Source organism: Bos indicus, chromosome 6 (genome assembly GCF_029378745.1).
Source record: "Bos indicus isolate NIAB-ARS_2022 breed Sahiwal x Tharparkar chromosome 6, NIAB-ARS_B.indTharparkar_mat_pri_1.0, whole genome shotgun sequence".
Lineage (NCBI taxonomy): Eukaryota > Metazoa > Chordata > Mammalia > Artiodactyla > Bovidae > Bos > Bos indicus.
The window spans coordinates 16,459,039-16,747,396 of NC_091765.1; the positions used below are offsets into that span (position 1 = coordinate 16,459,039).

Consider the following 288,358-nt stretch of genomic DNA (forward strand, 5'->3'; position numbering starts at 1 on the left):
TGAATGTCCATTTCTACATTTATTCCAAAATCAGTTATTGCCCAGATTTTTTTTCCTTTTAAAACTTTTAGTAAAATAAAGTTTTTTGTTTGTTTGTTTTTACCATTTTAACCATTTTGAACTGTGCAGTTCAGTGGCATTAAGCATATTCACATTTTTTATGCAGCCATCTCCAGAAATCTTTTGCCTTCCCAAACTGAAACTGCCCCATGAAGCAGTAATTCCTCCTTCCCTCCCATGCTGCTCATTTTTAATTCCTTTTGTCATTGAATGCAAGAGAGCATCTGGTTACTTACAGCTGTGAAAGAAAGGCCCCCAAAGCAGTGATTACCTAACAATTGTTTATGATTTTGCTCCTGCATCCTGGGGTTGACCGGACTGGCTAGGAAGCTCCTCCATCCTCTCATACAGCTGCCATCACACGGGGCTGGGACAAGGATAATCTCGAAGCCTTCTTCACTCATGGCTGGTGTTGGGTGGCTGGGCTGGGAGACTCAGCAGCTGGGGTTCTCAGGCATCTCTCTCTATGTGGTCTTTCCATATGAGCTCTCAACCAGGTGACTTGGGGTCACCAGACTTCTTACATAGCAGTTGACAAGTGTCTCAAGAGAACCTGCAGAACCTGCACTGGCTTTCTAAACCTAGCCTAGAAAGCTTAGCTTAGATTAGCTTCCATCACAAAGACCGGACCAGGTCAAGGTGAAGAAACATAACCCATCTCTTGACAGGAGGGGTGTCAAAGAATTTGTGGCGTGTTTTAAAACCACCATTTTGTGGATCAGAAGGTGAAGCCCTCACGCACATACCATTCCATATATCAATCAATAGTACAGATCCCAACAGGAAGAGGGTACTTTGCATTTCCAGCAGGAAGTGACACCAGTACTTTACTACCACCAGCAGAGGGAAGAAAGATTTTCTCCCTTCCTGACAACAGCTCAGCCAACTTGGAGCACATACCCCTTTAGCAGGTATCTGTTTATGAGCAAAAAGAGAAGAGTACTAAGGGCTACAAGCTGGGAAACTCCACATACGGGCACCCTCAGCTGACCCAGGAAGGAGCAGCACCGTGGCAACTCGATGGACCAGTCCTCACAGTGACCGGAGACCGCACACAAGAGTGGACCAGAGTGGGGCAAGGAGAGGAGCCCCCTTCTCCATAGTGACCCCATGTGGTAGAGACTGGGAACAGCAGTAGTGGGATAACCTGATTTGACGGCTCTCCCAGTTTGAAGGTTCTTGCCTGGAGAATCCCGGAACGGGGAAGCCTGGTGGGCTGCCGTCTATGGGGTCGCACAGAGTCGGACATGACTGAAGCGACTTAGCAGCGGCAGCAGCCAGTTTGGAGGTTTGTGTGAGGGCTCCTGGTTGCACACCACAGAAGCCAATCAGTTCAGTTCAGTTAAGTCGCTCAGTCGTGTCCAACTCTTCGCTACCCCATGAATTGCAGCACGCCAGGCCTCTCTGTCCATCACCAACTCCCGGAGTTCACTCAGACTCACATCCATCGAGTCAGTGATGCCATCCAGCCATCTCATCCTCCGTCATTCCCTGCTCCTCCTGCCCCCAATCCCTCCCAGCATCAGAGTCTTTTCCAATGAGTCAACTCTTCGCATGAGGTGGCCAAAGTATTGCAGTCTCAGCTTTAGCATCATTCCTTCCAAAGAAATCCTAGGGCTGATCTCCTTCAGAATGGACTGGTTGGATCTCCTTGCAGTCCAAAGGACTCTCAAGAATCTTCTACAACACCACAGTTCAAAGGCATCAATTCTTTGGCGCTCAGCCTTCTTCACAGTCCAACTCTCACATCCATACATGACCACAGGAAAAACCATAGCCTTGACTAGACGGACCTTTGTTGGCAAAGTAATGTCTCTGCTTTTGAATATGCTATCTAGGTTGGTCATAACTTTCCTTCCAAGGAGTAAGCGTCTTTTAATTTCATGGCTGCAGTCACCATCTGCAGTGATTTTGGAGCCCAGAAAAATAAAGTCTGACACTGTTTCCACTGTTTCCCCATCTATTTCCCATGAAGTGATGGGACCGGATGCCATGATCTTCGTTTTCTGAATGTTGAGCTTTAAGCCAACTTTTTCACTCTCCTCTTTCACTTACATCAAGAGGCTTTTTGGTTCCTCTTCACTTTCTGCCATAAGGGTGGTGTCATCTGCATATCTGAGGTTATTGATATTTCTCCCGGCAATCTCGATTCCAGCTTGTGCTTCTTCTAGTCCAGTGTTTCTCATGATGTACTCTGCATATAAGTTAAATAAGCAGGGTGACAATATACAGCCTTGACATACTCCTTTTCCTATTTGGAACCAGTCTGTTGTTCCATGTCCAGTTCTAACTGTTGCTTCCTGACCTGCATACAGATTTCTCAAGAGGCAGGTCAGGTGGTCTGGTATTCCCATCTCTTTCAGAATTTTCCACAGTTTATTGTGATCCACACAGTCAAAGACTTTGGCATTGTCAATAAAGCAAAAATAGATGTTTTTCTGGAACTCTCTTGCTTTTTCCATGATCCAGCGGATGTTGGCAATTTGATCTCTGGTTCCTCTGCCTTTTCTAAAACCAGCCTGAACATCAGGAAGTTCACGGTTCGTGTATTGCTGAAGCCTGGCTTGGAGAATTTTGAGCATTACTTTACTAGCATGTGAGATGAGTGCAATTGTGCGGTAGTTTGAACACTCTTTGGCATTGCCTTTCTTTGGGATTGGAATGAAAACTGACCTTTTCCAGTCCGTGGCCACTGCTGAGTTTTCCAAATTTGCTGGCATATCGAGTGCAGCACTTTCACAGCATCATCTTTCAGGATTTGGAATAGCTCAACTGGAATTCCATCACCTCCACTAGCTTTGTTCGTAGTGATGCTTTCTAAGGCCCACTTGACTTCACATTCCAGGATGTCTGGCTCTAGGTCAATGATCACACCATAGTGATTATCTGGGTCGTGAAGATCTCTTTTGTACAGTTCTTCTGTGTATTCTTGCTACCTCTTCTTAATATCTTCTGCTTCTGTTAGGTCCATACCATTTCTGTCCTTTATCGAGCCCTTCTTTGCATGAAATGTTCCCTTGGTATCTCTAATTTTCTTGAAGAGATCTCTAGTCTTTCTCATTCTGTTCTTTTCCTCTATTTCTTTGCATTGATCGCTGAAGAAGGCTTTCTTATCTCTTCTTGCTATTCTTTGGAACTCTGCATTCAGATGCTTATATCTTTCCTTTTCTCCTTTGCTTTTCGCTTCTCTTCTTTTCACAGCTATTTGTAAGGCCTCCCCAGACAGCCATTTTGCTTTTTTCCATTTCTTTTCCATGGGGATGGTCTTGATCCCTGTCTCCTGTTCAATGTCACGAACCTCATTCCATAGTTCATCAGGCACTCTATCTATCAGATCTAGGCCCTTAAATCTGTTTCTCACTTCCACTGTATAAAGGGATTTGATTTAGGTCATACCTGAATGGTCTAGTGGTTTTCCCTACTTTCTTCAATTTAAGTCTGAGTTTGGTAATAAGGAGTTCATGATCTGAGCCACAGTCAGCTCCTGGTCTTGTTTTTGTTGACTGTATAGAGCTTCTCCATCTTTGGCTGCAAAGAACATAATCAATTGCTTAAATTAAAAAAAAAAAAAAAAAGATTTATTCAAATATATTGTGCAGTTCACAGAATCTCCAAAAAAGCCAGAAAGTTGGAGGCAACAAAGACCATTGTAGGACTGCTCATCAGAGATTCCCACTGCCGCTAGCATGAGTCCCAGGCTCTACGCCTAGCTCCTACTGCAGAGGCTGGGCATTGGACGCTACTGATTGACCCTTTGCCATCACTGCTTCTGGGAGTTAGCATGATCTTCCCTGAAGGTGGTCAACAAACAGAGGTCACTAGATGTGGAACTCTGCTGTCACCACGTTTAACCCTGAGGAGCCTGGTGGGCTGCCGTCTATGGGGTCGCACAGAGTCGGACACGACTTAGCAGCAGCAGAACTCACCAGCTTATAACGCAGATGGGAAAATAAATTACAAAGCTGCACTTGACTGGTACAATGGTAAGAAACCTCATCGGAGAATCATAAATCAGCTTTAAGAGTCCAAGAAGACTTCCCCAGAGATGAGTTTAATCTGAATTATGGAAAAACTTTCCAGGCAGATATGAACACAAAAGCCCTGTGACTTGAGGAACCAAACTCAACACCAAAGGGATGGAGAGCAGTTCAGCATGACTGGAGCCCAGGGTGCAGCTGAGGAGCTGGAGACAAAGAAAAGGTCACGTCAGGGAGGGCCTGTGTCAAAGAGTTGGCACCAATGAAAGACTTTGGAAAGTTCATGCTGGAGGCATTGCGGAAGATATATTGGAGGGAGTGAGATGAGATAGGGAAGAGAGTTAAGAGATCATTGGAATAATCCAAATGAAAAATGATGAATGGAGAAACCAAAGCAGGGCCCCTATAAAGAGAATGGAACTAATTCTAGATATGTTAAGGAGCAAAACAGATGATATATGGGGACAGAAGACATATGGCACTAGGGAGAGGGATAGGAGTCTAGGGTAATTCCCAGGTTTTCTCTTGGATAATGAGGTGATTGGTGTTGACAATGATTGCAGAAATAAAGGGAAGAGAGGAATAGAAGTAGGTTTAGTCAGGAATATCTGGAAGCTGTGCTGTCTATGGGAGTCTGGCAAAGATAAATAGTAGGAAAATATAAAGTAGGAAATAAAAAATTCAAAATCAATCAGAGGTTTGAAAGTAGTCAGAAACCCTACTGAGAGAAATCACACACCTGAATTTATCCTGATGGTCTAAAACCTGCAATTTCACTTAAGTGGATTTCTTTCCATCTTCTCCAGTGCTTCCTCTTTGTGTGCCAAGTAATCTTACATTCTAGCCACAAAGGTCACTTGAAAATCTCTCTCCCTGATTACAATGGTCTGAAAATTTGTGCTCCACTGTGAAAATTAATAAAGGGAAACCTCACTAAAATGCAGTTGGGTGATCAGAAAGGGAAGCTCTCATGCATATGCCCTCTATATATCAATCAGTGGTACAGATCCCAACAGGAAGAAACTACTTTGCATTTTCAGGAGGAAGTGACACTACTTTACTACCACCAGCAAAAGGAAAAAAGATTTTCTTCTTGTCTGGTAACAGCTCAGCCAATGAGAGAGTGTCACAAATTGGCCAGTGAAAAGCCAGTGTACATCAAGCTCAGAGTTTTCTCCAATGGCCTTTTCATTTATAACAGGCCCCTCCCAACTTCCCGATATCCTCTATAAAAGACTTTCCTTTCCTTTGTTTGCAATGTGGACTTGGATGTGGTTCAGGACAATGGCATGTCTTGAATTGTAATTCTTTGCTGCTCCAGAATAAACCTGTTTTATTGGGAAAATAACTGGCTGTTTTATTGTTTTACATTGACCCTCCATACTTATATGTTGAAATTCTAATACCCAGTGTGATGGTATCAGTTCAGTACAGTCACTCAGTGCTTTCTGACTCTTTGCGACTGCATGAACCACAGCACACCAGGCTTCCCTGTCCATCACCAACTGCCAGAGTCTACCCAAATTCATGTCCATTGAGTCCATTGGATGGTGGTGATGCCATCCAACCATCTCATCCTCTGTTGTCCCCTTCTCCTGCCCTCAATTTTTCCCAGCATCAGGGTCTTTTCAAATGAGTCAGTTCCTCACATCAGGTGGCCAAAGTATTGGAGTTTCAGCCTCAGCATCAGTCCTTCCAATGAACACTCAGGACTGATCTCCTTTAGGATGGACTGGTTGGATCTCCTTGCAATCCAAGGGACTCTCACGAGTCTTCTCCAACACTACAGTTCAAAAGCATCAATTCTTTGGTGCTCAGCTTTCTTTTTAGTTCAACTCTCACATCCATACATGACCACTGGAAAAACCATAGCCTTGACTAGATGAACCTTTGTTGGCAAAGTAATGTCTCTTCTTTTGAATATGCTATCTAGGTTGATCATAACTTTCCTTCCAAGGAGTAAGCATCTTTTAATTTCATGGCTGCAATCACCATCTGCAGTGATTTTGGAGCTCAGAAAAATAAAGTCAGCCACTGTTTCTACTGTTTGCCCATCTATTTTCCATGAAGTGATGGGACCAGATGCCATGATCTTCGTTTTCTGAATGTTGAGCTTTAAGCCAACTTTTTCACTCTCTTCTTTCACTTTTATCAAGAGGCTCTTCAGTTCTTCTTCACTTTCTGCCATAAGGGTGGTGTCATCTGCATATCTGAGGTTATTGATATTTCTCCCGGCAATCTTGATTCTAGCTTGTGCTTCTTCCAGCCCAGCGTTTCTCATGATGTACTCTGCATATAAGTTAAATAATGGTATCAGGAAGTGGGATCTTTCAGAGGTGTCTAGGTCATAAGGTTGGAACCCTCTCGAATGAGATTAGTATCCTTATAAAAGAGACCCCAGAGGTCCCACACCTCTTCCACCATGTGAGGACACGGTGGAAAGCCAGCAGTCCACAACCCTGAAAAGGGCTTTCTCCAGAACCCCACCATTCTGGCACCCTGATCTTGAACTTCCAGCCTCCACAACTATGAGAAATAAACTTTTGTTGTTTGTAAGTCACCTAGTCTATGGTATTTTGGTACAGAAGCCCAAAGGTCTGATGGTAGACCTTCCCAAGCAAAGAGTCATTACCTTCAACATATTAAGATTATGGAAGCAGACCTTGTTCACAGATCTGATGCAGCCATTTCTTGTCCTTCACTTCATTTCCAGCTTGAAAGCTATCAAACCATTAATTTTTTTTAAGGCAGAGGCTAGAACCTAGCACTTGAAAGAGAAAGTGTTAGTCGCTCTGCTGCTGCTGCTAAGTCACTTCAGTCGCGTCCAACTCTGTGTGACCCCATAAATGGCAGCGCACCAGGCTCCCCCGTCCCTGGGATTCTCCAGGCAAGAACAACGGGAGTGGGTTGCCATTTCCTTCTCCAATGCATGAAAGTGAAAAGTGAAAGTGAAGTCCCTCAGTCATGTCCGACTCTTAGCGACCCCATGGACTGCAGCCCACCAGGCTGCTCCGTCCATGGGATTTTCCAGGCGAGAGTCCTGGAGTGGGGTGCCATTGCCTAGTCGCTCAGTCGTGTCTAATTCTTTGCAACCCCATTAACTGTAGCCCTCCAGGTTCCTCTGTCCATGGGATTCTCCAGGCAAGAGTACTGAAGTGGGTTGCCATTCTCTTCTCAAGGGGATCTTACTGACCCAGGGATCAAACCCAGGTCTTTTGCATTGCGGGCAGATTCTTTACCATCAAGCCATCAGGGAACCCCACCTAGCACTTATTCCCCCTTAATTTGAGCCTCTTTTAGAAACTAACCTTCCAGCCTTTGCATTGGGTCAAAATTGATCATTATGGCTGGAATTGTTTCACTACATGGCATTTATCTTTATCATGATAACACTGCTGAAGCTATTTAATGAGACACTGGGAAAGACTAAAAACAGAAACTTCCCATGATTATTAGCATTTCATTCATTTTTTTTTAATTTCACACAAGTCAAAGGATTGCATAATATTCTAGTTTCCAAGCATTCTGAGTTAATATGTTACATTAAACCCAATACATTTTGCATTCTTACTTCATTAATACCATCATGTACCATGATGTCCATGTCCAGTGAAGAGACCATAAGGGGTTTTTAGAAGGGTATCTGACTGATCTTACTTATAACTGTACTGGGAAGTTCTCTCTAAAAAATGACGTAGTTGCAGCTGCCCAGAAGTTCCCATTCCAAGGCATTTAATCATTCAGACAAGAATCAGCACAAAAATAGAATATTCTATATTTTCAGAATTAGCTTTGATAGTTTTCACCATAATTGGTTTCCCTAGTCCCTCTTCCTATCTTTTCTTCCTTGGACTACAACTGTATTTTGACCCTAGTACCCTACAGAGGTGCTCATAAAATTCACCAATAACTTTCATGTTATTAAATCCCATGATCAGTATTCTGTCTTCATCTTCCTCCACACCAGTTGAACCGATGCTTCTGTCTTTTTTAGATACACTGGAATGTAGCACTCTCCTGCTGCATTTGGCTGTTTCTTCCTGGTCTCTTCTACCAATTCTTAGTTACTTGATCTCCAACATCTTAGACCCTGTTCTGCTTCTCTTTATGCATTCACTTTTTAGAGGATCTCATCTAGTTCCATGGATTTAAAAGCTATTTCTATGCTGACATTTTCCAAATTTAGTTCCAGCCCTTACTCCATTCTGAACTGTGAATTCAGAATACTCTTCTCAAACATGGTATGTCTGAAAATAATTTTCTAATTTTTCCCTGAAATCTTTTACTTCTGGGATCCTCTCCATTTTAGTTAGTAAGAACTCTCTATCCTTCCAATTGTTTAAGTCAAAACTTTATTGTCATCCTTGAGTTTTCTCTTTCCCTTTTTACTATAGTCAATCCATCAATAAATCCTGTTGGCTCTACCATCAAGTTATATCTAGAATGTGACCACTTTTCATACTTCCACTTCTTCTCCCTTGGGCCAAGCCATAATAATATCTTACCTAGTTTACTATGTCTTAACTGGCTTCCTGGCTTCAGCTCCTGCCCAATCCACAGGCAAAGTGTATATAGATAAAACTAGCCATTTGCTAGCAGGAAAGATCTGGAAGCCATGGGCTTCCAACCAATAGTATCTGTCACAATAAATACAGGCTTTCCTGATTAGATGAAAGTGTCCTGTAAAGGACGCTCTTTTTAAACATTCTAAGCTGACTATGGGGTCGCAAAGAGTCAGACACGATTGAGCGACTGAACTGAAGCTAACTAGTTAGAAGAAAAGATGGAAGTGGGTCATCTAAGAGTTATATGATATTATCAATCAGGCCTGGCTTCATGAGCAAGCATCCTGTGCATTTGCACAAGGCCCTGGACTCAGAAGGGTTCCAGACTATATCTCCCATTAACACCCTGAAATTCTTAATAATTTTTGAACAAGGAGACCTGGATTTTTATATTGTGCTAAGCCCTGCATGATCAGCCCTGATTATGTAGCTGATCAGGTGATCAATGCCATACCGTCGTATATGACAGCAGGAATTGAGAGGAAAAAGTAAATCTTGGAATCACTACAGCAGAACAAGTATCTAATGATTGACTATGAAGACAAGGTGAAAATAAAACTTAAAATCTTATTTTCTGGGAAGATAGCAGTGATTTCCATGAAGAACATAGTAGAAAAGAAGATTTGTTTGAGGAAAAAAGAGATCTCTATCAGCCAGAGGAAATGGAGTTTGAGGATTTAACCCCTAAGGAAAGCTGAGACAAAGAGGACAAAATCTGAATTTGCAGAGCTGGGGCTGTATTTGTTATGGTTTAGTTGCCAAGTCGTGTCTTTTGCAATCTCATGGACTATAGCCCACCAGGTTTCTCCGTCCACGGGATTTCCCAGGCAAGAATACCTTGCCATTTCCTTCTCCAAGGGATCGTCCTAACTCAGGGACTGAACCCATGTCTCCTGCGTTGGTAGGTGAATTTTTTACCACTGAGCCCCCTGGGAAACCTGAGGCTGCATTTAGAGTATAAGAAATTAGGTGAGATTACCAGGAATACATATACAGAAAAGGTATAAGGAGAAACTTGGGGCATCTATAACAGGGCTGGAACCAGGTAACATTGCTATATTTTGTCTTTTCTTTAAAAGACTTATTCCCATACCACCGAGTTTCTCTGAAAGAACCAAGCCTGGTCAAGGGAGCTAGGTGGGACCTCAGAGGTATTGTAGGACAACATCCACTTTAGAGATGAGAAACCCAAAGCTCCAGAAAGCAGACCAAAAAAAGAAGAACTCTGCGTTTCCTTTTCCCAGCTGTTGAAATGTGCTGTCCAAAAATTAAGAAAAAAAAAAAATCTTTGGCATCTTGTGATGGCAGAAAGAGGTCTTGGGAATTTGCTGGAGGTCCAGTGGTTAGGACTGTTTGCTCTCATTCCGCAACTGGTGAGAAAGATGCCTTGATTTGACTGGATCCTATCACACGACTTCTCTGTAGGCACTTCAACTCCCCTAATGTACAAAGGTTAATACCCCTCGAGCACGTTTCTCCTCTTCCTCCACTGTGGTTCGAGTTGATGACAGCCCTGAGGCTCCTAGCTGAACATCTGAAGGCAGACTTAAGCCTGGCTGCTCCCCAGTAACCTAGCCTGGGGGTAGGCTCATAGGTCAGCCGGGGAGGGACGCTCTTTTCTGGTTCTAATTTGTCCAAAGGCTGTATTCCTGAAAAGCGTTGAGTGTAAGAGAGCAAGTCTGTGAAATGCCTGGCACAGAGTAAGCTCTAAATAAAGACACAAAATTCTTATGAGCTCTGCATTGCACATTTATTATAAACTCACGAAGCTTAACAAACACAAAACGCCAAACTAGAATTATTGGTGTAATTCTTATAGAAAGGTCACATCCATTTTCAACACTTGCAGTATTACCCTGGATCTTATTGTAAAATTCTTGGAAACTGCCAGGATACTAAAATAACTAGGTATTTATAGCTCTGGTAAAAACTACTGCAATTGTTATTTCAGGATTCTGCACTGCGCTGGGATTAAAAATACAGGGAAACGTCACTGGAGCCATGAAGCTACAACATATCATCTTCAGTAGGAAAATTGTGTGTGTGCGTGTGTTTTTAAAGCTTTGAAGTTTATAGTATAGGCTTCTTCTATAGTAATAGGCTTCTTCCCTATTACAGAAGAAAACTCATGGTTTTTATTATCAAACCATTTTCTTCTAAAATTTCTCAACCAGCATCTACATTTGTCAGCCAGGCACCACAGGGCCTGGGTTAACATGTTCCAGTCCCCATCCGCCAACCGCGGCCACCGCAGTCCAAGAAGACCGGTGAGGACCCAAGACCTGGAGTTGCGAATCTGAACTCTCATCCCATGAATCACGCAGAATCACGGTTTCAAACCCCAGATTCAGCTGGTTCCCTCCCAACGCTCTCTGCAAGGGACCACGGGGGGCTTGTTTCTCCGACGTTTTCTACACGTTGAATAGCTTGTCTCTCGGTTCGCGATAGCTGGGCCGCACGCCCCCAAGTCAGAGGAGGTCACGGGGGTTCACCACCTCGCTAACACCCTTCAATTTGAAGAGCTTTCAAAATATAACAATGCCCACTGACGCCGGGATGAACTTAATCAGCCTGTCTGGGATATAGGGCCCGGCACGGTATTTAGTTAGTACAACCAACCCCTAAGGTAGTACTAACGAGCACCAGGTGGTACTGCCTCCCCGGCCAATCGGGAGCACCACACAGGCGAGCGGGCAGGGACCCTGGGCCACTCTGCGTTCCCACCTGCCCCGTGCCTCTGACGCACTACGCTCCGCGCAGGCGCACAGCGCAGCGGCCGGCCCGGGTCCGCGCGTGCGCATCGCCCGCGTTTCTGCCGCGGCAAGGTCTCCCGGCGGGAGGGCTCATTGCGCGCGGCGAGCTCCGCCTTCCAGCCGGGCGGGGGGCGTGGGCATGGAGCCGGCCGCCGTTGCCTAGCCCCGGACCCGCGCCGCTGCCTGGGGCGCCCCGAGGTCTCCGTCGGGTGGACCGGGCGCGGCCTGGCGCTGCGCGGATGGCCCTGCTCGCAGTTCTCCTGGTCCTCTTCCTGACCGCCGGTGGGAGGTGCCAGGAGCAAGCCCAGACCACCGACTGGAGGGCCACCCTGAAGACCATCCGGAACGGCGTTCACAAGATTGACATGTATCTGAACGCCGCCTTGGACCTCCTGGGAGGCGAGGACGGGCTCTGCCAGTATAAGTGCAGTGACGGTGAGGGGGACTCCAGGCCCTGCGGGGCCCATGCTTTCGGGGCTGTTGGGGGGACTGGGGTCGTGGAGGTGTGAGATGCCCGGCGAATCTTGTCGATGTCTTTCTGGCCCTGGTTTGGAAAAACGTAAGCACCGCTAGGATCTTGCCGTTCTTGTGATTGAGCAACCTGCTGATAAGTTCACACCATTGCTTTTAGAATGTGAGAGGTCTCCTGAGAGTACTCTCCATTCTGTTTCATTGCATCTGAAATATATATATATATATATTTTTTGCAATTGCATGATGACGATTGCCTAAGAACTTAATGACATACGCTTCATGGGGATGGAGTGAAACAGACTGATTTTAGAGCCTTTAAATTAGCTGACTATGCAAAACATACGGAGAATTTTCAAGTCATGCTGTTTTATGATAACTTTTTCAAGAATTGGTTTAAGTTTTAAAGCTACAGAAAATAAATTGCGACCTTTGTACAGACTTTGGTGTACTTTATTATTGAGAAAGAGTTCCGATTGACTCTTCTAGAACGATTCTATCAATACTTGACGGGAATTTTCTTTCCTTAGATGTCAGTGACCTGCCTTCTCATTGTTGGTTGCTGTTAATATTATTCTTTTGATTTACTTTTTCATATTTTTAAGCTTGAATTCTGTTTGAATCTGAGGACTTGTTTGGTGTCATTGTTGGTGATACCTTGGTATTTCAGGCAGAGATCTTTCTTTTGAAGCCCTTGACTTTTTTGAATGCCTAAATGCTATAATAGTTCAGATGAGGTACTTGGGCTTCTTTTTTGAAATTCAGAATGCTAACAGTAATTGGGAGACCATGTTTCCCATATATGTGGACAAGTGTGGGGCCTAGTTAATATCATGTTTGGCAGCTCAAAGTAAAAGGCAACTCGGTGACTTTAGTGGTAAAACTGAACATAGGTGAATTTAAAGGGACTGTCATGTGAAAGCATGATGTAACATGCAGTCATAATTTCTGCTTTTCTGTTAATGCAGGTAAAGAATGAATTATGTGTTGTAAGCTATGAACTGCTAAATATTCCTTCTTAAATGGATGCCTGAATGCTACTACCAGTATTCTATCAGGAAAGGTGTTTTTGTCCTTTTAGAGCTTGTTAGGAGGAATGAGAGAGTAGCTTGAAGATCAAATGGTTGCTTTTCTGGAGACAGACGTCACCATTTTACTTAGTCATCCCCATTCATTAAACAAATATTTGAGTGCCTGGTTTATGGCAGGTGTTCCACCAACTGGAGATTTGGCAGTGAACAAAACCGACAGAAAAATGGGAAAATGGGAAATAAAACCTACAGAATCCGTGTCCATGGCGCTTACATTCTGGTTCGGAGAGACAGTAAACTGAAGACTAAGTAAAATCAGCCAGGTCTGCAGTGTGTGGAGGTCTGAAGTGTGCCAGCACTTCCAGAATAGTGCAGCAAGGAGCCAACGGTGGTGGTGCTGGGAGGCGGTTAGTTTACTCTTTTAAACGGGTTCATGGAAGGCCTCACTAATGAGATACTACTTTAGAAGAAGTCTGAAATGGTGAAGGTGACACCGTGATGAGCTAGGGAAAGGACAATCCAGGCAGAGGCAACAACCAGCATAAAGCACCAGAATTGAAGGGCCAGGCAAGGATGACTCTGTAGGTTTTGGCCTGAGCCAAAGGAAGGATGTAGCTGCCATTTACTGAGAGAGGAAAAGTTGGAAGGATCAGTCTTCATAAACTGATTATGAGTAAGGGTTCTAGAGTTTATTTTTTTACATTTAAAATGTCTCTGAAGTTAAACGGATACTATTCTTTTTCTTTTAACTTGTTGTGTATTGGAGTATAGCTGATTAACAATGTTGCCATAGATTGAGGTGGACAGTAAAGGGACTCAGCCATACATGTACATGTATCCATTCTCCCCCAAACTCCCCTCCCATCCTGGCTGCCACATAACACTGAGCAGAGTTCCCTAGGCTGTATAGCAGGACCTTGTTGGTTAGACATTTTAAACATAGCGATGTGTATATGACCATCCCAAACTCCCTAACTATTCCTTCACCCTGCCCTTTCCCTCAGCAACCATATATTGTTCTCTAAGTCTATGAATCCATTTCTGTTTTGTAAATAAGTTCATTTGTATAATTTCTTTTTAGATTTCACGTATAAGGGGTGTCTGATTCTCCTTATCTGTCTGACTTCACTCAGTGTGACAATCTCTAGGATCCATGGATACTATTCTTATTAAAAATATTGTTTTAATCTTCCCTTTTACTTACACCTCTTCCACAGCCTCACTAAATTTACCCTTTAGAGCAAAGTTTCCAGCATAAAAAACACAAATGAACTTGAGAATTTAGGAAATGGTATGTTTCAGTGAAAATCTTTTTGTGTCTTAGTAAGTACTGTCTGCTCATATAGGACTCATAGGTTCCAAATCACCAAATTAATAATTTTGACATAATGAAAATTGTTCTTTAATTGCTGTTACTTGAGAAGTCTCCCTGGAACAGTGTTTCAACCTTTCCTATATTTTGAAGTGTTGAGTGACCTTATCAGAACCAAATAGAAACAGACAAATCTCAAAACTGGAGGAGCATGGTAATTAAGGGATGTAGCAATAAAGGACATGGCAGCCCACTGCAGCATTCTTGCCTGGAGAATCCCGTGGACAGAGGAGCCTGGTGGGCTGCTGTCCATGGGGTCGCACAGAGTCGGACTGAAGCGATTTAGCAGCAGCAGCAGCAATAAAGAAGTCAAGGGAGCCTTTAAAAAAAAACAAAAAAACTTAATGACAGAAGAGGTGTTGAATTAAAGGGCACAGATTTGTTGCATTCATCTATCTTTGCTCTGTGGAAGGAGAAGCTGTATGAAGACTTTCTCCCCCTGGCCATCCTCCCTGGGGTGGGAACAAGGCTTTATTGAGAGTGAAATAAAGTAACTTAGGGGAGAAAACTTAATGGCCACTATTTTTTTTTAACTTTTTTCTCCTTGACAGCAGAGAGGATTGAGGGGAAAAAAAATTTCCAATTTCCTTTGAAATATAGAAAATAAAAATTGGCTTGTAAAGTGTTTTTAATTATGAGTAAGCCATTAATTCATTCAGTGATTGATGTCTTAACAGGATCCCTTTGGCTGTTGTACTGAGAATAAAAAGAATCAAGGGAAATGGAGGGCAGGGAGCAAGAATGGAGGTAGAGTGGCAAGTGCAGGAATTCAGACCAAAAATGGTGGTCCTTTTGTTCCGGTTGGTAGGAATAAAAGTGGTGAGAAGTGGTTGGATTTTGGATATATTTTGAAGGAAGAGCTTAAAAGGTTTACTAATAGCTTAGAAGGAGGGTGTGAGTAGAGTAAAAAAGGATTCCAGAGTTGTTAGTCTTGAGTAATTGTGAGGATGGAGTTGATGTTAACTGAAAGGGGGGATATCATGGAAAAGATAGTTTTGTGATTCATTAGGAAAATAATAGCATATTTGTATGCTTTTGAGAATGACTAGTAGAGAGTAAAAACACTAATGAGGAAAAGAGAAAAGAGAATTACTGGAGTTACAGCCTTTGGTAAATGAGAGGAGTGAGTTCTAGTACATAAATTGATTGGCCAGGAGCAGTGATGGCGTTTCTCTGTTAATTGCAGCAAAGGTGTAGGATGCATGCGCACATGCCGGTTGGGGTAATGTGCACGTTCTCTTCTCATTCCTTGGTTTTCTCAGTGAAGTAGGAATAGAGGTGATGTGCTGAGTGAGAAGGTGGGAATGAAAATGTTGGTTGTTGTTGTTTAGTCGGTCAGTGATGTCCGATTTCTTTTTCAACCCCGTGGACTGTAGGCCACCAGGCTCCTCTGTCCATAGGGGTTTCCTAGGAAGAATACTGCAGTGGGTTGCCATTTCCCCAGGAAGTATTGGAGATTGAGGAAAATAGGAGAGTGAGTATACTAGGGGGAAAAAGTGGCATTAGGGCTTTTTGGAGATTAATAATCAGAAATTTAAATTCTTAAGTGTTTGAGAAAACAGGTTGGAGTTCTGTACTGTGCTTCCTGCAAAATGCAGTAGTAAGAGCTTTCTGAGACCCAGTAGCCTTCCCCTTATGCCTCTCATCTGCTTCAGTGTCTTTCAGGTGAAAGACATTGGTCTGTTGAAAATATTTAAACCAAATTAAGAAACATATGTAGAAAAGAACTACCTTTGTCTTAGTCCAGGTGGATCTTTAGATTTCAACTGCCCATGCAGATGATAAAATGGAAAGCATCAAGATAAGAGCAGTTGTTGAGTTAAAAAATGAGGTCAGTGAATAGTATTTGCGTGTAGTTGTGCGAAGTGGGTTTGGTTTGTTTTTAAAACTCTTATTCATAGCCCATTTTCCCTTTAGCTTTCTGTACACAAATGCTGAGAAATTATACTTTGTAATTTCTGCTTATGTATTTTAGGAGACAGTGACCACAACACACTATGGATTTTTGGTTTGACTCATGTTGTTTCTTCTGCTGTTGAGTTTTTACTTGCGCTGTGTATTAGTCTACTCAAGTTGATGTAATGAAATACCACAGACTGGGTGATGTAAACCACAGGAGATTATTTCTTACAGTTCTGAAGGCTAAAAAGTCCGAGATCAAGGTTGAGCCAACCCTTCTCTATGGTGAGGGCCCTCTTCCTGGCTTGCAGACCTCGGCCTTCATGCATGGTGGGGGCGGGGAGTGCAGGAAAGTAAGTTCTCTGGGCCTCTTCTTAAAAGGGTACCAATCCCGTCAGGAGGCCCCTACCCTTGTGACCTCATCTAAACATAATTACCTCCCAAAGAACCTATCACCAAATGCATTGATAGGGCTGCAGCATATAAATTTGGGTGTGGGGAAACACAGTTTAATTCCTAGCACTTAGTAAAAACTGGCACCCAGTAGAAGTGCTAAGTACTTTTAATGTTCAGCAGCTTCTAATACCATTTATAACAACATTTAAAATAGTATTAATACAGTTGTAATCTTGGTATCCATATCGAATTAACCTTTTTTTCTTTTTCTTAAACTCTTCTCTATTTATTTAAAATTTTTAAAATTTTATATTTGCGTATAGTTGCTTTACAGTGTTGTGTTAGTTTCAGGTATATAGCAGAGCTATTTAGTTATTGTTGTTCAGTTGCTAAGTCGTGTCTGGCTCTTTGCCACCGCATGAACTGCAGTCTGCAGGCTTCTCTGTCCATCACTGTCTCCCTGAGATTCCCCGAACTCATGTGCATTGAGTCAGTCAGGGTCTTTTCCAGTGAGTCAGCTCTTTGCATCAGGTGACCAAAGTATTGGAGCTTCAGCTTCAGCACCAGTCCTTCCAATGAATATTCAGGGTTGATTTCCTTTAGAACTGACTGGATCTCCTTGCAGTCCAAGGGACTCTCAAGTCTTCTCTAGCACCACAGTTTGAAAGTGTCAGTTCTTCGGTGCTCAGCCTTCTTTATGGTCCAACTCTCACATCCATGTTTAGTTATACAGGTACATATATCTATTCTTTTTCAGATTCTTTTCTCATATAGATTATTACACAGTATTGAGTGGAGTTCCCTGTGTTGTACCATAGGTGTGGGTTGATTATTTTATATAGTAGTATGTATATGTAAATCCCAACCACCTAGTGTATCCCTCCCCCTACACCTTTTCCATTTGGTAACCATAAGTGTGTTTTCTAAGTCTGTAAGTATTTCTGTTTTGGAATAGATTGATTTGTACCATTCTTTTAGATTTCAGATATAAGTGATATCGGAGAAGACAATGGCACCCCACTCCAGTACTCTTGCCTGGAAAACCCCATGGATGGAGGAGCCTGGAAGGCTGCAGTCCATGGGGTCGCTGAGGGTCAGATACAACTGAGCGACTTCACTTTCACTTTTCACTTTCATGCATTGGAGAAGGAAATGGCAACCCACTCCAGTGTTCTTGCCTGGAGAATCCCAGGGACGGGGGAGCCTGGTGGGCTGCCGTCTATGGGGTCGTATAGAGTCGGACACGACTGAAGCGACTTAGCAGCAGCAGCAGCAGCAGCAGAAGTGATATGTCTTTCTCTGTCTTACTTCACTTAGTATGATAGTCTCTAGGGCCATCCATGTTGCTGCAAATGGCATTATTTCATCCTTTTTTATGGCCGTGGAAAATGCCATTGTATTTACGTACCACATCTTTATCCATTCATCTGTTGATAGACATTCAGGTTGTTTCTCAATGGTAAAGAATAGGCCTGCAATTCAGGAGATGCCAGTTCTGTCCCTGGGTTGGGAAGATCCCCTGGAGGAGGAAATGGCAACCCACTCCAGTATTCTTGCCTGGGAAATCCCATGGACAGAGGAGCCTGACAGACTACAGTCTCTGGGGTCTCAAAGAATCCCAGACGACTGAGCGACTAATACACACACAGTAGTTATGGAGGTTTGTGTGCAATGGAGCAGTGACTGAGGTTCGTAAGATACAGTTCTTGCCCTGTAGATTTTAACCTAAAAATATAAGCATTAGAACGTGCAGGAAAATAGGTTGGATTTATGTTTCATACATATGGACCCAGTCTGGCCTGTAAGCTCTGGAATAGAAGTCCAGAATAAGGATTTATATGTGTGTATGGTGTAGAATTACAAATAAACTGTCAGAACACTTTATGAACTGCCATCTATGTGTACATCTATACATTTGTACAATTTTGCTTGAGAAGTAAAAATAATTTGGTAGACAAATCAGCATTTTTAAGGCTCATCCAATTTAACACATATTCACTTATGTCAGCATCAAACAGTAAATATTTCCAAGGCTAGTCCAGCATATTGTAAACTGTGTATTTTCTAACATATTTGAGAATTAATTTTTATAACATTTGTATTTTATAGGATCTAAGCCTTTCCCACGTTATGGATATAAACCCTCCCCACCGAATGGATGTGGCTCCCCACTGTTTGGTGTTCATGTAAATATTATTCTTTATTTGTAAGTTTTTATGATTGGTAGTCTTTGTAACACTTGATAAACCATCAGTGTGTTCTCAGGTTCAGAAATAATTTTCTTTGTTATAATAGTGATCTTCTATAGCTAAAACACAATAAGTTCTAATGGAACTAAATAATGTAAAAGTCATGTTTTGTTTTTTCTAATCCTGTAGATGTTAATACCATTTAAATGATATTTCCTTTATGTCACAAATATGATTGAAAAGTTTGGAGTATAGAAGTAACACTACTTAGGATGAAAAAGTATAGGAAAGCATAGGATTGTCTGGGTTGAAACCAGACTGAGTGGGATAGCTGTGTGTTTGTTATAAGGGAGGCTGAATCTGAGCCAATGTTATGGGAAGAAAATGTTTTGTGAAAGTGATTCCTGGACACAAAGGTTTTGCATATAAAATTACTTTAAATAAAAGGAATAATAATATCTTTAGGGAATTGGCGAACACTTAAAGATTAAACATAAAAACCAAAAAAAAAAATTCAGTTGTAGGAGCTTAGACGTTATCAGTGACATTTCGTAAAAAGGACATTGTATTGAGAATCTGCCTGCAAGGCAGGAGACCCAGGTTCAATCTCTGGGTCAGAAGATCCCCTGGAGGAGGGCATGGCTATCCACTCTAGTATTCTTGCCTGGAGAACCTCATGGACAGTGGAGCCTGACGGGCTACAGTCCATGGGGTCACAAAGAGTAGGATACGACTGAGTAACACTAACACTGTATTAAGGGAGGAGGTACAAACTACTTTGGAATGGCCAAAAGTCATACTTGTGTAGCCCCTGAAAAAAATCTTCTAAAGTTCCTATCTTTATCTTTTTGTTTTTAAAATTATGTTTTATGTCTTGGAAATTGTTTGCTATCAGCAGATGACTGCAGATACTCTAAGATGGCAAAATAGGGAGCTTTGGGGCACGGTTTCGAGGGAGAGGATGCAGTAACCTGGGGGGTGCAAGTGAGAGTAATGGAGAGAGATTTAACCTGAAGAACATTTGGAGGCAGAAACAAATTTTGAAAATTATCTATACAACAGTATTGTCTTTGATTTCTAAGTCTCTTTGAATGTACTACTTCAGAGAAAGGTTGAATTTCATCAACAATAATCCATCCAAATATCGCTTTCAGCTTAACATCGGCATCCCTTCCCTGACAAAGTGCTGCAACCAACATGACCGGTGCTATGAGACCTGCGGCAAAAGCAAAAACGACTGTGATGAGGCGTTTCAGTCTTGCCTGTCCAAGATTTGCAGAGATGTGCAGAAAACACTGGGGCTGGCTCAGCACGTGCAGGGTAAGGCTGATTTCATGCCATGGGGGTGAGCATGTGTTAGTATCAGATTCGGAGAAGGCAGTAGCACCCCACTCCAGTACTCTTGCCTGGAAAACCCCATGGACGGAGGAGCCTGGTGGGCTGCAGTCCATGGGGTCACGAAGAGTCGGACATGACTGAGCGACTTCCCTTTCACTTTTCACTTTCATGCATTGGAGAAGAAAATGGCAACCCACTCCAGTGTTCTTTCCTGGAGAATCCCAGGGACAGGGGAGCCTGGTGGGCTGCCGTCTATGGGGTCGCACAGAGTCGGACACGACTGAAGCGACTTAGCGGCAGCAGCAGTATCAGATTTACTGACAGAAATCTCTCACTCTGTATTACCTTATCTGTTGTGACACAGTCCTGTCAATTTCCCGAGTTGATTTTGTCATCTAAAATGATTTACAGTCACGAAGCAAAAAGTGGTAGGGAACCTTGGGAGCAGGGTGTGTGAGGCGGTGAAGAATTCATCCAAGATCTTGTGCCCTGTAGTACAGTCCTAATTATCCAGAGCCTGAAGTTCGAAACTCTGGATCCAGTGAAGTTCCCAGTATAGCACAGTGGATTTGGAGTAGGAAGTTCCAAAGATTTGCATCTTAACTCTGTCTCTGTGTTGGGAAGGTTCTCAAAACCCACCCCCAGGCTCAGTGATTTGCTAAGTGGACTCATGGGGCTCAGCATGGAGTCCTATTCATGGTGATGGTTATTGCAGAGTCAGCAAAGATGACTGGGTGTTTCAGTATCCTCATTTATAGAATGAGAATGATAATACCCATCTTGTAGAGTTGTCATAAGGGTAAAATGAGCTATTTGTAGAAATACACATTGCTGTACAAATACCAGTAGTTAACAAGATTTTTTTTTCCCCTACTGACAAGCCAAAGAAAATACCATACACTGAAATAACAAGAGGAAGGGCAATAAGAGGCAGGAAAGGAAATTGCCATTTTTAAGCACTTTCCATAAGATACTGTGCTAGATACTTGAGACATGTTTTCATTGATGTTCACAGAAACCCAAAGTACTAGTTGGCATTATGCCCCTTTCTAAAGGAAGGAAACTGAGGTTCAGAAAGAAGTAACTTGTCCCAAGTTACATACATCTGTCTACTCCAGTATTCCCCAAGTCTCACAGGTGTCTTGGATTTTGAAATCCTATTATTAGTAATAACTTGAAAGTAATAAGGAGGAAATCTCTGTTCCAAGTGAAGCTTGAATTCACTCTCTCTGGATCCCTTTAAATGCTTTTGGCTAAGGTAAACTAGTTGTCCAGCTGAAGCACAGATACATGTCATTTCTGCTTTCTGACCAAAGGATATACTAATGTTAAATGATGAAACCGATTTCCTTGTAATTTCCTATTTAATAATCATAACCTTTACACTTCTGCAGTTAGTTGTATTCCTTAATGGCGCAGTCTTTTGGAAACTTTGAAAATGCCAAGAATTTGTAATGAAAAGTTTCTTTCTTAACCTGAATGTTGGAAACTAGAAGTATTTGAATAACTAAAAATCACTCTGTGCCACGTCTCTGTAAGTATATTAAGATAATCTTGGACTTCCCTGGTGGTGCAGTGGATAAGAATCCGCCTGCCAATCCAGGAGACACAGGTTCGGTCCCTGGTCTGGGAAGATCCCACATGCCATGGAGCAATGAAGCCCACGTGCCACAGCTAGAGCCTGTGTTCTAGAGCCCGTGAGCCACAACTGCTGAAACCTGTTTGCCCTAGAGCCCATTCTGGGCTACAAGAGAAGTCACTGCAGTGAGCAAAGGCCATGCACCACCACAAAGCGTAGCCCCCACTCCCTGAGACTCGAGAAAGCCGGTGAACAAAAATGAAGACTCAGTGCAGCCAAGAAAATTTTTTTTAAAATGTTAAAAAATAGATCATCTTACCTGGGTGTTCTAGGTTTCTTAGAATAAGAAAAGTTAAATCTATTGTCTTTTCTTACAGTCTTTCAAAAAATTAAGAATTCCCACCAGAGGAAAAACACCTTCGATTCCTGTGTCTCCCCTCCCTAGCCACATTTGGATATTGGTCAAAGAGAGAGACTGAGGTCCATTTACTTTAAGCCTCTTAAATGTGTGACCATTAAAAGCTATTGGCTTATAATTAAATGTTTTGAGGTTTCTCCATTTTTAACCTTCACTTTTTTCTGCACCTATAAGTCACTCCTTAAAGAGCAAACTGAAGAGTGTCATCAGGCTTCTCTGTTAATGGTATTTTTCAGATACCAGGGAAACTAACAGAGATGAGCTTATCAGTGCTACTGAGAGAGACTCATTATCTGGTACAAAAAGTTGGGTTGAATAGTTGCATGCAAAGAAAACATACAGGTGAAGAGGCTGAAATGAAAAGTCTTTGTATGTACGTTTATGTGACTAGTTTGCGAGCGCTTGGGAAGATGTTCACCTAAAATGGATTTAAGCGCCCACCAAGGCCGTGCCTGACACTGGGCTGAAACGTGTAATATATGTGACGAGTGAGTGATGCTTTGCAGTTGCCCAGCAGTGATGGCACTTTCTTACTTTGCAGCCTGTGAAACCACCGTGGAGCTCTTGTTTGACAGCGTCATACACTTAGGCTGTAAGCCGTACTTGGACAGCCAACGAGCCGCATGTAGGTGTCGCTACGAAGAAAAAACCGATCTTTGAAGAAGATGCTGACAAGTGGTGACAGCACATGAGGACAGAAGAACATAACCCTTGACAAAGAGCTAATGTCTTTACAGCCTGAAGTTGCCTTATTTTTGTGACAGGATTATTTTAAGACCTTACTCTGACATTAAAGCTTCAAGCTACAGAGACAAATGCAGGTTATCTTCCCAGACATTGCTGCCTTAGTGTGCCGCATTGCCGTGACCGGTCACAGAACGCGGCGCGTGGTAAGGGGGGCATTTTTTAAAGAAAGAGTATGACTCAGTTTTCACAACTGTATTTACCAAAAAATAAGGTCAAACGTGAAATTCATGATAAGGTATGTTCAACATCATCTTATTTGGCAATAGGTGAAGTCTTCACTTAGAAGTATGTTTGTTTTCTGTAAAATTTAAAATATACATATATGCCCAGAAGGATCTGACTTTTATTTTTGCTCTTTTAATTAACACATACTATACAGTTTTTCCATAGCCCACTGAAACATAATGAATAAGCCACATTTCCATGAATGATGGGACTAGTCACAAGCACAAGGGCATGTCTGTTTCTCTTGTAAAATTGGAACCATCTGCTGGGACCTCTTAGGAAGCAAAACTAGTATATCTAGGTATTAATATAATGTGCCTACAAGATGACATGAACAAAATTCAGAAGCGTAGCCATTCCCATTTTATGAACCACTCATGACAAATGCCGTATTTTGCTATAATTTGCCTATTGGAGAAAAGATGGATTCAGTAAGACAAAATGACGAGTTGTTTAATACACATCAGAGCAATATAATCTATTATGCTTTGGTATTTACTCCTTAGTACTTGCTTTTCATAATAGATTTGGGGATATTTTTTAAAATACTGTAAACCTTTTACTAATACTGGCCTTAACAAAATTGTTCTTGATATTGTTGGGTTTTTTTTTTTAAGTCTTTAACTTTGGAATCAAAAGAGATGGAAAACAAGATACAAAAAACTGTCTTTTATAGAGCTCAATTTGTGCTGAAAATTATTAATGCATATTTAAGAGCAAATCCCAGAACTTTAGCTGCCTCTGAAAATCTCTTCAGCCCCTTGGGAACTTCAGCTGTGTCTCTCTACCATTCTTTGCTTACCACTGGCTGTTGACTTTCCCTAGCGCAAGCTGTGTATGTCTTCTGGGTAACCTATGGCCAAAGTTATTAAGATAAACCGCTTGGAAAGTCAGAGAAAGACAATACCAGGGGAAATGGTTCTTTTTAAATCACTAAATCTTTTTAAATCATTGAGAAGAACTAAAATATGTTTTGGAAAAAGACCACATTTCCTAACTTGGAATATATGTCATTGCTAAGAACTTGATACTCCCCCAACTGAGATGATGGCGCTCTTCTGCTAACAGATGTCCTCTGTTAAACAAAGCAAGTGTGTGCCTCAGGGCTAAGTAAGCAAACTAGACTCCAGTCAGCAATATTTGACCGGGTAGCTTTAAACTTAAAATAGATCCATGGATTTTCTTGGCAACCTTGGCTTTCTCAAGAGGACAAAGTCAGAATGTCTTTGTAAAATATTTAATTCATTATCATAAATGTACAGATATCAGTAGAAGCAGCTTTTATGTTCAGATTTTTAAAAACTTGTCTAGGAATAATTTTAGGTTTACCAAAAAGTTGCAAAGATAGTATAGAGGCTTCTCATATATACTTTATCCCTGATGTTAACTAAGGCGCCAACATTGGTTGGTTCTATTAATGCAACTCTAGACTTTATTTGAAGAAGGCAATGGCATCCCACTCCAGTACTCTTGCCTGGAAAATCCCATGGATGGAGGAGCCTGGAAGGCTGCAGTCCATGAGGTCGCTGAGGGTTGGACACGACTGAGTGACTTCACTTTCACTTTTCACTTTTCTGCATTGGAGACGGAAATGGCAACCCACTCCAGTGTTCTTGCCTGGAGAATCCCAGGGACAGGGAGCCCGATGGGCTGCCGTCTATGGGGTCGCGCAGAGTCGGACACGACTGAAGTGACGTAGCAGCAGCAGACTTTATTTGACTTGCACTAGTTTTTCCACTAATGGCATTTTTCTTTTCCAGGATCCACTCTAGGATACCACACTGCGGTTAGTCATCATGTCTAATTAGCCTCTAGTCTGTGATGGTTCCTCTGTCTTTCCTTGTTTTCCTTGACAGTTTTGAGAAGTACCAGTCGGGTGTCCTGTAGAATGTCCCTCAATTTGGGTTAGTCTTTCCTTGTGTTTGGACTAGGGTTATAGATTTTTAGGAAGAAAACCAAGAGTTGACCAGTTCTTCTCATCAAATCATACTGGTAGTTGATTGTTACCAGCTCGTTAGGTTAACTCTAGACATTTGGTTAAGGTAGTAGTTGTTAGTTTTCTCCACTCTGAAGTTACTATTTTTCCCTTCCTATGCTTCTGTTCTTTGGAAACCAGTCACCAAGTCCTGGCTGTGGTAGGTGGGGGATGGGCAAGATTACATTCCACATTTTGATAGGGGATTATATCTAGATATACTACTTGAAATTCTTGTTAATCTCCCCCTCACCCACTTATTATTCAATTATTTGTATTAGTATGGATTCATGCTTATTTCTTTTGTATTCTGGGTAATAGATACAAATCCTTTCAGCTTGGCTGTTGGGAATTAGGTCAGGTTGACTCTGTATGTGTTTGACCTGCACCCTCCTTTTAACTTTTGAGCATCTCCATACTTTCTAGCCAGAAAGTAGGAAAGTTGCTTCAGGCTCATCTTCTATATTCCCCGCCCCAGCCCTAGAATCAGCATCTTTTCAAAGGTTACTTTGAAGAATGGTTTCCAGTGGCATGTAGAAACCAAGATCTGGACAGTGGATAGCTTGTTTCTACTGGGGTGTCACTGCTTCGAGACCCTCCCACCAAACAGAGCTAGGAAATATATGTATACTAACCAATGTACATATCTGTAATTACTTATGTGTATATATATTAAGCTGTCTTCACTTGAATTCTGTACAACAGGGCATATATTTAAGTTTTAAGGATGGTATTTTCCTTATCTACAGAACACATTAATGAAAAAACAAAATCACATGCCAAAAACCTAGCTTTTAGCAGGTCTTTGCATGACATATATTGATATTTTAAAATAATAAAACTATATTGCCTTCAAACAATGCCTGTCTTTTTAAAGTCTTTTGACTCACCTCTTCCAGGGACAGATATGGCTGTACTCATTTCATAGTTGGAGAAACCGAGGTACAAAGAAGTTGCAATGAAGACAATTAAAAGACGAGGGCAAAAGCAAATTAAACCCATCTTCTTGAGCAGGCTTTCTTCAGTGACCCCCCAGAATAGTCTAGACTAGTAGGACTAATTAAAAGGTGGTTTTGTTAGCTTATAACTACTTCTCCCTAAAGTAAAAATGTGCTATTTCTGTCAGTATGGATAGAAGCACAAGATTGTCAGGTCAAAATGATCATTATTTTATGTACAAAACAGGAATAACATCTACCAAAGTGAAGATAATGGAGTCTTTCTGTAAAAACAACTCTCTTTTGTAGACTGGCTTTATTAACTTTAGGGAGTAGAATGAGACCGATTAGGTAAGGACCCTTCCACACAGATAACGTTGCATTGGCCACAGTTCACAGACACTACCTGCAGTGCATCCAAGCCTTGCAGAACACCTGGCTCTGATGCTTGAAACAGCCCCCTCAGTTTGCTGTTTTTCCTCAGAGTGTTGGTTCAACCAGTATATGAAACAGAACTAAATGAAGAGTTACCAATCAAAATACCTGAAACTAGACCAACAGTGTCATCTTTGCATTCAGGCTGCAGTGATGTTATGCTTGGTTTGGTCTCAGGCTTAATTTGGTTTCCGAAACACCCTTCAGTCTCCTTGCTGACTGCTTAACAAATGCTTGTCTTTGTTGGCTCTCAAATGTTGGAATCAGAATTATAAAAATTCGGTATAGGAAAAAACAAGGTTTAGTGGGGATAAACACTGAAAAAAGAAAGCCCACGTTTTAAGTTTTAGAATTCTCTCTGAATTTAACTTTAGCCCATATATTTCATTCCTTGGATAGGTAACAGTTGACTAAGAGCTTCAGTTTCAGTAAATTCCATAAAAGTGACTATTATAATGGCAAGAATCAAGCCATCCTGTCAGGTAACTTTTGGTCTTTAGTATATCTTAATTATTTTAATAATATGGATATGCTATGAGTTCTTTTTTTTCATTCTTTGAGAAGGACCAGATTGCTCGGTAGAATTCTAATCCGTCTGTGTCTCAAATGAGAGCATGCTGCAGAGTCACTGGAGGGCTTGTTAAAATAAACTCCTGGACCCCACCTGCAGTTTCTCATCCATAATGTCTACACAGGTCCCAAGAGTTTGCATTTCTAGTATGTTCCCAGATGATGTGGACACTGCTGGTTCGGAGGCCATAGTTTGAGAACTGTCTAGATAATCTTCAGCAGCTAAAAATAACACCGACCAAAAGCTTATTGTGGGCTGGGTACTATTCTAGGAGTTTGGCAGTTTCTGTCTTAACTATTGAATTAATTTGGTCCCCATTTTAAAGAGAAGAATGTGAAGCTGCGAGTGGTTAAACTGCCTTAATTGTCCAAAGCCTCACAGACAATAAACTGATGGAGCAAGGATTAGAACCTTGGCAGCCTATTTCCCAATCACAGACACCCTTTTTCATGGGGTTAGGGTGAGGGGATAGCTATTGCTTTAAAAGGCTAAAATTTAGCACTTACAATTTTGAAATGGCTATCCTAATACTTTATACTTACATTTCCTAAGGTAAATAAATCTTTAAAATATATCACCCCATATGCTCTAAAGGCAATACAGTATTCTGAGATAACAAACATCTGGGGGGAAAATTTAATTGCTTTCATCTGTTCCTTTCAGGTAAATGGAAGGTTAGCCAATTGGAGTTCCACTTCTATATAAGGAGTATTTTTAGGGCTCAAGTAGAGGAGACCATGAAAAGTAGGCTGAAGAACAGGAAGCTCTGGTGGTCAGATAACTCATTCAAATTGGGTAAAGTCCAGAGTACAAATGCTGAAATTATGAATCTCATTCAATGGGTAAATATTTATTGAGTACCTTCTACATCCTAAGCAACTTCCTGGTAATAGTCAAACCAAAAGAAGGCCAAGTCTACTTTCAATATGCTTAAGATGGTGGCAATAAAAATTTACTGAGCTTTTCACAAGCCAGGCACTGTTCTAAATACAGTAATTTAACTCAATTGTCTCAACCAGCTTATGAGGGACATACTGATACTCCATGTCTTCACTGCACTAGGAACAAAGTGATTTCAGAAATATTTTATACCTACAATAAAACGAACAGTAAATGGCATGGAAGGAAAGTTATGACCAACCTAGACAGCATATTAAAAAGCAGAGACATTACTTTGCCAACAAAGGTCCACCTAGTCAAGGCTATGGTTTTTCCAGTGGTCATGTATGGATGTGAGAGTTGGACTGTGAAGAAAGCTGAGTGCTGAAGAATTGATGCTTTTGAACTGTGGTGTTAGAGAAGACTCTTGAGAATCCCTTGGACTGCAAGGAGATCCAACCAGTCCATCATAAAGGAGATCAGTCCTGAGTGTTCATTGGAAGGACTGATGTTGAAGCTGAAACTCCCAATACTTTGGCCACGTGATGCGAAGAGCTGATTCATTGGGAAAGACCCTGATGCTGGGAAAGATTGAGGGCAGGAGGAGAAGGGGACCACAGAGCATGAGATGGTTGAATGGCATCACCGACTCTATGGACATGGGTTTGGGTGGACTCTGGGAGTTGGTGATGGACAGGGAGGCAAGGCGTGCTGCGGTTCATGGGGTCGCAAAGAGTCAGACACGACTGAGCGACTGAACTGAACTGAAATGGAAGGGGTCAGTAAAATCCTTTGATTTCATATTCTGTGTGCTTTTTTGAACCACAGCACATGTAGGAAGTTAGATTTTGGTTTTCTCTCATATAAAAGGGTGATATTTATAGAAGGGTGAATGCTAAGTTGCTTCAGTCATGTCTGACTTTTTGCGACCCTATGGACCATAGCCTGCCAGGCTCCTCTGGCCATGGGATTCTCCAGGCAGGAATACTGGAGTGAGTTACCATGAGCTCCTCCAGGGGATCTTCCTGACCCAGGAATTGAACCTTGTCTCTGGCATCCAGCACTGGCAGGCCAGTTCTTTACCACTAGCGCCTCCTATGGTGATGGTTTAGTCACTAAGTCGTGTCGGAGTCTTGAGAGCCCATGGACTGTAGCCTGCCAAGCTCCTCTGTCCATGGGATTTTCCAGGCAAGAATACTAAAGTGGGTTGCCATTTCTTTCTCCAGGGGTTCTTCCCCATCCAGGGATCGAACCCAGGTTTCCTGCATTGCAGGCAGATTCTTTACCGACTGAGCGCCACCTGGGAAATCCCATTTCTAGAAATCGGATCTCAGGCTAATATTGGAAGTTGTGTCTTACACATTTCCCTCCGTCTGCCACTGGTTACTTTTTAAATGACGAGACCATGAGAAGTTGGAAAAGATAAGGCCACGTTTTCTTCAGTCTCAGGAGTTACTCGTTGAAGCAAATTTACAGAATAACCAGCCACTCGAAGAGGAGCTCAATTAAATGCAGCAAACATGCTCTAGCTCAGTAAAAGTCATAATCTACAGAGCCCAAAGTCGGGTCTCCGAATTTCTGCATGATTCCTTGCCATAATTAACACTACATATGAAAGTCAGACTTGAAAATTCTGGAGTTGCCTCTAGTTTACTTTGTCCCGAATCCGCTATACAAACAAAGAGCGTTTTAAAATCCTCCTAACAAGTCACCGGCACTGGGAAAACGACTACTAGGGAAAAGGAAAACACTGCAGCGCACACCTTTAAGACGCTGGGGTAGCAGAGACGGGGGGCGGAGCTCGAGCGACACGGGGCTCGCCGCAGGTGATCTGTAATTGCCTGCAGCTTCCCACCCCAGTACCGCGGGTTGTCTTCGGAATCGTTGCTGACATCTCCCGGGGGCCGGCTTCGGCTCCCCAGGCGCCAGGCGGGCGAGACCGCATCCTCTGCCTTGCCCGGGCGCTCCGGCCCCGGCGATCTCGGAGCGAAGGAAAGGGCACCAGCGGACCCCCCCAAACCCCGCCTCCACCGCTGGAAGGCAGGGAGCCGGGGCGGCGGGGGCGGAGGAAGGGGCGGGGGCAGCGGCCAGGCTTCAGGAAGCGGAGGCCGCCCGGGCGTCGGCGCTAAGCTCTCCGCTACGATGAGCTCGGAGCCTCCGCCTCGCCGGGCTCGCGGTCCAGGTAGGTGGCGGGTGCTGAGAGGGGCGCGCGGGCGCGAGTGGGGACGCGGATTCCCCCCGCTTTGCTCGGTGGCCGGGAGAAGTTGAGGGTCTTGGAGGGAAGCGCTCGGGTCGGGTGGGCGCAGCTAGGCTTCTTGGCTCAGGAAAAACAACTCCGGGACCTAGCCGCCGCCTCCTTGCGGTCCCTGGTGGCGGCGCCCGGCGCTGGGGAGTTCCCCGGCCGCTTTTGTCCTCCGGGCGCTGATCTCTGTCTAGCTGTCGTGGTTATTTGAACTTTAACTGCGCCTGGTCATAAGAAAAGTTAACTTTTGGGTCTTGTTGGGCCTTATTTTTTTCACTTCTACTTAAAAATAAGTGGTTGGCTATAGTAACAGTGGAGCGTGAGCAGCCCGCGGGGGCGCCGGGACAGAGAGAAGCCCCGGGCTTGCCCGCACGGAAACTGGAGTTGAAAGTCAGGCCTTGGGAGCTGCACAGCCCCCATGGTTCTCCTGCATCCGGGAAACCTGCAGTTATTTGTGAGCTTAACTTAAAGCCACGGTAACTTTTCTCGGGGGGTTTCCCTGATGGCTCAGATGGTAAAGAATCCGCCTGCTAAAGCAGGAGACTTGAGTCGGATCCCTGGATCGGGCAGATCCCCTGGAGGGGGGCACAGCCACCCACCCCAGTATTCTTGCCTGGAGAATCCCACGGACAGAGGAGCCTGGCAGGCTGAGGTCCATGGGGGTCTCAAAGAGTCGGACACAGCGACTAAAACAGCAAACAACTTTTCTCTACAAAATAATCAGCTTCTAAACACATGCTTTAGGACGTTCTTCCCTGTCACTTATATTACTGATAAGGTTTAGAAACTCTGAGCCTGGCCATAGTTTTTAAAAAGGGCGGGGCGGGGTCGGGGGAGGAAGGTGGAGAGTGATTTGACTCGCCGGCGGTCAATCCACATAGAGTGCCTTCATTTCAGAGCTTTCTGTTCTTTGCTACATCCCCCACCATTCTTGTAATGGTTTCCTTCCTTTTCCTACTTGCTCCCCTTTCTTTGTCCACATTACTCTTTTTCCTGTGTATTCCAGGCCTGACACGAGTCACTGAAGGTAGGATTATTAAACCAGTCTTTGGCTTCCCTGGTGGCTCAGAGATTAAAGCTTCTGCCTGCAATGTGGGAGACCTGGGTTCGATCCCTGGTCGGGAAGATCCCCTGGAGAAGGAAATGGCACCCCACTCCAGTATTCTTGCCTGGAGAATCCCATGGGCAGAGGAGCCTGGTAGGCTATAGTCCACGGGGTCGCAAAGTGTCAGACACGACTGAGTGACAACTAACTTTGATAAGGAATATGGGTAGATTGTCACAGATACTGCAGTGAATGAAGATGACAACAGTAGATACTGAAGAAGTTTGGAGAAGTGAGCACTTGGTTTAGAAAGGTTTCTGGTCTCTCCCTGGTGGGAGTGGTTTTACCATGTTAACAGCTAGCGTATGGACTTTGGAATCTGCAGGCAGAACCGGGCCTTTCAGTACCAATTCCAAGGCACCAACCTTAGATAAGCCCCTTGCACTTTCTCTGTCTCAAAGGGCCTATGGAGCAGAGTGAGATAAAGTTATCTCATGTGCCAAGCCATCAACAAATGGTAGCTGGAGGCATTCTCAGGTTAAGGTGTGGAGGAAAAAGAATGATTGATTGGCTTTGTAAAAAGCGAGTTTGGGCAAAGAGACGGTTACATTATGATGGAGAGGAAAATTGCATAAATTAGAGACAAGGAGAAGGGAGGAGAGGTGAAGAGTCTGGTTGACCCATTTCTGAGAATAATTGCAGATGAAAAGGAATTTATAAATCTTATACAGAGTATCTCCCTCACTAAGATTTATTTTCTCCATGTCAACAAAACCAGTTTATTTGTATTCATGCAGTATGTCATTCAGTCGCTAAGTTGTGTCTGACTCTTTGCAACCCCATGGACTGCAGCATGCCAGGCTTCCCTGTCCTTCACCATCCCTGGAGCTTGCTCAAACTCATGTCCATTGAGTCAGTGATGCCATGCAACCATCTCATCCTCTGTCTTCTCCTTCTCCTGCGCTCAGTCTTTCCCAGCATCAGGGTCTTTTCCAGTGAGTCGGCTCTTCGCATTATGCAGTATAGTGATACAGTGCACCCTTCTTGAAAGTTGGCCTGTTGGGCACATACAGTTTAAAATGACTGTGACAGAATCATAATGATCTCGCAGTGGCAGCAGTGAGCTTTGGCATGAAGCGAGATTGTAATTCCCTGCCCAGGAGTTGAATCTGGGTAGCCTCGATAAAAACCAGGAATCCCAGCTTCCAGACCAGTAAGGGCTAGAGGCTAGAACCTGTTTTCCCCTGTCTCTTGCCCCCAGTGAAAAATGCATTTTTTACAGAGGCAAAAACTGTAAATGCAGGTACAAAGTTTATGATTAGAGACATAGCACAATGACAAATGGGAGCAAACCCAGAGAGACTAAAGCCAGAGACGCACACCTGCAGAGAAAGGGTGCGGGTGTGTCCTCTGTAATGAGGAACACAGGAAAAAGAAGTTTCAGTTCAGTCTCTCAGTTGTGGCTGACTCTTCGCGAGATGGTTAAGTCATTTATATAGGACAGTGCTGGTGGCTAAGACGGTAAAGAAGCTACCTGCAATGAGGGTTTGATCCCTGGGTTGGGAAGATCCCCTGGACAAGGGCATGGTAACCCGCTCCAGTATTGTTGCCTGGAGACTCCCATGGACAGAGGAGCCTGGTGGGCTACAGCCCATGGGGTTGCAAAGAGTCGGACACGACTGAGCGACTCCTGGCCTTTGTTTACCTTTGGCCAGTTGTCTTGTTTTGACACCTCTGTATCTCCTACTCTCCACCCCGCAGTCAGTTTGTCTCAGGACCCTCCCCTGGGTGTGCATGCACCCCTCAGTCAAGATGGATTTCATTGCAGAGGCATATGGTGGGGGGAATAGCAAGACTTACCATGCTCTGACATTGCCTGCCTCTTTTGGCCCCTTGAAGCCTTTTGGACATGTGTAGTGTCTCCTTTGCCCTAAGAATGGGAAATGTATGACCTCTTGATCTTCTAACAGAGTTTAGCCCCTCTTTGTTCCTGCCAGAAGGTACCCAGTGGATAACCCATAAGGTCTGGTTATCCACTGTATTCCTGTTTTTTTATATCTAAGAGCAGATCTTGAAATGTAGACCGCAGTCTGGTCATAAATACAAAGCCCAAAGCCCTCAGGAAATGTCAGCAGAGGACTGGTAGTGTCTGGCCTGGAGCCTATCTTTTCTGCCCCCAGGAACTGTGATCAAAGGTCTGTAAATGTCTGTTGTAAATGTCTGTTCTAGAGCCCAACTGTCTCCTGCCTCAATAATGTCTGTTCTCTGAAGCTGGGTAAAATTGATCAGCTCCGAGGAAGTTTCGGAACTTCTGTTCTAATGTCTGTCTCCATAGCTTTCTATTCCGATTCAGCAAACTGCTAGAACAGACTGGCAGCTGGACCAGGTCAGTGTTGATATTGTAGGTTATAGCAGAGTGAAGGTTAGAGCCTGTGAGGTTCAGAATTAAGTTTTCAGAGCCCAGTTTCTTTCTACGTCTATTGTGTTAACAGGGACAAGAACAAAAAAAAACTTTAAAAAAAATACCTCAGTGAGACTGTCCTGTTAACTTTGAAACTGAATGTCATTTTAAACAAATTAATCTTGAACTACTTAATACTAGCTGTCTTCCCTAAATCTGTCAGCTGACGGCAATATTTGAGATGACTCAAACGCACAGCTTAAATTACATCAGCCCAGGAGAACTGTGATGCTCCTTCCTGAGACTATGAAAAAGAAGCCTTAGAGACCCAAAAGCGTGTACATCTCCAGTGCTTTCACTCTCAAGGACTGGAGTTAGTTTGGTGACCAGCCACTTGGCATAACCTCTGCTGGGGACACTTCAGGCTGCCTTAGGCTCACTACCAACAAGGTGCAGAAGCCGGGGGAGGGGAGCTGCTGGGTCTGCCGCTCCTCTGGGATTCTCAGAAGAGACTCTGTGCTTTGCAACCCATGCAGATTCTTGGAGGGGGAAGGAAGTGATTGGCTTTCAGATACAGATTTTTTTTTTAATTGGAGTGTAATTCCTTTACAATGTGTGTTAGTTTCTGCTGTTCAAAGATGTGAATCAGCTACATGTATACATATAGACCCTCCCTCACGGGCCTCCTTCCCACCGCCCACTGCTCTGTGCCATCTATCTGGGTCATTACAAAGCCCTGAGCTGGTTCTCCGTGCTGTTATGGCAGGTTCCCACTACGCTATCGTTTCACATGTGGTAGTGTATATATGTCAATCATGATTTTCCAGTTCATCCTACCCTCGCCTTCTCCCTCTGTGTCCAGATGTCCATTCTCTACAGCTGCCTCTCTTTCCTCTCCTGGAACTAGGTTCATTTACCATTTTTCTAGATTTCCACATACATCCAGTAATATACGATATTTGTTTTTCTCTTTCTGACTTACTTGACTGTAGGAAAGACTATGGGTCCATCCAAATCTCTACAGATGACCTCATTTCATTCCTCCTTATGTCTGAGTAATATGCCATCATTGTATGTTTGTGCCACATCATCTTTGTCCACTCATCTGTCAGTGGACACTTAGGCTGTTTGCATGTCCTGTCTTTTGTAAATAGCCCTGCAGTGAACATTGGGGCACATGTGTCTTTTTCAATTCTGGTTTCCTCAGGGGATATGCCCAGTAGTGGGAGTTGCTGGATCATGTGGTAGTTTTATTCCTACCTTTTTAAAGGAATCTCCATACCATTCTCCATAATAGCTGTAGCAATTTACATTCCCAACCGTGCAAGTGGGTTCCCTTTTCTCCACATCCTCTCCAGCATTTATTGTTTGTAGATTTTTTGATGATGTCCATTCTGACTGGCGGAGAAGGCAATGGCACCCCACTCCAGTACTCTTGCCTGGAAAATCCATGGACAGAGGAGCCTGATAGGCTGCAGTCCATGGGGTCGCTAAGAGTCGGACACGACTGAGCGACTTCACTTTCACTTTTCTCTTTCATGCATTGGAGAAGGAAACAGCAACCCACTCCAGTGTTCTTGCCTGGAGAATCCCAGGGACGGGGGAGCCTGGTGGGCTGCCGTCTATGGGGTCGCACGGAGTCGGACACGACTGAAGTGACTTAGCATTAGCATTAGCATTCTGACTGGTGTGCAGTGATACCTCATAGTTTTAATTTGCTTTTCTATAATAATTAGCAATGTCGAGTATCTTTTCATAGGTTTGTTGGCCATCTGTATGTCTTCTTTGGAGCAATGTCTATTTAGGTCTTCCTCCCATTTTTTGATAGGGTTATTTGTATTTTTTAACATTTATTTATTTGTTTGGCTGGGCTGGGTCTTGGTTGCAGCACAGGGGATCTTCGATCTGTGTTGCAGCATGTAGGATATTTAGTTGTGCCCTTGAATTCTTAGTTGTGGCTTGTGGGATCTAGTTCCCTAACCAGGGATTGTACCCTGGCCTCCTGCATTGGGAGCTTGGAGTCTTAGCCCCTGGACCACCAGCAAAGTCCCTGTTTTTTATTTTTTATATTGAGCTGCATGAGCTGTTTGTATATTTTGGAGATGAAGCCTTTATCCGTTGCTTCCTTTGCAGTCATGGTCTCCCATTCTGAGAGTTGTCTCTTCATCTTGTTTATGGTTTCCTTTGCTGTGCAAAAGCTTTTGAGTTTAATTAGGCCCCATTTGTTTATTTTTGGTTTTCATTACTCTTAAGAAGTGGGTCAAAAGATCTTGCTGTGTTTTATGTCAGTGAATGTTTTTCTTATGTTTTCCTCTAGGAGTTTTATAGTGCCCTGTCTTAAATTAGGTCTTTGATCCATTTTTAGTTTATTTTTTTGTACGGTGTTAAGTACTGTTCTAATTTCATTCTTTTCCGTGTAGCTGTCCAGTTTTCCCAGCACCACTTCTTGAAGAGACTTTTTCTCCATTGTATATTCTAGCTTCCTTTGTCATAGATTAGGTGACCATAGGTGAGTGGATATATCTCTGGGCTTTCTGTCCTGTACCACTGATCCATATTTCTGTTTTTATGTCAATACCATACTGTTTTGATTACTGCAGCTTTGTAGTAAGTCTGAAGTTGAGGCGCCTGATTCCTCCAGCTTCATTTTTCCTGTTCACAATTGCTTTGACTATTTGCTTTCAGCAATTTGACAGTTGCTTTCAGGATCTTTTGTATTTCCATACAAATTGTAAAATTTTTTGTTTTAATTCTGTGAAAAATGTCACTGATAATTTGATAGAGATTGCATTGCATCTGTAGATTGCTTTGGGTAATAAAGTCATATTGACCCATCCAAGAATATGGTGTATTTCTCCACCTGTTTGTGTCATCTTTATGTCTTTGATTAGTGTTTTATAGTTTTCTGAGTACAGGTCTTTTGCCTCTTTGGGTAGGTTTATTCCTAGGTGTTTTATTAGTTTGGTTATGGTGGTAAATGGGATTGTTTCCTTGATTTCTCTTTCTGATCTTTCATTGTCAGTGTATAGAAAGGCAGTAGACTTCTGTGCATTAATTTTGTGTCGTGCAACTTTATCAAATTCATTGATGAGCTCCAGTAGTTTTCTGGTAGCATCTTTAGGATTTTCTATGCATAGTATCATGTCATCTGCAAACAGGGACAGTTTTACTTCTGCTTTTACAATTGTATTCCTTTTATTTCTTTTTCTTCTCTGATTGCCATGGCTAGGGCTTCCAAGTGAAAGTGTTAATCACTTAGTCATGTCCAACTCTTTGCAGCCCTGTGGATTGTATAATTCTCCACGGAATTTTCCAGGCAAGAATACTGGAGTGGGTAGCCATTCCCTTCTCCAGGAGAATCTTCCCAACCCAGGGATTGAATTCAGGTCTCCTGAATTGCAGGCAGATTCTTTACTGTCTGAGCCACCAACTTCCAAAGCCATGCTGAATAATAATAGTGAGAGTGAACATCTTTGTCTCATTCCTGATCTTAGAGGAAATGCTTTCAGTTTTTCACCATTAAGAATGATGTTTGCTCTGGGCCTATTGTATATGGCTATTATTATATTGAGGTAGATCCCTTCTATGCCCACTTTCTGAAGAGTTTTTATCATACATGGGTGTTAAATTTTGTCAAAAAAGTTTTCTGCATCTATTGAGATGATAATATGGTTTTTATTTAATATGGTGTATCATATTTATTTGAATATATTGAAGAATCCTTACACCCCTGGGATAAATCCCACTTTATCACGGTGTATGGGCCTTTTAATGTGTTGCTGGACTCTTTTTGCTAGTATTTTGTTGAGGATTTTGTGTCTTTGTTCATCAGTGGTATTGATCTTTAATTTTTTTTTTTTGGTAATTTACTTGTCTGATTTTGGTATCAGGGTGACAGTGGCCTTGTAGAATGAGTTTGGGAATGTTCCTTCCTCTGCAATTTTTGGGAAGAGTTTAAGAAAGATAGGTGTTATCTCTTCTCTAAATGTGTGACAGAATTTGCCTGTGAAGCCGTCTGGTCCTGGCCTTTTGTTTGTTGAAAGATTTTTCATTATAATTTCAATTTCCTTACTTGTGATTGGTCTGTTTATATTTTCTAATTCTTCTTGGTCCAGTCTTGAAAAGTTGTACCTTTCCAAGAATTTGTCCATTTCTTCCAGGTTGTCTATTTTATTATCATATAGTTGCTTATAATAGTCTCTTATGATGCTTTGTATTTCTGCATTATTAGTTGTTAATTTCTCCTTTTTTATTTCTAAATTTGTTGATTTGAATCCTCTCCTTTTTTCCTTAATGATTCTGGCTAAAGGCCTATCAATTTTGTTTATCTTCTTAAAGAACCAACTTTTAGTTTTATTGATTTTTGCTATTGTTTTCTTCATTTCTATTTCATTTATTTCTGCTATCATTCATTCCTTCTACTAAACTTTGGTGGTGGTGGTGGTGTTATTGATGTTCTTTCTCTAGTTGCTTTAGGTGTAAGGTCAGATGGAGATTTTTCTTGTTTCTTGAGATGAGATTGAATTTTAGATATAGATTTAATGTGTTTAGTTTGAGTGATTCTATTTCTTTCTTATGTGATTGTTTTAATGATAAGGAGGTAAGGCAATGCCAAAGAATGCTCAAACTACCGCACAATTGCACTCATCTCACATGCTAGTCAAGTAATGCTCAAAATTCTCCAAGCCAGGCTTCAGCAATACGTGAACCGTGAACTTCCTGATGTTCAAGCTGGTTTTAGAAAAAGCAGAGGAACCAGAGATCAAATTGCCAATATCCGCTGGATCATGGAAAAAGCGAGAGAGTTCCAGAAAAACATCTATTTCTGCTTTATGGACTATGCCAAAGCCTTTGACTGTGTGGATCATAATAAACTGTGGAAAATTCTGAAAGAGATGGGAATACCAGACCACCTGACCTGCCTCTTGAGAAATCTGTATGCAGGTCAGGAAGCAACAGTTAGAACTGGACATGGAACAACAGACTGGTTCCAAATAGGAAAAGGAGTACGTCAAGGTTGTATATTGTCACAGGCTTATTTAACTTATATGCAGAGTACATCATGAGAAACGCTGGACTAGAAGAAACACAAGCTGGAATCAAGATTGCCGGGAGAAATATCAATAACCTCAGATATGCAGATGACACCACCCTTATGGCAGAAAGTGAAGAGGAACTCAAAAGCCTCTTGATGAAAGTGAAAGTGGAGAGTGAAAAAGTTGGCTTAAAGCTCAACATTCAGAAAACGAAGATCATGGCATCCGGTCCCATCACTTCATGGGAAATAGATGGGGAAACAGTGGAAACAGTGTCAGACTTTATTTTTCTGGGCTCCAAAATCACTGCAGATGGTGACTGCAGCCATGAAATTAAAAGACGCTTACTCCTTGGAAGGAAAGTTATGACCAACCTAGATAGCATATTCAAAAGTAGAGACGTTACTTTGCCAACAAAGGTCTGCCTAGTCAAGGCTATGGTTTTTCCTGTGGTCATGTATGGATGTGAGAGTTGGACTGTGAAGAAGGCTGAGCGCTGAGGAATTGATGCTTTTGAACTGTGGTGTTGGAGAAGACTCTTGAGAGTCCCTTGGACTGCAAGGAGATCCAACCAGTCCATTCTGAAGGAGATCAGCCCTGGGATTTCTTTGGAAGGAATGATGCTAAAGCTGAAGTCCAGTACTTTGGCCACCTCATGCGGAGAGTTGACTCATTGGAAAAGACTCTGATGCTGGGAGGGATTGGGGGCAAGAGGAGAAGGGGATGACAGAGGATGAGATGGCTGGATGGCATCACTGACTCGATGGACGTGAGTCTGAGTGAACTCCGGGAGTTGGTGATGGACAGGGAGGCCTGGCATGCTGCGATTCATGGGGTCGCAAAGAGTCGGACATGACTGAGAGACTGAACTGAACTGAACTGAAGGGTATTAAAAGGAGGTAGGGAAAAAAAAGTAGATCATGGAATGCTTTTGAAAATGGAAGGAGAGGAAACCCTGCATATTGCTTAGTAGAGCGGTGTGGGGAGCAGGAAGGAACCCCAGTAGACAGTGTGTAGAATAAGAGGTCTTCTGGGAGGGCAATCTGTGGGGTAGAAGGAATCCCAGTTAGAACAGTGTGTGACTAGGAAGTAGCCCCAGTAGAGCACTGTGTGGAGTGGAAAGTGTCCCCGAGAGCAGTGTGTGGACGAGAAAGTATCCTCTTGTATCATTGTGTTGTAGGGACTATTCTGGGTGGAGGAGTTTACGGGCTCGGAGGGATGTTGGGTAGCTTGGTATGTAGAGTGGGAAGTCAGCCTAGAAGAGTTGTGTGTGCAGAAGGGCAGCATCCCTGAGCAGAGGGGAGTCTTGTTAGGAAATGCAGCCCGTGGAGCAGTGTGGAGCAGGAAGTTCTCCCTGGCACAGCAGCGTGTGCAGCAGGATGTATTCTGGATGTGGCGGTGTGTGGCGTGGGAAGAGCAGGACGTACATTCAGTGGGGCAGTGTCTGGGGTAGGGAGTATCCGCGCTGAGCGCAGCAGGGAAGGGTGCCCTGTATAGCGCTGTTGAGGAGGAGATCTCTAGGTAAAGAGGCCTAAGGAACAGTGAAGGAACTACCCTTGGTGGAGCACTGCGGTAGTAGAGGGCATATGTCACATAGAGCTGTGTGTGGAGTAGGTAACCACGGAGAACACGGTGGAGTAGGGAGATCCCAGGTGTAGAGCAGAGCGTGGAGTCGGAGACATCTCTTGTGGAGTGTGTGTGGAGTCGGACATCTCTGGCAGCTTGTGGCATAAGAAGGGAGGATGTCTCCTCGGGTGAGCGCTGAGTGGAGTAGGAAGTCACTGGTGCAAAGTGTGCAGAGAAGGAAATAACCGTCCACAGAGCAGTGTGTGGAGCAGAGAGGATTCTGGGCAAAGTATTTGTAGAGGAAGGAGAGGTTGTATCCAGAGTACAGCAGTGTGATGGGTCGTACCCTGGCAAAGCAGTGTGTGGAGTAGGGTGTGTCCCGGATACAGCAGGGTATATATAGGTGGTACCTTGGTAGGTCAGTGTGTGGAGGACGAAGTCCCCAGGCTAGACCGCGTGTGGATTCACAGTTCCTGTTGTAGAGCAGGGTGTGGCGCTGGCTGCGTTCCCTTCAGCAGTGTGTGAGCTGCGAAGTATGCCAGCACATCATCGTGTGGACTAGGAAGTATTCCGGGTACAGCAGATTGTAAGTGTCCCGGGGAGAACAGCGTGTGGTGTCGGAAGTAATCCTGGTAGGAGGAGGTGTGCTGCGCCCAGCCGAGGGTGGAACCGGAAGTGCCCCCTCGAGCTGTGTGTTCACTGGGTCAGCACCCCGAGTGCAGTGCATCTGATTAGGAAGCATCGGCTGTTCTGCAGTGTGTGGAGTAGGGAGCGTCATGGCAGGAGCGCAGTGTGTGACGGAGGGAGTATTCTGGATAGAGGAGTTTGGGAGGAGGACGTGTCCCCAGTATCCAGTGCACAGGGCAGGAAGAGTTCTAGTAGAAGTGTGTGGAATGTCTCTGGTGGGACAGTGTCCAGCAGGAAGTATTAATAATCCCCAGGGTCAGTGTGTGGAGAAGTCTCCTGGTGGGACAGGGTACGAGGTACCACGTGACCGTAGTAGAGCAGTGTGTGGAGTGGTTGGGACCCCTTTTAGAACATTGTGTGGGGGTAGGGCGTGTCTTCAGTAGAGCATTGTGTGAAATAGGAGATCCCCCAGTAAGCAGCTGCATGGTAGGGAGGTCCCCTGATAGAGGAGAGCTTGGTAGGAAGTGTCCGCCGTACAGCAGGATGAGGGTAGCACGGAAGCCTCGGGAGAGTGGCGAGGATGCATTAGAGAGGCTGCTTCTGACTCCTAATCTTCGGTGCGAGTGAAAATCACCTTGGCACATCTCCCAGGATTCTGATTCTGTAAATCTGGGTTAGGGACCAGGAATCTGCGTTTTATCACCCAGGCCAGGGATTGATGCGGAAGGTTAAGGAAAACTGATTGGGGCCTATTGGACAGGGGAAGGGTGATGCCTCTCTGGGGTCTTGGCTGGTTTGAATGCTGGATGCAGTCCAGGAGGAGCAGGCTGAGAGTGACTGGTAAAGGGCCCTGGAGTTGAATTCTCCCTCTCCTCATCCTCTCTGCCTAGGTGGATTTTTGTCAGTGAGGAGACATGAGGTTAGAACCATCAGATGTTGGGGGGGGGGGGGGCGGGGGGAGACTCCAAGGAGTGAGGGGAACACTACCCTTTTGGTGGGGAGATGATGGGTAGGAGTTTAGCCTTAGGGTCCGTCCACCTTCTTTCAGAGACCTCAACTGAAAGGGGCATCTTGCTACATTATTAGTATTTGTGTAGTCGTCACCTTCTGTCCCCTCTCAAGCTGTTTATCAGGTAAAAGCAGATTCATGAACATATGGACTCTTCTGATAGAAGATGGTAGACTCACTATTGCTGTCCAGTAGAGAAGCCACTGGCCACATGTTATATAAATTTAAATTAGTTGAAGTTAATTAAAAATTGAGTTCCTCAGTTGCACTAGGCAAAGTTCAAGGGCTCAAAAGCACATGTGGTCATTGGCTGCCCCCAGAGACAGCTCAGGTATAGGGCATTCTGTCACTGCAGAAGGCTCTGTTGCACAGCACTGTTCCTGGGAGGAGAGGGATTCAATGAGAGGTTGTCTTGTGGGTGGGAAAGTCTGATTTGGGGTTAGGAGAAGAGGGTCCCCATTATAGGATCATAACAAGCGCATGTGTCGTGCAGGAGATCAGAATCTGAGTCTTTGCCCTTTCCTTCCTCCACCAAAACATCTGCCGCTTCCAGGCAGTAGGGTAATCCAGTGTCAACCACACTGTGTTCAGTTCTCTTGCTTGACTTCACTCCTCCTCTGTTTGAGAGAATATTTGCAAAAAACATTTGCTGCAAAATAAATGAATTTCATATTTCATTTGAGCTTCATAATCACAGAGCTACATTTGTTACTTTTGGCATAGTGTGCAGCAAATGAATGTGAGTAGTATTTTTCCATTTCTGTTTATGATCTTTTTTTATTTTGCATGTAAGAGTTGGAGGTGAGAAAGAACTGAGCCATGCATTTACGGTTCGTTTATTTATTTTGGCTGCGCTGGGTATTCCTTGAAGTGCGTGGGCTTTCTGTAGTTGTGGTGTGCAGGCTTCTCTAGTTGTGGCACGTACAGTTCATTTATTATTAACAGCACTTTCCCTTCCTTCTCCCTTACCCCCTTCTCACATCCTTTGACTTTTAAACCAACCAAGACAGAAGGAGCTTAGCCGATAGGTATCAAGGTAGCTGGGAGTTCCTAATGTGTTTTATGACCATAAATCAAAAAGTATATTAACAAAACCCTACTTTCTTTTAATAGGTGAAGAACAAAACATGACCGAAATAGATGCCTTCCCTAGGAGGTAATAATGTTCTGTTTACTCACTAAGGTCTTTTCCTTTAGTGGCCATCATTGGCCTACAGAAATCAAAGTAAGAAAGGGACATGGGCGCTGAAAAGCAGAGAATGTCAGGTTTAGCATCTGGAGGGCTGGCTTGTAGGTGTGCGGGTTGGTTGCTGCCCCTGGTTCTGAAGGGACCTAGACTGAGGCTCAAGATGTTGAACAACTGGGATGGCCTGGGCCTGGGCCAGACCATTGTCTTTAGTCCCTGGTCTCTGGAGCCCTGGGGGAAAGACACCCAAGCAGAGGAATTGGGGGCGTGGGAGGGGTTTGCTCAGGATGGCTGCCGTTTGCCAGTCGGTACAGAGATGTTTCAGGACTTCCCTGACCAGTGCGGCTGGGAGGCCTGCCCCAGGCACAGCAGTGGCCTGTCAGCCTGGTGGAGGAGGACGCAGCAGGCCTCTGTCTGTTCTGTGTGTTGACCTCGGGCTTGGAGGAGCTTATTATTTAATATGACCTAGAGTGATTGTTTTTTAAACTTTTCCTAAACAGAGAAATATTTGATCCAACTGAAAAGTACAAAATGGACCACAAGAGGAGAGGAATTGCATTAATCTTCAATCATGAGAGGTTCTTCTGGCACTTAACCCTGCCGAACAGGCCTGGCACCAGTGCTGACAGAGACAATCTGAGGCGCAGGTGGTACTCTTTTATTTAACACCCAGGTGGTCAGATATTTAAGCGATAACTACTTGTCCGCACTGTAGAAATAACAGAGCCAAGAGTATTTGAGGATGAACCTCACTTGGGCTCAGCCTCCCCTAAGAACTTGCCTGAATTTTCCCCCTAATCCTGTTCTATTAAATGTTAACAGTCTTTGCATTCTTATAAATATATCTGCATAGTAGATGGCAGTATTCTAACTTAAATCAGTTACCATGAATAAATCCCTTTCTGCCATGGGTAATCGAGGAAAACCATCACTGTCATATTTGATTTTTCTTTCTCCCTAAAGAAAAGTCAATTTATGTCATAAAAATGTGTATAAATTCCTCAAATAATCAGGAGTATATGACAGTTTTGAATAGCTCATAAGCTAGTATCCAATTTAATCTCCAGGTTTTCAGATCTAGGATTTGAAGTAAAATGTTTTGATGATCTTAGAGCAGAAGAACTATTGCTCAAAATTCATGAGGGTAAGTAGTTTTCCTATTCATCTTCCTTTGATGCAACTGAGTAGTTTTTAATTATCCTTGTATGGAGACAGGTCCAAATAATTAACTGTTGTGAAAAAGTCTTGTCAATTAATTTAGCATGGGTTACAGGTTTTGGTTGTGCCTCTCTGATTATACATTACTCAGCAGATTTAGAGACCTTTGCAAAGTCTCTAAATGCCTACCAAGTTATAGACCACTCTGGAAATGAATGTAATGATCTTTTCATTTGGCAATTAAAAGCCTAAGATGCACATACTACAGATGCTGGGCAGTCATTTTTTAACTGACTCCTTCCATACCCGTTTTTTACTGACTTCAAAATACTGCTGATTTACATACATTATCTCATAATTTCTACATCACTATGCAGTAGGTTAGAGAAGGAAATGGCAACCCACTCCAGTACTCTTGCCTAGAGAATCCGACAGAGGAGCCGGGAGGGCTGCTGTCCATAGGGTCGCAGAGTCGGACATGGCTGAAGCGACTTAACATGCATGTGTGCACTGGAGAAGGAAATGGCAATCCACTCCAGTGTTCTTGCCTGGAGAATCCCAGGGATGGAGGAGCCTGGTGGGCTGCCATCTATGGGGTCGCACAGAGTCGGACGTGACTTAGCAGCAGCAGCATGCAGTAGGTAAATTAACAACTTAATGTGTATAATAATCACCACATGCCATAGGTTTTTAAGTAATTTGTCAATGGACTATTAGAACAATTGCATCATTAAACTTTCTTCAGAACTTTTTTTTTAAATTGAGGTATAATTGACATACAGAGAAGCCTGGTGTGCTGCAGGCCATGGGGCCGCATTTGTGTACATTGGGGAATGATTGCCATCATAAGTCTAGTTACCGTCTGTCACCATTCATAGTTACAAACTCTTTTCTCGTGACTTTTAAGATTTATTCTCTTAGCAGCTTTCAAATATGCAGTACAGTACTGCTAACTGTAGTCACCATGCTGTATATTAACATCCCCAGGACTTACGTATTTTGTAACTGCAAGTTGATACCTTTTGACCCCTTCACCATTTTGCCTCACACGTCTCCTTTCCCCTGCCCCAGCTGCCACCAGTCTGCTCCCTGCAACTTTGAACTTGGTTTTGCTTGCTGGCTTGCTGGGTTTTTAGTTCCCACATATAGTGACGTGATCACGTCCTTCTCTGACTTGGGTCACTTAGCATAATGCCCTCAGGGTTCATCCGTGTTGTTGCAAATTGCACATTTTCCTTTTCTTAATGACTGAATGCTCATCCACTGTATATGCACAGACCACACTTTGTCCATTCATCCGTTAGTGGACATGTAGGTTGTTTCTGTATCTTGGCTGTTGCAATAATGCTGCAGAGAATACAAGGGCTCGTATATCTTTACAAGTTAGCGTTTTCGCTGTCTTTGGATATATACCCAGAAGTGGAAATGTAGGATATGGTAGCTCTGTTTTTAATTTTTTGAGGACCCTCATACCAGGGTTCTTCTGTAAATAATTTCACCGGGCTGCTCACCAGCTTTCCTACTTTGCTCGCTCCTCATGTTGGAGGGCATCCGCCTCGTGCCTTCACTCTTGGGGAGGCCCCAGCACTGTAGACAGAGCAGTGGCGGCGCTGCCTCGCTCCGAGGTGCAGCGACACGGAGGGCAGTGTTACGGGGGAGTTCCTGTGCCTTTCCAGTCTGCCCTAAGAAGGTCGCTGCTGATTCAGAGAAACTTCTTAGGGGTTCCCCATAATAATCCCTTTAGGTTTTCCATGTCATTATTGTTTTAAAAAAGCTAACAAAAACCTGTTCAAACTCTTATTTCTTTGAACTGTAATAATTTGGATGTTTAAAAGTCAGATACTGTACTGTATAAAGCGTTGCTTAATTAAATAAGTTGTTTCATTAGACATAGTAAAATTTTCCCTCAATTATCTGAAACTTTATTCTAATATTAGTAAATTAAAATTTTATATGTAGATAATAAGTACCTTATTTTCATTTCTAAATAACTTTTGGGGTCCTTTTTAGCATCAACTGCTAGCCACGTAGATGCAGATTGCTTTTTGTGTGTTTTCCTGAGTCACGGTGAAGGCAACCACATCTATGCATATGATGCCAAAATTGAAATTCAGACGTTAACAGGCTTGTTCAAAGGAGACAAGTGTCAGAGCCTGGTTGGAAAACCCAAGATATTTATCATTCAGGTAAGACTGATTATGTTATAATCTTAATTATAAAGGCCATGGTTCTGTACATGTGATTAGAAAGAACTAAAGCTGATTTTGGAAGTTAACTTTCTCCAGTAATCAGAAAAGGCCCTTTTTGAATCCTAGCCAATCAGAGTTGCAGCTTCAGCTTTAGTGGTAGTTCTTTAACATAAAGATGCTCAGAATCTTTATTACTTAGAAATGACTCAAAATAACAAATATTACTTGGAAATGACTCCCTGGCCCAGCCCGGTGTCAAGGTAGGGCCTCTGGAGAAGGTGTCTGCTGATGGACCAGTGCAGTGGGGCACCGCCTGTTCAGACCAGGTGTAGTCTGGGGGCTAGAGAACGTGCCAGCCAGTGAGGAGAAGGAGGGCATGAAGACTTCTAGTTCCAGCTAGACTTCTAGTCCTTTCACATTTTCCCGTAAGCCAAGATGTGGCTAGCCGCTGCCCAACTTGTAGTAAGAATAAAAATATTTGTGGAGGGGGGGGGGGGCCTGAATAACATCCCCTTTGTTACCCCAGTAAGGATTTCTGGGGAAAAATGAGAATTCTTGATGTTGCCAGGCTTCATGAAGGACACGGCCACCTTTCACACCCCACCATTCTTTGAGAGAGGGAGTAGGGGGCTACTTAAAAAAAAGAAGTCAAGGATACTCCCTGGTTTCTCGTTTGGACTGCAGCACTGGGGCATCTGTGAGACGTGTTGGAAATGCAGGTCGAAACTTGAGACAGGCGGCCCGGGTTAGAGAAGTACATTGGGGCAGTAATGAGCAGATAGATGGCTCTGGGAGGCATGGAGTAGATGAGCTTCTGCGTGTCAAGGATCCCCTGAAGAAGGCATGTAGAGAGGGATTCCTGTGTGGCCCATTGACAGCACTCAGTGCTATCACTGCCAGGGCCCCGGCTTCAGTCCCTGTTGGAAAACTAAGACCCCACGAGCTGCGTGGTGCTACCAAAAGCAAGTGGAGAACAGAACTGAGGGATACTGATGAGGAATGGGCAGAGAGAAGACAACGAGGAGGATGACTCAGAAGAATAGGAGAAAAATCACAAGAATGATAGGTGATTGTTCATGAAAAAGAGGGTAGCCAGCACTGTCAAGGCACTAAATCAAGGAAAGTGTTTTGCCAAGTTATTTTATTTCTCTATGCCTCAGATTCTTCATTACAGGCGCACTGCCTCATAGGGTGATTGAGAGGATAAGATGATGTGGCTAAGATGAAAAACGCTTTGAACAGTGCCTAGGAAGTGGCACACCCCAGCCAGTAAAGGCCGGCTCTTACGCTTACTGCAGTTGATTTGACAAGTGATGGCACCGAGTTCCACATGTTCTACATTCCATTTAGGAAGACAGTAGAAAATGTCTGAAAATAAGCCTGATAATACAAAATAAGATTAAAATCTTCCTGTAAAAATAGGGTATTAGGAATCTTCTGTTTATCTTGTAACTCTGAAATCCATCAGAATGTTTCTTTTAAAGCTTATAATTCTTCAGCCATTTCAGAATTGATGGACGCATTTATAATACTACAGCAGACTCTTGTTAGAGCACTGTGCTGAGTTTATGAGGGCTGCCAGAACAGCACACAGGCATACCTCGCTTTTTTAAAACAAACTGAAGGTCTGTGGCAACCCTGTGTTGATGCCATTGTTCCAACAGCATTTGCTCCCTTTGTGTCTTTGTGTCCCATTTGGGTAACTTATATTTCACACTTTTTAAATTGTCATGATTTGTGATTTTGACATTACTATTGTAAAAAGATTATGGCTAGCTGAAGATTCAGGTGATAGCATTTTTTTAGCAATAGAGTATTTAATTAAGGTCTGTACTTTTTTTTAGAATTAATGCTACTGCACACTTTAATAGGCTACAGTATAGTATAAACATAACTTTTATATGCACTAGGAAACAAAAAAATTCATGTGACTCACTCTGTAGCAACATTCGCGATGTTGTAGCAGTGGTCTGGCACTGAAGCTGCAGTATCTCCGAGGTCTGCCTGTACAAAGACTGGGTGGCTTAGACAACAGACGTTTATTTTCTTGCAGTTAGAAGCCTGAGATCAAGGTGTCAGCAGGGCTGATTGCCTCTGAGGCCTCTCTCCTTGGATGGGAGGTTGATTCTTGTCTCTCTTGTCTTCACATGGGCTTTTCTGTGTGCTGTCTGTGCCCTGGCCTCTTTTTATAAGGACACCAGTCATAGGGGGTTAGGGCCCACCAATAGTCCTCATTTTACTTTAATTACCTCTTTAAAGACCATATCACCATATACAGTTACATTTGAAATACTGGAGGTTATATGTTTTATATTGAAGCCTTCAGTATATAAATGGGGGTGGGACCTACTGACTGAAAGAAGACCAAACTCCCAGGGAGAAGGACCCCACCAAAAAATAAATAAATAAACGGAGTGGGGACAAAAAGCCCAGAATAGTCATTTAATGTTAGCCTTTGTATGAGTCAGAATTAGTAAGAATTTGAGCCCTCACTTTAAAGTAGGAGCAGAAGGCAGGAGGCACATTGATAAAGACTCTCAGGTCAGGTGGTATCATTTTGACCCTTAAAAGCAGCTTGGCAAGGAAAACCCAAGCTGGGAATATATTACCTGATCACACAGAAACACTTAGGGACGAACTGTAATTTTCTAAAAGAAGGGGTGGCTCTTGGTGCTGTGGTGTGCGTAATGCGTAAGAAACTTTAAAACCACAGATGCTTTCCCCACTACAGTATACCTTTCAATCAACGTAATTTGGTGTCTAGTTGAGGATGCCAGTTTTTTAAATCATCAACTATGAGAAAACTTAAGTAGGAAAAAAAGAACTGTCAGCTTTGGCCTGCTCTAAACCTGAATGCACTGTTTGTGAAATGCCTGTGAAGTGGATTCTGTTGATGTGGCTGTAAAGGCGTACTGAACGACGCATTGACTGTGAGCGTGAAGCACGGGTGAGAACCGGTAACTGAGGAGGGGATTTTCCTCCGTGTCCCGCAGGCGTGTCGGGGCAGCCAGCATGACGTGCCGGTCATCCCTCTGGATGTAGTCGATCACAGGACAGACACGCCAGATGTCAACCTAACCCAGGTGGACGCGGCCTCGGTTTATACACTTCCTGCTGGAGCCGACTTCCTCATGTGCTACTCTGTGGCAGAAGGTATGTGGGTGTTTAATACAAATGTATAATTGGCTTTCTTGGCTAAGTTTCTGTACGTTTCATCTCAGCTTGATTTAGGTGAGGTCTTTCTAATGGGACATGAGATCTGGTCGTGAAGCTCACAAGCTTAATGGACATCTTGGGCCATGTGATCAGAGTGACATTTAAAACTATAAAGTATCTTATAGAAAAATCCTTCCTGAAAACTACTGTATGTTAAATACAGCTCTAAGGCTTAATTATATTGAATATCTTAGCAGCAGAATGTGTCAGTGATGGTGATACCATTTTTATGGTTAACACTTGTGGAAAACATTGTTGAAAAAAATTTTTTTAAGTGTGGCATCTAAACCACTGGACCACCAGGGAAGTCCCTGAAAAATATTTTGATGACAGTTCTCTATTGTAGTAATTTTATGTTTTTCTTTTTTCTCATCACTGGTCTCAAAAATCATTGCCTAGTTTACTGCTAGCTTGGGAATTTTTAGGAAGTGGAGAAAATTACATAGCATCAACACCATTTTTATAGAACTGTGTGGAATTAATCTTTTTTTTCCACATGAGAAGAGTCAGCAGAGAAAACATTTTAAACTATATCATGGACACATGTTAGTCTCGCCCAATGATTTTTGAGAACTCGGACTTGAAAAGTGATTTTCTGTCACAGTAGGTAACAAGGAAACTTCAGTGGCTTCTCTTGTCTTTTTCAGGTTATTATTCTCATCGGGAAACTGTGAATGGTTCATGGTATATTCAAGATTTGTGTGAGATGCTGGGGAAATTCGGCTCCTCTTTGGAGTTCACAGAGCTCCTCACCCTGGTGAACAGGAAGGTTTCTCAGCGCCGAGTTGACTTCTGCAGAGACCCAAATGCGATTGGAAAGAAGCAGGTTCCCTGCTTTGCCTCAATGCTAACTAAAAAGCTGCACTTCTCTCCAAAATCTAAATGATAGGTGCTATTTTGTTTTATGTATTCAAAATAGATTCTCTCTTTTCATATAAAGGAGTATCACTTGGTTGAAGCAATTTAAATGGTGTAGCAATTTTAAATGTTTTAAGCTGTAATAACTTAAAATAGTTCATATTGGACATGGTGAAGGGGTTTTGATATATGGAGAAATGAAATCCTCAGGGAATTCCTATAGAGAAAAATCCACAAGCATTTGTAATACTAGACTTTTGTAGTAAATTGCAAGTTTACTCAATCTCTGGCTGATTTAACTTGTATTTTGCGACTTTTTTATAAAACTTCATAATGTTTTTAAGGGCTTTTGAAATCTAAGAACTTGTTTTCCTTTAATATTTGAAATTTTTTAATTAAAATTTTCTAATTTCCATTCTTACTTGAATAATTTATAGATGGCTTGTTTTACTTGGTCATAAAAATTAATCTACATATGAATTACCACTTTTTTGTATAAGACTGTTTTAAAAAAAAGCCTTCAAGAACTATTATATGGCATTTTGAAGAAGAAATAGAAAGCAGTTAATTCCTAGTCAGTAGAGGCCACAGACTTGTAAAGTGTGATTCTGTCAGTGTCTTGCATGGTGAGTTCCTATGCCCTGTCTGGTAGTCCCATTCACAGACCGTCATCGTATTTATGGAATAACAGATGTGGCTTTTTTTTTTTTTTTTGGCAGTGCTGTGCGGGATCTTAGTTCCCAGATGAGGGACTGAACCCATGCCCCCTGCATGGAAGTGCAGAGTCTTAACAACTGGACTGCCTGGGGAGTCCCAGATGTTATTTTTAAGATTCAGCTCTTACTAACATGATATGTAAAATTTGAGTAATATGCTTTGTTAATCATCTGCCAGAGGCTGAAGATGGTTAACAGTCTGGGTTTTGATAACAAACTTGGGACCTGCTGGTTCAGCAGTAGTTTGTGCTGTTTCAGGTATAGTTCAAAACATGTGCCAACTACATGCCAAGGTCAGTGGGGCATTTATCCCCTTTCCTGTGGTCATGGCAGGGCTTTCACTGTCAGTTGAACAGTTTAACTTCTGACCTGCAGGTGCTGCTGTCTCCATGGCTCTCCTTGCAAGGGTGAATGACTACAGAAACTCTCCTCAGCTCATCCAGTGAGCACAGGCCAGCCCTCTAGGCAAAGATTATATAGCTCTGGTTACCTAAGAGAAGTTAGCTGATGTTATTGAAAAGCTCAACCGCTGCCACCCACCACATGCATACACACACTTTTTTTTTTCCTTCAGTGATCAGTCAGAGGGTTTATTTGAATAAAATCCTCTTGTTCAGATGCAGTGGCACGGGTACCAATGTATCTGGGCACCAAAATGCCATCAAATCTGAGCTGTGGAAACAATAAGGACACAGCTGAATTTTGTTTATAACAGTTGTCTCAGGATAAGACAACCCTTTCGTAATAAAATTAACATGCAATTTCTTTGGAATCCTTTAGTTTTGGTTTCAGTCTGTTTAACTTGGAACTTGAGTAGAAAGATCATACTCTGTGTGTGTTAATAAATGATCTCTCATCAAGAACGTTTTAACATACATGACATCTCCCATTTGAGAAACTACAGTTTAAGGACCAAAAAAGGGCAGAACGTCCTGCCTCTGATCACTGAGCTGTCATCCCCGGTGCTCAGATATCAGTTTCACCTATCAGAAAAAAGTACAGTGTGACCTATGTGCAGCTCCTTCTTTGAAGAATTAAACTCTATTTTAAAAGTAAAGACTATTTTACTTTGTAAAGTGGAATGACACTAATCAAAGGGAGCTAGCTTTACTAAGAATTCATTCATTTTTCACATGACAAATTTTCTGAAGCTCTAAAGACACAGACGTATTCTTTGATAATTGTTTTTCACATCCTTTTTCAGAGGTCAGTAAAATTTTTCTGTACAGAGCCAGAGATGAACTGTGTTTGGCTTTGCAGGCCACACTGTCTGCTGCAATCAAACCTTGATGCCATATTGTGAGAATAGCCATAGACGGTGCATCAGCGTTCATACTTGTGTTCCAATAAAATTTTGTTTACAAAAACAAGTAAAGGTATTAGTTTGCCAACCCCTGCTCTAGTCTACACCTCTTCCCAGGTTTTCCTTTAGACTGTTTGAGAATTCAGAAGCCATCCTTTCTCTTTCCTGGTCCCAGCTTTCTCCTAGCTCTAAACCTGAAAATGCCAGACACCTGTCTCTCTCGGGTATGTCACAGGGGCCAGGCATTCTTCTTGATGCTGGGGATGGAAGCATCAGTGAATTCAGTACAGCAAACGGCACTCCCAAGAGGTAAGGCCCACCTTGCCCAACTGATTTCTCTTAACTTTCATTGTATTGATGGTCTTGGCCCTTCCTGGGAACAGGGTTCCTCAAAGGCAGAACATGTCCTAAGTGCTTGTCATAAGTGCATATTCTTAGCTTGTTAATAAAACACTTAACATACTGCTAATCCAGACTCTGCGGGTTTCAGAGATACTGATACAGACTAGCACCCTGATCACTGGGTGTTGCTCTAATTAAGGTGTTTGAAGTTTGAATCTGATTTGACTGAAAGGTATACCCTTAAAACAGTGTTCTTTTTCTTAAAGCAAATCTCAGTATCAGGGTGTCATCATTACCCTTTCTGTCCCGTAGTCAATCACTGAAAAGGTGACATCCTAGGTAATGGACTGAACACCATGAGTTGTACATTTATACAGATTTATCATCTACTCTGAGTAGGTGCTTAAATCTTTTCTGGCTATGTACACCTGGGCAAATTAACCATGCTAAAGCTTAGTTTCCTTATTGGGATTAAAAACAGCAACCTCATAGGATTATAGGATTACAAATAATTATATGTAAAGTGTCTAGAACAATACTTGACAACAAATGATAAAGAGTAACTTGAGTAAATATTAAGATGAAACATTTCAAATGATATTTTATAATTTAACTATCAAATGATAAAAATTTTCCAACTACTGTGAATTAAAAAGAAATTAATGACCAGATGATTTTAAATGAAGCCTAAGAAAGGGAACCCAGGCACACTGACCGTTTCACGTCCGCACAGGAAGGAACACGGGACAGGCTGACAGAGCTGCTTAAATGATGACCTGTAACAGCAGCAGCGTTGATTTTGATGGGTGCAGCCCAGATCCTTCCAGCAGTAAACCTCAACAAGCCGTGAAAATCCACAAACCGAAAATCTCAAATGAGAGCATCATAGAATACCTGTGTTTTGCAAGCATTTTTTTTTATTTAACAAGAGATTGAAACAGTCAAATGCAAATGAACTGTGGGATTCAAAAAGTTCCAGTTGCAAAATAAACACATCATGGAAAAATTCACTGACATTAAAAATGTAAGATTAATAAAAATGTAAGATTACTTCCTTTCATCGAGTTCCTCTACTTGCATCCGCAAATAGAGAGAGCGGCGCACATGTCTCAGGGCTTCAGTGGCCTGTCCAAGGGAAGAGGAGGGGCACTGATCAGAGAGAACCACTGCTGCAAGGAAGCTCATAACTCTAACATCTCCTGAGGCCAACACACAGACCGAAACGACAAGTGGCAACTGCCCACGATAGTTCAATTTATGTGGATGCTTTTGTAGAAGAGTTTTATAGTATGAGTTTATAGTATATGCTTTATATACTATATGTATATACACTATACTATATTATATATAGTAAATAAACTGTGAGTTTATAGTACTTCCTTATAGTTATTATGTTCATTTTCCCCTCTATAGTGGTTTTTCTAGCTCATGAAAAACAATAGCAGCAACAAAACAACAACAACAAAAACTCCATTAATCTGACCTATTAGCTTCCCCTTTTTCTCAACTTTATTACCTTAAAGATCTAAATCTTCAATGCCCAGTGCTGGAAACTAGTTAGGAGAACATTCTTCAGCCTTCTTGGATTGGATCATTTAAATGTAAGTATCCCAAAAAGCATCATTACATTTTTCCTAAGGAATGATTATATGGAATGTAAATGTATTTTTAAAGCCTCTTTATCTCCAATTTTTGGACTATAAATTCCTGTTATATCTTTCCTTTTTTAAAAATTTGAGGGATGGGTAGTTTAGAAGATACAGGTAACAAAAGATATGATTGATCACTGGCTATTAAATGATTATGTATTGAACAGTAGAAGACATTTTTTTCTAAAACTTTGTTATAAAATTGCTAAGAAAAATTAAAAAACTAATGGGTCTGCTGAGAGGCCAGAGATAACAGCTGCCTAGGAATCAGATTATATGGAAGTGCTCCAGAGTACCGCTCCAGAGCCAAACTTTTGGCTTCATACCCTGGTTTCCCCACTTTGCAACAGGGTATACACCTCTGTTTTCTCATCTGAAAGAAGGAAAAGATGAAAGGAGGAATGCCATATGGCTTCTGTTTTTAAGAAGAAGAAACCTGGAAAGTATTTAGAGTTCAAAATTGTCTTAACAGAGTGCTCACCTTCCTAAAAGTCTTATGTTCTTAATGGGTTCAAAATTTGCAATTGAGCTTGATATTGGACTTCTTTCTTTAAAAACACATCTTCACTTAGAAATAGATTTCTATTGAAAACTATTATTATCTCAGAGTCATTTAAGACTTTTCCTATTTACATTTAAAGCTATCCCCATGTAGAATACAGATGACCAAAAAACTGTAGGAAATTAGTATCAGGACATGTCAGCTGTTTCACTGAACAAACCAAAATACAGAGAAGCCTATGTAGGACCAAGATTTAACCTGTGTGAGTGAGCCACTGAGGATGCTTCCCTGACCCTAAATTCTGGCTCCCAAATAAGACTGGCTGTAAGATGTCATATTTGCAATGAGGTACCTTAGCAAGGTCATCTTTTAGCTTGTTGTACTGTTCCACATCAAAATGCTGTTGCTTTGATCTCTTATGGAAGAAGTGAAGAAACTGCCTACTCTTTACAGCTGAGTAAGTATAATCCTAAAAAAAAGCAAAGCAAAACAGAACATGCTTTAAATGAACATAATACCTCAGCAAGAAAGACACTTGTCTTAGCAACAATAAAGCAGAGGAAGGCACATCAGTACAATATTTGCCATCATATTTGTAGCCATCAGAGCCAGCATAAGGCAACGCAAGTGAAACATTTAGTCTCACTCGAGATCAACTGTTCCTTTCAAAAGCAAGCAAGCAGAGAAGAGAAATCACACATGCAGGGATAGAAGAGAGGAAATGGAAAATGGATACTTTTGGCAAAACAATCACAAGACAAAGCTAAAGTTTCTGGGTGGTTTGAAATAGAAATTCATTTATAAACAGGACGCAGAGTACACAAATTTGATGTGTGTATCTCAAAGGAGGGGTTTAAGTTGCACTATATTTTCAGAGTACACAAATTTGATGTGTGTATCTCAAAGGAGGGGTTTAAGTTGCACTATATTTTCACTATAGAGGTTATACACACTTTCTCTATGCTAATATAAATCTCCATCTGGAAAAACAACAAAATTTAACAGCTGAAAAGAACCCAGGTAGCAGTAATTCAATAAGTAAGAAGGATTTTTTTGTTCATTACTTGAGTGAGGAATTATTTACAAAAGACGTTATAACTTAACCATTTTCTAAACACTCTACTTACCTGTCGAGTGACTATAAAGTACGCAAAAAAGACCATGGAATTTGCAAATGTGATGAAGTATGTAACTGGTTCCATGATATCCCAGGAGTACACCCACCAGGTGAGCCAGGCCATTGCTCCGCCCTGAACAGACAGCATCGCTAATCCAGCCCACAGGAGTCCACTGATTTTGGCTTCTGAGCGAGCTTCGATTCTAGCTTTCATCTGAGGGAAAAACAAATGACTGTTAGTTGTTTCAGTTCAGTTCAGTTGCTCAGTCGTGTCCGACTCTTTGTGGCCCCAAGAATCGCAGCACGCCAGGCCTCCCTGTCCATCACCAACTCCCGGAGTTCACTGAGACTCACGTCCATTGAGTCAGTGATGCCATCCAGCCATCTCATCCTCTGTCGTCCCCTTCTCCTCGGGCCCCCAATCCCTCCCAGCATCAGAGTCTTTTCCAATGAGTCAACTCTTCGCATGAGGTGGCCAAAGTACTGGAGTTTCAGCTTTAGAATCATTCCTTCCAAAGAAATCCCAGGGCTGATCTCCTTCAGAATGGACTGGTTGGATCTCCTTGCAGTCCAAGGGACTCTCAAGAGTCTTCTCCATCACCACAGTTCAAAAGCATCAATTCTTCAGCGCTCAGCCTTCTTCACAGTCCACATCCATACATGACCACTGGAAAAACCATAGCCTTGACTAGACGGACCTTTGTTGGCAAAGTAATGTCTCTGCTTTTGAATAGGCTATCTAGGTTGGTCATAACTTTCCTTCCAAGGAGTAAGCATCTTTTAATTTCATGGCTGCAGTCACCATCCGCAGTGATTTTGGAGCCCCAAAAAATAAAGTCTGACACTGTTTCCACTGTTTCTCCATCTATTTCCCACGAAGTGATGGGACCGAATGCCATGATCTTCGTTTTCTGAATGTTGAGCTTTAAGCCAACTTTTTCACTCTCCACTTTCACTTTCATCAAGAGGCTTTTGAGTTCCTCTTCACTTTCTGCCATAAGGGTGGTGTCATCTGCATATCTGAGGTTATTGATATTTCTCCCAGCAATCTCGATTCCAGCTTGTGTTTCTTCCAGTCCAGCGTTTCTCATGATGTACTCTGCACATAAGTTAAATAAGCAGGGTGACAAGATACAGCCTTGATGTACTCCTTTTCCTATTTGGAACCAGTCTGTTGTTCCATGTCCAGTTCGAACTGTTGCTTCCTGACCAGCATACAAATTTCTCAAGAGGCAGGTCAGGTGGTCTGGTATTCCCATCTCTTTCAGAATTGTCCACAGTTTATTGTGATCCACACAGTCAAAGGCTTTGGCATGGTCAATAAAGCAGAAATAGATGTTTTTCTGGAACTCTCTTGCTTTTTCCATGATCCAGTGGATGTTGGCAATTTGATCTCTGGTTCCTCTGCCTTCTCTAAAACCAGCTTGAACATCAGGAAGTTCACGGTTCACACATTGCTGAAGCCTGGCTTGGAGAATTTTGAGCATTACTTTACTAGCATATGAGATGAGTGCAATTGTGCGGTAGTTTGAACACTCTTTGGCATTGCCTTTCTTTGGAATTGGAATGAAAACTGACCTTTTCCAGTCCTGTGGCCACTGCTGAGTTTTCTAAATTTGCTGGCATATTGAGTGCAGCACTTTCACAGCATCATCTTTCAGGATTTGAAATAGCTCAACTGGAATTCCATCACCTCCACTAGCTTTTTTCATAGTGATGCTTCCTAAGGCCCACTTGACTTCACATTCCAGGATGTCTGGCTCTAGGTGAGTGATCACACCATCATGATTATCTGGGTCATGAAGATCTTTTTTGTACAGTTCTTCTGTGTATTATTGCCACCTCTTCTTAATATCTTCTGCTTCTGTTAGGTCCATACCATTTCTGTCCTTTATCGAGTGTATCTCTAATTTTCTTGAAGAGATCGCTAGTCTTTCCCATTCTGTTTTTTTCCTCTATTTCTTTGCATTGATCGCTGAGGAAGGCTTTCTTCTCTATTCTTGCTATTCTTTGGAACTCTGCATTCAGATGCTTATATCTTTCCTTTGCTCCTTTGCTTTTCGCTTCTCTTCTTTTCACAGCTATTTGTAAGGCCTCCCCAGACAGCCATTTTGCTTTTTTCCATTTCTTTTCCATGGGATGGTCTTGATCCCTGTCTCCTGTTCAATGTCACGAACCTCATTCCATAGTTCATCAGGCACTCTATCTATCAGATCTAGGCCCTTAAATCTGTTTCCCACTTCCACTGTATAATCATAAGGGATTTGATTTAGGTCATACCTGAATGGTCTAGTGGTTTTCCCTACTTTCTTCAATTTAAGTCTGAATTTGGCAATAAGGAGTTCATGATCTGAGCCACAGTCAGGTCCTGGTCTCGTTTTTGTTGACTGTATAGAGCTTCTCCATCTTTGGCTGCAAAGAATATAATCAATCTGATTTCGGTGTTGACCATCTGGTGATGTCGAAGTGTAGAGTCTTCTCTTGTGTTGTTGGAAGAGGGTGTTTGTTATGACCAGTGCATTTTCTTGGCAAAACCCTATTAGTCTTTGCCCTGCTTCATTCCGTATTCCAAGGCCAAACTTGCCTGTTACTCCAGGTGTTTCTTGACTTCCTACTTTTGCATTCCAGTCCCCTATAGTGAAAAGGAGATCTTTTTTGGGTGTTAGTTCTAAAAGGTCTTGTAGGTCTTCATAGAACCGTTCAACTTCAGCTTCTTCAGCGTTACTGGTTGGGGCATAGACTTGGATTACTGTGATACTGAATGGTTTGCCTGGGAAACGAACACAGATCATTCTGTCGTTTTTGAGATTGCATCCAAGTAGTGCATTTCGGACTCTCTTGTTGACCATGATGGCTACTCCATTTCTTCTGAGGGATTCTTGCCCACAGTAGTAGATATAATGGTCATCTGAGTTAAATTCACCCATTCCAGTCCATTTCAGTTCGCTGATTCGTAGAATATTGACAATCACTCTTGACATCTCTTGTTTGACCACTTCCAATTTGCCTTGATTCATGGACCTGACATTCCAGGTTCCTATGCAATATTGCTCTTTATAGCATCGGACCTTGCTTCTATCACCAGTCACATCCACAGCTGGGTATTCTTTTTGCTTTGGCTCCATCCCTTCATTCTTTCTGGAGTTATTTCTCCACTGATCTCCAGTAGCATACTGGGCACCTACTGACCTGGGGAGTTTCTCTTTCAGTATCCTATCATTTTGCCTTTTCATACCGTTCATGGGGTTCTCAAGGCAAGAATACTGAAGTGCTTTGCCATTCCCCTCTCCAGTGGACCACATTCTGTCAGACCTCTCCACCATGACCCGCCCACTTGGGTTGCCCCACGGGCATGGCTTAGTCTCATTGAGTTAGACAAGGCTGTGGTCCTAGTGTGATTAGACTGACGAGTTTTCTGTGAGTATGGTTTCAGTGTTAGTTGTTTACAGTGCACCAATTAAAAAAAAAAAAAAGCAAAGGAATGAAAGTAATACACATCTGCATTAAAGAGGTAAGATTTGTGAAAAACCAGAATTTATAAAACATGTACGTTCATGAGTGATCACTTATTTCCAAATCAATTCATTAGTCAACCATTTTTTAAATTATAATGGTAATACCTGGTCATGGAAAAAATAAACAGAAGGGTATACAATGAAAAGCCCAGAAGTCACCTTCTAAACCTAGCTAAAATTATGTCTACTTTCTTTGACCCAGCAATTTCACTTCTGTGTATCCTACAGGTAATACTTGCACACACATGATTCGTTATAGGTTCATTCTTAAGCGTAAAATAACAAAAACTATCTAGGTACAATGTGGAGATCTTTCCTGGATATACCGTCAGTGAAAAAAGGTGAGACTAGTGTACAACAGCATATACTCTTTACTGGAAAAGGGAACAAAATCATATATTTGTATTTGTACACAGATAAAGTCTGAAATGATTCACAGTTCAGGGATATGGTGCTGAGAGGACAGTAGAAGGAAAACTTTCTATTAGCCATTTTTTTAGATTTTTTAATCTTAACACAAGTGCAATGTATTATCAACTTTAAGTAAAGATAAAATGAAAATGTGGGTGTGCTTAGCTGCTCAGTCGTGTCCGACTCTGTGACCCCATGGACTGTGGCCTGCCAGGCTCCTCTGTCCATGGGGATTCTCCAGGCAAGAATACTGGAGTAGGTTGCCGTACCCTACCCTCCAGGGGATCTTCCCAACCCAGGGACTGAACCCAGGTCTCCTGCATTGCAGGTGGATTCTTTACCAGCTGAGCCACAAGGAAAGCCCAAGAATACTGGAGTGGGTAGCCTGTCCCTTCATAGCTCTATATCCTATGACAAATTATAATAGAAAAGAATGTAAAAAAGAATGTGTGAATCACTTTGCTGTACAAGAGACTATAATACTGTAAATCACCTATACTTCAATAAAACAATATTTTTTCTATCTCTAGAAACTCTTTATTCATACACAAAGATACACATATACCTACCCATTTTTAAAAATCACAAATAGGAACACGAGGTTTAAAAAAATGCATTTTTCCCTTAAAACAGACTCCTGCCCCTCCTCCCTAGAAAAGTTTGTGGTTTTGTTTTCCTTCCACCACTGATTAACTTCAGATGTTAGGAAGCCACTGCTAACTTTCCAATTGCAATTCAGTTGAGCAGAGTGGGAGTGGAGGGCCCATTGTCTTAAAAAAAAAAATGGTAGTGCTCCAGCTAGTGTATCGCAGTTGATCTTATACACACTCACTGAGACACTGGCCCATCCACAGACAGAACGCACAGCAGAGAGTCTAAGATGGCAGCAGAGTCAGACTGCCAGAGCTAAGTTCTCTTCCACATAGTAGCTATGTACCTTTGCTGTCTGAGTTTCCTCATGCAAAGAATGAGGCTGATAATACCGAATTCACAGGTTCACTGCGAGGATTAAAGGAGAAAATAAACCTATGTGAAGCATTCAGAAAAACGCTCAGATGGAGCAGTTATACCAATACTGAGTATTAAAATCTCATGGGCAGAGGTGCCTGGCGGCCTATAGTCTATTGGGTCGCTGAAGAGTCAGACACGACTTTGTGACCAAACGATGATTATTTACAAACAGACTCAACTGAGATGCTTCCAAACCTGTTCGAGGGGCTGCAGCTGTCCCTTCAGGTGGTCGATTTTCTCCAGCAGATGGTGCTCTCTCTTCTTCTGAAACTCTTCTAAATGCAAGGCGGTGAACAGTCTGTAGACCAAAGATTTCATGTTTTCCATCTCAGTAGCCTGCTCGCTGCTCAGGTTTTCTGAGAAAAGAAGACACAGAGGAAACGTGAGGCAGCCACCACATCTTTTCCTCAGGGAACAAAATCTGCGCCCCCATGGCTGCCTGTCTGGGTGCTCCCCACTCCCTGAGGGGCATTTGATATCGGCCTTTATTTCTGTCTCAGGTGAGGACATTCATCTCTTTCTGGAATAATAATAACCAGACAGTAGGTTTAAAATACATTATGTTTTTGTCTTTTTTTCTTTTGTAATATGACCAGCACTGTTTCTTTCTTTTAAAAAAAAAAAAAAAGGAAGAGTAATACAGGAAAAAGGAGTATCCATGTACCAGAACCCATGTAAATACCTCACCTGAGTTTGTCACACATCAGTTTACAGGTTCACTTTTATACCTGAGTTAACCTAAGATCCTTCTTAACCCTCAGCTCTCTATCCAAAATCATTTTAGGGTCCACTGGGGAGGGAAGCTGGTGTACAAACATGTAAACAACAGTACAGTATACATTTGAAAAGCAATTCAAGTGTAAGTTATTTTCAATAAGATATAGATCTCAGGGGAACCGCAGTTTCTGATTTTTTTAATTATTTAAATTTTTTCTTTTTTACATTTTTAGAAATATTTTTCTTGGAGGTATCTTCAGCGAAAAGGCTGGTATCAGTGCTGGAGTACAAGATCAGCCTGAATCATCTAGTTACATGAGAAAGAAAGAAAATGTTTAAAATAAAAAGGGGCAGGCAAGTCACAAGCATGGGAGCCAAGGATGTTCAAATTGTACCAGATATGGTTAGTGGGAGACCCTCCAGCTGGCTCCTGTGTCCTTATGACTTACTCCCATTTTTGTCAGCATTTCCTCTTTTTTTTTTTACCGCCATATATATATAGTTGACATAATATTATATTAGTTTCAGGTATACAGCATAGTGATTCTGTATTTTTACATATTACACTCCATTAAGTTATTAGAAAATAATGGCTGTAATTTTCTGTGCTGTATTCTTGCTTATTTTATACATAGTAGTATGTATTTCTTAATCCCCTACCCCTGTCTTGCCTCCCCGCCCCTTATTTCTCCCCACTGGTTCCCACTAGTTTGTTTTCTATATCTGTGCGTCGGCTTCTGTTTTGCTATATAATTTGCTTTGTTTTTTAGATTTCACATATAAATGATATCATATAGTACGTGTCTTTGTCGGACTAAGCATAATACTCTCTAGGTCCATTCATGGTGCAGCAGATGGCAGAATTTCATTCTTTTTTTTTTTTATGGCTGAGCAATATTCATTCATTTTTATGGCTGAGCAGACATTCCAAAATGTCTACTGAGGTCTGAGTATATACAGCAGTATTCCAATACACACACACACATCTGTTGATAGACACTTGGGCTGCTTCCATATCTTGGCTACTGTAACCAGCCCTGCTATGAACACTGGGGCGCATGTATCTTCTCCAGTTCACGCTTTCATTTTTTCCATATACATACCTGGCGTGGAATCGCTGGGGCACATGCTAGTGCTAGTCCTATTTTTAGCTTTTTGAGGGACCTCCACAGTTTCCCAAATGCCTGCACTGATTTACATTCCTACCTACAGTGCAGAAGGGTTCCCTTTTCTCTGCGTCCTGGCCAGCATTTGTTATTTGTAGACTTGTTGATGACAGTCACTCTTAGCAGGTGTGAAGCGATACTGCATTGTCTGGATCTGCATTTCTCTGATAACTAGTGATGCTGAGCATCTGTTCATGTGCCTGCTGCCACCTGTATGTCTTCTTTGGAGAAATGGCTACTGAGGTCTTTCACTCGTTTTCCATTTGCATGAAACACCTTTTCCATCCCTTACTTTCAGTCTCTATGTGTCTTTAGCTCTCAAGTGAGTCTCTTGTTGGCCACATACAAAAAGTTCTTGTCTTTTTTAATCCAAACAGCTGCCCTATGTCTTTCGATTGGCGTAGTCAGTCCATTGACATTTAAAGTAATTATTGATAAGTATGTACTTATCGCCATTTTATTACTTGTTTTTCAATTGTTTTTGTAGTTCTTCACTGTTCTTTATTTTATCTAAATCACCTCCTCCCACTCCTCTCAATCCCCTTGGTATCTGTTGATGATTCTTGCCTGAATTTGGCTGCAATATAATGGTTTTTCAACTACAGCAGCCCTCCCATATTTACCAGTCAGAACCTGGCATTCTAATTATAAACATGGGCCCTCCCTTACATGTTGATTTACTTGTCTCATCATCTGTTTATTAAGGCACAGACTCACTATACACCCTACCCTCAGCAGTCCACAATCACAGTTAACTAAGCAGAATCCTCTGGAGCCAATACAGGTAGGAACACTAAACTACAACTGTTGAAATGCTGGAGGCTCAGTGCTGACTAGTTTGAGAAATAAACACACTCACATTGATGAGTTTTATCTCCAGCAGTCCCATCAGCTTCTCACAGTGAAGGTCAGAGATCTGCTTCCAGCAGAGACAGTAGAAAATTAACCATTCTGAAATAGACCTGAGCATTACTTTCTCTATACCTAGGAAATAACCAGTTGACCCTCAAATAACGTTGGGGTTAGGAGCACCGACTCCCCACGTAGTCAAAAATCCACATGTAACTTCATAGCTGGCCCTCTGTGTCCATGATTCTATGGACTCAATCAACTGTGGACCACGTGGTACTGCAGTGCTCACTCAAACAGACCTGCATGTCAGTGGACCCACACAGTTCTAACCTGTGCTGTTCAAGGATGCACTGTGCTATGCTGCTGCTAAGTCGCTTCAGTCGTGTCCGACTCTGTGCGAGCCCATAGACAGAAGCCCACCAGGCTCCCCCGTCCCTGGGATTCTCCAGGCAAGAACACTGGAGTGGGTTGCCATTGCCTTCTCCAATGCATGAAAGTGAAAAGTGAAAGTGAAGTCGCTCAGTCGTGTCCGACTCTTAGCAACCCCATTGACTGCAACCTACCAGGCTCCTCCGTCCATGGGATTTTCCAGGCAAGAGTACTGGAGTGGGGTGCCATTGCCTTCTCCATCACTGTGCTCTACCAGAGCCTAATTTGGCCTGGAGGAAGGGCAATTAGCCAACTCCAGGCCCCTCTAACCTTCCTGTCTCATATTGGAAAGAGAAAAAAAAAAGATAAACTCTTCTGAAGGTCACAGCACAGTAATCCTGGCCCAGTAAAAACCCTGAGACTTAATCATAAGATTATACACTGCTTCTCCTCCCCAATACCTTAACATTACATCAATAGGGCTCCAGTTCTGTGCAAGACACAGACTCTATTCAAGTAAGAATTTCTGGAGAAACTTGAACATAACAGGGGAGAGAAAACAGGGTCACTAGAAGAAACTGAAGCCTCTGATACCTACAGCTATAGCAAACAGCTGAACTCCTGGTCAGACTCACGTAGTACCTCACAATAGAGACCTACTTGCTTCAGCTTCTATTTTCAATAGTATCATGTCCAGCTTTCACCAAAAAATTACAAAGCAGGTAAAAGGCAAAAAAAAAACCATCTAAAGAAACAAGGCAGTGGAGAAGGCAATGGCACCCCACTCCAGTACTCTTGCCTGGAAAATCCCATGGGCGGAGGAGCCTGGTGGGCCGCAGTCCATGGTGTCACTAAGAGTCGGACACGACTGAGCGACCTGACTTTCACTTTTCACTTTCATGCATTGGAGAAGGAAATGGCAACCCACTCCAGTGTTCTCGCCTGGAGAATCCCAGGGACGGCGGAGCCTGGTGGGCTGCCGTCTATGGGGTCACACAGAGTCGGGCATGACTGAAGCGACTTAGCAGCAGCAGCAGCAGCAATGACCCAGTGGCTCAGAGAGTAAAGAATCAGCCTGCAATGTAGGAGACCTGGGTTTGATCCCTGGATTGGAAAGATCCCCTGGAGAATGGAAGAGCTGGTGGCTCAATGGTAAAGAATCTGCCTACAGTGCAGGAGACATAAGACACGTGGGTTTGATCCCTGGGTCAGGAAGATCTTCTGGAGGAGAGTATGACAACCCATTCCAATATTCTTGGGCTTCCCTTGTGGCTCAGCTGGTAAAGAATCCTCCTGCAATGAGAGAGACGTGGGTTCGATCCCTGGATGGGAAAGATCCCCTGGAGAAGGGAATGGCTACCCACTCCAGTATTCTGGCCTGGAGAATCCCTTGGACTGTATAGTCCATGGGGTCACAAAGAGCCGGACATGACTGAGAACTTTCACTTCACTTCACCCACTCCAATATTCTTGCCTGGAGAATTCCATGGATAGAGGAACCTGACAGGCTATAGTCCATGGGGTCACAAAGAGTCGGACACAGCTGAGCGACTTTTACACACAGTGAATATAAAATACACTTTTCAAAAAGTCAAAACCAATTGAGTATTAAAACAGGAACAATTCACTGTAAGGGAATCAAGGACGCAGAGCTTTACTCTGCAAGTGGGTGCTCAGATAATTGGTAAAATAAATGTAAAGTTGACAACAAGAGACTGGTAATAAATAATTTCAATATATATTTTAAGAACTTTAATGAGAGCTCAAAGCTCCTTTCAACTTTCTGCTTGTGTGATATTTTAAATTTCCTGTGTACATCTTGTTAATATCATAACTCAGTCCATTTAATTATGAACTTTAAAGTCTTTAGAAACTACTATTTCTGAAGAATTTTATTTTTCTCAAACTCCCACTAAGCTATTTACTTTCAATTTGTGAGTGATAAATTGGAAATTTTGTCTGAACTGTTAAACTGATGCATGAGCAATTAAATGAAAATAAGAAGCTTTAAATTTAATACTTAGAAAAATGTAATAGATCACTGAATAGATATCACTGTACTCATTTATCCAACTGCAACTGTGACACTTTATGAAGTCCCCCCAAAAGCTATTGAGAGTAATATTGAATAGATGAATCTGTAATTATCTCAAGTAAACATTCATATTAAAAAAAAAAACTTTTTTGTTTAATAATGAAGGTTAATTTTCATTAAAATTTAAGGATATAGAAGAACATTTTATAATTCTAAAGCAATTGTTCACTGTAATTGATTGGATTATTATATTCCTTAGATTTTAGATGGTTTAAGAATAAATTTGATGTTTTTCCTTCTGGCTTACTTCACTCTGTATAATAGGCTCCAGTTTCATCCACCTCATTAGAACTGATTCAAATGCATTCTTTTTAATGGCTTTTTAAACACCAATACAGTATACTAACGCATATATATGGAATTTAGAAAGATGGTAACGATAACCCTGTATACGAGACAGCAAAAGAGACACTGATGTATAGAACAGTCTTATGGACTCTGTGGGAGAGGGAGAGGGTGGGAAGATTTGGGGAAAAAAAAAAAATTATTATGTCATACAGATTTTTCTTAAAAGTACTTTACCTGACTGAGGAAATTCCCTTCTATTGTTAGTTTCCTGAGAGTTTTTGTCATGAATTGGTATTACATTTTGTCTAAACCACTTTTTGAATCTCTTGTGATGATCATGTTTTTCCCCCTTTGTTTTGTTAATGTGGAGAATTACATTGCCGGATTTCAAATATTAAATTAATATTACATTAAAAAATATAAAAAAAAATAAAAAATAAAAATAACCTATTGGCAAAGGTGAAAAAAAAAAAAAAAAAAGAATTCTTGAACATGTGGACATTTGAATCTCTAGAGATTTTTGTCCTGCTCCAGACCCGTCAGCCTAACTGATGACAAAGAAGTATTTCTCAACCTGAGAAAATCCTAGAGCTGGATGGAAAATGACCAAGTACTAAGGGTGAGCAACCTGACAGCCCAACATGCAAATTGTTGAAAAACTTTTGTGATTTGTAATCCTTAAGTTTGGCTTTCGTTTGGGGAAGAACTGCTGCCAATAAAATTACACTGACTAAAAAAGAAAAAAAAAAAAAAAGAATAAATTTGATTTTTAAGAAAAAAAAAAAAAAGAAACAAGGCAAACATCAGAATCTGATATGGTAGGGATTTTGGAATTATCAGACCAGGAAATCAAGACAGATGTGATTAATATGGTAAGGCCCATGATGGGAAAAGTAGGCAACATGCAAGAACAGGTTTGGCCATGACTTTTTAGATACAACAGCCAGAGCACAGTCCACAAAAGAGATAACTGATAAACTCAGATTCATTAAAACAAAACCCCTTCTCTGCAAAAGACCGTGACAACCAAATGAAAAACAGTGGGAGAAATACCTGCACAATAGAGATCTGATAATGAATTGTTACCCAAAATATACAAAGAAACCTTAAAAATTAACAACATGCTTAAAAAGCCGGTCAAAGGCTTGAAGAGACACCACACGAAACAAGATATATAGATAGTAAGTAAACATGTGAAATAGTTACCAGGCAAGTGCAGACTGAAACAAGGAAATGCTGCTACTTCACACCTTAAGAAAGGCCAAAATCCAAGACACTGGCAACACTAAATGCTGGCAAAGATGTAGAGCAACAGTAACTCTCATTCACTGCTGATGGGAATACAAAATGGTGCAGCTTGTTTGGAAGAGTTTCTTACACAACGAAATATATGCATTATACGGGCAATCATGCCCCTTGGCATTTACCCAAAAAAACTGAAAAATTATGTCCACATAAAAACCTGCATACACATTTGTAGCCATTTTATTTGTAATGGTCAAGACTTGGAAACCTCCAAGATGTCCCTCAGTAGGTGGACAGATATATAACCTATGATACATCCAGACAATGGAATAATAGCGCTCACAAGAAATGAACTGTAAAGCCATGAAAAGACGAGAAAACGTAAATGCATACTACTCAGTGAAAGAAGCCAGTCTGAAAAAAAGCTACATATTGTACCATTTCAACTATACAACATTCTGGAAAGGCAAAACTATGGAGACCGGAAAAAGATTAGCGGCTGCCAGAAGTTAGGGGTTAGGTAGAGATGAAGGAGGAGCACAGAGGATTTTGGGGGCAGTGGAACTATTCTGTGTGAAATGACAATGGAATGGTGAATCCATGTCATTATACATTTATCAAAACCCATAAAACAAGCCAGAGATAAATTGGAAATCTGGAATTGACATATACATACTACTACATACAAAATAAACACTATCTGCCAGGATTTGCTCAAACGTGTGTCCACTGAGTGAGTGATGCCATCCAGCCATCTCATCCTATCTGTGAGATAGTGGCGGTCAGGGAAGCCTGGCATGCTGCAGTTCATGGGGTCTCAAAGAGATGGACACAACTTAGGGACTGGAAAACAACAATAAAGCAACAGGGAACTACATTCAGTATCTTGTAATAATCTATAACGGACAAGAATCTCAGTCATATACACACACACACACACACACACACACAACTGAATCACTGTGTGGAACTCTGAAACACTGTAAAGCAACTACAGTTCAGTAATAAAATATAGCCTTAAAACCCCATAAAACATACAACACCAAGAGCAAACCATAATGTAAAGTATGGACTTGGACTGATAACGATGTTTCGATGTAGGTTCATGACAAAAAGAAATGTTCCATTCTGGTGTTTACAGTAGGGGAGTCTGCGGGGAATGGGTACATTAGTATACAGGACCTCTGTACTATCTGCTCAATCTTGCTATGAACTCGAAACTGCCCTTTAAAAAATAAAGCCTACTTAAAAAAAAAAAGAGCTAAAAACTGTACAACAGTATACACTTGAGTTCCTGATTTTCAGGTCCACTTCTTCTTAACCCAATAATGTCAGATTAAGCATTCAAGATCCTAGAACAAAGTCTTAAAAGTCTAAAAAGAGTATGTGAGACTACATTAAGCCCTGACACCCAACTTCTACCGATCACTTCTACCCTGCTAGAAAAGCTTAAATACTGGTTCTCCAAAGCCTTCTTGGTCATTCGGTTAATTAAAAAGATTCTCAGGATAAGCCTGCTCCCTGAAAAAAGGCCCACAGCAACAGGGAAATGTGAAGATAGTTCACAGCTGTGCTTCTTACCTTTCATAGGGCACTGTACATCATATGTTATTTTATCAATAACAAGTTTAAAATCATTCTTTAGCAAAATTTCCATCAAGGTTGAAGCTGCAATTTCAGTGCCATCTGAAAATGCAAAAATATGTCCTTGTTTTAGAATAATAAGAACCATTTTTCAACAGGTCTTTATAATACAGCAGTGGACATTTGCCTTTTTGGGTGGGCAGAAGCTCCCCAATACCCAATACTGTTCCCACTGGGAGTAATGCTCCCAATACTGCCCGTTACCCTGGACCAAGACGAACAAGCAGACCTCCCATCACCCCCTCTCTGTCAGCAGGGCTGGGGTCCAGACTGACGCTCCTGGTGAGACTGGACAGTTCCTACAGACAGTCATGCACAGATTCCGGGGAGGGAGGCAGGGACTCATCGCAGCAAGGCCAGCGGAGGCAGAGGTGGAGGCTGGGGGACGGGGTGCCAGCAGCAAAGCCCGCCAACCATTCCCAGGCTAACTTCTTCACCCACGGCCTTCTGTGGCTCCTGCCGTCTTCTGAGCCTGGTTTTCTGCCAGTTCCAATTAGAAAGCCTGCTGACACTCTCCTCAGCTCAGCCAGTGTCCATCTCTGTGGCTTATGGCCAAGCCCCTGACTTCGTGGTGGAGGAACACAGGTAGTTAACATTTTAAAAAAGCCCACCTTTCTTTTATTTTTTTCGAACTTCCTTTGTGGCTCAACTGGTAAAGAATCCACCTGCAATGTGGAAGACCTGGGTTCGATCCCTGGGTTGGGAAGACCCCTGGGAGAAGGGAAACGCTACCCACTCCAGTATTCTGGCCTGGAGAATTCCACGGACTATACAGGCCATGGAGTCACAAGAGTCAGAAACAACTGAGTAACTTTTGCTTTCCCTGGTGGCTTAGACAGTAAAGAATCTGCCTGCAGTGAGGGAGACACAGGTTCAATTCCTGGGTCGGGAAGATCCCCTGGAGAAGGAAACACAACACATTCCAGTATTCTTGCCTGGAGAATGCCACGGACGGAGAAGCCTGGTGGGCTACAGTCCACGGGGTCGCAAAGAGTCAGATGCGACTGAGTGACTAACACTTTTATTTTTAATTACTAAAGATGAGTGAGTTGTATTGTTTAAACCACCTCAAACCACGACCACACAGGGCTGCCTCCCTTTCTAGCTTAGGAAAGATGAAAAGAGGCAAAACTGTGGCAGGAGCAAGCATGCACCTGTGTGGCATGTTTAAAGGCTGGAGAGAGGCAGGAGAGATTCTAACAGTGATTTCAAATATCCTAGGAACATTTCAGAAAAAAAAATCTCTAGGAAAATTTCAACGTCAGTGTGCTTTGCACAGCTTCCTATCTAGCCTAGCTGTTCTTATATTTTTGAAGTTTAATGTAACCCAGGGGTTAAGATTCAAACTCATTGAATAATAAGCAAAAAAAAGTGCTGGGAGGGGTTTCCTCTATCATTATTCTTTCAGAATAGTCTATACATGATTACCTGATATAAAGTCCAAGACATATATTCTCGCCTGGCCTGGTATCTGCTTGGCTGCATTCAACCAGAGAGGTTTCAGCTACACTAATACGCATGGTAAGAGTAACACTGCTAGTAAAATCAGGAAGAACCCGGATGCCTGCCTCCTGTCTGGTTCTCAGCAGTTCTTTTGTTCCAGAAGGCAGCAAGTCAAGTCTGCACCTGGGTCTGTTCCTAGAATATGGCTGTTTGGGTTCCTGTTCATCAGCTGGGGTGAGATCATCTTCCCAGGAATTGCCAAATAACTCCACCCACGTTATGGGCAAAACTGTGACAAGCTTAGAACACTCTTTTCAAGCCCAAATTAAATGCCGGCAAATTCCACCCACAGAGCCTCTTAAAAAAAAAAAAAAAAGATCAGCAACACACCAAATCCATTTTATCTGATTTGCAAGTGTCATTTAAAAATTTACATTTAAATGACTTCAAAACTGCTCCTTAAAATAGTATAATAAAAAGAAATCAGCCGAGTATGATTTCTCAGTTGAAGTACTACATTCTCCTTTATACTAATACAGGATCAGCTAGAGACGGATATGAAACACTTTTAAGGAGCTCATGATACAGTGATGAATTTTTCACCTATTCTTGGGCAAGTACTGACATGAACCCCAAGAAAGTGTTTTCACTCAGTCCAAAGAGCACCTGTACTCTAAGAATGCTGGTGCTTTTCTGGCGCACACTCCATGTGAGCACTGTGTTTGGTGCCCTTCTGAATTCTGCCTCTTCTGAGGAAGGCAGGCCTTGCCCCGTAGGGAAGGCCCCGGGGATTCGGTGTTCCTGCGACTGGCAGGAATACGTCCAGTCAAGGATGAAGTATTAGGCCATTGTGGCCACAGGGCTAAATCCTCATTTCTCTGACCTTGGTTTTACCAGGAAGAAACTCCCCTTCCAGTTGAATCCAAAGTCCTTCCAACAACCTACAATGGAGGCTTTCCCTAGTCTGCCCTACCCCTCCTACCTGTATCCAGCTCCCTCCCTTTACGGCTGAGGGTGGAGTTAGCTCCCACCTGAGGGTCTCTGTCTGGAAAGCTCTTCTCCCATCCCTGTCATATCTCTTACAGGTCTTCACTCAAATGTGACCTTAGTGAGTACCTCCCCCAAACGCACACACTCCCACCTCCCCATGACTCTGCCTTTTCACTGGAACACTTATTATCTAATATACAAATTTAAAGTTTATATAATTTATAAATTATTTATTTTGTTTCTTTCTCCTTGTAAAATGTTAGTTCCATAAGAACAGGAGTTTAATCTCTATTGTTCTTTGCTGTCTCTAGCATCTAGAACAAGGCCTGGCATATAGGATTAATACACAGGAACTTCAATTAAATAGAGTCTGGAGACCAGAAGGGGGAGCTCTCACACCCTGTGGGCACTGCCCAGCAGGAAGAGGGCGCCTCCTCTTTACCAAGGACCCAGCCAGTGAAAAGCCAGGGACCCTCTGTTTGCTGCTGTCCTCCCCGCTTCCTTTCCTTCTTCAGAAGCGTCCTCCTTCCCTCGTCTTGCAAATCCTCACACGTGACTCGTGTGAGTGGCTGCAGACACTGAACTGCAGTTCTCCACTCTCTGCAATAAAGCCATCTTTGCTGGAGAAATATCTGGCAGTCTATTTGTTTCAGGTCACATCTGTTAGCTGCTCAATGCTTGTTAAGTAAATTAGTTGTTAATCTCTACTCTTCCAACTTTTATATCTATCCCTTAATTGGTTCTGAACTTGGACAGAACCAAGTTAATTTCCTTTCCAAAACTGTCATAGTAATCATTAACTTTTAAATAAGCTTATTCTAAGAATGTAAATACTACAATAAAATAACAGTGCAAATTTATTCATTTGTTTATATTTATAGTAGCCTGGTATATCGGGCTGGGGTAAGAATTCTTTATTCTCTTTTAGGGGCCGTAGGGCCTGCTTTTATGTCCTTAGATCATACAAATATAAAAGCTATATGCTACATTTATTTAAAAGTCTATCTGATTAACTACCTCTGCTGGTATCATACTAGTTTCCTGAGAATTAATTCTGCCTATTAATTCTGTCAAAAAACACTCTAAAACTGCTTTATAACAAAGATCAATGAACTCTTTGTGTATTATTCACTGTCTATTTCAATCATGGAGCCTGCATTTCATTTTCTAATTATTCACATTTCTTACAGAAAACTAGATGATAATTACTATGTCATTAAAATTTTCTCAGAGAAAAATCTGGGGGCTAAGTTTATGAAATAAATAACCAAAACATGAATTAAACTTCCATTTCTTTTTTATCCATTAGAGTTCATTTTTTTTACATCACTCATGTTCAAAAATGAAGGACTCAGTAAAGACCAACCATTTATTATATAATAATTTTGTAGAAAGTAAAGAAACAAAACAAAGGTTCAAAAGAAGAAAAAAAGACAAAGCTGGAAAAATATATATATATACCTGCTGTGAAGATGGCAGCTGTTCTGATACCTTTGTCTTCATTTTGTAGGTCCTGAAGGAATGAACCCACGGTTGATAACATTGGCTTGACTACAAATTGACAGCGCTCTTTTCTGGATGGCAGAGTAAGTGTTATCAAGGGAAGGCCATGTTTATAACTAACTGTGATTTCTGTTAGGAAAAAAAAAGTTGATAATAGAGGATGGATAAAATGTACTTTTTAAAATAACTTTAAAATTATTACTAACCATTATGAACAAAAACTCTAGAAGGTATACCTAAATATGGAATTCATAACCCTCTGAATTCCTGTAATAATTTGTATCACTCTTATAGTGCTTTCATTATACTAGTTAACATATTCCCCCCACCATTCTATTAACATTTTATTAAGTGTGTACCACACTTTGTTATAATTATCTGCTTAGAGTCTTGCCAGGTAAAAATGTACTGAGGGCAGAAACTACTTCCAAGTCATCTCTAACTCCTTTGATTACTGGGATGGGAGTTTGCCAAAAGACATCAGATCTTATGGGAGCAGAGAAGGCAGAAACTGAACTCTGATGGGGAAGAGTGGAAGGGGTAACACAAGAAAAGTCTGTTTTGCTCAAAACTCACATTTCTCACTTAATTTAGAAAGATGAAAAATTAGCCTGGGGAAATCACAGAAGTGATAAGAAAGCTTACCATCAGATGGCACCAGTGTACTATAAAGATTTGATTGATAGAATTTCAGGTTTCCACACAGTTTCACACACAAAACCTGTAATGATATAAATGATTATCCATGTATAAGAGTATAATATAAAAGGTAGGGGAAGATAGCAACTACCCTCCTATAAAATGTTTTTTAAATGTAGGTGGTAAAAGTTAAAGCCCCTCCCTTTACTTCTCCACAGTCCCCCAACTTTCCCCAAAGATAATCACAGTAGAGATGACGAAGACTCGCTCCTGGACAAACTTGAGTTGGGATCCTCTGAGCCTGACTAAATCCCAACCTGCGCATGTCCTCTGGGAGTTAAGCAAGAATATTGTCAAGTTAGCTTAGCCACCCCCTTCCCCCCCAACACAGCCCTCAGTATCTGATCAAATTCCTCGTCCTCCACCGTTCCCCAGGTATTATCTGATCACCCCAGTCTGTCTTCAACAAGAATCCTGCCAGGTCAAGTTAGCAAAAAATTACCCTATCCTCTTAGTAATTTCCCATCTACCACCTCCCCGCAACGTGTGCCCAACTTTGCTCCTTGGACACAAATCCCCACTTTTCCCATGGCAGTCCCCCTGAATAAAGTCTACCCCACATTCCTTAACAAGTGTCATGAATAACTTCCTCTTTCACAGTTTTGGTGTATAGCCTCCCAAATGTTTTTCCATATGCTGCCACCTTCACGTGCAAGTTAAATTTTATGCTAGAGTTAAACTTAATGCTAAAGACAGTTTATAAGTCAGCTTCCTAGATGCCAATGATGATACATTGCTCATAAAGTACTTATTGTTTAATGTGCTGATGAAGTTTCTGTACTACTATTGAAGAAATCATTTTAGAGGCAGTCATTAGACAACCAGGAAATGCTGAAAGCAGGTAAAGTGCCCAGGGGAAAATATCAAAGCTTTCTCAAGCTTCTGCATACCTAATAATCATGTGGGCACCATAATATTGTCCATTGCTAAATAAACAGGGCTTGTTAAAAGCACAGCTTCCTGGACTCCACTCCCAGAGATTTTTGATCTAGTTAAGTCTGAGGTAGGGGTATGAGATTTTGCATTTTTTTAATATAAATTTATTTAAATGGAGACTAATTACTTTACAATATTGCATTGGTTTTGCCATACATTGAAATGAATCCACCATGGGTGTACATGTGTTCCCCATCCTGAACCCCCCTCCCACTTCCCTCCCCATCCCATCCCTCTGGGTCATCCCAGTGCACCAGCCCTGAGCACCCTGTCTCATGCATTGAACCTGAACCGTTTCACATATGATAATACACATGTTTCAATGCCATTCTCCCAAATCATCCCACCCTCACCCTCTCCCACAGAGTCCAAAAGACTGTTCTATACATCTGTGTCTCTTTTGCTGTCTCGCATACAGGGTTATCATTACCATCTTTCTAGATTCCATATATATGTGTTAGTATACTGTATTGGTGTTTTTCTTTCTGGCTTACTTCACTCTGTACAATAGGCTCCAGTCTCATTCACCTCATTAGAACTGATTCAAATGTATTCTTTTTAATGGCTGAGTAATATTCCACTGTGTATATGTACCAAAGCTTTCTTATCCATTTGTCTGCTGATAGACATTGAGGTTGCTTCCATGTCCTGGCTATTATAAACAGTGCTGCGATGAACACTGGGGTACACGTGTCTCTTTCATTTCTGGTTTCCTTGGTGTGTATGCCCAGCAGTGGGATTGCTGGGTCATAGGCAGTTCTATTTCCAGCTTTTTAAGGAATCTCCACGCTGTTCTCCATAGTGGCTGTACTAGTTTGCATTCCCACCAACAGTGTAAGAGGGTTCCCTTTTCTCCACACCCTCTCCAGCACTGACTGACTGTAGACTTTTGGATCGCAGCCATTCCGACCAGAGTGAGATGGTACCTCATTGTGCTTTTGATCTGCATTTCTCTGATAATGAGTGATGTTGAGAATCTTTTCATGTGTTTGTCAGCCATCCGTATGTCTTCTTTGGAGAAATGTCTATTTAGTTCTTTGGCCCATTTTTTGATTGGGTCATTTATTTTTCTGGAATTCAGCTGTAGGAGTTGCTTGTATATTTTTGAGATTAGTTGTTTGTCAGTTGCTTCATTTGCTATTATTTTCTCCCATTCTGAAGGCTGTCTTTTCACCTTGCTTTTAGTTTCCTTTGTTGTGCAAAAGCTTTTAAGTTTAATTAGGTCCCATTTGTTTATTTTTGCTTTTATTTCCAATATTCTTGGAGGTGGGTCATAGTGGATCCTGCTGTGATTTATGTTGGAGAGTGTTTTGCCTATGTTCTCCTCTAGGAGTTTTATAGTTTCTGGTCTTACGTTTAGATCTTTAATCCACCTTGAGTTTATTTTTGTGTATGGTGTTAGAAAGTGTTCTAGTTTCATTCTTTTACAAGTGGTTGACCAGTTTTCCCAGCACCACTTGTTAAAGAGATTGTCTTTTCTCCATCGTATATCTTGCCTCCTTTGTCAAAGATAAGGTGTCCATAGGTGTGTGGATGAGAAATTGCATTTTTAATAAGCCCAGGATTATACTCAAGTTATAGGCGCGAAGACCAGACTTCAGAGTAGCTGGGTTCTAGAAGACCCTCTGTGGCTTTCAGGTCACTACTTCTAAATTTCAGCATAGAATCATTTTGAAATCCCAATTTTAGTGCTGGACAAGGGCTACTGCCTTCAAATGATATTCAGTATCAGGTCAAAAGAAGACTCAGGCTTCTCTTTCATCACATCTTTTTCCTAAATACAATCCTAACCACTTCACTTAAAACCCTGAAGACTTCAATAGCTTATATAAAGTACTGATAGAAAGCACAGTGACCCCATAGTTGAAAAGACTGGTATTCTCTGATGGCAGGAGATTACAGATAAGTCATAGGACTGTGCTTTTGTTCTCTGAAGCCTTAGGTGGGGATACCCATATCTTGTGGGTCTTGTGGAGTCAATATAAAGATTAAACAACACAAAGTATCGAGCAAGGGTCAGTACAGTCTGTGAGCCTCACCTGAGCAGTACAGGCCCCCTCCCCTCTACAGCTCCATCGCTTATTATTCTCTTTCAGCAGGAACTTGGGCCCCAGCCAGATAAGCTGTGTGCCACTGACATATTGAAATGCCTTCTTTATTCCCTTCTGCCTAACAGACCCTGTCTTTCCCTCCATGCCCAGCTCTAAGTCCTTCTGCAGGGTCATGATGGTTGAGTGTGATGGCTTTGCCATCAGAACCAAGTTGGAATCCCAGCTTCAAGATACACTAACTGCCATGATCTCTGACATGCAGAGGAAGTTTCAGGAAGAAATGGGTTGTGAGAGAAAGAAAAGGGTAAGTTTGCTAGTAGAAAAAAAGAAGAGAAAAAGAGCCAGGGCTTTAGTAAGAAAAGGAAAACAGCACTAACATGAGAAAGATCTGTTTGAGTTTCAAAGTAAAAGGGAGGCAGGTGTTAGTGGAAAGGAAATGTATTATGATCACATGTTGGGCCAATTAACAAGATCAGATTGCTTTGAGAGTTTTAACATATTTTAGATTATGTATCTTTATTATTAAGTAAAACAAGATGTACTTCCCACTCAAGACAGTATAAATACTTAAGCAACACCTCTGCTCCATGTTCAAAAAGAATACACATTCCCCTTGTAGCAACACCAAGAGCAAAACAATGTGATAAGCAAGACTCAAGCAAGTAGGGAGTCCACTAAGGTTCTCTATTCATAGGAAAAGGGTTTCAATGGAAAATGATGCACTGTTTATACCACACTTTCCTTGGGGAAGGGAGTATTAATGATTTTAGTTTCTTTTTTCAATCAATATATTTTTATTGAAGTGCAGTTGATTTACAATGTGTTAATTTCTCTTGTACAGCAAAGTGATTCAGTTATATATATATGTACATAAGATATATATTATATATTCTTTATCATACTTTTTTCCATTGTGGTTTATCACAGGATATTGAATATTGTTCTCCATGCTATCCAGTAGGACCTTGTTTATCCATCCTGTATATAAAAGCTTACATCTGCTAACCCCAGCCCCCAACTCCATTCCCCCCACCCCTCTCCCCCCGACTGGCAACCACCGGTCTGTCCTCTATGTCTGTGAGTCTGTTTCATGGGCTAAGTTGCTTCAGTCATGTATGACTCTTTGGGACCCTACAGACTATAGCCTGCCAGGCTCCTCTGCCCATAGGATCTTCCAGGCAAGAATACTGAAGTGGGTTGCTGTTTCCTCCTCCAGGGGGTCTTCCTGACCCAGGGATTGAACCCACATCTCTTACATCTCCTGCAATTAGCAGGCGGGTTCTTTACCACTAGCGCGACCTGGGGACTTTGTTTTGTAGATGGGTTCATTGTGTCATATTTTAGATCCCGCATATGATATCATATGGTATTTGTCTTTCTCCTTCTGGCTTGCTTATGCTTAGTATGGTAACCTCTAGTTGCAGCCATGCTGCTGCAAATGGCATTATTTTGTTCCTTTTGTGGCTGAGAATTTTCCAGTATATATTTGTGCCACGTCTTCTTTATCCATTCATCGATTGATGGGCATCTAGGTCGTTTCTGCGTCTTCGCTGTTGTGAATACTGCTGCTGTGGACACAGGGTGCATGTACCATTTTGAACTATAGTTTTGTCTGGATATATTCCCAGAAGTGGGAATGCTGGCTCATATGGTAATTCTATTTTTAGTCTTCTGAGGAACCTCCATACCGTTCTCCATAGTGGATGCACCAACTTACATTCCCACCAACACTGTAGGAGTGACTTTTCTACATCCTCTCCAGCATTTACTGTTTGCAGCTTTTTTGATGATGGCCATTCTGACTAGTAATGGGTGGTATCTCATTGTAGTTTTGATTTGCATTTCTCTAATAATTGGCAATGTTGAGCACTTTTCATGTGCCTCTTGGCCATCTGTATGTCTTCTCTGGAATGGCTGAGTAGTGCTCCATTGCATATATGTACCACATCTTTATCCATTTGTCTTTCAGTGGACACTTAGGTTGTTTGGTTGTTTCCATGCCTTGGCTATTGTGAAGAATGTACGGCCCGCTTTTTCAAGTTATCACATTCCAACCCTGTCTGCTGGTTTGAAGCCATTTTGGAACTATTTGTAAACTGTAGGTAATTGGTAGGTATACAAATTTTGTCCAATCTGGTAGTAATCTATGAGTTCCCCACCCCAACCCAAACACCAGTTTTATCTCTACCTGCAGTTCACCTTAACATTCTTTCCTCCATATAAATTTGTGATGGTTTGACTTTTCCTTTTAACTGGATAAAACATGTGCCTGGTTCCTTCATATCATAAGAGTAGAATAAATTTTTTAATGCATATTCATTCTTATAACTGTATGAGAGTCATATTTTTATCTTTTCCCCAAAATTGTGTTTTAATAGTCCAGAATAGGAGTAACTGAGAACTTGACTCTTTGGGGGTAGGAAAGACTAAAGTAGCCCATGACAAGATTGAGTCAAGATTCCCAGTGATCTGATGACCTAATCTGTGATACATCCAATATCACTGTAACCTGGTCAGGGACCTTTAGGTGGCAATTTAAGAACCATTTCTGAGCTCTGGCTACAAAAGCCTAGTTGGAGGGAATATAAAATTACTAGTCAGAAAGGGGTGAGGTCAGAATGAAAAATAAACTTCTACTTAGAGTCTGTAACCCAGAATTTTACTATATGAGAAATTAAATGCTAAGAAGGAACCAAGTTTACTAAGAAGATTAATTCCATTTAGAGAAAGTAAAGAGAGTCATCCAAAACTGACTTTAACACAAATCATAGAGTCTTCAAAGAGGTAAACAGGAGAATTAGCTTCCAGAAAACTAATAAGAAATTATGATATTAAACTTGTAGAAATAAAACAAATATTAGTAAGTTGGATCATCTAAGATTTCTAGAAATGGAAAAAAATCTATATACATGTAAAAAACCCAGTTTAATGAACTAGATAAATTCTAGACTAGATAAAGTCAACAGAAAAGAGAATTAGTGAATTAGACAATAATTCACCCAGGTACAAAACAGAACGATATAGAAACTTTACAACTTTAAAAAGCAATCAATCTCATACATTGAACGTAAAATGGTACAGTTCAATTCAGTTGCTCAGTCGTGTCCAGCTCTTTGAGACCCTATGGACTGTACCACACCAGGCTTCCCTATCCATCACCAACTCCTGGAGTTTACTAAAACTCATGTCCATTGAGTCGGTGATGCCATCCAACCATCTCATCCTCTGTCATCCCCTTCAGTACAACCATTCTGGAAAACTTTCAGCAGTTTCATATAAGATTAAACACACACTTCCATGTGACCCAGGCATTCCCACTCCTCCCAGTTTACCCAAGAGAAATGAAAACATATGTTCACACAACTGCACAAATGCTTTTTCCTCCCTCTAGAGTTGAATACTCCCTGGTTCACTAGTGTATTCCCAGCACCTGTACAGTACCTGACACAGTATAGGGACTCAATAAATACATGATAAATGGATGTATACAGATTCTCATGGTGCTAAGGGAAAATAACGATCAACCTAAAACATTATATTTAGGAACGCTACTTAAGGTTGAAGGAAGTGAAGAGATTTTCAGATGTACAGAGATGTACATAGTCTCTTTCCCACACATCTTTGCTAAAGAACTTCCTAGAAAGAAGGGAACTTAAACCCAGGCAGGAGAATACAGTTATGGGCTGAAACGTGTCCTCCCTTCCCCACCAAACTCATATGTTGACGTCTTAACCCCCAGGACCTCAGAGTATGACTGTATTTGAAAGAGATAATTAAGTTAAAATGAGGTCATGAGTGTGGACCCTGATCCAGCATCACTGGTGTCTTTACAAGGAGAGCTCTGGACACAGACACGCACATGCAGAGGAAGACCCTATGGGGACACGAACAGAAGGTGGCTGTTTGCAAGCCAAGGAGAAAAGCCTCAGAAGAAACCAACCCTGCAGACACTTTTACCCTGGAATCCTGGCTTTCAGAATCGTGAGAAAATGAATCTGTTGTTTAAAATCTGAGGAACTCTGTTATGGAAGCCCTAAGAAACTAATACAGAACCAAAGCTGTAAAAAACGTTAATAAACAAACTACTTACGGTAAGAAATTTTAAACCATTTTTTTTGTGTGTTAAAATGAGTGGAAAGCTAAACAAGATGTGGCATGCTATCTTTTGTGGATTCTTACAACAGGTAAAGATCCTCATCACATCAGAAGAAGGGCAAAAATAGTGAGAAATCAAGACTTTGTTAGGAAACTTATAACTGAGTATGTTAAACACTTAAAGGAAACCATTCATACACAATCTGTAGTTTCTACAGTGGTAGAAAAGGAAAAAATAACAAACTTTCTCAAGAAAAGCAGAAGAAAGAAGCAAAAAGCCCTACAGAAACCAGAAAATTAAAAAAAAAAAAAAGATGAAAAGAAATATAATAAAAATCACTGTGGAAACTTGGAAATAGAGAAAATGAGCACCCACAATCCCACCACCCCTAGCCTATGCCAGCCTTTCCAGAGATATATATCTTCATATAATCATAGAGCTGATCAATAGTGTTTTATAAGTATTTTCTTCATTAAATACTTTTCATAAACAAAATAAATAGCTCCATAACCACATATCCTATAGGTATAGTAGAATTTACTGTTTACCTATTGTTGGACATTTTATACATTTCTACAAATTTTTTTCCATGTCAGAGAGTATAATGCATGCTCATTTTAGAAAATCTATAAATCACAGACTCTCAAAAAGAAGAAAATAAAAGTCACCAATAAGGTCATTATCTAGAGTCTCACTTCTCCGGTGGCACTAGTGATAAAGAACCTGCTTGCCAATGCCGGAAATATAAGAGACGTAGGTTTGATCCCTGAGTCAGGAAGATCCCCTGGAGGAGGAAATGGCAACCCACTCCAGTATTCTTGCCTGGAGAATCCCATGGACAGAGGAGCCTGGTGGGCTACAGTCCATAGGGTCACAAAGAGTCAGACACGACTGAAGCAACTTAGCATGCACACACCACAGTTATATACCTTCTAGTTTATTTTCTAAGTATACTGTTTGTTCTCACCATTACAACTAAACTGATTCAAAACATCTTTGCATGTAAATCTTTGTTAGGATTTTTTCCTTTAGGGTAGACAGCAGAATGACTGAATCATAAAGTAGTAATAGTTTTAGGATCCTGATATCATATTATCAAACTTTGGGAGTAATATTTTATTTTTTTCATGTTGTTTTACTCAGTGTAACCATGAAATAATTAATCTGAATCCAAACAAGCAAACTTGCATAAAGTTCAGAATCAAACAATAACAGACCCAGTTGGGCATCCCTGGAAGGAGAAGTTTCCCTCTGGAGGTGCATCCCCAGACAGGCTCACCAGACATATTCACCAAGACAGCCCACGGGTTCCACAAGCTCAGCAGCTCCTCAACTGAGCTCTCTCTCCTTCCTCCATGGACCCAGTTTTCTCCTTGATGGACTCACCACTAATTACCAGTCATTAGAACTAGAGGCCTGAGTGTTACTCAAACAGCTGATATTCCATAAAGTCAGCTGGTAGACCAGCAGCTCCGCTTCTTCGTGGCGCCCCCGCTCCACCCTCCCCTCCCCCCTCCACCGCCCCAGTTCAGATCCTCACTGTCTCCCCAGGTCACCGTGATGGCTTCCTAACCAGTCTCTCCCACCAATCCATTCCAGGTGAAGATCGCTACTTTTCTAAAATTACATAAAGTCAAACTCGCTCAAGATTTAAAAACCTCTGTTTGTTCTCTGCTGCAAAGGGAAACCATTCCAAAGTACACTTTCCATGAGCTGATTCTCATCAGCTTCTCCCACCTCCCCTTACCAACACCAGCTCTGCCCATCCCAACCCTCTACTTCAGACATGCCGAGGGTGTTTCTCAAGTAAGGAACGCTGTTCATACTTCCTGGTCTGCGCACTCATTCCCCTCCTGCCTAGGAAGCCCTGCCTGGTGTACCCGCCTTGCACGTCAGCTCTCATGTTCCCTCTATAAAGCCTACAGAACTTCATCTGAGCCCCCCACTGCACCCGTCCCTCCTACTGAAGTCAGGGGATCACCCCTTACAAAGGCCAGTCCCTCCTCAGATACTCTTCATCTTACACATCGCAAAGCTTTAACCCCCCCTTAATCACTGCCTCTCACACTCACTCCTTCCTCCCTAGCCCCTGGCCGCCAAAGATCCTTTTACTGTCTCCATAGTTTTGCCTTTTTCAGAATGTCATGTAGTTGGAATTATATAGTATGTAGCCTTTTCAGATTGGCTTCTTTCACTTAGTAATACGCACTTAAGATGGTTCAATGTCCTTTCATAGCTTGATAGCTCATTTCTTCGTTCTTTTAAATTTTTATTGAAATATGTTTCGCACATAACATTCTGTAAATTTAAGGTGTTTAGATGTTGATTTGATGCATTTATATATTGTAATATAACTGCCACTGTCATGACAGTTGGCAGCGCTATCATATCTCATAATTATTTCTTTTTTGTGGTAGGACTAACTAAGATCTAGTTTCTTATAATCATGGAACTTGCTAACACAATATTACTGTCTGTATTGCTCATTTCTTTTTAGTGCTTTAATATTGCTTTGTCTGGATGTATCACAGTTTATTGATTAACTTAGTTGAATGCTTCAAGTTTTGGCAATTAAGAATAAGGCTGCTATAAACATCCATGTGCAGGTTACTTCTCAGATTTTAATTATCAGAGTATTGGAACACAAGGAGATTAAGTAATCTGTCTGAAGTCACACAGCTAATGAGTGAGCACAGAAAAGCTATCAGGAGCCCCCCACCCCCACCCCGCCCTCCTTTTTAAATTGCTTCACTGCACTGTCATCCTGTGGGAAAAGGGATCCTGGCTCAGGTTATCACCTGCTGTGCCCACATCTGTGCGGAGCAGTGGGTTCTGTCTTCAGATGAAGACTAAAGAAGGGGGTCCTGGGAGGACAGAAACAACAGTTAATGCCGGCTCCACACTATTGAAACCCTTGTACAGAAGGCTCCCAGGTGTAAGTGAACTGAACCAGAGGAATAAAATATTTGCTACTTCTATTACAAACCTTAATTGCATTCACACAATAATGTTGAAACCAATTTATTACTTGTAATTTATTTTTCCACCAATATAGTCTAATGTTTCGATATGTTTTGCAACAGACTAGAGTGGGACAAGCAAATTAGTCTAGTATTTCTTCTCTCTCTGTTGTAATCCTTTAGAATTTTGCTCTCAAAAGCCATTTCCTTGTTAAAGGAAGAAAGAAGGAAAGAAGGAGAGAAAGGAAGGAAAGGAGGAGAGGAAGGAAAGGAGAAGAAGGGAAGCAGGGAGAGAGGAAGAAACACACATAAAGACACACACAAAAATACAATTTCAGGGGTCCTGCTGAGGTCAGTCCAGGGAACAAAGGATGACTGGCTTAAACGCCAAGTGTTTACACGGATGTAAACGGGCCTGGCTGAGACTCTACAGTCAATAGGTGAAAGTTATTATTGGTTACGAATAAAGTACTGTATGCATTATGCCTGTATCTTTTCTGTTTCAATCTTGCTATGTATTAACTACGCTTCTTAGTCTGCCCAGATCAAAAAGAAAAATTTATTTTAACAGTGATTATTCATGTAGCATGTGAAAGAGACTGGAACATTAATTAAGATGAATGCCTAGTGTGTGCAACAAAATGCAATTTTTGTTGGGCAGATTTAAAATATAAATCTAGAGACAAGTCAGAAGAGTTCATCAAAAGAAAGTTGCTATACAGCAGTTTGATTTTTGCTTTTGTCCAGGGAAGCAAAAAAGAAATCATGAAAGCCTGGAACTCAGTGTGAGGTTCTGCAGAAAATCATGATGCACCACAGGTAGAAAACTAACGAACCCAAGGATGAGCTTCAAAGCAAAACAGTTATATAACCGCGGAGCTCATCTGCTTGCTTCACACATTCCACAAAACTGCACCGTAGGTGGTACGTAAAATATGGTTTAAAATTATTGAGTTCCATTCTTTCCGATGCTTGTCTTTTACCCATTTCCTTGTTCAACATTTCTTCTGCATCCTTATTCCTTTCATGTTAAATTTTGCTCACTAGAGCTTTGGTCAGTGCTTTCACTGAGAGCCTATGTAGAGTAGTAAACCCTTCGTCTATGTTATAAATTCAACTTCTGTCATTCTCCTGTTGAATTTAATCTGTTTATATTTGTTGCTGTATCAGGTAAATTTGGATATCTGTCATCTTATTTTGTGCTTTCTGCTTACAGTGATTGTCTTTTGCTTCCTTCTTTTTTATCTTCTAATAATCTGTTCCTTTAGACTCCGTTATCTTTCTCTGTTGGTTTGCAGTATTCGGGTTTTTTTTCTCTGTGTCCTTTTAGTGTTTGTCCTTTACAATCTCAGATATGCTTACTTGGCTTAGAGTGTAAATTTCTCTATCCTATGGCTGAACAACAGGATCTTAGTACCAATCACAATTAAGAACAAATTATTTTGACCTTATTTTTTAGAACCCTCCCCCAAATAGACCTGGGTTCAGTCCCTGGGCTGGGAAGATCCCCTGGAAAAGGGAAAGGCTACCCATCCAGTATTCTGGCCTCAAGAACTCATGGACTGTATAGTCCATGGGGTCACAAAGAGTCGGACACAACTCTCTTTCACTGACTAAACGGCGTCTGACGTTGTTTTACACAGTAGCTGTTTCTTGGAGTCACCTGTAAGTTATCCAACTATTTTGCTCTCCATTTCTTCTTACATCCTGTTCACTTATGTGTTCAATTTCATGCTTCCTGAGAACTTTCAATAAGAATCTTTTAATCTCTCAAACTTAATGCTGTTGAAAAGTATAGTTTACTGGATATAAAATTCCAGATGGTTACTTCCTCTCAGAACTTTGAAGCTATTCCTTTGCCTTCTGACCTCTATAAACACATCTTCTATAAATTTAAGATTTTCTGAAAGATTTTCTTTCATCTTTCTGCTTCTGGGATTCCACAGTTTCCCCGAAGTGTGTCAGACAGAGGTCTAATTTCATTTTTATGCTTGGGACTCATTTAAAGATTATTTCTGAGAAGGGTTCTCATGGGGAGAGGAGGGGCCTGAGGTGAGGTTGGGAGTCTGAATCCAAGTGTGGCTGGAGGGCATGCACACAGAGGGGCAGCTGGCATGGGGGTATGGGAGCATAAGCATGGTGAGGAGGGTATCCACACGGTGAAAAGGGGGTTAGTGTGGAGTAGCAGAGCCTGAATGGGGTGAAGAGGGCATCTGCATGGGAAGAAGGCTCAGAAAAAGATGCTGGAGCCCATCGGGTGAGGAAGGCATCCATGCAAGGAAAGGCTGTCACATACCAGAAAACTGACCAAATGAGGAAATATATTAGTATCAAGAATAACGGAAGTCAGATTTATTCTGTCAAAGAAGGGAGCTACACCATGGAAAGGGAGAAAACTGGAATAAACCCTATAGTACTGGAATGAATTTGGAAGTACTGGTATGAATTCATGGTTTTTAACACCTAAAAATATAAATAAAACCAACAAAATACATATAAAACTTCAAAAAAGACTGAATGTGTATGTATATATAAATGTAAAAGATTTAAGTTTTATATATTCTTCTATAAATAAAAATATATACAATATTTTTTGAAAGGGACAGTACCACTCTCAATAATGAAAACATGCCATCAAGATCGTGGCTTTTAAATACCATTCTTATCCAAAAGGAACCAGAGCTCCTTGGAGAAATGGCTAATTCCAGGGCTGGGGCATGAAAAGGACAAGATGAGCTTGGAAAGCAAGGAAATGCTCAATGAATGATGGGCGACATATTAAAAGGATGCATCAGTTCAGTTCAGTTCAGTCGCTCAGTTGTGTCCGACTCTTTGCGACCCCATGAACCACAGCACGCCAGGCCTCCCTGTCCATCACCAATTCCCAGAGTTCACTCAGACTCACGTCCATCAAGTCAGTGATGCCATCCAGCCATCTCATCCTCTGTCGTCCCCTTCTCCTCCTGCCCCCAATCCCTCCCAGCATCACGTATGAGGTGGCCAAAGTACTGGAGTTTCAGCTTTAGCATCATTCCTTCCAAAGAACACCTAGGACTAATCTCCTTTAGAATGGACTGGTTGGATCTCCTTGCAGAACAAGGGACTCTCAGGAGTCTTCTCCAACACCACAGTTCAAAAGCATCAATTCTTTGGTGCTTAGCTTTCTTCACAGTACAACTCTCGCATCCACACATGACCACTGGGAAAACCATAGCCTTGACTAGATGGACCTCTGTTGGCAAAGTAATGTCCTTGCTTTTGAATATGCTATCTAGGTTGGTCATAACTTTTCTTCCAAGGAGTAAGCATCTTTTAATTTCATGGCTGCAGTCACCATCTGCAGTGATTTTGGAGCCCCCAAAAATAAAGACTGACACTGTTTCCACTGTTTCCCCATCTATTTCCCATGAAGTGATGGGACCGGATGCCATGATCTTCGTTTTCTGAATGTTAAGCTTTAAGCCAACTTTTCCACTCTCCTCTTTCACTCTCATCAAGAGGCTTTTTAGTTCCTCTTCACTTTCTGCCATAAGGGTGGTGTCATCTGCATATCTGAGGTTATTGAAATTTCTCCCGGCAATCTTGATTCCAGCTTGTGCTTCTTCTAGTCCAGCGTTTCTCATGATGTACTGTGCATAGAAGTTAAATAAGCAGGGTGACAATATACAGCCTTGACGTACTCCTTTTCCTATTTGGAACCAGTCTGTTGTTCCATGTCCAGTTCTAACTGTTGCTTCCTGACCTGCATATAGGTTTCTCAAGAGGCAGGTCAGGTGGTTGGTATTCCCATCTCTTTCAGAATTTTCCACAGTTTATTCTGATGCACACAGTCAAAGGCTTTAGCATAGTCAATAAAGCAGAAATAGATGTTTTTCTGGAACTCTCTTGCTTTTTCCATGATCCAGCAGATGTTGGCAATTTGATCTCTGGTTCCTCTGCCTTTTCGAAAACCAGCTTGAACATCTGGAAGTTCACGGTTCATGTATTGCTGAAGCCTGGCTTGGAGAATTTTGAGCATTACTTTACTAGCGTGTGAGATAAGTTCAATTGTGCGGTAGTTTGAGCATTCTTTGGCATTGCCTTTCTTTGGGATTGGAATGAAAACTGACCTTTTCCAGTCCTGTGGCCACTGCTGAGTTTTCCAAATTTGCTGGCATATTGAGTGCAGCACTTTCACAGCATCATCTTTTAGGATTTGAAATTTAGCTCAACTGGAATTCCATCACCTCCACTAGCTTTGTTCGTAGTGATGCTTTCTAAGGCCCACTTGACTTCACATTCCAGGATGTCTGGCTCTAGGTGAGTGATCACACCATCGTGATTATCTTGGTTGTGAAGATCTTTTTTGTACAGTTCTTCTGTGTATTCTTGCCATCTTTTCTTGATATCTTCTGCTTCTGTTAGGTCCATACCATTTCTGTCCTTTATCGAGCCCATCTTTGCATGAAATGTTCCCTTGGTATCTCTTATTTTCTGGAAGAGATCTCTAGTCTTTCCCATTCTGTTGTTTTCCTCTATTTCTTTGCATTGATCACTGAGGAAGGCTTTCTTATCTCTTCTTGCTATTCTTTGGACTCTGCATTCAGATGCTTATATCTTTCCTTTTCTCCTTTGCTTTTCACCTCTCTTCTTTTCACGGCTATGTGTAAGGCCTCCCCAGATAGCCATTTTGCTTTTTTGCATTTCTTTTCCATGGGGATGGTCTTGATCCCTGTCTCCTGTACAATGTCACGAACCTCAGTCCATAGTTCATCAGACACTCTATCAGATCTAGGCCCTTAAATCTATTTCTCAGTTCCACTGTATAATCATAAGGGATTTGATTTAGGTGATACCTGAATGGTCTAGTGGTTTTCCCTACTTTCTTTGCATCAGTCAGCTTAAAAGGAGTCTCAGTGATCAAATCTGGAATGATCTGGGCATTAAATGATTGCAAAAGATTATAATCCATTGAATAGGAAACTATGAGCCCACTCTGATATACTGAAGTAAACAAATGATAAAGAACAAGATATTTACATAGTTTTAATATGCCTCCAAACAAAGGCATTAATACCAAAGGGAAAATAGTGACTGCAAAAAAGAGAAGTCTGACCTCAATTAAGCGATCAAAATGCACATTATCAGTCACAGGGCAAACTGATGTCATGCAGTGAGAGAGAACACATGTAATACTTCTGTGATATTCCTGACAAAGCTGTATAATCTGAGTCAAACCAGACGGAAACAACAGACATGCCCAAAGAGAGACACTCTACAGAACAACTGTAATCTTCAGAAGGGTCAAAACCATCACGAGTCAAGGGAAAAAATGTGATACTGTTTCATACTGGAGATAACTAAACTCAACTGTGATTCTGAACTTTTCACAACAGAAAACATTACTGGGAAAACTGGCAAAATTTGCATGGGGTTTAAGAATTAGACAGTGCTTTTGACTATGGGGTTGCACAGAGTCGGACACGACTGAAGCGACTTAGCAGCAGCAAGGTTAATTTTGTGATTTTGATGGTCATTTATCGTTAAGTTGGAGAATGTTCTTGAGTTTGAGAGGAAATGGCATTATGTCAACAACTTATTCTCAATTAGTTCAGATACAAAGTGTTTGTACAACTTTTCTACAGTTGGCGATTGTTTCAAAGTAAAACAATGCTAAGAGTAATAGGCTTAGTGAAACACCAAGATTGCCAGTTATGTAGAGAAGTGACCTATTAACAAGAAGTCAAACATTAAAAAAAACTTTTTTGCACATCACTGGGAAACTATGGTTACTTAAAGAATTAAAAAATTTTTAATTACAAAATTTTTTAAAAAAGCACAAAAACTCGTACTCTTTACAAGTTCTTACTTAGGAACTCAAACACTACCATTATTCTTCTGACATATGTTAGTAAAGCTTAAAAGAGAAACTATCGTATTTATCGTATGACAACCGTTTCTTAGCAGGATATTATTTAAGATCATTCTGAAAATCTTACACAAGCCCACCACACACGCAGAGTTTAATTATTTGAAGATTGATTAACACAAAATCAGCTGCTTCTTTCAATTTACATCCCATCTATGACCCATCTTGAGGAGTCTGTCAGTTACTAACCAGTCAGGGCCTCACGTTTCCAGGACAGCATCAGCTATTTGTAAAATAAACTGACCTATACAGTCAAATTTGAATACTATTGCTTTTCTTGAATGTTAACAAACGGCCAAGTATTTTCAGTATTAAAGTCTAGTAGAGTGTGTATATCACAATAACTCCACTACATGGCATTTCACTAAAAGTAAGTCAGAGAGTGTGACTGAAGGAAAAAAAATTAAGTTTTAAAAAAATTCACTGTTTTCATCCCTTTAAAGTAGCAGTAGCAGTTTTTTGTGCTCCAACCTTATATTCTAAATATATTAAGAAAATGACAAGTATCAAGAAAGTAGAAAATACGGCCTAAAAAGAAGTCTAGCTCATTTGCAAAGGAAACAACTTTTCCACGTGAGGTGAAGAAGAGATACTGGTGTATAATGGTCAGTAGCAGGAACTAGCCTGGTTTGTATAACGAATATAAATCAGAGAGCAGCAGTTTATTCAAATTTCTGAGCTGAAAGGCGACAGTGATACACTGAAAAAATAAAATCTGAGTACTTCCAAATAGAAGCCGTTTTAGGAGGACTTTAATTACGCCGCTACAAAAGCACTCCATGCGACACTAGTCTCAGCAGCAGGCTTTCAGCATCAGTGTGGTCCTACCTCTGCCCTTCCCACAGCCACACGTGTAAACTCCATTATTACTGCTTCTTTCAGGGACTGCGTGAGTGTATCCCACAGATATCATTAGATCGTGTAATTTACTGTAAAAAGATTTAAGACAGAAGCTGGATAAGAAAAAGCAACAGACTTGGTTCCTAACATTTGGCTGTTCAAAACTATCAAGTGGTGAGTTCTTACCACCTTTACAAGATATTCAAAATAACATGGCCAAAAAACAACTCCAAAAATGCAGTCATAATATTTTACCAAGTCAATGTAATTATTATGTAATTTTCCCAAACTAAAGATATTTCTTTAGATACTGTTTGGTCTGGTCTAGTATGTCTTATACATATATGTATATATTTATGTATATTTATATGTATTTATTGGAGAAGGAAATGGCAACCCACTCCAGTGTTCTTGCCTGGAGAATCCCAGGGATGGGGCAGCCTGGTTGGCTGCCGTCTATGGGGTCGCACAGAGTCGGACACGACTGAAGTGACTTAGCAGCAGCAGCAGCACCAGGGTGTTGATAATATTGTTTATTTATCTGGGTTTTAATAACATAGGTATGTCCACTCTGAAAATGCATTAAACTTAGGCACAGGGCATTTTCTATATGCATGTTATTCTCCAAGATTATCAGCTAAATCTGAACTAGACTCTCAAAATGACATTTGTAATTTCTTACAATAATAGATTTAATACAGGGATAATGAGAGAGAGTATAACAGAGAGAACAAATAAAGTATAATAGAGCCCAGACAAATCATTTAGGAAGAAAAAATTTCTATGGGAGGTGCCTTTCAGATAAGAACATTTACCAATTGTTTGCTCCTTATCTAAGCTAATTATTATCCAGAATTATCTCAAAGGAAGAGAATCAAGATATGAAAGGCCTGACCAGATGGAGCTAATCAAGTTGTCTTCCTGGCTTTGATGCCTGGATGTCTGGGATGATAGAAGGCTGAGGGCCCCCGGGGGTAGGTTGGCAACTCCACTCAAGTTCTGCAAACTAACACACAAAACGCTTTCAATCTATCCCACTGCAGGCATACTTAGAGGTTTTTTTTTTTTTAATTTCTCGTAAAATATCATGTTCTATTTTAATAAAAGCAAAACAAAAGACATCAGCTTAAAACCAGGATGCCTTAAACTTTAAAAGGCATGTCTTCGCGTCTGTCATTTATAATGTTATGAATCTGTAATTATATATCTCATTTTGGATTCCTTCCTAAAACACAATGGATATATTTCTATCTTCTGTCCGCCTCTTAAAGCTCGATACTTTCTAACCTCACATCCTACTGCCTCCATCACAGTCTCACAGTCATCAGTTTGTAGTCTCAGCCTCAGGGCTTGACATTCACTTGGCCACCACACCCTGACACCTATCAAGATGGTGCTGAAACAGAAACTGGCAATGACAGAAGACTCAAAGGGAATAAAAAATAAAAACCAACTAAAAATACTATCACCACGCAGTTAAGTCACCCCTGGAAATAACTATATGGCAGAACAAATCTAATGGCAAGATGCTCTTTTAGGTCTACTGGCATCCAGCAATTTATTTTAGGAAAGAAAGAAAACTCAAAGGAAACTGACCCAAAGGTCAAATTAAATATAGCTCAGTTCAGTTCAGTCGCTCAGTCGTGTCCGACTCTTTGTGACCCCATGGACCACAGCACGCCAGGCCTCCCTGTCTATCACCAACTCCCGGAGTTCACCCAAACTCATCTCCATTGGGTCAGTGTGATGCCAACCATATCATCCTCTGTCGTTCCCTTCTCCTCCTGCCTTCAGTCTTTCTCAGCATCAGGGATTTCCAAATGAGTCAGTTCTTCGCATCAGGTGGCCAAATTATTAGAGTTTCAGCTTCAACATCACTCCTTCCAGTGAACACCCAGGACTGATCTCCTTTAGGATGGACTGGTTGGATCTCCTTGCAGTCCAAGGGACTCTCAAGAGTCTTCTCCAACATCACAGTTCAAAAGCATCAATTCTTCGGTGCTCAGCTTTCTTCACCATCCAACTCTCACATCCATACATAACTACTGGAAACGTGACTAGATGGACCTTTGTTGGCAAAGTAATGTCTCTGCTTTTTAATATCCTGTCTAGGTTGGTCATAACTTTTTTTCCAAGGAGTAAGCATCTTAATTTCATGGCTGCAGTCACCATCTGCAGTGATTTTGGAGCCCAAAATAATAAAGACAGCCACTGTTTCCCCATCTATTTGCCATGAAGTGATGGGACCAGATGCCATGATCTTAGTTTTCTGAATGTTGAGCGTTAAGCCAACTTTTTCACTCTCCTCTTTCACTTTCATCAACAGGCTCTTTAGTTTTTCTTCACTTTCTGCCATGAGGGTGGTGTCATCTGCATATCTCAGGTTATTGATATTTCTCCCGGCAATCTTGATTCCAGCTTGTGCTTCATCCAGCCCAGCGTTTCTCATGATGTACTCTGCATAGAAGTTAAATAAGCAGGGTGACAATGTACAGCCCTGACGTACTCCTTTTCTTATTTGGAACCAGTCTGTTGTTCCATGTCCAGTTCGAACTGTTGCTTCCTGACCTGCATACAATTTCTCAGGAGGCAGGTAAGATGCTCTGATATTCCCATCTTTTTCAGAATTTTCCACAGTTTATTGTGATCCACACAGTCAAAGGCTTTGGCATAGTCAATAAAGCAGAAATAGATGTTTTTCTGGAACTCTCTTGCTTTTTCCATGATCCAGCAGATGTTAGCAATTTGATATCTGGTTCCTCTGCCTTTTCAAAAACCAGCTTGAACATCTGGAAGTTCACGGTTCATGTATTGCTGAAGCCTGGCTTGGAGAATTTTGAGCATTACTTTACTAGCATGTGAGATGAGTGTAATTGTGCGGTAGATTGGGCATTCTTTGACATTGCCTTTCTTTGGGATTGGAATGAAAACTGACCTTTTCCAGTCCTGTGGCCACTGCTGAGTTTTCCAAATTTGCTGGCATATTGAGTGCAGCACTTTCACAGCATCATCTTTTAGGATTTAAAATAGCTCAACTGGAATTCCATCACCTCACTGGAGAAAGGAATGGCAAACCACTTCAGTCTTCTTGCCTTGAGAACCCAATGAACAGTATGAAAAGGCAAAAAGATAGGACACTGAAAGATGAACTCCCCAGGTCGGTAGGTGCCCATTATGCTACTGGAGATCAGTGAAGAAATAACTCCAGAAAGAATGAAGAGATGGAGCCAAAGCAAAAACAACACCCAGTTGTGGATGTGACTGGTGATGGAAGAAAGGTCTGATGCTGTAAAGAGCAATAGTGCATAGGAACCTGGAATGTTAGGTCCACGAATCAAGAAAAATAGGAAGTAGTCAAATAGGACATCAACATTTTAGGAATCAGCAAACTGAAATGGACTGGAATGGGTGAATTTAACTCAGATGGCCATTATATCTACGACAGTGGGCAAGAATTCTTTAGAAGAAATAGAGTAGTCATCATAGTCAACAAGAGAGTCTGAAACACAGTACTTGGGTGCAATCCTAAATACAACAGAATGATCTCTGTTCATTTCAAAGGCAAACCTTCAATATCACAGTAATTCAAGTCTATGCCCAGACCTGTAATGCTGAAGAAGCTGAAGTTGAATGGTTCTATGAAGACCTACAAGACCTTTTAGAATTAACACCCAAAAAAGATCCTTTTCATTATAGGGGACTAGAATACAAAAGTAGGAAGTCAAGAAACACCTGGAGTAACAGGCAAATTTGGCCTTGGAGTACAGAATGAAGCAGGGAAAAGGCTAATAGAGTTTTACCAAGAGAATGCACTGGTCACAGCAAACACCCTCTTCCAACAATACAAGAGAAGACTCTACACATGGACATCATCAGATGGCCAACACCAAAATATTGATTATATCCTTTGCAGCCAAAGATGGAGAAGCTCTATACAGTCAGCAAAAACAAGACCAGGAGCTGATGGTGGCTCAGATCATGAACTCCTTGTTGCCAAATTCAGACTTAAATTGAAGAAAGTAGGGAAAACCATTTAGGTATGATCTAAATCAAATCCCTTATGATTATACAGTGGAAGTAACAAATAGATTTAAGGAACTAGATCTGATAGACAGAGTGCTTGATGAACGATAGATGGAGGTTTGTGGCACTGTACTGGAGGCAGGGAGCAAGACCATCCCCAAGAAAAAGAAATGCAAAAAAGCAAAATGGCTGTCTGCAGAGGCCTTACAATTACGTGTAAAAAGAAGAGAAGCGAAAAGCAAAGGAGAAAAGGAAAGATATCCATTTGAATGCAGAGTTTCAAAGAATAGCAAGGAGAGATAAGAAAGCCTTCCTTAGTGATCAGTGCAAAGAAATAGAGGAAAACAACAGAATGGGAAAGACTAGAGATCTCTTCAAGAAAATTAGAGATACCAAGGGAACATTTCATGCCAAGATGGGCTCGATAAAGGACAGAAATGGTATGGACCTAACAGAAGCATAAGATATTAAGAGGAGGTGGCAAGAATACACAGAAGAACTGCACAAAAAAGATCTTCAGGACACAGATAATCATGATGGTGTGATCACTCACCTAGAGCCAGACGTCCTGGAATGTGAAGTCAAGTGGGCCTTAGGAAGCGTCACTACGAACAAAGCTAGTGGAGGTGATAGAATTCCAGTTGAGCTCTTTCAAATTAAATATAGAAAAGATGCTTATTTTTAAGGGGATTCAGTGAAACCATTATATGTAAACCAACAGACAATTAGCCCAACACATAAAGACAGAATGTATATGAGTCTAGGACCACAGTAGGGACTGAACACTTCACCCTCAAGCAAGCAGCCCTCTGGCTGTGAAGACAACCGAACCTTGGGAAAAAAAGCAGGTAATTGGTTGTTAAGGGGCATGGGGCAGATTACTAGTGCAAGACAGGCAGACGTGTAAAGAAGAAAGGCTCAGGGGAAAGTACTTAGTGGAGGGTCAGCAGAGCCAAGAGATGAGAAGCAGGCACTCGCACAGTGAGGAATGGAGAGCAGAGAACTAGTGGGTTTGATGCCAGAAAAGATGAAATAAAGTGTTTAATACATAGACTCCAGTTTAGTGTTGCTCTAGGATAGGTCAAAACAGCATCATTTTTAACAACAGCAAGTTGTTATTTCAGTATAATAGTAAAAGCTCGTTAGACTTCTATTTGTTGAATTTTGAATTTCCCAAGAGGCAGTTAGAGTTTATGTACATACAATATAAGGTTAAAAGACTTGTAAAGGAAAGAATGGAAAATAAAAAGAATTCTCTCAGAAATTAATGTATCAAGGAGACAGAGCATGGTGAAACAGGAAATTCATGTAGAGGCGTCAGCTCGCTAGGGCTTATTTCCTGTTGGTTCTCTCACTGACTCACTCTACCTATGTTCCCTTGGGCAAATCCCACACCTTCTTCCAGGACCTGTTCAAGGGTATAATTAATAAGTAGACAAGTCATTTCAAATATTTCTTTTTAATTGTGAAACCCTTATACATCCAAATCCATTCCTACACAGGAGGAATGTATAAAATAGACACATGAGGAAGGAAGCCCACAGCCCAGGGACTGGACCACCCTGGAACTCTCCTGTAGGAGACAGCACTTTTACTGTGCTTAATTCCATCTAAATTAAGTATTTTAGAAGCTGCTGTTTATATGTAATTGTGTGTTAATTATACATTATTTCATCAATTGAATTTCTAGATAAAGAGCTGGGTTTGCAAGACTGTCTTCTTGTCAACACTTAGTAACCATCACTGAGTACACTTAAAAACAATTACACGTAGAGAGTTCCCTGGCTATCCAGTGGTTAGGACTCCGCACTTCCACTGGCAGGGAACTGGCATCAGGTTGGCTCATCAGTTACCAGGGAAACCAGCAGTGGGGCGTCTACCACCCCTTTGATAAGACGGGTCGCTCGGTGGGGCCTGCGGCAAGTATGTAAGAAGGCCAGTCGTGCAAGCAGGGTGTAGGTGAGGCAGGCAGTGGTGGGGCTTGAGATGCACAGAGAGCAAGAGGACAGCTCGCTGAGTGCCACGATCATACAGCTCGCAGCGTCTCTCTAGTCCCTCTGCCGACAACGCACCAGCTGGCAAGAGGGCAAGGTTTACAGGTCCAATCCCAAGATCACACAGCAAAGAAGTGGAGGCTGGAAGTGGGTGGATAATAAACTATTAACTGCTACCAAGTGTCAGCAGCTTCTCAAATGGCTCAGTGGTGAAGAACCTGCCTGCCAACGCAGGAGACACAGGAGGTGTAGGTTCCATCCCTGGCTCAGGAAGATCCCCTGGAGGAGGAAATGGTAACCCCCTCCAGTATTCTTGCCTGGAGAATCCAATGGACAGAGGAGCCTGGTGGGCTACAGACCACAGGGTCACAGAGACTGAGCATGCACGCACCACTGCCATCGTACTTTCTCTTTTTTCTCATCCACTTTGCCCCACCCCCTTTTTTAAAGGAAAAGCATAAGCATATGTTGTGAGATTCAATATTTACCACTATAGTTAGTAAACAAGCCAAAGGCTCTCAAATTCATTCTATTTGAAACTTATTTTCAGAGTTAGAAAGACTTCAAGTGAATTGAAGGAGTACCGCATTCCCTCTCTAGCTATCCAGTGTTGGGAGAGCGGGGAGAGGAAGTGTGATAGCTGAAAAACAAATTCCTAAGTCCTAAAGCAAAAGAGACGGAGTAATCCTCATAAATCAGAAATATGCTCTTTATCATCAGAAAGTCGCAGGTCAACCGTCTGTGTATGGTGTGGTGGTAAATGCTACACTAAACAGAATGACAGAGGCTGGATGCGGACTCAGTTGTTTCCTGAGCAGAAATTATTTATTGCTTGCTTCCTCTGAAAGAATTTCCTGTATGGCAAAATACGCTAGCTTGGTCACACCTGCGATGCCACCGACCTCACCCAGAGATTGAATATTTAGGCAGAGAAGATGAAGGGAGAGAGCAAACTACTGCATAAAGAATTAAAAGGAATTCTAAATGCTCCAAAATCTGTGAAATGAAGAAGCTCAGGAACCATACAAATAACAAGTTAGCTCATATAACAGAAGAGTCCAAGGAAGGCAGTTCATATAATTCACAGGGAAAAGAGGACAACTTGTGTAGCTAAAAATAACCCTTCAGAAGAAAACCTTTAAAGGGTTCTTTTTTAATCTGATAAAAGAAAAAAGAAAGAAAAAAAAAAAAAGCCATGTTTCTCAGAGGTTAAAAGCATCTATCTGCCTGCAATGCGGGAGACCCTGGTTCGATCCCTGGGTCGGGAAGAACCCCTGGAGAAGGAAATGGCAACCCAGTCCAGTATTCTTGCCTGGAGAACCCCATGGAGGAAGGAGCCTGGTAGGCTACAGTCCATGGGGTCGCAAAGAGTCAGACACGACTGAGCTACTTCACTTTCCCAAATCAAATTTCGAGTAAACCATCCAGCCTGGACAAATACTCTAGATTCAGGTCTTAAAAGTTCTCAAGAGGATGGACTAGATTTTAATTGAGGGAGATTAAGAAGGAAATTAGATCTAGGTTTCTCTGAGACCCTAACCAACCAGGACCCACGAAGAACTCTTCTCCAGTGACAAATCCCAAATTGCTGCTCCAAGGCTTCACACTTTGTGGCCCACAGTTCCCTAGCCCTAAGTGCCCTCCCCTCCTTGACTCCATCCTTAAAATTCTAGCCATGAAGCCAAACAAGGGTGTAAAGATAGGAGCAGGGCTGTTTGAATTCGACTCCTGGTCCTGTCCACAGGACCCAAGCTCAGGGTCTTAACCTTCTAGTCCTCATCGTCTCCCTCAAGAAAACCCCAATTTAGGAGAAGGGGATAAATGATTCTCTCTCCCACATCAGCCCCTGCTGACTCTTCCCATCTCAATAAATCTACTACCATCCACTCAGCTATTCAAAATTAAAGAAGTTGTCTTCACTGCCCTTTCTTTTCATACATACAATCCCTCAGCAAGTGCTATCTGCTCTAGTTCCAAAACAAACCCCAAAATTGATCGAATTCTTCCCTTTTTCCACTGTTGTCAACATTTTCCAAGCCACCAGCACATCTCTATGGCTACTCCTGCCCTCTTCAATCTGTTATCTATACAAGAGCCAAAATGATCTTCTAAAAGTATAAATTAAATCTTGTCACATCCTTGCTAAGAGCTCAGTAGACCACCCATTGCACTTAGAATAAAATCTGACGTCTTCCCATGCCTGGCCTCTGTCTCCCTTTCTGACTTCTCTTTGCTCTAGGCTCTCTAGGCATACAGGCTTCCTCCTGAAATTCATCCATTTCGTTCTTGCCCCGGGACTTTGCACACACTACTTCCTCTGCCTGGAACAGCCCTCCATCTAGTCTGTGCATCGCTGACATGCGTCATTCAGCTCTCACTCAAACGCTGCCTCCTCAAGTGGACTTCCCATCATGCTGTTCAAGGCTATTCCTTGCGCAGGACTCCTTGTCTCTCATCTTTCCTTGTTTTAATTCCTTCCCAGTTCTTCTCTTGACCTGCAATTAAATCAGTTAGGGATTCACTTTTCACTGGCCTATCCCCACTAAAAGTTCAAGAGAACAGGGACCTTGACTCTTGTGTTCTCTTGTCAAGGAGTCATATTTTGGGGTCATGCGTCCCGAACCTCATCAAAAGCTATTCACTTCCTAAATTACTTAATGGATTCCATTTGAAGAGGCAAAACCTGAGCCCTTTGATTCTCCTAAATCATGCAGCACATCAACTTATACTCAAATAATTACTGAGATTAATTTAATTCTTCCTCAATACCTATAGATGTTTTTGGTTACACTAAATATTTCAATAAAAAATTAAACTTCTGTTGTTATTTCTTCCAAAATGCTTCCAGATACCTGCCAGTAAACATAGGTCATCTTCCAATGGTCACAGAAAACTGGAAGGATTAAGATCTACTTGGGGATAAAACTAGTATCTTTTGAGGAAATTTTTTGAGGGTTCAGGGTGGGGAGCACGTGTATACCTGAAATTAAAAAAAAAAAAATTAAAAAAAAAATTAATAATTTTGTAGCTCAAAAATAAATAAATAAATAAATACATACATATACTTTACATAGAAGAAAAAAAAAAAAAAAGAAATTTCAAAAGCCTAATTCTCCAAGCCAGGCTTCAGCAATACATGAACTGTGAATGCCCAGATGTTCAAGCTGGTTTTCGAAAAGGCAGAGGAACCAGAGATCAAATTGCCAACATCTGCTGGATCATCAAAAAAGCAACAGAGTTCCAGAAAAACATCTATTTCTGCTTTATTGACTATGCCAAAGCTTTTGACTGTGTGGATCACAATAAACTGTGGAAAATTCTGAAAGAGATGGGAATACCAACCACCTGACCTGCCTCTTGAGAAACCTATATGCAGGTCAGGAAGCAACAGTTAGAACTGGACATGGAACAACAGACTGGTTCCAAATAGGAAAAGGAGTACATCAAGGCTGTATATTGTCATCCTGCTTATTTAACTTCTGTGCAGAGTACATCATGAGAAACACTGGGCTGGAAGAAGCACAAGCTAGAATCAAGATTGCCGGGAGAAATATCAATAACCTCAGATATGCAGAAGACACCACCCTTATGGCAGAAAGTTAAGACGAACTAAAAAGCCTGTTGATGAAAGTGAAAGAGGAGAGTGAAAAAGTTGGCTTAACGTTCAACATTCAGAAAACTAAGATCATGGCATCTGGTCCCATCACTTCATGGAAAATAGATGAGGAAACAGTGGAAACAGTGTCAGACTTTGTTTTTTTGGGCTCCAAAATCACTGTAGATAGTGACTGCAGCCATGAAATTAAAAGATGCTTACTCCTTGGAAGAAAAGTTATGACCAACCTAGATAGCACATTCAAAAGCAGAGACATTACTTTGCCAACAAAGGTCCATCTAGTCAAGGCTATGATTTTTCCAGTGGTCATGTATGGATGTGAGAGTTGGACTGTGAAGAAAGCTGAGCGCTGAAGAATTGATGCTTTTGAACTGTGGTGTTGGAGAAGACTCTTGAGAGTCCCTTGGACTGCAAGGAGACCCAACCAGTCCATTCTAAAGGAGATCAGTCCTAGGTCTTCTTTGGAAGGACTGATGCTGAAGCTGAAACTCCAAAACTTTGGCCACCTCATGTGAAGAGCTGACTCATTGCAAAAGACTCTGATGCTGGGAGGGATGGGGGGCAGGAGGAGAAGGGGACGACAGGATGAGATGGCTGGATGGCATCACCAACTCTATGGACATGAGTCTGAGTGAACTCCAGGAGTTGGTGATGGACAGGGAGGCCTGACATGATGCAATTCATGGGGCCACAAAGAGTTGGACACAACTGAGCAACTGAACTGAACTGAACTTTAGAAACAATGATAATAATGGTCAGAAGAATTGAAAGCTGTGGTGCATCTTGAGCTATGTTAATTTTATTAGAAATTAAACAACAACAACAAAAACTGATATCCCTAGCAAAAGTGTATAATGGAATCATTTATCCATTACTCTAACATGTAATACTAGTGTTGTTTTTTACATATTAATCCCCACGATTCTTCCTTTTCTCATCTCTATGCTTCAGTGTTTAACAAATATCCACAACTTGTTGTGTGATGGTTGAAAAAACGAGCCTGTTTTAATCATAATATAATAAAACACAGCAAATATACCTCAACTTATTCAGTTCAGTCCTGCAAGTATGACTGCTATCCAGGCATCCTCAAAATAGAATTCTTCTTAGAAACACAAATAATTAACAGTGAATTCCTAACATTTCTGCCAGCTCCCATTTAACTTCATCTTAAAACCTAGCTGTAACTTCCAAAAGCTGTAGAAAACAGCATCCACCCTTTTAGAATTTCAGCTGTTTCTTTGAAACCCAAACCTGAGCCTACAAAATGAAAACAAATTAGGCAAAGCACTCAAACACTACCTTGAAAGCATAATGAAGTCCAAATAGCTGAACTGGTAACTATGCACTTGATTGGTAAGTAACATACGTCACTTATAGATTATAGTCATGATTTCTTAAAGAAAATATAAGATATTAAGATCAAAGTTTGTACAAGTTTAAAAAAGGTGAGCATTTAATAATAATAGGTAGATGTGCTGCTGATGCTGCTAAGTCGCTTCAGTCGTGTCCAACTCTGTGCGACCACATAGACAGCAGCCCACCAGGCTCTTCTGTCCCTGGGATTCTCCAGTCAAAAATACTGGAGTGGGTTGCCATTTCCTTTTCCAATGCATGCATGCATGCTAAGTCGCTGCAGTTGTGTCCGACTCTGTGCGACCCTATGGACAGCAGCCCACCAGGCTCCTCCGTCCAAGGATTCTCTAGGCAAGAATACTGGAGTGGGTTGCCATTTCCTTCTCCAAACAGGCAGGTATAGTATAAGCATTTTCCCAGAGAAATTCAGCATCTGCTATACCTTCCTATTTCAAAAGTCTCTCATTTCTGTCCCACATATCTTTATCCCAAACTATTTGAACATTTTCATATATGGAGGAAATATTGGATTTCTGAAATGGATTGAAATGAGTAACAGCTAGAGCACCAATCCTGACTGTGGGACAAAATGAATGACTTTGACAAGCACCTAACCACTTGGGGCCACAATTTATTCATCTGAAAAAGATGGGATGGGACAAGATGATTTCTATATTACCATCATCTTTGACATTCTGTCCTTGTGAAAATCACAAATAATTACAACAATTAATACTACAAATAAATTCAGAAAACACGAATGTCAATAAATAAAACCATCATTTCCTAAGAAAAGAGATGCAGTGTTTTCACAAGGAAACTGAAACTGCCGGATGGTAGGGGGAAGTGAAGAACAGATTATATTGGGTGCCTACTGGTGATCAAATTTCAAAGTTACTCTGATTATGTCTCTGAAGTAAACTGCAAAACAGTCAGACTGCCGGTAAGCGTATGTCTTAGGCTGCTGCTAAGTTGCTTCAGTCATGTCTGATTCTGTGCGACCCCATGGACTGCAGCCCACCAGGCTCCTCCGTCCATGGGATCTGCCAGGCAAGAGTACTGGAGTGGGGTGCCATTGCCTTCTCCGATGTCTTAGGAGAAATAAATCCTTCGTCATTTGTTAAATCAGGCACAGGGACTGGCTCAGGGTAAGTACACACAGAAGTTTGTTAAATGAATAAATGAGTAGACAAATACGTACACAGTTTGGCTTCTTACCTCAAGAGCTTACATTTTACAAATTAAAATGGAAAAAATTCAAAAATACTTCAAATGTTACATAGAGGAGACACAGTTAGGCAGCTGTCCTGTCTAGAGTGATTCCCAGTGGCCAGACTCTCTCTGGCTTTCTTGGCTGAGCAGGGCTGTAAGACCTGAGTCGGGCCTCCACCTTCTCCTGGGAATGTGAAAATCTGAACAGGCAGGAAGTGACAGAGGTGGCTGAAACATCTCATGGGGGAGCCCTGGAGAGACAGATGACTCCCTGCTGCAAAGTTCAAGGACTTGCTCTGGTTCCCCTCCCTCCAGAAGACAGGTATCTATCCAGCTATTCCTTCCAGAAGCTACTAAAATGTTCTTTCAATAGATTTCTTCATTTAAGAAAGAGTTGGATTCTGTTTTTTCCACCAAGATTAATCATGATTAATACAGGAAAGGTATCAGTTCAGTTCAGTCGCTCAGTTGTGTCCAACTCCTTGCGACCCCATGAATCACAGCACGCCAGGCCTCCCTGTCCATCACCAACTCCCGGAGTTCACTCAGACTCATGTCCATTGAGTCGGTGATGCCATCCAGCCATGTCATCCTCTGTCGCCCCCTTCTCCTCCTGCCCCCAATTCCTCCCAGCGTCAGGGTCTTTTCCAATGAGTCAACTCTTCGCATGAGGTGGCCAAAGTTTTTGAGTTTCAGCTTTAGCATCAGTCCTTCCAAAGAACACCCAGGACTTATCTCCTTTAGAATGGACTGGTTGATCTCCTTGCAGTCCAAGTATGAACAATACAAATATGCTGTACTGCTCTAACATTACTGTTGAGAAAGGAGCTACCATGTGCTGAAAATCTATATATTAATAGCAGCACTTGTCTATGTAAGCATGATTCAGTATTCAACTAAATCTCATAAGGTAGGTGTTCTTCCTGCTTCCCTAATAGGACTCCAAGGATTAAGTAGCTTGCAGGGCCCAAGTCATAAGGTCCAAGTTCATTCACATGCAGGCTCGTCTGACTTCAAGGTCACCAGCCCAAAGTGTCTTTAATATTATTACTTTCAAAACTTGCTGGATTTAAAAGGAAATCTGAGTATTCAGAATTATAATTATTCATGTGGCAACTGATATGATATCACTTATGTACTAGAGCCATGATTCTGAATATTAAATTTTTGAATGTTAACTAAATCTCTTCTTTAAAAAGCCTGTGTACTCTTCTTCAACACAGCTTCTTTTTAAAAGGATAAGAAAACTGTGATAAAAATTTTTGCTTGTAAATTTTCTCTGCTAGAAAAATCTTAAATTTTTATATATTTCCTGTAAGAAATTTCTAGAAGACATTTGGGATAGGGGAGAATTGTAGAATTAGTGAAGTAGGAAGGATCCAGTGCTAAGAGTAATCAGGGCTGATGAAGCAGTATTGGCAGAGTCTCAGACATCTATCTATACTACATTTGGGGTGCTACCTCAGAAGGTAGGACACAGGCTAACATGAACCCTAATCTAGGACACGCATTTGTAATTGAAATGACAACAGAAGAGAAAAAGACTGAATCCCTTCTGAGCTGTAACACTGAGGACCAATGCATTCTGAAAAGACCACAAAGGAAATGACTAGGCCAGATAATCTACGTGAAGCTATTTCTGACTACTCCCACTGGAAAAACTGTATTCTATTCAGAACGACGAGGTGCTTTTATCCTGCATCCTCCTTCCCCTTCATCCCAAACCATTTAATGAGTGATTATATTTGCTATATAAGGTTTACCAGACCCTGGAAATACACTGGTAAGCAAAATATAATCCCTATACTGTGAGACAGATGAGTAAATTAACAGTTGTAATGCTGCGTGATAAAGTCTGATAGGTCAGAGTGCTCTGAGTTCATCCACAGAGACACATACGTGGCAAAATCTTCAAGTAATTAGAGCATGCTTTAATAAAATGAAATAATTGGTGTTTTAAATGCCTCAGATGGTCCTCACTCTTAAATCATACTGACATTTCTGTTAAAAATAAAACAGCCCTGAAGTCACACAATTACTTTCTAGAATCCTAAAGTTCCTTTAAGATCTTTCCTAGTAGGTTTTAACTTTTTTAGTTTCCATCCATTGAAATATTTTGCCAATAAATAACTTCATTATTTTACACATTTCATCTCAAGTTTCAAAAACACTAGCTTTTATATTCCTTATCCCACCTTAAAATAAACAAACATTTATTATTATTTGTTGCCACTGGGTGTGGGAAGGAAGAGGGAACATGGAGAATGATTTTTTAAGTTGTTTACAATAAGCACATATTCCTTTTGTAATTCAGAAACATATACGTCTATTAATAGTGCCACAAAATCCACACACTATGTTCATATTTTCTATGGATCAACTACAGAGATGCAAGTACACCAGAATCATTTCACTGTGATTTAATTATTGTTGGGTAATAATTCTGGTGGTGATATTGTAATTTTGTGACTTGGCATTAAGCAGAAACAAGCACAAAATGATCCTGCTCCATTTTATGTACTCTGTCCCTTATTTTATTAGAGTATTTTCTATAAACTCTTGATGGATAAAATTTGCTTCATTTCTTCTGTGTGCAGCTACCATAGAATACTGTGTTCCTTTCTCTCAGGGTATTATAATTCAATACTCAGAATAACATACTCTGTCTTCTAAGCATTTCACAGTGTTAAGAAAGCCTTCATTTCATCTCTGGTGCAACATTTCTGCAGGGCATGTTAGAAATAACTGGAGTAATCACTAACTTCTCTCAAACATGTAGGATAAAGATGATGCAGTATACAATCTCTTTGTACCACCCAGACTCCTAGCCTTTGATTGTATAATTCAGAATCAACACTCTTTCTAGTCTCAATCTTTCCTCTTCAACACATTCTTTCTTTCCAACCAATCCAGTCTATTAATAGTTATGGAAAATCAAAGAAAAAATTCAACCAAACTGGTGAGGTTTACTCTTTCAGCTAGAAGATGTCAACACTGTGGCTTCTTAGGCAAGTTATCTAGTCCCTCTTAGCCTCAGTCTCACCACCTGTAAGTGGGGATCAAGTTGCCTCTTTACCACCTGGAGGTGCTTAAAAGCACAGAGGAAGAGGGTCTGTGAATTCATCAAGCATCATAAATACATGTTATTAATATAATTGATGGTGTGATCACTCACACTAGAGCCAGACACCTGGAATGTGAAGTCAAGTGGGCCTTAGGAAGCATCACTATGAACAAAGCTAGTGGAGGTGATGGAATTCCAGTTGAGCTATTTCAAATCCGAAAAGATAATGCTGTGAAAGTGCTGCACTCAATATGCCAGCAAATTTGGAAAACTCAGCAGTGGCCACAGGATTGGAAAAGGGCAGTTTTCATTCCAATTCCAAAGAAAGGCAATGCCAAAGAAATGTTCAAACTATCACACAATTGCACTCATCTCACACGCTAGCAAAGTAATGCTCAAAATTCTCCAAGCGAGGCTCCAACAGTACGTGAACTGAGAACTTCCAGATATTCAAGCTGGATTTAGAAAAGGCAGAGGAATCAGAGATCAAATTGCCAACATCCACTGGATCATGGAAAAAGCAAGAGAGTTCCAGAAAAACATCTACTTCTGCTTTACTGACTACGCCAAAATGTTTGACTGCAGAAAATTCTTAAAGAGATGGGAATATCAGACCACCTTACCTGCCTCCTGAGAAATCTGTATGCAGGTCAAGAAGCAATAGTTAGAACCAGACATGGGACAACAAACTGGTTCCAAATTGGGGAAGCAGTATGCCAAGGTTGTATATTGTCATTCTGCTTATTTAACATATGTGCAGAGTACATCATGTGAAATGTTGGGCTGGATGAAGCACAAGCTGGAATCAAGATTGCTGGGAGAACTATCAATAACCTCAGATACGCAGATGACACCACCCTTATGGCAGAAAGTGAAGAACTAAACAGCCTCTTGATGAAAGTGAAAGAGGACAGTGAAAAAGCTGGCTTAAAACTTAACATTCAAAAAATGAAGATCACAGCATCTGATCCCATCACTTCATAGCAAATAGATGGGGAAACAATGGACAGTGACAGACTTTATTTTCTTGGGCTCCAAAATCACTGCAGATGGTGACTGCAACCATGACATTAAAAGACACTTGCTCCTTGAAAGAAAAGTTATGACTAACCTAGACAGCATATTAAAAAGCAGAGACATTACCTTGCTGACAAAGGTCCATCTATGGTTTTTCCAATAGTCATGTATGGATGTGAGAGTTGGACTATATAAAGAGCTGAGCACCGAAGAATTGATGCTTTTGAACTGTGGTGTTGGAGAAGACTCTTGAGAGTCCCTTGGACTGCAAGGAGATCCAACCAGTCCATTGTGAAGGAAATCAGTCTTGAGTGTTCATTGGAAGGACTAATGCTGAAGCTGAAACACCATTACTTGGGCTACCTGATGTGAAGAACTGATTCACTGGAAAAACCCTAATGCTCGGAAAAATTGAAGGCATGAGAAGAAGAGGACACAGAGGATGAGGTGGTTGGATGGCATCACCAACTTGATGGACATGAGTTTGAGAAACTCCAGGAGTTGGTGATGGACAGAGAGGCCTGCCATGCTGTAGTCCACGGGGATGCAGAGTCAGACATGACTGAGCGACTGAACTGATTAATATAAGAAATGTTCTTTACTTTGTTTGTTTAAAAATATTTATTATATCACCATACAATGTGAATTATGGTTTTCTGTTTATATGAAAAGTATCCCATACTAAGGTAAAATTTTGAAACCAATTTTAAAAGCATATCTAGTTCAAACATGACCAAAAATACTCTAATGAACATTGTTATTACAATCAAATAGAAGAAATAAGCTAAACTTACTATGCTATGCACCTGTCCAAAGGCCTGATTTTTGGTTAATTGCTCTTTATTCTTACTCAACTCCCTATCTCTTTATCAATAATAAACAGAAAAAACACAGGTATTGCCATCAAATCACTGGTGCACAGAATCAGTTACAATAAAAACAGAACATTAATGTGAGCATGTGTGAGATTACAATACCTGGCATTTGAGGAAGCTCTCAACAAACATTCCTTTTTCTTAACCTCATTCTCTTTTACATCGAATAAGTTATTTGGAGTTTCTTCGTAAGTAGCCCTTTAGGGCACGGGTACAATAAATTATATCAGTGAATAGGACCAACTAAAATCCCCCTATGATATAACCTTGAATAATAAGGTTAGAAGGAAGGTAATTGTGATGCAATAGCTTATAATTAGTACTTCCAGTGATGAACTATTTCCTGCCCACAATGTGTGATAAGACAGAAATCAGTAAGAGATAAGGGCAGGCCTCACTCCTATCCTGTCACTGAGGCTGGTGAGCCGGAAGGAGTCACTGTAAACCCCTGCTATGGCGTTCCAGAATTCAAGCTGACCTTAGGGTTAGAGGCTGTCAAGGCATCTGCCTGGCATTTGCAGGGCCTGTGCACAAAAAGTGGAGGAGGCGGTGCCTGTAACACTGTCCTCGGGGACATCATGTCAGTCTCCAAAGGCCTCAGACACTATCTGATGAGAAAGGATGACATATTTAAAGGCAGAGCTAAGACAGGCAGACGGGGATGAGCATCTAACCTGTCACTCAGTAGCTCTGTGATCTGGGTGCATTAACTTCTCTGAATCTCAAGTGTGCTCACCTACACAATGGGACCACAGTGCTACCTCTTGGGGTTTGCATAAGCATTAAAGCTGAGCAGGTGTGTAAAGTACCTGAGCACTCAGTCAGTCCAACATCATCACCATGACTCGTTATTACGATTGTAAGCTCTCAGGCAGAAGCAACATGACCCCAAAACACAATTATGGGCAAACTCCACTGATAACCTAAAAGCCCTTGTTAATTTCAGGAAGAAGAGCACAACACAGAAAGAGATCAATAATGGACTTGAAATCAACCGGGATGGCTGGCATATCAGACACCGGTTTAGGGAGGGTAGTAAGCACATCCTTTAAGAAACTTATTCAGTTGATAATTTTCTTTGCTGCATGCAACTCATAAGCAAGAAAGAGCGCATGGAAAAAAATTAAGTACATTTTAGACAATGTAACTATTTAAAGACTAACGACATTTACTAGAAAAATCATACCCTCAGTCAGGCCATATGATTATTTTACTTCTACCATTCCTACTTGACTCCGGCCTAGTGTTTCTGTATCTTTGCTAATTTTAATTTGTTGCTAGGCTGTTTCCTCAGTTGCCATTTGGTTAGGTAAAAATGCAATAATTTAATAAACATAGTAACCAAAAAAGTCAATGATTCTATGAGAATTTGTTTGGGTTTCTCTGAAGCAGAGCCTATGACAAGGATGTGGATGTATTCATTTATTTTGGAGGGGATCCTATGAAGCAGGAGTGAGAGAGGGGAGGTATGAGACAGGGAAGGAAGAAAAGCTGAAACTATGAGCATTACTGAACTCACTGCTAGAGACAATAGGGGATGGATTCTGCCAGGACCCATGAGAAGCATTTTAAATATCTCCCAGGATTCTCCATCTGGAACACAGGAGGTTGCAGCATTGACTTAAGTCTGGTTGAGGGTTGCCTTTCCTGCCATAGCCTAAAGATAAGCTTTCTGGAATGACTATCAGTTGGAGTTCAACCAAAGAAGCAAACCACTGTGTGTGTGTGTGAGAGTGTCTGTGTGTGTGTGTCTGTGTCTGTGTGTGTGTGTGTGTGTGTGTGTGTGTCTGTGTGTGTGTGTGTGTGTGTGTGTGTGTGTGTGTGTGTGTGTGTGTGTGTGTGTGTGTGTGTGTGTGTGTGTGGCTCAGCTGCTAAAGAATCTGCCTGCAATGCGGGAGACCTGGGTTTGATCCCTGGGTTGGGAAGATACCCTGGAGAAGGGAAAGGCTACCCACTCCAGTATTAAGATCCACAGAGCAAGCAGGCAGTCAAGGAAGATGGAGGCAAGTTGGGGAGAGAAAAGCTAAAAACCACAGCACAACCTGGAGCCTGTGAAATCTGTATCATTCTCAAAACCTGTATCATTTCCTGCTGCTCTGACCTTGGTGACAAGGGTTCTCTGCAGAAGCCGGAGCCCTCCCTCAGAGGGGGAAACACACACGACTGGCCTGGGAGCCAGAGACACTAAGGAGCACCCAGGGGGAGATGGAGCAGGTCCAGGTCCAGCTGCTGCTTCACACCAGCGAGGTGTCATCGGCTCAGCAACAAAAGTTGGGGCCAATAACCTGTCTCTTTAGCTTCATGGGTCTGCGGAGGGAGAGGCACTGTGCTCATGGAGCTGTTCTTAAAGGCCTGGCCTGACCCAGACCACACGATCCTGGACTCTGAACTGATGCTGGGACGGGATGACACTTTTGGGGCCTTGGCTGGAGGTGAAGTTATGTTTGCACGTTGGAAGGATGTGAATCATCAGGTGGACAGTGGTACACGGTTTGCAATATGGTCCTCCAACATGAGGAATCCCACCCTGTGGGGGAGAATGTACAAACCTCCACGTGAAACAAAACCATACAAACTTGTATGGAACTAAACACACAAATGAGGACAAGGAAAACGGGGAAATGTGAATAAGACTGGTAGATTGTATCACTGTTAAGATATAACAAGACTTGAGAGTCCCTTGGACTGCAAGGAGATCAAACCAGTCAATCCTGAAGGAAATCAGTCCTGAATATTCATTGGAAGGACTGATGCTCCAATACTTTGGCCACCTGATGCAAAGAGCTGACTCATGGGAAAAGACCCTGGTGCTGGGAAAGATTGAAGGCAGGAGAAGGGGACGACAGAGGATGAGATGGTTGGATGGCATCACCAACTCAATGGGCATGAGTTTGAGCAAGTTCTGGGAGTTGGTGAAGGACAGAGAAGGCTGGTGTGCTGCAGTCCATGGGGTTGCAAAGAGTCGGACACGGACACGAGTGACGACTGAACAACAGTAACGACATCCTGGCTGTGCTATTATACTACATTTACAAAATGACACCTTCGGGGAGACGGGGTGCAGCGCACACCAGATCTCTCTGTATGATTTCTTAACAACTCCCTGTGAATCTGCAAATATCTCAATAAATATTTCAATTAAAAAGACAAAGACAACCGTCTGAGATCCCATTCCTGGGTATCCCCAGCCCTGCATATTCCCTTCCTCTTGAGTGTGAGAGGGACCCAGTGATGTGCTTCTAATGAATGCAACACAGCAAAAGTGGTGGTGGTTTAGTCACTAAGTCATGTTCAACTCTTGTGACCCCATGGACTGGGAACCTACCAGGCTCCTCTGTCCATGGGATTCTGCAGGCAAGAAGACTGGAGTGGGTTGCCATTTCCTTCTCCAGGGGATCTTCCCAACCCAGGAATAAAACCCGGGTCTCCTGCATTGTAGGCAGATTCTTTACTGACTGAGCTAGTTACTTCTATGATTAGGTTTCAAAAGACTGACTCTGTCTACTGCACAGTCCCTTAGCTTGCACACTTTTATGAAGGTCCCTGAGAGAGGCCACAGGGCAAGGAACTGAGGGTGACCTCTGGCCAAGAGACAGCGAGACATGAAGCCTGCAGCCCATTCCCCTGTGAGGAACTGAACTCTGCCAACAGCCAGGGAGTAAGCTTGGAAGCCCCAAGGTGACTCAGCTCCAGCAGACACCCGACTTCACCCTGAGAGACCCTGAAACGTGCATGGACTCCTGACCCACAGAAAAAAGTGTGTACCTTTAAGCCACTAACTTTTGACATATTTTGCTATATAATGACAGATAACTAATACAGCCTTCTTATTTTTTTAATTCCTCTTTCTGGCTCCAGTATTTTGTTGCTTCATTTCTTTATCCTTGTGGGTTTGTATCTCTTTTTTATTCCCGTATTCTTCCTTTCTTAGTGTTACAGGAAGGAAACCATTATGTATTTGTTGAACCTGCCATTTTTTACTGCAAGTCACTCTCAAATCTTGTTAAAAACTAATTGTGTTCCCCTGCTCCCAGATTCGTATGTTGAGGCCCTAACCCTAAAGGTGGTGGTACTTTGGGAAGCAATTAGATTTAGATGATTCTCCCTGATGGCTCAGACGGTAAAAGCATCTGCCTACAATGCGGGAGACCCAGGTTCCATCCCTGAGTCGGGAAGATCCCCTGGAGAAGGAAATGGCAACCCAGTCCAGTATTCTTGCCTGGAAAATCCCATGGACAGGGGAGCTGGTAGGCTATAATCCATAGGGTCGCGAAGAGTCGGACACAACTGAGCGACTTCATTTTCTTTCTTTTCTTTAGGTTTAGATGAAATCTTGAGGGTGGAGCCCCCATGATGGGACCAGTGCCCTTAGAAGAGGAAGAGACACTAGAACTTTCTCTCTCTGCCATGTAAGAAGGCAGCCGTAGGCTAGCCAAGAAGAGGATTCTCACCCGGAACCAAATCTTTCAGCACCTTAATCTTGGACTTCCAGTCTCAAGGACTCTGAGAAATAAACGACTGTTGTTCAGACCGCCCAGTCAGTGGTATTTTGTCATGGCGGCCTGGAATGCTAAGATACCATGAGACCGACAAAATTAATGAGACAAATTAACAAGCAGTCTCTTTTAAATGACAGTCATTTTATTCTAAAATTTTCACATCGTAAGTCTAGTACGGAAGATGAGAATTCTGTTACAAAATGAGTTTTTTCATTTTAATCATTTGATCAATGTAGCATAATCAGAGGGCTTTATGTCCTTATAGTTTTAGCCAGCAGTGGAATTTAAAATGCCCCAGTTTGCCATCTGCTTCATTTTCTCCAGCAAGAGCAAAACCAGTAAAAAGAAATAGTCTTCAAACATCCGCCCTTTTTCCAGAGAAAAAGAAATACATGCCTAGACTATGGATTCTATTTGAATCACAGTGAGATTTGGCCCTAATTTCCAGAAATCTCCACTCATATGATACAGAAGCAATTGAATTACTCTCTTTTACTTCTCTTTTAAGTTTCTATTTAAAAAGCAAAAAAGGAATGCCAGACTCATGTAAGCATCATCAGTGGATGTGGGGAAATAAAATATCCCTGGATTTCTCAGTGCTCCTGTAAAAGGCCCCAGCTCCCTGAGACACAGAAATACACACAATATAAAGATAACGAACGCTTGCTCTCATCCTTAGAACCATTTTACTTTTCACATACCCTGAGGATTCGATCTATAGCAATCAGTCTAGTTCATTGCTCTCTTCTGAAAGGGATGATAAAACTTCTTTTATCTCCACAAGAAGCCAAATGGTGACATTCCAGACTAGGTCCACTGGCTGAGCTCCCAAACTGCCAGGAAGACTGGAGAGCTATCTCCAGACAGCTATCCCTATCTCTCTAGGTTCTTACAGAAGCCGAGGACTTTGAGACATCTCCTGGTCATAAGAATGTGCAGACAGGAATGCTTAACCTGCCCTCACAAAGACGCATTTACATTCTATTAATAGAAGTTTAGAGTCAGAACCCAGGACCCTTTCATCTATCTCAAAGGAGCAAAGGTCTTCCTCTCTCTTTTAGGGGGAGGAGGGGAGGGGAGGAACTGCCTCTAAATGAAGAAAATAGTGTTCTCTGTCTCAAATCAGTGGGGTGAAACCTTCCACCTACTTAGAGAAATTCCATGAGCTCTCATGTGCTGCCTGTGGGTCTAGTTATGGGGGACCAGCAGAGCAATGGTACTCTGATTGTGGATCTGGTTGTGTCAATAAAGAACTCTTTTTCCTGACCCAGATGCCCCATCTTCACACACACACACACACACACACACACACACACACACACACACACACGCGCGCGCGTCACAAAACTACACCAGTAAGCTAGTGTCTCAAACCTTTTATAGTTCTTAACAGTCCAGGTTAACAAACCTAAGAGCAAGCAAGCAAGTTAGAAAAGGAATACCCACTAGGAAGCAAAAGAGATTCCCTCAATATATTTTAGATTAAATCTCCCAGAAAAAGCCTCCTCAAAGGTAAGAGTGTCATATAGGATCATGGAATTAAACAATATATTAAAAATATGTCTCAACCCCTCCAAGATTCCCCATGGAAGGGCCATGAGTCTCAATTCTACCCCATTCTAAGTAGTCCTTGTTCTCCAAGCTAAGTTCAGGAACCAGGATTTTTCCAATCCCCTCTCAGATCTACTCTAACCACTAGCTGGGAGGGCCCCAGGGAAGTCTAAGCAGCTAGTGCAGTGTTTCAGACCCAAAGAGCTGATCGCTCTGAAGTCACTGTGGGCTTCCCCAAGCATCAGATGGATGACTGTGCTGGACTGATCTTTAAAACAGCTTTTAATCTATGAGTCAACCATTTTATTACCATAAGCACCAAAAGAGCAGAAGGAGGGAAATGTAGGCTACTCTTGGCATCTGGATGAGAGTTGGAATTTATTACAAGCATCAAGCTCTTATTAGAGGCAAGGCAAATGCTGCGTCTGAACTGTGAAGGCTCAGACTCCAGCCATCTGAATTCCATCCCTTCTTTTTCAGACAAGGGCATTAGGACCCCAAAAGGTAACAGGACTGCTAAAATCATACAGGTGGGCTTCCCTGGTGGCTCAGTGGTAAAGAACCCACCTGCCAAGGAAGAAGATGCAGGATTGATCCCTGGGTCAGGAAGATCCCCTGAAATACGAAATGGCAGCTTACTCCGATATTCTTCCCTGGAGAGCCCATGGACAGAGAAGTCTGGCAGGCTACAGTTCGTGGGGTCACAATGAGTCAGACACAACTGAGAATGCACATGCCAAAGGTCATAAAGGTAGTGGCAAAATTACAACTAGAACCCAGGTCTTTTTTCTTGTTTCCCCTTTAGCTAAGGCAACAAGAGATGATTTATCATACATGTGCTACATACAGCTGCAACTGAGACCTAGTCCAGAATGTCACAGGTCCAGGGCAAAGGACCAAATGGAACCATTTTGAAAGAGCAAGGTGGGTCTCTCAAAGGTGGCTGAGGTGATCACAATGGCCACAGATGTCCTAGATCCACTGAGACAAATTCTAAACAGCAGGAATATAGTCCAACAATTTGTATCAGTGTCCCTGGCCTCTGGCTCCCCTTGTTTCTGCTCCTGTGGCTTCCATGGGTGCACAAGTTTACTTGGGCCTCATCTTTCTTCTTCTTTTTTTTTTTTAAGTAGAATCTTTCTTCTTTTGATCTTCAGCTTGCACATTCACTTCTTTCTCCACTTCCCTCTCAAGGTGCAGAAGTTTCTCAGAAGATGGTGCTAAGGCCGAGAGGAACCCAGGTCTCTTGAATCACAATAAAGTACATTTGCTATTTAATCATTAAAAAGGTGCATTTCCTATAGTGGAAATGAATTGTTCATCACAACCTGGACAATACAGCCCTTAAGCCTTTGTCCAAAGAGCAACCTCTTGATTGGCTGGTACCTCCAAGGTACCTCAATACTACACTGTCGCACATCTGACATACAGCATTTCTAACTACCAAGTCATGTTCCATGGCTTTAATAAGAGGTCAGTACAGCTCACTTCTTACTGGAACTGGACCAGCCCAGGGAACAGATAAAACCAAGGTTTTTGACAACTTGAGACCTCTCATAGGATCCTGTAGAGAAGAACAGTCTAAGGCAGAGTCACCTCCAAGGACCTTCTAGACAGTCTTTGCTCAATTTGTTGTTCAGTCACTAAGTCATGTCTGACTCTTTGTGACACTACGGACTGCAGCATGCCAGGCTTCCCTGTCCTTCACTACTTCTCGGAGTTTGCTCAAACTCATATCCATTGAATTGGTGATGCCATCCAACCATCTCATCCTCTTTCGCCCCCTTCTCCTCTTGGCCTTAAAATCTTTCCCAGCACGGGGGTCTTTTCCAAGGAGTTGGCTCTTCCCATCAGGTGGCCAAAATAGTGGAGCTTCAGCTTCAGCAATAGTCCTTCCAATGAATATTCAGGGTTGATTTCCTTTAGGATTCATTGGTTTGATTTCCTTGAAGTCCAAGGGACTCTGAAGAATCTTCTCCAACACCACAGTTCAAAAGCATCAATTCTTTGGCACTCAGTCTTCTTCATGGTTCAACTTGTACAACCACACATGACTACTGGCAAAACTATAGCTTGGACTGTATGAACCTTTGTTGGCAAAGCAAGTGATATCTCTGCTTTCAATATACTGTCTAGGTTTGCTATAGCTATTCTTCCAGCGACCAAGTGTCTTTTAATTCCCGTGGTTGCAGTCACCATCTGCATTGATTTTGAAGCCCAAGAAAATGAAATCTGACACTGTTTCCACTTTTTCCCCATCTATTTGCCATGAAGTGATGGGACTGGATTCCATGATCTTCATTTTTTCAATGCTGAGTTGTAAGTCAGCTTTTTCACTCTCCTCTTTCACCTTCATCAAGAGGCTCTTTAGTTTCTCTTCACTTTCTGCCATTAAAATGGTGTCTATCATCTGCCTATCTGGGGTTGTTGATATTTCTCCAGAAATCTTGCTTCCAGCTTGTGCTTCATCCAGCCCAGCATTTTCTATGATGTACTCTGCATATAAGTTAAACAAGCAGGGTGACAATATACACACTTAATGTATTCCTTTCCCAATTTTGAATTATTCCATTGTTCCATGTCCAGTTCTAACTGTTGTTTCTTGCCCTGCATACAGATTTCTTAGGAGGCAGGTAAGGTGGTCTGGTATTTTCATCTCTTGAAGAATATTCCACAGTTTGTTGTGATCCACACAGTCAAAGGCTTTAGCATAGTAAATGAAGCAGAAGTAGATTTTTCCTGGAATTCCCTTGTTTTTTTCAATGATCCAGCATATGTTGGCAATTTGATCTCTGGTTCTTCTGCCTTTTCAAAATCCAGCTTGTACATCTGGAAGCTCTCAGTTCACATACTGCTGAAGCCTGTCTTGATGGATTTTGAGCATAATCTTGCTAGCATGTGTGCAGTTATACAGTAGTTTGAACATTCTTTGGCATTGCCTTTCTTTGGAATTAGAATAAAAACTGACCTTTTCCAGTCCTGTGGCCACTGCTGAGTTTTCCAAATTTGTTGGCATAATAAGTGCAACACGTTAACAGCATCACCTTTTAGGATTTGAAATAGCTCAGCTGGAATTCCATCACCTCCACTAGCTTTGTTGGTAGTAATGCGTCCTAAGGCCCACTTGACTTCACACTTCAGGATGTCTGGTTCTAGGTGAGTGACCCACTACTGTGGTTATCTGGGTCATTAAGAGCTTTTTTGTACAGTTCTGTGCCACCTTTTCTTAACCTATTCTGCTTCTGTTAGGTCCTTGCCATTTTTGTCCTTTATTGTGCCTATCTTTGCATGAAATGTTCCCTTGTTATCTCAAATTTTCTTCAAAGAGATCTATAGTCTTTTCCATTCTATTGTTTTCCTCCATTTCTTTGCATTATTCACTTAAGGGTTTCTTATCCCTCCTTGCTATTCTCTGTAACTCTGCATTCAGTTGGGTATCTTTCCCTTTTCCCTTCTCCTTTGCCTCAACAGTGCTGTAAAGACTTCAGATACTCTAAACACAGACTTTGGGGCTAAAAATATTTAAGATCAAAAAAGGAAGTAAAAACTGAAAAGTTGTTTCCAGTAGTTCTGGTGTTGGCCATAGCTTCTGAGACTTTCTCTCTCATACAAGATATACAGTGAGGGCCATGAGAATCACACAACTCTGGGAGGGGTGGAAGGGAGTCCTCAGTGAAAATGATGTATTACAGGTTTCACTTGACTTGACATTCAATCCCAGTAAAGCTCAGTACTTAATTAAGTAAGGCTTCGAATTCTACTGTAAGCCATGATATCCAATTCTATTCTTCCACTTTCGCTTTTCTGCAAATGAAGTACCCAAGGATCTCCCGCATTGCAGGCAGATTCTTTACCGTCTGAGCCACCAGGGAAGCCCTATTAAGAATACCTTCTACCTTCTCCACTTTCACCTTTTTTTCTCCAAATGAAGTGACAGCCGATTGGATTTTTTTTTAATATATTAAATGTCATGGATATTCAATCCTTTTTATCCAAAAGTTAAAATTTAAGCACTGTTCAGAGATGATAAATGTCCACCCTATTTATTCTGACACAACATTTGGCTAACATAGAATCGCTGACTGACTATATTCTGAATAGCTGGACATAAATTGGCATATTGAAATACATTCACAATTTATTTCTTTTGATGCCAATTTAGAGAACAAAACAACATTCACCATTTGACTATGGCAAGACAACTGCATATATGTACTTTAAAAGGAGTTAAATGAAAGAAGTCTTAGCTTTAAGTTCTCAGACAAATTCTTTTCTTTTTAATCAAGCCTCACTGCCAATATGAAAAATCAAGGCCCCAGACTGTAAGTAAAAGAGAAGCTGGCCCAGTGTTCCCAAGTTTAAGCTCACCCGGAAGACCCTGGCTCACAGGTCCTCCCCAGTGTTTCTCTGTCCCAGCCTGGGACACTTCTGGTCGCCCCTTCCATCCCCACTGCAGGCTGAGCTGCCATGTCTTTGTAAGGCATTCTCTCCAGGGACTAGCGAGACAGCTGCCTTTCCCTCCCTCTCTTTAATGCCAGAGTCTAGTAACCTGATATATGCCCCATGGTGCCCCTCACAGTGCTCCCAGAAAGCTGAGAAATCTCAGGCAAATTGGCCGGCAGGTAAACTGCTGTGGCCTTCCTGAAGCACACACACAAACTGGTCCCCACTGTAACCCTCACAACAGAACCATACTCACACAACCTGCAGAGAATCCATGAAGTGATTTTTAGGCAGATATTTACTGAGTGCCCAAAATTCACACAGGCTGCACGCCATGTTAAGTGCCCTGTTGCAGAAATTCTCAACAATCTGCTGAATTTAGAAGTGGCAGCGGGCGTCATCAAATGAAAATGGAAGAAGGCTACATCTCTTCCCTCAGGCTTTTTCTCCTCCAGTGAGACAAGCAACACTTGGCCAGTAACTGCATCTGGGGATAAGATGACAAGTACTTCCGGAGGGCTGACATCACCCCTGCACTGACTACACTGTTCAAAAGGCAGACAGGCAATGCCAGGGAAGATTAGGCAGACTTAAGTTCTGCCTCCCTAACTGCATCTCTCTGGTAAAATGCCAGGGAATAACTGGACTAAATGATCCAGAAAATATATTTACTGAAGATGACAAATTACAGAAAAATTTAAAATGGCTAAAACTGCTACTGTGGTATCACTAGCTCACTTTATAACCAGATGCAAAGTAGGAGATTTAAGTGTATAGTACACTAACAATCTGAACCAAGGTCTCTCAATTACAGGGTCTGTTCACCAGAAGTCTTTTCCATCATTCTGAATAAGAAGATTCACCTTGGTGTTCTAAATAAATTCTACTAAAAACTATCATTTCATACTTTGGACACTTTACCTGATTATTATTACACGAGAACACAGAAAGGAATGGGACACACTTCCCAGAAAGCCCCGGGAAAGGGAAAGTGAAGTCGCTCAGTCATGTCCGACTCTTGGCAACCCCACGGACTGTACCTGCCAGGCTCCTCCGTCCATGGGATCTTCCAGGCAAGCTCATTGGAGAGGGTTGCCATCAGAAGTGACCCTAGATAATCATTCAGCCTCTGCCTTACATGTACTTGAAAGGCAAGAGGGCTGCAGCAGATGACTCTTCAAGTTCCAACAGCTGCTTTACCCAACTTCATGAGAAAACTGGAAATTAAGAGAGTTTGGTACTTTTCTCAAGTCTTTTTCAACAAAAGGCTGGATTTGAGTGTGTCATATCACTCTAGTGATTCCCTGCACACTGCCCCAATCTTTAGGGAAAGCACCTATTTTTCTTAATTATGTAGGAAAATGCTGATATGAATTTTTGGTATGAAATTTTTCATACTGAATTTTCAATATGAAATAAGATGTGTGTATTTATACTTGCACACATATACAGAGCCACATGCTCTGGCACTGAAGCGAGACTGACACGTTTCAGCATTGAAGGAAACATTAGTCTGCTGTCTGCAAATAATCAAGCAAACATTAAATAATGAGTGGAATCTCCCAAGTAAGTGTCTAAAACAGACTGAATGTGTAACACAGAACATACCTTAATGTTTTTTCTGGCTCTCTTCCTTCCAGTATCTCCATGTGGACATTACTGCTTTTATATTCTTCTCATGACTAATGGAGGAAAAAGCCTAAGGGAACTTTCAGCTGTGACGAAAATATTCTCAGCTTTATAGAGGGACAGGTTACACAGATCTGTGTCCTGTCAAAACTCATAAGTTGTGCACAGAGGATGTGTGTATTTTACTGGATGTATATTTTACCTAAAAAAGAACTATAAACAGATACTGAACTCTAGGGATTAGATTTTCTAAGCAGTGGCACAGAATGCTTATTTTAGAACTTCTATTTTTATGTGTATTCAAGGCTTGAACAAATGATTAAATAAACTGAAATGAGGCAGAAAGTTTCCTCACTGTTAAATATGCAACTTCTGGTGTTAGACTGCAATTGTTGGTATCAAATATGAACTTACGGTATGTGTGTGTGTGTGTGTGTGTGTGTGTGTGTGTGTGTGTGTTGTGTGTTATATAAAATACTTATAAAATATACAGGAATAATATACATACACTCACTTATTATTTTTCTTACTAGCTTGGTCTTCAATTGGCAGGAAGGAAGACACATAGCCACCAGATCTTGGTGTTTAAATTACCATTAGCCACCAAAGGACATGGAACAACAAACTGGTTCCAAATAGGAAAAGGAGTATGTCAAGGCTGTATACTGTCACCCTGCTTATTTAACTCAATATGCAGAGTACATCATGAGAAACGCTGGGCTGAATGAAGCACAAGCTGGAATCAAGATTGCCGGGAGAAATATCAATAACCTCAGATATGCAGATGACACCACCCTTATGGCAGAAAGTGAAGGGGAACTAAAAAGCCTCTTGATGTAAGTGAAAGAGGAGAGTGAAAAAACTGGCTTACAGGTCAACATTCAGAAAACTAAGATCATGGCATCTGGTCCCATCACTTCATGGTAAATAGATGGGGAAACAATGGCTGACTTTATTTTGGGGGGCTCCAAAATCACTGCAGACGATGACTGCAGCCATGAAATTAAAAGATGCTTACTCCTTGGAAGGAAAGTTATGACCAACCTACACAGCATATTCAAAAGCAGAGACATTACTTTGCCAACAAACATCCATCTAGTCAAGGGTATGGTTTTTCCAGTGGTCATGTATGGATGTAAGAGTTGGACTGCATAAAAGCTGAGCGCCAAAGAATTGATGCTTTTGAACTGTGGTGTTGGAGAAGACTCTTGAGAGTCCCTTGGACTGCAAGGAGATCCAACCAGTCCATCCTGAAGCAGATCAGTCCTGGGTGTTCATTGGAAGGACTGATGTTGAAGCTGAAGCTCCAACACTTTGGTCACCTGATGCAAAGAGCTGACTCATTTGAAAAGACCCTGATGCTGGGAAAGATTGAGGGCAGGAGGAGAAGGGAACAACAAAGGATGAGATGGTTGGATGGCATCACTGACTCAATGGACATGAGTTTGGGTAGACTCCAGGAGTTGCTGATGCACAGGGAGGCCTGGCATGCCTCAGTCCATGGGGTCGCAAAGACACAACTGAGCGACTGAACTGAACTGAACCGAAAGAAACCCGGATTCTTTGGAAAAAAAGCTAAGTCCAAGGTTATGGCAACAAAAATACAACCTAGAACACCCTAGAACATCTTTCTACACTACAAGCTGAAGCAGCACCCAGAATCTGAGAACCTACCAATTAAAAAACTCCCTGAGCTCAAGGATACAATTTCCAGATTCAAAGGGCCTAACAATTGATGCTTTTTGGAAAAGACTTTTTTTTTCTATTTTTTTTTTTTTTTTAATTTTTATGCCTCCCAGCATGTGGGATCCTAGTTCCCTAACCAGGGATCAAACCTACACCCCCTGCATTGGAAGCACAGTCTCAACCATTGGACCACCAGGGAATTCCCCTGGAGAAGACTCTTGAGAGTCCCTTGGGCTGCAAGGAGATCAAATCAGTCAATCCTAAAGGAAATCAGTCCTGAATATTCATTGGAAGGACTGAAGCTGAAGCTCCAATACTCTGGCCACCTGAGGGAAAGAACTGACTCATTAGAAAAGACCCTAATGCTGGGAAAGATTGAAGGAAGGAGGAGAAGGGGATGACAGAGGATGAGATGGTTGGCTGGCATCACCGACTCAACATGAGTCTGAGCAAACTCCCGGAGTTGGTGATGGACAGGGAAGTCTTGGGTGCTGCAGTCCATGGGATCGTAAAGAATCGGACATGACTGAGCAGCTGAACTGAAGGGAAATGAACAGTTGACAGCACAATGATGAAGCTATCCGCCACAGGCCCATCTTTATGAAATTTCTGAACGTGAAATTTCTTTTAGGGCAAAGAAAAGGCCCCATAAGTTTCCAAAGGTTAAAAAAAAAAAAAAAGATTGCATACTAAGAACCAAGAAGCAGAATGACAGTGGATTTAACACACTGGAAGCTAAAATATAATGGAGAAATGCCTCCAAAATTTCAAGGAAAGTGCTCTGGATCCAGAGTTTAACATACAGCCAATGCAAGCAAACTACTCAATGTAAAGTCTTTAACACATTTATCATTCACATATGTACAAATCCACTGGAAGAGCTGCTCTACCAAATTGACTGAACAAACCAAGAAAGCTCTCCAACATGCAAGAGGAAGACAGCAAGGGACGATCAGGAGGGCAGCTGCAGGCAGAAGTCTCAGAAAGAGCTCCGCAGGAAGGTACAACTGGAAGCACCTCTAATGAGCGTCCACACAATGAGAGGAGATTCACCCAACCAAAGGGAGGTCTGAGACTGAATTACTGAGGAGTAGGAAGAAAATTCAGCACAAGTGTGTGTGCACACATGCATTTAGACCAGCAATTGGTAACTTCAGACAAGACAAATCCTGGACAGAAAAGGAAAAGTAAGCCCTGAACACTGAGCCACGTATAACTGTGGACAGCTGAATTCTCATCTTCCACAGAAGTCAACAGGAAATGCCTCAAACTGAAATATCCAAGGAGAGCAACACAAGCATTTGTGAATGATTTCACAGCCATGATGGTAAATGAAACTTATGAGTTAAAAAGTCTAAGTGTCTGCTTTTAGGAAGTAATGTTTTTCACAGCAACTTGTATAACTATCTGACTTCTAATGACTGCACATACAAACACAATAAAAATAAAAACTAAGTTTTAAAAATTGGTTTTTTTTGTTTACCCTTTTTTTTTAAACAGCCTTTCCAAGAAATTCAATTTTAAAATCTCATAGAACAGATAGATAAGATGAGACCACATTAGATGTACTTTTCACTATTCTGATCAAACAATATTTAAAAACTAGATTAGAAAGGATGCAAACTATAAGCAAACAAAAGCAAAAGGAAGTCAGGTACAGACCAATGACAACATTGCAAGCACCTTACTGTTAGCAGAATACTTCCAAACATACCTGTATTCATAGACATACCCAAAGATGGAGAAACTGGGGATCAGAAAGTTACTAACTTACCCTAAGAACTAAGAGAAAGCAGACTTATGATATTACTCTTAGCATAATTCTAGCAGCCTTCTAGTAGAAAAAAATTTAAGAATGTTCCTTCCTCGAACCCTCCTACCCTGTTGGTGGGAAGGTAAGTTGGTGCAGCCACTATGGGAAACAGCATGGAGGTTCCGCAGAAAACTAAAAATAGAGCTACCATATGATCCAGCAATCCCACTCGTGGGATTATACCTGGACAGAACTATGATTCAAAAATATACATGCACCCCTATGCTCATAGTAGCACTATTCACAATAGCCAAGACATGGAGACAACCGAGATGTCCATCAGCAGATGAATGCAGCAAGTGGTGCATGCATACAATGGCATGTTCCTCAGCCATAAGAAAGAATGAAATAATGCCATTTGCAGCAAAATGGATGCAAATAGAGATTATCATACGAAGTGAAGTAAACCAGAAAGAGAAAAAAATACCATATGCTATCACTTTTATATGGAATCTAAAATATGGCGCAAATGAACCTGTCCACAAAACAGAAACAGACCCATAAACATAGAGAACAGATTTGTGGTTACCAAGGGGGATGTCGGGAGGGAGAGGGATGGACTGGGAATCTGAGGTTGGTAGGTGCAAATTATTACTACATTTAGAATGGATAAACAAAAAGGTCATCATGTATAGCACAGGGAACTACATTCAATATCCTATGATTAAACCATAATGGAAAAGAATATAAAAAATAATGTATATATGGGGACTGATGCTGAAGCTGAAACTCCAACGCTTTGGCCACCTCATGTGAAGAGTTGACTCATTGGGAAAGACTCTGATGCTGGGAGAGATTGGGGGCAGGAGGAGAAGGGGACGACAGAGTATGAGATGGCTGGATGGCATCACTGACTCGATGGACAGGAGTCTGAGTGAACTCCGGGAGTTGGTGATGGACAGGGAGGCCTGGCGTGCTGCGATTCATGGGGTCGCAAAGAGTCGGACACGACTGAGCAACTGAACTGAATTGAACTGAACTGACTCTATTTGCTGTATAGCAGAGACTGGCACAATAATGTAAATCAACTATACTTCAATTTAAAAACCTGTTACAAAAAAGGATATTCCCTCCTTGCTAAATGACAAAAACAAAAAGATAACTGATGAAAATTTGTCTCTTGAGGTGAATGTCTTCCTAGTTAAAAAAACAAAAGAGAGAAGAAACAATGTAGGGAGCTTACTACCAGATAAATTGTCAATGGTAATTTTTTTGCACCCGTATCAACTAGAGTGAAGAAACACAAAATAGTCCTATGATAACGCAGCTCTGTGTCTAAGAAATAGTAGGATTCCTACATGATTAGGCAGATAGACAAAAGTCAGACAGCAAAGTAACATATATTGTTGCTATTATTCAGTTGCTAAGTCATATCTGACTCTGTGACCTCACAGACTGTGGCTCAGCAGGCTCCTCTATCCTCCACTATCTCCCAGAGTTTGTTCAAATTCATGTCTATTGAGTCTGCGATGCTATCCAACCATCTCTTCTTCTGCCACCCTCTTCTTTTGCCTTCAATCTTTCCCAGCCTTGGGCTTTTCCAATGAGTCGGCTCTTCCCATCAGGTGGCCAAAGAATTGGAGCTTCAGCTTCAGCATCAGTCTTATCAATGAACATTCAGGGTTGATTCCCTTTAGGATTGACTAGTTTGTTCTCCTTGCAGTCCAAGGGACTCTCAAGAGTCTTCTCCAGCACCACAGCTTGAAAGCATCAATTCTTCAGCACTCAGCCTTCTTTATGGTCCAATTTTCACATCCATACATGACTATTGGAAAAAACATAGCCTTGACTATACGGACCTTTGTTGGCAAAGTGATGTCTCTGCTTTTTAATACACTGACTAGGTTTGTCATAGCTTTCCTTCCAAGGGATAAGCATCTTTTCATTTCATGGCTGCAGTCATCATCTGCAGTGATTTTAGAGCCCAAGAAAGGAAAATCTGTCACTGCTTGTGTGTTTTTCTCCTTCTATTTGCCATGAAATGATGGGACCAAATGACATAATTTTAGTTTTTTTGAATGTTGAGTTTCAAGCTAGCTTTTTCACTCTCATCAAGACAGTCTTCAGTTCCTTTTCACTGTCAGCCATTAGAGTGGTATCATCTGTATATTTGAGGTTGTTGATATTTCTCCCAGCAATCTTGACTCCAGCTTGTGATTCATCCAGTCCGGGATTTCATATGATGTACTCTGCATAGAAGTTAAATAAGCAGGGTGACAATATACAGCCTTGACGTACTCCTTTCCCAATTTGGAACCAGTCAGTTGTTCCATGTCTTGTTCTAACTGTTGCTTCTTGACCCGCATACAGGTTTCTTAGGAGACAAGTAAGGTGGTCTCTTGAAGAACATTGCACAGTTTGTTGTGATCCACACAGACAAAGGCTTTAGCATAGTCAATGAAGCAGAAGTAGATGTTTTTCTGAAATGTCCTTGCTTTCTCTATGATCCAACGAATGTTGGTAATTTGATCTCTAGTTCCTCTGCCTCTTTGAAACCCAGCTTGTACATCTGGAAGTTCTCAGTTCACATACTGCTGAAGCCTAGCTTGAAGGATTTTGAGCATAACCTTGCTAGCATGCGGAAAGAGTGCCAAGGGCACTGCACACCTGTAATGTGCTAGGTACTACTCCAGGCACTACTCCAGGCCCTGGGGATACGAAATGAACATGATCCCTGATCAGCAGAACTGAAAGAAAGAAAAATACCATGAGAAAAGTGATTAACATTCACCCAGGGATTAATCTTAAGACCACTGAAAAGACAATTCCATAAAAGAAAGTCTGTCTACATCTCAATTTCCATATTCCTATAGGAATGAAGGTGACTGAAATGAAGGTTATTTGTATAACTTTGCCCAAGACGCCTAACTGAAGGGTTCTCTTTACTGCTTTCACCTAAAGCAAATGGGGGGTGGGGGTGAAAACTAAGCTATCCAGCATGGCATCCATGTTTGCAGCAGGAAGGAAGACACTTACTGAAGCTCCAGGTACTTGAAAGTTCTATGCCTATGAGAAACAGGTGATATATTCTGTAAGATGTGTTCTTGCCAGTTCAGTCACAATTCTACCTGGCCCTTCAGCTGGGACATTAAGGTGAAAGTTGTGGTTTGGCTTCTATGAATATAAACTGAAGATTACTGATTAAAAAAAAAAAAAAAAAAACTAACTTCTTACGTGACAAACAAATGAACCTTTTAATATCTGTCCCTTAGGTACTGGATGTAGCTCTTTCAAGTTTCTGATTTTTAGATATCATAGCTATTAACCATTTAGGATTTTGCTTCTAATTATTTCAAATATATCAACTGAAATAGTTAACAAGTTTTCAATTCTACTGTGATAATTTTTCCAGTACAACAAAGGCAGCAAAATTACTACTTAAAATGTCTGAGAAAAGAAATAAATACTTTGGAAATTAATTCATTTATAAAGCTTCCAGCATAGGCTTCTATGTGTTTTCATATGTGCCCAGGTCTTAGAAAGGGGTTTCTCTGGTGGTTCAGTGGCAAACAATCTGACTGCAATGTAGGAGACTCGGGTTTGATACCTGGCTTGGGAAGATCCCCTGGATAAGGAAATGGCTACCCACTCAGTATTCTTGCCTGGGAAATCCCATGGACAGGGGATCCTTGTAGGCTATAGTCCTTGGGGTCACAAAAGAGTAGGACACAACTTAATGACTAACCAACAATAACAAGGTCTTCAAAAAATGTTATGATCTCAATAATGATGGAACACTTAAAATATGGTTTTATAACTAGTCATTTAGTCACTGTTTCTTATTAAAACCTAGAACTCTTTTAAGAGAATACTCTGAGTTCCATAAACTTTTGTTTCAAGGTTGTTGTAAAAGTAATTTTCCAAAAGTTTTTTATTCTGTTACAGGGATTTGGTTATTTCTCCTTCCATCTAATTGTCATTTTCAGTCAGGCTTCAAATATTTTTGTTTTGACTCAACCTCTGGATGAATTTAAAGTTGAATACAATACATAGAAAAGACCCTGATGCTGGGAAAGACTGAAGGCAGGAGGAGTAGAAGGGGACGACAGAGGATGAGATGGTTGGATGGCTTTACCGACTCTATGGAGATGAGTTTGAGCAAGCTCTGGGAGATGGTGAAGGCCAGGGAAGCCTGGCGTGCTGCAGTCCGTGGGGTTGCAAAGAGTCAGACACGACTGAGTGACTGAATAACAACAATACATAAATCTCTTCTATGTGGCAGTGGTGAGAAGTTCTGCACTGACCCATAGTTACCTATGAATTAATTTAAAACTCTCTTCCCCTTGCTCAGATACATTTATGACCATTTATCAGAAAAGCATCGTAACTGACATCACAATGTCTATGATAAAATGTCACCACTCAGACGTGTTCCCTTGAATAATACAGAGCCTACATAACTCTACATGGTAGCCCCGCTTTTATTTAAATGTGAGGTTTATTTAAATGTGAGGTTTAATCAATCCAACAAATAAAATATGCTATTGAAGAGAACCAGAAATCAACCCCCACACTGTGAATTTCTAAGCACCTAAGTTGCTACCTTCGATGATGAATGGTGGGTAATCTGGGCACCATCCCATAGGACTTCAAGGAACATCTGTGAGTTAAGGCAGGGAGAGAGCCGATACCAGCGCCCTGCCCTGCCCTGAGCCAGTGTCACGTACAGTATGCATCGAACGAAAGCAGTGCTGACTTCCACTGCCACTAGTGTCAAAGAGGGAAAACGATACCTAGAGGCTTGACTTAGAAGGAAAGTGTTAGTCACTCAGTCCTGTCTGACTCTTTGCAACCCCATGGACTTATAGATTGCCAGGCTCCTCTGTCCATGGAATTCTCCAGGCAAGAACACTGGAGTGGGTTGCCATGCCCTTCTCCAGGGGATCTCCCCAATCCAAGGATCAAAATGGGTCTCCTGCATTGCATCTTTACCATCTAAACCACCAGGGAAGCCAGCTTCTTCATTAAAAATGAGTTAATAAAACACAGTAAGTCTTAAGCTGGACCAGTAACATTGAGAATTTTGCAATTTCAGCTTTAATGAATGTTAATACTTAAAGGTCCAATAAGAAAATAATTTCTGAGTGACTAACTGGCTGGGCCCTTCAATTCAGGGCCACTACACCCCTTGAGGTGGCCTTGGCTCCACCTCACCCCAACCTCCACCACCACCATCCCAGGATTACTGCACCAGCCCTCGTGGTTCCCCTGTACCCCAAATGCTGTGAACAGCCCTCTATGTATAAATCCTCCTCTAATTAGCCTTATCTAACTGAGCCATCTGTTTCCTGTTGGGACTAAATTATACAATCACTGCACACACTAACAGTACAGAAGAGTTCCAGCATCATGACATGTTTTACGCTTTGAGTATCTGTTTTTCTCTGCTATTTCTTGTTTTTGTATTTTTTGACTATCATTTTTTGGGGCTTCTCTGGAAGCTTAAATGGTAAAGAATGTGCTTGCAACACAGGAGACCTGGGTTCAATCCCTGGGTCTGGAAAATGCCCTGCAGAAGGGAATGGCAAACCACTCCAGTATTCTTGCCTAGAGAATTCCATGTACAGAGGAGCCTGGTGGGCTACAATCTATGGGGTTCCAAAGAGTTGGACACAAGTGAGTGACTAACACTTCTACATTTACTGTTTTTCATACATTTATTCAGTTCACTCACCCAGTCACGTCCGACTCTTTGCAACCCGATGAACTGCAGCACACCAGGCTTCCCTGTCTATCACCAACTCCCCGAAGCTTGCTCAAACTCATGTCCATTGAGTCGGTAATACAATCCAACCATCTCACCCTCTCTCATCCCCTCCTCCTCCTGCATCAGGGTCTTTTCCAATGAGTCACTTCTTTGAGTCAGGTGGCCAAAGTATTGGAGTTTCAGCTTCAGCATGAGTCCTTCCAGTGAATTCAGGACTGACTTCCTTTAGGATAGACTGGTTGGATCTCCTTGCAGTCCAAGGGACTCTCAAGAGTCTTCTCCAACACCACAGTTTAAAATCAACAATTCTTCGATGCTCAGCCATCTTTATGGTCCAACTCTCACATCCATGCATGACTACTGGAAATACCATAGCTTTGACTAGACAGACCTTTGTTGGCAAAGTAATGTCTCTGCTTTTTAGCATTCTGTTTAGGTTGGTCATAGCTTTTCTTAAATTAAGTCTTTTAATTTCATGGCTGCAGTCTCTCATGTGGCCTAAATTAAGGATTCAGCTGAGCCTTGGGAATGGACTAGAACTAGGGACTGGAGTGTCACACTGAGATTAGGAAGTCCTCTTGATCCATGTTTCATTCCTCCTTTTCTCTGCATGTCAGTGTCATTCTGCTTTATCACTACAAAATGCTCTGCACTGCTTCCAGGTACACATGATAGAAAATGATCATTACCGAGCAGCTCCAAGTGTGTAACTCCATATTCAAAGGAGCAGCAGCAGAGATGGTAATCCTGCACGCAAGCCACTTTCCTCAGTCAGGTGACCAACTGAGTGAAAGCCTTGTTCTACTAAGATGACCAATTCTGTTATAACCATGTATTTAAGAGCAAGGAAATTTCCAGAGAAAGCAAGCTGACTAGCTGAGACCACAAAAGCGGTTCCTAAAATTTCAAAACCAAGACCATTACTATGCTAAAATATAATACTGGTAGTTTTAACAATCACTGCTGTGCCTATGAAACCTTTTCTAAGATCTAACAGCTTTCAGTAAGCAGGATAATTAAAAATAATAACATATTTCATCCTAATTCTGTTCCAAAGATACATTCAGGTGATATAATTACTCTGCAAGAGAGGTTACACTTGGATGTTTCCACATAACTGCAAGGCATCAAAACAACTGTTGATTACAAAGCTTAGTCACTGCCACAAATTCAGACTTCGCTAATTAAATGGAGGCACAATCCCACTAAGTAGAATAACTAATTAAATGAAACTGCCTAGATTCATTATAAAGTGAATTTTGCATGTGAAAAACTGTTACAGCCTGTTAGAAGAGCATCCCCGCCTAAAGCTTCAGTGGACACCAGTTGTCAACAGCACACCCGGGTCACTTCCAGCAAAACCTCACAGCAAACATAAACCCAAGCCTTCACAGAAAGATTAATATCATTTACATAAAAAGTCAAAACACAAACCACCTCAGCTAAGTAGTTAATACACTATCAGCAATCCGAAGCTTCTTGGTGGGGAAGGCCGATGGCAGGGGTGGTCAGCAAGGGATATACAGCAATGGACCAATATTTAGCTAAATGTTTGGGTTTATCAACCCTCAGGCTACAGCAGTTTCTGACTCTGTGACGAATATCAGAGGCTGTGGACCTGAGAGACACAGAACAATAGATATGAAAGGAACCTCAGAGTTCACCTCAGCTGACCTCCCATTTTGACCTGGACCCCACTCAGGTTTTAACCACCCCCACTTCAGCCTACTTCTAGGTTTCTCCACCGTTCACCCCTTGCCGTCCTATCTATCAGTCTAACTGCCCCCTGCACTTACACGTCTCATACTTTTTTTTTTAATCTCTCTCTGCCTTACCTGCTCCCATTTGGATCGCACTCTCTGTTCCTAAAACAGTTAAGTTCCCCGATTCCTGGTCTAGGCGATCGCACTGTAAATCAAAGCGACCACTGCTTTACCCGCGCCAACCGCAGCCTGGCCTGTCTCCCAGCGCACCTTGGCCTGCCCGACGAGTGCGGCCGCACTGCAAGCACTGCAAGCACTGCACAGGCGTTGCCTTGCCCCGCCTGTGATGGCCAGACGCTCACGCCTATAAGCTCCAGATTCACCCTCTTTCACTGCTCTATGAACATGAACCTGAGTTCTTCCACTGTTTTTCCTTTGATGGTTGGCCCTCAAGTTCTGTGAGTGGGAGGTGCTGAAGAGGCACTGTGGGAGGAAAAGGAGTTTTGCTTCCTGTTCCCCGTTTTCGCACTGAGCAGGCTCCTGCAGCACCAGAGGCTCCTCCAGTGCTCTCTAGCTTCCGCTTGAGGTTTGTCTGATAATTCAAAGAGCAGTCTACCCAGTCTCTTCAATAGGAGATGCTGAGAAAACAGGCACGTGTAAAACAAGGAAATTAGAACATTTTCTCACTCCATAAACAAAAATAACCTCAAAATGGATTAAAGGTCTAAGACCAGAAACCACAAAAATCCCAGAAGAAAACATATACAGTACATTCTTTGACATAAGTCCCAGCAATATTTTTTGACTTTGTCTCCTTGGGAAAGGAAAACAAAAACAAAAATGAACAAGTGGGATCTAATCAGACATCACGCATCAACGGAAACAAAAAGACATCCTACTGCGAGACAATATATTTGAAAATGATGTTTGATTAGGCACTAATATCCCAACTATACAAAGAGCTCCTACAACTCAATATTAAAAAAAGCAATCTGATTTAAAAATGGACAGAAGACCCGAATGGACATATTTCCAGGGAAGACATACAAATGGCCAACAGGCACATGAAAAGATGCTCAACAACATCACTAATCACGGAAACGAAAATCAAAACCACAATGAGCTGTATCATCTTGCCCCTGTCAGAATGACTATTATCAAAAAGACAACAAAAATAAATGCAGGTGAGAATATGGAAAAAGGGAACCCTAGTACACTGTTGGTAGAAATGTAAATTGGAATAGCCACTATGGAGAACAGTATGGAGGATCTCAAAAAAAGTTAAAAGCAGAACTATTACATAATCTAGCAATTCCACTTCCTGGTATAAATCAGAAGAAAATGAAAACACTAGTTTGAAAACATATGCACTCCAATGTTCACAGCAGCATTATTTATAGTTGCTAAGATACGGAAGCAACCTCAGAGTGTATCAACAGATGAATGGGCGAAGAAGATGCAGCACATAAATATATAATGGACCATTACTCAGCCATAAAAAAGAAAGAAAACTTTCCATTTGTAACAAAATGGATGGACCTGGAGAGTATTATGTTTAGCGAAATGAGTCAGAGAAAAACAAATACTGTCTTTTCATTTATATGTGGAATCCAAAAAATAAAACAATGAATATAACAAAAACAGGCTCACAGATACAGAAAACAGACTAGTGGTTACCAGTGGGGAGAGGGGTTAGGGGAGGGGCAAGGTAAGTGAAGGGGACTGAGAGGTATAAGCTAATAGGTCTAAAATAAGATATAAAGATGTACAGTACAGGGAATATATTTTATATTCCCAACATTTTATAATAACTCTGAATGGAGCATATAAAAATACCAAATCATCTCAAACATAAGATTGTAAATCAACTACACTTCAATTAAAAGCAGTGAATAGGCAGAATATATGTGATTTCTTAAACTAAGCTGAACTCTGCCCACCATTTCTGCCCAATCTTAGGAGTGATTTCCTTGCTCTGAAGCAACACAGAATGACAAATCTTTCACATACCTTCTCCGATGTTTGAAAACAAAGATTTTGCTTCTGCTTTACCTTCTTTTCACCAGATTAAGCACATCTAGTCCCTTTAATCATCTCTGATATAAATCCTTATCATCTTAACCGCCTTCTGGATGCACCTCCCTCCCACCAGCTTGGCAGCATCCCTTCCAAAGCCCTGCCCCAGTAACAAAACATAATTCCTCCTATGGTCTGACAGCCTGGTGCAGTGTAACAGGACTACTGCTTGTGATTAACACTCTGCATCTCCCTTCAATGAGTTAGGAGCCACACTAGCATTCTGGAAATTCAGTGTTCAAAGGTGGCTTGCGGGTCAACTGAAACGCCCAGATCTCTGCACACAACTATCAAGTAGGATTTACTGATCGTATGCTTCCTTCTCCCCCATCAAGAGAGAGACTGCTTTCTTCTAGCACTGCTAAATTGTTTTTTTCCCCTACTATTCTTAAAGCAATGTGCTGTGTGCTATGCTTAGTTGTTCAGTCATGTCTGACTCTTTGCAACCCCATGGACTGCAGCATATCAGGCTTCCCTGACCATCACCATCTCCAGGAGCTTGCTCAAACTCATGTCCATCTAGTTGGTGATATCATCCAACCATCTCATCCTCTGTCATCCCCTTCTCCTCCTGCCTTCAAGCTTTCCAGGGTCTTTCCATCAGGGTCTTTTCCAATGGTGGCCAAAGTACTGGAGCTTCAGCTTCATCATCAGTCCTTCCGATGAAAATTCAGGGTTGACTTCCTTTAGGATTGACTGGTTTGATCTCCTTGCAGTCCAAGGGACTCTCTAGAGTCTTCTCCAACACCAGAGTTCAAAGGCATAAATTCTCTGGCTCCCAAAATAGCCCTTTGAACAACTCTTTCATTAAAGTCTCATTTACTGTTTCATGGACAATATATTGTCCAAGTTCAAGGAATGTATAGGAATCTATGAAAATCTTGTCCTTCATTATATAAAGCAATAACTGTGTTGAAATGCATGAAAAGCAATGAGAAAGTAAAACATTTCTAATATTCCAAAGTCAAAGTTTTGCATTTAAGGTTGATCAATAGTGCTATTGGGCTTCGCTGGTGCTCAGATGGTAAAGAAACTGCATGCCACTGCAGAAGACCCAGGTTCGATCCCTAGGTCAGGAAGATCCCCTGGAGAAGGAAATGTGAACCCATTCCAGCATTCTTGCCTGGAGAATTCCATGAACAGAGGAGCCCCGAGGGCTACAGTCCATGGGGTCTCAAAGAGCCAGACACGACTAAGCGACTAACACTTTACTTTCCACAGTGGTATCACTGGGCAATGGCATCCCACTCCAGCACTCTTGCCTGGAGAATCCCATGGATGGAAGAGCCTGGTGGGCTGCAGCCCATGGAGTTGCTAAGAGTCGGACACGACTGAGCGACTTCCCTTTCACTTTTCACTTTCATGCATTGGAGAAGGAAATGGCAACCCACTCCAGTGTTCTTGCCTGGAGAATCCCGGGGACGGGGGAGCCTGGTGGGCTGCCGTCTCTGGGGTCGCACAGAGTCGGACACAACTGAAGTGACTTAGCAGTGGTATCACTAAACCTGACAAATTAAAATTTAAAAGTCTGTGATTACAAAGATGTGATTCAGTAAATAATGTGGTGAGGAGACATTATACAAGGTCCTATGAATAACTCTTTTTGAATATGTCCTGACCTATGGTAGATTAGTCTCAGTATTATGTTATATTGTAGTTGTTGTTTAGTCGCTAAGTTATGTCCGACTCTGTGACCCCATGGACTGCAGTCCCTCCAGGCTCCTCTGTCCCTAGGATTCTCCGGGCAATAATACTGGAGTGGGTTGCCATGCCCTCCTCTAGGGAATCTTCCTGACCCAGGGATCGAACCTCCATCTCCAACTTGGCAGGCCAATTCTTTACTACTGAGCCACCTGGGAAGCCATTATGTTATATACTAAGATACAGTTTACTCTAAGACTCAGTTGCCATCTTTCAACCATCCTAAGCATCTATTTCCCTGGTGGCTCAGTCAGTAAAGAGTCTGCCCCCAATGCCAGAGACCCAGGTTCAATCCCTGGGTTGGGAAGATCCCCTGGAGAAGGAAATGGCAACCCACTCCAGTATTCTTGCCTGGAGAATTCCATGGACAGAGGAGCCTAGTGGCTTATAGTCCATGAGGTCACAAAGAGTCGGACATGACTGATTAACACACACTCGCATCTATTTAAGATTTCCCTGTTTTAGACCATATTTATAATAGGTTAGCCTACAAAGTGCCACTAAACTCAAATATTAGATATGCACGATACTTCATAACTTTCACTACAGCTCCTTTATCTATTAATGACCATAATTCCTCTACAGTAAGTCCTTCCCCGAGACTTACATTGTCAGCATCTTCACCTCTTTTCCTCATCAGGTGTCACTGCACAAACTTGGCTTCAAATCCTAATTGAACCATTAGAATTTACTTTTCTCTTTTCCTTAGTTTAACAAGTATAAGTGAGACCACACCCTTTCCTATTGACTTGCAGCCCTGAGGGCAGCTCATATGAAGCCGACCAGGTGTCAAATGTTCCTGCTCTAACCCAAATTAAAAATGCTCCATTTCCAGCATTTCCTTTTTAAGTTTTCCAGGGGGAAATAAAGTTTCTCTGAAAATCTCTGCTGCTGAAGAATACCATACAAACAAGGCAGAATAGAGCCTTGACAATTCAGCGCCCACAAAAAGCAAAACTGTCCTGTTTCTGGCCAAGGGGGACTGCAGCCAAAAAGCTAAACGCCCACTAAAATTCGATCTCCCTTTTCCCACGCTTTTCATGTGTTCGCTGGAATGTGGTTCCCACCCAGCACATCTCTCAGCCCCCCTGGCAGCTCAGGGTGGCATCTGACCCATTCAATGAAATATTCAATGGAACATGAGCACCAGCATTATGTGGCATTGCCAGGCCCAGCCTGTAACGCCTTGAAAAAACCCTTCCACGCTCTTTTGAGTTTGGAAGCCACATTCTGAAGACGGCAGAGGGACTGGTCAGGTTAGGGTCCCTGAGCAACTACATGGAGCAGTTACCGCTGACCTGCAAAGCTTACTGCAGATGCATTTCCTGAGAGAGGGAAGAGTGACTTAAAGCATACAGAAGTTCATGGACTGTTGGGTCTTTTGTTTCAGCAGAACAGCTTAGGTAACAGAAAATTCCTTTTTTTTTGTAATTTATTGGGTTTTTTAAAATATAAATTTATTTATTTTAATTGGAGGCTAATTACTGTACAATATTGTATTGGTTTTGCCATACATCAACATGAATCCGCCACGGGTGTACACGTGCTCCCCATCCTGAACCTCCCTCCCACCTCCCTCCCCGTACCATCCCTCTGTGTCATCCCAGCGCACCAGCCCCAAGCTTCCTGTATCCTGCATCAAACCTTCTGCGAAAGGAAAAGTGAGGAGAAACATACATAATGACTGCAAACTCTAACACTGGGTTCAGACAAAAAATAAGTGGCGTCCATGGTTTAATAATCCCAAAGGGAAATAACCTACTGGAATAAACCCTGAGCCAGGGCACTGCCTCTTGAACATCACTCAGCCACATCTTCACCTTCTCACCCATCATGCCACATCTCCCACAGGAATGAGAACTCACCCCAGAACTGTGATTCTTCCTTTGGCTTCAGATGGCAGCTCATCATCTTAGTCCCAGCCATGGATTCTTTCCCTGCTCTCAAGTGCCAGACACATGGCTTCATGGTTAGGTACCAGCCTGATCACGGAAAACTGCTGGAATTCCTACATGTTTCCATATTCTTCCTCTTGTTTGTCCGTTCTACCAGTTCCTGTTATTTTAGCTCCATGTACAGTGACCAGGACTTTGTGGTTGTTCCTTACTAATGAAGTCACTGGTCTCATCCCATTATACATATACTGGGTTGCTAAATCCAGATTCATCGCCTAGAATAGCATCTCTATGACTACTGCCAAAAATGGGGGCTACCGATTAGGGACTGGCAAATTATGGTCTATGGGCCAAATCTGGCCTATTGCCATTTTTGTAAATAAAGTTTATTGGAACATGGCCATGCCCTATTACACAGCTTTTGTACTGCAATGGCAACACTGAGTAGCTGTGACATCACAGGCTGCAAAGACTAAAATACTTACCATCTGGACCTTTACAAGTTTACCAACAGCTGGTACAGGCCAACATCATTTCTCATAAAGACAATGGCAGTTATCTTCTTATGCCTCATTCAGTTAGCACCATTACAAGCACCCGAACTAGCAGAATAAGAAAACCAAAGATAAACAAACATATATATGTATATACATGTTACCAAGGATATAAAAGATATGCTACTTACTCTTCAGGAGTTATTAGTGTACATAGAAAATGAGTACTCATGCTGGTAAGATATATACACAAAAAGCCCTAATGAGTAGTAAAATGAGTCAACTAGGCAGACACAGGAAGGAAAGATAGGGAAAAAATGGGCAGAGGATCTGAATATACATTTTCCCAAAGAAGATATACAGATGGCTAATATGGACATGAAAAGGTGCTCAACATCACTAATCATTAGAGAAATGGAAATCAAAACTACAACAAAGAATCACCTCAACCTGTTAGAATGGTGCCTGCATGCATGCATGCTCAATCATGTTCAACTCTTGGCAATCCCATGGGCTATAGCCCACCAGGCTCCTCTGTCCCTAGAATTTTTTAGGCAAGAATACTGGAATGGGTTGCCATTTCCTACACCAGAGGATCTTCCCAACCCAGGGATTGAACCCGGATCTCTTGAGTCTCCTGCATTGGTAGGGGGATTCTTTATCACTGTGCCACCAGGGAAGCCTCGCCTATTAGAATGACTCCATTCAAAAAGACAAGAAATAAGTATTGGAGAGGATGTAAGGAAAAGGGAACCCTTGTGCACTGTCAGTGGGCACATAAATTGGTGCGGTCACTACAGAAAACAGTATGGTGGGCCCTCAAAAAATTAAAAATAGAACTACCCTATGATCCAGCAATTTGAAAACACCAATTAGAAAAGATATCTACACCTCTATGCTCACTGCAGCATTATTTACAGTAGCCAAGACATGGAAATAAGCTTACTGTCCATCAGTGGATGAATGGATAATGACACTGCAATGGAATATTATTTGGCCATAACAAGAAGGAAGTACTGCTCTTTGAGGGGTGGGTAAAATGAATGAAGGAGACCAAAAGATACAAACTTCTAGCTATATAATAAATAAGTCCTGGGCATGTGATGCACAGCATGGTGACTACAGTTAATAATGCTGCATTGTGTATTTGAAAGTTGTTAACAGTAAGTCCTAAAAATTCTCATTATGTGAAGAAACACTTGTAACTATGTATGGTGATGGATGTTAACTGGACTTACTGTGATGATCTTTTCGTAATACATACAAATATCATATTATGTTATACACCTAAAACTAATGTAATGTTATAGATCAAATATATCTCAATTTCAAAAAAAGGAGGAAAGGTGATTTCCATCTAGTAATCACGACAGGTTTTATGAAAATGATGAAGCCAAAGGAAGACTTTTAACCAGGAATGGAGCGGCTGCATAGCGGATGAAGGCAGCACAAGGTAAACTGTTACAGTCTATAAAACATATTCCATCCGTATATTGTTTTTCAACTTCAGGTTTCACTGGCAACGATGCTTTGGGCATCTGGAGTACTGCTTTCTGAGAGCCTCCAACAGCATCCGCCTCATAACTTCTCTGGCTCGTCTCCCCATTTTTCTCTCTCTTCTGCTTTAATCTCTCCATTCAGAGACTTCCAGCCGGGCTGCTCTTCCACTGGACAAGATAAGGCACAAGCTAAGCTATTGTAACAAAGAGACTGAAAAGCACATGGGGCTCCAGAAATGTTTCCTTTTCTGGTAGGTAGGCAGTGGAGGGAAAGAGGACATTAATGCCTTCCAGGGATCCAGGTTCCTTCTATCTAGTTGTTCCACCATCACCTAGAGGGTGATGTGCCTCCACAGGGTCCAGCTGGCCCATCCCTTCCACATCCACATTCCAGCCCATGGGAGGGAGAAAAACGTAGAACAAAGAACAGAAATCAGTCTCCCAATTAAGGATGTAGACCAGAAATTACACATTTATGCCATGTGGGCTATCCAGAACTTAGTCATGTGCTGGCTGCAAAGAAGGCTGAAGAACATCACATTTCAGAATGGTCCAATACACTAGAGCCAGAGTGCCAAGACAGTGATGCCAGAGGAAGCAGGCTAGGACCTAGGAGGATTTCACCTGTTTTTTCCAACATATTCCATCCCCAATCGAATTTTTTAGTGCAGTGTTCCCCAAATTGTGTCCTACAGACCACTCTTCTGAGAGAAGCTATTAGGAATGCTATGGAGTAACAGAGGGCTGTGATCAACTTCCTTCCCACTCTCAGATTGTTCTGATGCCCAACAGCAAAGGTGTGTAGCGAAGGAACACGTCTAACTTGGTATGGCTTAGCCCAGAATTCTTCAGACTTAAAAGAGCAGGCAATTTGTTTCTTCTATATCATCTATTAACACCTTAGGAATCAATGTCCAACTACAGGATATCAGTTTGTGATACACTTTAATTTAATAAACATAATTTCTACAAGGTTTTAACATAGGCATCTAAAACTCTAGTCCAAGTCAAATCAAGGACCATACTTCACAGAGAAAGCTTCCTGCCACCTGATCAGAGGGCCTACTAGACCCCCAGTTCCTCTGAGAGTCCAACTCTCTGTGCTTATACCCCTTCTTCCTACTCTAGATGTGTCTGCTAACCTCTTCCTCACCCCCTGCTCTCAGAGCTTAGTTGAAATCTCACCTCTTTTCATCTCTTCAATTTCTAATGCTGTTTCTTCTCTGAATTCTTCCAGTATTTACTGTCTCTGATATTTGACTCTCGTAAGCCAAATGGTGAATAAACATGTATCTCTTTTATGTATAGCTACGTTGTCTTCCATGTAATTTTTAAGGATCTTTTTTGCAAGCTTTCAGACCTAGCACGAACCACAACTCCCACTTCATAATGGATTTTAAGGGGATTATCATTTTAAATTATTGAAGTTTTAATGATTAAGTTTTTAGTGCTGATGTGCTCAGTCGTGGCTGACTCTTTGCAACCCCATGGACTGTAGCCCTCCAGGTTCCTCTGTCCATGGAATTTTCCAGGCAAGAATACTAGAGTGGGTTGCCATTTTCTTCTCCAAAGCTTTTAGTATCAACACTAATAATTTTGGGCAATCACAAAATAGCATGTTACAAAACAAAAACCAATATGATTTAATGCGCTAAGAATTCCATTTACGAACATCCTCATCAGTAGAGAAAAGCGCTGCCTTCCCTAATGTAAGGAATCACCCAAAATCACCACCACACTTACAGAACAGCCAAGAAAACACTCGCCAGGCTATCCTGACAAAATTTATGTTTCATTAAAGCATGTTGACTTTCCTTTAAAAAGCCTAACATGAAAGCATATCTGAAACAAAACAATGAACCAAAATCTACTTGAAAACCACAGCTTTAATATAAATATGATATATGAAGATTATTTTGATTAACCTTAAAACAATCTTCAACATTCAAGGGTCAAATCTCAAGAGGTAGGTAAGAATACTTTAGGTGTCTCCCTGGCTGGAGTCAGTGGGGAAGAGGAAATTGAGAAGGTCAGATCTGGAGAGAATGTACCATGAAGGTAACCTACATAATATTGAGTTCTTTATCATTCAGCCCTTCATTCCTCTACCCAATAAGCATTTATTATGTACCTACTGTGACAGGGCAGAAGCCAGAGATCAGGAGAAACAGTTCTGACCACAAAGGGCTGAGAGAATCCACATGGGAAAATCATATGAACCCAACTAATGCTAATGCAGGTTAGAGTGAAGTCTTTTCATACTGTTCATGGGGTTCTCAAGGCAAGAACACTGAAGTGGTTTGCCATTCCCTTCTCCAGTACAGCAGGTACTATGGGAGTGAAAAGGAAGTGTAATTAATTCTGCTGGCAGAGACCTACAGAGACTGCATAAAGACTGGGGTAGGGTGGGCGGGTACTGGAACTCAGCCTTGGAGGATGAGACTTCAAAAAGGTGAAAGAGAGAGTGATCAGGGGCAACGTTGCCAGAGGAACGTCATAAAGGCCACAGGGACAAGCGACAAGAAGAGGTAGGAGTCCCTTGTGGCTGATGTGGGCCTTGCAGAGCATGCAGTAGCAACTGGGACTGGAGAGATGAAAACACATGATTTCTGGGTCAACTGTAGCTTATGTTCAAAGCTTGCTTACCTTGGTTTCACTAACAGCAAACCCACAAAAGCGTATTTACATAGTAAATACATATTACATATTACATAGTAAATAAATATTACAAAGTAAACCATACATTCGCCTGAAAAAATGAAAACTGATACATGGTACATTCTCTGAAACATTCCCAAAGCAGAGTTACAGAAATGAGTCATCAGACTGTAAAACGCCATGACAAACATCCTCAAGCAAGGGCTTAGACAGCCAGCACTAGGCTGTTCTGTTTGCACACAGTTTCTAAAACAAAATTTCAGGTTTATGGTCACATTACTGTCAGTCTCTCTAATAAAAATGCACACTTGTATTTCAGCTACATTACTGGCTGAAAAAGCAGTTTTCATCAACAGCTTTTAAAAATCCCCTCTTCAAATATCCCATTCATCTACTAGTGTTCAAGCTGGATTTCGAAAAGGTAGAGGAGCCATTGATCAAATTGCCAACATCCATTGGATCATCGAAAAAGCAAGAGAGTTCCAGAAAAACATCTACTTCTGCTTTATTGACTATGCGAAAGCCTTTGACTGTGTGAATCACAACAAACTGTAGAAAATTCTTAAAGAGATGAGAATACCAGACCACCTTACTTTCCTCCTGAGAAATCTGTATGCAGGTCAGGAAGCAACAGTTAGAACTGGACATGAAACAACAGACTGGTTCCAAATCGGGAAAGGAGTATGTTAAGGCTGTATATTGTCATCCTGCTTGTGTAACTTATATGCAAAATACATCATAAGAAATGCTGGGCTGGATGAAGCACAAGCTGGAATCAAGACTGCTGGGAAAAATATCAATAACCTCAGATATGCAGATGATTGCAGATTTTCTACAGATTCCCTTATGGCAGAAAGCAAAGAAGAACTAAAGAGCCTCTTGGTGAAAGTGAAAGGAGAGTGAAAAAGTTGGCTTAAAACTCAACATTCAGAAAACTAAGATCATGGCATCTGATCCCATCACTTCATGGCAAATAGATGGGGAAACAGTGGAAACAGTGGCTGTCTTTATTTTGGGGGGGCTCCAAAATCACTGCAGATGGTGACTGCAGCCATGAAATTAAAAGACACCTGCTCCTTGGAAGAAAAGTTATATCCAACCTAGACAGCATATTAAAAAGCAGAGACATTTCTTTGCCAACAAAAGTCCATCTAGTCAAAGCTATGGTTTTTCCAGTACTCATGTATGGATGTGAGAGTTGGACTATAAAGAAAGCTGAGTGCCAAAGAATTGATGCTTTTGAACTGTGCTGTTGGAGAAGACTCTTGAGAGTCCCCTGGACTACAAGGAGATCCAATCAGTCCATCCTAAAGAAAATCAGTCCTGAATATTCACTGGAAGGACTGATGCTGAAGCTGAAACTCCAATACTTTGGCCTCCATTGGAAAAGACTCTGATGCTAGGAAAGATTGAAGGCAGGAGGAGAAGTGAACGACAGAGGATGAGATGGTTGGATGGCATCACCAACTCAATGGACATAAATCTGAGTAAACTCCAGGAGTTGGTGATAGACAGGGAGGCCTGGCGTGTTGCAGTCCATAGGGTCGCAAAGAGTCAAACGTGACTAAGCAACTGAACTGAGCTACCAGTGAAACTCATACCAAAACAAACAAAATATCTGACACAAAGAGACAGCCACACATGAACACACACACACACAAATAAACATGCAGTCAGAAAAATAACAAGGATTTGTCAAGAAAATGTATAACTTCTTTCCTCCAATCAGGCTAAGGGCATTTATTTTTACTGTCATACCTAATGGCTTTAAGATAAGAGAATTCATCCTTTAGTCTCAGAAATGTAATTTAAGCAGCACATTCAGTATAAAAACACTCCTACAACAACAAAATAACTGCGAGTTCCCAGTGGAGTTAAATATACTAAAATTACCACCTGTGTCCACAGCAGTTTTATAAACCAAACCACCTTACTCAATCAGGTAATAAGAACCTAGGGTAGAAAAGCCAGACTCATTGTGACCCTGGTCAATCTTGAAGACTTTTTCTGCCCTTAAGTTTGCCACAATAAACTGTGCATCTGTCAGTTTCCTGATATGAGGTTCAATGTTTCATGCCACTTCTTGATTCTGCGCACAGGCTATTGTGATTTCAACTCTTGCTCCATTTCTTGCCTCTCCACTGTTCCCTATTTCCTGCCCTCAAATCTATTTAGAGAAGTCTCTTCAATGGACTCTGTTGACAGTGCAGGTTTCACACATCACTTCTCATCAGCATCGAGCTGATGAATCCTAGATAGAGCTCTAATTGTCCCCCAAAAAGCTGCTGAACAAATGCCTGGACTGCACGCTTTCTGTTCCTGTAAACAAAGGTAAAAACGATGTAAAATCAAATGGCACCATTTATGAGTTAAAAAGGAAACTCAGAATAAAGAGTTGACCCAAACTCTATTTTTTACCCAGGTGAGGCTTACCCAGTGGAGGTAAGAAGGAGCTAGGAAGATTTAGGACAGGTAAGGGTAGTAAGAAGCAAAAAGGTGAGACGAGAGTCAACAACCTCAGTACCATTGCCTTTAAGAGACAATCACACTTGTCAATTATGTTTCAAAACAAAAAAGAGAACCATGGCATCAAAAGTAGATCCTTAAGGCAACTCAATACAATACAATCAATATGTGTGGTGCACTTTCTATGGGTGAAGCACCAAGGAGACTGCACAGCAGACTGATCTGCCATGCTTCTGTCATCAATGGTGCTGTGCTCAGTCGCTCAGTCGGGTCTGACTCTTGGCAACCCTTTGGACTGTAGCCCACCAGGCTTCTCAGTCCATGAGATTTTCCAGGCAAGAATACTGAGTGGATTGCCGTTTTCTCCCCCAGGGGAATCTTCCCATCCTAGGGATCAAACCTGTGGGGTCAAATCCAGGGATCGTTTACGTCTCCTGCAATGCAGGTGGATTCTTCACCCACTGAGCCATTAGGGAAGCCTTTGAACATATTTGTTTAAAACACCAAAGAGCTGATTTTTAAAATTTAATAAAGCCTTCTTTATGTACCACTTTTCCCCATTAAAAGTTAATTACAGAAAAATGGGTTAAGATATGAATGGAAGGAAAAATGAAGGCAGAGATGATGAAACCTCTCTGAGTATAGTAAATGAGTATGGTAAATACATAAAAGGCAGGCACGTCATAAGATCTTTAACATCTGTTAGAAGGTGTGTTGGAGAAGGCAATGGCACCCCACTCCAGTACTCTTGCCTGGAAAATCCCATGGACGGAGGAGCCTGGTAGGCTGCAGTCCATGGGGTCGCTAAGAGTCGGACACAACTGAGTGACTTCACTTTCACTTTTCACTGTCATGCGTTGGAGAAGGAAATGGCAACCCACTCCAGTGTTCTTGCCTGGAGAATCCCAGGGACGGGGGAGCCTGGTGGGCTGCAATCTATGGGGTTGCACAGAGTCGGATACGACTGAAGCGACTTAGCAACAGCAGCAGCAGAAGGTGGACTGAAAATCTGACTCAAGGCTTTCTGGCAGCCAGAGCATAGCGTGAACACCCCTGGCTATATACTTCACTGAGTGCATAATAAACCCCAAATCAGCTCAGGGGAAACCCAATTCTAAGACTAAGGCTAGACAGTAGGATCTTCCCTAGGTCCTTGGAAAAGGCGCCTCTTAACTGACCACCACATTTTACAGTGCTGTTTCTTAAAAGGTATGCCAGTGAAGAAAGTTGAGTAAAATATTTGGGTGGTGGATCCCACACCATGCAGTCTAAACACGTAGTTCAGAAAAAACAGCTGGCATTTGTTTTAAAAACCAGGAAAATTAATACCGTGGTAAGTTAAATGGGATCAAAAATCAAATACTTCTCGAATACAGCACAGATAATGCTATTTTATTATTAATATCTATTGGTTTATAGCCTGTAGGTTAGGCCAAGATGTCTATTATATAATGGGTTTACGGTTCTAAAGCTAGATTCTCTTGAAAAACAACATTTCACAGATGAAATCACTAGCAATGACAGAATTAAGTATTAGAACACGACAAATCATAATTCCTAATACTACTATGCCATGCTCACTCCGTGTCAAATAAATTCCAGTTTCTTTTTAAAGGGGAAAACAGTTATTAAAATCATTAGTTAAAACTGCCACTTTACTGACTGCCTAAGATCATAAAAGAGGATTTGCAACCACTAAGACATTCTGACACTGACAATATTTTACTCAACAGTGTATTTACAACCCACGGTAAAAATAATAAAATGGCAATTTGAGAGATGAAAAAGGCTTTTGAGACCACTTAGACAAATCTTGTTTTGAAAAGGGAGTGAAACAGGCTCATGTAGGCTGAATGACTTGGCTAAGGTCAGGAGCTAAGTGGCAGCAGGGCCGGGTTGACCGTCAAACGCTCCAACTGCTTAACACCAACGAAATTAGCTGCTCATTTTTATTCTATGAAGTAAACACATTTCGTTGACACAGCTACTGATCAACCAATATTTAGCCTCTGGTTTTCTACTGCAGTTTCATAAGGACCGCATTCAACAAATATTGAATATTTATCTGTCAAGCTACAAAATGATTTTTCAACTTAGAACTTGCTGTAAAACAGAATCCTGTTACCTTGCAATAAACAGTAAAATAAAAAAAAATAATAAAACCCAGCACTAATACCTAAGCGCAGGGAAAATAGCAATGTTTAACATTTAATAGGCAAATTGGTCTAGAATTACTTTGAGACCAAAGCATCCATGTCTTTTCCACAGTGTAAGTACAGTCACCAGGAGACAGCTCTGAAATCAGGATTATACACTATAACTTGCCAATTACAAACACGTGACAGAGAATCAGAGGAAAGTATCAAAAGAATGACACGTTTATTAAAGATGAAAACAACTTCTAAATTGACATTTGCTGGTGGCATTAAAGGCTTCCCTGGTGCCTCAGATGGTAAAGAATCTGCCTGTAATACTGCAGACCAGGGTTTGATCCCTGGATCGGGAAGATTCCCTGGAGAAGGGAATGGCTATCCACTCCAGTATTCTTGCCTTGAGAATTCCATGGACAGAGGAGCCTAGTGGGCTACAATCCATGGGGTCTACAAAGAGTTGGACACAACTGAGTTGAAACATGTTTATGCTTTGTTTCTAGGGGTTGGGGGGGGGGGAAGCATAGGCAATACTTAACTCCTCTGCAAAGTACACTTGATTTTTAAAATTTTAAACGTAGCTTATGTAGAGACCCACATACAGTGCTGGTGGCTTGAAATCACATCAGGGAATCTCTTCAGCTAAGTAACAGAAGACCCAAATTAAGGAAGGCACAATAAGGCAGGCACTTTCTGTTTAGTGATTAATTCATTAGGCAGCATGATCACTCGAAGCTGTGTCCTCGAAGAAAACAGAAAGGCCAGCAGGAGCCGTGGGCTGCCCCGACAACCACTCGGCCAGCGCAGGAGACAAGCAGAGATGTGGGACACCCTCCCATTCCCCCCAACCCCCGGAACATGACTGTGGATGCTAGGCCATGCCCAGCCAAAGGCAACACAGCATGCTCTGGCTCTCTTATGCCTCAGACTAAATGTGTCCTTTAAAAAGCAATTCAGCTATACTAAACATACTCATGTTGACAAACTTTCTTTCTACCCCCCAAATACTTGCAATTACTCACCTACCATGTGAAACATATAAACTATTTTTCTAGTCACCAAATGCTCCTGTAAGGCACATTCATACTTTCAGAAAAGGCCAAATATAATTGGGAATGCTTACTTGAGATACTATTAATGACAAGTCCTTGCAAGCTAGGATTTTATGAGCTGTCAGGTCACATACATCACTTTTTTTTTTTCCTGCTGCTTTCAGAAGCTCTAGGGATCTGAATGTTTACAACAAGATATAAAGAGAAATAATGCTTGTCTTTAGTCACAGGACTTTTCATATCAAATGGGGCAATCACAAATCAGTGAGATCTTAGAATGAAATATGTCCTTCACAATCAGTTAATTTGATTTACAGAAAATGGTTTAGTAGCCCTAACTAAAACTCCAGGAAGCCAAGATATTTCTGTCAGTTTCTTCAAGGTAACATTTCGAAGAGCATATAAAGAAGTACACCCAAAACTTCTCTTTATTCTTTGGGGGTCTTCAATTAGACAAGTAAAACGATGGAAGCATTTCCATTTCTAAAGTTCAGCAAATTGACTTAACAGCACAGTGAAGACTTAAAAATCTGCAAATTAGAAACAAACATAAGGCTTCTTCAGATGATTACACAGAGGCAAAGTGCTAACCAGAGTTCTCCTATAATTAAGCCAAGTAAGCCCCACGGTATCATTTTCGACCTCTTTAAAAGAGCACCCAATTCCTGCTGGGGAATGCAATGGCACTCCTTGGATAGCATCAGGTGGGAAACATGGAGAAAAACGCTTAGAGTTGACAATCTGAGAGACAGCAGCCAGTCTGAGGACCCATAAACATTCTACTCAAAATGTTAAATGGATTTAACAGAAAACTGACTCAGTTATTTAAATTTAAATGGTATATAATGAAGGGGGGGGCGGTCCTTGTACTGGGTTGCTTTACTATTTGGTATATTTTTGACTGTAAAGTACAACATTTATACTAAGACACAAATTTCACAAAATGAAAAAAAGCCTCTCTCCAATTAAGTCTACCATTTCACATCTTAAGAAGTTTGCCCCTTTCCTAGTTATAAGGAACAAAATGTCCTTCCTCATTCTCTTTCAAACTTTCAGGGAAGGCATTTAAAAATGCATTTAAAGATTTTTTTTTTTTTTTCATCATTCTAAGCCCTGAGAGACTTGGAGAGGAAAAGAAAAAAGAAAAAAATGAACAGGAAGTGAAAGTGACAAGAAAATGGTTACGGCATCACTTTTCGCTTTTCTTTTACAGTGCACAACCGAAGGGAAAAAACACATCTTTTTCTCGTTAACAATCTGAAACTGATTTATGAGGTGGGGAGGCGCTGTTAGGAACTCAAACTCAAACCACGCGCTCCCCAACCGCACACACCTGGAAGGCTCGATTTAAAAAGTCTGTCTTTGCTCATGAGGCTCGGAGTTAGGGCACCTGAGCTCCTATCCGCTCCGCCGCAATCCCAGTTACTACCAGCACTGTCTCCCCGTCTTCCTTGCCTCTTTTAGGGCACATCCATTCGCCCCTCCTCCTCCAAGCGACGGTTCCACACAGACCATATACAACCGTGTCAGGCCAACTGTTACTCACCAGCACACACTCATGATTCACCCGTCTCTCGAGTCTCGGAACAAAACGCGAGTCTTTCTTTCCTCTTCGAAAGGGAGGTGCTGCTGGTTTTCAGGATGGACATTTCGCTTTCCTACCACAGTGCTCACTCGGGGCAGTACTCCAGCTCGCCCTACCGCTTCCTTAGCTCCCTTCGGCACCGATGATCCAGCCGACAGCAGAACGGCTCTGAAAACTTATTCCAGACAGCAGTCTAGACGCGGACAAACTGCCTCCCGGGGTATCTGTGCTGCCCCCCACCCCCGGGCCGCAGCCTCACGGTCCCTGCACCCCAACTTAACCGAGGTGATGCGCCGGCGCACGTCCCCGCCGCCCTGGGCTCCCGGGGGTGACTCCGGTTGTGGACACCCGGCCCGCGTCCGCAGCCCGGGCGACCACTTGCCGGGGGGTCCTCCCGCGCGCGGAGCCGGGTGGAGGGGCCAGCAAAACGCAGGGAATGTCCCTCCGCCGGGCTTTCGCGCCCGCCGAACTTGCCCCACGCAAAGTTTTCCGGTCGCCTGCCTCGCCCCGGGCTTGGGCTTACCTGGGGCATCGGCGGCCGCGGGTGCGCATGGCCTTGGGTTCCGGGGGTCGGCAGCAGCCGCGCGCGCCAGGGCCAGGGGCCCCTCCGGAGCATCATCCCGCCGGGCGCAGCGCTCCTGCTCCAGTCAACGGGCCATCGTCGGCGCCTTGCCGCTGGGAGCCGACGTTATCCGTCGGCGCAGCCTCGCCAGGCCCCCGCCTCCTGGCGCCGCGCAGCGCGGGGAGGGCTGACCGGAGGGTGTGTCCGTCTCCCCTCGGCTTGTCTTCGCGCGCACCCCGGCGCGAGGCTGTTTTCTCTCCTCCGACCAAAATTTGAAAAGCTGGTGAGGGAGGGGTGGAAATGAAGCGCGAGGGAGCCGCCCTCCGCATCTCGGGTTTCGAGGGGGAGCGCGGATGCTGGGCCGGCCTCCTTGCCGCGTAAGCCCTTTCTGGAATGAAGGCGGCTGGCCCCCTTGCACCTTGCGGGCTGATTTCAAAACTCGCGAGTAAATCTGGGTCCTCGGTGCCCTAGGGGCCGTCTGCTCCATTCCAGCCCGCGAGGCGGGGTGAGCGGAGAAGAGCCACGGCCATCTGGGGAGAGGCGGGGGCTCTGTGGAAGTTTCCCTCGTGGACTGAGCAGAGAGGAGGAAGACAAGCAGGTCCACCGAGGCGCCACCTCTCAGTTGGCTTAAGGCGTTGGGCTGCGGTCGTCCCAGGCCCCAGAGGTTTGCGGTTCACTAAAATGGTGACCCACCCAGAGCTCTTTGGGACAGTCTTTCCCACAGCCCAAGTGGCTTCTTCTTTGAAGCACGGGTTTAACTGAAGGAGGTGAAAGTTCTTAGTCTTCCCTGTGATTGGGAGATCTCATGTTTGACTTGGAGACATTTTGTTTGTAAAAACAAACACAAACCATCTAAAAGGAGCCTAGTCCCACTTTCAAAACACAGGATGCCCAGTTAAATATGATTCTCCGATACACAACATAATTTTTTTTAGTATAGTGAAATTCGCTCAGTGGTGTCCGACTCTTTGCGACGCTATGGACTATACACTCCATGCAATTCTCTAGGCCAGTTTACTGGAGTGGGTAGCCTTTTCCTTCTCTAGGGGCTTTTCCTAAACCAGGGATCGAACCCAGGTTTACTGCATTGCAGGCGGATTCTTTACCAGCTGAACCACAGAGAAGCCCAAGAATACTGGAGTGGGTAGTCTATCCCTTCTCCAGTGGATCTTCCCCACCCAGGAATCAAATCCAGGTTTCCTGCATTGTAGGCGGATTCTTTACCAATCGAGCTATGAGGAAGCCCTTTTTTAGTATAAACATGGCCCAAGTATTGCATGGGTCACACATTCTTTTTTTCCTAGAATATTTGGGACGTACTTATACTAAATTATTTATTACTTTTCTGTAATTCAGATTTAACTGGGCATGCCCCATTTTTATGTGCTAAATCTGCAAGAGGCTTGAATAATGAATTAGTTGGCAAACAATCCAACAAGTGGCAAATCTCACCTGATGACTATCTCCTTTCTTTACTGAAAAAAAAGGTAAGTTTCTATGATAGCAAAAACTGTCATCAGTCAAGGCTTATTCATATGTGTTAATGAGCATCTGCATTTCAAAATACCATTGCTCTTCACTGAGAGTGACACATTAAACAATAAGTCCGCATGGGAAGTAATTTACTTTACCTGAGTCCTAGAAGGAAATTTGCTAGTATTTGCTAGTACTCCCAATGAGAGATTTAGCTTGTCTACTGTGAATAATGTTGCAATAAATGAGCAAGTGCAGATATGTTTTTGAGATACTTATTTCATTTCTTTTGGATATTTATCTAGTAATGGGATTGCTGGATCTGTGGTAATTCTATTTTAATTTTTTGAGGAAACTCATACTGATTTCCATAATGGCTGTACCGATTTACATTCCCACCAGCAGTGTACAAGGGTTCCCTTTTCTCCAGTAGCCTAGATACGGAAACAATTCAACAGGTCCAAGGGATGACCAAAGAAAATTATATATAGATGACATACATATATTCATAATGGGATATAAGTCACCTATAAAATAGAAGGAAATTCTGCCATATGGACAATATAGATAAATGGAGAGAACATTATGCTAAATTAATCAGAGAAAGACAAATACTATATGATCTCACTAATATATGGAACCTAAAAAAGTTAAATCCACAGAACCAGAGTAGAACAGTAGTTTCCAGGGACTGGGAGATGGGGAAAATGGGGAGATGTTGGTCAAAACTTACTTTCAGTTATAATAAGTTCTGATGATCTAATGTACAGTGCGGTGACTATAGTTAGTAGTACTTGAAATTTTGCTAAGAGTAGTTCTTAACTCAGAGAAGGCAATGGCGCCCCACTCCAGTACTCTTGCCTGGAAAATCCCATGGATGGAGGAGCCTGGTAGGCTGCAGTCCATGGGGTCTCGAAGAGTCAGACACGACTGAGCGACTTCACTTTCACTTTTCACTTTCATGCATTGCAGAAGGAAATGGCAACCCACTCCAGTGTTCTTGCCTAGAGAATCCCAGGGACGGGGGAGTCTGGTGAGCTGCCATCTATGGGGTCGCACAGAGTCGGACATGAGTGAAGTGACTTAGCAGTTCTTAACTGGACTTGCTTGCTTGCTGTTGCTGTGTCGCTTCAGTCGTGTCTGACTCTTAGCGACCCCGTGAACTGCAGCCTACCAGGCTCTTCGGTCCATGGGATTTTCCAGGCAAGAGTACTGGAGTGAGTTGCCATTGCCTTCTCCCTAACTGGACTAACCACACCAAAAAAACACAACTTTATGAGGTGATGAATGTGTTAATCAATTTGATTGTGGTTATTATTCATAATGTATACAGATATCAAACCATCACTTTGTTCAAGTTAATATATACACTTTTTATTTGTCAGTTAATTATACCTCAGTAGAGCTGGGGATGGGGAGAAAAAAAAAAAAGAATTTTATTTGGAGGGAAATGGAGAAGAGTAGAAAATGTTCATTTTGAGCACAGATTCTGCTGCTATATCACTGTAATACTCTTTTTTCTACAGGTTTTTTGGGGCTACATTCCCTTCCGTTGCCTTTTTATGGGACAACAATTTTGTAATATTTTTTCTGGAGAAAATAGAAAAGATAATCGTCTTCTTTCTAGCACATTAATTTGTTTTTACATATCATTAATAGTTTAGAAAAGTCTTTAAGCATTACAATTCACTATTGGTAATGTCATGAAAATTCTTATGATTGTTTTTTAATTTGGAAAAGTTTCTATCCAGTGTTTTTCATACCTGAGCTATTAACAGTTGGAAGCATAGTTCACAGACTAGCTTCTGAGTCCACTGATTCCAAGCATCGTTTCTTTCTTACTAGTCACATACACTGGTCACGTGGCACTGCAGGGAACGTTCATAATTCAATGCACTCTCCGGTCCTGCACTTCTGTCACAACAGTAGGGGACAGTATTCTTGGAAGTCATGCCTACAAGGGCATGGCTAATGATATTTAATAATATTTGGAAATGATGTGAGCCACATACAACTATCCCACTAAACCCAAACTAAATGTATTTTCAACTCAGTTTTTGTTGGATTTTGAAAATGGCCATGGCCACTCAGCCACCTGGCACAAGGGAACATATGACAGAAGCGTGATTGGATAGGAAAGTGACAGTGGTCTTAACTGATTCCAGTTAAAATAGTTTACAAATATTAAGAAACACATCACCAAGTGAATGCATCACTAGGGCTTGCCCCCCTCAGGGGACTTGGGAAGGGTTTATGCAAGTGAAGACCCCTGAAGTTTAAGCTAAATCAAGTTTGCTGACACCTAAGTCCTCAAAAGGGATCCCCTGGTGGTTCAGTGGCAAAGAAATCAGCTTGCAATGCAGGAGACGCAAGAGACGTGGGTTCAGTCCCTGGGTCAAGAAGATCCCCTGGAGAAGGCAATGGCTACCCACTCCAGTATTCTTGCCTGGAGAATTCCATGGACAGAGGAGCTTGGCGGGCTACAGTCCATGGGCTTGCAAAGAGTCAGACATGACTGAGTGACTAACTTTTAAGTCCTCAAAACATGTTATTACTCCAAACCATTCCATAGCACTTAGCGCCTGCATAGTTTATAGAACTTGTCACACTATTTAGTTACACTCATAGTTAACTATGAGTTAACTCTCCAGCTAGATTAGAAATGCAGGGGGCAGGTGTTGCAGAGAAGGAAATGGCACCCCACTCCAGTACTCTTGCCTGGAAAGTCCCATGGATGGAGGAGCCTGGTGGGCTGCATTCCATGGGGTCACGAAGAGTCAGACACGACTGAGCGACTTCCCTTTCACTTTTCACTTTTCACTTTCATGCATTGGAGAAGGAAATGGCAACCCACTCCAGTGTTCTTGCCTGGAGAATCCCAGGGACGGGGGAGCCTCGTGGGCTGCCGTCTATGGGGTCGTATAGAGTCGGACACGACTGAAGCGACTTAGCAGCAGCAGCAGCAGCAGGGCAGGTGCTGCGTCAGAGTGCCTAGCACAAGACCTGCTTTAAATTAGACACTCAATTAGTGAGAAACAGATGAAACTGCTAAGGGGCAGGAAGATAAATTGCAAGAACTTAAGACAGATGCCACGGAGGAAAGGTTTGGGTGCTATGGATAACAATATTCAGAGAAGGAAGTGCCCTGCAAGTGCTGGAGGGTGAGGACCAGAGACCTCAGAACTAACGAAGGGTAAGACAGGTACAGGAAGGACCTTTAAAGCCACAAGGTGATTCTATTTATATAAGATGTCCAGAAGGGGAAAATTCATGGAGATGGAAAGTAGATTAGTAGTTGCCTGGAGCTGAAGGTAGAATTGGGAGTGAGGCAAATAAATGAGCATGAGGAATATTTTGGGGGTGCTGGAAATGACCTAAGTTGGATTGTGGTTATTGTTGTTTAAGTCTTTAAATATTTGCTAATAATAATCTGTACACTTTTGAGTGAAATTTATGATATATAAATGATAGCAATACAGCTGTTTAAGGTTTTTTTTTTCTGAAAAGGGAAAACTAAGATTCAAGTGTGAAGAGGTTGTAATGTGTCAGTAGTGTTAATGAACTAGCTGTGAGTAATCATTCAGTCTCACCCAGATTCCCGCACATGGTGGTGAAGTGTGTTGTGCACATGAGCCATTGTGTGGACAGGACAGCCCTGGAGCCTGTCTATCTGCAGCGTCCAGAGCTCTCTCACTTTGCCGGCTCCCCAAGTTACTAGTTACTGTGTGGCCAGTAAAAAGAAGCAACATGCGACATGAATGCCCAGACACCGGCCTGTGGAATATTCTTCAAATGTTACAGCTCACATATAAAAAACACTTCAAGAATTGACATGACATTATCAGTGCTGAGTTATAAAGTTCAGAGACACTTTTCTAAACTAAAATGATGAGAAAACAACACGCTAGAGAAGATGATCTTTTCTGTTCTCTCTATAGAAAACATTATAAAATTGCTGCCCTAGGAAAAGGCAATTATAGGAAACATAACCAAAAAACTGTCATGGGAAAAAAGGGTGTTACAGTAATGTGAGCGGCAACTAATTTTTAAAAAATTATTGTGGCGGGGGTTGTGCTTTTAAAAAGTTTGTTATTTATCTTATACACTCTTAAGTATTCATTACACTTAAGCATTACACTTAAGCATTCATACACTCTTAAGTATTCATTACCATGCCAACTTTGCATTGCTAATTTTTTAGTATTTTTCTTAAAAGAAGTTCTCCCAAATTATATAACCTCAGGCTCCACAAAACTTGGATCTGCCTCTGTGGGTCAGGCATAAGCATTTTGTGTTATCTTGTTTAGTCATTATAAAAGCCTTATGGGATACCTGTTATTAGATCCCTATTACAGGCGAAGAAAGTAGCTAATAGGTTAAGTAACTTATTTAAAGTCATACAGTCAGAATTCAGGCTTCCCTTGTGGCTCAGCTGGTAAAGAATCCGCCTACAGTGCAGGAGACCTGGGTTCGATCTCTGGTTTGGGAAGATCCCCTCGAGAATGGCTTGGCACCCCACTCCAGTATTCTTGCCTGGAGAATCCCCATGGACAGAGAAGCCTGGCAGGCTACAGTCCATACGGTCACAAAGGGTTGGACACAACCGAGTGACTAAGCACACACACAGTCAGAATTCAAGCCTAGAACCATGTAGCTATGACACCATGTTTTCCACTCCAAGACCCCAAGATAACCTTGACCTTACATTGCCTGTCTCTTCTGACATCACTTAACCACCGACCTTCTCATAGATATAGCTGGGGTCAGCGTGTGAGGTGAATCAGCTGCAGAGTCAAATCCTTTCTTTCTTTAACATTTGATACTCTGTTCATGGATTTTTTCCATTAATTGTGATTTAAAAAATATTACATTAAAATGTTATCTCAATGGCTGAATTTTGTGATGTATTTGGTGCCCTGGACATGTCCTACTTTTAGCCTGGTGTGACACGCTGAATGAAGATGTGAACATCCACTTCATGCTTTAACTTCTAATGAAGGCAGGACCCAAATTTCATCCATTGACTTTCATACCATCTGTCTTTGCAGTTTATTCACTTACGTCCTCAAACTACCGTTTGAGAACTCAGTTCTTCACAGATAAGTTGACCAATAATAATATTGGATTATCTATTGATGGGACCGCTTGCCAGCCACTGGCAAAGGAGTTAGCTTCGGTCAAGGTGGAAGGAAAGTTAATTTCCACAGAAAGTTTTGTATTTATGTCACCTGGTCTTGTAAAATCCTCTGAACAGAGCAGCTTCACCACATCCTCTGCAGATGCTCACAGCACTGGCTTGCAGAGCAGACTGGCAAATCCCTGAGACTAGGTCTGCTCAAGTACGTCATTTGGAGGCCTCCACACTGATTGAATTCTAGTAGTGACCTGAGAATACTCCTCTTCCCTATTCTGCCTCCAGGCCCAAGGCTTTGGCTTTCAACAATTAAGAGTCACAAAGGACTTTGTGCCCAATAAGAATACATATTATTTTCAAGCTCATATGGAAGAGTCACAATGTAATGACCATAATTGAGGCCTCAGAGGAAATCTCAAAAAAATTTTTTTTTAACTTGCAAACATATAAGCTCTGTTTATGAAATTAGAAATTAACAAAAAGAGAAAGCATCATTACCACTGTAATTTGAATAACAAACTTATAAATATTCATAAAGTGGAAAATAAGTAGAAGTTGAGAGCTATTTTTAAACTACACAGCAATGAAAGCACTTGACATTAAGATCTTCACTATTCAGGAAAATGTATAGTCTTAAATGCATTTATTAGAAAACAGAGAAGTCTGAAAGTAAGCTTACAATCTAAGAAGCTATAAAAAGAGCAGCAAAAATAAACCTAGAGGATGTAGTGGGAAGAAAACAATAAAGGTAAAATCAGAAAACGAATCAAACTTCCTGTCTGTTCCAAAGCAACCTCTCTCAGAAATAGTGAGTCAATAAAACCAGAAGTAGGTTCTTTTTTTAAAGGCACCAAGACCGACAAACCTGAAACAAGAATGATTAAGAGAAAGAAGGAATACATAAATGTAACAGAAAGGATATAAAAACTAGCCCCAGATACTTGCTTGTATCAATCAAGTTAAAACTATAAAAACTAACCTTGGCTCAACAAAGAGAACCTGAAGAGATCAACGGTCACAGATTGTAACAGTGGTTAATAATACACCTGGAAAAATGCCCCAAGCCCAGAGATTACTGAGCAATTTCAACCAAAAGTTCCAGAATAAATAATACCTATTTTACATACCTAGACTTTAGCTAACTTCTTTACAAACTGTTCCAAAACCTCAAAACAGATGGGAAGCTATCCAATTCATTTAACAAAACTAGCATAATGCGGATATCAAAACTAAAGTACACACTGTAAAAGCAAGTCACAGACCAGTCTTCTAAAGTAAATAAAAGATCCTAAATGAAGTATTAGCAAATGGAACCCAGCAGTGTAACAAAAGATGATCAAGTAAAAATTCATCCAAGCTGCCAAGGTCAATCTCCAAATTTCACGTTCTCTTAATCCAAACACGCCCCATCTAAACCAGGCTTGGGGGCTGTTTGTTCACCGTGTCCACCCTTCCCTTCTTCAGCCTCCGATGGTAGGCTGGCTAGATGTCACCTTTTGGGGTCAGATCACATCACCCCTCTGTTCAATGCCCTTTGATGGCTTTAAGCTTTGATCTTTCTTGCTTAAACATCGAATTCTTTCATCTTTCTGTCTCCCTGTTATTCTTAACTCTAAAAATTACTTATCAGTTTCCGATAATAGAAGGTACCTTTCATTCTAGTAGAATTACTCAGGTTTCAATAGGAAGCACATACTAACAGGCCTTTCCTATTGTTACTATGCAAATCATAAAACATTAAGTCCCAAAGGAGCAGAATTTGAAACTGAAATACAGAAAAAGTTTCTGTAAAATTTTCATTAAAATTTCCAAACTGGTACTTTCTAAACTGGTACCAGCTTTCCAAACTGGTACAATGTTTCACAGCTTTTCCAAGGGTCATTCTGAAATTCCTCCATTGTAAGAAAGGTTAATATGTAGTTGAGAGTACTAAAAAGACTAAATAATACCCTGATTTAAAGTAAATTTCTATGTAATAAAGAACTGAGAGAAACATGATAATTGTTTATTATTATTTCTAAAGAGAACATGAGTTAATATTATAAAGTCATTGCCTACTACCTTTAAAAGAACCCAGTAATTATTTTGCACTTACCTTAATTCTATTTACAAATTACTTAAATTCGTACATATGTACCAGCTACATCATCAGTACAGTTTACAAGCAAGGCAGAAGTGCAGGTTACATATATTTCTGTTTTAACAATGACAGTATAATCATTTTATGTCTACCCAAAATGCATTTTAAAATCGAGTTTTAGAAAATTATAGTGTAAATCTAAGCATATGCGTCACTACACACTAATCCAATAATCAACAAATTAGTTGGCTAATAAGCTAAAATAATATGTACCTGAAAAGCAAAAACAGCAGTAAAAACCATGAACATCTCTGAGCAGTGATGATGCAGTCATAAAAAACTGGCCCGTCACTGACTATAGGGTAGTTTCTGTCAATTGTCTGACAGGCCATTGACCTAAAAGCTGGAAACTCTCAAACCCACTCACTCCCAGTCCTTGGATCCTGCTTGCCTGCCCTACTGCCAGAAGCTGTTCCAAGGATCTAGCCTTGAAATAGAAGTGTGGTCTTGAGGACTGGATGCGTGACTACGGCCACCCAAGACAAGCTGTGTTTTTGTTTATGAAAACTGCCACCCACCCATCTGGAGCAGCCTCTTCCTTCCGCCTCTCCTGTCCTCTGCACATGTGAGGGTGTGTTCCAGATTCTACCCAAGAAGCTTCTAAGGTTGCAACCCAGAATCTGCATACGTGCACTTTGGGGAGTTTTTGCAAAATGACAAACTTGCACAGGAACCAGGTTTCTTAGGAGTAATCTCTAATAAAAACTGATTTTCACTTGACTACAAACTTAGCAATCTTCAGCAAACTCATTTCGTGGGTTGTTGGTAAGCAATGCTTTTCAGCCCCAAAATTGAAATGAAAATCTACAAAACTGTGCCTTGTTAACTAATGGGAACTAAAGAAAGGGCTTTCATTTTTGGCTCCACTCAAGATGCATGAGAAGGCAATGGGTTAAAAGCCTCTGTGTCCCCTAATCATGGCTCACTTCTCTGCCTCTCGGAGGGATCCTAAGAAGGCAGAGGAGGAGGATGCCCAGTTTTCTGTTTGACACAGATCCCATCTGTGAATTTAGAGATAAAAGGTGAGTGATTCATGAAGTATCTATCATTTTTATTTTTCAGGAGGTCTTTGTTTCATGTGCCAAAGATTTGGTTTTTTTTTTTTAATTTTAAACTGTCTTCAGTAATTATTCCACCATGTCTTCAGTAGAGATTCCACCTAAATAATACCTGCAGTGCTGCTTTCAGTCTCGTTAATTTTCATCTTTTTTGGCATTTAAAAGTATTTTCAGTGTCTTCAAAAGTTACTTTGAACAGAGGAGTCATGCTTTTCTTTAACACTTTGCTATTAATAATATATGCATTTCATAGCCTCACAGGTTGACTACAACAGATTTCTATCTATAAACAGATTTCAAATAGTTTTTAGCACACAAATATACATTAATGTATAAATGAAAAATAGAATTCTTTTTCCATCAATGCACTCAATTTGTGCTAGGATATATTCCTTAAGAGTAGTGTGTAAACTATAAATCAAATTGTATGTTCCTATGAATCAATGGTTTGAATAGCAGATTAGCAGACGTTCACATCACCTGGGATACCCCTAAACTGTTAACTTTAATGACAGTTTCAATTTGGTGAAACGGGGCTCAGAGAACTCCTGGTGAGCATGCCCCTTTCTCTCATCACTCCCCTCCTCAGAAAACAAATGGCCAGAGACTTGTCCCATAGGAGGGAGTGAGGATGATAGATAATCTGTCTACAGCCCATTAGGATCAACCTCCTCACCTCTCACCTATGTTCCCACTGATGTCAATCTTCATTCTCTGACTGAAGTCTGGCTGCCTTTAGAGGACAAGGCTTTTCAAGGTGGCTCTTTTTGATCTCAAACCCCAGGTAGGCATCTCTCCGCGCATTTGTAGACATCTAGATTAAACTTCCCCAAACCTCAATTTCAAGCATCCCATATCCTGACCGCCACTTCCTGTCTTTCCAGTTCATTCCCTCTGGTCTCCACCCTCGGACAGCTCTTTGACCTCAACAGGACCTTCACACTACTAAGCCCTTCTCTATCTACTGCCGCTACCAAGCTCTTGTCTATCATTCGCTTTGCATCCCTTTCACCTCAGTGACAGAGGAGCTTCCTTGTATACATCCACAGTTCCCCTGCTCTTCTGTTCTAACTTAAATCCAACTTTCCACCAAGCAGTAAATGTGGCTAGAAGGAAAAGGCATGCTAACTGGCTGAAGTTCATGCTGCCTGACAACCCTACTACAAGCCACTGGTCAACCCATCTCTTACTCTTCCTAGGCGACTATTTCTTGGATTCTAATACTCTTTACCCTTTCTCAACTGATGACTCCAAGTGCTTCTTTAATAGGGAAAACCACAGTGACCAAAGGCTAACTTCCATATTTACCTACCATAAAGATTCACCCCCTGGATGCCTCTCCTTCCAGACAGCCACATGGCTCTCTTCAATGGTCACCTTTTCAGAAGGGCCTCCCTAGTTGCTGTCAAAACCAGCATTCTTGATACTTTTTCTGCCTTATTTTCCCCATTGCATTTCCCACACCTGACATACAAATGTGCTCTTTTCCCCAGTCCACACACTCACTCTGGAGTGTAAGCACTGTGAAATCAGGATTTTCTGTGTTTTGAGCATAAACCAATATCTAGCAAGTATTAAGTGCTAATAAATACCTATTAAATGAGGAACAAACTAGCCAAAGACAAAAATATTTAGAAACACGATACTCCGTATTGTGTAATTACAGTATATAGCTGCCCTTGGAACACTGCAGTTTCTCCTGATTCAGTAAGATTCTCTCCTGCTGGAGGCCGCAGGGCACGGGGACACATACAGCGCTGGGGGTGGGCTGGGCTCGGAGTAGGTGGTGGGTGGGTAGAACATCTGACTTCTACTATCAGCTCTGTCACTAATTAGTAATGTCATTTAGGGTGAGTCATTTAACCTCTCATTTCCAGCAGGGAATGGGAGAGAGTACTTTTATTTTTATCCAAAGAAAAGAGACCCAACAAGCGCAAAACCACTCATCACACACATCAAGAGCCTTTTCCCTTCCAAAGTTCATCAGTAGGACTTTTACAGTGTTTATAATAAAATTTTATTCTACAACCTAATGGATCATTAACAGTTTTATAGTAAATAAATGTTAGTAAACAAGATTTTTTTAAAAATCACTCTCAAAGTTCCAGATGGTAATCTTAAAAGTCAATTAAATAGGATAGTCACATTATAAAAATTTTGCTATGAATGTACAAGGAAAAAGAATGCCTAATTTAACCAAGAAAGACAAATTAAGGTTTTGATTAGTTAACAGTCATATATATTTTGAAAGTAGGGTTTGTTTTCGAATACAAACAGAGTAAGTACTTGGTAATGTCCACAAAATTAATGAAACAGTATCATTGCATTTCCTCGAGCAATAAATCCAATACATCCTAGATGTAAGAATACCACCAATTCTCCCCCAACCATAAACACACAAAACACAAAGCCATATTGTCAAGCAAAATATTTTTAATTAGTAGGCTGATCATAAATAAATCCACATAAAAGATTTAACAGAATTACAAAGAGTTTTGTGTTTCTTTTGTGGACTCAATTCATAATATGCATTAGTCAACCTCATTCTCTAACTGCGACAAAAAGAGTTGTCATCCAACAATGCAGCACAGTTTAAGCAATTCATATTCTGTAGTTACATTTTTACATTTTCTTTACAAATGTAACATTTATATACATTATATATATATTTTTTCTATAGTTCATGTACTGAAATTCTATTGTTTTTACAGGGAAAATATTGAATTCATTTAATGAATATGAATCATTCCTTGTTAAAAAGTAATTCATATAAACAAATAACACGGTACCACTGCCTTTTGGCATCTCCTGTCAAAGTTCAAGTCCAGAAGTGTTATATTAATTATAAGAAAAAAGAATTTATCTAATTTTTCATTGACATACCATCCCACATAGCTACAGAAGTTTGCCAGCGTGCAATGAACAGAGAACTGTACTGCTGCACTCTGGAAATGTGTGGAAACCAACTCAGAATATACTTGGTGAAACAGCATCATCAGCGTCAAACTTAGGGTGAAGAAAATCTGTCAAGTTCCTTCTTACTCTTTACCTTTTGCCAAAGCCTCAGACAAGGCGCTACGCTACGTACTGCCTCTTGTAACAAGTGCCTTCATTTCAAATTTCCTAAGTGCTTCTCTGACAGATTATGCTTTACCTAGGTTATAGATCTCTTTCTTCTTATTCAACTTTATTTCACTTCACTTACAAATCTGCTGCTGAACATGAAGCAAAAATTCATAGTAAGAGAAGGCGGCTTCTGTCCGGTCTTCAATCAAATGTTGAAAAAATTCGGTTTTGGCAGGACTCTCATCTCTGAAAAAGAAAAAGGAATATTTATCTAAAAATGCACATTATTAAAAAGAATACTTATACATTAGAAAAAATATGTGGGGACTTTTACGAAAAAGGATAGGGGATGTTAATCAAGTAACAGCCTTCTACCACTACAATGTGTTCTGATATTATTATTTAAAATTTGATTTGAAGACAAACAATTTCACATGGATTGGACAGGATAAGACAATTTCATAATTAAGTTACAGAAGTACTTACTTTACCACATGAAGAACTGGGCTTAATGGTCTGCTGTCTCTAAGCCAAGTTATAAAGGATCTGGCTCTCTCTGATGAAAGTGTGTCTAGCTCTGGAAGATGTGTCTGGCAAAAAACGCAATTAGGAAGTCATTTTCTTTCTCACAGACTTAGGCAGTATTAGAACTCAATCATAATCACCACCACCACCAAACGCCAGCACTCGATTCCAGCCCCAACAGCAGCAACCAAACACAAGAAATTTATTACATTGTTGATAAATCTGTTTTTCTGACTAATAAGACATATTTAATGATAAGCATGCCACTGACATTTTACCTGAATATTATAGTTTTTCCAGACAAGTCAATAAAACACACACAATTAGTATGTTACTCATATTGTGTTATACTTTTTGTTTCTTCCAAAGGAAATATTCAGATCAGGGGGGCTATCATTAAGCTTCAATTTCACTTATAAACAATTATAAACATTATTCTAATAACAGACATTCTTACAGAATTTTATGTTTCCTTTGTCCTTAATATTGAAGGGCAAGAAATTTAAAAGAATAGTGTGAATGTTTAGTTATATTTAAAAACCATAGCAAGACTATTTTTTAAAGGACCTAAAAAATCTATTCTTTTATATATATGTGTGCGTGTATGTATATCTGAGGGCTTCCCTGGTGGCTCAGACAGTAAAGAATCCACCTGCAGTGAAGAAAAAGTATATTCTTCTATGTGTGCAATGAGTTTTTTCCAAAGTACATAGTATACAAAAATTTAAACAGAAAAGTTTGGGTTAATTATATTTAAATTTATATCAGCATTTAAAAAGTACAAGAAAAACATGTTTTTATGTACATTCTTTCATATATTTTCTAAATATATATAATATGCTGCTAAGTCGCTCCAGTCGTGTCCGACTCTGTGTGACCCCAAAGACGGCAGCCCACCAGGCTCCCCCATCCCTGGGATTCTCCAGGCAAGAACACTGGAGTAGGTTGCCATTTCCTTCTCCAATGAAACAAGTGAAAAGTGAAAGTGAAGTCGCTCAGTTGTGTCCGACTCGTAGCGACCCCATGGACTGCAGCCCACCAGGCTCCTCCATCCGTGGGATTTTCCAGGCAAGAGTACTGGAGTGGGGTGCCATTGCCTTCTCTGATATATAATATAGCCACTATTATATATAGAAACACATTTTGAAAATACAAATGGATATTATGCACATTGTTTTCTTTTTCAGATTGTATTCTTCTTAATAGATTCAGAGATTTAATTGGGGCTTCCCTGGTGGCTCAGTGATAAAGAATCCACCAGCCATGTAAGAGCCGCAGGAGATGCGGGTTCAGTCCCTGGGTCGGAAAGATCCCCCTGGAGGAGGGCATGGCAACGCTCTCCTGTATTCTTGCCTGAATAATCCCATGGACAGAGAAGCTTGGGCTACAGTCCAAAGGTCGCAAAGAGTTGGACATGACTGAAGAGACTTGGCATACAAGCACGATATCCTCTTAAGTATATGTGTACATATGAATACTTCCATGAGTATATCTACAGGATACATTCTTAGGAGTAAATAATTTACTGTGTCATACGCTGGTGTGATTTTAATTTCAACAGATATTGTCAAATGGCCCTCCTAAAGACTGTGTAAATGTATACAGTCCAATCAATAGGCCTGCTGACCTATCCCCTCTGCATTATTGCCTATAATCAGATTTAAAAAAATTTTTACCAGGGAGCAAAATCTGATAAATGAAAGAAATACTATGCTGTTATTAATAGTTTATTTTGTTTTCTTAATTATAAATGAAGCTGAACATTGATCCATATGGCCACTACTATAATTTCTACCTATGAATTACCTGTTCAAATCATTTTCTCATTTTTCTTCTTTGTTGAGTCTTAGAAATAAACTCTGGATTAATGTGGCAAATTTTAAAAAATAAATAGCGAACGTGGTTAAGAATTACATTGACTTACATTAATTTTAGGAGAAATGGCATATTTACAATATCCAAGAATAAGGTAGGCCTTTTCCATTAAGTAGCATAGAGAACTGCTTTCAGAATCATATTTCTTTGGTATCAACATACATACAGTACAGGCTTACTGAAAAAATTATGTTTATTATCAGCAAAATAATTTAAATTAGACAAATTAAAGTTGTTGGAAAATAATTTGCTATGCTATGCCAAGTCACTTTAGTCATGTCCGACTCTGTGCGACCCCATAGATGGCAGCCCACCAGGCTCCCCCGTCCCTGGGATTCTCCAGGCAAGAACACTGGAGTGGGTTGCCATTTCCTTCTCCAATGCGTGAAAGTGAAAAGTGAAAGTGAAATCGCTCAGTCGCATCCGACCCTTAGCAACCCCATGGACTGCAGCCTACCAGGCTCCTCCATCCATGGGATTTTCCAGGCAAGAGTACTGGAGTGGGTTGCCATTGCCTTCTCCAGGAAAATACTTTGGAGTTGCTTAAAAAGTTTACCATATGACCCAGCAATTCTACTTCTAGTTACATATCCAGGAGAACTTGAAAACATGTTCACACAAACATTTGTACACAAACTGCTCATGGAAGCACTTCTCACAATAGCACCAGAGTAGAGATAACCTAAATGTCCAAGAAGAGATGACTGGATAAACAAAATGTGATATATTCATACAATGGACTATTATTTAGTCATAAAAAAGGAGGAAGTACTGATACACATTACAACATGGATGTTGAAATCATGGTGAGAAGAAGCCAAACTCAAAAAGCCTTGCACTGTATGATTCCATATATACAAATTGTCCAGAACAGGCAAATTCACACAGATAGAAAGTACGTTAGCGGCTGCCCAGGGAAAACAGAAAGGTTGGGAGATACAGGTTTCTTTCTGAGGTGATGTAAATGCTCTGAAATTATATACTGGAAATGGTTGTAAACACTGTGAATATAATAAAAACAAATGCATTGTACATTTTAAAATGATTAAAATGGTGACTCTTATGTGCATTATATCTCAAAAAAGAAAAATTAAACAAGTACACAAAAAGTTAAAACTATATGAATCCACTGACCATTTTCTGTGGTATTGATGCAAAATCAGGATACCCAAGCACATCCTCTATAAAGTTATTGTCACAGCTCTTTCCAATCCAAATGTAAAAAACCTAAAAACAAAACAAACCACAGTAACACTCCCTAATTGGAAACTCATTACAGCTAATTTTCTCAAAATCATCAAGCATAAAAGAGGCACAGTACACTAGCTCAAATCAAGTAGGAACAAACATGAAAGTAAACAGGAAACCTGGAACCTGCATGTTTGGAACCTGCATTCAGGAATCCAGAGTGGCTCATATCTTTTCTGCTTCAATTTCAAGCTTCTCATAAAATACATTTACCATTTTCCTTACTCTTCCCCCAATGCTTCAACCAAGGTATATGACTTACTGTATTTCCTACCCACTGTTTCCATTATTTCAATCACTGTCTCTGTACTAATGTCCCCTGCCCCCTACCACTGCCCCACCCCGTACTGTGGCTACTAGACTTCTTTTCCTGGTCACAAGGTGTCATTCATGAAGCCACCCTGCCTATTCTGACACCCTTCACCACCACCCTGTCCAATGACATCTCATGAAATCCTCATTATTAATGGCATTTCAGACAATAGATCAAGTTGAACTAGAAAAATTCTTGAGGTCCCTTAAAATTTTATGATTCTAGACGAAAAATTCCTTGAAGTAAGGAATTTATCTCTTTACTTCTCTTAAATAAATTGATCTCCTGAGCCAGTTCCAATTTATTGTCCCTGAGTTCCCAATCCACCTTTCATTGCCTAATCTGTGGTAACAGAGCTGGATCCTGTGTTTCTCCTTTTGCCAGCTGCAAAAGGAGCTTTGTCACTAAAGGGTACTTACAGAGCCACAGTCCATAAGGAAAGCACCTTCTCGTGTCAGTTTTTCTGCAGACAATTTTTGAAGAGGTGGCTGAGGTACAACCCTGTCATTGACGTGTATTGCCCCCTGAAAAGAAAAAAGATAGAATGTGAATGACCTTCCATTACTATTATCCCAGGCTGGAAGCTAATGGCCACTAGCTCTGATACTGAAAAATACTTGATAATTTTGTAATATGTAAAAACTACAGTTGACCTTTGAACAAAGGTATTCAAATTTAAAAGATAAAAACTTGACTAGGTAAAAAGATCTGCCCATTTCCTTCCCTTCTGAGGTCAGGATATATTAAAAGTACAACTACGATATCTGCTACAAAGGACTTTTTGATTCCAAAGAATAGGAAAAAAGACATTACATATTTGCATACTAAAAATACTGTTGCATACCAGATTATTTTACAATAATATAGTCAAAGTTCCACTCTGATCACATCAGAAACTGTCAGTACCTTCAAAATACAAATGGAAATACCCTTCTATAATGCAGCTTTGTAGTAAATGTAACCAAATTCATGAAGTGAATCACTTGCCATATGAAACTATTTTTGAAAATGCCATAACCATGATACTATCTAATAGTCCTGTTGTCTAATCAAATCCGTAGTTAACATCTGTATTTAATGTATTATTGTCACAGGGGGAAAACAGATGGAAGAAATTGTTAACAATACATTACTATCTTAGATGCAGAATCAAGACACCCAAATAAATTTAAATTAAAAAATTTCAAACACAATGGAAAAAAAAACCGTACCTCATCTGTCAATCTGTCTATCCTGTACAGGTTGGGATGAATCATTTTCATTAGATGAACAAGTGGCTGACACTTTATCTGACACATGGCGTATACACGATCATCCAGGCGTGTGCTTGTACCGGTTCTAAATGCTTTCTACATGGAGAAACAATATACATTTTTCAGTAAAACATAAATATGGTGGACAAATATTAAAACAGATATATACCATCAGCCATGGGAAAAGCACAGCCTTCACACCAGATAGGCCTGGATTCAGTTTTCAGCTCAGAATTTAATTGGTAGATACGTGAGCAAGTTACTTAGCTTCTCAAAGGTATACTGACATCGTAAGAAAAAAGGGGAAAATAATACCTCTAGGCAGCTGTAAGGATTAAATACGATGATGTGTATATAACACGTATTACGGTGCCTGAGGCTTGGGAAGATGCTCAGTGAACAGCAGGCCCTTTCCTTAGAGTCTCCTTCCAGGAGCACACACTAGGAGTGTGCTATATGCACACCATTATTCACACTGCTCCCACACGCTAGAGTGAGAGCATACAGTTTCACGAGGGTCATCATGTATTTGCATACCTTCATTTTCCATTCATCTCTTCCTGCTTATGACTCGTCCAATGCTAAGCTGCAACTGTCTAATCAAGTATTTAATCCCCTACCACCCACCAGAAAAACTAGGTTTGGAAACCTATATATTGAAAATTTCAAAAGACTATTAAATCTAACAATGTATAGAGAGCTACCTGTTTGAGAAGGGCCAAAACATAGAGAGGAAATAACTTGAGGGAGCTGGGTGCTATCAACCCCGAGTGCTGTACGTTTGAGACAGTTGAGCCATACGCAGATAAGGAATCCACCACAGCATTCACTAAGGCATCTCTTGCATCCGATAGACTTGAGGAAATTGATCGATCCACAGCTATAAAGCAACCAAAATGAAAAAGTTTTTAACCATTAGATGCCAGTGAATACTGTGAGAGAGAAAATTTACATGCAGTACTTAAGAAACAGAAAGTTCATTTTTAGATTAGAAAAATACATTTCAGTTGTTCCCTTGAGTGTGGCTGCCCCTTTGTAGTAAAAATCCTCCTCCTGCCACCAACCCTGATCATCAGTGAGCTATTCTTCTTTCTTATAATTTTCACTTTTCCAGAATGTTGAATGAATGAATCCTTTGTATGTAGCGTTTTGAGTTTAGCTTCTTTCACTTAGCATAACGCCTTTGAGAGTCATCCACGTCTGTTCACATATCAACAGTTCATTCCTTTTTATTGCTGAGTTGTATTCCCTCATATGGATGTACCACAGTTTGTTCATGAAGTCCCCATTTGAAAAACACTTGAGATGCTACCAGTTATTAATGATTATGAATCCCACACATGATTTTTAAACTAAGGAATTCGTAAGAATGAGAACAGCCCAATTCACACTGTTGTAAATGAAAATGTAAAATATAAATACTTTTTAAATGAGGAATTTCTAGGGTAAAACAACGCCCAGGCTTCAGATTTTAGTATAGAAAAACATATTTCACCCGTTGCTTCACTTTTTTACTTACCCATGTTTGCCAGGAGGCAGATGGCAGCTTGTACATCCACTCCCGCGTATACATCTGCTAACGAACTGACCACTGGCAAGCAAAGAGTGTGCACTCTGATTCTCCGCTCACCTAGTCAAAGGATGAACCCACATCATTGCAAAATACATTAGGCCAAGAAATAAAGAAGCAAATAGGTCAAAATATTATTCAAGTTATTGTTTGATGGTATGAAATTACCAACAGAATTTTGAAATGGCAAAACCAAACTTTTACAATGAACATGTTTTAAAGAAAATTAAACATTCTCTAAACCTGAACATAGACTATGAACACACACTATATTTTGAACACTAGGTTCTGGTTTTTATCTTAGCATTACTCATTCTAAATTATATGTTACAAGGTATAATGTCAGAAAACAGACCACGTAGACCTTAAGTGCCACGGAGAATTTCTCATGTTATGGATAAAGAAATAACGCTCAGGATAACCCAGACAGATTTAGTTTGAGTTATTATGCTAATATGATTTTGGGAGTACAAGTCTTCCACAAGTCAAAAAAGGTACTCTCTGAAGATTTAAAAATGAGTATTAAAAAAAAGAATGGAACGTATATTTGATGAACACAAATTCCATTATTTCCCATTGGTGTTCACTATCCCCAGTCTCCCGGTAGGTGAAAAGAGGGGAGAATTACTGGGGCAGGTTACATTTCACTTCTGTTAACATTACCTTTGCTAGATGTATATAATAGGGCTGTTTGAAAGCACACTAAGGAAGTATCTGTCAAACTTTCTTCAATAGAGAGTTGTACTGCAAATCCAGCATCGGGATTGATGTTGGCGAGGGATAACAAATCAGTGGAACGGACAAAGAAATTTCCATGAAAAGTGTGCATGGAAAGACCTAGGGAAAAGAAAACTTGTTATAAAAGATGAGGTAGCACTAGTGTCTTTACCGCAGGTTAAAGCTACTTTTTAAATAAAAAATATCTCTGATTTTGAATCAAAAGGATAACTGGGGAGCAATACTTTTCACATAAAACAGAGATAACCTAAACTGAAGGCTGTTTGATGAGGAAGGCAACGGTCATTCATTAATTTGACAATTCTCACTTAAGATCCTCCCTATTCCTCAAATTCATCTGAAATCACCTCCAATATGGGCTTTCTCTTGACTTCCTCCTAATAAGGCAAAGCATTTCCTCTACCTACTTATTCAAATTACTTAAAAAATTGAACAATGATTATTTAATAATAATATTTAAAACAGTACAGCTAGTTGGATCAAGTAGAAAATCTTTTTTATGATAATGAAAGGTGGTCACAGGTTGTCAATATGTGAATGCTTATTAATTTTGAAAAAAGTATATAATATAAAGCATAATTTTTGCAATTTCATACCTTTAGTACACCTTATTCTCATAACAGCTTCAAATCCAATTTTTCTTGTGAGATACCGTTTTAGATCTTTTTGTAACTTTTCTGCTTGCGAGGGATTGTGAGTATAGTGGAAAGATGGGTAATAATAGATGCACCCTGCAGAATACTTGGACATGCAAGCTTTAGAGAGAAAAAGGAAAAGTATTAGCTACTGAAACGATAACATTTATTTGTCCAACAGCAGTACAGATTCTGTATTATGAAGAAGTCTAAGTTATAATGAAAAAAAACATACAGTGGTCAAAAATGGGGATAATATATAAATCTGAGAAAGATATATTTATAAAACATAATATATATTAAGTTTACTGTTGAGCAGAATGGTAAAAGAATTGTATTTAAATAAAAACAACAACCCAGATTGACATTTTACATTTGTATAGGATTAGGGTTTTTTTTTTTTTAAAGTTTAGTGGTAATTTTCATAGACATTATCTAATTCACAGGTCTTCCTCCCAAACAACTGAGAACTCTTAGTAAAGAATTTACATTTAATTATATGCTAAAAATGTTTATGTAAAAACAGATAAATACAATGTTATGTCCTTACCTAGAGAAGCGAGATCAGAATACTGGGAACTTAAAAGGAACAGATCCACGGCAGTCTGCTGCCCTGAGCAATCTAAAGCGAGTTTCTTATAAAAATCAGTTGCAGGGCCAAGATGTTGTACAACCTAAGTCAACAGGTCATAAAGTAAGAGCTAGAAAATCTTGAATTATCATATATTTCTGTCTGTTACAATCAGGAAGAGAATATTGTCTGTCCCCCTATCAAACTATGGATTTTTTTTTTTTTTTTATGTCTAGGTAGTTGGCATAGATTTCCTATGAGAATAATCACTAACATTTATAAAAGCACATATAGGGCAGCATTGGAGAAGGAAATGGCAACCCACTCCAGTGTTCTTGCCTGGAGAATCCCAGGGATGGGGGAGCCTGGTGGGCTGCCGTCTATGGGGTCACACAGAGTCAGACATGACTGAAGCGACTCAGCAGCAGCAGGGCAGCATAGATGTCTTATATAATTAAATTATTTAATCCTCATAATAATATATATTTCATAGAGTTAACAACATTTTACAGATGAGGAAACTGAGGCAAACAAATGACTAATTACATAGTTATTGAGTGGTAGATGCTGGAATATCCAGGCAGTCTGGCTCCAGAATGAGTGCTGTTACCAATTATTATATATATATTGTTACACAATAACAAGAGAGACTAACAGATTAAGCAAAATCCTTCCAGTTGGTATCAGGACACTTAAGCTGAGGAGATGGCACTAGAGAAGAGTTAAGAATGCAAGAGCCGGGCTCCAAGTTCTTAATTATTTCACTACATTGCACAACAAAATGTTTCAATTATAGTGTATGATTATTATATTAGAGTTTAAAACAGAACAGACACTTAAATTCTTGAGTCTCAGGCAGATAGACAATACTTCTAAAAGTTACATGAGAACAAAAAACCCAAAACTGTATCAAAGAAATCAGTAAACACTTTGCTTTTGTTCAGTGTTCCATAATGGATTACGATGGATCAACGCACTGGATAAAGCTAGCTGTACTTGTTGATGAGTTAAAAAATATACTTGTCCCCAGTTTATTTTAAAATTAGCTTCTTTCTCAAAAGCAATTTAAAAACACAATTTCATAAAAAGTAAAATACGGTGCTATTCAAAAGTAAAACACAGTGCTATTCTTCTTTAGCAAATTGGTAAAGAATAAAAAAGTAGCAATCCTTAATGGTGCCCAGAAGATCAGAGTCCTTAAGAGTACAGGTTGATTAAAAATCCCAATAAGTAAAATAAAATAATAATTTTAAATACAGTTTATACTCATCGATCCAATAATTTCACTTCTAGGAATTTATCTTAGGGAAAAACTGAATATGTGGCTAAAGATTTACAACACTATTAAAACTTTAATTCATACTCATAACTAGTTGCAATGGACATTTTCATATATGTAAGTTGAGGTCAGACAAAACTTATTTACAGAACAAAAACGAGTATTTGAAATTGGGGTTAAAATACCCTGACCAAGTCTTCACTGTAAAACCTTAGGAACATTCAGCCTCATTTCACTCTTAAACAGCAAGAAAGCAATTAACGAAATCATGTTTTTCTCATTTACTAAAAAACCTTTTTTAAGTAGAATTTTTAGGGACCTCCAAAAATGCTCACTATGAGTGAATGCTCACTTCAGTGAAAAAAGTCAACAAAAAAATATAGTATACATGTATGATGCCCAACTGTGCTTACTTGTATTTATTTAACTACTATTATCTTGACAGTAAGATAACCGATCATCTATATGTTTCCATGTTCCAAGTTTTATACAGTGATTTGTATTACCTTCATTAAAAGTTTATTAATATGTGCATATTAAATTATATCTCAGATTTAGTAAGTTTTATCAATTGTGAAATAGAAAAGAACACTAGAGTCAGAAAATCCAAGTCACATCTTTACCATTAAATATTTATTTAACTTTTGGCAAGACTGTTGAATCTGTTTCCTCATCTGTAAAAAAAGGCTTATAGTAGATAATTTCTAAATTTCTATGACTCATAAACAAAATATTAAAAAGAACACACTGCAACACAACAACAAAATGGTAATTTGAATTAAACTCTCTTACCAGTTGTTTTTTTTTTTCACTATCAAAGAATTAGAAAAAGAGACTGAAATAATTAAGTCAATAGAGGTAGAAGCCATGATCTTGAATATGAGAGAGGAAGTAATATAAAATACCTTTGTGCTTGATCTCTGATTAGGATCTTCTCTGGACTGCAGAAGCCCTGCCCCCAAGGAAGGTAACTGTGTCTGAAATAGAGACACACGGCCCCCTGTTGGAGACATTAATTTAAAGGCAGCCTGGAGAGCAGGACCCAGAGCACTGTGTGTTTCTCTTGTATTGGTGAACATATTGGGTAACGCATTCAATAAGTCTTTTATAAGCTGGGGAAACAAAGATTGAAAGCTGAATTACTGAGAAGGAAGGGCAATATTCCAGAGTACAGTATATGCCACTACATTTTGGAGGACTGTAAAGTGAGTAGTCAACAGATATGCTACCTACATTGTTTACTGCAATGTTAATATATACCAAGGAAACACATGTTCAACATTACAATCAGATGAAGTAACAGAAATACTTTAATACTTAAAAAAAAAAATTCAATCTCACCTCTTTACTTTCATATAGATTCACAAGTAAGCTATCCGGAGTAGGTAGAAAAACATCTATAGGGAAAACATATATTTTAACCAAAATATAAATAAACTCAAAAGAATTTCGAATTTAAAAATTCTTAGTTTTCTAAGTCCAAACATGTAAAGGGTATGCACAATACTGCTTTAATATATATCCTCTGTACATATCATACATGTGTGTGTGTGAGCATGTGTAAGTACACATACATAGGTGTAAAAAACTTTGACTCAAGTACTTTCCAGGAAAGCAATTATTTTAAAACAAGTATCTAATGAGCTAAATTATCTGTATAGCATTATGACAAGATATGTTGTAAAATAAAGTACCCTGAATTCCAAAATTCTGTTTTATTAATAGAGTTTTGTTTTATTCACTGCTTACCATCTATATCAGATACAATCAACATTTGAGGCTGTGATAATCCTTCTTGCAAATTGTAGAAATGAATAGTGCTATCAAAGGTCACAAATCCTATTCTTGTTCGTGAATCTCCAGGGAGCCTAAGGATAAAAATGATCATTTTAAATTCAAATGCTAAGTGACATATTCTTTTTAAAAAATACTAAGAATAATTGTTTATGTTTTTATATAGAGGACAGAATAGTTACCCCTATCTAAACCAACGCATATCAGAAAAGAGTAAATATAAAGCATTCCATTTTCAGATGAAACCAGGCATGTTCAGGGTTCATGCCTCTGATAACAGAACTATCTTCAAATAATAAATCAAAACTTAAAATGATATGCTTAAAAAACAAAGATTTCTTGATAACTTTCCTCTGAAACAAACTCCTTTAAGTAAAAATTGCTCATATTTTCAGTTTCAATATTACAAAAATCATGTATGTTGTTTCAGTATTTTAAGAACAGATTGACAAAATGAGTACTATTCAAGAAAAGATTTTAACATGTAAACTTTTAAATAAAAACCACATTCAGAAACATCAAGACATTTTATCTATGATCACTCTTTTAAAAATATTCTGTGAGTATTCAAGTATTCAAATTTTCTGTCAGTATTCAAGTCAATAATACAGCAAAGAATAAATAACCATTTAAAGTCTGTCAAAAAAAAAGCCTGGCAAGCTATCCTTATTAATAAGATAGATGCCATGTCTTACAAAAGTATCAGTATATTTCTAAGTACCATCATGTTAACTGCTATAATTTTTAAATGTAATTTATTACGATTTTTTATGCAATTTATTGTTTTAGCAATGTCTTTAAAGATATTTTTTAATATTACAGGATGCCGAAACAGTGTGCATCAAAGCAAGCAGCACTATTATTATTATGAAGGGTCAATCAGGCTACTCAGAGGCTGATTCATGACACTGTAAAGCAGAAACTAACACAACACTGTAAAGCAATTATATTCCAATTTTTTAAAAAGGCATTTCAGAGAATAGAAAACAACAAATTATGTAGGTGTTTAGCTTAGTAATACTGGTCAAGGTTTATCTTGTTTCTACAGACTAATTTCTTCACTTCTTTGAGATTTCTAAGGTCACTGATTATTAGAGTCATTTGTTATCAGTCGCAATGGAGACTACGTACCTCTAGGCCAAAATACAAAGCTGAGCTAGAACCGCTCCAGCATCAAATTTCCTTTCTCAAAGTTACATACACAGCCCTTTCCAGAAGCATGATAATATCTTATTGCTAGCCTATCACCTTTACTTTTTTACTTTTCTGATACTTTTAATTTTCACTTTAATCAAACATACACATTTTAAAAACTGTTTTTCATTCCCAATGTTATCTTTTTGGCTTTCCATAGACCATTTAATTTGCAAATAATCACTTATCTCTGCTGAAAGTAAAAACTGAATGTGTTTGTCTCAGTCGTGTCTGACTGTTTGCAACTCCATGGACTGTAGGTAGTTCGCCAGGCTCCTCTGTCCATAGAATTCTCCAGGCAAGAATACTGGAGTAGGCTGCCACTTCCTTCTCCAGGGGATCTTCCCGACCTGGGGATTGAGCCCTGGTCTCTTGCATTGCACTGGCTCCTATTTCTAGTGCTATATCATCAAATACCTTCCCAGCAAGCTAACTCTTCAGTCTTAACAGCTATTTCTTTGCAGAGCGTCTTCCTTTGCTACTCACTGCTAAAGTCATGTCTGAATTAAGCACTTGTGACTTAAAAAGGGCAAATGCTTCAATCAAGGACAAAAATATGAAATCACTAAGTTACTAACAGAAACTTAAAGCAAATCATTTAATATCTCTGGATGTTTTTAATCTTGAATGTTTCCATGTTATCAGTTTATTCACAGGCCAAGATCAGTGATATGCAATTATAGCGACTAGAGCTAGCACTCAACAGAAGAGGGACTCTCAAACTCAAACTCAAACGGAAAAGGGGAGACAAGAACCTTTTGGAATTACCAAGTACTTCTGACAAAATATTCATGTATTTTGAATACTGAAATATATTTCAATATATATTGAATACATATATTATATATACACAATATATATAATATATTCAATATATACACTATATATAGAATATATATTCAATATATATTCACCCCTACACCTCTACACAAGTCCAGAACCCCTGCAGTAGGAAGCTACTATTACAAACAACCTGAAGTCATACTTCTCATGGGTGTTGGAGTAGAAAAAGAGATGTACAAACAACTTTGTTTCCCAGAGACCTGGAACATCCACTTTTTAAGTTAGTTAAGGGTCTCCTTCGTGACTAATACTGGTAGATAGACTAATAAGTTTAATCACCTTATCCTATACTTTGTTTCCCCTTTCACCATAAAGCTTCTTACTAATATGCCAGTTCAGTTTCTGGCTTCTTAAAATATTCAGCACACTATCAATTCCCTCTTTCCCTTTATCTGGCTCATTTTCTCATTAGCACATCTGAAACTATCTTATGAAAAACTTCTTGCTCAGGCATAAATTACAGCTCGATTTCTCTCATCCAGATCCTTGATACCCTGGCTAGGTTGAGTTTTCTGGATCTAAGTGCACAGACTTGCTAAGTCAGGGGGATAGTTAGAGATAAAATCTAAATTCCTAAGTATTAAAACTATTATGGTTTTAAGATTCAGATACAAAGTTATAAATCCAAATAATATACGTAGATCTTTATTCTAAAGTAGATAGGATGTACTCTATTAGTGATAAATGAAATCAAACTTAATAAAAGCCAACCCCATAAACTGCTAATAAACACACTTCACATTTTATACATTTATACACACAAACACACACACACACATACACAATGAGTAAAAAAAATTCTTACTTGTCTAGATTTTCTAACAGTGACTGGCACAAAATTGTCAAATATCCAGCTTCTACTGCATTATGAGACACATCTAAAACAAATAAGTAAACTGCAGGTTGAGGTGGACGGAGCTGAAAGGAATAGAAATAATGTAACATATTTAGTAGGTATAAGTCATTCTTTTTATATCACAACTAGTACTGGATATTTACTGATTGTAATATATATATATATGTATCTACACAAATAGAATCAATGTTTTATAAGATCTTAGGTAATGAAAATGGCATTCCTTTGATTTTTTTCTTTTAAATTTGTTCATGGATTAAACATGATTTGGCAGTAATTACACAGTAATGGTTAAGCAGATGGGCTAAATGTCTTCCTGATAGAGTAATAGCTGAGATATCTTTCCAAGGAAAATTAAACATATTTATTATTAAATATTAACCTTTAAACCCTCTCCCTACTCCTAAAAATATTTTACTTTAAACATTTATATTTTTAAACCTGACAATCATTAGTACCATTGGGTCACCTGATGGCAGTTGAATCCCAAGGGTTAAGTGCTAGGTGTAAAGCAAGTTCTTAAAAGCAATTTTTGACAAAAACACGAGTTTTTCTGTTGAAGGATCTTAAATACTAAATGGTAAAAAGAATATTTATATTCATTACAAGCAAGTAATGAAATCAAAATGGCAACAAATTGTAGATAAGTAGGAAACATATTTATTAGGAAACATTTATTAGGAAACATTTCTTAGTGATGTAACTGCGTTCTTTTAGGAGATCAAGCAATCTTTACAAAGATACAAAGAGTTATCTATTTGTTAAGTACAAGGTTTCAGCACTATTTCAAAAAAATTATACAATGGACAATTTAAAAATTTAGACAAGAATTCACTTAAGAGTAAACTACCAAATGACCAATACAACTGCACTGCAGGACTAATTTTAACACTGAATAGTTACCATATAATCTGAAGAAGCAATGAACTCCACTGTTGAATTCTGAACTTCTGGCCGTTTATGAGGCTCTCCATAGGATCGGGTAAGGGGATTATACATAAATTCTTCAGGAACTAGAAAAGATTAGGAATCCAGTACAAAGTTAGTAGCACAATTTCTAAACACATATATATGCCTAGAAATAAACACCTCTATCATTAATATTTATGAAGTTTATAAAAGCTTTGTGAAGATCTAATGGTTGCCAACAAAGGTCCGTCTAGTTAAGGCTATGGTTTTTCCTGTGGTCATGTATGGATGTGAGAGTTGGACTGTGAAGAAAGCTGAGCGCCGAAGAATTGATGCTTTTGAACTGTGGTGTTGGAGAAGACTCTTGAGAGTCCCTTGGACTACAAGGAGATCCAACCAGTCCATTCTGAAGGAGATCAGCCCTGGGATGTCTTTGGAAGGAATGATGCTAAAGCTGAAACTCCAGTACTTTGGCCACCTCATGCAAAGAGTTGACTCATTGGAAAAGACTCTGATGCTGGGAGGGATTGGGGGCAGGAGGAGAAGGGGATGACAGAGGTGGTTGGGTGGCATCACCGACTCAATGGACGTGAGTCTGAGTGAACTCCAGGAGTTGGTGATGGACAGGGAGGCCTGGTGTGCTGCAATTCATGGGGTCACAAACAGCTGGACACGACTGAGTGACTGAACTGAACTGAACTGAATGGTAAAAACTAATCCCCTAAACCTTCTTTAAAAAAACAAATCAGGAGGACAAGAAAACTTATCTTCTGAAATTAGATGAGAAAACCAGGACACAAGTAGCCTTTCTTCTTAGGCTTATGTCCTATTTATTATGTCACATGACATGGCAAAGAAATCAGAAACACAGATTTGAAAGCAATCATCGTAAGAGGATCTAAGACATGTCCCTGAAGGGGACAGCAGATGCACATGCACACGTGTGTCCACACACACCAGCAGAGATCTACACTGAGCTGAATGGACCACATGTACAGAAAGAAGACAACCTAAACTTGTCAGGGTCAAGCATGATTAGTGCGCATGCTCTCATCTATCGGAGCTGCACTGCTGCACTTCACTTCTTCAAAAATAATCTATGAATTCTTTTTACCATCTCCCCTCCCTGTCGCAGTCCGCATTATCCCCTTGGCCAGCCAAAAATGAAGTGTCCCTAGCCTGCATTCTATTCATTAAAAGTGTCATGAAAGTTTATAAACAGTGAGGAGACACCAGATAATAGCAACAATGTCAAAATGTCTAAAATAATATAAGACACGTTATTTTAAGAATCTGAGGGACTTCCCTGATAGTCCAATGGCTAAGACTCTGCTCCCAATGTAGGTGGTCCAGCTTTGATCCCTAGTCTGAGATCTAGAGCTCACCTGCTGTTAACTAAAGATTCCACATGCCACAACTATACATCCTCAACTAAGACCTGGAACAGACAAATAAATGAAACAAATATTAAAAAAGAATATGAAACTCACCATCATTAACTCTATAGCACAAATTGCATTTCCATCTACGTTGATCAATGAAGGATACAAAAGGGTTGATATATGTTCGACAAGATCGGCACCTCACAATGGTATTGGATGTTATCACTGGCAATTGCTAGGAAAAAGAATAAAGATGTTGTAGCAGAAAAAACACCCCAGAGGAAAAATGGACCACATACTGCTCTGCTCCCTATGCAGAACAGAAAACACATTTGTGTTTTGAAACTGAAGTATTTTAATAAATTCCAGTGGTGCACTGAGCAACATAAGCAGCTATCAAGTTTCTCCCTCTTCTAACACAAACTGTAAAATAACAGTAAAATAAAGCCAAATCAAATGTAATGAAAGTTACTGGCAGAGAAGCAAGTCTGGTTGGCCAAGATAATATAATAACCTCAGCTTATCAGCTAAACTGATAAGAAGCAAGTGTGAGAAACTCGTAGTGTATAAAATGTCTGTCTTTGCCGCCTGACCGCACCTGGTACCAGACTCCAAGGCCCTGCTCGTTAGGCAGCCATACAGCCTGGATGGGGACCACGGGTCAGCAGAAACCAAGGACAATGTGCCTTAAAGACAGTACATCTCTCAAGGCTTAGTGTGGGACAGGAACTTTATACATAAGTAACTACATGTTATTTGTGAAAACATCAGGAAATATATTTAACTGAAAATGAGAAAATTAAAAATTACCCAGAATTCTACATTCCCAAGGAAGTCACTGCTGCCAATTTAGCGTATACACTTCCAGAATCTGGGAAATTACCTATGTTGGTTTAGAAATAAAGGCTGCAATTTTATTACAGCTGGTCAAATAGTACTTACTGAATGAATATAATGAAGGTACTTATCATATATTATAATTATTTTATTTTCTATTCACTTGAGGAAAGAAAACTCCACAAAGAAGCTTAATGACCTTTGTATCCTCAGCACTCAGCGTGACAGGTAATCAAAAAATATTTTTTGGTTGAATGAGAGCACAAGAAACTCATTAGCAATAGAGGGTAAAAAAACCGTAGTTATAAAGAAGTATGAGGGCGAAACACAACTTATAAAGTATAAATAAAATGTATCTGATTAAATGTTTTTTCTGAAGTTTAGGAATTTTAGTTTAAATACAATATGCTTGCATGAAATACCAGAATATGTATAAAAATCCAGCATGCTAGGTATTATATCAAATAGACTATGGAAACTTTAAAAAATAACATTTTAATTCAATAGGCTTTAAGAATTTAGACTTTATTATTACAAAGGTTACTTGATTAATACAGTTGGGAACAACTGTATGGTTTTCCTCCCTAACTGTGCACCGCTGGTGGTGTTTCCTTTATGTTTAAAAATAACTGCTGAAGTTTGTCACCTATGGCCATTCCACAGTACCACTAAAACTACTACTCTTTCCAAACCCAGCTCAGATCTCATTGTTGTAGAAAACACCTGCTACTGTGCCCAGAGGAAACCCCTCCAGTACTGTGCTAGTTACTGAACTACGTCACAGATGCTGATTAGTTACAGGTATTAGTCATCCTGCACCGCAATTATCTGCCTCTACGTTTTTGCTCCTATCAGCAGGTGACAGAAAACGTTTGTTGTATCGAAACTGAAATAATTAATTCTACCTTCAATAAAAGAAAATAAAAATTCTAAGAAAATATACAATCCAAACATCTTGCACATTAAGTACAGAGGTCAACACCCACAAATACCTTAAAATATGTTACTTTACCGTTAGGTCTCTGAAGGGATGTAACAACAATCCTAAAGGAAGCTTAGCTTTATTCAGTAACGCCTGTGTCTGTGGAATATTTGTTAAAGTACACCGAAATGAACTGTAAAGACAGAAACAACAGGGACTATGTTAGCTATCAGGAAAAATACTAATACTGATGTGGATACTTGCAGACAGCTAGACAGTCAAGAGGATACGTGAAAATCACTGGACATACTACAGAACTATGAGGGTCCTGATGACTTAACAGGTATATATGTAATTTATATGTCAAAAGATCCAAATTAAGGACTCAACATTTTCATGGTGAAAAAGTATAACACACTCAGGAAAACACAGTAACTCTAGTATGACCGTCAGGGCGTGAACAGCAGGGGGCAGAAAACATGAGTGAAAAGGTACCTTTGCATCTTAAGGATGCGGCTCCTGCTCTACTGTGCGTCCTTCACCTGTTGAACGCCTCCTTTTTCTAAGACTCATCAGAGTTCTAGCTTCCTGTGAAACCACCCTCACCCTGCTCACAAGTCAGAAGGAAAGACGTCTTCCTCTGTGCTCTGAGGTCTACTTATGCCTCTATGGCATCAGGTAGTCTGACCTGCTTTAGCTGTGCACTTTATCTTCTCTATCAGCAACCTTTTGTTCACTGTGTCACCCTAGCACTATTCCTCTCACAGACTAGTGCTCACAACTTGAGATCAGCAGACACAGAATCAATAAAGGAGCAACCAGAGATACAAAGCAGAGGTGCTGGAAATGGTGACAGGAATTTTAAGAAGAGTGGTTGACAGTATGTTGAAATAATCCAGATATGGGTTGACTCCACACTGGTGAGTTCCCCGAACACACCAAGCTGGTTTCTGCTTCAGGACCACTGCATTTGCTGTTCATGCAGCTTGGCGCCCTCTTTCCAGAGTCACATTTTGATCTCTCATTTCATTCAGATCTCTATTCAAATGTTAACTCCTTGGGAAAACCTATCCTGACTCCTCAATTAAAAATAATCAACCTCAATCCTTTCTATTCTCTACTTCAGAGTTATTCTGAGATTACGTTGCATACCCATTGGTTTGATTATTCACAGTGTGTCTTCCCTAATAGGATACAGGCTGCATGAGACTGAGAACTTTGGTTTACCGCTTCATTCCCAGCACCTAGAAACAGTGTCTGGCACCTAATTTAGAAAGCATTCAGTCCCAGTGGTCATGTATGGATGTGAGAGTTGGACTATAAAGAAAGCTGAGTGCTGAAGAATTGATGCTTTTGAACTGTGGTGTTAGAGAAGACTCTTGTAGAGTCCCTTGGACTGCAAGGAGATCCAACCAGTCCATCCTAAAGGAGATCAGTCCTGGGTGTTCACTGGAAGGACTGAAGCTGAAGCTTCAATACTTTGGCCACCTGATGCGAAGAACTGACTCCCTGGAAAAGTCCCTGATGCTGGGAAAGACTGAAGGCGGGAGGAGAAGGAACGACAGAGGGAGAGATGGTTGGATGGCATCACTCACGTGATGGACATGAGTTTGAGCAAGCTCCAGGAATTGGTAATGGACAGGAAAGCCTGTCATGCTGCAGTCCATGGGGTCACAAAGAGTCGGACACGACTGAGTGACCAAACTGAACTGACTGAAATGCTGAATGACTCATCTTAATATGCAGACACAATTACTATTTCTGTTATACAGTTGACAACACAGACTTGAGACACAGAGTATTGGCACAGCTTCATGGATACTTATCAGTGGAACCACAATAAGTATCTAGGTCTGTCAAATTCTAAATCTATGCTCTAAAGTCTGCTGCTGCTACTGCTAAGTCGCTTCAGTCGTGTCCGACTCTGTGTGACCCCATAGACGGCAGCCCACCAGGCTCCCCCGTCCCTGGGATTCTCCAGGCAAGAACACTGGAGTGGGTTGCCATTGCCTTCTCCAATGCATGAAAGTGAAAAGTGAAAGTGAAGTCGCCCAGTCGTGTCCCACTCTTAGCGACCCCGTGGGCTGCAGCCTACCAGGCTCCTCCGTCCATGGGATTTTCCAGGCAGGAGTACTGGAGTGGGGTGCCATTGCCTTCTCCGATGCTCTAAAGCCTAATACTCTGCTATTTAGGTACAAGGTATTTTATGTATTTTACACATAATTGAGTAGAAACATAGAACTATTCCCTATCTATGTGATCTCTTACACGTAAACATATACTGTATTTACCTACTTGGAGGGGGTGCCTAACCATTCATAGTACAGGGCCATAATTCACATACTTATTGACCTGATAGCAACTTACACATAGTTTGGGCAGCTACCTTTCAATCTGGAATCAATGGTTTTACGTTTTTTAGGAAATGGTCTTGGCACTGCCTTAGGCACTGATTGGGGGCTGGTGTAGGGGATGGTGGAAGAGGTGGAACCCTCAAAGCACCCCCATATTCTGTTTCCTCTATTAGAAATCTATATAAAACTTTGGTTAAAAAGAGAGGAACTTGTTAGCTTTTTTTTTTTTAAGCTAGAAAACTAGGGCCTTAAAAATACATATAGCTTTTTTATTTTTTAAGCTGGAAAACTATTGCCTTAAAAATACATATATATATGTTGCCTCTGCTGCTGCTGCTGCTAAGTCGCTTCAGTCGTGTCCGACTCTGTGCGACCCCATAGACGGCAGCCCACCAGGCTCCCCCATCCCTGGGATTCTCCAGGCAAGAACACTGGAGTGGGTTGCCATTTCCTTCTCCAATGCATGAAAATGAAAACTGAAAGTGAAGTCGCTCGGTCATGTCCAACTCTTAGCGACCTCACGGACTGCAGCCCATCAGGCTCCTCTGTCCATGGGATTTTCCAGGCGAGAGTACTGGAGTGGGGTGCACTGCCTTCTCCGGTGTTGCCTCTAAAGAACACTATTCTAATGCAAGGAAGACAGTGTTGTCTGTGAAGCAGAGTTTATGAGGAGAGATTCCAGAAGCAGGACGATGTCTGGGTAGAGAGAAACATTCTAGACTTAGGAGACAGAAAAACAGAAAGCAGGCACTAACAGAGGACTTTTGGTTTGGGGGGCACTGCAAGTGAGTAACAGAGCTTATACACCACTGGTTTGTGGCCATCAGATGGAGGCTGCCAACTAAACTTCTCTGTGAGGTGAGGAAATACTCAATAAAGAAAATCCAAATCAATATTCAGGCTAAATAAATGGATAAATACACATTGGGGCAAGGGTCTTCTCATTCAACACTAAGTGGGAAAAGAAAATTTAGAAATAAAACTACTTATCTAATCTGTATCCTTTTCAAGCAGAGATTGAAATTGCATTAAATTAAGATTTCACCTAATTTAAAAGGAAGATTACTTTAAAAGAAGTTACTACTGGTAAAAAGTGAGGAGAAAGAAATTTAAGAAAAATATGGTTAGATTTGGGTTTCTAAAACCCTTCACTAAAACAGAAAAAACTTTCCCTAGCATTAGATAATAGGGAATGAGACAAGGAATGAGACTCGACAGCAACAAAGAGGACAGGAACCGATGACTTAAACTAAATTTTACATCTAGAATTTCTACACAAACTAAATTACAAGAGTTCACATTAACAAAACTTCCAATCAAGGAATTAATACCATAATATTTTTACTATGTTTGAAAGTCATGCAATGTTTTTGACAAGGTTTTTACTTACTAAAGATTATAAATACTTACTCTGGGCTACAGTTTAATTTCTTGAGGTCTAAATTCAAGTTGGGTACAGGAGCCCAAACAGGAGTCATGGGTAAAATATTCCTCTCCTGAGTAAGGTTGACAGGTCTCAAGCTTTCTGGCTGTGAAGAACTCTGAAGATTCAATCCTCCCAGACTGGAGGACAGCTGGTTCATACCAGGATACTGCAGAAAGGGCAATTTGAAACAACACAGAAGAACAATGTATCAAACAAGAATACAATTTATTATACTATGTGTAGGAAATTAACATACAGGAAAGCAAAAAGATAAAATTTGAATCTAGCTTTGTAAAGTAGAAAAACCTAATTGGACAGCTCAGTTTAAAGCACTCTTTAAAAAACTCAAAGCAAAAATACTGAAAAAATTTAAACCTTATGTGAATGGTTAAACTTAACAATATTTCGACAATGCTTTTCAACATCAAGAATTTGGTTTCTCTGAATACCTTGCATACTGGAAAGGCAGGATAAATGCTTAAAGTTTTTCAATTTTCAGAATGTGTTGCTGCCATAGGAATGATAATGATGTTCCATGAGTTCTGCTTGCTTAGTTTTTGTTTCCTTTTATATTTTTAGTATTATTATGAAGTCATGGCTCTTATTAACTCAGTGTGACTTAATGAACTGTAGTTACTATTCCCTCTGAAGCCCACACTACCCAGTCTTCTGTCAGTGACAGCCCCTGCAGCTGATTTCAGTGTCCTTTTGATATGAACCCATTGTCTCTGTTAGTTTCCTTGTTTTCTGGCATGACATTCTGTATCACTTCTTCAGAACTGAAATTAGCCATTTATCCAACAAAGATTCCTGGTTCCTTTTAAATTGGGATGGTATCTAGAGACCATAATCTAGATAACATTGTTATTGTGTTGTTATTACTTCCAGACTTCTACAATAGAGATAGAAATCATAGAAGAAAAAAAAAATAATGAGTTCACACTGACATTTCCAATTCAAATTTAGGTAATGGCATTTTAATTTTTTTGATTTTATGCCTTTATCGCTCTTCTCTTTTGCTGAAAATCTTGTATTCTAATGGTAACAGCATTATGCATATGTGCTCAGTCAAGTCCAACTCTGCACCTGCCAGGCTCCTGTCCTGGAATATTCCAGGCAATACCGGAGTGAGTTGCCATTTCCTCCTCCAAGGGAGATTGCCAACCCAGGGATCGAACTCCGTCTTCTGTGTCGGCAGGTGGGTTCTTTATCACTGAGCCACCTGGGAAGCTCTGATAACAGCCTTACTTATTTGTTTTATCCTACAACATCCTAAGATAGTTCCAATATAACAACACTAATATTATTATAAGTGCAAGGTTATTTAAAGATTTCTTTGTAGTTCTTTTGTCCTTAGATTATTTTCTATTCAGAACATACAAAATACTGAGTTCTAAGATTTGTTAAAACAATACTTTTTTCTATATCAGAATGTATTCAACTTGATAAACTGGTTCACTTCTTTTTGATTTTAATTTTCAAGGATTGCTTTCTATCTTTCATTCATTTTATGCTTTTTTGAGTAAAATTTACATAGTTTTAATGTCAAAACTTTACAATAATTCAGAAATATCTTGTTTCACTCTTGATCCCTCTCCCTAAGCTAACTATTAGCTTTTGGTCTTACCTTCCATTGTCTCTTCTTAATAATACAATATAAACTAATATATACACTGCTCTAAATGTGACCTTTTCACCTAAAAAAAAGTGCTAGCAGTAACTCTACATCTGTATATAGAGATTCTCCACATTCTTTTGTACAGTTATCAAACACTCCATTATGTGAACATACTGAGGAATTCCAGCTAATCAGTACAGAATGATAAAGTCAGGAAAATCACTATTTTACAACCCATATGGGAATAAATGATACAGGTAATGGTCATCTGGAATAGATGACAAACAGATACCAAGAGATGAGTGAAAGCTTAACGAGGAACTTCACAATGAAAGGACAAGGCTGTCACCAAAGGAACCCACTAATCTATCTTAGCACCACTAAAGTGAGACAATCATGTATTATTATGTTGTACACAGAATCAGAATATATATTTTGGCTTACAAAATAAATAAATGAAGTAATATACTGAATTTAATCAAGCCATTGGATCTAATTTCTAGTCCACAGAAAATGAAACAGAGGAACAAGTCAAATGATACCACAAGAAGCAATTAGTCAAATTCAGAATGTGGGACAGTCTATAGATCAAGAGACTTAGTTTTTTCCAAAAGATCAAAGGCACAAAAAATAGGGGCAGAGTTGTGTGTTAGAGTTAACAAGAGAATTAAGAGACATAACGCTAATACAATTAGTGAGTCTTGATTTGAACAAACCAACTACAGAATAGCAATCTGGAAACTACCAGGCAACTCTGAAAGCTGACTCAATTTTAAACAACATTTAGAAATTATTGTTAATTTTGTTGGCTCTAATAGTGGTATTACAGTTTGCAAGAAATTATCTTTTTCATCTCCCTACTTTGCCCTGCCTAGGGTTAGCTTTAAGACCCTCTGCAAGAAAAGGGTGTGTGTGTGTGTGTGTGTGTGTACGTGTGCATGTGTGTGCATGTGCATGCGTGCATGTGTGCTGAGGATAGGTAAAACAAGTAGAGCAAATTGTTGATAGTAACTGAAGCTAAGCAAAAGGAAAAAAGCCCTGCATAATAAAAGGGATTCACTGAGTTTACATCAGAGCTGTAAAGGAGGGGAGAAAAATGATTATATGAATTAGTAACAGTGTATAATAGAAAACCCCAAACAGACCCAAGTTTAGGATAAGAATTTAGAATTTAAATTTAAGAATTTAGGATATAAAATAAAGGTAGAATATTTAATCAATAAGAAAGAACAGATTATTTAATATCAGTGAAATTAGAACTATTTTGGAGAGAATGAGATTTATATTTATATACCAAAATAAAACCTTAAAAGATGCAAAAGTAAAGTCACCAAAGAACTAAAAAAAAACATACAGAGGGAATTTTTCCTATCTTGATATTGAAAGACTTTTAAAGGATACAAAGGTAAAAACAAAAAAAAAATTATAATATGACTATATAAACATTTCTCTAATGTATTAAAAAAAACATTAAAATTGAAAACAAATGTCAAGCTGGGGGAAAAAATTATAATATAAATTAGACAAAAAAAGGTTAATGTACTTATTACAGACAGCTTTTACAAACCAGAAGGACCTGAACAGAATAATGGTGAAAGAATATGAACAAGGATTTCAGTAAGGAAACACAACTAATAATTATGAAAATAGTAAAACAGTTTTGCTTATAAAAAAATAATTCTTGGCATACTGAGAAGTGCAGTCATAGACACTTTTGCTAGGAATATTAATTGGTCCATTATTTCTTCATATCTGAGCACCAAAAACTACCGTCTGCTAGATATCTCCACTTGGATGTCTACTGGGCATTTTAAATTAATCTGGAAAACTTGATTCCCATTTCCAGAACTATTCCTCTGTCTTCCATCTAAATAAATACACTACCCTCTATCCAGCTGTCCTGCCAAAAACCTAAGAGTTATCCTTAATGCTTCCTTTCTCTCACCCACCACATCAGTCAAAAGACATCCCTTATCCATCCACTTTTTACTCCCTCTGCCAATACCACCTTAGAACAAAGCAGAATCATCTATTTCCGGGATAATGCAAAGCTTCCATCTGTCTCCCTGTTTCCATTTTTATATTTTCAAATACTCCCATCCCTAATCCGTTCTTCACTTAGTAGCCAAATGATTCTCTAAATACATAAACCAGATTTCATTCCATTCCATAAAATCTCCTATGTCTTTCCTCTGCACTGGTGTAAAACTCAAGTTTCTGACTATGGTCTTTCCCAAACTCTGTGATATCATTACTATTATTCTTCCCTTTGCCAGCTGAGCTAGAGCCACACTGGGACTTCAGTTCTGAAACACGTCAAAGTTGCCTCTGCCTCGCTGCTAAGTCACTTCAGTCGTGTCCGACTCTGTGCAACCCCATAGACGGGAGCCCACCAGGCTTCCCCATCCCTGGGATTCTCCAGGCCTCTGCCTTACGTTTCTGTATATATGTTTCTGCAGCCTGAAATTCTCTACCCTCATATTTATCCTTGTCTGGCTTTTCCTGTCATTCAAATATTAACTAAACTTAACTTCTACAGTGAGGGCTTTCCTGTTTATATACCCAAGCCCTGCAATTTCTTCAATTCATCTTGTTTCACAGCATTTGTAATTGTTTGAAATCAGCTTGTTAATGTATGGATTTACTTATTGTCCTATTGGTCCGGCCTTCCCACCAAGTTTCTTGAGAGAAGGAACTCGGTTTTGTTCACTTGGCTTCCTCAAGTAGCCTCAGTGCCTAGAGTAGGGCTGTCACATAGAAGAAACTCAGTTTTCACTGAATGAATAAGCAGGGAGAAATTCTAGGTATTAGCAGCTGTGATTGGCTAATCTTACCTGAAGAAATTTCATCTAAGGAAATAATGAGACAAACGCACAACGGTCTGTGCACACTTGTACACGTTGATTTTGATGCTCAGTTATGACCAATAGCAGTAGGCTGGGCGATTATAAAACATTACGCAGCTATTAGATGAAAGGTATGAAATAATGTGGACAGGTTCCCTCTCATGCTGTTCAAGGATTTTTTAAAAAAATGTAAAATGATGCTCATATTTATCAACTTGTCTGTGTAAATAAGTCATTTAGATGCCCAGCTCCTTTACTGGCTTTCTCCCGTAGATACATATAGCAAGAAACCTGGAAGGACAAACTGCAAGTGTTACTGTTTATATCTTGATGGTGGGAATACTGGCTGGTATTTATTTTCTTCGTTTCTGTTTATCTGCATTATCCTACAACTGCTCATGCACCGCTTTTTAATTAAAAAAAAAAAAAAAAAAAGCCATACAGTATCTGTATCTGGGTTTTTTTTAAAAATATTCACTAAAATATATATTTTTAAAGATTTAAAAAAATGTTTTGGCTGTGGTGGGTCTTTGCTGTTGCACACAGGCTTTCTCTAGTTGTGGTGAGCGGTGGCTACTCTCCAGTGGTGGTATAAGGGCTTCTCACTGCAGGGGCTTCTCCTGTTTTGGAGCACAGGCTCTCAGCACCCAGGTTCAGCAGCTGTAACATACAGGCTTAGTTGCTCCTTGGCATATGGGATATTCCTGGACAAGGGACTGAACTGGCGTCCCTTGCATTGCAAGGCAGATTCTCAACCACAGAACCACCAGGGAAGCCCTAAAATCGTTTTCTAATTTTTCTTTTACAATTAATTTATTTTTTAATTTTTAGGGGTTTTTTTTGGGCCATACCACGTGGCTTGTGGGATCTTATTTCCCCAACCAGTGACTGAACCTGAACCCAAGGCAGTGAAAGCACCAAGTCTTAAACGCTGGACTGAGGGGATTCCCTTCTTTTTAAAACATCAACTTTTTCTGTTTTTCAACTCTGAAAAACTAATTTTAAGTTTTTTTCTTCCTCAAAGGGCAACCACTGGGGTTTCCCTCTACTTAGTATAGGTCATCTCAAATAAATGAATACCAAGAAAGCCCTTAAGATTCAGGGCCCTCCCACTGGGTTGTACTAAATGCAATATTTAGAGTCATTTCAATTTTACTCGTTGTGGCTCAGCTGGTAAAGAATCTGCCTGCCATGTGGGAGACCTGGGTTCGATCCCTGGGTTTGGAAGACCCCCTTGGAGAAGGAAAAGGCTACCCACTCCAGTATTCTGGCCTGGAGAATTCCATGGAATGTATAGACCATGGGGTCGCAAAGAGTCGGACATGACTGAGTGACTTTCACTTTCACTTTTCAATTTTACTACAGAAAGCTATTTAAAGTAAAATACTCTTATTCTAAATAGGACTTGAAAAATAAATGGCTTCTTTTAAAATTACCTTGTTAATGTTAATATTAGATTAAAATCTATAATCTTTTTTTAAGTAGACAGATAAGAATTTAAATGCACATCCTTGCTATGTACTTAAATCATTATTGTTCATTTATCCTGAAATGGAATTCCATTTGGACCAATACAGCCCTAAAGAAAATCTAACAAAATGGAAGGCAGGGAAACCTGAACTAACCAACCATATTTCTCCAGTGCCTTTCCCAGTTTCCTTCTTCCTTCAGTACTTTAATTCTAAAATTGAATTCCAGGAAGAAATGGTTTTTTTTTCTTCTCTAATTTTCATCAGTTCACCATAAGATGAAATCTCTGTAAAGTTAGTCTACTGAGAGCAGTTTTTTATTATAAGTAGAATGCTTTTGTCATTTAAACTGTTTCCTTATATTTTACTTTCTCTCAACAAGTATAAATGCAAAACACTTATTGTTCTTTTAATAAACTGCTATGGTACTTAAGAGGTAACTCCATGAAAGGTCAAGTCAAAAATAATGAACAAATGTATTAATGAGCATTTGTTGAAGCTTTTACCAATTTTAGTTATATGTCACAGAGACTTCAAGTTAAGTGCTGAAACCAAAATCCCAAACTACATTTATATCATGTCAGTTTTTGAGAAAGCCAGCTTAGTAATACAAAATTTAAAGTAAGATTTAATTTCCTGATCATAGAATGAATGGGCCTCTGCATATTACAGAGGCTCTGAAAAATAAAAGTACAAGGCAAAAAAGAAAAATCAGTTTTATCTTCTTCTCTGTATACATACACACATAAACATGCACATACAAACTGGAATCAAAGTCTGTGCATGTTTAATCTAGGCTTATCTATATTAGCACTTATGATCCATTTGAATCACCAGGGACTTGTCAGAATTGCTACATTCCACAATTTTTATATAACTTTATATGACTAAATACATACTTGAGCATACTGCTGGAATCCAGAATACACTGGGCTACTGGGTGGTCCTCCAGAATTAAGTGGTGCTGTGGCATTCTGATACCCAGGCTGAAGAGTCGGATAACCATACCCAAATGGCTTAGGCATTTTTGAAGGCTGAGGAGCAGCTGGAGCTGGCGCTGGAGCAGGGTCAGGAGCGGGGTCAGGAGCAGGACTACTTGCTGATGAGGAAAGCACATCTAACAAAGGAAAAAGCATGGTGTTCACTGAAAAGCAGCACTCCACAAAGACGCCTGGGTGAGCCACTACTTTGACACTTTCTTTTATTAAAACTTTTTATTATGAGAAATTGTGACTGTATACAAGAATGGAACAAAATAATAAACCCATATATCCATTACTTAGCTTTAAATATTTTGCTAATCTTGTTTCACATGTTCCTACTCCATCTTTATTTTTTTTAACAAATATATTACAGGGAAACTCCATCTTGTATCATTTCACTGACACATACTGCAGTTGATATTCCTAACAGATAACATATTAAATGTATATAATAAATACAATATAGAATATGTTATAATATAAATATATATTTATATATACGAAAAGTTATTTTTTTCCCTTTATTCTCTCAGCAGAAATGGGGCTAAGAAGCAGAAAACAAAGCAAAGCAATAAAAAGAGTGTCAATTACTCTCTTCTCCAACTTGCTTTTTTATCTGACCTTGACATTTATTTAAAAAAAAAAAAAAAAAAGACCCATGGAAGAAGTGGCCTATCTCCACAGTCCCCCGGAAGTCTGCTTTATTTTCAGAGGTGAAACTGTGAAACTATGAAAGACAGTGTCTAGAATAGTGTGTGGCTCCTAAAACAATGTCTGGTATATAACAGAGGCCAAATGAGATTTAATGAATGAATGCTTTTCCTTCATTTAAATTTAAAACAGAAACTAAAACTTGATGAAAACTGTAGGGGAAAAATAACTGTAGAAAATTTAATTATCATATATAAGAGTAACATCAATTGCACAAAACCATTATTAACATTTTGTTATACTATTAGTCTTATTTTTAAAGTTAAATCTAAAATATATGTGTATTTTACACTGCTATATTTAAAAGGACCTACTGAACAGCACATGGAACTCTGTTTAATGTTATGTGACAGCCTGGACAAGAGGGGAGTTAGGGGGAGAATGGGTACCTGTATATATATGGCTGAGTCCCTTCCCTGTCCGCCTGAAACTATCACAACATTGTTAATCAGCTATACTCCAAAACTAAATGAAAAGTTTTATTAAAAAATAAAATATATGTATTTTAATCTATTTTTCATATAAAAATTATATTCTTCACTAGCAATCAGATTCTGCAAAAAAATTCTTAAAAGCATCTGACTTTAATAAATTTATTTTTTCAAAGTTTACTGAGGAATCCCATCCTTCTACTGACTCTATTAGCTCTCATTTTTGAAGAGACCTTCCTGGACATTCTTAAAAGGACAAAAGCATCAACGTCATGTCATTTCCTTAGATTTCCTGCTTGTCTCTCCTGACGGTGATAGGAACAGAAGTATTAATAGAAGGATCTCTTAACATAGCAAGAGTCATCAGCTTAAGAAATGAAGAACTGGAGTCCTAAATATGAGAGTCCAATGCTTTTCACCTTATTTAGGAAAGGGACAATGTTTCATACATCTCTACAGTCCCTAAGACCTATCTAGTACCTGACATACAGACTTATTTCACTTAATCTTACTCTGACAGATTCTTTCCTTAATTTTGGTGTAGTACAAATAGCTAGGAAACTTGCCCAGGGTCATTCACTTACTGCCAAGGCACAGTCCATAAAAAGATTAAGATGTGCTGATTACATGAATACAGACAAACACAGCAAGGTCTAACTCTAAGGCCACCATCTTTTAACTCCACTACATTGGATGTTTTACTTCGGGTTAACCTGATGCTCATGAAATACTATAGTTATAGTTTTCATCTTTTAGTGAATGAAGTGACTCTTCTAGAATATTCTGATAATGGGGATTGCTTCTGGAATGGTCCACAACTTCTCACCCATACACATACACACAGATCCACAGATTCCCAGGAGAAAAAGCCCTTAACCACAAAGACTGAGTAGCTCATTTAAGTATTCTTGAAATATTAAAAGGGAACTCTATATTAAGCTGAGAAAATTGAAGTTTTCTACTGATTCATACGACAGTGATAGCAAGACAGTGTGTGAAGTCCAGCACATTCCAATTTCAATTAAGCTTCATCCTGGATAATTACCAATGTGCTAAGAAAGAGAAGAGCACAAAAAGTTGTTTTGTTAGTCCTAAATTTGGAATCATTAAAAAGATAAGGCAGACGGTCAGGTGTGGTTGTCAGGAGACAGGCACATTAGGAAAATAACAGTACAAGACGCTAGAATGAAAGAACTATCCATTATAGAAGTCAAATTTTAGATTTTTTAACACTATCCACCACTCCTGCTCCTACATGATGACCTACATTATTTCCTACATTATCTCCTACATTATTTCCAGACATGGTTAAAAGTAATGCCTCCAAAACCTACCCTCAAATTGGTTAATCTATTTACTGGTGGAGGCAGGCAGGAGCCATAGCGGGAGGAAAGAGTCAAAGACTTTATACTCAGAGGCTAGTTGGAAGAAATTCAAGGACCTAGGCATGAGAACAGAAATATAAATTTAAAGGCGTTACTAGCATAAAAAAGAAGGGAAAGAAGAGAAAAATTATTCAGTATTAAGTCTTCTAGGAAGAGGAAAAAGATAAAGAGCATGGTAACAAAAATCAAATACTAAATTTCCTTAGGCCTCCCAGAGACAGCATCCATAGTTGTTACATGACAATTACACCATGAAATTAAGGCTGAAAATAACAGGAAAATGTTTCCTTTCTCTGTTAAAAATATAGCCTGCTAATTATGTACAGTAAGTGTTCATGTTTGAAAGTAATTGATGGTCAGTAACTTTTCAAATAAACTTCAACTACGCACAAAACAACTTACCTGGATAGCTGCCTCCTTCTAGGGCATCGTAACTGTTGGGCATTGGAGAAGCACTGCTTGTCGTAGAAGAGCTGTCAACACCTGAAAGGAGAAGCAAAATATCTGCTAAGTTTAAAATGACCATGTATCTCAAAGCTTTGGCAATTTTGAAAAAAGATGTTTTGCTGATATAGGAAAATTCCTGATCCAAACAACATGAGATGACTGATGTTTAATGACATTTAAAAAACCATATATAAATTTCTGATAAGAACAGAGGATCAAAGTAGGAAGAATACGGAGCTCATGAGTAGAATAAAATTTAATCAGACACACATGAAGGCATCTTAACAATATATAACTTTAGAAGTAGTAAAACACAAATATCAATTTAGAATGATAGAAATGTTAATATAATCACACCTCAAAGATAGGCTCTACCAAATCGCAAGCTATTAAATACATCTTATCAATATCAGGTTATTTTAAGATAATTAAATTTTAATGACTTTTATAACTCAGTACAGCTGTATGAAACCCACATAAGAGGAATCTCTGGCTTGGGTTGCCACCTAGCATGTTACTAAGCTTTTCTATGTCTTGGCTTATTCATCTGCTCAATAAAGATTAAATATCTGTGATTTTAATAAGATAACAAAAATAAGTGGTACTCTATTAAATATGTGTTAGACTATGAAAACTTTTATTACTGTGTTCATTCAAAACTTGTAAGATTAATTGGAATGTTCAGTGGCAATTTATGATAATATTTAGTAATGTCACACAGATAGTAGAATACAATATAAATCCTCTGAGTTATTCACTCAACAAATACTTTATTGAAAGCCTATAGTTAACATAGATACACTAAAGTATATACTACTGAATAAAACTGAAAATGCATATGGCCCCTCTCGTGTTGGCTTTTTTTCACCAGAAAACAAAATCCTGAGTTACAGAGATGATCCCTAGCTCTTAATACCAATATTATAACTGGGGTTAAAACTATATTTTAGGTTAATTTTCAATTGTGATATAAAAAGAATAAGTATGCACAATATCTTTCATTGAATAATTTAGGTTAACGGCAAGAATTCAGTGTACTGACTCAGAGCATAATAGCTAAAATTCTTTGTGTAGGAACATTTTGTTATTAGTAAATAACATGATTTAGAGGCAAAAGATTATAGTTACATTAGACTTTGCCACTTAAGTGCTACACAACTTTGGATAAGTGACAACCATCAGTAATACTCTCTCCTGAAAAACAAGAACAATTTTTTAAATGCCCTATGTGTGCTTGTTAATGTTCTTGTGATGCTTAAATGAGGCAGTGGATATTAAGCAACTTACAAAACATGAAGCCTATAAAATAAATAACAGGCAAAAGACACTAATACAAAGTGCTTTCTTGTGGTAATTAGAAAATTGTTGCATATTTTTGTCATTACTCTTAATTAAGAGTGGGAAGTATAGGCTCTTCCTTTTGGTTCCTTGTATTTGTGAATTTATATCTAAAGCAGCATGCTGATATGTAAGGTCAAAAGTCTTGAAGTAATAGGATTAAAAAACAATAAACCAAAACCCAAATATTCACCAAGAGATGAATGGATAAACAAAATGGACTATATGCAGTGTATCTATACAATGGGATATTCAGCAATAGAAAGGAATTAAGTACAGATACAGGCCACAATATGAATGACCCTTGAAAACATGTTAAATGAAAGAAGCCAGACACAAAAGGTCACGTGTATGATTTATATGAAATACCCAGAAGAGTAAATCCACAGAGATAGAAAGTAGATTGGTGGTTGCCAAGGGCTGAGAGGAGGAGGAGATGAAGAAATGAAGACAGAGTTTAGATCCCTTTCTTACACCTTACATTAAAATTAACTATCACAGACCTAACTGCTAAAACTCTTAAAATATGGGAGTAAATCTTCACGACCTTGGATTAAGCAATAGATTTTTAGATATGACATCAAAGGCACAAGCAACAGAAGAAAGAAAATAGATATAATGGACTTCATCAAGTTAAAAACTTGTGTTCCAATGATATTATCAAGCAAGTTAAGAGATAACCCCAGAATGAGAGAATATCAAATCATGTATCTGATTAATAAAGATCTAATATCCAAACTTGGGCTTCCCTGGTAGCTCAGCTGGTAAAGAATCCTCCTGCAATGCAGGAGACCCCAGTTCAATTCCTGGGTCAGGAAGATCCCCTAGAAAAGGGATAGGCTACCCATTCCAGTATTCTTGGGCTTCCCTGGTGGCTCAGATGGTAAAGAATACACCATGCAATGCGGGAGACCTGGGTTTGATCCCTGGGTTGGGAAGATCCCCTGGAGAAGGAAACTGCTACCCACTCCAGTATGCTGGCCTGGAGAGTTCCATGGACAGAGGAACAAAGCAGGCTACAGTCCATGGGGTCACAGACTCAGACACAACTGAGTGACTCACTAATATCCAAAATATTTACAGAACTCTTACATAAAGTTCTGTAAATAAAATATTTACAGAACTGTTAAATAAGCTCTTAAATAAAAAAACTCAACAATAAAAAGACAATCAAATTAAAATGAGCAAAGGATCTAAACAGACATTTATTACAAAAAAAAAATAAACAAATGGCCAATAAGCACATGAAAAGATGCTCAACATTACTAATTAGAAAAATGCCAATCAAAACTACGAGGTATCACCACACACTGATCAGACTGGCCATCATCAGAAACTCTACCAATAAGAAATGCTATGGAGGGTGTGGAGAGAGAACCTTCATTCACTGTAGATGGGAATGTAAACTGGTACAACCACTATGGACACCAGTATGGGGGTTCCTTAAAAAAGTACTAACAAAGCTATCACATGATCCAGCAATCCTACTGCTGGGGGTATACACCCAGAGAAAAACAAAAACTCTAATTAGAAAAGATACGTGCACCCCAATGTTCATAGCAGTACTATTTACAACAGCCAAGACATGAAGACAACCCAAGTGCCCATCAACAGACAACTGGCTTAAGGAGGTGTGATATATAAATATATGTAAGAGTACTAAGCAGCCATTAAAAACAGAATGAAATATCACCATTTGCAACAACATGGATGGACCTAGGGAAAATTGTAGTTAGTGAAGTCAGACAAACACTGTATGGTATCACTTATGCAGAGAATCTAAAACATAATACAAATGAATTTACATACAAAATACAGACTCACAGCCATAGAAAGCGAACTTACGGCTGCTAAAGGAAAAGGGGCTGGGACAAATTCCTGCACTTTCCAAGCTGTACTGTAAGCATACACTGTACTGCAGAGTAATCACAGTATGCTGCCCTATCATACTGCGAGTACACAGAGGCAGACACGCTACTATATTGATATTTGGAACCATGATACCAAGTAAAATACTGCTTTCTGCATCCAAACTAGTTTTAGCTGAATGAGAAGTTCTGGCACTTGTAGCCACTCTTAAATGTTACATCAAGTCTGCCTCAGTGACTTCACAGTACAGCTACTGATAATAAATATTCTGAGATCAAATGGATGTAACACTCAGGGAACATTTTTCCTCATTCTTTTACTGGCTCTATGTCACGGGTTGAGAGAAGACAAGAAGCTGAAAAAGAGCAGGAGCTGAATCAGAAGTAAGGTCAAGTAAATAGCTCAGAATCTGTGAAGTTGGGGGAAAACAAACCACGGTACACTAAAGCCTTCTAAAAAAGACTTAAGCCACTCTCTCTGCTTGGGTCAACAAAGTCAAATGCACTTATTAATATTTTTCAACTTGAAATGAACGAGGCAATTTGAAATTGCATTTCCTCATAACATGTATAAAACACAGAAAAAGTGTAAGCCAAATCCCACCTCTGCCACTTAGCAGGTGAGAGAAAACGGGCGGTGGAGTTTAGTTGCTCAGGCGTGTCCGGCTCTCACGACCCGGTGGACTGCAGCCCACCAGCCTCCTCTGTCCATGGGAGTCTCCAGGCAAGAATACTGGAGTAGGTTGCCATTTCCTTCTCCAGAGGATCTTCCCACCCCAGGAATCGAACCCAGGTCTCCCACACTGCAGGCAGATTCTTTACCAACTGAGCTATAAGTGAAGCCCGAGAGAAAATAGACAAGACTCCTAACATTTCTGAGTGATTTATTATTTGTAACAACAGATTTTATAACTCCACAGGGGTAATGTTAAGATTAAAGAGCTATAACAGATATAAACTAAATAGTTACTAGCCAAAGACTGAGAAAACATTCTTCATCTTTTCTCTTCCCTCTTCCTATCCTAAAACCGCTACAAAAGAGAGGAAAAGAAAGAACAAGACAAAACCTCCTGATTGATAAAGCCAAGCATTTATTCTCAAGCCTCAACCCAAACTTCACATTTATCACTGCTAACCAAGTTTCTTTTGATTTGTAAAAATGGTTCCCTTCTTTCGGGAATACTCTGCTAATATGCTTCCCTCCTCCAAATTTCTGCTACCTTAGTCTTATTTCTCACTAGCTTATTCCTTATTTCAAAAAGCCTCTAGCGCTAATCAATTTCTTCTGTTAATGAAAATCAACTTGCATTTCTAAAATACAAATTGGTTATGTTATTTTCCCATGTAAATTCCTTCACCTCTACCTTAAAGATAAAACTCAAACTACTTACGAGGAAATGTGAGGTTATTAAAGATCTTATCCAGCCTACTCACCTTCATTCCAAATCTTCTTACCACTTCCCCTCTGCAAACAATAGGTCCAAACTCGCTCAAGTTCCCCAAATATGCCACTATCTCTCATGCTTCTTGCTTTGTTTCAAAAAAGTGTCTCTGCCTCTCCCGAGGTCCCTCACTTGCTCAATTCCAAGTTCTTTCAGATTCAGTTCAGGTTCCCCTGTCTGCCCTCCAGAACCCTCTCAGTCATCTCCACCCTACATTTGGTTCTAGATTCTCCTATGTATTCCTATAAAGCACCACGATTAACACAGGACTGACTGTAATTCCATTCTATATTCCAAATCAGACTGTGAGCTTCTTGGGTTTTCCATCAAGCTCACATATGGAGCATTGTTAATCTGTTTATAATTTGGTTGTTCAGAACTCAAAACATTTTTCAGAGAAACAATAAAATAACTGGTTTTATTATCCCAGTTCAGTCAAGACCAAAATCAGATTGATTATATTCTTTGCAGCCAAAGATGGAGAAGCTCTATACAGTCAGCAAAAACAAGACCAGGAGCTGACTGTGGCTCAGACCATGAACTCCTTATTGCAAAATTCAGACTTAAATTGAAAAAAGTAGGGAAAACCACTAGACCATTCAGGTATGACCTAAATCAAATCCCTTACAATTATATATACAGTGGAAGTGAGAAATAGATTCAAGGGATTAGATCTGACAAAGTCCCTGAAGAACTTTGGACAGAGGCTCGTGACATTGTACAGGAGGCAGTGATCAACACCATCCCCAAGAAAAAGAAATGCAAAAAGGCAAATGACTGGTGAGGCCTTGCAAATAGCTGAGAAAAGAAGAGAAGCTAAAGGCAAAGGAGAAGAGGAAAGATATACCCATTTGAATGCAGAGTTCCAAAGAATAGCAAGGAGAGATAAGAAAGCCTTCCTCAGTGATCAATGCAAAGAAATAGAGGAAAACAATAGAATGGGAAAGACTAGAGATCTCTTCAAGAAAATTAGAGACAGCAAGGGAATATTTCATGTAAAAATGGACACAATAAAGGACAGAAATAGTATCAACCTAACAGAAGGAGAAGATATTAAGAAGAGGTGGCAAAAATACAGAGTAACTATACAAAAAGATCTTCATGACCCAGATAACCATGATGATATGATCACCCACCTAGAGTCAGACATCCCAGAATGAGAAGTCAAATGGTCCTTGGGAAGCATCACTACAAACAAAGCTAGTGGAAGTGACTGAATTTCAGTTGACTATTTCAAATCCTAAAAGATGATGCTGTTAAAGTGCTGCACTCAATATGCCAGCAAACTTGGAAAACTCAGCAGTGGCTACAGGACTGGAAAAGGTCAATTTTCATTCCAGTTCCAAACAAAGGCAATGCCAAAGAATGTTCAAACTACTACACAATTTCACTAAACTCACACACTAGCAAAGTAATACTCAAAATTCTCCAAGCCAGGCTTCAATAGTACAACAGTACATGTACTGAAAATTTCCAGATGTTCAAGCTGGATTTAGAAAAGGCAGAGGAACTAGAGATCAAATTGCCAACATCCACTGGATCATCGAAAAAGCAAGGAGTTTCAGCAAAACATCTACTTCTGCTTTATTGACTACACCAAAGCCTTTGACTGTGTGGATGACAACAAACTGGGGACTATTCTTCAAGAGATGGGAATACCAGACCATCTTACCTGCCTCCTGAGAAACCTGCATGCAGATCAGGAAGCAACAGTTAGAACTGGACATGGAACAACAGACTGGTTCCAAATAGGAAAAGGAGTACGTCAAAGCTCAATATTGTCACCCTACTAATTTAACTTATATGCAGAGTACATTATGCGAAATGCCAGGCTGGATGAAGCACAAGCTAGAATCAAGATTGCCAAGAGAAATATCAATAACCTCAGATATGCGGATGACACCACCCTTACGGCAGAAAACAAAGAAGAAATAAAAAGCCTCTTAATGAAAGTGAAAGAGGAGAGTGAAAAAGTTGGCTTAAAACTCAGTATTCAGAAAACTTAAGATTATGGCATCTGGTCCCATCACTTCATGGCAAATAGATGGGAAAACAATGGAAACTGACAGACTTTATTTTGGGGGGGCTCCAAAAATCACTGCAGATGGAGACTGTAGACATGAAATTAAAAGACGATTGCTCCTTGGAAGAAAAGCTATGAACAACCTAGACAGCAACCTAGACAACCTAGAAAGCAGACAATACTTTGGCAACAAAGGTTCATCTAGTCAAAGCTACGGTTTTTCCAGGAGTCGTGCATGGATGTGAGCTGGACTATAAAGAAAACTGAGGACTGAAGAACTGATGCTTTTGACCTGTGGTTTTAGAGAAGACTCTTAAGAGTCCCTTGGACTGCAAGAAGATCAAACCAGTCAATCCTAAAGGAAATCAGTACAGAATATTCATTGGAAGGACTGAAGCTGAAGCTGAAACTCCAATACTTTGGCTACCTGATGTGAAGAACTGACTCCTTGGAAAAGACCCTGATGCTGGCAAGGCTGATGGCAAGAGTAGAAGGGGACGACGACAGAAGATGAGATGGTTGGATGGCATCACCAACTCAATGGACATGAGTCTGAACAAGCTCTGGGAGTTGGTGATGGACAGGGAAGCCTTGCATGTTGCAGTCCATGGGGTCACAAAGAGTCAGACATGACTGTCAACTGAACTGACTGATTTCAATGAATACTGAAGACCCTCAAACTAATACTGTTCTTAGTGGCATTGGTATCATTTTACTTCCTTCACAGACCCAGTATATGTACTCAATTTCTAAAATTTTAAAAATATACTAAATATGTACTGAATTTAGTTGGAAGATATTTACTTTTTAAAATAATCAAATAGTAGTACATCAGTTAGTGAGAAAGATAGATTGGGGCTTCCCTCAGTGGTAAAAGAATCAGCCTGCCAATGCAAGAGAGATGGATTCAACCCCTGGTCTGGGAAGATCCCGCATACTGAAGAACAACTAAGCCCACATGCCACATCTACTGAGCCCGTGCTCTGGAGCTCATGAGTAGCAGCTACCGAGCCCTGCGCTGCAACTGCTGAGCCCGTGATCCACAAAAAGAGGAGCCACCGCAACAAGCCTGTGCACTGCAACTGGAGAGCAGACCTCCTCTCTGCAACTAGAGAAAAAGCCTGTGCAGCAGTGAAGACCCAGCACAGCCAAAAACAAATAAAATTATCAAAAAGACAGAAAGTCAGATTGAACTCTTTTAGAGATTTTCTTTGGCAAGGGGTGTTAGGATGGTGGAGGAAAAGGGAAGATGTTGATCAAAGAAGAAAATCTTCCAGTTATAAAACTTCTAGGGACCTGGGAATCTAATGTATAGCACATAATGATTATAGTTAGTAATACTGCATGATACACTTGAACTATTAAAAAAAAAAAAGGAATTTTCTTTGGAAGTTAGAAATAAGTCCAATACTGTCCTGTTCTTTATGAGTTGACTTAACTTGTTCTATGTCAAAATGCAGCATTACCTTTTAAAATAACCAAGCCAACCAAAAACATATTCTCTCTGAGGTCGTGCCTGGCACTGAATAATTAGTCTGTGTGAAAGTCAAGTAAAAACTGACCAGCACCTTAAAACTCATCATGAAAAAAAAAAAGTTTTTTTCTTCTAACATTATTTACAAAATAAAGCATCAAGCTGTCACATTATGGGAGAGAACTTCCTCTTGTCCTCCGGCCTCTTCCCAACCCGAAAATTCCTTAGAGGAAAGGTGACGGGGCGTATGGGGAGCAGGTGACAGAATGTTAGACAGTGTCTTCCAGGGACTAGGGCTGACACTGGGCTTTGGCTTTTTACCCCCCGCCTCCTTTTCACTTTATCTCACTTCTCAATTTCAGTTCACTGCTTGTTACTTTTCACTCCCATTTTCAAGTTAGTATCCCTTACTAGTACAGGTATGACGGTATTTGTCCACCAAAGGTCCACTCTAGCACTAACAACTGAAGGAGAGAATATCTGGAACTGAATAAACTTAGTGAGGAATTTAAGATATAACCATTATGAGCAGCTTGCTATCTGCTTTCTTTAAATTTAAGTTTATTCTCTAACAATTCTGAACTTTCACAAGCTTCCAACAAAACATAAGACTGTCTCCAGTACAAAATCCTATTGCAGTTTCCAAGTATGCATTTAACAAGGAAACTTGAAAAAGGAAGCCTATTTGTAGCATGTAATTTTAAAGATATAATTAGATGGTTTAATGTAAAATCAGAACTGAAATTAAAATTTTCTTTTAAATCTGAAAGCTTTGGGAAAAGAAATGAAAGCTTTAAAGAAATACCCCCGTACTTGACTCCTAGACAGACACACTGTCAAGCAAACCATAAGCTTTAATAAATGAAAAGCTAAAATAAATGGAGAGTCACTTTAACTGTAACTATAAAGAATATACACGGGCTTCCCTGGTGGCTCAGACAGTAAAAAATCTGCCTCCAGTGCGGGAGACCTGAGTTGGATCCCTGGGTTGGAAGATCCCCTGGAGGAGGGCATGGCAACCCCTCCTGTATTCTTGCCTGGAGAATCCCACGGACGGAGGAGCCTGGCGGGCTACTGTCAACGTGGTCGCAAAGAGCTGGACATGACTGAGTGACTAAGCACACACAGCACAGCATAAAGAATATTAATATTATGATTTCCAAACCTGTTAGTTGATATTTTACTACTGCTTAACAAATTTTTCCAAAATTGGAGCATAATTTCACATGAACTAAACACACAAGAATCTAATGATTATAGGAAAAAAACACCACTGAAACACTTAACAAATAGAACACTCCAAATTCTCTACTTCTTAGAGCTACTTATATGTAACCTCCACACCAATTTGAGGCACTTTCTTTTACCATTTTACATATGGAAAAATACTGTAACTGACCAGGACTTTTAAAAAATCATTTTAAAGCTAAATTTCCTTTCTATTTTTTCTTTCCCCTCACTCAGAATGTCCCTTTAATTTGAACCAACAAAAACAGGATTTTTATTTACAAACCATAAGGAGATAACACCAGCATCCTAGGAAAAATGTCCATAATACAGTCTTATTTTATTTTAGTATGAACAGTGAAAGTCACTCAGTCATGTTGACTCTTTGCGACCCCATGGATTATATACAGTTCATGGAATTCTCCAGGCCAGAGTACTGGAGTGGGTGGCCTTTCCATTCTGCAGGGGATCTTCCCAACCCAGGGATCGAACCCAGGTCTCCTGCATTACAGGCGGATTCTTTACCAGCTGAGCCACAAGGGAAGCCCTTATTATCCTGCTACACAATAAAAAGGCAAAGGAGGAAGACAATACTTAAGCAACACCACGGTGAGCACTGCATGTGCTCTTTAGTCCCCTCTACTTCAGGGCTTCATGTTCTCATGAGGAGATGAAGACTACGCTGTTCATACCTCTCAGCAGACAGAGAGACCTAGTTTGAGGCAAATGCGTTGTTTACATCTCAATCAACTCATCTGCAAAATGGAGCCAATTATCTCTGCATTGCAGGATTGTAGGGAAGAATAAAACTGAGATAAGAACATGCTCTCAACATTATTAATGACAATTAATTTTTAGAGAGATTTTAGCATTTGCCAGACACTGTTCTAAGCTCTTAACAGAGAACACCTTCAATCCTCAAAACAACCATGTGTAACTGTTACTATTATTCTCCACTGACAAGATGAGTAAATTGAGACTCAATGAGTTTAAGACTTGTCTAACTTTAAAACTTGTCTAAGGTCACAAAGCTAGTAAGTGACAAAATGGGGGTTTGAATCTAGAAGAAATGATACAAAAAGCCACAGCTTTAGTTAAATAATGTAAGGTGACAGGAGAAAAGCCATAAATGCTAAATCTTTTTGATTTTCTGATTTTTTTCCATCAAAGGAAACAGGATTTCCAACCAACGCACCTAATTGTTCAGCAGAACAAAAACAGGGCAATTTAGGCTGACAACATTACACAAAGTAACACATTTTTGAACTGTGTAAAATTAGGATCATAAGATTAAAAACTGAGACAGTTGTAGGATCTGAATAACACATGCATTAAATAATTAGAATATCAGGGCCTGGGAGCAGTGGCCTATCAGCAGCAAGGGCCATCAATTACACTAAGATCTTGGTTCCTAAAATGCCCTTCTCCACTACAGGTACCAGGACTGAAGGAAATGCAGCCGCTCAAACACAAGATGAGCTAGGAACATCTTAATGAGGACTTAACGGACTTAAAATAAGTGCTTAAAGATTCATGGGAACATTTTTAAAAGACAGCTTGAAGGAACTGCTGCTGGCCAGGTTGAGGACAAAATGCTATCAGAATAACTAATGACAGTAATGGATTATTATCCACTGAATAAAACAAGAATCCATGAGTCATTATAAACCCAAAGAAATCAGTAAGGGAGAAGAGAAAGCTCTTCTTCACAGTGAAACCTGAACTCATAAACAAAGAAGGAATGTTAGAACTGGAAAATCTCCGAAGAATGTTCAAACTAATGTAGGCTAGTTTAATAAAGAACAGGATATTTATAATAGTATCAAAGAACTTCCCCACAAATTACTTACTAATTTCAAGGCAAAAGAGAAGTACCTTTACAGTTGAGAAATCTGGCGGCTGCTGCTGCTGCTGCTGCTAAGTCGCTTCAGTCGTGTCCGACTCTGTGCGACCCCATAGACGGCAGCCCACCAGGCTTCCCCGTCCCTGGGATTCTCTAGGCAAGAACACTGGAGTGGGTTGCCATTTCCTTCTCCAATGCATGAAAGTGAAAAGTGAAAGTGAAGTCGCTCAGTCATGTCCGACTTTTAGTGACTCCATGGACTGCAGCCCACCAGGCTCCTCCGTCCATGGGGTGCCATTGCCTTCTCCGAGAAATCTGGCAGACACCATCTTAATCAAGTCATCAAAGTTAATATCATCAATATGGGAACAAATCAGCGCCTCTTGACAGGAGGCACTGAGAACACAATGCTTCAGTGGTAATCTTGCCAAAAATGTGTGATTTCAATTTAATCAAAAGTCAGAAAAATAAAGGAAGGTTAAGGGACTGTTGTAGGTTGAAGAAGTCTAAATAAATGGCAACTAAATTCAACACCATGACCCTGGATTGGATCCTAGGCCATGGAAACGGCTATAAAAGATCTTATTAAGACAACTGTTAAGATCTGACTACAGACTGTATAACAGATATTAAGGTAACAGTGACTGGTTTCCTGATAACTATATTATGTTTGTGTTACATAAGACACTGTCCTTACAGTCAGTAAATACACATTGAAATATGTAGAGGTAAAGGTTCATGGTATCTCCACCTTACATTCAAATGACACAGGAAAAAATGTATATAGCGAGGATGAGGCAAAAATGGTTTATCTTGGTAAAGTATATATGGTAGTTTCTTCCACTCTTCTGTAAGACTGAAATTATGTAAAATAAAAAGCTACCAAAAATTCATAAAGATAAATGGGTATCTGGATTTTTAAGGGAAGAAAAAAATACCATCCTTCTGGAACCCTTAACTTTCACCCTGCCCCCACAAATCATGCATAAGGATTTGAATGTTTAAAAAATGCAAAGGAAACAGAAAGCTCTATTTAAACAGACTGTTTACAGAGCAAATCCTTCCACTCAGTTATAAAGATAACAGAGAATCGTGGTCATGTATAACTTGAAAGATCATCACTTATTGATTCAGTCTTAAAATATTAGAATTAACAGAGCAACTGAACTACTTAAAATTTAGCAGTTATACTTATCAAAGGTAGAAAAAGATATTAAACAGGCTGCAACACATCATCGCATGCACAATTCCTTCCACTAGCAAGATGTGAACTTCTGCTTCATGAAGTAGGAAAACAACTACAAATATGGGGTCTTCAAAATATATGACAAGACGGGCCACAAAAAAAAGACCTCAGAGAAACGCTCTCCAACTTTTATATCAGTTTTATAAAACCCACATGATTCATTTTGATTATCCCAAAGTAGCATGCAAAGCAGAAAATAAAACATTCCTAAAAGGGTGCTACAGCAATCATCAGCCAAAAGCATCAGTCAGGACTCATTCTTTAGCATGTGGCATGAGAGAAAATAAACTTCTGAAAGAAGCAAGCACTCTGTCATCATGAAAAATGCATTGTTACTTACAAAATGGTAAAGGTGTCCAAAAGAGGAAACACAAAACAAATAAGCAAAACACCTCCAGTGACCCCCACCTTCTATAACCCAAACCAATCTATTGAGCTAAATCTGCAGACACATTGTTTTAAGGACGAGTAAGACTATGGACATAAAAAGAAAACTTGAGTAGGAAAAAGTTCAAGAACTGGGGTAAAGCTAAAGCAGACCTGCTTCCTCATCCTCCTCCTCCTCTTCCTCATCATCGGAAGTTGATGACAAGGGAGTTGGTGCGGAGCTAGCTTGATTATTAACATATTCACCATACTGCATGCCTGTAAAGTGGAAAGCACAAACACAAGAGTCAAACCAACAGGAAAGATGAGAAATAAAATTTTGACATTGCATCAAAAGTGAGAAAGAACTCTGACATTCCAAAGAACACCCCAGCATGCATATTAATATTAGCTAATTTATAATCAAAACTGAAACTGTTAGAAATCTCTGCGAAGCAGTTTAGTAAAAGCAGCTTTAATATGAACTAGTTTAAGTGTAAAAAAAAAAAAAAACCACCATGTCTGACATCAATAATATTTAGGAAACTCCACCGATATTCTCTGAACATTTTACTGAGCTCTACACATGTTTACCTCCTTTGACCTTGGGGCCCTTGTAGTATACTTCCTTTGGGACCATGTATTCTTGGTGAGCAGTGATCATTTCTACTGAAATGAATTTATACAGCATACAACACACATACAAATCCTCAGTACCTTCCTTCTGCTAATGCCACCCTGATGGTAACTCAGTTCTCATAACGGAAAAAGAATGACAGTTAAAGAAAAGAACTGTATCTAGCATAGTTCTCTGCTCAGAGGAGATGCTCAAAAGAAAAAAAAAGAGGGGGGGTGCTTATTAACTGTGGTCCTACAAGTGAGACAATTAAAGTGAATTTTCAGAGACAGCAAATCATCTCAGTTATCAGCCTACTGCCTATATGTGAGACTGAATTAAGTGAAGGAGACTGGTCTGCAGTGGGAGATACAGCAAGAGAAGGCAGCCTATGGAAAAGGCACAGCTGGTAACTGTACAATACCTCCCTTTCAAACAAAACAGCTGGCTGCGTATGTTCATTATTGAATTATTCTAGCAAAATCAGGACAAAAACTAAGATCCACAAAATTTTTAAGAGGGAAAATTTTAAAAACACATATATATATATATATATATATATACACTTAAAAATACATACTCTTCATAAATAAGAATAAACATCCTTACAAAGAAAAATCTTGGAGCTCAATTTCAAAAAGAAAAAAAATAACCCAGAAACATAACGTGGATTTTCAAGAACATGTCACAATATTCGAAGTACAATGAAGCCCTGCCTCACTAAAAAATCACGTGGTAGTCCTCTCATGCTCGTTTTTTTTTTTTTTTTCCCAGGTGGCCTTCCTAATTAGCATGGAGAAACATAACTCATGTGTATAGTAAGAAAGTTAAACTGTATATGAGTAAAGCTTTGATCCTCATGACTAAAGACGTCACTGACAAATCTGCTAGCTTTGCTGAAATATGTTTTAAATACAGATAAAATGGCAGTTATAACAAATTCACCTGAAAAAGTAAAAATCAGTGCAAAGTAAGTTCAGGCAACACAAAAAATAAACTTGATACCTTGAAAGACCAAATTCAGAGTGGCAAGTTCCTCTAATAAAAGCCTAGTTAAAATGAAAATTTGACTAATATTAGACTTTAGGTTAAATAGACTAAGAAGTTTATATTTAGACATGCTAACAGTAAAAATATTTTATAGAAAAATTCAATTTAAGGACTTTTTTAAACATGAAATACTTTCTCAAAACCCCAATTAGCACTGCACTTTAAAAAGTACAAGTATGTGTATGTATATAATAAGAAACAAGAGAGAGAAGAAAACAAGAAATTTCTATCTACTGTACTAAGGTAAGGCCAAAAAACAGGAAGAAAATCCATTTTTTTCATGACTGTGTAGACTGCTGATTTTGTATCTAATCAGAGGAGTCAAAGCATAGGGCAAAACTATATGTGTTATAAGATAAATATTTTCCTCTTTTTCCAGATTTACTGAATAAAAACAGGTTTCACGTATTACTGGGAAAATATCCAATGCTGAATTGGAAGCAAAAAAAAAAAAATTTTATAGAGCAACTACTTAATGCACGGAACAAACCTAAAAATAAGATGGAACAGTAATATTATTTATTATAATATCATTTTAGATCAGTCAATGGTTGTCAACATACTATATTAACTGAATGTCACACAACATATTTAATTTTACTGTCCTAAAAAGAGGCAATCTCTTTTGAGAAGTGCTAGAGATGAATGTATCAATATTTAAGCTCTTTCCCAATTATGACTCAATCTACTCTGAATTTAACCTTTCTTTGCTCGTTTAACTAAACTTTGTAAAAAGTTTAGGAATACTAATGGTACAAGAATATAACATTCTATTTAATCCACAGAAGAATGGTAAGAAAAACAATCAGTCCAGAAAACTGGAAACGGAAAACAACCAGAAGAGCAATCACTCCATACTGAATGCCCTGCTCTAGACTGCACACAGTACACTGTAGAAGTGCACATGGCCCTCCCGCCTCAACCACCACCACCACCACCACCACCACACAAGGAAGCAAAGCCGCATTCCTATTTCACTGTCAGAGCTTTCAAGATATAAATCTAGAAAACCAAGAGGGAGAACACTATTTCACAGACTGAATGACATGATAAAGAACCTGTTACTAACAGGTCCCCAATATCTTTAAAAAAGACATTCTCTTTAAACTACCTGTCATTAAAGTATTCTCTTCAGAGAGTTGGAGTTGCTTAATAAAGGGCATCTCTACTGTTCCCTAGATACAGTTACACTGGGAATAAATAAAACCAGTCTAAAGAGAAAATAAATCCCTTGGGGAGGCTAGCTTTTTTAAATTCAAGAGCTCAGACTTTTGAGCGACTGTTACCTTTCCTAACCTAGTCTTCTAAGCACATACACTAGAGAACTTTGCAAGGGTTCTCACGAAAGAATGGTTTTTACGGGAATCACTTTCCACAGTACTTACTTTCCTGTACTTTATCCATCTAAGAAAGCACCTGTGTTAAGAACAGACTTTTTCTCAACTTATAAAGGAAACACATTCCCTTATCCTAAATCTTAATATAAGAAAGTTTCCTCCTTCTTTAAATGATTAATCAAGGCACCTTAAATCTAGAGACTTTCTTTTACCTTCCCATACATGCTTCAGTTAAAAATTAAACATATTAGCAACAGGGTTGGCTTTATTAATTCAGAAATATTGAAAAGTAGGGTAGTGGGAATAATGATTTATTTAATGATTCTGCACGTATGCAGGACCCAATCACTACTATCAAAGAAGCCACTGCTTTTCAGAGTTCGATGAGAACAAAGTAAAAACAGTAAGAAATATTAAACAGACAAGCAGCAGGACATTATGGATAAAATGGGGTCTCTGAGTTCAATTCCAGGAAATACCACTTACTAGCTGTGTGTCTTTGGGCAAATTACTAACCTCTCTGTTCCTCATTTATATTGTCTGTAAGACAGGGCAATGACTATCTCAAATGGTTGCTGGGAGGATTAAATGAATTAATATATTTTAAACCTTAGAATGGAACCTGAAATACAGTAAATACTACACAAGTATTCGCTACAATCACTATTGAACTTCAAAACATGTTTTTGTGTATATTTAAATGAAAACAATTATTTTCAACTATTCTTAATACTTATCCCTAGGGCAAGTCATTAGAAAAAGAACCTTCCACCAATCTGAGCAATATTTTGAGTAATGCCAGTTCCATTAAAAACAAGTAGAATATTTTCTAGGACTACCAGTCTTTTTCAAGATACACTGGATTCCTCTCAAAGTCTATGAGATATTCAATAAAGTACTTTACAACACATTTTATCATAAAATATTTATAATAATTATAACCATTTCATATCTCCTTCTATTTTATACAATATTTACTTCCTTCTACCTTCTTTTAAAACCAACAACAAAAAATTTATTAGCGGGTAAACCTATTAACTGGGCTTTCCAGGTGGCTCAGTGGTAAAGAATCTGCCCACCAATGCAGGAGACATGGATTCTATCCCTGGGTCAGGAAGAACCCCTGGAGGAGGAAATGGCAACCCACTCCAGTATTCTTCCCTCAGAAATCTCAAGGACAGAGGAGACTGGCGAGCTACAGGTTCATGGTGTCACAAAACAGTCATACACACCTTAGCAACTAAACAACAATAAATCTATTAGTACTTAGTAGTACATATATGTATATATATTTTATAAAACACATATACATACTACATATATATTTGTACATGTACAAATTTTTACTATGTCTGATGAAATTAATGGAATTATTTTTAACTTTTATGCATGATTCCTATATACTAAAAAAAATGTCAAATAACAGAGTTTGATAAACACTAGACATATATTTGGGGCTTCCCTGGTGGCTCAGAAGATAAAGAATCTGCCTGCAAATACCCTGGAGAAGGGAATGGCAACCTGCTCCAGTATTCTTGGCTGAAGAATTCCATGGACAGAGGAGCCTGGCAGGCTACAGCGTGGGGTCGCGAGCTGGATGTGACTGGAAGACTGACACTATGCATGTATTTTACCACAGGAATACAATGTTTTTTAAGACAAGCCTGGCTTCACAAATAGCCTAATATTAGGTACATATTACAATGCTTTGTTTCAAATTTGGCAATGAGAAACAGCATATTGATTCACTGTCTAGTTTTTATGCTGCTGCTGCTGCTGCTAAGTCGCTTCAGTCGCGTCCGACTCTGTGCGACCCCATAGACAGCAGCCCACCAGGCTCCGCCGTCCCTGGGATTCTCCAGGCAAGAACACTGGAGTGGGTTGCCATTTCCTTCTCCAATGCATGAAAGTGAAAAGTGAAAGTGAAGTCGCTCAGTCATCTCCAACTCTTGGCGACCCCATGGACTGCAGCCTACCAGGCTCCTCCGCCCATGGGATTCTTCAGGCAAGAACACTTGGAGTGGGGTGCCATTGCCTTCTGCAGGCTAGTTTTTATAACTTACTATAAAAAAGAATAACTTTGACATTTAAACTTGACAGCTTTTAGTAATTTTGGCTTATGAGACAGAAGATGAAATTTATTTCTCAGTGGAATTATGATACCTCCTGAAACTTTAGGAACACATTTCATTGGATTAAAAATTAAATCAGACTATTTGACAAAGAATAAAATGTGCCTCACTGGTTTGAAAATGAGGACTGCCTTTGCCAATTAGGTTATGCAGAGATACTACCTGTGAGATAAAAGTATGTGATATTATACTGCTGCTGAGTCGCTTCAGTATAATTAAATTTACAGTATTTTGAATAACTGCTAACTCAGTAAAACAAACATCTCTCTAAACCTCAACTTCTCTCTTCTATAGAAGAAATATATGGTATGTCTGCTTCACATGATGATCAAGTGAGACAATAAAACCTAAAGGTATTTTTAAACTGTAAACTGCTACATGAAATAATGTTACCAGCTATCTACAACTGGGAAAATAAGCTCAGAAGGTTAAAAAACCTAAAAGAACAATATTACTTTAATAAAACCCTTCCAATACCATTCCTATCTACCTTACATGAACAAAATTTTCTCAGTAATTATCTGTACAAAAATAAACAACTATAAATGACATTTTTCTAAAATTTATCTTATTTTAATAATGAACCATATGCAACCCAGGTACAGAAAGCTATGGTGGGGAGGAGGGAAAGCCATTAACTTCAATGAAAGATGTATTTCCAACGAAAAGGTACTTTCCATTTAAAAAACACCAAAATTCATAATGTTTATTATCTTCACCAACTAGAAACTCAAAATAACTGTATTGATAGAATAATCAAGAAGAAAAAGTGTTAACGCTGAGACACCTGTGGTTATAGACAATAACACAAATTTTAGAACTTCATATGCATATATATTCATATATGCATATATATATAGTAGCAGAGAAGCATGATGGGAGTGTTAAAAAGTTTCTAGCTTAAGTATATATTTTTACTACATTCAAGAGAGGAGATATGATATTAAGAAGAAAAAGGAAAAATGTAAACTTTCTAATTGTTAAAGAAGGGCTAATTTCACTATTTTTTTTAAAGGATGACAGACTTCATCCCAGTGGATACAACGAAAAACACAACATCTTTGTTTTAAAAGTCAATATATGCAGTACACTGAAAATTATATAACTGCAAGTATTTAAACTTCTGGTGAAAAATTTTAGATGTCGATCTAAAAATGTTCAAGTAGTTCTAGTTTCCTTCAAAAAAATTTTAGGAGGTACGCAAGCAAAAAAGTCTCTCCTCTAAAAACCAGTAAAAATTGCTGAGAGAATAACTAAGAAAGGCTATCTCTGAAATACTGGGAAAAAAGCACAACCTAAAGCTTGAGAACTATGTTTTATCTGGCTGGCTTTCTGAGGACTTCAAGCCTGGAGGCCAGGTATCTCAGACAGCTCTGAGGGGCTGTTCTGAAGGGGTAAGGGAGGAGCCAGGATATACAGAGGTTTTGGGGACAAAGACCAGGCAGGTGGAACATCAAAAGATCACCATTAATTAAAGAAAACCAGTTAATGGATGTAGCTCTTTTCTACGTACGGGAAGACGCACCGAAATCACTCCTTTGATATGCACCGCCTCTATGGAGGCCAACGTCCAGTTCTTTCCCTTTCCGAGCTCCCTCAGGCACACCGCTGCAGCGGTTTAGGGTTAGGTGGTTTAGGGTAAGGCAGCAGGTGGCCCCACTGCCTGTCCTGAATTCCCTCAGGGCTGACTGCTGGCGGGCAGCTACAGTGCCTCGGTGGCTGCCCCATTCTTTGTTATACAGCAGGCAACATTGTTCATTCACAAGAGAAAAAGACTAATCTCTTTCAAGTATCAATATTCAAGAAGTCGTATCAGACCCAGAGCATACCGTACACAGCTGTGGCTACACAACTGCCACAAGTATCAGGCCCACAAACCACTATGTGCACAGCACGCCTGGTGCCAGAGCTCACACAGACCTGGGTGTGTTCCAAACCTATCCAAAGGCAGAGACCTCTCAGTAGCCAACCTTCTACTTCAGAAAACAGAACAATAAAAGCTGCAATTCAAATGTCTCCAGTATTATCTTTTCTGTTACTTATTCAAGGAGCGTTATCTTGAGTAAGATAAGAGCGTAACAGCTGACAAAAACAATAATTCAGCCTCATAGAGACAACACAAGATAGGAAGGTGAGTGTTAAAGATCTTTCATTCTACTATTCCCTAATTTATAATCTTGAGCAAGTTACCTAATTGCTGTGAATGTCACTTTTCTCATCTGTAAAACCAGGATGTCTACCTAGTAGAATTGATAAAGGGATTAAAATAAATTAGTGGGGGCAATGTAAAGGGCCCAAACAAGCAAGATATGTAATATCTGGAAGGTGGTCACCAATGGTTAGGAAACACACCACTCATTTAGTTAGGGCTCCTGCTACTGCTACTGCTCAGTCACTACAGTCGTGTCCGACTCTGTGCAACCCCATAGACGGAAGCCCACCAGGCTTCCCCGTCCCTGGGATTCTCCAGGCAAGAACACTGGAGTGGGTTGCCATTTCCTTAAGTTTCTTCTACTCATGATAAGTAAAACTCTCCCAATAGTCCCTCACTTTGAAGGTAAATGCTGTAATAACTAGATTCTATTCCTTATTGGGAAACAATGGACACACCCTTTGGTGCTGCAGTTGGCTTTTCTTAAAAAAAAAAGAGTAAGAAAATCTATAATGTACAATCCAATCAAATGATAGTTAAGCCTCTGCTGACCACAGGAACACTTAGCAGGTAAGAGCAGTGAGACAAGTCGAAGGATTTATGTTGCTTTTCCCAAGTTTCAAAACAAAAAAGGGTTCTTCAGACTCAAGGTGACGGGTTGTCATCACACAGTGATACAGTGCCTAAAACATTACTAATGATTATGATGGGAACACAAGGCACACATCCCCCAAAACAGTTCTCTCTCATCAAATGAGAAGTACAGTATATTAACCTGAAACATCAACAGATCTCCAATTTTAGCCAGACAGAAAATAATCAAGAATACTGCCAAAAGAAAAGCCAGTGTGGGGAGACAGGGTTAAAAGAAGACTATTAAACAAGCAAACAAATAAACCACATTGTTTGTCAACAAGGCAATAGTGTGGCTTACAATTTCATTTTCATCCTCTCATTCTCAAAACTGGGTCAAAAGTTACTTTCTATTAATTATAAAGACAAGCAAAGAAGTCATCAAAGAGGATATGTAAATTCACTAAAGAAGGAAATCTTGGGTGTTTTATCCTAGAAGAAACAACAATAATCTATAAAAAAAAAAAAAAAAGAAATGAAATGGTCCATAATAGAGGGATGATTAGTAAATTGTAATACACTGACACAATGAATTAGTCATCACGATTACAAAACTATACGACATATATGGAGAACTGCATAATTTAACACATGTAAAAGCAAAATACAAAATATTATGTAAACTGATTACAATTATATAAAATACATAACAGATTTAACAAAATTCTACAATATATAAAATCAAACAGAGGCTGGAATATATTAAAACATAATCATCTGAATAGAAACTATAAATTATTTTTTCATATTTTCTATAAATTATGGTTATTCCGTTTGATTTTTTAAAATGACCTATTTGAATTAGCATGTACATATACGTATGTATGTACTATACCTAGTATAACGTATTTCTCAAATACCTTTCTGCTGTAATAGCTCTGACGGCTGTGTAACGGAGGCCACAGGCTCCACTGGACGATTTGCTGCAGGAGGCATTCTAGTCGACGAGGCTCCTGACACAACAGTGGACACTACTGGGCTGGACTTGGGAGGCTGAACATTTTGCATTACAGAACAGGACAAGGAATCTGCAACTGAAGACAAGAAACTGTTTCACCCACGGCAATAAGCTTGAAATACATTAAAATATCAACAAAACACAGTTTATCTGAAGTTCTTGTAGAAACTTCAGCAGCATCACATTTATCTGGTATGTCTCTATCTAGGAAATAACAGGTCCAAAGAAATGATTTCCCAAAAAACGAAAAACTTAACTCACTAAATGTTTTAATAACGTTTAACGGCAATTTTCCTGAAACATGCCACAAGCTTCCAAACCTTCTTAAACAAAATGAACCCCAACGATCTTTACTAAAGATCACTATTATTAATACGGACTATCGCACTGTGCAGCAGTGTACCTCAGATGATAGAGGTGGTTTGCGTCAACAGTGATGTAATTTGTGAATCATACAGATGTTTCCAGTACTAGCTCTGATCCCATTTTGTACTGTAAACTGCCACGTCTCATTTGCTGTCTCTAGTCAGATGCCCTGTCTCACAGGTAGCTACGTAAGGTTCTGAGATTAACATTAGGTTGGACTTCTGGAGCAAAGCGCATGTGATTCATAGTCGGTCTCTGACAGCTCCAATTGCCCGACCTGCAAGATCATCTTCAGCCAACCAAGAGATAATGGACAAACCTAAAACGACAACCTAGGTGTTCACTGGCGGGTGAATGGACTTTAAAAATGTGGTGGATCTGGATATATACACATGGAGATATGTGTGTGCATATATACGTGTATGTGTATATACACACACATACAGTGCATGAATGGATACAGAACATGTGGAAATAAAGAAAATACACACACATACACTGGACTATCATTCAATCAGAAATTGCAGGAAATGCTGCCATGTGACAACGGGAATGGACCCTGAGGCCATTATGCTAATTGAGGTTAAGTCAGAAAAATAGTGTATGGTCTAATTTATATATGAAATCTAAAAAAGCCAAACTCACAGAAAGTTTTGGTTACCAGAAGCAGGGAGGTAAGGAAAATAGGGAGATACTGGTCAAAGGGTACAAACTCTCAGTTAGGAGTAGGTTCTGGAGCTAATGTACAATAATGGTGACTATACTTAAAAACACTGTTATAATATACTTGAAAGTTCTTAAGACAGTCTGTCTTAAATGTCCTCACCAAATACACAAAAAAGGCAATTAGGAGAGGTGACTAACCCTACTATGGTAGTCATTTTGCAATAAATTTGTATATCATTATGCGGCACATCTTAAACTTACACAACAGTATACACACACGTACAGACAGGTACGTATGTGTATTATATGCACGATGTGTGTATGTGTATATGCTGCTGCTAAGTCGCTTCAGTCGTGTCCGACTCTGTGCGACCCCATAGACGGCAGCCCACCAGGCTCCCCCATCCCTGGGATTCTCCAGGCAAGAACACTGGAGTGGGTTGCCATTTCCTTCTCCAGTATGTGTATATGTACATGAACAAACTCAGGTCTAAGACTGAAACAAATGTAACAATATATATAGTAACAGAACAAAATGTGATATATTTCCCAAGAGTGTACAAATGATACAAATATGAGGAATGGGGAAAGAAGGAGGACTGTGGTCTAAATGCACTGACTGCCACATTATTTTTAGTAAGGACAAACGTCACTGTGAGAGACACAGTCAGCAATATTTTTCAGTTCCTCTCATTAAGAAGTGGGAACCTATTTTCCCACTCCCTGAACTGAGGTTAAACTTTCGACTGGCTTTCACCAGCAGAATGTGGCAAACGTAATGGTGTACAAGCTCAAGACCTCAGGTTTTGAGAGGCACTGAAGCTTATACCTTTCTGCTCTTGAAATGCTGCCCTGACCCCGTCATGTAAGGAAGCGGATCTGGTCAATGTGGAGAAAAACCTAAGTACTCGTGTGAACAGTGGGCAGCAACGGCCAGACATGTGAGTGAAGCCTAGGATCTTTCAGCCCAGCCAACTGTCAAGCTAAATGAAGTCACAGAAGTCTAGGAAAACAAGCAGAGGAACTGCCCAACCAACCTACAGAACTGTGAAAAATAATAAATAATTCTGGTTTTCAACTAGCATTAGATAACCGATAAAATCATTCAAAATGTCAAAGTAACAAGAGTGATGAGTATATTTAACAGTACAAGGCAAAAATTAAGAAAGATATAATCACTTAAAATCGAGTGATAGAGAAAAGGGGTATAGAAAACAGTAAATATACTAATTTTACCTTTGCTCATATGAGAAACTAAAAGACACTGTATAAAAATACAGAAAATATTTCTGCCTCTGGTAATGGTGATGTAGGTAATTATGACTAAACCTTCTAAGGAAGATAACTTTAAAAACTATATTTAAAAAGATTTTCTTAAAATCACCAAAAATCTAACATGACATAAACTAATCTCCGGGGAAAAATCTGTAAGAAATTGAAAACTCAAGAGAAATAAGCCCAACACTCAGAGCTGCTTTCACCCTGTGGATATCTGTCGTAAACCAGATGTGCCGTTCTTGGTGGCCCTGCAGAGTGTGGAAAATAAGACGTCTCCCACAGCACACCCAAGATAGGGCGCCTGCTACGGCAGCCCGTACCTTCACGTTTAGGATAGTACCTGAAGGGTTATAACCTCAGGACCAGGATAAACCAGGAAGCCAAGCCTTACAAAAGCCAGCAGCTTTGATTCAGAACATCTACACAGTCCACTACACTAGGGCCTTAGACTGGGATGAACGTGATCACAAGCTGGCAGTTCTTGGAGGAAACTGGCAGAAGGAAATATAAATCCTCTCCGGAGAATGATTCCATCACCCTGGGCCTCTAGATGGTCCCACAAGTAATTTTTCAGGAACAAAATCCCAAGTACCAAGTCGAAGAGAAGTAGTTCAGGTGTGTACAGGGCCCTCTGTGTTCTCCAGGCTCCAGCTTGATACATGGTATCATCCTGCTTACAGTCCTTCAATATTCTGCCAGTGCTCGAGGGTGAAGACAAAACATCTTATCCTGAAAAACTTAATGTGGTCAACCAGGCCCTGAATGATCCCAGCCTCCTCCTGGTCCATGGTCCTCCTCTAGCTTCATAGTCTTTGAGTCCCTTGAACTTGCTGTGCTCTCTTCCATTAAAGGGAATTACACGTAAGCCCCTTTAGATGTAACAGACTTTTCGCTTTAATAAAATAATTGATACAAATAAGTCTATGCCTTACATATGTGTATATAGTTATAAAATCATAATAAAACGAATACCCATGAACTCAGCATCCAACTGTGAAAAGAAAGCGTTTCCAATATTGCTGACGCTCTTGGTGCACTCCTCACAGAAGGCATTCCCTTGCCTCCCTCCTGACTGTGTTCACTAACCCCTTGCTTTTGTTATTCAATAGTTTACCACACAGATAAGTATCTCTAAATATTATTTCTGCTTGCTTTTTAACTTTATCACAATAGCATATTACATATATTCTTCCATGAATCCTGCATTTCCAGGATTCATTTGTGTTAATGAGTGCAGCTCTATTCAGCAGTCCATTGGAAGGATATACATGATTTATCCATTCAACTACAAACGGACATCAGGGTTCTGATGTTTTCATTTTCACATGCAGTACTACAGGAACACTCACAGACCTGTCCCTGGTACACACGTGTGGTTTCTCTGGGGTGGAGCTTCTCAATGCCTGCGCCACAACTCCCAAGTGTGCAGCTACGCAGCAAGGAATGAGAACTCCCTTGGCCCCAGGGGCAGCCTGTGGGAAGTGAGCTCTTTGGCCAAGGGAACAGACTAGTCTTTTTAGCTCAGAATCCCCAAAATGTCATTTCCTACTAGAACTGCTGCTGCTGCTGCTAAGTCACGTCAGTCGTGTCTGACTCTGTGCGACCCCATAGATGGCAGCCCATCAGGCTCCCCCATCCCTGGGATTCTCCAGGCAAGAATACTGGAGTGGGTTGCCATTTCCTTCTCCAATGCATGAAAGTGAAAAGTGAAAGTGAAGTCGCTCAGTCGTGTCCAACTCTTAGCGACCCCACAGACTGCAGCCCACCAGGCTCCTCCATCCATGGGATTTTCCAGGCAAGAGTACTGGAGTAGGTTGCCATTTCCTTCTCCAATGCACGAAAGTGAAAAGTGAAAGTGAAGTCGCTCAGTCATGTCCGACTCTTAGCGATCCCATGGACTGCAGCCCACCAGGCTCCTGCATCCATGGGATTTTCCAGGCAAGAGTACTGGAGTGGGGTGCCATTGCCTTCTCCATCCTACTAGCACTACACATCTAAAACAGGAAGTGGTGTTTTGCTGCTGCTGCTGCTGCTAAGTCACTTCAGTCGTGTCCGACTCTGTGCGACCCCACAGACGGCAGCCCACCAGGCTCCCCCGCCCCTGGGATTCTCCAGGCAAGAACACTGGAGTGGGTTGCCGTTTCCTTCTCCAATGCATGAAAGTGAAAAGTGAAAGGGAAGTCGCTCAGTCGTGCTCTAGGGCCTCCTTATTCAAACTGTACTCTATAGGGTACCAACACCTTAGTCAGAAACTTGACAAAATCTTTAGGCAGGGCCACACTAGCCCTGGTGAATCAAGACCTGCATTTTAACAGGACCCTGGGTAACTCATACACACAAAGTGTGAGAAGAACACTTCTCTAGAGGACACAGAAGTAGGATAGCTGTGTTCTAGAGTATGGTCACCTTCAATTCCACTAATGCCGAATGTCCCTAAAATATTGAAGCAACAGATCCTCTGACAAACAGTGTCTAAGTTTTTTTTATTCCACATCCTTGCCATGACCTGGTGTGCTCAGTCTTTCAAGGTTTCCTCATCCTGACACTAGGTATAAGTAGTTTTCCCATTCTAAGCTGCTTTTCCCTGATTGTTAATGAGACCGAGTATGTTTTCGTTTGTGAAATGCCTGTTTGTGTTTTTTTCTTGGTTGTGTATTTTTCTTTTTCTTATTGATCTTATGTGTTATTTGTGTAATTTTGGATAAAATACTATAAATTTTTTTCTCCCAGTTAATGGCAAGTAAAGTTCTTAATTAGAAATTAGTAAAACTCATCATGCTTATTCTTTATGGCTAGATAACATTATATGTAGTGTCCTTCAGAAATTCTTCCCTACTTGAAGGTTCTTCCACATTTTCTCTGAAAAGTTTTGAAGTTTTGCCTTTTTGCATTTAGACACTTGTTTTATCTGTAATCTATCTTATACATGGAAAATTCATTCTTCAGATTGCAGCTCACATATCAAATATCAAGGAAAACTTTGCTAAGCTCCACGACTAACAGGCCAGATGTACCTAGAATACTCTTCACCAAGCACCATAAATCTCTGCCTCATGATACTTAAATGACAATAGCAATTTTACATTTATTTGCATTTATTTGGATAATGTTTGCCTTCCTAAGAAGATTACAACTTCATGAGGTATGGCATCAAGTCTTTTTATTTGCTATTTTATCTCCCAGCACTAAAATAAATGCCTGTCACATAGTTGGCTTTCAAATATCTGTCAAATAAATGAAGACAAGTTCCACAAATATTAAAGACCACCAAAAAAAAAAAAAAATGCCAGAAAAAAAAAAAAGAAAACTACCCCTTTCATAAAGAGAATGTGACAGATGAAATATGGTATATGTAGCGACAGAACACAATTCAAAAATAAACCGTTTATCTATTTATTTGTTGGCATTAAGGTAGTTCCCTTGTTAGTTCTTAGCAGCTTCTCAGTAAGTGTACATACAACTCTGTTGGAACTAGGAAGAGTAAATTCTCAACTAATAACACCACTACCCATTCAAGCTGTTCAAACTAGAAAATTTTAAGTCAACTTCTATTATTCCTTTTCCTTCATAAACCCTATCAACCACTTCTTGAAATCATCTCTTGCCACCTGTCTTCTGTCTAAACGAATCCCAACCTGTGTTAGCATCCTTCATCTAGATAGTTGTAGCTAACTCCTTCCTAGTTAGTCTTGTCTCCAAGTTCTTCCTCTTCCAGTTCACCTACTGCACTGCTCACGGGAAGACCTAAATCACAAACCTGACAGTCACCACTGCGCTTAAAAACTTCTGATGGCTGCTGATTACAGACAGAACCAAGCTTATGTTTTTCCTTCGCCTCATCCTTTCCTCTCATCTTCCCAATGCCACAGCCCAGCAGAAACTGGGAAACTGAGACACCAGAAAAGGAATAACCGATAAAACCAAGTTTTGAAGGAAGTGGTCATAAAGATGCACGTTTTACCTTCTGAGCTTAAGGGAGTAAGTATCGAAAATCTTCAGGCAGGAGGTACAAAGGTGAGAAAAGACAAGGTTCAAGAGTGCCTGTGAAAAACTGGAGGCGTGTGAGGGGCACAATCGTTATTATCCCACAACTCTGCAGGCTCAACACACGTCCCCGAAGAGGAAATAATCTCTTAACTGTACTGTTTGTACCTCCAATGCAGTTTTCTAACATTTCCAACTTGATTTCTTTATCCAGAGAGTCACCTCCTAGTATCTACTTTGCTCTTCCTCAGGCACATCATCACCTCAAGATGACAAACATATATTAACATATCAGGGATTACACCTTAGTATCATGTAAGTTGTAGATTTTTACACAAGGATTTTATCAAGGTCTATTATTATTTTTATGAGTAGATTTGTAAAAGTTTCTTTTTTTAAAACATAAAATTATACTTGGTAAAATAACATTAATCAGATACTACTATTTTACAATATTCCAACAAGATGTGATCCTTGTTGAGCTTGTATTATTCAACCAACTTCACCTCAAACTAGGAAAGAGCTTCTGAACCTTGAGAAATTTACCTATAGAGACAGTTAAAAAAATATTTAATGGCCTAATGATACCTTTTAAACACTAGCCAAAATTTCACCCTAAATTAACTTAACATAGCACTCAAAACATACATCACCATGTTTTTAACAAAAATAATCTGAAATTCTAGTGCTAAATTATATTAATGTGCTTTTCTAAAATAAAGAGGCAAATGAGATAATGTTAAAATGTCTCTTTTATTCCACATTTCTGAATATGAACTCAATTGCCTAAAAGTAACAGCTTGTATCAATCACTGTGTTTTTGATAATCACTTAACTCAGGTGGTGCAGATGGTAAAGCATCCGCCTACAATGCAGGAGACCAGGGTTCGATCCCTGGGTTGGGAAGATCCCTTGGAGAAGGAAATGGCAACCCACTCCAGTACTCTTGCCTGAAAAATCCCATGGACAGAGGAACATGGTAGGCTACAGTCCATGGGGTCGCAAAGAGTCGGACACGACTGAGTGACTTCATTTAACTCAGGTTATGCTTTTGGATCTCAACCCTTCATGAATTGCTGAAGTTTAACTATATTACCTGAAAATGAAGCTAATATAATCAAGTAATAAATGCAATCATTGTTATCAATTACTCAAAGATTAGTTTTCATACAAAACCATGCTTAATATATAAGATTCCTACTTTGACAATATAATTTAAGTGTCCAAAGCAATTAAACTGCTTGTCTTTCTAGAAAGTTACAATCAATATACCTATGGTTCCCAAACCTTGTACTTAGGTACCCAAGTTGCCCTTGCAACAAACTCGCAGTTCCAAGGGATGTTTTAAATTTTCCAAGAGAAATCAGTAACATCTGTCAGAAAACCTTAAGAACTATTACTATGATATAGTGTGGGGCACTGGAAAAAAGTACAGAAACATCAACTGAGGAAGTTTAGGAACTTCTGTAATACTGAATTTTAAAGTAAGTTTTAAAAGTAATCTCTTTCTTTTAACATGATGACAAGCAATAGGCCATATTAACCTGAGATATATCTAATTTGTCAACTTCTGAACTACAATTAAAGTCATTTACCAATCTAAGGGGGGGAAAACCCACTTCTTTACACATTAACTTCTAAAATTATATTTATTATGGCTTTCATAATATAGTATTACAATTAAAACAATGGAAATACACTCCCTTCTCTTTGCCTAATGGACTAATTACTAGTCATTCAAATAGAAGGTAATTTTGTAATTCTCCTTACTATTTATTCAATATTTTTTTCAATAGTAGGCCCTTGCCAATAGGTATTCTACTCATAAGCCAAGTGGCCCCACTTTTTTCAATCCTACATCTTAATATAAATTCATCCTATCTGGTCCTATTCCCATCTCAGAAATAAGATAGGAATTACCTGACTTTCTTCTTTTTTTTGGTCACAAAAGTCATAAAATCCTTAGGTCAGAGGGATCTTAGATAAGCTGATCTGTAAAAGGATTGCTGAAAGGAAAAAGAAAACAGGATTTCTATGGGACAGAAAGCCCTGGTTCCGAGATGGGCAGACTGAGAGTCAGAAGCAACTGAGCTTCTTCCAGTACTCAGGACTACAGGCTTTCCTAGTTTGTAAAGCAAAGGGACAGCACTAGAATTCGGATCTGTTACCAGACATCACTCAAGAGCCAGTCAGAAATTCAGATTCCCAAGACTACCCTGGAGATTATTCTATTCTAGCTCAGTCAGTTGGGTTTGAGGGATTCTATGCAAGGGATTCTGGTGCAGAGCCAGATTTGGGAATTGTGACGGATGCTTCAAGCTGACTTACCTAAGACCCAGTCAATGCTAACCCCTTTTTTCATGCCTGTCTCTACCATGGAGGCTCCAAAGCGAATTATTCATTTTCTGGCCTTCCCTTAAATTAGACATGGTCTTTTAAAACAGCAATGGCAAATGACACAGAAAATGAAGCCTGTCAGTGCCACGAACCCATTGTCTTTCCTCTCCCTTCTTTCTGCTTTTAATTTTGACAGGTACATAAGTTATCTTGTTTCTATAAACCAACATACTAAGGATGGCAGAGAAGACAAAGAGGACATCTGGATCAGCATCTGCCTAGACTTGTTGACTCCTTGTTATGTGAGGAAAAAAACACCTTTTCTGTTTAAACCACTATTAGTTGCTTGTAACCCAAGGTGTTTCTAAATAACAGCACTGAAAGAACAGGTGATCTCAAATGTACAGCTCAGATCTAAGATTCTAAAGGCCTAACTTTAAATAATCTAACTGTCTAGGGAAGGATACTTTTCTACAACATCCTTGACATGTGGCTATCTGGACTCTGATAAACCATCTAGAGACATTATTCAGAAAACTATCACAGATTTCCAGTACTCATTCTTTTCATACTGTTTCATTCAGTTCAAGAGCAGATTTTGTTAAGGTCCAAGTGACAAGATGAATTAAAGTGAGTGTATTTTATGCAAAACCCACACTAAATAAACTACATATATAGCTTGTGTACATAACTTTCTTAAACAAATAAATTTAATCATATCTTAGTCTAGGAAGGTGAGAAAGACTAATTACAAGAGTATTCTTCATGCATCTTTCTCCATCTTCACTGTCCTTCATTCTAACTTATCTATCTGGGGCTGAGAAAGCATCAGCTTTAAGGTATAGGAAACATATCTTCTGTGAAAGTTGCAAATAAGGGTTCACCTCACCAGTTTGGTATTTCAGGCCATAATTTTTTCTACAGAGAACTGGGGCTATGGCTGGAAGAATAACTGTCCCAAAGCCAAACTAATATAAAAAAGAAAGTAGCAGCTAACAAAACATATCCTCAAATGGACTTTTCCACTGTGCCCTATTCCTAACTCACATTAAAGACTACTATAGCAGAGGCAAGAAAACGTATCAGTAAACACCAACTGAGATCCTCCTCGGGGCAAGGAACCACGCTATACAAGGCAGACGGTCAGGTGGCTAGCTGTGAACAAATGAAGGGGAAGTGTTCAAGGAGATGCTGCAAAATTTTACAGTAAATAAAAGCAAATAAATAGCAAAAGGAAGCTAATTTCTGATTTTTCTAATGGGCAATATCATCTTTAACTGTCATGCAATAAAAACGGACTGGAAATGCACTGACTTTCAACCATGCTTTGGTGGACTTTTTATTCAACCTACCGGTATTTGTTGGGTTGCTGGCTGTAGCCAGGGAGGTGTGGTTTCGAATCAGATTGTCTTGGGTTGATGGAAGGCCTGGGGCTGACCACGAAAAAGTACTGTATCCTGAAAGACTCTGCTGCTGGTGGTACTGTCGTGATGGTGGAGGTGGAAGCGGGGACGGATGGCTGACAGCGGTGTTTTGACCAGAAAATGAATTATCTCTAATTGGCCTGACAGCTGGAGCATTCTGTGAGGTAAACATTTGTTGCCCATATGGATCACCAGCAGGTAGAGAGGGATATGAAATACTAGGATACGCAGCATTAGAAACAGTTGACAAAGCATAGTGACCACAAGTAGAGGGAAATCCCTGAGAAGCAACAGAGGAACTGGCAGAGTACGTGGCTGGACTGTTGTAATGATTCACAAAAGAGGAGTACGGCTGGGAGGCACTCGTATGCAAATGCGATGCGGAGGACGAGGCACCTTGGAAAGATCCCGGAGTGGATCCCACAGCGTGAGGGGCGGGAGGAGCCCTGCCATACATCTGCTGTGCTCCTGCTTGCTGGCTGGCTGTGTTAGGAGTCGCCACGTTCTGGGTTGGTACCGTATAGAGACCAGAGTAGTAATCACCACTCTGGCTTTGCAATGGCAATGAGGTCATTTTCCCAGGTCCTTGAGAGTAATGTCCTGAGGGAACAATATAGTTTTGAGGAGGCAATCCATACTCAGATGGAACCTGCATTTGATTCTGTGCCGGACCTGAAAAAGAAAAGCATGTATTGACAGGGATTAGTAAGAAGGCAACTAATGTTTAAGCACAGTTCCCATCTAAATGTTGCCCTAATTTACTTCTTCATAATCCCAAACTGTTACGAGAGACTGTACTCTAACAGACCCGCCGTGGTAGTCAGCCTCCACGATGGTGCCCAGTTACCTCCATGCTCTGGTACTCATACCCTCCCACGATACACCCATATTGGACTGTGTGACCAGCAGCATACAGCAGAGGCAATGCTATCACTCCTAAGACTTGTCCTGTCTCAGGTACTGGCACTCTTAGATCTCTCAGTGCGGAAGATCAAAGTTGCCAAGTTGTGAAGACCTCTCTGGAAAAACCCATACAGTGAGGAATCGCATTCTCATGACCAACAGCCAGAGAGAAACTGAGGTCTGAGAGAGACTGAGACTCTTCACACCAAGTAATAGAGTCTTAAAGATAACCAGGGCCCCAGCTGACAGCTGACTACAATCTCATGCTTGAGACCCTAATCCAAAATCTCCCAGCTAGACTGCTTCATGTCCCAAAGAAACTATGAGATTAGTACTTTTTGTTTTAAATTGGTAAGTTTTAGGCTATTTTGTCATGATAACAATATACCTACCAAAGTCGAAGTTCAAACCTTTCTTACTGCCCCCCCTTTTTTTAAAAATTATAAAACAATATATCTACTATTTAAAAAATTCAAACAATGAAGAACATAAAGTGAAAAGTACAAGTCCCCTTCTTTCCCTGGTAGCTGAAATCCTACTTCCCAGATGTAGTTTAGTTAATGGTTTCTTGTGTATTCTTTGGATACCTATATGTACAATATATGTAATATATACATACACACATATATATATATATATACTTAACCACAAAGACCATACTACAGTTCGGCAAGGATATCCATCTGTGTTAGCACATATAAATCTTTATTATTCTTCTAAAAGAATCTAATAATATTTCATTGTAGAAACATAACATTATTTACTAAATCCCCATGATGAATATTTATTCCAGGGAGTGAACTAATTTATGAGGTCTACCTTTGTGATGAATCTGCAGGATAAGTTCCTAGAATTGAAACTGGAGGTTCAAAGGGTTTAGGGGCAATTAAAATTGGAAGGAAAGTTATGACCAACCTAGATAGCATACTGAAAAGCAGAGACATTACTTTGCCAACAAAGGTCCGTCTAGTCAAGGCTATGGTTTTTCCAGTGGTCCTGTGTGGATGTGAGAGTTGGACTGTGAAGAAAGCTGAGCGCCGAAGAATTTATGCTTTTGAACTATGGTGTTGGAGAAGACTCTTGAGTCCCTTGGACTGCAAGGAGATCCAACCAGTCCATCCTAAAGGAGATCAGTCCTGGGTGTTCATCGGAAGGACTGATGCTAAAAGCTGAAACTCCAATACTTTGGCCACCTCATGTGAAGAGCTGACTCATTGGAAAAGACCCTGATGCTGGGAGGGATCGGAGGCAGGAGGAAAAGGGGACGACAGGAGATGGCTGGATGGCATCACCGACTCGATGCACATGAGTTTGAGTAAACTCCGGGTGTTGGTGATGGACAGGGAGGCCTGGCGTGCTGCGATTCATGGGGTCGCAAAGAGTTGGACACGACTTAGCGACTGAACTGAACTGAAAATTGACCATTATTGCCAAATACCTCCAAAAATGTCTATCAATTTGTACCTCTCATCAATGATGCTTCAGAATGCCTCATCTTCCCAACACTGAGTACCATTTTAATCTCTGCCAATCTAATAAGAGAGAAACATTTTATCTTGCAGTACTAAACTTTGAGTGATACTGAGAATCCTTACAAATGTTTCTTGGCCACTTGGGTATCTTTGTTATCTACCCTCTCCCCAAAGGATTGTGTGTCCCTTAATAATTTATAAATGTTCATATACATTAAGCAATTTAACCATATGTTACTATTATGTGCTGCCTGTATTTCCTTCAGATTACTTAACTTTGTTCACCTTGTCTCCTGCTATAGTGTCTCAATTATCATGTAGTAAAATCTTTCATGCTTGATAAAATTTTAATTCATACTTCATAAAGCCTCCCCCACTCCAATATTATAAAACTACCCATGTTTTCCTCTAGTGCTTTTAATACTTTCATTTTTACATATTTATCTTTGTTCCCTATAGAATGTATTTATTTTATCTGTATCATTAAAGTTATCATAACTTAATTTTATTAATAGTCTAAACATTACACTTTGTGCCACTCACTGTTCTAATGTTTTACATATATTCACTCCTTTATTCCTCCTCATAACAACCTGAAATAAAGAGTATCATTATAACTACTTTATAATAAGATAAATGAAACAAAATTTAAGTTAATAAAGTCACATACTTAGAAAGTAATAGGGCTGGGATTTGATTTAGATAATCTGGCTCAAGTCCATGCTTTTAAACAGTGATCTGCTGGCCCTCGCTACACTAAAATCCTACTAGCTTTCTTCAGCCCAGAAGGTCAATTATCTCAAACAATGGAGTTCTAGTTTTGGTTCCAAGGGCAAACTTGAATTATCCTGGAATCTAATTTGCTTGTCTTTTGGAATGAAATAGGTATCTGTGAAGTGAAGTGAAGTAGCTCAGTCGTGTCCAACTCTTTGCGACCCCGTGGACTGTAGCCTACCCGGCTCCTCCCTCCATGGGATTCTCCAGGCAAAAATACTGGAGTGGATTGCCATTTCCTTGTCAGGGGATCTTCCCGATCTAGGGATTGAACCCAGGTCTCCCACATTGCAGGCAGATGCTTTAACCCCTGAGCCACCAGGGAAGCCTCTGAAATGAAAAGTGAAAGTAAAAGTCCCTTGGTCATGTCCGACTCTTTGCGACCCTGTGGACTGTAGCCTGCCAGGCTTCTCTCTCCATGGAATTCTCCAGACAAGGATACTGGAGTGGGTAGCTGTTCCCTTCTCCAGGGGATCTTCAGAACCCAGGGTTCAAACCCAGGTCTCTCACATTGCAGGTGGATTTTTTACTGTCTGAGCAACCAGGGAAGCCCAAATGAAAGGATAATCAAATACACACACACACACACACATACACATACACACACACACAAAGATATACGTATATAAATTTCAAGCTGTTTCAAGTTCACTGACACAGAAGAAGGTGTCACTGTATTCCTTGCCATAATAATGTATAAAATAGATAATACGTACTCATAAAAGATACATGAATAATATCCTTATTCTATTTTCAATTCCTACTAAATAATCTTTAGCATTTAGTCATTTAAATACATTCTTCAAAGATAACTCAGACAATCAAGCTGTAAACAAAAAATAAAGTCCAAACTTCTGTAATTCCAAGTATACAAGGAACCAAAACTCAGGTAACACTATTTTACTAGGTATATAATTTACTTTTCTTATAGGATATTTCACATGATCATAGTTCACTTACAAGAATTTACTTAAAAGGAAACAAGTCTTAATACAAATCTTTCATTAACATGCCTTAAAAAAAAAAGTGTAAAATGTTCTTCTCCTCTTACTAAAACAGATCTTAAAAAATGGTTTTGCCACTCTTCATTATAGCCTGAGAAAACCCAACAATGTACACATTTACTAATCAAGAGATCAGATAAATCTGTTTAAATATCTACTCACTCTATGATTTGATTTGGCTTATCTATGCTAAATGATCTCTGAAAACAGGACAATAACCATGATCTTGTCCAAGCTACTCAAATGCCATTCTTCTAAAAATAACAGGAATGTTGGAACTGGTAACATTTATCAGAAGTAAATTACCCACCAAAAAAGTCTGCTTACTTTTCCATCCATCAAGGAAAAGGAAGGTACTTACTTTGGAAAGAGGGTGCGAAGGTAAGAATAGCTAATTATATGTCAATGCATACCATTCCTTACCAAAATCTAAATGATCCAAGAGTACCCCCCCAAAAATTCTAGTATAATTTAACTAAAATAATATCTGAATTAACTCCTTTCAAAGTAAAATAATTTTTTGAATATTTAAAATCAATTTTTTTAAACTTGCACTAAAAAAAAATAAAGATCAGTTTAAATTTAAAGACAATGCTAGGACAAGAAAATAATTTTTAAAAATTTTGTCTTACTGTGACCTAACAAGTTGTGCATTTTCTTCAACTTTAAAATGTATTAGATAATTCTTAACTTTTTCTTAGGGTATATTAATAGTGAATGCTTAGTTGCTCAGTCGTGTCTGACTCTTTGAGACCCCATGGACTGTAGCCCACCAGGCTCCTCTGTCCATGGGATTCTCCAGGGAGGAATACTGGAGGGGACTGTCATTTCCTACTCCAGGGGATCATCCCAACCCAGGGATAAAACTTGGGTTTCCTACATGGCAGGCAGATTTTTTACCTTCTGAGCCAACAGGGAAGCCCAGGGGTTGTGAATATTAAAGTTATATTTCTTCTGTATAAACTAAAAAATAAGCCTGGCAAAGATCACAAATGCACCCAGTCTCTTTAAAAAAGAAAAAAAAAAAAAAGACACTCTGTAAATTATGGGAATTTCACTAGTATTAGCATTTTCACTTACTTATATTCCCGATAATTGCCTCAGTAACCGTGGCAGTTTTAAAGCATGGTCACCAAACTCTTTTGACACTCTGCTGATTGAAGGCTAGGATCTGTCTACTCCTCCTGAATTTGAGCAGGCTTGTAACAGCTTCCACCAATAAAGAATGGCAGAAGCAAAGCTGTGTAAATTCCCAGACTCAGTCATAGATAATTGAGCACCTGTATTGTTTGATGGGATTATTTGCATGTGGATCCCTAAGCAACTCCATAAGAAGCCCATTTACTCCACAGCTGCCATGGTCTAAGGATGCCAAAAACACACAGAGTGGTCACTGCTAGGCACTCTGGTTTGAAGTACAAGTCTGATATATTCTAGTCTAAGTGCCAGATGTGTGAATAAATGAGCCTTCAAGGTCATCCTAATCTCCAGCCATCAAAATAACCTTTGCATCTTCCCAGCTCTGGCCCTAGACGTCCTAGAGCAGAGAAAAGCCATCTTTGCCGTGCCCTGTTCAAATTCTTAGCTCAACACAAGCTGTGAGAATAATGGTTGTTTAACCCCTAAGTTCTGTTGTAATTTATTATGTAGTAATAGCAACCAGAATAGCAATCACTATTTTAAAAAATTCAGGATTCAGATTCTAAAGCCAAAATGCTATTTACAACAGCTCACACAAAAAGTAGTACTGAAAATACAAATCTAATGAAATATGTGAAGAATCTATATGTAGAAAACTACAAAACACTGACAAAAGAAATTCAGGACTTAAATAAATGGAATGATATATCATCTTTGTGGACAGGAAGGCTTGACATTAAGATGTAAGTTATCTTAATTTTGATCTTCAGATTCAATACAATCCCAAAAACACATGAAGGCTTTTTTTTTTTTTTTCCAAATAAATACCAACAAGAAGATTCTAAAATTTCTAAGGAAAGGCAAGGTACTAAAATAGGGGGGGAAAAAAAAAACTTTGAAAAAGAATAGCAGATTGTTAGTTCCTTGTTTAAAGCTTTCTAATGGTTTCTCTTGCCATCAAGAATAAATTCAAATTCTCTAATATGGCCTGTAAGATAGCGGGAGACAGGATAATCCCTCCCTCACCCCACATTCGTGTCCTAATCCCTAGAACCAGTGAAAATGCTAGGTTACATGGGTGGTAACATTACAGATAGCATTAGGGCTGTTAAGTCAGTGGACTTTCAAAGAGGGAATATATAATCCAGGTAAGCGCCACATAATCATGAGAGTCCTTATAAGTGGAAAAGGGAGGCAGAAGAGAGTCAGAAGGAGATGTGATCACAGAAGACTCCTCTGAGAAAGGCAATGTTGCTGGCTCTGAAGATGGAAAGAGTGGCCAAGAGCCAAGGAATGTGCACAGCCTCTGGAAGCTGGAAAAGGAAAAGAAATGGGTTCTCTCCTAGAGCCTCTGGAAGTGAATGCAGCCCTAATGACACCTGGATTTTAGCCCAGTTAGACTTCTAACCTACAGAAGATGAATTCATGTTGTTTTAAGCCACCAGTTTGTGGTTATTTGTTTCAGGAGCAAAGATAAAACCAATGCAAAGACTTTTTATGATCTGACCCCTGCCCTGCTGTGTGTGTGCTTGTGCTCAGTTGCCAAGTTATGTCCGACTCTGTGACCCCATGGTCTACAGCATGCCAGGCTCCTCTGTTTTGGGGATTTCCCAGGTAAGAATACTGGAGGGGGTTGCCATTTCCTTCCCCAACCAGGGATTGAACCCGTGTCTCCTGCATCGGCAAGCAGATTGTTTACCACTGAGCCACTGGGGAAACCTCTGCCACTCACAGCTCACTACTCCTCCTTTTCACAATGATTTCCTAAAGGCATACCTTAATATACTGCAAGTCCTCACCTGAGTTTGCCCAACTTGGATCAATAAAATGTATCAAAAGCTCTGCTCCAACTAGAAATGCCTAGTGTTATGATGAAGTGACACAGAATGCTGAGCTGGTAAAGAAGTGTAACTTGCCGCAAGAAAAGCAAAGGAGCCACAGCACAACATCAGGTAAGGCTGCATGCTACAGCTTTGTGTCAAAAGGCCAGCAAAGAGGTTGACTAGGGCAGAATATTAAGTTGCTTTATAAAGACCTCTGAAGGGGATTATGTTAATATATTTTCCCTGGAACCTGCTGTTTTAAAATACATGTGTTCTAAGTTTAACTCCTTCAAGTATGTCACCAAACACTTTAGCACTAAAGTAGCCATGAGTGAAAAGGCTGAAAATCTCTATTCCACACACACCCTCTCTTAGCACAGAGAGTTCTCAAGTCATGCTTGTTCACTTCTGCCTGTTCACACGGGCTCCTCCTTCTACGGAGCCTTCGAGGTTCCCTTCTACCCACTTCACCTGACCAACTCTTACTCATCCTTCAGCTCTCAGCTCTTCCTCTAGAAAACATTCTGTAATTCTACAGGTCGCTGCCCGCTTGATGTTGTATTGCAGTATATTGGACCTCTGCGACAGTGCTTTCCACGTGGGACTGTTACTAAGTGTACACTCTGTGAGTCAAAAACCTGGGCCTACTTTGCTCTCCGCTTTATCATATCCTTAAGGCTTAGGATAGTGACTGGCTCATGGATTCCATTGCTGTGTTTTGAAGAAAAAAAAATAAGCCCAGTAAATAATCATCAATATTTCTGTATCAGGCATTTATCTCATCACAATTATCCACAACTACATGATATTTAAGGGCTTCCCTGTTGGTCCCCTGGAGAAGGAAATGGCAACCCACTCTAGTATTCTTGCCTGGGAAATCTCAAGGACAGAGGAGGCTGGTGGGCTATGGCCCATGAGGTCCCAAAGAGTCAGACAGACTGAGCGACAGTATGCATGCATGTGCATGATATATAAAGAAAAAGAATTCAAAACTTAATACTTATACTCTACTACCAGAACAAATTACAAGTCTGAATATTTTTTCTCTGCCATTCTACACTTTTTATTCTTTAGCAGTTCAAGTATAAGAACACTCGAAACAAAACGAAAGTAAAAATCGACTGCATTTCACTGCATCTAAAGTGTTTTGACATTGCCGCTTTTTTTCCTTCTCATTAGATGTATGAGTTTCCTAGTACAGTGTAATAAATTACTACAAATTTAGTGGCTTAAAATAGTACAAATTTATTACTTTACAGTTTGGAAGTCAGAAGTCCAAAATCAGTTTCACTGAGCTAATGTCAAGGTGTCATGGGCAAAGCTGGTTCTTTCTGAAGCCTGAGGAAAGAATCCATTTCCTTACCTTGTTCAGCTTCTAATGGTCACCTGCATTCCTTGGCTTGTGGCCCCTTCCCTCCATCTTCAAAGTACATCATTCTAACCTCTGCTCCTGTGGTCTTGTTACTACTTTCTCTGTAGGCTGACTCCTCCAGTTTCCAATAAGGATGGTTGCAAGTGTATCAGGCCCACCCAGATCCAAGATAATCTCCATAGCTCTAATCACAGCTGCAAAGGTTTTAGATGGTCAGCCTGACGATATTATCATACACAAGCGAGATACAGCCTCTGATTTTCTATAAGCACCCTTGCTATCCTTATTGAGAGAAAATTATCAAAAAATCTACCCAAAGGATAGATCTGCCTCAGTGACATAATTTCCTTCCTGAGATCAGATTCTCACCAAAGGAAAACTGATTCTATTCCTGCTTTATGCAAACTCGATATGAAAATCAAAATTTACACAGCAAGTATTTTATGGAACATCTAGTCACTATACCAAAAAAAATCATAGGCTCTTAAATGTTTCCTCATTCCCCTCATTCCATAGAGAAGCAACATTTTGAATATAAAAATGTTTGCTTCATTAATCTTTTCCTGAATTGAAAAGACTGAATTAATTCAGGAAAAAATTGAATTCCTGAATCAAATTCCTGAAATTTAAAAAATTTTAACATTTTTAAAAAATTTATTCTTATTTTTTGGTCATGCCACACAACATGCAGGATCTTAGTTTCCCAACCAGGGATGGAACCTGCGTCCCCTGCAGAGGAAGTGCACAGTACTAACCATGGGACTGCCAGGAATTTCAGAATTTCAACTTTTTTAAAAAGGCAGATTAAAAAGTTTTCATTATCTTCAAAAGAACATCAAGGTCAGCAAACTACAAGCTCCTCTGTCCTACTGAAATACAATTCATACTAATTTGGAAAAATAATTAATTACTAAAAATTTATTTCATTCATCACTGAACTACCAAGAAATAATTCAATACTCAGCCTGTATGTACTTTAACAATCATCTTTATTAAAACATTGCTGAGCCAGCTGGTGAACAGTCACAGTCCTGACCCTGCTTCCCTGTTACATCCCACCATGCTGGTCCCTTGCCCCAGACCCACTGACGATCCAGCAACTAAAGGAGTAATGCCGGGCACATTACAGTCTGACACAATTCTGCTCCAGTGTCAAGGCTGGGTGGTCAGTATGTTAAGTACTAATTACTAAATATTTTGAATATAAAGTATCAATAATATTGCTAAAATACATTTTTAATGAGCATAAAATGTATACAGACACATACACCTCTAAAAAGTCTGCAATTAAAACCCTAGTGATTTAAAAAATGGGGAGTGTGGATCACATCTGATTACCCTGGATTATTCTTCCTGATGGAAGGCTAACAGCAGTCACGGCTGGCAGACAGCGTCTGGAGCCATTCAGATGAGCTCTCACTGCACCTAGTGCAGACTACTCCTGCCACTCCCTCAGGTGTCCTCTTGGATGCCATCACAATGACTGCTAAGAGTGAAGGCGCCAAAAGAAAACCAATCCTGGCTGAAAACCTGCTACCTGCAAGGTTCTCTGCTTTTCTATCCATGATCTTATATAATTCTCACAAAATCCTGTAAGTATCACTACCCTCACTTTACAAACAAACAAGGACGTGAAAGGTTATTAATTCATACCATTTCACACAGTTTGGAAGCAGTGAAGATGAGAGTCAGTGAAGGTTCCAAACCCATTTCACAATACCTATTTATCAGAAACACTAGGAAAAACAGTGAGTTAGGACTTGGCTATGGTCTAGGCAAGGCATTTTACTACTCCCTCTTGCCTCCCTATTTCATCTCCCTTTTCCTCAATTCCTTTTCCTGGCAGCTTTCAGCACGCAGTCATATAAAACTTAAAACCCCTCTTCCCATAAAGCAGCTAGCTGAAGTAGTGGCCTATCGGTGGAAAACTTCCAAAAGCAGATTCTTTGCAGGGAGGGCTGGACAGTGTAAGAAAGTTAGTAGCCAAGTTCACGTACTCCATTGAGTGCCCATCGCATACTGCTGCTGGAAATACGATGAGGAAAACTCACATGGTCTCTGCTGCCTGAAGAATTTATATCCTGGTGTTTTGAAGGAAATGAAATGAAGGAACCCCTCAATTGCAAAGCATCTCATTTTACTAAACACCAGGTACTTTAAAAAACAGCACCTCATTTAATGTAATCTTCTCAACAACCCTAAGAGGAAGGTATTATTATTCCCTGAAGCTCAGAGATGTTAAGTAATTTTCTCCACAAAACCCTGGGCTGTAACAGAGCCTACACCTTTTTCACTAGCCTACATTTTCTGGCAAGTCTGAGTATGCTTAACCTACTGGAAATAATAGTGGCTTCCCCAGGGCTGAATATAACAAGATCTGCTCTAACACACAGTGTTAACTCTGAAGATGCTCTCATTTCTAGGAAAGTCCATTGAAGATTGGCTCAAAATCCCTTCTATTTCAACGTCTTTAGCATCTAATACTTCAGGGTTTACAGACGAATCAAAAAGATGGAAGTTAGCTGAAATACCGGGATCAGTGGCAATGAACATGATCCACAAAAATTATTACACATATTATCTCAGAAATTGAGGGGGAGGTGTGGGGTGGGAATGAAAATACAATGAAAGTAACTACAGCAACACAACAACAAAAAAGTAAAAACAATCCAGATACCAGACACTTGTGTATGTATTTTAGAAGATCCTTGAAACATCTATTAATCAGTTTAGGAGGAAATTATGTATGCAGAAAGTTCTATTATAGCATGGCACTGTCTTCATGAGAGGACCAGATGCTTCTGGTTGGCTATAAAGGAAGACTAGAAACTTGAGACAAAGACACTGCTCTGATCAAAAAGAACTCACTTCAGATACACTAGTATCTGTATGTACACTTGTATCATTTTAAATTTTGCATGTGCTCTCAAAGTTGAAGAGTTTCCTATAATCCACCAAACAGTATTCCTGAGTGAAAGGTATGTTTATGTAATGCTGCTGCTGCTAAGTCGCTTCAGTCGTGTCCGACTCTGTGCGACCCCATAGACGGCAGCCCACCAGGCTCCTCTGTCCCTGGGATTCTCCAGGCAAGAACACTGGAGTGCGTTGCCATTTCCTTCTCCAATGCATGAAAGTGAAAAGTGAAAGTAAAGTCGCTCCATCATGTCTGACTGCGCGGACTGTAGCCCACCAGGCTCCTCTGTCCATGGGATTCTCTAGGCAAGAGTACTGGAGTAGGGTGCCATCACCTTCTCCAGTTTATGTAAAGAAGTCTAATAATCAAGTAAATGAAGTCTGATAATTCCCATTACTATCTCATCTTTCTTGCATTATGGACAATGAAATGACAAAACTGCCGATAGTATCATTCTTGGGAAAGGCACAAGGTAGGAAGAAAACACATTTTCATTTGAAAACGAGCACCATTTGCTTCCTAAAAGAATCAGAAAGCAGTTTTATTGATAAATCTGAGTGACCCCCACCAAAACAAACAAACGAAAAAAAAAACCACTTATAAAATACCTCTTTCAATTTAAGTCAACGGGGAGAAATTATGGAGTTATGCCAGGTTCCCTGGTGGCTCAAGGTAAAGAATCCGCCTGCCAATGCAGGAGATGTGGGTGCGATCCCTGGGTTGGGAAGAGTCCCTGGAGAAGGAAATGGCAACCCACTCCAGTATTCTTGCCTTCAGAATCCCATGGATGGAGGAGCTTGGCAGGCTACAGTCCACAGACCCAAAAAAGAATTTAGACATGACTTAGCAACTAAACAACAACAACGGAGTTATGCTGCAATTACCAGGATATTATTCACTCAGTCTTTCTTTGTTTGAGGACTCTGTTTTGGAAGGACTCTCAAAAGGCAAAGTGTAAGCTGAAAAATATTCAACTAATACTTTCTATGAAAATACAATGATTCTAAACTGCCCATATGCTGCTCAGTGAAAAACTGAAGTACAGAAATGTAACTCCAAGGAAGGAAGTTCAAAAAGAAATATGTCACAAACTCAAAGAAATCAAACTGTATCTTCAAATAAGTGTATGTGGGGTGGAGGGAGGAATAAATGGGGAAAAGTATGTTAACAGTTAAACACAGAAAACAAGGAAAAATATTAATGAAGTCTGGGCTTCTGCCTCCTAACCCTTTCGAAAGTCAAAGTGTCTAGTAAGAGACTTCTTAGAGTCTGTTAATAGAAAGAGATCTGGACTTAAAACTAGAAAGACTGTATTAGACTTCATTTAACAAATGAAACTATAACTTGTTCTAGGCCTCGAAAATACTGAATAATATAGCAATGAAAGGAGACAGGCAGCTACCCTCAAGAAGTTTATATAGGCACTGGTGAATAACACCCACCCAAACCTTTCTGGATCTTGATTTCATCTGTTTAATTAGAGAATCGAACTAGGTGTCTTACAGACTGTACTCCAAAAACACCTGGACCTCCACCTCAATTTTAACCACAACAGCTCTGCTTTTTTCGGATGTCTGTAGCAGGGCTCTACAAACTCCTCTTGGAAAAGAAATCTGTTTTTAAAAATGTTTGATAAACACTAAAGTAAGTGATTGCTAGGTACCAATCCAATTTTACAACTCTGTCTTCTGTGATGTTTCAAACTCATACTTCTGATCTATTTCTTTTTCACCATGTCTGGAATTCCACAGAGATATAAAAAGGCAAACTAGTTTATACAGGACTGAAGAATCAATCACAAACCCAAACGATTGCTTAACCATTATCTTCGGATTCCAAAAACAAAAGTTACTTTTCTCTGAGATGAACAAGCAAAACAAAAACAGATTTGATCTTGTTATTTATCTACTTAAGCCACTTATTTTCACAAAAACAAACAAAAATTAACTCTAGTCCTTTATCTTCATTTCCAAATTCCTTAACACTCAAGACCTTTCTGTAATCTGGCCCCTTTTAAGTATCCTCTTCAGCTTTAATCGCTTGGGTTTTCCCTCTCACCTAGCACACTTTTTGCCTCTTGGTTCCTAAATTTTTCAACTTTGGTTCATGCTCCTGCAACAGCCCTCCCTCCCCTCCTACCTGTATCTGTCAAATCCCTCAAAGTCATAACCAACTTGAATGTCACCAAAATACATGTCAATTTAGGAGAAAGGCAGGGATTTTGTTTTATCTTTTAGGCTAATCTCAAGTCCCCAACTGCAAGCATGCAACAAATGCTGAAATGAATTATATCAAAGGAAAGCAATGATTACCAACAGCAGAAATCAAGCATCAGATATCTACATCTGGCTTCTAAATATATTAACTGATCTTTTACATATTTAACATCTTGATTACAACTGATATCCTGCCACTCTTTTGAGTATTCACAAAATTTTAAGACTAAGGCAAATATCTGCCACCTTAAAAATTGTACACTACGACAATAATGCATACTCAGGAAATCAAGAAAAGACACAATCCTCGGGTCACTATTAAACATGGATTTACAATATTCTAAAAGACTGGGGATCTCTTCTTTCAGTTCTTCCACACACAAAGCTATTTCAAAAACTAAACAAAAACAAGAATTTATGTTTAAGTTTACAAGAACGAAAACTGCTCACAAATAATATCTTCATGTTGGTTCAGGGCAGAAGAACAAAACGTACTACACTGTTCACATTCAAAACCCATACAGTAAACAATGACCAGAGAAAGTAGTGCATGTAACACTGACAATTATGGCTGATCCAAAGGATTATGAAGACTAAGCCATCACGTCTGACTTACAAAAAAAAAATTCAACTTCTGGTTCTCAGGATAAATGATAAACTGCGAGCATGAACAGCATCAGCTGTAAAAATTAAATGTTCGCTGAACTGATTTATAAAGTCCAGTAAGTTTTCACTAGCAGACTGGGTAAAATAGGTCAGTCCAACAATCATTTGAAGAGCACCACCAGACTTTGTTCTCTTATACAAACAGAGAACCAGACATACTCTTCTAAAGTATTCAATTAGTTTCGAGAGTTCTCATCTGAAACATTATCGTTTATACAGAGAGGGCCCCTCTCCCCGGGCCCCATCCACTAACTGAGGGAATGGATATCCTGCAAGCATCATTTTTCAGCGGAGACTTGTTACATCCCCAAAGCCCACGACCTTAGTGTGAAAGCGGCCTTCACGTTGCATTGCCTGCTGCCGGTATGAAGGCCTTCCCTCAAACGGGGCCAACTCTGGCACGTTTTGTGTTTCTGAAAGTGAAGCTGGGGGGCGGGGGGGAACACCCAGATCTAAAAGTATTCGTTTAAATCCATTTGACACCGGCTCCTTTTCAAACACGACCAGCCAGCTCCAGACGCTCGAGTAGCAGCCGCAGCAGCAATGACAGATCTCGAGGCCGAACTGGGTCAGGGTTACAGTTACACTTGTGTTGCCTATTTACACCCTTTGTCTACAAACTTGAGCTCTAACTTAAGTTTCCTTCCAGGCAGCGTGCTCGCCGGGCCTCAAAAATCAGAGCAATTTTCCCCGAGACAGGAAGGGCACAACCCTCCCCAGCTCCATGGCTACAAGCAGCCTTCCCCGGACCACGCACTCTGCGGCCCCGGGTCTCTCCGCGACAGGGGTCGCTCGGGGCATCTCGCCCGCACCCGGGGCGGGATAACCGGGATTCACGTGGGCTCTGGGCTGCCCCTTTTCTACGCCCCAACTCGCCCCGGAGGTTTAGGGCCCGGGGCCACACTCCAGAAGCAGCCCGAGTCCCCGATGCCCCGGGTCGGCCCCGCGCCGGGGCGTCCGTCCCCCCTCGCCCCGTCCCCAGTCAGGCTCTCGCCGTGCGCCCCCCGCCCCCAGCCCGGCAGCCCCCAACTCCCACCGCCCGCCCTACCTCCCCGCCCGATCGCGCCGCGCAGGCTGCCCCGCCGGCACTAGGCCCCGCGCTCCGCCCGGGCCGCCCTCCTCACCGTTCTGCTGGTGCGGCCCCGGGCCCGGGCCTGCCGGCGCGGCGGCTCCTGAGGCGGCGGCTCCGCCAAGCTTGGGCGGTATGCGAGCGCTGGCGGCCGGATGAGGGGACCCGGCGGGGGCCGACATGACGGCGCTGCTGGCGGCGGCGGCGGCGGTAGCTCGGCTTCGGTGGGGTGGGCGGAGGAAAAGAGAAGGCGGGGCCGGAGAGGCGAGAGGAAGAGGAAAGAACGCGGCCGGCGTCACCGAGGGAGTCACCCGGGACCGCGGCTGGAATGCTCGCGCTCCACCCCGCAGCCCAGCTGGGCCGCCGCGGGCACCGGGACCCCGCCCGGCCCCTGCCCTGCCGCCGCCCCAAGCCCGGAACCGCGGGACTCCCACCCCGGGTCGCTCCCCGCAGGCACGGGCTGCGCTCGCCGCAGCGCCCCCTGCAGGCGGATCCTGGCGCACCCAGGCCGGAGGCGGGGCTCGGGGAGGCGGCCTCCCCGGGCGAGAGTGGTGGACCTGGATCGAAGGCGCGCGGGGGCGGCTCCCGCGCGGGACGGCGGTGGGGAGGGAGTTCGAGCGCTGCGTGCGGGGTGACATCCGGAGCCCAGGGCTACGTCTGGCCGGACTGACCCCACTCACCCTTCCTCCGAAGAGGAACCCGGGGTTTGTCTTTGTTTTTCTAATCTTGAGGTGTTTCTCCCCCTTAATATTAAATTCTAAAGGAAATAGGCATTCAAGCTCCCAGTCCTTCGGCATTTATAATCCAAGGCAAAGGAAAAAGAAACATTTGTCTATGATAAACACAGAATCTCAGTCAGAACGGAGAACTTTTCTCACTGACTTACATACCGGGAAGAGCAAAGGGGAAGATGGAGTAAGAGAAACTGAAAGAGAAACTTAACCTCCTCAAGATTTTTGCCAAGAGTTGGCTCATCCTGTTGGTATTCAGAAGAGAAGCTGTAGCACCCAAAACAAGAACTCAGCTTCGTGTATCTTCGTGAGGGAAATCTCTGAATCTCTGGCATGTCCCAGCGTGCTAACTGGCAAGCAAGCCCTGGACTACATCACCCAAGTCGTTTTGCCATCTTATTCTGGCCACAGTTACTCTGTGTTAGAAATGAAAGTGTTCAAAAACATCGAATTCGGAATGGAATCCAGCAAGATGATATTTCTAATTACTGAATGATTATGCCGACCATAAAGTGAGTTGTAGGCCTGGAATAATGCAAAGTTCCCCTTTTAATTGTTGCCATGAATTAATGATACTTGGTGCTTTAATGCACCAGATGAATTACAAATAGGGTTTCAGTAGTTGGATTTGTAGTTTTTATTTTTGAAATTTATTCTCATTTCCACAATTCTGGCAAATTTTTCCTTTCCATTTTATACATTTACACTAATAAAGGACCCAAACAGTACCAAATGCTAAAATATACTCGTTCCTGCATGTGGAAGATACATTGTCAGATTCTTAGGTTTAAAACCTATGATTTTGTTAAATGTAAATTTTCAGAATCTTTAGAGAAAATTACACATATAAGACAATCCTGTCCTAGAAAACAGTATCATATTGATAAAAACTACTTGAATTTTTAACATTTTAGGTAGATAATGAAATACAATGTAAGAGAAAATAGTATAATGGGCTATCATATACCCATCAACTAGTCAACATTTGTCAATTCGGGATAATCTTGTTTCATCTATACTGGCACCAACCTCTACTCTCCTGAGATTATTTTGAAACAAATCTCAGATGTACTATTTTATAGGTAAGCATTAAACATGTATCTTTAAATGCATAACATAATCACAATACTGTTATACCTAAAATCATTAAAAATAATGTATATCATCAAATATACAATTAACAGTTGTTTGTAATAGTTTGTACTTCTGAGTTTTAGGATTTTCAACAATACATTATATTTCATCTACACAAAATGAGCAAGTGCTTTTCCACAGCATTGGCAGCTTTTCCACAAAAACCTAAGCCTCTGTGTGAGCAAAAGGTCACACCTTGCTTCATCAAGAAGATTGTACAATAACAGTTTTCAACACTTCCTAGGAGTCCTTTGAAAAGTGGCTCAGAAAAAAAAAAAAGCCACTTAAGGGAATAATTAGGCAGTTGGCTTTCTGCCCCTGGAATGTATCCTCTGGGGTGTAAGAAGCCCATTTTAATCACAGGTGTAGGGGATGAAGTTGAACTTTGTCTCTTTAGGGGAGACTCTTCTAAGAGGAGGATTAGAATGCTGTTTTAACACTTCTCCCCCACAATCTTTTTTTTCTTCTTTTGGCCAGCCATGGGGAATCTCACTCAGTTCCCCGACTAGGAATCAAACCCATGCCCCCTGCTTTGGGAGCACAGAGTCTTAACCACTGGACCTCCCTGCAATCTTTATCACCTAAGCTGCTTACACTTGTCCACTAATTCATCGTAATATTTTCTAGCATTTTTATGAGTCTTTTTGCATGACAGATTCTACAGTCTTTATGAAAATATATTATTTCACTCTACTGCTTCAAGACCCACGACTGCTATCAGCCAAGAAGAGGAAAAGGATGAAGGATGGAATGAATGCTTACTAGGTACCAGGCACTGTGCTAGTCTCTTTAGATATATTTCCCCCGTTTAGTCCTCACAGTAACTCTATGGGATATTTTTCCTATCCCCATTTTACCAGAGGAAACTAAGGCTTATATAAAGTTTAAGTAATCTTGGTAAAAATCATGAATCTGTAAATAGCAGAACCAGAGCTTAAACCAGAGTCTATTTAGCATCAAAATCTTTGCTCTATTCACTACAAGCTATAGTTGGTTAATTTACATTTTTCTTCATAAAGCTATGCTAATTACAACGTACTATTTTGCTTGTCAAAAGATTTTCAGTTTTACATATTTAGAATTTGTTCCAGTATTCTTTTGAATAGTGAATCTTAAAGTGTTTGAAATGCAAATTCTCAGGTCCCACCCCAGACCTACTGAACTCTGGAGATGGGAGCCAAGAGCAAGCTCTCCTGGTAATTCTGATGTACAGGAAAATTTGAGAACCACTGCTTTGAATAGCAAAATGAAGCTGAATTGGTCCATTCTTTTTTTACATTGGGGGATAATAGTTCTTTTCTTCAGCACATTTCTCCAATTTTTTACCAATCATTGAAAGTGGTATTTTGTAGGTGTGTGACTACAGTACCAGAGTCCCCAGTATGGGAGTGTCAATCCTGCTTGTTTTGATGGGCAATACTGAGACCAGGTCTGTGTCCAAAAGGGAAAAATGCTGTTATTGAAAGTGAGCTCTGCCACAGGTGCAGGAGGGACATTTTTGCTGAATGTCAAATTCTGACACGTGCCACTATTTGTCACCCCCAATTTGGGACTCATGCTCTGTAACAGAAGTTGTGGGAGCCTTGAACAACTGAACATCTATTTTTATATACATAAAAAAATGCTGATCCAGTTCCTTCTCTGTTGTCTCTGGCTTCCATCTTCCACACTTTTTTTTACCGCCTCTGGTTTTTAAATCACATTTGACCTTTGTAGAACACCCTTCCTCTTTTAGTAGCATTCCCTATTAGGAGTCCCTCTACCAATATGAAGACACAGTTTTCTTTTTTCTTCTCCTTATTCTGATCTGTTTACAGATTTATTGCATTTTTAATAGGCCAGGTATTGGGGATACAAAGATTAATAGGATGTAACCTGTCCCCATATGTATATGTATACATATATATCTTTTACATATATCACTACTGACTTTCTTATATATGGATTTCTTTGATTTTTCTTTTTCTTAAAACTTACTTTTATTTTTTTTCATGTTCCCTGTGTATCTTCATTTCTTCTTTTTATTAGGGCATCCTAAGTTGAGTTCCAAGACTCATATTATGATAGGAACAAATAATTTCACTGTTGTTCATATCATTTGATCACCTATGTTGATGTCATTTAACTAGCATTTAAGTCTGAAGTGTCTAAGACAACTAAGATTCTAAAAGATTAAAAAAAAAAAAGTGGGACTTTTAGGCAAATAATTACCACATAGCCTATGTGCAAAAGTGCACTTACAGAAAATCCTCTCAAGTTCTCACTTAGAATATGTGGCTGTTATTTTAGCTATACGGTAATTTCTGTGGCTATCCACTCACCCAGCCCACAACAGGTTAGAAAGAATGAATCATGAGGCCGAGGAAGGAAACGCTGTGGATATAGGCACAATGGCAGCAGCAACACCAGTAGTTGGTAGAATAGATACAGGAGAGGCAAGAAAATCGAGAAGGTAGAAGTGAAAACGCATAGCAGCCTGAGGCAATTAGCTCAATTGAACAACCTTATATATTCCACTGAGAATATGATAAACATAGCCCACAGGTCTCTACCATCTGAGACTTTCTAAGCTGGTATTCTGAAGGGAATTGAATAGAGCGGACACTCATTTACTGAGCATCTACTATATAACTTGAAAACTCTTTAGAATATCACTCTTTTATATACAGATATTCATAGCTTTGCCTCTCAACTACTAAGAAATCTATGCTCTACACGCTGTTCCAGAAAACAAGGATACACAACCCATTTTTAGAATCTTAGAACTTTCACATATGAACAGGTTAGGTTCCCAAAGCTCCTTTCTTCAAAAGTCTCAATACTCACAAATCCAGGGTGAACTCTCTTAGGTCACAAATGTATTTCCACCAAACAGAAAAGTGAGTTTCTTTGAAGCTTTAGAACCAAGCTTACTCATCTCTTTTCTGTTGATATAAGATGTAAAGTGGTGCATCTCAAACTACAATGTGCCTATGAATCATTTGAAGATCTTGTTAAAATGCAACTTCTGATTTGGTAGACTTGGGAAGCGCTGAGGTTCTGAGTTTCTGGCCAGCTCCCAGGAGATACTGATGCTTGTGGTCCACAACCACTCTTTGTGCAGCAAGGTTCCAAAGGCATCTTTTCATTTACATTTCAAAGTGCACTGAGGAAAGGAATGCCCTCCGAAGGGAGCCCTTTAGCAGCTACTGTGTATTCCCACCCACTCATGTGGATGAAAGAAGACAGTGAAAAAGCTAGCTTCAAACTCAACATTCAAAAATGAAGATCATAGCAGCTAGCCACATCACTTCATGTCAAATAGATGGGGAAACAATGGAAACCATGACACACTTTATTTTCTAGGGCTCCAAAATCACTGCAGATGGTGACTGCAGCCATGAAATTAAAAGATGCTTGCTCCTTGGAAGAAAAGCTATGACAAACCTAGACAGCATATTAAAAAACATAAGCATTACTTTGCCGACAAAGATCCATATAGTCAAAGCTATGGTTTTACCAGTAGTCATGTATGAATGTGAGAGTTGGACCATAAAGAAGGCTGAGTGCTGAAGAATTGATGCTTTTGAATTGCAGTGTTGGAGAAGACACTTGAGAGTCCTTTGGACTGCAAGGAGATCAAACCAGTCAATCCTAAAGGAAATCAATCCTGAATATTCACTGAAAAGACTGATGCTGAAGCTGAAGCTCTAATACTTTGGCCACCTGATGCAAAGAGCTGACTCATTGGAAAAGACCCTGATGCTGGGAAAGACTGAAGGCAAGAGGAGAAGGGGATGACAGAGGATGAGATGGTTGGATGGCATCACCGACTCGATGGACATGAGTTTGAGCAAGCTCTGGGAGATGGTGAAGAACAGGGAAGCCTGGCATGCTGTAGTCCATGGGGTCACAAAGAGTCAGAGACAACTGAGCAACTGAACAACAATAACATGTTGAAGTATAGATTTAAATAGGTCTGGCACATCCGTGGCTTTCTACACAAGTAGTACTTTTTAAAGATACTGACCCACCGGTGACCCAGCAGAAATGATTCCTCCAACTTCCCCAGAACCCTTGGTGGCAGGCAGTTGGGGGTAGGTGGGGAGCCGTGGCGTAGATCTGGGGACCAGGTGTGGTGACTGCAGACTGTGGGAATGGCAAGCAACTACTAACGTTCTTCCGGATGCAAAGTAGAATTTCATAAGAATCTAATGGATGGCAAAGAGAAAACCTATGGTGGTCGTGTGGGCCCTGATGCCATGTATGTCAAATTAGTATCTTCCGATGGTCATGAATTTATTGTAAAAAAAGAACATGATCTAACATCAGGAACAATTAAAGCCATGTTGAGTGGTCCAGGTCAATTTGCTGAGAATGAAACTAATGTAGTCAATTTTAGAGAAATCTCTTCACATGTGCTACCAAAAAGTATGCATGTATTTCACCTACAAGTTTCATTCCATGGAGATTCTTGAATTCCCAATTACACCTGAAATTGCCCTGGAACTACTGATAGCTAGGAACTTCCTAGATTGTTAAATAAAATAAATTATAATAAACTGTTAACTTTTTTCAGTATTTAATACCTATAGTTCAGTTAGTAATTTTTTTTAATCTATAGAATGTTGCCTGTGTGCAATTGAACTTTGAATTCATTGCAAAGCAGATTATCTTCTGTTCTTTGCCTAGCAGAGTTGAAATTTGTTTGATACATCAACAAATTAAGACATGAACAAATATGCCATGCTTAGGTGGTTTTGCCTTACCCTTAGATGTGATTTTTTTAAATTAGAGCTGTGGTGATACAGTAAATGCTGAAATTTAGGTATAAATTGAACATGTTCTATAGGTAATTAATGGGGTTATATATTTTTATGTTTTTAGTATTTTTCAAAAACCCATTCTGATCTTATAGCAGTTGTTAGCATTATTAGAGTTATACAGTTGCATATCGTTGCAAATAATTGCATTATAAACATACTTATAATTTAGCCAAAATATTGATTTTTATAACTGTCAGATTTGAGAGTTGAAATTTCTTAAGTATCTTTTGATAAATATCAGTATTGTTTAAGTGTATCTTATCTTTTTGTTTATTGCTACAATTTAAGAACTTTATTTAAAATTTTAGAAGATTACTAAGTATAGCTTTAGAAGCAGGGACTTTTTGAACAGTAACCACACGGTCAACAAGTAAACTACATGACTTTTGTTTTGCATGCATTGTGCATTTTGGTCAATCCAAAGTACTGTGTTTTCATTGACTCTAAAGTTTCCTTTGCAATGTTAAAAAAAAAAAAGATAGTGAACCGCCTCCTAATGGGTTACTATGCTTGATGTTGACATTGATCATCTTGCCACCCATTCAACGATGTTTCTATTTTGCCAATTACTTTTCCTCTGGCTGGATATTGTTTGTCCTAGAAAAATACTGTATTAGCACAGGCTGCCATGGCATCCCACTCCAGCACTCTTGCTTGGAAAGTCCCATGGATGGAGGAGCCTGGTGGGCTGCAGTCCATGGGGTCGCTAAGAGTCGGATACGACTGAGTGACTTCACTTTCACTTTTCACTTTCATGCATTAGAGAAGGAGATGGCAACCCACTCCAGTGTGCTTGCCTGGAGAATCCCAGGGACGGGGGAGCCTGGTGGGCTGCAGTCTATGGGGTCACACAGAGTCGGACACGACTGAAGCAACTTAGCAGCAGCAGCAGCAGCCATAACAAAATACCATAGCCTGACTGGCTTAAACAACAGAAATTTCTTGTCTCACAGCTCTGGCAGCTGGAAGTCTGAAATCAGAGTTCTAGTGAGAGCTCTCTTCCTAGCTTGCAGGGCTCCACCTTCTCACTGTGTTTTCTCATGTCTGTGGGGAGAGCTCTCTCTCTTGTGTCTCTTCTTATGAGGGCACCAGTTCTATCAGATCAGGGTTCCAAACTTCTGACCTCATTTAACCTTAATCACCTCTTCAAAGGCCCTATTTCCAATACAATCACATGAGGGGTGGTGGTGGCTACGGCTTCAACATGTGAATGTAGAAGCAACAAATCAGAATCAGAGGGGCCTTTAGGTGATCCAACTGCTAGTCTCCTTTGGGTGCAAAACCCTTGTTTACTTATTAAGTGAAAATACTCTTATTTTCCAGCTCTGCTCTGACATGAAGGAGCTGGAAAGCTCTACCCCAGAAGAAAATTACTTTGTACAATCTTTAGTGCCATCTGCTGGAAGCAGGCAAAATTGATATACTGTTGCTCCAGAAAGTTGATTTTTTTTTTTTTTTTAATGAAACTGATGCTGGGAGGGATTGGGGGCAGGAGGAGAAGGGGACGACAGAGGATGAGATGGCTGGATGGCATCACTGACTCGATGGACATGAGTCTGAGTGAACTCCGGGAGTTGGTGATGGGCAGGGAGGCCTGGCGGGCTGCGATTCATGGGGTCGCAAAGAGTTGGACACGACTGAGTGACTAATCTGATCTGAAGTTAAAATATAAGGAGTGTCTTTATTACAGAAAATTAGTTTAAAAATTTTAAACCACTTTAAAGGATAAACTTCAGTTAGCTGAAAAAGAATCAGTTGTGTGAGACAATTCACTATTCAGAAAATGCCAGATTGAAAAAAATTCAAATTGGTATGAAATTTCAAAAATTTCATCTCAATTCATTTAGAGAGGACATACTTTAAAAAACAACTATGATGGCAAGATGTCTAAAAATCTTGCCTTATTAAAAATGTCCAAGAATTTGCAGGGTTGAAGGTATCCCCACATTGGGACAAAAGTTCAGCAACTTGCACCCAATTCCAGATTCCACAGTCTGTCATTCTATTTGTCATTTGGATTTCGTTTAGTTTCATATTTTCAATAATTATAAAACTTTTATTAATATCCTTGAAGTCTTCAAAGTCATATCCAAGTCTAATTTCAGTAAAATTTAAACCTGTTATGAGCTGAATTGTGTTCCCTCATAATTCAAAAAGGGCTTCCCTGATAGCTCAACTGGTAAAGAATCCACCTCCACTCTGGGAGACCTGGCTTGAGTCCTTGGGTTGGGAAGATCCCCTGGAGAAAGGAAAGGCTACCCACTCCAGTATCCTGGCCTGGAGAATTCTATGGACTATATAGTCCCTGGGGTTGCAAAGAGTCGGACATGACTGAGTGACTTTCAGTTTTCATAATTCAAATGTTGAAGTTCCAACCCCTAATAACTCAGAATGTGACTGTATTTGGAGATAGGACCTTTAAAGGGGTAATTAAGGCAAAGTGAGGTCATATGCTGCTGCTGCTAAGTCGCTTCAGTCATGTCCAACTCTGTGCAACTCCATAGACGGAAGCCCACCAGGCTCCCCCGACCCTGGGATTCTCCAGGCAAGAACACTGGAGTGGGTTGCCATTGCCTTCTCCAATGCATGTAAGTGAAAAGTGAAAGGGAAGTCGCTCAGTCGTGTCCAACCCTCAGCAACCCCATGGACTGCAGCCCACCAGGCTCCTCTGTCCATGGGATTGTCCATAGACAGGTCCTAATCCATTATGGCTGGTGTCCTTATGAGAAGAGGAAGGACCCTGTTAGGACACAGAGAGAAGGCACCATCTGCAAGCCAGTGAACCCTGCTGAAACACTGACTGCTAGCCCCCAGGACTATGAGAAAATAAATTCTTATTGTTTTAAGTCAACCAGTCTGTGGTACTTTGTTATGGCAACTCTAACAGACTAAACAATGTCCTTCCTGTGGGGGTCCTTCCTTTTCTCTAAACTATATTGAAGGAGAGTTTCTTTACTTCCTTGGTTCACCATCTCTTTCAAAAAGTTGTTTTTTTTTTTTTTCTTATAACAGCCTTCTTCTTCGCTAATGAAAAGTAGAAATCAAGGAGATTCCTAAAGACAGTTGCTATGTAATAGACTCAAATAGTCCTTATTACACTCTAGCAAACATATGATGTTATAGGGTTCAAGTTACAGGAAACTTGGTATAAGTAAGGGTCATTTTAAACAAGAACTTCTCCCAGGAGATTTTCTCCTTTTAACTATAACAAAGTAGGGAATGTAGAGAAACATTCAGGAAAAAAAGATTGCATATTCTAAGGGATGCCACATGCTTTAAGAGAATAGCGAAAGGCCTCCAGTCGTCTCCTTGGTGTGACTGGAGCCCAGGTACACCTCACCCCATGGCTTCTCACTTTTACACCACGTAGGGAAAATGTCGGAAAAGGTAGTGAACAAAGTAGAAGCAAAACTCCGAGGGACTCGGGGATTGAAAGAGCAGGAGGACGGACTTCCGTGGTGGTCCAGTGGCTGAGATTCCGCAGTCCCAGTGTAGAGGGCCTGGGTTCCATCCCTAGTCAGGTAGTTAGATCCCACATGCCACAGCTAAGACCTGTACAGTCAAATAAAAGAATACAAAACAAACATTAAGAAAAAAGAGCAGGAGGAGGTTTTAGCTGTCATGAGTAAGGAGCTTGTAAGAAGCTTCAGAGAGAGAAGAGATTATGTTGTAGGAGGGTTTCCTATTTGCTTTTCCACTGAAAGGCCTCGTTATTAATACATCTCTATGGTGATGGTTTAGTCGCTAAGTTGTGTCGACTCTTGCGACTGCCCTTCCTCAACGCCCCAAGGACTGTAGCCTGCCAGGCTCCTCTGACCATGGGGTTTCCCAGGCAGGAATACTGGAGTGGGTTGCCATTTCCTTCTCCAGGGGATTTTCCTGACCCAGGCATCGAACCCAGGTCTCCCGCATTGCAGGCGGTTTCTTTACTGACTGAGCTAGGAGGGAAGCCACCATACACCTCTAAAGAAACTTCTAAATCCTTTTTTGGATTAAGTTTGTTCAGTCTACACTGGGTACTATGTGATCCAGTGTCTGTGAGGCATCTCATTCAAAGATAATGGGACTAATTTTGTAAATAAGTTTCTTTTAAGGACACTTTTAATACTAAAGATCTTTATTATTTACAAAATTAGTCCCATTATCTTTGAATAAGATGCCTCACAGACACCGGATCACATGGTACCCAGTTGTAGACTGAACAAACAATCCAAAAAGAATTTCCAGTCCCCATTGTTCTTATTTCCTGGATCTGGGGGTGGGGTTTGATATGTGAGTAAAGCGGGCCTTTCCTGCCTACTTTCCAAGACAAGAAAAAAAAAAGTTCTTTGTTTTCCATGAAACTGTAGTGGACCTCTAAGTTGCATAGCTGAAGCATATAATCTAATCCATATACTTTCTCCATAACTACTAGTGGGAAAATTTGCAGTCCTGATGTCTATTAGTTTCTCCCCCTTCAACTAAAGTTTGGAAAATATGTGCTTTGAGACACACTGTGGGCTGAGTTAACATTTCTTCTCTGTGTTTTATTTTTATTTTTTGTAAATTAATTAATTTGTTTTAATTGGAGGCTAATTACTTTACAATATTGTATTGGTTTTGCCATACACTGACGTGAATCCGCCACGAGTGTACATGTGTCCCCCATCCTGAACGCCCCCTCCCTCTTCCATCCCCATCCCATCCCTCTGGGTCATCCCAGTGCACCAGCTCTGAGTGCCCTGTCTCATGCATGGAACCTGGACTGGTGATCCATTTCACATATGGTAATATACATGTTTCAATGCTGTCTCTCAAATCATCCCACTCTCGCCCTCTCCCAGAGTCCAAAAGACTGTTCTATACATGTGTGTCTCTTTTGCTGTCTCACATATAGGGTCATCGTTACCATCTTTCTAAATTCCATATATATATGCTTTAATATACTGTATTGGCGTTTTTCTTTCTGATTTACTTCACTTTGTATAATAGGCTCCAGTTTTATCCACCTCATTAGAACTGATTCAAATGCTTTCTTTTTAATAGCTGAATAATATTCCGTTGTGTATATCTACCCCAACTTTCTTATCCATTCGTCTGCCAATGGACATCTAGGTTGCTTCCATGTCCTGCCTTTTGTAAACAGTGCTGTTGAATGTTGGGGTCAGGTGTCTCTTTCAATTCTGGTTTCCTCGGAGTGTATGCCCAGCAGTGGGATTGCTAGGTCGTATGGCAGTTCTATTTCCAGTTGTTTGAGGAATCTCAACACTGTTCTCCATAATGGCTGTACTAGTTTGCTTTCCTGCCAACAGTGTAAGAGGGTTCCCTTTTCTCTGCACCCTCTCCAGCATTTATTGTTTATAGACTTTTTGATAGCAGCCATTCTGACCGGGGTGAGATGGTACCTCATTGTGGTTTTGATTTGCATTTCTCTGATAATGAGTGATGTTGAGCATCTTTTCATGTGTTTGTTAGCTATCTGTATGTCTTCTTGGAGAAATGTCTGTTTAGTTCTTTGGCCCATTTTTTGATTGGGTCGTTTATTTTTCTGGAATTGAGCTGCATGAGCTGCTTGTATATTTTTGAGATTAATTCCGTCAGTTGCTTCATTTGCTATTATTTTCTCCCATTCTGAAGGCTGTCTTTTCACCTTGCTTGTAGTTTCCTTTGTTGTGCAAAAGCTTTTAAGTTTAATTATATCCCATTTGTTTATTTTTGCTTTTATTTCCATTACTCTGGGAGGTGGGTCATAGAGGATCTTGCTGTGATTTATGTCAGAGAGTGTTTTGCCTATGTTCTCCTCTAGGAGTTTTATAGTTTCTGGTCTTACATTTCAATCTTTAATCCATTTTGAGTTTATTGTTGTGTATGGTGTTAGAAAGTGTTCTAGCTTCATTCTTTTACAAGTGGTTGACCATTTTTTCCCAGCACCACTTGTTAAAGAGATTGTCTTTTCTCCATTGTATATTCTTGCCTCCTTTGTCAAAAATAAGGTGTCCATAAGTGCATGGATTTATCTCTGGGCTTTCTGTTTTGTTCCATTGATCTATATTTCTGTCTTAGTGCCAGTTCTGTTGGAGAAGGCAATGGCACCCCACTCCAGTACTCTTGCCTGGAAAATCCTATGGATGGAGGAGCCTGGTGGGCTGCAGTCCATGGGGTCGCTAGGAGTCTGACATGACTGAGCGACTTCACTTTCACTTCTCACTTTCATGAATTGGAGAAGGAAATGGCAACCCATTCCAGTGTTCTTGCCTGGAGAATCCCAGGGACAGGGGAGCCTGGTGGGCTACCGTCTATGGGGTCACACAGAGTTGGACACGACTGAAATGACTTAGCAGCAGCAGCAGCAGCAGCAGCGGCAGCAGACAGTTCTGTCTTGGTGACTGTAGCTTTGTAGTATACAGCCTGAAGTCAGGCAGGTTGATTCCTCCAGTTCCATTCTTCTTTCTTAAGATTGCTTTGGCTATTCGAGGTTTTTTGTATTTCCATACAAATTGTGAAATTATTTGTTCTAGTTCTCTGAAAAATACCATTGGTAGCTTGATAGGGATTGCATTGAATCTATAGATTGCTTTGGGTAGTATACACATTTTCACCATATTGATTCTTCCGACCCATGAACATGGTATATTTCTCCATCTATTTGTGTCATCTTTGATTTTTTATCAGTGTTTTATAGTTTTATATATATAAGTATTTTGTCCCTTTAGGTAGATTTATTCCTAAGTATTTTATTCTTTTCTCTGCAATGGTGAATGAAATTGTTTCCTTAATTTCTCTTTCTGTTTTCTCATTGTTAGTGTATAGGAATGCAAGGGATTTCTGTGTGTGTTAATTTTATGTCCTGCAACTTTACTATATTCATTGATTAGTTCTAGTAATTTTCTGGTGGAGTCTTTAGGGTTTTCTATGTAGAGGATCATGTCATCTGCAAACAGTGAGAGTTTTACTTCTTCTTTTCCAATCTGGATTCCTTTTATCCCTTTTTTCTTCTTTGAACGCTGTGGCTAAAACTTCCAAAACTATGTTGAATAGCAGTGGTGAGAGTGGGCACCCTTGTCTTGTTCCTGACTTTAGGGGAAATGCTTTCAATTTTTCACCGTTGAGGATAATGTTTAACGTTTGCTGTGGGTTTATCATATATGGCTTTTATTATGTTGAGGTATGTTCCTTCTATGCCTGCTTTCTGGAGGGTTTTTATTATAAATGGATGCTGAATTTTGTCAAAGGCTTTCTCTGCATCTATTGAGATAATCATATGGTTTTTATCTTTAAATTTATTAATGTGGTGTATCACATTGATTGATTTGTGAATATTGAAGAATCCTTGCATCCCTGGGATAAAGCCCACTTGGTCATGATGTTTGATCTTTTTAATATGTTGTTGGATTCTGTTTGCCAGAATTTTGTTGAGGATTTTTGCATCTATGTTCATCAGTGATATTGGCCTGCAGTTTTCTTTTTTTGTGGCATCTTTGTCTGGTTTTCGTTTTAGGGTGATGGTGGCCTCATAGAATGAGTTTGGAAGTTTACCTTCCTCTGCAATTTTCTGGAAGAGTTTGAGTAGCATAGGTGTTGAAAGGAAGTGAAAGTGAAGTCATTCAGTCATGTCTGACTCTTTGTGACCCCACGGACTGTAGCCTACAGGCTCCTCCATCCATGGGGTTTTCCAGGCAAGAATGCTGGAGTGAGTTGCCATTTAGATCTTCTCTAAATTTTTGGTAGAATTCACCTGTGAAGCCATCTGGTCCTGGGCTTTGTTTGTTGGAAGATTTTTTTATTACAGTTTCGATTTCTGTGCTAGTGATGGGTCTGTTAAGATTTTCTATTTCTTTCTGGTTCAGTTTTGGAAGGTTATACTTTTCTACGGAGAAGGCAATGGCACCCCACTCCAGTACTCTTGCCTGGAAAATCCCATGGACGGAGGAGCCTGGAAGGCTGCAGTCCATGGGGTCGCTAAGAGTTGGACACGACAGAGCGACTTCACTTTCACTTTTCACTTTCATGCATTGGAGAAAGAAATGGCAACCCACTCCAGTGTTCTTGCCTGGAGAGCGAGGGGGGAGCCTGGTGGACTGCTGTCTATGGGGTTGCACAGAGTCGGACACGACTGAAGCGACTTAGCAGCAGCAGCAGCATACTTTTCTAAGAATTTGTCCATTTCTTCCAAGTTGTCCATTTTATTGGCATATAGTTGCTGAGAGTAGTCTCTTATGATCCTTTGTATTTCTGTGTTGTCTATTGTGATTTCTCCATTTTCATTTCTAATTTTGTTGATTTGATTCTTCTCCCTGTCTTTCTTGATGAGTCTGGCTAATGGTTTGTCTATTTTATTTATCTTCTCAAAGAACCAGCTTTTAGTTTTGTTGATTTTTGCTATAGTCTTCTTTGTTTCTTTTTCATTTATTTCTGCTGTAATTTTTATGTCTTTATTTCTACTAACTCTGGGGTTCTTGATTTCTTCTTTTTCTAGTTGCTTTAGATGTAAAGTTAGGTTATTTATTTGACTTTTCTCTTGTTTCTTGAGGTAAGCTTGTATTACTATGAACCTTCCCCTTAGCACTGCTTTTACTGAATCCCATAGGCTTTGGGTTGTTGTGTTTTCCTTTTCATTCATTTCTATGCATATGTTGATTTCTTCTGTGATTTGTTGGTTATTCAGAAGTGTGTTGTTTAGCCTCCATATGTTTGTATTTTTAATAGTTTTTTTTTTCCTGTAGGTGACATCTAATCTTACCACATTGTGGTCAGAAAAGATGCTTGAAATGATTTTAATTTTTTTGAATTTACCAAGGCTAGATTTATGGCCCAGGATGTGATCTATCCTGGAGAATGTTCCGTGTGCACTTGAGAAAAAGGTGAAATTCATTGTTTTTGGGTGAAGTGTCTTACAGATACCAATTAGGTCTAACTGGTCCATTGCATCATTTAAAGTTTATGTTTCTTGCTAATTTTCTGTTTAGTTGATCTATCCATAGGTGTGGGTGGGGTATTAAAGTCTCCCACATTATTGTGTTATTGTTAATTTCCCCTTTCATACTTAGCATTTGCCTTATGTATTGCAGTGCTCCTATGTTGGTGCATATATATTTATAATTCTTATATCTTCTTCTTGGATTGATCCTTTGATCATTATGTAGTGTCTTTCTTTGTCTCTTTTCACAGCCTTTATTTCAAAGTCTATTTTATCCAATATGAGTATTGCTACTCCTGCTTTCTTTTGGTCTCCATTTGCATGAAATTTCTTTTTTCAGCCCTTCACCTTCAGTCTGTATGTGTCCCTTGTTTTGAGGTGGGTCTCTTGTAGACAGCATATATAGGGGTCTTGTTTTTCCATCCATTCAACCAGTCTTTGTCTTTTGGTTGGGGCATTCAACCCATTTACATTTAAGGTAATTATTGATAAGTGTGATCCTGTTGCCATGTACTTTGTTGCTTTGGGTTCAAGTTTATAAACCTTTTCTGTGTTTCCTGTCTAGAGCAGACCCTTTAGCATTTGTTGAAGAACTGGTTTGGTGGTGCTGAATTCTGTCAGCTTTTGTTTGTCTGTAAAGCATTTGATTTCTCCTTCATATATGAATGAGATCCTTGCTGGATATAGTAATCTGCGTTGTAGATTTTTCTCTTTCATCACTTTAAGTATGTCTTGCCACTCTCTTCTGGTCTGAAGAGTTTCTATTTAAAGATCAACTGTTATCCTTATGGGAATCCCCTTGTGTGTTATTTGTTGCTTTTCCTTTGATGCTTTTAACATTTGTGCTTTGTGTTTTATTAATATGTGTCGTGGGGTGTTTTGTGTTGGGGTGTTCTACCTCAGAGGTTTATCCTGTTTGGGACTCTCTGGGTTTCTTGGACTTGGGTGGCTATTTCCTTCCCCATTTTAGGGAAGTTTTCAACTATTATCTCCTCAAGTATTTTCTCATGGCCTTTCTTTTTGTCTTCTTTTTCTGGGATGATTCTTCTTCTCCTACGATTTGAGTGTTGGGGTGTTTAACATTGTTCCAGAGGTCTCTGAGGTTGTCCTCATTTTTTAAAATTCTTTTTTCTTTTTCCCTCTCTGCTTCATTTATTTCCACCATTCTATCTTCCACCTCACTTATCCTATCTTCTGCCTCAGTTATTCTACTGTTGGTTCCCTCCAGAGTGCTTTTGATCTCAGTTATTGCATTATTCATTATTGATTGACTATTTTTTATTTCTTCTAGGTCTTTTTTAAACATTTCTTGCATCTTCTCAATCCTCGTCTCTAGGCTCTTTCTCTGTAACTCCATTTTGTTTTCAAGATGTTGGATTGTCTTTACTATCATTATTCTGAATTCTTTTTCAGGTAAACTCCCTATCTCCTCCTCTTTTGTTTGGTTTGGTGGGCATTTATCATGTTCCTTTACCTGCTGAATATTTCTCTGCCTTTTCATTTTGTTTAGGTTGCTGTGTTTGGGGTGGCCTTTCTGTATGCTAGAAGACTGTGGTTCCTCTTTATTGTGGAGCCTGCTCCCTGTGGGTGGGGTTGGACGAGTGGCTTGTCAAGGGTTCCTGGTTAAGGAAGTTTGCATCAGTGAACTGGTAGGTGGAGCTGGATCTCTTCTCTCTGGAGTGAGGAAATGTCCAGTAGTGTGTTTTGAGGTGCCTATGGGTTTGGTGTGACTTTGAGCAGGCTGTATTTTAATGCTCAGGGCTATGTTCCTGTGTTGCTGGAGAATTAGCATGGTGTGTCTTGCTCTGGAACTTGTTGGCTCTGGGGGGAGCTTGGTTTCAGTGTAGGTATGGAGGCTTTTGGATGAGCCCTTGATCAATGTTCCCTGGAGTCAGGAGTTTTCTGGTGCTTTCAAGTTTTGGATTTAAGCCTCCTGCCTCTGGCTTTCAGTCTAATTCTTACAGTAGCCTCAAGACTTCTCCATCCATACAGCACAGATGATAAAACATCTAAGTTAATGGTGAAAAGATTCTCCACAGTCTGGAACACCCAAAGAGGTTCACGGAGTTACATAGAGAAGAGAAGAGGGAGGAAGGGGATAGAGGTGACCAAGAGGAGAAGAGGGGGAGTCAAAAGGGGAGAGACCAATCTAGCCAGTGATCAGTTCCCTAAGTGTTCTGCACAGCCCAGAACACCCAGATAGATTCACAGAGTTTAGAGAAGAGAGGGGGAGGGAGGAGATAGCGGTGACCTGGGGGAGAAAAGGGAGAGTCAACAGGGGAGAGAGCAATCAACCTAGTAATCACACCCCTAAGCAAACATGGGTACTGAAGATCAGATTCTTAAAAGCACAAAATTGATAACAAATACTAAAAAGCAAAGATTAAAAATCTAGAGTAGAGATTAGACTCTGAAAAATACAATATTATAAATACAAAACAAAATCAATCACAAAAATTATAAAAAATATACGTGAAATTTGCTTTAAAAATAGGGTCTTTTTTTGGAAGGTAATAATAGATTATAAAAATGAAAATTAAAATAGTCATAAAGAACTTAAACATAAAAAATTTAAAAAATGATAATAGTAAAAATATTGAATGGTTTTCCTTGGAAATGAACAGAGATCATTCTGTCATTTTTGAGATTGCATCCAAGTATTGCATTTCAGACTCTTTTGTTGACCATGATGGCTACTCCATTTCTTCTAAGGGATTCCTGCCCACAGTAGTAGATATAATGGTCATTTGAGTTAAATTCACCCATTTCAGTCCATTTTAGTTCGCTGATTCCTAGAATGTCAACATTCACTCTTGCCATCTCCTGTTTGACCACTTCCAATTTGCCTTGATTCATGGACCTGACATTCCAGGTTCCTATGCAATATTGCTCTTTACAGCATCGGACATTGCTTCTATCACAAGTCACATCCACAACTGGGTATTGTTTTTGCTTTGGCTTCATCCCTTCATTCTTTCTGGAGTTATTTCTCCACTGATCTCCAGTAGCATATTGGACACCTACTGACCTGGGGCGTTCTTCTTTCAGTATCCTATCATTTTGCCTTTTCATACTGTTCATGGGGTTCTCAAGGCGAGAATACTGAAGTGGTTTGCCATTCCCTTCTCCAGTGGACAACATTCTGTCAGACCTCACCACCATGACCCGCCCGCTTGGGTGGCCCCACAGGCATGGCTTAGTTTCATTGAGTTAGATAAGGTTGTGGTCCTGGTGTGATTAGATTGACTAGTTTTCTGTGATTATGGTTTCAGTGTGTCTGCCCTCTGATGCCCTCTTGCAACACTTACCGTCTTACTTGGGTTTCTCTTACCTTGGACGTGGGGTAGCTCCTCCCGGCCGCTGCCCCTGGCCTTCAATATCACAGTAATCCAAGTATATGCCCCAACCAGTAATGCTGAAGAAGCTGAAGTTGAATGGTTCTATGAATACCTCCAAGACCGTTTAGAACTAACACCCAAAAAAGATGTCCTTTTCATTATAGGGGACTAGAATGCGAAAGTAGGAAGTCAAGAAACACCTGAAGTAACAGGCAAATTGGGCCTTGGAATACGGAATGAAGAAGGGCAAACTAATAGAGTTTTTCCAAGAAAATGCACTGGTCATAGCAAACACCCTCTTCCAACAACACAAGAGAAGACTCTCCACATGGACATCACCAGATGGTCAACACCGAAATCAGGTTGATTATATTCTTCGCAGCCAAAGATGGAGAAGCTCTATACAGTCAACAAAAACAAGACCAGGAGGAACTGACTGTGGCTCAGATCACAAACTCCTTATTGCCAAATTCAGACTTAAATTGAAGAAAGTAGGGAAAACCACTAGACAATTCAAGTATCACCTAAATCAAATCCCTTATGATTATACAGTGGAAGTGAGAAATAGATTTAAGGGCCTAGATCTGATAGATAAGAGTGCCTGATGAACTATGGAATGAAGTTTGTGACATTGTACAGGAGACAGGGATCAAGACCATCCCCATGGAAAAGAAATACAAAAAAGCAAAGTGGCTGTCTGGGGAGCCCTTACAAATAGCTGTGAAAAGAAGAGAAGCAAAAAGCAAAGGAGAAAAGGAAAGATATAAGCATCTGAATGCAGAGTTCCAAAGAATAGCAAGAAGAGATAAGAAAGTCTTCCTCAGCGATCAATGCAAAGAAATAGAAGCAAACAATAGAATGGGAAAGCCTAGAGATCTCTTCAAGAAAATTAGAGATACCAAGGGAAGATTTCAGAAAATATTAAGAAGAGGTGGCAGGAATACACAGAAGAGTTATACAAAAAAGATCTTCACGACCCAGATAATCACGATGGTGTGGTCACTGACCTAGAGCCAGACATCCTGGATTGTGAAGTCAAGTGGGCCTTAGAAAGCATCACTATGAACAAAACTAGTGGAGGTGATGGAATTCCAGTTGAGCTCTTTCAAATCCTGAAGGTTGATGCTGTGAAAGTGCTGCACTCAATGTGCCAGCAAATTTGGAAAACTCAGCAGTGGACACAGGACTGGAAAAGGTCAGTTTTCATTCCAATCCCAAAGAAAGGCAATGCCAAAGAATGCTCAAACTACCACACAACTGCACTCATCTCACACACTACTAAAGTAATGCTCAAAATTCTCCAAGCCAGGCTTCAACAATACATGAACCGTGAATTTCCAGGTGTTCAAGCCGGTTTTAGGAAAGGCAGAGGAACCAGAGATCAAATTGCCAACATCTGCTGGATCATGGAAAAAGGAAGAGAGTTCCAGAAAAACATCTATTTCTGCTTTATTGACCATGCCAAAGCCTTTGACTGTGTGGATCACAATAAACTGTGGAAAATTCTGAAAGAGATGGGAATACCAGAGCACCTGACCTGCCTCTTGAGAAATCTGTATGCAGGTCAGGAAGCAAGAGTTAGAACTGGACATAGAACAACAGACTGGTTCCAAATAGGAAAAGACATATGTCAAGGCTATATATTGTCACCCTGCTTATTTAACTTCTATGCAGAGTACATCATGAGAAACGCTGGACTGGAAGAAGCACAAGCTGGAATCAAGATTGCCGGGAGAAATATCAATAACCTCAGATATGCAGATAACACCACTCTTATGGCAGAAAGTGAAGAGGAACTAAAAAGCCTCTTGATGAGAGTGAAAGAGGAGAGTGAAAAAGTTGGCATAAAACTCAACATTCAGAAAACAAAGATTATGGCATCCGGTCCCATCACTTCATGGGAAATAGATGGAGAAACAGTGGAAACAGTGTCAGACTTTATTTGTTTGGGCTCCAAAATCACTGCAGATGGTGATTGCAGCCATGAAATAAAAAGACACTTCCTCCTTGGAAGAAAAGTTATGACCAACCTAGATAGCATATTGAAAAGCAGAGACATTACATTGCCAACAAAGGTCCGTCTAGTCAAGGCTATGGTTTTCCTATGGTCATGTATGGATGTGAGGGTTGGACTGTGAAGACAGCTGAGTGCTGAAGAGTTGATGCTTTTGAACTATGGTGTTGGAGAAGACTCTTGAGAGTCCCTTGGACTGCAAGGAGATCCAACCAGTCCATTCTAAAGGAGATCAGTCCTGGGTGTTCTTTGGAAGGAATGATGCTAAAGCTGAAACTCCAGTACTTTGGCCACCTCATGCGAAGAGTTGACTCATTGGAAAAGACTCTGATGCTGGGAAGGATTGGGGGCAGGAGGAAAAGGGAACGACAGAGGATGAGATGGCTGGATGGCATCACTGACTCGATGGATGTGAGCCTGAGTGAACTCTGGGAGTTGGTGATGGACAGGGAGGCCTGGCATCCTGCAATTCATGGGGTTGCAAAGAGTCGGACACGACTGAGTGACTGAACTGAACTGAACTGAATAGTAAAAACATATCTAGGAATTTCTCTGGTGCTGTTGAACGCAGTGTGGGGTCAGTTCAGTTTCAGATAATTCCTTGTTCCAGCTTATACTTCTTCTCAAGGTCTATAGGCCCCTTCCAATTCTTAGTCAATGCTAACTACTGTTTAATCTGTTGCACCTGTCATTTCCAGAGTGGTTCCCTCTTCTTTGTTTATTTTGGCTTCCTCTGTTTGCAAGTCTGTTCAGTGTCTAATTTCCACCCTGACACAAGCGGGCAAAGGTAGTCACTTATTTAGCCTCACTTGTTCAGTTGCGCTGTGGGGAGGGAGGGACACTGCAAACAAATACAGCTAGTGCATTTGGGGAGTGCTCACAGTATATGAACCACACGGGGTTTGCCCCAGCTCACGGCATGTGTGCTTTCCCAGTGTTGCTCTGCAGGGAAACTGTCCAAAGTGGACCCTGAGTTTTGTGCACTTCCCAGGTCTAAGCTGCTCAGGTTCAGGTTCTTGGGTACTCCACAAAGGCACAGACTCAGTTGGGCATGCGTTTGGTGCCCTTCCCAGGTCCGAGCAGCTCAGGTGACCAGGTACTTGGCAAGCACACTGTCCCGGGTGGGCTGTGTGTCTTAATCACCTCCCCAGCCCCAGCTGCTGGGTTTTCTGGGTGTGCCATGAGAGCACCATCTCAGATGTGCTGTGTGTCTCCTCTGGGGAGCTGATCTCTGGCTGCGGCCCTCTTGGCAAATGTCAACTGTCCACGATCCCAGGAAGACTTGGTTAGCAAGTGGGAGCCTGCTCACAGTTTGGTGGAGGATGCTGTCTCTGGGGCTGAGATTACCCCTTGCCTTCCAGTTCTGGCTGTAGCCCACCTGCCTCTCTGCCTCCAGAGGTGGGATGGGCAGGTCCTCGGCTGGCTAGCTCTCCTTTGGTATTCACTCAGTTCTTCGTTCTATGAGCTGGTCAGGCTGTGCCTCAGGTTAGAGCTTTTCGTGGGAATGTTCTCTCTATCTCTCACTCTGTTTCTTTTTCCTCTCTCTGGCGATCCCACTGTTTTGGTTGCTATCTCACTGTTAGCAAGACTCAGACTGTCCTCAGGGCTTTCAGGCCCAGTTCTTACCCTAAGCAATGCAGCGCGCACCTCCCTATTCAGCCCACACTTGCTGGTGGTGGGTGCAACCGTCTGGGCTACTTCTCCCCTGGGAGTTGCAGTTAGGTGCGTATTCTGTGGGGTTTTTTTTTTTTTTTTTTCCCTCCCAGTTATGTTGCCCTCTGAGATTACAAAACTCCCCACAGACCCACAGGTGAGAGGGTTTCCTGGTGTTTGGAAACTTTTTCTCCTTCACAACTCCCTCCGTGGGACAGGTCTCCATCCCTAACTTTTGTCTCTCTTTTTTTCTTTTATATTTTGTCCTACCTCCTTTTGAAGAGAATGGGCTGCCTTTCTGGGTGTCTGGTGTCTTCTGTCAGTGTTCAGAAGTTGTTTTGTGAAAGTTGCTCAAACATTCAAATGAACTTTTGATGAATTGTGGGGGAGAAAGTGGTCTCCCCATCCTATTCCTCAGCCATCTTAGTACCACCCCTCTGTGTGTGTTTTATGTTGTAATCAGCCTATGAGGCTAAAGAAAAGAACATTTTAATGGCTGCAAATACACGAATTCTTGTGTTCTTTGCCAACATGTAATGTGTAAATTTTGATGGTTCGTCTGCACACATAAACTATAGACAAAGTCATAATTCTGTTGCAAGATCATGAGGCACAAGTGATAAGAACTAGATGCAAATCACTTGACTTTCATAAGTCACAGGTTCACTTTCAAAATAAAGTAGAAGTTGGAGGCAAAAATAATGAACGTTGCTATTTCTTGAACACCTATGAAGCACCAGGCATTCTTCTAGGTTCATTAAAATGTTATTTCCACAAAATAGTAGACTTTTAAAACATAATTCTAAGGAGCAGAACTCTGAAAGTCAAAATGCTTAAGAAACTCCCCTCAAGCTCACAATTATGCCAGTAATTCAGTGAGTGGGATGAGAAATGAGGACAGTCACAGAGGAAGAAGGGATGGTTGCCTGGAAGACTCCAGGATTCCCGTGCAAAGTTAGCTGACCCAGTTTCCAGTAGCTGGTGATGTCCATTAAGAGGATTTTCTCGTCTGTGCCTTAGTTGAGTGAGGAAAAGTATGAGAGATTACAAGCATATAGAGAAAAAAACCATTTTCTACTCCTCCCCAAGCCTAGACACTTCAATGAGCAGATTACTGAGAACTTAAAAAGTATATATCTTGGCAAATTTTACCCAGGCAGTGATGATGTTCAGTACCATTTTGTTTCATTTTTAAAAATTACCAGAAAACGTAATCTAGTTGTTGTTGCTGTTCAGTAGCTAAGTCTTGTTCAACTCTTTGTGACCCCATGAACTGCAGCATGCCAGGCTTCCCTAAACTTCACCGTCTCCAGGAGGTTTGCTCAAACCCATGGTCCACTGAGTCAGTGATGCCATCCAGCCATCTAATCCTCTAGTCAGATTACTAAAAATACTTTGTCACTAAAGAATCTTTCAAAAAGTTCTCTTTTATAGTTGCACTTTTTAAAAAACCCAGTATCTGAGGCACTAAAACACAACATCCTTCCTCTATTTAAGTTTTTAAAAAGATTTAAAAAGCAGCGTCCCCACAGCCGCTTGTCTTGATTTTCTTCCGCTATGGTGTAAACTGACGGTGGGCTTCCATCGCCATCTGGTGGACTATGTGTAGATGTGTTGCAAGACCCTAGAGATGAGTGGGGAGAAGGCAATGGCACCCCACTCCAGTACTCTTGCCTGGAAAATCCCATGGATGGAGGAGCCTGGAAGGCTGCAGTCCATGGGATCGCTGAGGGTCGGAAACGACTGAGCGACTTCACTTTCACTTTTCACTTCCATGCATTGGAGAAGGAGATGGCAACCCACTTCAGTGTTCTTGCCTGGAGAATCCCAGGGACGGGGGAGCCTGGTGGGCTGCCATCTATGGGGTTGCAGAGAGTCGGACACGACTGAAGCGACTTAGCAGCAGCAGCAGAGTTGAGTGGACCACTTGAGTAGGCAACTTGGCAAACCAGTTAAATCACAGTTCCTGCACTCTGGGTGGAGCTGGATAAAATAGTCTCAGTTTGGAACCTCTCTTGAAAGAAGGAGCTATACGTGTTTGAGCTCTAGGAGGCCATTGACAACCTTAGGGAATGCTTTTTAACAGCTTTTCCTCCCTTGCCTGTGATTCCATCATGGTTATCAGGGAAGGAAAGAAAGGAGGAAAAGGATGAAAGGCAACTGTGAGCAGGCAAACTGAAGCAGAAGACATGCCGAGAGGAGGAACAGAGAACACTCCTGCCCTCTGGGGACAGGTGACAAAGGACCTGATTACAGCTCGTTTCAGTTACCACTGCAGTTCTGCTCCTTATAGGAATAATCTCCCCTCCTTTCCATTTAAGATACTTTGTTTCTTGTAGTCAAATGAGTTTAAACTGACACCCCCCCCCCCCAGGTTCTTGCATGACTCTGGATAAAATTATTAAAGGAAATGTCTTCAGACCCAGTTCAAAAGTCAATCCCCCCGTCTCACTATTACAGTTTAGTCACCTTGTATGGGCTTGGAATTGTTTCATACAGTAAATATTTCAAAAGTGCTTGCTCTGTGCAATGCACAGTGCTTGTCAGTCCTAGGAATGCAAAGACTAGTAGGAGATAATAGTTTCTTAGTGGGTTTCCCTGGTGGCTCTGTCGGTAAAGAATCCACCTACAATGAGGGAGACCTGGGTTCAGTCCCTGGATTGGGAAGATCCCCTGGAGGAGGGCATGGCAACCCACTCCAGTACTCTTGCCTGCAGAATCCCCATGGACAGAGGAGCCTGGTAGGCTTCAGTCCAGGGGGTCGAAAAGAGTCGGACATGACTGAACGACTAAACACAATAGTTTCTTGGGGAGAGGAAATAACATACAAAGATAATAATAGGTAACCAGTTCCATGACAGAAGTATAAGACAAGTGATCTGTGACAAAGAAAAGTGCAATTTATTCAGATTAAAAAGATTTACCAATGCTGAAATGCTAACAAGGTTGTTACCATCTGAAGATATGGTGTAGAATAAAATATAATCTTATAGTTTAAGGAGCTTAAGTTTTATCACAAAGATAAATGTAAATGTATTTGGCAGCCAAAGGAGCACCAAACCATGTGTTTAAGGGGCAGATCTGAGAAGGCACCCAGAGAGGAGATATCTAAATAGGATTAGATGAAGATGGGTTAGAAGAAAAGATTTCACAGAGGAAACTTGCAAATACAAAATGCTGGTATTGAAACAGTTCTCTCAGCAACATTAGATATTAACTTTCAGATTCTGTTACTTTCCACTTTTCTGTTTTTCTTCTTACCTGTCTGGCTCCTTCTTTTTTATTAAGTGTAATTTTTTTTGAGCTATGGTTGATGCACAGTATCACAGAAGTTCTAAGCATAGAACATAGTGATTCACAATTAGTAAAGGCTATACTCTGTTTATAGTTTTTTAAATAAAATATTGGCTGTATTCTCTGTGTCTATTCTATTGTTTACAAATAAAATATTATTTATTTTGTAAACAATAGTTTGTACTTTTAATCCCTACCCCTATTATGCCCCTCCCTTCTCCCCCATCTCCCTTGGTAACCACTAGTTTGTTCTCTATATCCATGAAGTGAATCTGTTTCCTAGTTGTTATATTCATGAGTTTGTTGTATTTTTTTTTTTAGATTCCATGTACAAGTGGTATCATAGAGTAGTTGTCTTTCTCTAACTTATTTCACTTAGCATAATACCCTCTGTAATATCTTTTCCTTTTACCTGTCAGGCTTCTTCTCAGTCTTCTTGGTCCTGAGTTTCTTTCCCTTCTCTTTCCTCACTCTGTTGCTAGGAGTGTTTTAACTAACAAGTCCATCTCCTGAGACCTGAGCTGTGGTTAGTGAGCACTGCGGATCAGCTCATGTCTGTGCCCTCCATCACGCTCTCCGTCCCCTGGAGGGGCTGCTGTGGCTCATGCCCTCTAACAGTCCCACTGCCACCAGCATTCCTGCGGCAGCCACATGTCTCCTTGAGGGACGCCTCCAAGCCTAGGGTACGGAGGCCTCTAAATTTTGAAATTTCCTTCCTTGCTCACTTTCCATTGATTTTAAACATGGTAGCTGCTATCTGCAGTTGCTATTTCTGTGTCCTTAGAATCCTCTTATATCTCCATTTGTGTGTGTGTGTGTGTGTGTGTGTTAGTTGCTCAGTCTGACTATTCACAACCCCATGCATTATAGCGGACCAGGCTCCTTTGTCCATGGAATTCTCCAGGCAAGAATTCTGGAATGAGTTGCCATGCTCTTCTCCAGTGGATCTTCCCAACCCAGGGATTGAACCCGGGTCTCCTGCATTGCAGGCAGATGCGTTGCTGTCTGAGCCACCAGAGAGGGCCATCTCCCTTAGTAGATCCCTACATTTTACTACTTAACTTTTATATTAAACTTTTCTGGTTAAATAACTGACACAGTTTTTGTCTCCTGATTGGAACTTGGGTGATGGAATGAGGCTGAGAGAGGAGTTGGGAATGACTGCAAATAGCACAAACCACAACAAAGAAGAATTAAGTGGTTTGACTTCATAAAAGTTAAGGACTTCTCTGATAGACGTTGTTAAGACAATGAAAAAACTAAACAACAAGTCCTACTGTACTGCCCAGAGAACTATATTCAATATTCTGTAATAAACCATAATGGAAAAGAGTATTTAAAGAGTGTATATCCTGAAATATGATGGCATCACTGACTCGATGGACATGCGTTTGAACAAGCTCCAGGAGTTGATGATGGACAGGGAAGCCTGGAATGAAGCAGTCCACAGGGTCGCAGAGAGTTGGACTCTACTGAGTGACTAAACTGAACTGAAATTTTCCCACCCCACCCACAGTTTGAAGCTTTCCTCAAATATACTGAAGAATCTTAACAATTAATCACTGAATGATTGCAAAGTTGACCAGGGTTTAGGTTTAAATTCCAAAGAACTGCTGATTTGAAGGAGTGCCTAAGAAGCTTTGCAAATAAACACATTGTCTGAAATGTTCCCTCCCTTTCCCTTTGTCTTGCAAGTTTACATAAGTCTGTTTCAATATCTCAGTAGCAGTATGAATAGGATCCTCTATTCATTTGAGGTGAGGCAGTTGAAGGGTACATATTTATCTTGCTTTCACGTGTTTATCAGCTTCTCTTTCTTCACATCTACTCACCTAAGGGCCCTTGCTTTTCTGTCTGCCACTGATACAGTACTTGCTGATATCCCCTCTGCCTTGTCAATATTCTTTTTAAAAAAATTATTTATTTATCTATTTATTTTTGCTGCACTGGGTATTTGTTGCTTTGCACAGGCTTTTCTCTAGTTATGGCTAGCGGGGGCTACTCTTCATTGAGGTGCAAGAGCTTCTTTTTGTGGTGGTTTCTCTTGTTGCAGAGAATGGGCTCTGGGCCCCCAGGCTTCAGGAATTACAGCTCATAGGCTCTAGAGCACAGGCTCAGTGGCTGTGCGCGGGCTTAGTTGCCCCTTGACGTGTGGAATCTTCCCAGGCCAGAGATCCAACCTGTGTCCCCTGCATTGGCAGGCAGCTTCTTATCCACTGTGCCACCACGCCTCTTTTTCTTTTTCTTTTTTTTTGTTAGGCCATGAATCATGTGGGATCTTCGTTCCTTGACCAGGGATCAAACCTGTGCCCCTGCATAGGGAGTGCAGAGTCTTAACCAACGAACCACCAGGGAAGGCCTTCCTTTTCTTTTTTGACCAGTCTCACAACGTTTCCCACATCTGTTATGCTTTAGAGGGGACCCTTGTCTGAAAATAGAAGTTCTTTCAGGCCATGAGATGAATTTCTAGTAAAAGCAAATGAATGAAAATATAGCAAGAAATGACATTTCACAAGGAAGTTGCCCTGAAAGTGGGCTGTTGTAGTAAAAAGAGGCCAATGCCCGGCCCTTAGTCCCCACGGCCTGATCACTTCCACCCCTCAGGACTCCATCACATCATGTGGTCGGCTGCTTGATCCTCAGCAGACTGTGGGGATTACACTATGAACATTGGCACTTGTTACACAGCAAGTGCAAACAGCTGGGTTTTTTGCTGTTCATCCACTGCCAAGATATTACTCCTCATAAGGCCTTTTAACTGCTTTTGCAGTTAGTAACATCAGCGACTGGGAAATCAAACATTTTATCTAGTGGTTTGTTAACGCAATGCTATTTTCCAGATGTTTTCTAGAGCTGTTCCTCAGATGTTGATTTGTGATGGCGTTGATATTTTCTTTCTATAGCCTTTTATTATTTTTAAGCAGTGATATTTAATTTCGTTAGGTGAAATGTCCTTTCCAAACTCTTTGTTTCTGATGACATACAGTTATTTTGTGCCTCGTGTTAATCCCACAAACTATGGGACTTGGCCCAGTTGCAGACAGGACCAGACAATAGAGGCTTTAGAGGAAATGCTGCACCAGACTTTGGCTTCTATCGAGGCTACCAGATACATAATGGATTGTAGGCCCAGGAAATTTTAGGCCCAGGGAGATTATTTACTCAGATCTTCCCTTTATTCACAAAACATAGCTAGAAGTTGTAGATGCTAAATTATCTTTATTCTGGGCCACACAACTAGTTGTCAATAAAATGAGAACTAGAACCCAAATCTCCCAGATACATGTGTGTGTGTGTGCTAAGTCACTTCAATTGTGTTCAACTCTTTGTGACCCTAAGGACTGTACCCCACCAGGTTCCTCTGTCCATGGGCATTCTCCAGGAAAGAATACTGGAGTGGGTTGCCATGCCCTTCTCCAGGGATCTTCCCCACCCAGGAATCGAACCTGAGTCTCCTGCATTCAGGCCGATTCTTTACCACTGAGACATGGGGAAAGATCTCTCCTAGGTACAGGGGAGAGGAAATCTTTTTTTTTAATTCTTTCCACCTGAAGGCATATGTGTAAATTTGTTTGTCCCTTTCAGTGGTCCAAGGCACATTCACTGACAAAGAAGTCTCTTGGCAGCATTTTGAAAAGGGAGGACAAACTCTTGCTGCCCCGGTCTACAGGAACCGTCACTCTTCCCCAGCGAGCCGCCCTGAGTGTCTCTACCACCTGCCCACTCTTCTTATAGGCTGGCACCAAGATATCACACAGATGGACTGATACCCGTGCAAAGCTGTTTTGCCAAGAATGGTTCCTGTTTCTCTACTCTCCCAAAACCTCCTTTCTCCCCACAAGCTCTCTCCTAGATCATGCAAACCTACCAAGTTTCCCTGAAAGTGTTGTGATCATCTATTTCTCCATCCCTCGTGAGAGAGAGAGAAGAAGGAATCAAGATCAGGATGCTAAGAGGCAGAAATGTTTTAAAAGTTTGACAGCAGTTTATAAATAACACGGGGTGGATGCAGCCCACAGTAGGAAGTATATATACGGGAAACACCATCATCAAAAAACGTCTTCCTTTAAAAGGAAGGATGAGAGTATACAGCCCCAAATCCCCGAAAGCTTAACAGAAATTCTCATAAAACTGTAGGTAGGCTTACATTCTATGACATAAGTTTTAAACTCTGGTTCTGGACCGAAAACATCAACCTGCTTTAGGTCTTCCCATAGACACTTCAGAAAAATGCAGTTGATCAGCAAAACACTTTAAGATTCAGCTGTAACTATAAACTGTCAACTTGAGGGTAACTGGTAAAGTAATTTGTGGTCTTTTTGGGTCTGATTTAATTCATGATATTTCTCTGCAGCTAGCTTTACAGGAGAACCTGAAGCACAGCTGCTGCATTGTAAACCCACAAAGTGAAATAAGCAGTGTCCAGGAGAAGGCAATGGCACCCCACTCCAGTACTCTTGCCTAGAAAATCCCATGGGCAGAGGAGCCTGGTAGGCTGCAGTCCATGGGGTTGCAAAAAGTCGGACACGACTGAGTGACTTCACTTTCACTTTTCACTTTCATGCACTGGAGAAGGAAATGGCAACCCACTCCAGTGTTCTTGCCTGGAGAATCCCAGGGACAGTGGAGCCTAGTGGGCTGCCATCTATGGGGTTGCACAGAGTCGGGCACCACTGAAGTGACTTAGCAGCAGCAGCAGCAATAGCAGCAGCTGACACAGGGCTTCTGAAAGCCTTATAATCTTCTGGTGTTGGAAGTGTCTTTTGTTCTAGTGAGGTGACTCTCTCTCTTTTTAATAAATAAATTACTTATTTTTTAACTGTGCCCTACTGCATGTGAAATCTTAGTTCCTCGACCAGGGATCAAACTAGTGCCCTCTGTACTGGGAGCACAGTCTTAACCACCGGACAGCCAGAGAAGTCCCTCTAAAGAGAGGATTCTAGGTGGATTCCTGGATGATTCTTGGAAGGGGACTGGTCACCAGAAAGACCAAGCCATGATAAGAATCTTAGAATGTTCAGCTCACAACCTCTCCTTCTCCAGAGAGAGATGAGAGGGGCTAGACACAGAATTAATATTTGGTCATGCCTAGATGAGGAAACCTCCACAAAATCCCAATCATATGGGGTTAAGATTGCTTTCAGAATGGTGAACAGATCCACACACTGGGAGGGTGACCCACTTCAACTGCAAGGAAACAGAAGCTTCTAAGCTCAGGACCCTCCCAGACTCCGCCTCAGTTCAGTTCAGTTCAGTTCAGTCGCTCAGTGGTGTCCGACTCTTTGCGACCCCATGAATCGCAGCACGCCAGGCCTCCCTGTCCATCACCATCTCCCAGAGTTTACTCAGACTCACATCCATTGAGTCAGTGTTGCCATTCAGCCATCTCATCCTCTGTTGTCCCCTTCTCCTCCTGCCCCAATCCCTCCCAGCATCAGAGTCTTTTCCAATGAGTCAACTCTTCGCATGAGGTGGCCAAAGTACTGGAGTTTCAGCTTTAGCATCATTCCTTCCAAAGAACACCCAGGGCTGATGTCCTCTAGAATGGACTGGTTGGATCTCCTTGTAGTCCAAGGGACCCTCAAGAGTCTTCTCCAACACCACAGTTCAAAAGCATCAATTCTTCGGTGCTCAGCTTTCTTCACAGTCCAACTCTCCCATCCATACACGACCACTGGAAAAACCATAGCCTTGACTAGATGGACCTTTGTTGACAAAGTAATGTCTCTGCTTTTGAATATGCTATCTAGGTTGGTCATAACTTTTCTTCCAAGGAGTAAGCGTCTTTTAATTTCATGGCTGCAGTCACCATCTGCAGTGATTTTGGAGCCCAAAAAGATAAAGTCTGACACTGTTTCCACTGTTTCCCCATCTATTTCCCATCCTTTATCATATCCTTCAATACTGGTAAATGTTTCCTGAGTTGTATGATCCACTCTAGGAAAGTAAAAAACCTCCAGGAGAGGGTTATGAGAACCCCTGACTTATCAACAACTTGGACAGAAGTTCTGGGTAACTTGGGGTCCATCTGAAGGGAGGGACAGTCACATGGGAGTGAGCCCTTAATCTGTGGAATGAGATGCTGTCTCCAAGTAGGCAGTGTCAGAATTGAGTTAAATTGTAAGACAATTGGCTGGTGTCAATGAATTGCCTGGTTGGGGGAAAACAGCCATATCTGGTATCAGAAGTGCTATGAGTCTGGTAGAAGCATGAGAGTGAAGGAGACGCACAGAAGGGGGAAAAATGAGTTTTTCCCAATACATATTTTCTATTTCAAATAACCTTTGAAAATGCAAAATTCATCTCTAGCTCACAGGTTGTGCAAAAACAGGCTTCACACTGGCTTTAGCTTGCAGACCCCTCCTATCCAGTGCATAGTACCCAGATCAGTGCTTTGTGGATATAGACTTTAACCGAGAAATATCTGATTAATTTCATGAGTGATTACATGATGAGTGGTCGAGGGATGCCGCTGTTCTTTGCCTCTTGCAAAGGACTCCGTTTTGTGCCCTCACACTCTGCACCAGAATCTAAGTCCAGAATCTCTCCAGTGTGTCTGATTCTAGGAACAAGCTGCATGAAGTCCCCAGAGCGTAGAGCCAGAAATGAGGTGCTTCTTCCACACAACTAGGCTTTGATCCAAACTAGCAGGGGAGCTGTGTGCAGTTAGGTTCAATTATTCTGGGGAGAAAAGTGGTGAGAGTATTAGAACAATATTATTATTATTGCATTTGGATGGCAGGTATTCATGTTTCTCCATGAATGTGTAAAATCCTCCCTTCCATGCTGATTTTAATTGAATTCTGACAAATCCAACTTTCCTGAGGCAAGAGAAAATGAGAATGTTGGTATTAGCATAGCTTTCCCCCTTGTTAACTGTATTTACATATCAACTCCTGGGACAGCATACATTATTTTCTCCTTTGTGCCTAGGTTTTATCACAGCAGCACCAATTAGCTCTGTTAAGCATCTTTCTACAGATACACAGGAATGTGAGAGATTTTTCCTACCAACAATTCAGGCATTGGCTCTGCTTCTCCTATAAAGTCAGTTTTAGGAAATAATTAATATGACATTAAATTTGAAGCACAGACTATATGTGTACCTTTACACATTTCACATACTTCTCTCTTCTCTTTAAATACTCAAAGATTGTGAGGTTGATTATCATTGTTTATTTCAGGTGAACTCTATACATTCACACATTTGCTCACTAGAGCAATGTTGGGATATAAAATCATCAGTAGTATCCATATAAATTGCATTCCTTAGCCGATTTCTTACTCTGAAAGGTAGAGATGTTTCTTAGCTGAAAAGTACAAAAATGTCCAGTAGGTGGTGCTGTTGTACACTGAATTAGCCAGGAGAGCTTGCTGCTGCTAAGTCACTTCAGTCGTGTCCGACTCTGTGTGACCCCAAAGATGGCAGCCCCCAGGCTCCCCCATCCCTGGGATTCTCCAGGCAAGAACACTGGAGTGGGTTGCCATTTCCTTCTCCAATGCATGAAAATTGAAAAGTGAAAGTGAAGTCGTTCAGTCGTGTCCGACTCGTAGCGACCCCATGGACTGCAGCCTACCAGGCTCCTCCATCCATGGGATTTTCCAGGCAAGAGTACTGGAGTGAGGTGCCATTGCCTTCTCCAGCCAGGAGAGCTTAAAGAAGTACAAATAATAATTCCACCCACAAGTTGGTTATCGTGATTGTTTAAGCAAGTACTATTGGGAAGACAAGAGAATAAATGGTACCTAACTTATTTTTATGTAATTTTGAAGACATTGTAATTTGAAACATTTGTTTCATATACAGAAAGTAGTGAGAAGAATAGCTAAAAAAGAAAATTTTTATTTTCTTAATTTAAATAACCTTAATTTTCACTTTTATTAAAATAACTAAAAGGAATCTATAAAATAGAAATTATAGGGAATGCAAAAAATCATAAATAAGGAACATGCATAGACTATAGACAACACTACTTTTAACAATGTTGAAAAAAATTTTGTTAATATAATGATTCTTAGTCTGAAAATCTGGTAAAATTCTGTGGCAGTCAAACTAAGTCTGGAAAGAAAGAAAACCTCAATTCTGATTCTGGTTCAAAACTCAAGATGTAATCATTTTATCTGTAGGCTTATAGAGTAGTAACAGTTGCCAAAACCTCAACTGTAAACTGTACCTTTAATGACCTGCACTTCCATTTACCTCTTATGATGAGCTGTTGGAAGTTGTATGATGTGGCTCGTCCTATAGATACATAATTTGTGTACTTGTTTTGGCTGTGCGGTGTCTTCGTTGCTGAGTGGGCTTTGCTCTAGTTGCGGTGCGTGAGGCTTCCTCGCTACTTGTGGAGCCCTGGCTTCTCACCGTGGTGGCTTCTCTTATTGCAGAGCACAGGCCCTAGGGTGCTGTGGCTTGCAGCACACAGGCTCAGTGGTTGTGGCTTGTGGGCTTTCTTTCGTTGCTCTGCTGCATGTGTAATCTTCACTGACTAGGGAGCAAACCTGTGTCCTCCTGCATTGGCACACGGATTTTTATCCACTCTACCACCAGGGAAGTCCTATGGTGTGGCTAGTTATGACAACACTCCAGACAAGTTGAAGAAGGCTAAGAGGCAATAAGATCTTCCATCTATTAAATATTAGTATGCATGCGTGCTCAGTTGCTCAGTCACGTCCGACTCTGTGCAACCCTATTGACTGCAGCTCGCCAGGTTCCTCTGTCCATGAGATTCTCCAGGCAAGAATACCGGAGTGGGCTGCTATGCTCTTATTAGTATAGTCACTACAGTTGTTATAGAAAGGAAAGTTTGAAACTACTTGAATTATTTTTCTTTTCACAGTAGTTTCCATGTTATGGGGAAGGAGAGTTAATCAAGCTGTGGACCGTGCACCTTTTCGCTCCTGAGTAGGGACGCCCACAATGAGAGTATTGCTGCTGCTCTGGTACTTCCCACTCATGGAACAAGTTTGCAAGGTCTGGGCAGTGATTCATAGTTCAGGAAAGACACACCTTCCAGAGGTAATGATGAAGAAAGAAGGATATTATATGTTTAGTCTCTGCTATTTTTATCCTTCTGGTTTTCAGTTAAATTGTGACTTACAATTGTTTGTTTATGGTGACCCATTAATTCATCAAACAGAAGCTCCATTTGAGTCAAAGACTTTTTTCCAAACTTAGAAAATGAGTCTATATGTTCTTATACTTTCCTTGTAGTATACTCTTTCATTTTAATAGTATTCAAAGTCTATCCAATAGGCCTGGACTCAACTTGAATAAAAATATATAGAGTTTCACATGAATAGGTAAATAGTATTTTCATTAAAAATGAGCACATATAAAGACCCAATTTTTTTCCTCCCCATCCCGGCCTTTGATAATATGCACTAAAAATTACTATCGTACTTAGGAATATTTTTAAAGATTGAAGCTGACCTGATTGGTATTGAAATATTTGAACATTCTGGTTGTGTCATATGGCAGGAGCCATGTGCCATATAAAAATATCATTTGTATATTTAATTGTGCATAATTTCTTTAGCATCTGCCTCTCCCTCCAGGCTGCAAACACCCAAGAACTCTTTTATAAAAAGTGTCTGTACAAGTGGATACTTAAACATTTTTGTAGATTGGACTAGCAAAAGAATCAGTAAAGATAAACGCTGCTGTATTAAACATATGCAATATTAGGCAAGGTTAAATACAATCTTAGTTTAAAAATAATTTTTGACATGTTAATCAATCAGAATATTCTGAAAAGTAAGTGCTGCCATCCGTTCATAGGAGAATTTAAGATGCAAAAGAACTTACAGTCTTGGTTGTTTCTTATTTTCCAGCTCCTTCACACCTCTTTCAGAATACAGATTTCAGCACCTTGTTTCTTGTCTATGCTGTTTCATAATGATAAACCCAACACTTGGATAACAGACAGTTGCAGAATACTTTCTGTTTAAATCTTTAGCCTCCAGTCAATGGCACCCCACTCCAGTACTCTTGCCTAGAAAATCCCATGGACGGAGGAGCCTGGAAGGCTGCAGTCCATGGGGTCTCTGAGGGTTGGACACGACTGAGTGACTTCACTTTCACTTTTCACTTTCATGCATTGGAGAAGGAAATGGCAACCCACTCCAGTGTTCTTGCCTGGAGAATCCCAGGGATGGGGGAGCCTGGTGGGCTGCTGTCTATGGGGTTGCACAGAGTCGGACACAACTGAAGTGACTTAGCTGCACACTAGATATGCCAAGACCATGAAAATACCAAGTGATTTACTTGATGCCACGAAGTATGTAGTGCATACTTTCTTGTGCTTGATGTACTATATTCTATACACACTATAATGTTTTATTCCTCTGTGCCTTTGTTAATGACAATCTTTCTAGTTTGAATGCTTTTCCCTTCCTTCTTCTCTGGGTAATCACTATTCATTCCTTAAGACATCACCTACCCTATAAAGCTTTACCTGAGCCAAAAGGCTGGGGTCCCATAAGACTGTACATAGCTGTGTAACAGAACTTAGCCATTTTATTTTAGTACATATAAACACTATCTGTTTATGTATCCAAATGTCCCACTGGACTATGAACTCCTCAAAGTAAAGCAATCAGAAGAAAACTGGCCCTTATTTCCATTATCAAATATACCAGCCTACCTGAGTGTACACCTAAATATTTGGTCTTACTTCCTAGCAGAATGAGTGGACTGCCATTGATTCATTAAGGCCAATCCATCTATTCGGACACTTTTGCACTTGATTTATAGTTTGTTTAGTTACAGAATCCTAGTTTGGAAATAATTTTCAATTATTAGACTTTTTGAGGGCATTGCTTCATTTCTTTTTGTTTCCAGTACTGCTGAGAAATCCAAATTTTCCCTACCATTCCTTTAAAAAAAAAACAAACTCCACATTACAGAAAATGTTAATATCTACAATGAGCACAAATGAATCCTTACCTGCTATCTTTCTGCTCCCAAAGTTATCAATTCACAGCTGATTATGTTGGATCTAGTTCTTCTCTCCTCCACAGTTGCCTTTTTTTTTCTCTTTACTTTTTTTCTGACTGTTCCTTGTGGCATGTGGGATCTTTTCCCCACCTGGGATTGAACTTGGGCTCCCTGCATTGGGAGGGTGAAGTCTTCACCACTGGACAACCAGGGAAGTCACTCTTTATTTATGTTGATTTCCATTTTCTGTGGCAGAGACTTTCTTCTTTGAGCTTGTCATCTCTTGGCTCTCTGCTCATAATCAAGAAGTGTTAGTCACTCAGTCGTGTCTAACTCTTTGCGACCCCACGGACTGTAGCCCACTAGGCTCCTATATCCATGGAGTTCTCCAGGCAAGAATACTGGAGTGGGTTGCCACTTCCTTCTCCAGGGCATAATCAAGAAAGTGTGAGACTAAAAATGGATTCACACTGAGCGTGTGGGAAGGATGTTTCAACTGTGAATCTCATTGAATAAGTATCTGGGTGGGTCATTTATCGGGGAAACTCTGAGGTCAGTGCCTTTAGGTCTTGATCTTAGGTCAGAGTCTGTGGAAAGGAGTTTCAGTTTCTTTTCTGCAGGGTAAATATCTGGCTGCCAGCATGCTGGGAGTTGTGTCGGGGAAGAAGGCTAGAGGTGTCTGCATTCAGCGATTCACTAGCCATCTGCTCTCATGGCACCCCTGCTCTTTTTCCTGGGCTGGAGTAAGTGATCTGAGATTTTTACTGTTTCTCAAACAGCTTTTACCTCCACCTCCTTTTTTAGGAATGCTTCTTCACATTCCGTTTCAGATTTTTCCTAACATTGCTAATTTCTGATCTTTTTGAGGCTGTGGTGCAAATTATGTTGATTTTGAACTTTCGAAACTTGCAGCCAACTTGGGATTTGAGTCTCTTGGAGGTGCTAACTCAGTTATCACATCCATCTGCTTTCTAACTCTCAAAATTTTGTTGCTGTTTTTTTCCTCTACTGCTTTCCCCACACATGTATGTTTAGAACAAAACTCATTTATCATACTTCCAAGGCCTTTTGGGAGGGAGAAATTTAGATGTGTGTATTTACATCACCTTCACCTGGAAAAGCCACCCCCCACCCACTGCTTTCTTTAAACCTTAAAAATCTCACAACCTTTGTTTAATATAAAGGTGAACTCTCTTCCTGGTGGTTGGTTTCTCCCTGAGACTTCTGGTAGCTGGGAATTTCCTGGTCCAGTGGTTGGGACTCTGTGCTTCCAGTGCAGGGAACATGGGTATGATCCCTGGTGGGGGAGATAAGATCCTGCATGCGGAGTGGCACAGCCAAAAAAGAAAAAAAGAAAAGATAAAGACTTCTGGTAGCCACTGTGTGTACCGAGGCCTCTGAACTTTTTGGGTTTGCAGAGATGGGGTCAGCTACTAGCGGACCGTGTATGGTCCTGCCAGATGAGTATGTCTTTGATTTCCTCCTTCAAGACCCATCCATGTATTTCTAGTAATACACCACCAGGGTTTTGGAGATGGGCTAGCCCCTGGCATAAATGTGGGCCACCCTTCATGCGGGGATGGATGTCCATGCAGGGGAAATGCTCTTTGCCCGGGAACAGATTGGGCTCCAGGAGCATGTATACATAGCGCAGAGCAAGCGGCCCAGTCACCTACAGGGACCACTGTTCAGTTGTACAAACAGTCGGCTCTTCGTGCTGTACTGAGGCTGTGGTCACCTACTTGCTTCCCAAGACTTGCACAGACTGCAGTGGACCCTCGGGAAGCAGGGCGGCCGGCAGAGACAAGGATGCCTCCACAAGGAGCGCCACAGCTGGAAAGTCCTCTTCATGAAAACCTGCCTTTCTCACCGGAATTCTGGGGTACTGCATTGGCATGTCTTTGTTTTTTCCTTACCTCAATGGCCACCCAATCAAAAGCAATACTTTGGAGTGTTTGGAGTTTTTTTAAAGTATTTTCCAAATGGCAGGCACTGTTTAAGATAATAGCAAATAGTTAAGGAACAAAACAGACAGCTTTCTGTCCTCACAGAGCGTGTATTTCCCTGTTTCTTTGTTGAGCTCTTACCTTTTTTCTGATGTTTAAATTATGTAGGGCCCCAAGCTTCGGTCCTTAGATAATTTTTGTCCTTCCTAAGTTATGCCATTCAGCTCCATGGCTTTAAAAACATCTATAAAATGATGACTCCAAATCTCATATTACTCACTGCTTACTCAACACTATCACTTGATAATTGTAGGGGGCTGAATGGTAGCCGCACCAAAGATATGTTTATTTTTTATCCTCAGAATCTATGACTGATACTTTATTTGGAAAAAGATTTTGTAGACTTAAAGATGTGATGAGGAGATCGTTCTGGATTAGCCATATAGAACCTAAATCAAATGGCATGTATCCTTATAAAAGACACACAGAGGAGAAGACAGACACAGAGGAAAGAGAAATGTGAAGATGGAGGCAGAGGCTAGAAGGACGTGGCTACATGGTGAGGAATGCCAAGAGTTACCAGAAATTGCAGGAGGCAAGGAACATGTTTAAGTGTAAGTATGTAATTATAATTAAATTACTATACTTAAATAAATAATTGATTTCAGAATATAAGATCAACACACAGAAATCAATTGTATTTCTATATCCTAGGAAATATTTTGAAAACCTATATCCCTACATTCTACCAACATGTTTTCTAAGTTAACTTACTCTATTTTAGCCCTTTATTCTTCCATAAAAACTTAAAATAATTTCCTTAAATCTCTCAAATAAATACAACCAGAATTTCAGAATGACATATTCACAAATTAATTTTTGTAATTAATTTTTATTAATTTATAGCAATGTCATTTCTCATTATTTAAATCTTTAGGCTTTTGGGGATTTTTAATATTTTCCATATCAGTTAGATATTCTTAGCAAATTCTAATTATTTTTATCAATGCTTATATTAATGGTGTCTTTATCATAATCTCTTGTTTGTTACTGCTATGGTATGGAAATACAATCAGTTTTTGTGAATAATCTTGTATATGGTGACCATGAACTGTGTTATTTATAACTGATTAAATTAGACCATCAGATTGTAAACATTTTCCACAGTAAATCTATTTTTTTTGTAATTTGAAATAAAGTATAAAAAAGTAAAAAAAAAAAAAAATGATACTAAGGAAATAGTTCCAATTATGATAGCAGGAAAAAGAATAAAATCCTTAGATACACTTTTAACGGAAGAAGGGCAAGTCATGTACACTGAAAATTACTAAATGTTGTTGAGAGAAAGAAGATTTAAGTAAATGGAAACACATCCTATGTTCATGAATTGGAAGACAACATTTTCAAGATGGCATTATTTCCAAAATTGTTCTTAAATTCACACAGATTTATGACAATTCCTGTGAGACTCCTAGCTTTTTTTTTTGCAAAAGTTGACAAGCTGATTCTCATGTGGAAAGGAAACCTGAATACCCAAGGCAATCTGGAAAAGAGAAACAGTGTTGGAGAACTCATATTTCTGATTTCAAAACTTATCATGAAGTGATAATAATAAAGATGGTATGGTTCTGACCTAAGGGTAGACATATATATTAGTGAAATAGAACTGAGGGTCCAGAAATAAGCCCTTACATTCATGGTCATGGGATTTTTGCCAAGGTTACCAAGACCGTTCAGTGGGAAAAGAACCAAGACCATTCAGTGGGAAAAGAACAGTATTTTCGACAAATGTTGTTAGAGCAACTAGATATATCTGCATGGAAAAGAATAAAAATTGGACTTTTGTCTCTCACCATCAATAAAAATACAAGGTAACTAAGAATGGAATACTGAAACGTAAGAGCTAAAATGATGAAACTTTTAGAAGAAAACATAGGAATAAATTTTCATGGCCTTAGGTCAAACAGCACACAAACAACAAAAGAAACTGTAGGTAAATTTAACTTTATTAAAATTTAAAACTTTTGTGATTCAAAGGACACCATCAAGAAAGTGGAAAGATAACCATGGAATAGTAGAAAATACATGCGAAACATGTATGTGATAAGAGATTTGTATTCAGAATGTATTATAACATTATATAATATATAATATAAAGAACAAAACTCAATAATAAAAAAACAAATAACAATTTTAAAATGAGCAGTGAGTAGACACTGCTGGGCAAAATGATGACCCTCCCAAATATGCCCTTTTTCTAATCCTTGGAGCCTGTGAAAGTGCAAAGACCTAACCACTGGACCTCCAGGGAATTCCCTAAAAAATGTTGAATTGTACACTTTAAAAGGGTAAATTATACAGTGTGTGAATTTGATCTCAATAAAGCTTTTTTTTCCTTTTTAAAAAATGATTCAATGAACTCCTGTCTATTCTTTGCCCAGTTTCATCAATTATTTACGTTTTGCTCCATTTACTTTTTCATATTCTTTCTTTCTTTCTTTCTTTTTTTTTTTTTTGCAGTCTCGTACACAGGGTTATTGTTACCATCTTTCTAAATTCCATATATATGCGTTAGTATACTGTATTGGTGTTTTTCTTTCTGGCTTACTTCACTCTGTATAATAGGCTCCAGTTTCATCCACCTCATTAGAACTGATTCAAATGTATTCTTTTTAATGGCTGAGTAATACTCCATTGTGTATATGTACCACAGCTTTCTTATCCATTCATCTGCTGATGGGCATCTAGGTTGCTTCCATGTCCTGGCTATTATAAACAGTGCTGCGATGAACATTGGGGTACACATGTCTCTTTCCCTTCTGGTTTCCTCTGTGTGTATGCCCAGCAGTGGGATTGCTGGATCATAAGGCAGTTCTATTTCCAGTTTTTTAAGGGATCTCCACACTGTTCTCCATAGTGGCTGTACTAGTTTGCATTCCCACCAACAGTGTAAGAGAGTTCCCTTTTCTCCACACCCTCTCCAGCATTTATTGCTTGTAGACTTTTGGATTGCAGCCATTCTGACTGGCGTGAAATGGTACCTTATAGTGGTTTTGATTTGCATTTCTCTGATAATGAGTGCTGTTGAGCATCTTTTCATGTGTTTGTTAGCCATCTGTATGTCTTCTTTGGAGAAATGTCTATTTAGTTCTTTGGCCCATTTTTTGATTGGGTCATTTATTTTTCTGGAGTTGAGCTGTAGGAGTTTCTTGTATATTTTTGAGATTAGTTGTTTGTCCGTTGCTTCATTTGCTATTATTTTCTCCCATTCTGAAGGCTGCCTTTTCACCTTGCTAATAGTTTCCTTTGTTGTGCAGAAGCTTTTAAGTTTAATTAGGTCCCATTTGTTTATTTTTGCTTTTATTTCCAATATTCTGGGAGGTGGGTCATAGAGGATCCTGCTGTGATATATGTCGGAGAGTGTTTTGCCTATGTTCTCCTCTAGGAGTTTTATAGTTTCTGGTCTTACATTGAGATCTTTAATCCATTTTGAGTTTATTTTTGTGTAAGGTGTTAGAAAGTGTTCTAGTTTCATTCTTTTACAAGTGGTTGACCAGTTTTCCCAGCACCACTTGTTAAAGAGATTGTCTTTAATCCATTGTATATTCTTGCCTCCTTTGTCAAAGATAAGGTGTCCATATGTGCGTGGATTTATCTCAGGACTTTCTATTTTGTTCCATTGATCAATATTTCTGTCTTTGTGCCAGTACCATACTGTCTTGATAACTGTGGCTTTGTAGTAGAGCCTGAAGTCAGGTAGGTTGATTCCTCCAGTTCCATTCTTCTTTCTCAAGATAGCTTTGGCTATTCGAGGTTTTTTGTATTTCCATACAAATGGTGAAATTATTTGTTCTAGCTCTGTGAAGAATACCGTTGGTAGCTTGATAGGGATTGCATTGAATCTATAAATTGCTTTGGGTAGTATACTCATTTTCACTATATTGATTCTTCCAATCCATGAACATGGTATATTTCTCCATCTATTAGTGTCCTCTTTGATTTCTTTCACCAGTGTTTTATAGTTTTCTGTATATAGGTCTTTAGTTTCTTTAGGTAGAGATATTCCTAAGTATTTTATTCTTTCTGTTGCAATGGTGAATGGAATTGTTTCCTTAATTTCTCTTTCTGTTTTCTCATTATTAGTGTATAGGAATGCAAGGGATTTCTGTGTGTTGATTTTATATCCTGCAACTTTACTATAATCATTGATTAGTTCTAGTAATTTTCTGGTGAAGTCTTTAGGGTTTTCTATGTAAAGGATCATGTCATCTGCAAACAGTGAGAGTTTTACTTCTTCTTTTCCAATTTGGATTCCTTTTATTTCTTTTTCTGCTCTGATTGCTGTGGCCAAAACTTCCAAACCTATGTTGAATAGTAATGGTGAAAGTGGGCACCCTTGTCTTGTTCCTGACTTTAGAGGAAATGCTTTCAATTTTTCACCATTGAGGATAATGTTTGCTGTGGGTTTGTCATATATAGTTTTTTTCATATTCTTTCTATGCATCTTTTCTGAAACCATTTGTAAATCATCTGGGGTGATTTGGGGATGATTGTGAAATACTACTCAGCAATAAAAAAATTATCTATTGACATGAATGACACAGATGAATCTCATGCAGAATGAAAGAAGCTAGGCAAGAAAAAGACTATATACTGGATGTTACCGTTTACATAAAACTATGGAGAATGTAAACCTATCCACATGGGCAGAGAGCAGATCTGTTGTCTGAGGGATAGAATGGGAGGCTGAGAGGAACAAGAGAGAGGGGATTATAGACCATTGTCTTGATTGCGGTGATGATTTCCTAAGTGTATGGTGGTGGTTTGTGCATGCTCAGTCATGTCTCTTTGTGACCCCACCATAACCCACCAGGCTCCTCTGTCCATGGGATTCTCCAGGCAAGAATACTGGAGTGGATTGCCATTTATTTCCACAGGAGATCTTCCCAACCCAGGGACAGAAACTTCATCTCCTGCATTCAAAGGCAGATTCTTTACTGCTGAAAATAGGTAAAATTTTATTAAACTGTACACTTTAATGTGTATACTTTGTTACATGTCAACTGTAGCTCAATAAATGTGTTCAAAACTTTTCAAGTTGTACACTTTGTTTTTTTAGGTTTGTATTTTTTTGGCCACACAGCATATGCAATCTTAGTTCCCTGACCAGGGATCAAACCCATGCCCCCTGCATTGGAAGAGCAGAATCTTAACCACTGGACCACCAGGGAAGTTCCAAGTAGTACACTTTAAATATAAGCAGTTTATTGTAAGTCAATTCTATCTCAAGAAAGTTGTTAAAAGAATCAGAAGGCAAATGAAAATTAAAAGAATACTTTAAAATCGTAAGCAAAGGGCTAATTTCCTTAAGATAAAATCTGCACAAAATCACTTAGAAAACAAGAAAACACAGCTGAAAAGTGAATAAATTATATGAGCAGTTCATGAAAAAGAAAATATAATTGGACCTTAAACAGAGACAATACTCAACCTCACTGAGAAAAATTCAAATTAAAGCACCACTGACACTGTTTTTGCATTCCTAACGGGGCGGATAGCCACAAATTTCATACAACACTATGTTGGCATGAGTTTGGGGAAACTGGTAGTCTTCCACACAGACAGTAAGTGTACAGACTGCTGTAACATGTAAGAAGGATACTTTGATAATATGTATTTAACTGCTGTTTCCTTCCCTGTAGTTATTCCACTTGGAATTTTTCCTACAGATATACTTGTGTAAGTGCAAAATGACCTACCTTCAATGTTATTAATTAAAGTTTTATTTGTTGTTGTTAAAGACTGGTAAAAGTCTAAATGTCTGTGCATAGGAGATTGGTTACATAATTATAGTGCAGCTGTTGAATGGAGTACTGTGTATTGGTAAACAAAGAATGAGAAAGCTTTTTATATGTTGAAATGAGAAAATCTTATCTGAAGTGAGTGTTATAGTGTGCTGCCATATGGATTAAAAATCAGTCTACAAATACCTTTTGCCACAATATACATAAGTCTTTACAAGTGCAGATTTGCTTCTGGGGAGTGGTTTGAAGAAAGGTTTGGGAATAAGTCTTATCCCTATGTCTCTTTTATAAGACTTGAAATTTGGATTATTTGAATACATTTCCTACACTACAAAACCCCCTCTTTTGTTGATATTAATAAACCCCTCTGGGGCTGCCAAAATTTTAGCTCATAAACATTTTTATTTTGTTTCCCCCTCCAACATTTAAAAAAATAAGTTCATTTTTAATCCAACATTTCTTGGTGTTTTGCAGTAAAAGCTTATTTCATATTTTCAGTTTACATAGTCATGATGGTTCTAGATATTGATGTCCTCATTATTTCTTATTGTATTCTGGAGGTAAAAGCTGGGTGAAAAAGGTCTGAACATTTTTTTTCAACACTTTGGAAGAATACTGTCAAATTGCCCTTTGAATGATTATACCGGTTTACATTCTCACCTGCAGTGAATGGATAGGCTCCTTTCTTGAATTCTCACTGGCACTTGTGCAATCGTTTTCTAAATTCCAATTTTATGGGTTACACTCGTATCTCATTATTTTAATTTTTCATGTTCTAAATTGAAATGAGTTTGAAGACTATTTCAAAGTTTTATTAATCATTTAAGCTCTTAAAAAATCTTTTTCTGCTTTTTTAACTATGTAATACATTGATTTCATTTTCACAGTATATGATTCAAACTGTATGGAAAAATGCAAATATAGGTTAGTATATGGTGTTAGGTAAAGAATCTAATTATATTTCCCCATTAAGTTGCCATTCATTAAAAAGCTACTTGTTCTGTACTGAGCACCTAAGTGCTTCACTAATTCTAAATTCTTGGATGTATCACAGAATTTAGGGTCTGTTTCATTAAACTGTCTGTCTAGTATCAGGCTGGAAACATATCATCTAGTTATTTTTGCCTAAGAGTTTTAAATCCATTCTTTATTCTTTTGCTGCATAGTTCTGGACATGTACATTTAAATCTAATTACATTAAATTTATAAATGAAATATAGGAGATCTGAGATTTTGCAACATTAATTTTTCTCACCTGAGAACAGGTTTTACTCCATTCATTTACCACTACTTTCATATTCCCCAGTAAAATTTTGTGTGTGTCTGTATGCCGGCAAGCATATTTCTTGTTAAGCTCACTCCAAGGTACTGGAAATTTATGCCCCTTCCCTGGTGATTAGATTACTTTATGGTGCTCTTTCGACTTTGTGTCCTTTTATATCACTCAGCATCCCTCAGGTCCCCTGCTGTCAGAGCAGTTGACGGGAGGTTCACATGCCATCAGTCTAATGGATATTATTTATTCTCTTTGGGCTTGTGCTGACCACCTCTTAGTCTCCTTTTATGGCCTGTAGAGAGTTTGCAGTGACCCTCTGCTGGAGCGAGGACCAGGAGCTGTAGTAGCTCGCCTTCATTTACATAAACAGCTAACTGGTTGGCTGCCAGCCTTTAGTGCCCCTCCACAGAGGGCTCACCACTTGTGCTTCTGATCCCTGCTTGGATATCTGATTCCAGGCACTTCCTTCCTCACAGAGCTTGTCCCCACCCAGGGCTCCCCCACCCCCAACTACCCTAGAAGAAAGTCAATTGCTTGTTTCCATTTGACCCCAGAGAATTGTTCCTATATTGACTAACAATTCAGGATTGCAGAACATACAAATGAGCCTGGTCTTCAATCAGAAAATTTTAAAAGTAGGAAAATAAACTCTTTATACCACGCACTTTTCAAGTGTTTTTTTTTTAAGGTAAAATAAAATCTTACATTAAAAATTTTTTTCTTTTCTATTTTTTTTTCCAGCAAAGAATTGTGGTGAAATACATATAACAAAATTTACCATCATAAATTTTTTAAGTGTACGGTTCAAAAGTGCTAAGCTCAGGCACGTTGTTGTGCAACCGACCCCTAGAACTTTTTCATCTTACAAAACTGAAACTCTATACCCATTAAATAATAGCCACCCACTAATCCCTCCCTCCAACCCCTGGCGACAATCATTCTACTTTGTTTCTCTGAGTCTGAGGACTCTTAATACCTCAGAGAGTGAAATCAGACAGTGTCTTTTTGGAACTGGTTTATTTCACTTAGCAGAATGTCCTCAAGATTCTTTCCTTCATGGTAGCATAAGTGAGAATCTACTTCTTTTT

The 288,358-nt window shown here is 40.4% G+C and overlaps 4 protein-coding genes and 1 pseudogene across 8 annotated transcripts; 3 read left to right on the forward strand and 2 right to left on the reverse strand.

The window, feature by feature from the left end:
* Positions 1 to 11,393: 11,393 nt before the first annotated feature.
* On the forward strand, positions 11,394 to 25,855 carry PLA2G12A (phospholipase A2 group XIIA). Its single transcript, XM_019962317.2, has 4 exons — positions 11,394 to 11,790; positions 18,634 to 18,710; positions 19,868 to 20,033; positions 22,590 to 25,855. The coding sequence occupies exons 1-4, from the start codon at positions 11,595 to 11,597 to the stop codon at positions 22,706 to 22,708; spliced, it is 558 nt and encodes a 185-aa protein (XP_019817876.1). The 5' UTR covers positions 11,394 to 11,594; the 3' UTR covers positions 22,709 to 25,855.
* Positions 25,856 to 29,649: 3,794 nt separating this feature from the next.
* Positions 29,650 to 50,766, forward strand: CASP6 (caspase 6). Of its 2 annotated transcripts, none has more exons than XM_019962318.2 (7): positions 29,650 to 30,000; positions 42,858 to 42,900; positions 43,431 to 43,577; positions 43,998 to 44,074; positions 46,099 to 46,274; positions 49,271 to 49,430; positions 50,141 to 50,766. In XM_019962318.2, the coding sequence occupies exons 1-7, from the start codon at positions 29,961 to 29,963 to the stop codon at positions 50,377 to 50,379; spliced, it is 882 nt and encodes a 293-aa protein (XP_019817877.2). In that variant the 5' UTR covers positions 29,650 to 29,960; the 3' UTR covers positions 50,380 to 50,766. The 2 variants fall into 2 exon arrangements, with proteins under 2 accessions (XP_019817877.2, XP_070647180.1); XM_070791079.1 differs by lacking the exon at positions 29,650 to 30,000 and adding an exon at positions 33,472 to 33,491.
* A 2,841-nt stretch (positions 50,767 to 53,607) lies between these two features.
* Positions 53,608 to 149,322, reverse strand: MCUB (mitochondrial calcium uniporter dominant negative subunit beta). Of its 3 annotated transcripts, XM_070791077.1 has the most exons (9): positions 149,007 to 149,314; positions 137,065 to 137,181; positions 73,875 to 73,950; positions 73,188 to 73,358; positions 69,231 to 69,335; positions 61,113 to 61,273; positions 55,991 to 56,194; positions 55,216 to 55,332; positions 53,608 to 53,837 (listed from the first exon to the last, which is right to left on the reverse strand). In XM_070791077.1, the coding sequence occupies exons 2-9, from the start codon at positions 137,065 to 137,067 to the stop codon at positions 53,760 to 53,762; spliced, it is 915 nt and encodes a 304-aa protein (XP_070647178.1). In that variant the 5' UTR covers positions 137,068 to 137,181; positions 149,007 to 149,314; the 3' UTR covers positions 53,608 to 53,759. The 3 variants fall into 3 exon arrangements, with proteins under 3 accessions (XP_070647178.1, XP_070647177.1, XP_070647179.1); XM_070791076.1 differs by lacking the exon at positions 137,065 to 137,181 and having other exon boundaries at positions 149,007 to 149,315; XM_070791078.1 differs by lacking the exons at positions 69,231 to 69,335; positions 137,065 to 137,181 and having other exon boundaries at positions 149,007 to 149,322.
* An 11,941-nt stretch (positions 149,323 to 161,263) lies between these two features.
* Positions 161,264 to 241,822, reverse strand: SEC24B (SEC24 homolog B, COPII coat complex component). Of its 2 annotated transcripts, XM_070791074.1 has the most exons (24): positions 241,499 to 241,822; positions 226,019 to 226,762; positions 215,938 to 216,111; positions 207,332 to 207,436; positions 194,286 to 194,366; positions 191,273 to 191,490; positions 184,425 to 184,606; positions 180,751 to 180,853; positions 179,010 to 179,136; positions 177,514 to 177,623; positions 176,560 to 176,672; positions 173,673 to 173,791; positions 173,265 to 173,320; positions 172,829 to 173,035; positions 170,624 to 170,747; positions 170,035 to 170,193; positions 169,364 to 169,537; positions 168,650 to 168,760; positions 167,835 to 168,010; positions 167,089 to 167,226; positions 166,297 to 166,401; positions 165,451 to 165,543; positions 162,403 to 162,506; positions 161,264 to 162,162 (listed from the first exon to the last, which is right to left on the reverse strand). In XM_070791074.1, exons 1-24 carry the CDS (start codon positions 241,623 to 241,625, stop codon positions 162,048 to 162,050), a joined length of 3,765 nt encoding a protein of 1,254 aa, XP_070647175.1. In that variant the 5' UTR covers positions 241,626 to 241,822; the 3' UTR covers positions 161,264 to 162,047. The 2 variants fall into 2 exon arrangements, with proteins under 2 accessions (XP_070647175.1, XP_070647176.1); XM_070791075.1 differs by lacking the exon at positions 207,332 to 207,436.
* Positions 241,823 to 247,501: 5,679 nt separating this feature from the next.
* Positions 247,502 to 248,046, forward strand: LOC109560119 (elongin-C pseudogene; annotated as a pseudogene).
* The last annotated feature ends 40,312 nt before the right edge of the window (positions 248,047 to 288,358 follow it).

Excerpts from the sequence above, each read along its gene's own strand:
- PLA2G12A (XM_019962317.2), top strand. The coding sequence starts at position 11,595 with ATGGCCCTGCTCGCAGTTCTCCTGGTCCTCTTCCTGACCGCCGGTGGG. Across the intron at positions 11,791-18,633 it reads CCAGTATAAGTGCAGTGACG|GATCTAAGCCTTTCCCACGT; the intron begins GTGAGGGGGACT and ends TGTATTTTATAG. Across the intron at positions 18,711-19,867 it reads CCCCACTGTTTGGTGTTCAT|CTTAACATCGGCATCCCTTC; the intron begins GTAAATATTATT and ends TATCGCTTTCAG.
- CASP6 (XM_019962318.2), top strand. The coding sequence starts at position 29,961 with ATGAGCTCGGAGCCTCCGCCTCGCCGGGCTCGCGGTCCAG. Across the intron at positions 42,901-43,430 it reads ATAGATGCCTTCCCTAGGAG|AGAAATATTTGATCCAACTG; the intron begins GTAATAATGTTC and ends TTTCCTAAACAG. Across the intron at positions 49,431-50,140 it reads GTGCTACTCTGTGGCAGAAG|GTTATTATTCTCATCGGGAA; the intron begins GTATGTGGGTGT and ends TGTCTTTTTCAG.
- MCUB (XM_070791076.1), bottom strand. The coding sequence starts at position 149,102 with ATGATGCTCCGGAGGGGCCCCTGGCCCTGGCGCGCGCGGCTGCTGCCG. Across the intron at positions 61,274-69,230 it reads TGTACAGTGCCCTATGAAAG|AAAACCTGAGCAGCGAGCAG; the intron begins GTAAGAAGCACA and ends TTCTTTTCTCAG. Across the intron at positions 56,195-61,112 it reads AGCTGCAGCCCCTCGAACAG|ATGAAAGCTAGAATCGAAGC; the intron begins GTTTGGAAGCAT and ends TTTTTCCCTCAG.
- SEC24B (XM_070791074.1), bottom strand. The coding sequence starts at position 241,625 with ATGTCGGCCCCCGCCGGGTCCCCTCATCCGGCCGCCAGCGCTCGCATA. Across the intron at positions 194,367-207,331 it reads GGAGGAGGATGAGGAAGCAG|GTGTTGACAGCTCTTCTACG; the intron begins GTCTGCTTTAGC and ends TTCTCCTTTCAG. Across the intron at positions 177,624-179,009 it reads GTGCTATAGAGTTAATGATG|TTCCTGAAGAATTTATGTAT; the intron begins GTGAGTTTCATA and ends AATCTTTTCTAG.